Source organism: Schistocerca gregaria, chromosome 3, assembly GCF_023897955.1.
Source record: "Schistocerca gregaria isolate iqSchGreg1 chromosome 3, iqSchGreg1.2, whole genome shotgun sequence".
Lineage (NCBI taxonomy): Eukaryota > Metazoa > Arthropoda > Insecta > Orthoptera > Acrididae > Schistocerca > Schistocerca gregaria.
The window spans coordinates 507,301,971-507,590,328 of NC_064922.1; the positions used below are offsets into that span (position 1 = coordinate 507,301,971).

At 40.5% G+C, this 288,358-nt stretch overlaps 3 protein-coding genes across 9 annotated transcripts in view; 2 read left to right on the plus strand and 1 right to left on the minus strand.

The window, feature by feature from the left end:
• Positions 1–43,583: 43,583 nt before the first annotated feature.
• LOC126354220 (acyl-protein thioesterase 1) lies at positions 43,584–160,800 on the plus strand. Of its 2 annotated transcripts, none has more exons than XM_050003701.1 (7): positions 43,584–44,423; positions 64,447–64,478; positions 101,863–101,928; positions 108,676–108,723; positions 109,361–109,607; positions 150,825–150,989; positions 158,377–160,800. In XM_050003701.1, exons 1-7 carry the CDS (start codon positions 44,373–44,375, stop codon positions 158,425–158,427), a joined length of 660 nt encoding a protein of 219 aa, XP_049859658.1. In that variant the 5' UTR covers positions 43,584–44,372; the 3' UTR covers positions 158,428–160,800. The 2 variants fall into 2 exon arrangements, with proteins under 2 accessions (XP_049859658.1, XP_049859659.1); XM_050003702.1 differs by lacking the exon at positions 43,584–44,423 and adding an exon at positions 46,523–46,780.
• Positions 160,801–177,222: 16,422 nt separating this feature from the next.
• LOC126356310 (ribonucleases P/MRP protein subunit POP1) lies at positions 177,223–255,890 on the minus strand. 4 transcript variants are annotated; one of them, XM_050007262.1, is made up of 8 exons: positions 255,309–255,890; positions 245,657–245,805; positions 245,451–245,569; positions 225,610–225,852; positions 224,252–225,284; positions 197,457–197,750; positions 193,871–194,093; positions 177,223–178,418 (listed from the first exon to the last, which is right to left on the minus strand). In XM_050007262.1, exons 2-8 carry the CDS (start codon positions 245,787–245,789, stop codon positions 177,563–177,565), a joined length of 2,901 nt encoding a protein of 966 aa, XP_049863219.1. In that variant the 5' UTR covers positions 245,790–245,805; positions 255,309–255,890; the 3' UTR covers positions 177,223–177,562. The 4 variants fall into 4 exon arrangements, with proteins under 4 accessions (XP_049863219.1, XP_049863218.1, XP_049863220.1 ...); XM_050007261.1 differs by having other exon boundaries at positions 255,371–255,615; XM_050007263.1 differs by lacking the exons at positions 245,657–245,805; positions 255,309–255,890 and adding an exon at positions 235,852–236,225 and having other exon boundaries at positions 245,451–245,540.
• Positions 255,891–256,583: 693 nt separating this feature from the next.
• LOC126356311 (cyclin-dependent kinase 14) overlaps positions 256,584–288,358 on the plus strand; it is a 1,047,636-nt gene continuing 1,015,861 nt past the window's right edge. Inside the window, exon 1 of one of the 3 annotated variants that reach the window (XM_050007266.1) lies at positions 256,584–256,856. In XM_050007266.1, coding sequence (XP_049863223.1) covers positions 256,802–256,856 — 55 coding nt within the window. In that variant the 5' untranslated portion in view covers positions 256,584–256,801. The remainder of the gene's footprint in view (positions 256,857–288,358) is intronic. The other 2 variants (XM_050007268.1, XM_050007267.1) reach the window with 2 other exon arrangements.

Below are 288,358 nucleotides of genomic sequence, written 5' to 3' on the forward strand. Positions count from 1 at the left end.
ACATTGGAAGCGTGTATTCGTCATCGCCACACTGGCGTATTACCCGGCGCGATGGTATGGGGTGCCATTGGTTACACGTCTCGGTCACCTCTTGTTCGCAATGACGGCACTTTGAACAGTGGACGTTACATTCCAGATGTGTTACGACCCGTGGCTCTACCCATCATTCGATCCCTGCAAAACCCTAATTTTCAGCAGGATAATGCACGACCGCATGTTGCAGGTCCTGTACTGGCCTTTCTGGACACAGAAAATGATCGACTGCTGCCCTGGCCAGCACATTCTCCAGATCTCTCACCAACTGAAAACGTCTGGTCAATGGTGGCCGAGCAACTGGCTCGTCACAATACGCCAGTCACTACTCTTGATGAACTGTGGTATCGTGTTGAAGGTGCATGGGCAGCTGTACCTGTACACGCCATCCAAGCTCTGTTTGACTCAACGCCCAAGCGTATCAAGGCCGTTATTATGGCCAGAGATGGTTGTTCTGGGTACTGATTTCTCAGGATCTATGCATCCAAATTGCGTGAAAATGTAATAATATGTCAGTTCTAGTATAATATATTTGTCCAATGAATATCCGATTATCATCTGCACACATGTCAGTTCTAGTATAATATATTTGTCCAATGAATACCCGTTTGTCATCTGCTTTTCTTCTTGGTGTAGCAATTTTAATGGCCAGTAGTTATTATTTATCATACTGTATCAAAATCTCATTAACACAAATTCCTTGAATTGTTGTCTAGAGATCTAAGAAAGCAGGCTTCCTAGGTGCTCTATATTAGACGAGTGGGAGGGACACAACATTGGCACCGAGGAGGTCAACGGATTCCATTGTCAACCCAGAGCCTAGTTGCCAGAAATTTTCTTTTTGTGTTTTGCTGGCGCCTTAATTCTCTCTTGTCTTTTCTTTGCAGGGGTGTTTACTTGCTTTAACAGTCTCCTATGGTATATTGCTAATCAGTGTTTTCAGGTGGGCATTGCAGAAATTTTTTTTCCTTGTCTGTTTATTGCCTTTGTATTTTCCAATATGAGCAACCCACCTCACCCACCCCGTGCACAGGGGCCTCAGCTGCAAGCAATAGATGTAATACAGATGTTTCAGTTTCAGATGCAACAGATTGCATCTCTACTCAGTACGATACAACAGTTCCTAGTGAATCAAACGAATGCAGTGCAGTAGCCACATACAGCAGCTCCAACTGCTATACCGCCTTTTCGCCAGTTTCATGAACAGGAAGAGGAATTGCTCGACTGGTTGCAACAGTCTGAAGCCCACATAATTGCTCACAATTTACCAGGTACTGCGAAAATTTATTTACTTTTGTCCACAGTAGGCAGTACATTGTTTAGAGTCATGAAAAGCATTGGTGTTCCAAGTGACCTTTCGTGTGAGCAGAATATAGATTCGCTAAGTAGCTATTATGACCAACAAGTGTGGTACCAGCTAGGTACCAATACTTTAATTGCAAGAAACGGTCAGAACACACTTATCGCGAGTGGGTAACAGATTTACAGGGTATGATGAGGAAATACAAACTCAAATGTGCTTGTGGTGATTTAAACTACTGGCCGTTACAATTGCTACACCAAGAAGAAACGCCGATGATAAACGGGTATTTATTAGACAAATATATTATTCTAGAACTGACATGTGATTACATTTTCACGTAATTTGGGTGCATAGATCCTGGGAAGTCAGTACCCAGAACAACTACCTCTGGCCGTAATAACGGCCTTGATACGCCTGGGCATTGAATCAAACAGAGCTTGGATTCCGTGTACAGGTACAGCTGCCCATGCAGCTTTAATACGATACCACAGTTCATCAAGAGTAGAGACTGGCATATTGTGATGAGCCAGTTGCTCGGCCACCATTGACCAGACGGTTTCAATTGGTGAGAGATCTGGAGAATGTGCTGGCCAGGGCAGCAGTCGAACATTTTCTGTATCCAGAAAGGTCCGTACAGGACGTGCAACATGCGGTCGTGCATTATCTTGCTGAAATGTAGGGTTTCGCAGGGCTCGAATGAAGGGTGGAGCCACGGGTCGTAACACATGTGAAATGTAACGTCCATTGTTCAAAGTGCCGTCAGTGCGAACAAGAGGCGACCGAGACTACACGCACCCCATACCATCAAAATTGGTTCAAATGGCTCTGAGCGCTATGGGACTTAACATCTATTGTCATCAGTTCCCTAGAACTTAGAACTATTTAAACCTAGCTAACCTAACACAACACCCAGTCATCACGAGGCAGAGAAAATTCCTCACCCCACCGGGAATCGAACCCGGGAACCCGGGCGTGGGAAGCGAGAACGCTACCGCACGACCACGAGCTGCGGACCCCCCATACCATCACGCCGGGTGATACGCCAGTAAGGCGATGACGAATACACGCTTCCAACGTGCGTTCACCGGGATGTCGCCAAACACGGATGCGACCATCATTATGCTGTAAACAGAACCTGGATTCATCCGAAAAAAATGACATTTTGCCAATCGTGCACCCAGGTTCGTCGTTGAGTACACCATCGCAGGCGCTCCTGTCTGTGATGCAGCGTCAAGGGTAACCGAATTTTTTAGCCATACGAGATTTGCCAGTTCCACGCAGTGCCACAGAGTTGCAGTCAGTTTTAGAGAAAATGAACCATTACATTCGGTTCATACCGAATGCTGCACAAATCGAAGCGCCATTGCATCGCTTGCGTTGCAAGAATGTCCCCTTTGTTTGGATAGCTGAGCGCCAAGAAGCTTTTCAAAACCTTGAAGATGCCTTACCCAGTGATCGTTGCTTAGTTCACTTTGATACTGATAAACCGGTTGTATTGCAAGTTGACGCTCCTTCTTACAGAATCGGTGCAGTGCTTTCGCACAGAAGTGGTGATAAAGACAGGCCTATTGCTTTCTCATCAAAAGTGTTGTCCAAAGCTATTCACAAATAGAGAAAGAGGCATTGGCTATAGTTTATGGTGTCACCAAATTCCACCACTATATGTGTGGCAGATAATTGTACTCAGTAACGGATCACAAGACTTTGCAGTCCTGTTTCATCCGATGAAAGCCGGTTCCTGTAAGAACTACCCAAAAATTGCAACGATGGGCTTTGTTGCTGTCTCAATATAAGTACGAGATTGTGTATCGTCGGACAGCTCAACATGGTAACGCGGACACACGTCTTCAGATTGGCCCTCATAGAGACTTCGACGCTTCTTCTACACCTTGTTGTCACATCGAAGCCCACGATTCTGAATTGCTTCAATCCTTTCCTCTGAACTATAGGAAAATTGCACAGGCCACGGAAGCTGAATCAGATTTCAGCATTTTTCTAGGCGCCCTATATTAGACGAGTGGACAGGGCTCAACACTGTCAAAATGGGAGCAGGATGTAGGATTGAAGCTTAACCCAGCCAAAACCGATGCAGCACTGGTTGGTCATTCTAGGCTCAGTATCCTGAAACATTGGAAATCTCTACTATCTTTAAATGGGAAAAATATCAACTTTTCGCACTCAGGAAGGAGTTTAGAAGAAATGTAGGTGAAAATCTAAACTGGACTGAACACATAACAGTAATGTGCAAGAAGACATCAGCATCTCGCCATGCCCTAAAAAAATATAAAAACCCCTTTCTTCTTCATCAGAAAAAGAAACTTGTACAGACACATATACTTCCAATTACTGATTATACTAATGTTACTCTACCAGGTCTTTCTCAGTAAAGCTGACAGCGCCTGGAACTGGTTATGAATTTCTGTGTTCGTTACCTTTGTGACGTTCGTATCTTTGATCATATTGATCATATGCACAGTTGTCCTGGCAAAGATTTCCATAACCTCTGTCTTCTTTCCTGTCTTATCAACATATTTTCTGTCCCACGCCATCATTTAGCCACTTTCTCGAAGTCCTTCTCAGCAGCAGGAAGCCAAATCCGGAATAACCTCCCATTTATGTTAGACAACTCCATAACATCTCAGTCTTCAAAAATCAGGAATGACATCGATACTAAGACAACAGTCATGATTACCGTTGTCCCTGTACGCACTGAGTACCCCTCTACATCCTCCTTTCCAACCAGATCTTCGTTATTTCCCAATACTCCTTCCCCAGAACTCGCTATTCTGCACACCTATAAATTCTTTTTATATCTGCCACTATCACTGTCGTCATTACTGTCACTGTTAGAGTCATTATCATCATCTTTATTAGTGGCAGGAGTTTTGCTAGTGGAAGTAGTGCCCCTGTTAACTTAATTAGTCCATAGTCATATTATTTACTCACATTGTCACTACAGACACTCAGATCACTTTAACACTGTGGACTTAATTAGTCCATAGTCATATTATTTACTCACATTGTCACTACAGACACTCAGATCACTTTAACACTATGGACTTAATTAGTCCATAGTCATATTATTTACTCACATTGTCACTACAGACACTCACTTTAACACTATTTGTCATATTAAAATTGTTATTTCTTAGGTAACTGTGAGGTTAGTATCTTTGTTCATATTTACCATCATAAGCACAGTTATCCTGGCAACAATTTCCATACCCTCTGTCTTCTTTGCTGTCTGGTCTGATGTAAGAGAGGGCCTGATGATCCCCATTAGATCAGTTTAAATAAATACTAATAAATAAACACAGCTGGATGGAGAATACCCGTTTGTTGAGAGGTCACACCTGCGTCCTGATGGGCCACTGTACCACACATGAGGGATGCATGGGCACTGTAAGAAAAATTCATCGTACTGACCTGAGTTGCCAGTGGCTCATCCACTGTGACGTGGTGTCATGGCTGTATGTGTTTGTGCGTGTGTGTGTCCACTGCCAGCACCATATTAGATGTACCAGGTCTGTGGTGAACCTCCTGCTGGAGGTGTAGCATATAAGAACGTGTGGCATCTAACTCATTTCCTACAGAAGATCGTATCTCCAGTTCTGACGTTATGACAATAATTGACTTGTAGGTACTTCCAGATTGGTGTCCTCTGAAGCCAGCTGTGCATGTAGTGGCGGCCTACCGATGATGTCATGTACTGTTTCTCTGCTATTTGTTTGCTGTAGTGTTCCTCATCTCAAATCCAGGTAGAGGTGAAAGTGGCGGAGGATTCATATCTAAACTGATTCACGAACGTCCACGAACAAAAACTGCCATGAAAATTTCTCACGGAGGCCGAGGTGTATGGTGCATGTGATAGTTCTGTAAAATTTGATAGGCGATTCGTTCACAGTCCGTAGTTGGATGGCCGGTGTAGGAAGCTCCCTTGGAAAGTTCTTCCTGGAAACGATACTGGCTTCTGAGCCAGTGTCGTTTACAACATATAAATTTATTAAGAGATCCAGCGTGTTGCGCCCTACTGTTGTAGGAGCTGGGCAAAACTGGTTTGCCACACGTTTTTTTAGGAGTGGCGATATAAGCTGTTACAGCGATCCGGGGCACATAATGTGGACCACATTTTGCGTTGGCATGATTACACAGTGTAGAGCAATTACTTGTTATGTCACCGAAATGGTGGAACCAACACAGTCGGGACCGCGGCTGCCGCCTGCCAGCAGAATGTTGTTCCGGCAAGAGACGTGTTTATTGAAGCCGGCCAAAGGTCACTACCCTGATAGTGGGGGCTGGCGACATTTCCTTCGTGAGTGTACAGAACAGCTCAGGTTGCGTCAGCTGCCACTCGGTGCTTCAGGAATATACTGGCAGCGACCATCGTTGTCCAGTACATGCCGGTATTGTCGCTGTTGGCAAATAGTAAAACGTCTGTCAGCAAGAATTAATTTGCCTTACCGACCCCGGTAGCTAAGTGGTCAGCGTGACGGAATGTCAATCCTAAGGTTCCGGGTTCGATTCCCGGCTGGGTCGCAGATTTTCTCCGCTCAGGGACTGGGTGTTGTGTTGTCCTAATCATCATCATTTCATACCTATCGACGCGCAGGTCGCCGAAGTGGCGTCAAATCGAAAGACCTGCACCAGGCGAACGGTCTACCCGACGGGAGGCCTTGGCCACACGACATTTCATTTCATTTCACTCGTGTGCAAAATCATTGCATTTGTAGCTGCAGCCGTAGTCTCATGAGCAATAATGTTAGGATTGCTATATCTAGGTGGTACTTCTTCGGGACACTCCGAAATGGGAGTCTAGAAATGAAGTAAAAAAATTTACTTAATATAATTTTTTTTTATTTAGAACAGAATGACATTGAACTTGTTACAAGCAGTAGTTGAATATAGTATTTTTCGGAAGATTTCACTTTTTTCAGCAAGTCTTTTTTCCCTTTTACTTATTTATAAAACTACATACAAGTTAGCTTGCAGTTAAACAGGCACTGTAAGCAGTGCTTTTTATCTAAAAAAAAAAAGTTTGAGGGTACTCCGACACTCCGACATTGAATATAATGCAGCGAAAATTACTTATAAGTGAAGCGTGGGATACCACCCGTCAGCTTTTAGCCATGACGTTATCAACATGCCGAACTACAAAAATATGGTATCGAACTCTTCAGTTGACTTTATCGACATCCCCCAGCGTTTCCCCAGAAAAACAGCACTGACTGTAAGATTGATTCCACAGTCTCTGGCAGCAGCTGATTTCTTTCATGAGTCCACTGGGCCGACATCAGCGACAATATTCTTTCCACAGTGGCGTTGTGTGCAGGAATAGAAAACAAATACTCAAATAATTTTAGCCGTTGGCATTTGCATTCAGGACTTTCGTTTTCCTTAAGAAAGTAACTGCATCTTTCTTCAGCGGAGTGTTTAGACTTCCATTCTTCCGAGTCATTCATAGTTTCTAAAAGGTCTTCAGATACATATATTCTTGAAAACGATTGTCGCCTGAAATCTACATACTAATTTTAGTCAGATATATAATAGTGTTTTCAAGCGTCACCCAATCTGGGGGTTTCAGACAGCGTCATCCAATCACGCTCTTGATATTTATCAAAAGAAATAGCCCATTTCTCTAAGTAATCAAATGCTATGGTATAGAAAGCCATTGCCTCTTCCTCAGATTTCGAAATAAGATTAATTATTTCTTAGTTAGGGTTATCATTCCTTAATTTCTTCAAACTCATCTTGGTTTGTATGCCAATAAAATTGGCAGTCTTCCTTTCATTCAGACATCTTTGAGTGTCGATTAATATACAAGGTGGAGAAAAATTTTGTTACGAAATTTTAACCACGGATAGTTGATGCCAGTAGGAACCAAAATTACTAATGTTGTGTTGGTCGACAACGCATCATTTTTAAACTACAGAAACTTGGCGCCACGCGCTCCGATTGGCCGTGGAATTGCCTTGTTGCTGTTCATCAGTTGACGGGCAGCGCCATGGTTGTCAGTTCACACAAACAAACGTCCCTCGTCCCGTCACTGCCCCAATGCAATACGCACACGTGTCGAACAAGTCCTGCTGTTTGTCTCCATCTCACCTAAGAGGCACTCAGAGGCATTCACACGTAAGCTTCGCTTCGGAGCACACACACATCACCTGCGATTTAGTTGTACAGTAAGCATAGCGGCACAGTATTCGTTTAAAGAGCAACGAGATATGGTTTTTGTTTATGGACTAGCTGACGGTAATGCACATGAAGCTCGACGGCTGTATGAGGAACGGTACACAGCAAGACGCCAACCACACTTGCAAACGTTTACAGCAATTCACCAGCTATTTGGCAAAATCGGTTCGTTATCGGGATTCATGGGGACGCTGGAAGACCTCGAATACGACGGGATGCTGCATTTGAAGAGACTGTTCTCGAGCGCTTCGAGGAAGCACTTACGACAAGTACTCGAACAGCTGGACGCGACATGGGGGTCACTTATCGGTTAATGTTGGTTTTGAGGGATGATGGCCAGCATCCATTTGGTTTTCACCTTGTCCAAGACCTAAATCCTGTGGCGGACTATGAGCACAAACTAGGATTTTACCAGTGGTTTCTGCGATGTGTTGCACGAGATATCGACTTCCGTGCCATTGTGTTGTGTACCGACGAGTGCACCTTCCATTGGGATGGCCTTTACAACACTCGAAACGTTTATTACTGGGCAACGGGAAGTCCTCACGTCATGTGCGTCCAGAAACACCAAAAACGATTTTCGCTCAACATTTGGGCAGGCATTGTGGGTGACCATCTGATTGGGCCGGTCCGCCTACCTCCTCAACTTACTGGGGCAAATTACCTTTACTTCTCGCAAGAAACTCCACCTGACCTGGACATATGGCTATGCATGTGCTTGCAGCATGATGGGGCGCCCACAAATAAGAGTCATGCTGTGTGCAGATATTTAAATGAACTCTTCGACAACCAGGTAATTGGCAAAGGTGATTGTAGGACATGCCCTCCACGGTCGCCAGACCTCACGCCACCGGGCTTTTTCCTGTGTTGATTCTTCAAGGTTCTAGTTCACCCTCCCGGATGCGAACAATCTAGAAATGAAGAGGAATTAATGGATCGCATTCAACATGCCGCCAATCACATCATGGCAATGCCAGGAATCTTTGAAAGAGTTCGAACAAACAGCGTTCGACGTTACCAAGCTTGTGTCGCGTCAGAGTGTCGCCAGTTCGAGCACCTGCTTTAAGTAAACAATGTCCTAGCTACAAAACTGGCCGACACAATTTGTAAAATACTTTCTGTACACGAACTAACAGCTGTTGACGGGTTAGTTGCCGGTACGTCTTATCATGAAACTACAAACTACAATGGAAGTGCCGGGACCCCTGCTGATTCGCTCCCAGGTCCTCAGAGTGGAAGGCTGGTGCGCTACCACCGAGCGTGCGGGCCGCCTTGGATACATCGCGATCTCCGGCAGGCAAAGCATTCGCGGTCTTGCGTTGTGCAGGGCATCCAGCAACAGGGCAGTCCCGCAGCCAATCGGAGTGCGTGGCGCCAAGTTTCGTAGTTTAAAAATTCTGCGTTGACGACCTACACAACATTAGTAATTTTGGTTGCTACTGGCATCAGCTATCCAGGGTTAAAATTTAGTGACACAGTTTTTCTCCACCCTGTATTTCTCATTTCAGCTATCGAGACTTCATTCTTTTCCACGCTTTTTATATTTTTTTCAAAGCCGAGGTCGACTGCAGAAACATGAAGTAAATTTCACTTATCGGGCTACTAAAAAAATCTTAAATTATTTTCAGAGGCCTGTCTTTGGCGTCAATAAATGTTTTAAGAGAATGCAAAGCTTAAGAATTCTCTCAATGGCGGCCATTACGACAGACATCTGGTTTTTGAGTGAGATGAAGAGTCTGACAATTCACATCAACGTATAGGCAGAACTCATTCTGTGTCCTTACCGTGTATATTGACAAATAATTAAATACTTTCTTGACAATTATTTCAATGTCGACAGCCAAGACTCTAACAGTGCTTGATACTGTATTGTGGAGAATATGGGCGATGCATCCAATTCCTTCTACACGTCTTCCTAGTTCTTTAATTCGGTGAAACACATTCCGCGGCCGCGTCGTTAAAGCCCTCCGAAGTTGATATTGATATCGTCTTCACAAAAAGCGACAAATTTATCTAATGGAATTTTGCAGTTGTCTTTAAGTGCCACGCAAAATTTTGCAATTGACTCCGATATTTCGTTATTCAACGAATCAAACTTCAACATTTCTGTTGGAATCCGTCACTTTTATTAATGTATTGACCAACTAAAGGAAACATCTTTTCAGCCTGTGGTTCATTGTGTCGGTGCCTATGCCGTAAAATGAAACTTCTTGTGATTGTTTAATGCATTCTGACACGGAGTGTGGTGTGAGAATGTTTTTAACAATCGCTATAGCTTCGGTCCTGGCTGGTTAAATGCATTCTGTGACTTTGGCGTCAGAATACTTTGCGACATTCAGTTTCACGGTACAGTCAAGAGAATTGAAGAATTGACGATGCTTGACAACTTCGTAAGCTGTTGTTATTTCTGCTGCAGCAATGAGCAATTCCCCCTGATTATCTTCTTTAATCATGAATGTAGAAATAGGCCTTGATGTCGATACTACCGCGAATCTGTTTATATGATTCTTAGTAGAAATGTGATGCCTTACATCTGCCTTACCTCAGAAAGTTACTAAGATGAAACAACTACAAATGTCACACAAAGCTCGCTGATCCGTACTTTGTTTCTTGACAAAAGACCATTCTTTCGTGTAATCATTCGAAAAGTGACACTTTCTCGTTCCATCCTTAGATATTTTCGTAAGCTATGGTAAGTTTATTAGACGGTAAACAGTCGACAACAACACATCAGTCATCGAAGTACACGTCATTATGCACTTCACGCTCTATATACCCGCAGTAAACACTTCAAATATTACTAACTTGCACTCGTTGTTCGAATTACGTTTAGAAAGAATCGTCTTATCAGATAGCTATTCAAATGCCAGCTGCCTGGTTCTTCTGCTTAGCTCTGCTTAAATAGTTCCAGCTCCGTGGTACTGGAAAAGGCTGGTATTTTCTCGAATGATTGAGCCAGATCTAAAAGGTACTCTGCATCGTCGATAGAGGACGCACAACATGCAATGCCACCTTTTCAACATAAACTTGTTGACATTGATGAAAATAACTCAGACCGCATTTACACGATGGGTCGAATTGATTGATGTACGGGGGCACCTCCAGAGATGGTATGGGTCCTGTTGTCTAACACTTGCTAATTACCTGCCATAGCTGTTGTTTCGGTGTCTTGGTGCGCCAGTGAAGCAACACTGTTTTGGCGGCGGGGAATTTGCAGTCGGTTAAGGTTTCTGGATAAACACCTCTGATCGTGTAGGCGTCCTCTCCAGTATCACATAACAGAGCGACGATCTTGGAAATGACGTAGTAGATACCATTGCTGTAAACGATGATCGTAAACAATGTTGCCGGCTGTTCCAGTCGGAAAGACTCGACTCTGCATTGGTTACGAGAAGCTTCGGTTGGACTGGGCCCAACAAGGATCCACCAGCAAAATCAAATGAATCATTGCTGCGTATTACAGAAACAGGGACTGGAACATTGTCCTGTCGTTAGAAAGAGAGGTAAAACTCATTACCAAAGTCACCGAGGAGATCAAAAGTCGTTACACGTCATTCATGCTCACGTAGGTCATTCTAGCAGTCAGTGGCACGACACCAAAAACATGTCTTTCATGTTTCACATTTGATGTAGGTTGATATATGCAGTAAAAAACATCATATGAAGCACTGTGAGAAACGCTTTCTCGTACCTGTTGTTCGCACACACAAATGGAAATGAGCGTTTGACGTCATTGGCCGGGAGGCCCCTTGCGGGGCAGGTCCGGCCGCCTTGGTGCAGCTCTTATTACATTCGACGCCACATTGGGCGGATGGGGATGAAATGATGATGAAGTCAGCAGAACACCCAGTCCCTGAGCGGAGAAAATCCCCGACCCAGCCGGGAATCGAACCCATGCCCGTAGGACGGCAATCCGTCACGCAGACCACTCAGCTATCGGGGCGGACTTTCGCACCCACAGAAATCGTGTGATGACTCTAATGTCGTACGAAGGCAATCAGACAAAATAGTTTTAGCGATTAAATTGTAGTAACTGCTATTGTTCATTGCCAGGCAACAACTGTGGAATTTCATGGGGGAAATGCTTTCAATGAAACACAAATTGCAGATTCGGGCTGTTATAACACAATTCATTACAACATAAAGATACTACTGGAATACATGTGAACTCTAAGTGCCAAAGACAATCTCCTTGTAGGAGCTCAGCTGTCGACCAAAGAGTCTTATTATCTCACTATTGATGTGGATGTCCCCAAGCTCTGAATGTGGCTGGCCGGCCATCACAGATCTGTTTTATTCAGAGACAAACTGTAACTGTTGTTGTGATCCCATTGTGCAGCAGGGAAAGAAAGTATCTTTAAGGGAATTGGGGGTGGATGACAGGCACGAATACTGCTATCAAGTCTATGATGTGCTGGAAATGTGCATCTCAGGTGTTACAGTGTGGAAGGCCTGCCCAGTTGCTATTTGATCTAGGAACACAGGATAAAAGGTTATTGGTTTAGCTGGGACCAGTGATCATTTGTAAAGCCATTCGAAAGTCTGTCTTACTGTGACTGTGTTGCAATGCATTAAGCAAAGTTTGAATGACAAGCTGGATCTGGTGCCCAGGAAGTTTTTGCGAACGGATTGCTTCTTTTGCAAAAGATTTTAATTTGATTGACATTAATGCTCAGCTAGTGGCACCATATGTATGTGCATCGTTCAGATTTTACATGAAAAAACAATCGTCCTCATCTAATTTTACGTGTAAACACAGTTACCTTTACATAACTCCGGACTGGCGTGAGGCTGATGCGTCATATTTGGTTCACAGGTGCATCAGACCTTGAAATGGAAATGAGCGTTTGGCGTCATTGGCCGGGTGACCCCTTACGGGGCAGGTCACCTTGATGTAGGTGTTATTGCATTCGACGCCACATTGGGCGACCTGTCCCTGTCCCTGAGCGGAGAATATCTCCGACACAGCCGGGAATCAAACCCGGGCCCCTTAGGGCGGCAGTCCGTCGCGCTGTCCTTTTTTTAATTTTATTTTTATACAAATGGATAAAAGGGAAGCCGTTCCTCTTCGGCTATATAAACAGAATAATAGGAAGTCGTCCCGTTACAACAAAGGATGCTCCATACTATAGTCCGCTGCGAATTTATCGATGACTGTCATCTCGTTGCTGTGTTTTTTCCGTTGTTTGTTCAATCTTATAAAAAAAAAAGGAGCTGGGAAGAGGTGCTATGGTTATCTTCTCATGTCATCGATAATTCAGCTGCGAGGTGGATTCTGGAATGCGCTCGAAAGAAAATTAGAAAAATATTGCCTATATTTAGGGTTCTTGCCGATCGCACAATGTCGTTCGTTAAGGTAATACCAAAAATCGTGTACTGTCTTTTCGCCATTACCGAATAGGTAGTGTACAGCGTGGCCACTAATCCACGTCACAGAGTTCGATTTTGCTCCTGGGAAATGCATCTCATCTGGAAAAAGAAGTGATCGGGTAGTTATCCTGTCGGGAGTATTGCGTGAGAGAAAAGCAAATATCTGACGCACCAAATACCAAATGCCCTTTGCCGACCCGCATTCGAAACTATGTTCATCCGTGTCAGTCACTTAGCATGTGGCACACAAGAGTGAATCGGCGAGGTGGATGTGATGTAGGCGGAACTGGCACAATTGTTTCTCACTAACAGTTACGTACCATTCAGATTGCACGTCAGTATCAAGGGTGGTGGCATTCACTGCCTGCCACACAGCACGCCACTTTTTAGTGTGATGTTTGCTTTCAATCACATTCGGCGTCCTGTTAATTTGCATGGCAACATATATCGCCCTCGTCATCATCAAGCGTGTGAGTAGTAGAGCGGTGGGCATGTAGCTTAATTCAAGGAAGAATTGGCTAATGTAGAAGAAAGGTGCTGGGATGTCCGATATCATCACAGGGAGTGCGAGTGAGATTGGTCGTAAGGCTTCCAGTAAGAGACTTGTGAGGCACGTCGGACTTCGTCGCCACAGTTGCAGGTGACAATTGACAAACAGGGTCTTCGCTCTGTTCTGAACATGACAAAGGCCTAAACCCCCTCTGCTCCGCGGGAGGGTTAGGGACTCGTAACGAATCTTAAATAACATACCCGTATTAACAAAGGATCCCAAAACCGCCAACATGCGGTGAGCCAGGGTAGGTGGTATCGGGAGTATCTGTGCAAACTGGGGGATACGTGACGCAAAATAGACGTTAGCATATCGTGTCCGTTGTAGGAGGTCTAGATGTCTAAGAGGGTGGTCACTTATTCCTGCTCTCATCTGGTTCAATAAACGCCTGTAGTTAAGGGCTGTTGAACGCTTCATGTCAGATGTAAACTCAATGCCAAGACAGCGGATTGTGTCACTGATTCGTAGCGGTGCGACGCTCTCGTCGGGTAGGCCCCTGCCTATAGACAGGGCGTGTGATTTGTGGAGATTGAGATGGCTCTGCGACGCCGCGCCGTAGGTCGCCACCCACGCCAGTGCTGCACGAACATCGTCATTATGCGAAGAAGGAGTACCAGATCATCCGCATAGACAGTGCAGTAAAACGTGTGTCCAACAAGGGACATCCCAGTCAGGCGTTGTCGGAGGCCGCAGAGGAGTGGTTCCAAGACGAGGGCGTACAATATCGCCGAAAGAGGGCAGCCTTGACGCACCGATCGCTGTATCTGTATCGGCGGCGTGAGACAGCCATTATATAACACATTGGTCGCACCGCGTAGGAGAAGCATCAGTACCTTAACTATGATGTCCGGATACCCCATGTGTCGCAGTACCTCCATCAAAATTGTGTGGTCGACTCTGTCAAAGGTCTGGCTAAAGTCGAGTGAGGCCAAAACTCCTGGCAGTTGGCGAGCTTTGGCTAGCGCGATCATATCTCGATATTGGCACAATGCAGTGCGAATATTATGGCCACCACCTAACGATGCCTGGTCCTGCGGCACAACACACTGTACCGATCGCTTTAGACGTGCCGCCAGAAGCCGGGTGAAAATCTTCAAGTCACTGTTGGTGAATATCAAGGGGCGATAATCACTGATCCTGGATCCGCCTCGTGGTTTGTGTATGGGCACAATCAGTCCTTCTAGGAAAGCCCCAGGGAACTGCGTCGTGGGAGACATACGATCGCGGCAAATATCGGCCCATGCTGGTGCCAGCAATTGTTGGTACGTCCGGTAAAATTCCAGAGGAAGGCCATCAAATCCCGGAGACTTATGAGCAGCCCCCGCCTGTATTGCTTCAATGATTTCCTCTTCCGTTACATCTGCAGTCAAATCCGCTGCCGCTATCGGAGAGATTGTGCCATAAGTGAGTTGAGAGACTTCGGCGATCACCTCTGGGGGATGTCGATGTTCCGAGTACAGCCCAGTGTAGTGAGCATGAGGGGCGTTTCCTATATCGCACTGGGTATCAAGGCGTCGTCCGTCTTTCGTCGTGATAGCTTGGATCAGTGTCCTGCGTCGGCGCCGTCGTTCTGCAATGACGTGGTACATAGACGGTTCCTCCTGGGCCACTCTGTCTTGAGTGCGCTATCTGACAATCGTAACCTCAATGTGGCAACGTGTTAACCTTATGATCTGTGCCTTGGTACGGTTCACCGTCACCTGCCATGCAGGTGAGTACGGCAATGTTGTACATTCCCATTAGATGCTTTAGTAAAAGTGCATGGTATGTCTATTCCATGCTGCAACATCGAGGCCGTAGCCATCAAGGACTTCCGGAGGGCTGGTTTGGCGCAGAGTAACCACCACGACAGTGTAGACCGGTAGGTGCCACGCCGGCGGCTACAAGAATCCCACGTGTTCTCTATAAGGCGGCGGCATTCCTGAGAGGCTAGGTGAGTGACGTTCAACTTCCAAGGGCCAGCGGCTGTGCCATACCTTCTTAGGTAACATATCGATATGCATTCTGACAAAAACTGGAACTGGAAAAACAATGGTACTAATCCAGGGAAATGTTCAAGTTTGCCTATTTTTGCAGCAGTAGGAACTGTCATCTTTAGGGCTCTATAAGTCAGTAATTTAACACATATTACATATTTTCATTCACTGTTTTATTATAAGCTATATTCTGAGGTAATTTCTTACTGTAGCAAAAGTCTTAATCACACAAAAGAAAGTATTTAGAATTATGAGTGAGGTTCAAGCAAAAGTCTTAATCACACAAAAGAAAGTATTTAGAATTATGTGTGAGGTTCTCATTCATGCCTTTTGTAGATATGTCTTTAAGCAGCAGAGCATATTAACCACAGCTTCACAGTACATTTACTCACTTATGAAATCTGTCATCGACAATTTCTCTGAATTTGAGAGTAACAGAGATATTCACAAGTACATCAACAGAAAGGAAAAAATATCTGCATTATCTTTTAATCTGTGGCACAGAAGGGGATGAAATATGCAGCTATAAAACATTTCAAGAATCTACCTATGGAAATAAGATGTCTGGCGGATAACAGAGCTTTTCGCAAATGTAGATTAAAGACGTTTCCTCTTAACAACTCCAATACAGACAAGTTGTTGAATAGAAGTAATTAATCAAGTTTACAGAAAAATCCTGTAAATGGCCAGTGTATAAGAATATATAAATATTTTTTCTCTTTATCTATAGAGTGATGAGCCAAAACATTATGACCACCTGTTTAACAGCACATGGTTCCACCTTTCAAACATAGTACTACTGAGATTCTGATTGGCATGGATCCCACAAGACCTTGACAGAATTCTAGAAGTATGCAGCATGAGACGTCTATACACAGGTGAAAAAATTCCCATAAAGTATGGCATGGTGGTTTACTGCCACGCAACTGGCGCCTTGTATGTGTTCCAACAGGTATTGTATTGTACTGTATGGAACTGGGGACCTAGAAACAATAGATAGGCTTCGTCCCTGCTATAGCTCACAGTGGTACACAACCCCACAACAGCCGACAGCAGTCCACTCACGCCACTGCTGCCCCATACCGAACCCACGGATACTGTGTGGTTTAGTCCGCAGTGCATCCCCCTGGGAACATCTCACACCAGATGAGTGTAATCCCAGTGCCTGCACGATAGAGTAATTACGGTGTATGCGTACATGGAGAAAGTGTTTGTGGAGAAATCGCCGACATAGTGTAACTGAGACAGAATAAGGGGAACCAGCCTGCAATTGCTGAGGCAGATGGAAAACTTCCTTAAAAACCATCCACAGACTGGCTGGCACACTGGACCTCGACACTAGTCCGCTGGGCACATTCATGCTGGGGACTGGCATGCCTTCCTGCCTGGAAAGCAATGTGTTAGACCACATGGCTAACCAGGCAGGCGGTCCAATGGGTACATACCAGGCTCTTTTGCTGGCCAAGACATGGTAGTTAACTATAATAGACCCCTGTAGCATGATCCTGACCTTGCAACATGGATAGTTATTCTGCTGGAAGATGTCATCTTCGTTTGGGGAGACTTCAAACATGAATTGATGCAGGTGGTGTGCAATAACGTTCACATAGTTCACTGCTGTCATGATGCCTTCGGTGACCACTACAGATCCCATGTAAGCGTAACTCAGTGTACCCCATTGTATAATTCTGTCCTCACTGACCTGTATCTGTGGTGCGATACATGTTTTGTGCAGCCATTCGCCTGGATCATGGTGTGTAAGGATCCAACCATGGACCTGGCGTAATAACAAATGCGATTCTTTCCACAAGTGACACGTTTCTACCGTTACACAGTGAAAACTCAGTTATTCTGTGCCTACTGCAATCATAACAGACAACATTGTTGTGTCAACACTGGAACACTTAGAGGTCCTGCGATGTGAAGCTCCATGTTCCCCAGTGGCCTTTGAATGGTGTGCTCTGAAACACTTGTGTCTGCACCAGCATGTACTCTGTCATTAGATCTGTCACAGATTGCTGCCCATCGGCGTCTACACAGTGGGGAACCCACTGAGCTCTACCTTTTATGATTAGATGCATTGTCCAGTACCATTTGGCCTCTTCATTATATGACCATCACTCAACAACTTTTCATACATGGTCATGACAGTAGTACACCAACAGGTGACCAGCTTCACCATTTCAGAGATTCTCGTTTCCAGCAGAAATGATACAACTACATGCCCTTTTTCAAAAACACTTACATCAGTGGATTTCCGCATTTGTGGGTCGCGTCTTTGCTATAATGGTGGATGTGTATATATATATTTTCCAGAATGAAAAATGCACATATCATAGTACAAAAAAGGTGTTCATGTCCTGGGCATAGTTAGGGATGTAAAAGAAGGGAACTAGCCTTCTAAATCATCTGTCAGCTTCATAGACATTTAAATGAAAATATCTTGACATATTTTCTCTTTTTTACATGTCAGCATCATTACCTTTGTCATGTAATAGAATGCGTCATGTCAAGTAAAGTAACTCAATACATGAAAGCATGTTGCATAACATGACACATGCCGTCATGTCATCCAACATGACATTTGTTATGTTGTGCAATATGTCACAGTGTGTCACTGAACTTTAGGATGCCTGCATCCCCATTCTTGGCGATTTCCTGTAATAGATGCACCCCCACTCTCGGATACTTCCCATTGTAGATGCATCCCATTTGCTAGATGCACATAAATTTTTCTTTTGTGCTCCCACCCGTCACCATACATGTAATGGGAAGGGTTTGGGACAGGAAAGGTCTCCTGGGTAAAGATCAGTTCCCCACATCTAGAAATGAAAAAAACTGTTTTAGTGTCCTTCCCCACCTTCCATAAGACAAATCGACCTCCAGAAATTGTATTCTGCAACAAAAACTTCCCATGTAGGGTCTTTTGCCATGTGATATTATATACTATTTTTAATGGCATGAGAATTTTCTGGATTCTGAGCACATGGTCGGGGACTTTAAACTACAAAGAGAAACATGCAGGTGTGCTAACACCTTACAGCTAAGGGAGCATACTGCTTTGGGGAAGTGGGGTTAACTCATAATAAAGTGCAAACATGACAAAATGTTTTGATTTAAATATCTCTGAAGTTGCCAGACAATTCGAAAAATTACATCCCTAACTCTGTGCAGGACATTGAAATCGCTAGGCTAGCAGGATAGAATGGATGTGGTTATACTTGTGGAAAGGGGCTAAAAGATGTTACTGTCTGTTGTACTCAAATATAAACATCATTTCTTAAAACACACAATCACACAAGCAAGGATAAAAACACTCAGGGTTGTAATGAAAGACCTCCTTCGATTTAAGTGAGATCGACTGAAGGCCACATCGAAAATCCAAGGCACAAGGTCTAAGCAAGGAACTGAGGTACAGGACCTCTTCTGGCGGTTTCATTTCTTTAGGAAAAATGTTTTACCCTCAATGTAAATAGGCTGAAGGCCTTAGCTTAAATTTTTCCCTTACAACCCGGATGAAGACCTCACATTAATCAAGATCAGTGCTATGGCTTAAGGCTGAGACAAAGGTTTTCAAAGTTTCATCTAAATAGGCTGAACACACGGCTGAAGGTCGCATATCAACAATACCATTTAACAGCTTAAGGCCTAGGAAGAAGAGCTTTCAATTTGTAAAGGCTGAAGGCCTTATTTTAAAATATTTCGTGTAAAATTCGGCTGAAGATTTCATACTAAAGAATAACAATCTTATGATTTAAAGGTAAGAAAAGGATTTGAATTTTTAATTTAAGAGAGATTAAAACTAGACTGTAGGCCACACACCATGCAGAAAACAATTTTACAGCTTAAGGCCTAAAGGGAAGAGCTTTTAAATTTCAACTAAAATAGGCTAAAGGTTTTATCCTAAAATGCTTCAAATAAGTCGCAGCTGAAGGTCACATACGAAATCCAATCAATCTCATAGCTTAAAGCCCAGACAAAGAAATTTCCAGTTTTTAATTTGAGCTGGAAAACTCGGCTGAAGGGCAAATAAAAAATAGAAAATATTCCCCATATGCTTCTGCACATGTCCAATGCACTCTTGTTTTTTAATGTGAATTGCATTTCCGTAAGGTCTGAGTTCCTCTACAGCATTATATTCCTTACAATCACCATCTCCTAGATAGTGTATCGTAAATTATACCACTCCTGTGATCTGGAAAACATTGCTTTCACTCCCTCTGCTTCCATCGCTCCTGTTGTGCCGTGACAATTTGTTTCACAACTTTCACTATGTTTGTCCTTGGTATTGCCCTTACATCTAAAATTTTTTGAGATAATAGCAACATCAATTACTTTGCAACTGTCTCCACTGGCAGCTGTCACAACTCCATTTCGATATTTATGATCTCTACATTGCCATGATTCATCTCAAGCAACAGATTCCCATTATCTGTCACAGCTTCTTCAACTGCTTGCTTCATTGTTGCTTGAGCAATATCTTCAGCAGAAGATCACACCAATTCATTATAAAATCCAAAGTTGGTTGGTGGTTTTGCAAGTTCATAATTCCACATAACATTGTCCCTGCAGCACTGCCCTTGCCAATGCAAAGCAAGCCATACACTAACTTAACATTACATCATACACCTTCTTTCCACTATTACCATTACGAGGAATACTGTAAGAATTAGAAAACGAAACTTCAGCAGCACATTTGTTACACTTCAATAAAATTTTACATGCCAAATCAATGTATGAAGTTATTTTCAATTCCAGTCCAATTTCTTTGCAAACTTGGCATAATGCGTTATGTTTCAAAATATTGGAGAGCAAGGAAATGGTAATTATTTCATTCACATTATTACTGTCACTTTCACAGTTTACAAACTTTTTGTTGTATCCACAGGACCAACCAAACAACCAACTCGCGACGCGCGCCCTGACCGCGGCATCGCTGGCCACAGTTCCTGTCGCGGCCGTCGGCGTCTCAGGGCGTCACCGCCGAGGGAAGAGGTCGCGCCATGGCTGAGCTCGGGTCCACAGGGCCCTCTGCCTTTTGCATATAAGGAGGAGCGCTGGCCCTAAGACGGACAGTCTATTGTCGATTGTCTATTGCTAGCCTTACGTGGAGTTCATAGCGGAGCCATTGCAGTGTGATATTTGCTACTGTATTCGAGTAGGCTCAGTACAAGGAATACTCTTGGATATTACTTGGACTTGTATTGCTGGTGCACGTTTCGTCAGATATAAAGATAAGTTATCTCTTCATTCTAGCTGGCGCAATTCTTGTCATTAATTATTTTTCGGCCAACAGACATAGCTACATCTTGGTCACTACCGATGCTTTATACAATTTGTGGTGGCTGCCCCAAAAGTACCGCCGAGGACCTTGGGTTAGGGAGCCGTCACAAAATTTTTCTTTGCTGTCACAAAGTTTCTTGCTGGAAGAAGTTCTATCACATTCATTTGAAGTAGTCGGTGAAGCAGTCTGAGCAGCATCTCCCTTCGAAACAACAAAAGATTTCTTCTTCCATTCATTGTGTCTTTTCTTAAACACTTGATTGCTGAAATGGGGCATATTAATATCCAAAAAACCAAATACATAAAACACATACGAGCAAAATTCGTTAAATACGCAAAATTAAACAGCAAAACTACACAAGGAAAACTCCACAAGTCAACATACACGGTATAACGTTTATGTTCGAAAACAAACTTTTCAGCAATAAAAAAAACACATAGAATTCATTTAGAAGGGTGAAACTTGATTAGTTTTATTCAGAAAACTCCAAATAATTTTATAATGAAAAAGCAAAATACGTTAATTTTGAAAGGATGAAGCTCGGCTGAAAGCCACATACCAAACAAGAAACAATTTTGTTTACGACTTAAGGCCTAAGAAGAAAAGCCTTGCAATTTTAATAAGCTAAAACTTGGCTCAAGGTCACACAGAGTACTTAAGACTAAAAAGGAAATCACTATGTAAAACACAAGAAGTGGCGCTCAGGAAATTCCAAGGAAAGGCCTGGGAAGGTAACACTAACACACCTTTAGGTGAGACAGGCAGCCAGACTGACAACGTCTTAATCGGAAGGCAACCCAACCGAAAGCCAGCTGACAAACCAACCAACAATATCAGTTCTGCTCCACCCAAACAGCAAAACGACAACAAGCTGTCAATAGCACAACGTTCTGGATACTGGTGCCTAATCCAGCCTAGTCAGAATAAACGCCCAAAACTATCAACAACACCTGAGCTGTGGAACTGCACACCGTGCTGGACAGCATCAACAAACGAGGAAAATACACTGCCAAAAACTCCGTCAACGACAGGGGCAGGTGACCAGAATGTCAATGGCCACAAGACAGAAGATAGCGCTGGTACACTTCATTAATGAAGGAAATAATTAAATTAAGTTAAACACCATACAGGAAGACGTCTGCAATTATAGCCGATTTCAGTGCACACACATTGTTGCTCATGGGAATCTCTTAGAAAGCAACAACCAGGATCAAACAAAGAGATGTGATAGCAGTTGAGGCTTGATAGTACGTTAAGTGAGCACTCAGCTTTAGTGTCCAGGATCAGTGGGTGGTGAACTTTGTAACCCTTGCAAGAAGCGCCTCCCAACCCCAACTGCGCGTGCACGCCGCCGGTGGCTCCAGCCTGACTATGCGCCACGGAGACTTCCTCGCTGCTCTGCCCAAACTCACCGACTGCCCAACAGCCGGAAACGGTCAATAGATCAAATATACGTTGGACAATGAGATGGCCGACCGAATGACCAACCAATGGTCATTCCCGCTCCAATTTCCTTCTGTCGGACAGTTCATATGTGTCGCCAGCGGTCGGCGACCACTGTCTGTCCGCGCCTCACCAGCGCTCCATCTGCGACTACACTGCTGCTGCATCCCGACTGAGCTCCCCACTCCCTTCCAGACACACAACGACGCATAAATACTATCAGTCGCTCCAGAGATGGTACGGCAGTGCACTTATCGATAAGCGCTGCTGCTGCTATTCACGGGCAGGTAAGGTAGAAAGTTAGTGACGCCAGTAAAAGGAATAAGGAAACGAGACGGTAGTACCGTAAGAGAAGAAGACAAACAATAAATGGCATGTACACGAGCCATGCACGGCTCAACCTCTCCCGCCTCACAGATCAACCCGGGGGTCACGTACCAAAATGAAATTGACCGGCAGGTCCTTAATGAAAGCAGAAGACAATGGCCATGAGAAAGCCACAAGTGAGACACTCGCTCAGACCCATCCATGCAGAGGGAACACGCACACTGACTACCCAACATCCCTGCACAGGAAGGGACCGAGCTATGTCCCGCAAGATGAGCCACTCAAGTACCATTGCTAGCTCAACGGCGCAAGAAGCGAGACACCCACTCGAAACCAACCACGCAGAGGAAACACATGTCGACAGGCAACCTGGCGTCCCTGCAATGAAGAAGATCCCGAGATAAGTCTCAGAAGATGATAAGCTAAAGAACTATTCACAATTGAGACCAAAGCTGCCAGAATTTAAGGCAAGGTGATGTCTTGGAACCAAGGCATTAACTGTGCTTACACCCTGTTTCCTGACTGCCGATCGGTTGAGTACTTCCAAAATACAAATAGTGTCCTCAAGGCCCCTAACAATCTGAAACAAAAATTCAATGGCTGCTCCTGTCTCACCCTCCACCACTGGCGTGACGTCAACCGGATGAAGAACGGCAGCATGCAAACGGGCCACTAAATCCGGAACACTGCCCTCAATAGGTAGGGCCTTATTTGCCAAGTTGTAAACAAGATGGTCCTTCCTGAACAGGCCGATCCCCGGACACTGTCTGACCTCCATTACAATACACCTGCAACAATCAACAAACAAAATAGTATGGTGCACACAAAACAGAAATAAAATTAAAACTGACAGTAACTGAAATGGCAACTACACAAACGTAACCATGCTCTCCTACCAATGAATTCCCTGGGCTAGCAGGACGGAGCAGATGCGGTTTTATTTGTGGAAAGCGGCCAAAAAAGGTTACTGACAGTTGCACTCAACATATAAACTTCATTTCTTAAAACACACAATCACACAAGCAAGAATCAAAACTGTCAAGGTTTTAACGAAAGACCTCCTTTGATTTAATTTAGGTCGGCTGAAGGCCACATCGAAAATACAAGGCAAAAGACCTAAGCAAGGAATTGAGGTACAGGAGTTCTTCTGGAGGTTTCACTTCCTTAGGAAACATGTTTTACCTTCAATATCAATAGGCTGAAGGCCTTAGCTTAAATTTTTCTCTTAGAACTCTGCTGGATGCCTCACATTAAATAAGAACAGGGTTATGGCTTAAGGTCGAGATAAAGATTTTCAAAGTTTCATCTAAATAGGCTGAAAACTCGGCTGAAGGTCGCATATCAACAAAACAATCTAATGGCTTAAAGCCTAGGAAGAAGAGCCTTCAATTTGAAATGGATGAAGGCCTTATCTTACAATATTTCGTGTAAAAATCGGCTGAAGGCCTCATACTAAAGAGTAAGAATCTTATGATTTAAGGGCAAGACAAGGATTTGAATTTTTAATTTAAGAGAGATTAAAATTCGACTGAAGGCCATACACCATGCAGAAAACAGCTTATGGCCTAAAGGGAAGAGCTTCTAACTTTAATCTAAAATAGGCTAAAGGCTTCATCATAAAATGCTTCACAAAACTCTCAGCTGAAGGCCACATAGGAAATCTCACAGATTGAAGCCGAGACAAGGTAATTTCCAATTTTTAATTTAAGCTAGAAAAGTCGGCTGAAGGCCACATAAAAACTAGAAAATATTTCTTACGGCTTAAGCCCTAGACAAAAATTTTCAACTTTGATTGAAAAGGCTGAAAACTCGGCTGAAGGCCACAAACCAACTTCAAACCAATTTACGGCTTAAGGCCTAGGAACAAGGAATTTACAGTTTTAATTATGAAGGCCTCCCCCCCCCCCCCCCCCCCCCCCCCCATGAATCATGGACCTTGCCGTTGGTGGAGAGGCTTGCGTGCCACAGCGATAGAGATAGCCGTACCGTAGGTGCAACCACAACGGAGGGGTATCTGTTGAGAGGTCAGACAAACGCGTGGTTCCTGAAGAGGGGCAGCAGCCTTTTCAGTAGTTACAAGGGCAACAGTCTGGATGATGGGCTGATCTGGCCTTTTAACAATAACAAAAACGGCCTGGCTGTGCTGGTACTGCGAATGGCTGAAAGCAAGGGGAAACTACGGCTGTAATTTTTCCCGAGGGCATGCAACTTTACTGTATGATTAAATGATGATGGCGTCCTGTTGGGTAAAATATTCCGGAGGTACAATAGTCCCCCATTCGCATCTCCGGGCGGGGACTACTCAAGAGGATGTCGTTATCAGGAGAAAGAAAACTGGTGTCCTACGGATCGGAGCGTGGAATGTCAGATCCCTTAATCGGGCAGGTAGGTTAGAAAATTTAAGAAGGGAAATGGATAGGTTGAAGTTAGATATAGTGGAAATTAGTGAAGTTCGGTGGCAGGAGGAACGAGACTTTTGGTCAGCTGACTACAGGGTTATAAACACAAAATCAAATAGGGGTAATGCAGGAGTAGGTTTAATAATGAATAGGAAAATAGGAATCCGGGTAAGCTACTACAAACAGCATAGTGAGCGCATTATTGTGGCCAAGGTAGATACGAAGCCCACACCTACAGGAGCAGTACAAGTTTATATGCCAACTAATTCTGCAGATGATAAAGAAATTGAAGAAATGTATGATGAGATAAAAGAAATTATTCAGGTAGTGAAGGGAGACGAAAATTTAATAGTCACGGGTGACTGGAATTCGGTAGTAGGAAAAGGGAGAGAAGGAAACGCAGTAGGTGAATATCGATTGGGGCTAAGAAATGAAAGAGGAACCCGCCTGGTAGAATTTTTCACAGAGCACAACTTAATCATAGCTAACACTTGGTTCAAAAATCATAAAAGAAGGCTGTATACATGGAAGAAGCCTGAAGATACTGACAGGTTTCAGATAGATTATATAATGGTAAGACAGAGATTTAGGAACCAGGTTTTAAATTGTAAAACATTTCCAAGGGCAGACGTGGACTCTGACCACAATCTATTGGTTATGACCTGTAGATTAAAACTGAAGAAACTGCAAAAAGGTGGGAATTTAAGGAGATGGGACCTGGATAAACTGAAACAACCAGAGGTTGTACAGAGTTTCAGGGAGAGCATAAGGGAACAATTGACAGGAATTAAAAAAAGAAATACAGTAGAAGAAGAATGGGTAGCTTTGAGGGATGAAGTAGTGAAGGCAGCAGAGGATCAAGTAGGTAAATAGACGAGGGCTAGTAGAAATCCTTGGGTAACAGAAGAAATATTGAAATTAATCGATGAAAGGAGAAAATATAAAAATGCAGTAAACGAAGGAGGCAAAAAGGAATACAAATGTCTCAAAAATGAGATCGACAGGAAGTGCAAAATAGCTAAGCATGGATGGCTAGAGGACAAATGTAAGGATGTAGAGGCTTATCCCGCTAGGGGTAAGATAGATACTGCCTACAGGAAAATTAAAGAGACCTTTGGAGATAAGAGAACCACTTGTATAAACATCAAGAGCTCAAATGGAAAACCAGTTCTAAGCAAAGAAGGGAAAGCAGAAAGGTGGAAGGAGTATATAGAGGGTCTATACAAGGGCAATGTACTTTAGGACAATATTATGGAAATGGAAGAGGCTGTAGATGAAGATGAAATGGGAGATACGATACTGCGTGAAGAATTTGACCGAGCACTGAAAGACCTGAGTTGAAACAAGGCCCCCAAAGTAGACAACATTCCATTGGAACTACTGACGGCCTTGGGAGAGGCAGTCCTGATGAAACTCTACCATCTGGTGAGCAAGATGTATGAAACAGGCGAAATACCCTCAGACTTCAAGAAGAATATAATAATTCCAATCCCAAAGAAAGCAGGTGTTGACAGATGTGAAAACTACCGAACTATCAGTCACAGCTGCAAAATACTAACGCGAATTCTTTACAGACGAATGGAAAAACTAGTAGAAGCCGACCTCGGGGAAGATCAGTTTGGATTCCGTAGAAATATTGGAACACGTGAGGCAATACTGACCCTACGACTTATCTTAGAAGCCACAGTAAGGAAGGGCAAACCTACGTTTCTAGCATTTGTAGACTTAGAGAAACCTTTTGACAATGTTGACTGGAATACTCTCTTTCAAATTCTGAAGGTGGCAGGGGTAAAATACAGGGAGCGAAAAGCTATTTACAATTTGTGCAGAAACCAGATGGCAGTTATAAGAGTCGAGGGGCATGAAAGGGAAGCAGTGGTTGGGAAGGGAGTGAGACAGGTTTGTAGCCTGTCCCCGATGTTATTCAATCTGTATATTGAGCAAGCAGCGAAGGAAGCAAAAGAAAAATTCAGAGTAGGTATTAAAGTCCATGGAGAAGAAATAAAAACTTTCAGGTTCGCCGATTACATTGTAATTCTTTCAGAGACAGCAAAGTTAAACGGAATGGATAGGGTCTTGAAAGGAGGGTATAGATGAACATCAACAAAAGCATAACGAGGATAATGGAATGTAGTCTAATTAAGTCGGGTGATGCTGAGGGAATTAGTTTAGGAAATGAGACACTTAAAGTAGTAAAGGAGTTTTGCTATTTGGGGAGCAAAATAACTGATGATGGTCGAAGTAGAGAGGATATAAAATGTAGACTGGCAATGGCAAGGAAAGCGTTTCTGAAGAAGAGAAATTTGTTAACATCGAATATAGATTTAAGTGTCAGGAAGTCATTTCTAAAAGTATTTGTATGGACTGTAGCCATGTATGGAAGTGAAACGTGGGCGATAAATAGTTTGGACAAGAAGAGAATACAGGCTTTCGAAATGTGGTGCTACAGAAGAATGCTGAAGATTAGATGGGTAGATCACATAACTAATGAGGAATTGTTGAACAGGATTGGGGAGAAGAGAAGTTTGTGGCACAACTTGACCAGAAGAAGGGATCGGTTGGTAGGACATATTCTGAGGCATCAAGGGATCACCAATTTAGTATTGAAGGGTAGCGTGGAGGGTAAAAATCGTAGAGGGAGACCAAGAGATGAATACACTAAGCAGATTCAGAAGGAAGTAGGTTGCAGTAGGTACTGGGAGATGAATAAGCTTGCACAGGATAGAGTAGCATGGAGAGCTGCATCAAACGAGTCTCAGGACTGAAGACCACAACAACAACAACAATTATGAAAGGCTGAAACTCGGCTGATGGCCACATACCAAATAGGAACTATTTTTTACGGCTTAAGGCCTAAGAAGAAAAGCCTTGCAATTTTAATAAGCTAAAACTTGGCTCAAGGCCATACAGAGTACTTAAGACTAAAAAGGAAATCACTATGTAAAACACAAAGAGCGGCGCTCAGAAGGTTCCAAGGGTCGGCCTGGAAAGGTAACACTAACACACCTTTAGGTGAGATAGGCAGCCAGACCGGCAACCTCTTAATCGGAAGGCAACCCAACCGAAAGCCAGCTGACAAACCAATCAACAATATCAGTTCTGCTCCACCCAAACAGCAAAACGACAACAAGCTGTCAATAGCACAACGTTCTGGATACTGGTGCCTAATCCAGCCTAGTCAGAATAAACGTCCAAAACTATCAACAACGCCTGAGCTGTGGAACTACACACCGTGCTGGACAGCCTCCTGCCAAAACCTCTGTCAACGAGCAGGGCAGGTAAGCAGAATGTCAATGGCCACAAGAGAGAGGATAGCGCTGGTACACTTCATTAATGAAGGAAATAATTAAATTAAGTTAAACACCACACAGGAAGACGTATGCAATTATAGCCGATTTCAGTGCACACACATTGTTGCTCATGGGAATCTCTTAGAAAGCAACAACCAGGATCAAACAAAGAGATGTGATAGCAGTTGAGGCTTGATAGTATGTTAAGTGAGCACTCAACTTTAATGTGCACGATCAGTGGGCGATGAACTTTGTACCCTTGCAAGAAGTGCCTCAGAACTCCAACCGCATGTGCACGCTGCCAGCGATGGAGACTTCCTCGCTGCTCTGCCCCAACTGACCGACTGCCACACACAGCACACTCAGAAAATATACCCGCCACACCAAAGATAGTACAGCAATACTATTATCAGTACACGCTACTGCTACCACTCACGGAGAGAAGGCAGCGACGTTATGGTGGTAACCACAGAAGAAATAAGACATCACTGGACTACAACCGATGATAAGAAAACAAGGCATGACGCGAGCTGCCACGGCTCAACCTTCACCCCTGAAACATGATGCCTGGGGGGAGGGGGTGACTCAATCATCAGACTAACTGAATTTAACCTGGCTAAGGTGAACCCGGTACTGCTTACCGGAGCAGTTATCCTTAACCACCAGATTTACTGGGCCTATAATGCGCACAATGGTGCAAGGCCCCAGAAAACGATGAGTAAAATTACTCAGTTTTCCGACATGCACCTGCCTTCTGGGGAATTTATGGACATAGATCTGATCTCCTGTCCTCCCTCTAATGGTCCGCCAATTAGGATTGTAATGCTCAGCTTGTTTATTATGGGCCCTGAGTGTATTACGTATGGCACAGTTCCAGTTTTCCTTGATGATTTGAAGTTTAATATCCACTGGAACTAGGTCTTGAGTTCTCCAGAAGTTTCAAAGATGGGAATTAACAGGACAGGAAAGGATCAAAGAGGCGGGAGTAGCTCTCAGGGCTTCATGATCGGCGGTATTAAAAGCAAAACTAAGCCATGGGAGACTAGAGTCCCACTTTTTGGCGTTTTCTGATGATAAATAACGAAGCGGATTTAAGATTTCGTTTAAGCCTCTTCACAAAGGATCCCTGCAGATAATGTGGCATAGTCGTGATATGCTTGATACTGTTCTGAAAACAGAATGCCTTGAAAGGAACCGAAAGGAAATCCGGGGCATTATCATTAACAATTTGCTTAGGTGGGTCAAAAACACTGAAAACACTAGCTACATGATGAATACTGGTAGTAGCAGTGACGTTACGGCTCGGAAGGCGCCAAGTGAATCTGGAGAACGCATCAATAATAACTAACACATATCAGTGTCCTTTCTTAGTACGAGGTAAGGGAACTAGATAATCGATACAGAGTTTGTGCATAGGACAGGACTCGCGCTCAGAGCTGAACAAACCCTGTTGAAGAGCATTCTTGGGTTTGGCTACATTACACAACCGACATTGGGATACCATATCTCTGACATCCCGGTTCATGGAGGGCCAAGTCAAATGCTCCTTGACTTTTTGCAGAGTCTTGTGAATTCCCTATTGGCCACCCACCAACGAATCATAAAAGCAACGAAAAACCGTGCGTAGTAGAGCTTCTGGCTAACAGATCTTGAACTGCTTCACATGCTCCACCCTTCTACACAGAATGCCACTTTTAATAATATACTCATCCAACAGTCCCCCAGCCTAAAGACGTTGCTTAATCGGCCCCCCAATAAGGGTCCTGATCTTGATGCTGAGCTACATCATCTAACAAAAGAGGAATTTCACCCATCACGATATAACTAAGACTGCCTCCATCTCTCTTCCAGGTTCCCTCACTAGGTGTAGATTCGCCGAACATCCGACTGAGGACATCCGCGAGGACATTTTCAGTGTCTCTCATGTGTTAAACTTCAAACTGAAATGCCGAAATGCATACCATCCACCTGGCAATACGGCCAGCTTTACGCGGCCTTTCCTTGGAAGTTCCTGAGCGCCACTTCTTGTGTTTTACATAGTGATTTCCTTTTTAGTCTTAAGTACTCTGTGTGACCTTGAGCCAAGTTTTAGCTTATTAAAATTGCAAGGCTTTTCTTCTTATGCCTTAAGTCGTAAACAGAATTGTTTCTTGTTTGGTATGTGGCCTTAAACCAAGTTTCAGCCTTTCATAATTAAAACTGAAAACTCCTTGTGCCTAGGCCTTAAGCCATAAATTGGTTTGAAGTTGGTACGTGCCCTTCAGCCGAGTTTTCAGCCTCTTCAAATCAAAGTTGAAAAATTTTGTCTAGGCTTTAAGCTGTAAAAAATATTTTCTAGCTTTTATGTGGCCTTCTGCCGAGTTTTTCAGTTTAAATTAAAAACTGGAAATTTCTTTGTTTGGGCTTTAAGCTGTGAAATTTCCTATGTGGCCTTCATCCAAGTGTTATGTGAAGCTTTTTAGGATAAAGCCTTTAGCCTCTCTTAATTGAAAATCGGAAACAGGTTGAGTGCTATTGCATTTGGGAAATACAGATGGCCAAAGAGCTGTTACATCAGAATGTGGATAGAGTTTTGATGGCCTCCTTGGCCTTGTTAATCGATTTGCCTCAACAAGAGTTGGTAGGGAAATGTGCGCAGCGGATAAGCGGACTTTGTCTTCCGTAATCAACCTTCAACTTGGGAAGAGCTCCGTGCCACGGTTGTAGCGATATCGGCGTTAGTATTTTGCAGCTGTGACTTATTAAACTGATAGATCGGTAGTTTTCACATCTGTCAACACCTGCTTTCTTTGAGATTGGAATCATTATATTCTTCTTGAAGTCTGAGGGTATTTCGCCTGTTTCATACATCTTGCTCACCAGATGGTAGAGTTTCATCAGGACTGCCTCTCCCAAGGCCGTCAGTAGTTCCAATGGAATGTTGTCTACTTTGGGGGCCTTGTTTCAACTCAGGTCTTTCAGTGCTCGGTCAAATTCTTCACGCAGTATCGTATCTCCCATTTCATCTTCATCTGCAGCCTCTTCCATTTCCATAATATTGTCCTAAAGTACATTGCCCTTGTATAGATCCTCTATATACTCCTTCCACCTTTCTGCTTTCCCTTCTTTGCTTAGAACTGGTTTTCCATTTGAGCTCTTGATGTTTATACAAGTGGTTCTCTTATCTCCAAAGGTCTCTTTAATTTTCCTGTAGGCAGTATCTATCTTACCCCTAGTGAGATAAGCCTCTACATCCTTACATGTGTCCTCTAGCCATCCCTGCTTAGCCATTTTGCACTTCCTGTCGATCTCATTTTTGAGACATTTGTATTCCTTTTTGCCTCCTTCGTTTACTGCATTTTTATATTTTCTCCTTTCATCGATTAATTTCAATATTTCTTCTGTTACCCAAGGATTTCTACTAGCCCTCGTCTATTTACCTACTTGATCCTCTGCTGCCTTCACTACTTCATCCCTCAAAGCTACCCATTCTTCTTCTACTGTATTTCTTTTTCTAATTCCTGTCAATTGTTCCCTTATGCTCTCCCTGAAACTCTGTACAACCTCTGGTTGTTTCAGTTTATCCAGGTCCCATCTCCTTAAATTCCCACCTTTTTGCAGTTTCTTCAGTTTTAATCTACAGGTCATAACCAATAGATTGTGGTCAGAGTCCACGTCTGCCCTTGGAAATGTTTTACAATTTAAAACCTGGTTCCTAAATCTCTGTCTTACCATTATATAATCTATCTGAAACCTGTCAGTATCTTCAGGCTTCTTCCATGTATACAGCCTTCTTTTATGATTTTTGAACCAAGTGTTAGCTATGATTAAGTTGTGCTCTGTGAAAAATTCTACCAGGCGGGTTCCTCTTTCATTTCTTAGCCCCAATCGATATTCACCTACTGCGTTTCCTTCTCTCCCTTTTCCTACTACCGAATTCCAGTCACCCGTGACTATTAAATTTTCGTCTCCCTTCACTACCTGAATAATTTCTTTTATCTCATCATACATTTCTTCAATTTCTTTATCATCTGCAGAATTAGTTGGCATATAAACTTGTACTGCTCCTGTAGGTGTGGGCTTCGTATCTACCTTGGCCACAATAATGCGCTCACTATGCTGTTTGTAGTAGCTTACCCGGATTCCTATTTTCCTATTCATTATTAAACCTACTCCTGCATTACCCCTATTTGATTTTGTGTTTATAACCCTGTAGTCAGCTGACCAAAAGTCTCGTTCCTCCTGCCACCGAACTTCACTAATTTCCACTATATCTAACTTCAACCTATCCATTTCCCTTCTTAAATTTTCTAACCTACCTGCCCGATTAAGGGATCTGACATTCCACGCTCCGATCCGTAGGACACCAGTTTTCTTTCTCCTGATAACGACATCCTCTTGAGTAGTCCCCGCCCGGAGATGCGAATGGGGGACTATTGTACCTCCGGAATATTTTACCCAACAGGACGCCATCATCATTTAATCATACAGTAAAGTTGCATGCCCTCGGGAAAAATTACAGCCGTAGTTTCCCCTTGCTTTCAGCCATTCGCAGTACCAGCACAGCCAGGCCGTTTTTGTTATTGTTAAAAGGCCAGATCAGCCCATCATCCAGACTGTTGCCCTTGTAACTACTGAAAAGGCTGCTGCCCCTCTTCAGGAACCACGCGTTTGTCTGACCTCTCAACAGATACCCCTCCGTTGTGGTTGCACCTACGGTACGGCTATCTCTATCGCTGAGGCACGCAAGCCTCTCCACCAACGGCAAGGTCCATGATTCATGGGGGCTGGGGGGGGAGGCCTTCATAATTAAAACTGTAAATTCCTTGTTCCTAGGCCTTAAGCCGTAAATTGGTTTGAAGTTGGTTTGTGGCCTTCAGCCGAGTTTTCAGCCTTTTCAATCAAAGTTGAAAATTTTTGTCTAGGGCTTAAGCCGTAAGAAATATTTTCTAGTTTTTATGTGGCCTTCAGCCGACTTTTCTAGCTTAAATTAAAAATTGGAAATTACCTTGTCTCGGCTTCAATCTGTGAGATTTCCTATGTGGCCTTCAGCTGAGAGTTTTGTGAAGCATTTTATGATGAAGCCTTTAGCCTATTTTAGATTAAAGTTAGAAGCTCTTCCCTTTAGGCCATAAGCTGTTTTCTGCATGGTGTATGGCCTTCAGTCGAATTTTAATCTCTCTTAAATTAAAAATTCAAATCCTTGTCTTGCCCTTAAATCATAAGATTCTTACTCTTTAGTATGAGGCCTTCAGCCGATTTTTACACGAAATATTGTAAGATAAGGCCTTCATCCATTTCAAATTGAAGGCTCTTCTTCCTAGGCTTTAAGCCATTAGATTGTTTTGTTGATATGCGACCTTCAGCCGAGTTTTCAGCCTATTTAGATGAAACTTTGAAAATCTTTATCTCGACCTTAAGCCATAACCCTGTTCTTATTTAATGTGAGGCATCCAGCAGAGTTCTAAGAGAAAAATTTAAGCTAAGGCCTTCAGCCTATTGATATTGAAGGTAAAACATGTTTCCTAAGGAAGTGAAACCTCCAGAAGAACTCCTGTACCTCAATTCCTTGCTTAGGTCTTGTGCCTTGGATTTTCGATGTGGCCTTCAGCCGATCTAAATTAAATCAAAGGAGGTCTTTCGTTAAAACCTTGACAGTTTTGATTCTTGCTTGTGTGATTGTGTGTTTTAAGAAATGAAGTTTATATGTTGAGTGCAACTGTCAGTAACCTTTTTTGGCCGCTTTCCACAAATAAAACCGCATCTGCTCCGTCCTGCTAGCCCAGGGAATTCATTGGTAGGAGAGCATGGTTACGTTTGTGTAGTTGCCATTTCAGTTACTGTCAGTTTTAATTTTATTTCTGTTTTGTGTGCACCATACTATTTTGTTTGTTGATTGTTGCAGGTGTATTGTAATGGAGGTCAGACAGTGTCCGGGGATCGGCCTGTTCAGGAAGGACCATCTTGTTTACAACTTGGCAAATAAGGCCCTACCTATTGAGGGCAGTGTTCCGGATTTAGTGGCCCGTTTGCATGCTGCCGTTCTTCATCCGGTTGACGTCACGCCAGTGGTGGAGGGTGAGACAGGAGCAGCCATTGAATTTTTGTTTCAGATTGTTAGGGGCCTTGAGGACACTATTTGTATTTTGGAAGTACTCAACCGATCGGCAGTCAGGAAACAGGGTGTAAGCACAGTTAATGCCTTGGTTCCAAGACATCACCTTGCCTTAAATTCTGGCAGCTTTGGTCTCAATTGTGAATAGTTCTTTAGCTTATCATCTTCTGAGACTTATCTCGGGATCTTCTTCATTGCAGGGACGCCAGGCTGCCTGTCGACATGTGTTTCCTCTGCGTGGTTGGTTTCGAGTGGGTGTCTCGCTTCTTGCGCCGTTGAGCTAGCAATGGTACTTGAGTGGCTCATCTTGCGGGACATAGCTCGGTCCCTTCCTGTGCAGGGATGTTGGGTAGTCAGTGTGCGTGTTCCCTCTGCATGGATGGGTCTGAGCGAGTGTCTCACTTGTGGCTTTCTCATGGCCATTGTCTTCTGCTTTCATTAAGGACCTGCCGGTCAATTTCATTTTGGTACGTGACCCCCGGGTTGATCTGTGAGGCGGGAGAGGTTGAGCCGTGCATGGCTCGTGTACATGCCATTTATTGTTTGTCTTCTTCTCTTACGGTACTACCGTCTCGTTTCCTTATTCCTTTTACTGGCGTCACTAACTTTCTGCCTTACCTGCCCGTGAATAGCAGCAGCAGCGCTTATCGATAAGTGCACTGCCGTACCATCTCTGGAGCGACTGATAGTATTTATGCGTCGTTGTGTGTCTGGAAGGGAGTGGGGAGCTCAGTCGGGATGCAGCAGCAGTGTAGTCGCAGATGGAGCGCTGGTGAGGCGCGGACAGACAGTGGTCGCCGACCGCTGGCGACACATATGAACTGTCCGACAGAAGGAAATTGGAGCGGGAATGACCATTGGTTGGTCATTCGGTCGGCCATCTCATTGTCCAACGTATATTTGATCTATTGACCGTTTCCGGCTGTTGGGCAGTCGGTGAGTTTGGGCAGAGCAGCGAGGAAGTCTCCGTGGCGCATAGTCAGGCTGGAGCCACCGGCGGCGTGCACGCGCAGTTGGGGTTGGGAGGCGCTTCTTGCAAGGGTTACAAAGTTCACCACCCACTGATCCTGGACACTAAAGCTGAGTGCTCACTTAACGTACTATCAAGCCTCAACTGCTATCACATCTCTTTGTTTGATCCTGGTTGTTGCTTTCTAAGAGATTCCCATGAGCAACAATGTGTGTGCACTGAAATCGGCTATAATTGCAGACGTCTTCCTGTATGGTGTTTAACTTAATTTAATTATTTCCTTCATTAATGAAGTGTACCAGCGCTATCTTCTGTCTTGTGGCCATTGACATTCTGGTCACCTGCCCCTGTCGTTGACGGAGTTTTTGGCAGTGTATTTTCCTCGTTTGTTGATGCTGTCCAGCACGGTGTGTAGTTCCACAGCTCAGATGTTGTTGATAGTTTTGGGCGTTTATTCTGACTAGGCTGGATTAGGCACCAGTATCCAGAATGTTGTGCTATTGACAGCTTGTTGTCGTTTTGCTGTTTGGGTGGAGCAGAACTGATATTGTTGGTTGGTTTGTCAGCTGGCTTTCGGTTGGGTTGCCTTCCGATTAAGACGTTGTCAGTCTGGCTGCCTGTCTCACCTAAAGGTGTGTTAGTGTTACCTTCCCAGGCCTTTCCTTGGAATTTCCTGAGCGCCACTTCTTGTGTTTTACATAGTGATTTCCTTTTTAGTCTTAAGTACTCTGTGTGGCCTTGAGCCAAGTTTTAGCTTATTAAAATTGCAAGGCTTTTCTTCTTAGGCCTTAAGTCGTAAACAAAATTGTTTCTTGTTTGGTATGTGGCTTTCAGCCGAGCTTCATCCTTTCAAAATTAAAACTGAAATTCCTTGTGCCTAGGCCTTAAGCCATAAATTGGTTTGAAGTTGGTATGTGGTCTTCAGCCGAGTTTTCAGCCCTTTCAAATCAAAGTTGAAACATTTTGTCTAGGCCTTAAGGGGAGCCAGAATGATAAAAATGACAAAATTAACGTATTTTGCTTTTTCATTATAAAATTATTTGGAGTTTTCTGAATAAAAGTAATCAAGTTTCACCCTTCTAAATGAATTCTATGTGTGTTTTTTTATTGCTGAAAAGTTGACGCTCTGCATAAACGGTTGTAACGACTTGGTGTGTCACCTCTGACGGTGCCGCTCACTGGCTGCAAGCAGGGTATATATGCGGAATGAGACAGTGTTTTGTTTTCGAACATTTTATGGCTTTATCTCTGTTACGAGTGACTGTTCATATCGGTAAACATAAACGTTATACCGTGTATGTTGACTTGTGGAGTTTTCCTTGTGTAGTTTTGCTGTTTAATTTTGCGTATTTCACGAATTTTGCTCGTATGTGTTTTATGTATTTGGTTTTTTGGATATTAATATGCCCCATTTAAGCAGTCAAGTGTTTAAGAAAAGACACAATGAATGGAAGAAGAAATCTTTTGTTGTTTCGAAGGAGATGCTGCTCAGACTGCTTCACCGACTACTTCAAATGAATGTGATAGAACTTCTTCCAGCAAGAAACTTTGTGACAGCAAAGAAAAATTTTGTGACGGCTCCCTAACCCAAGGTCCTCGGCGGTACTTTTGGGGCAGCCACCACAAATTGTATAAAGCATCGGTAGTGACCAAGATGTAGGGTCCTCGGCGGTACTTTTGGGGCAGCCACCACAAATTGTATAAAGCATCGGTAGTGACCAAGATGTAGCTATGTCTGTTGGCCGAAAAATAATTAATGACAAGAATTGCGCCAGCTAGAATGAAGAGATAACTTATCTTTATATCTGACGAAACGTGCACCAGCAATACAAGTCCAAGTAATATCCAAGAGTATTCCTTGTACTGAGCCTAGTCGAATACAATAGCAATTACCACACTGCAATGGCTCCGCTATGAACTCCACGTAAGGCTAGCAATGGACAATCGACAATAGACTGTCCGTCTTAGGGCCAGCGCTCCTCCTATATGAAAAGGCAGAGGGCCCTGTGGACCCGAGCTCAGCCATGGCGCGACCTCTTCCCTCGGCGGTGACGCCCTGAGACGACGACGGCCGCGACAGGAACTGTGGCCAGCGATGCCGCGGTCAGGGCGCGCGTCGCGAGTTGGTTGTTTGGTTGGTCCTGTGGATACAACAAAAAATTTGTAAACTATGAAAGTGACAGTAATGATGTGAATGAAATAATTACCATTTCCTTGCTCTCCAATATTTTGAAACATAACGCATTATGCCAAGTTTGCAAAGAAATTGGACTGGAATTGAAAATAACTTCATACATTGATTTGGCATGTAAAATTTTATTGAAGTGTAACAAATGTGCTGCTGAAGTTTCGTTTTCTAATTCTTACAGTATTCCTCGTAATGGTAATAGTGGAAAAAGGTGTATGATGTAATGTTAAGTTAGTGTATGGCTTGTGTTGCATTGGCAAGGGCAGTGCTGCAGGGACAATGTTATGTGGAATTATGAACTTGCAAAACCACCAACCAACTTTGGATTTTATAATGAATTGGTGTGATCTTCTGCTGAAGATATTGCTCAAGCAACAATGAAGCAAGCAGTTGAAGAAGCTGTGACAGATAATGGGAATCTGTTGCTTGAGATGAATCATGGCAATGTAGAGATCATAAATATCGAAATGGAGTTGTGACAGCTGCCAGTGGAGACAGTTGCAAAGTAATTGATGTTGCTATTATCTCAAAAAATTTTAGATGTAAGGGCAATACCAAGGACAAACATAGTGAAAGTTGTGAAACAAATTGTCACGGCACAACAGGAGCGATGGAAGCAGAGGGAGTGAAAGCAATGTTTTCCAGATCACAGGAGTGGTATAATTTACGATACACTATCTAGGAGATGGTGATTGTAAGGAATATAATGCTGTAGAGGAACTCAGACCTTACGGAAATGCAGTTCACATTAAAAAACAAGAGTGCATTGGACATGTGCAGAAGCATATGGGGAATATTTTCTATTTTTTATTTGCCCTTCAGCCGAGTTTTCCAGCTCAAATTAAAAACTGGAAATTTCGTTGTCTGGGCTTTAAGCTATGAGATTGATTGGATTTCGTATGTGACCTTCAGCTGCGACTTATGTGAAGCATTTTAGGATAAAACCTTTAGCCTATTTTAGTTGAAATTTAAAAGCTCTTCCCTTTAGGCCTTAAGCTACAAAATTGTTTTCTGCATGGTGTGTGGCCTACAGTCTAGTTTTAATCTCTCTTAAATTAAAAATTCAAATCCTTTTCTTGCCTTTAAATCATAAGATTGTTATTCTTTAGTATGAAATCTTCAGCCGAATTTTACACGAAATATTTTAAAATAAGGCCTTCAGCCTTTACAAATTGAAAGCTCTTCTTCCTAGGCCTTAAGCTGTTAAATGGTATTGTTGATATGCGACCTTCAGCCGTGTGTTCAGCCTATTTAGATGAAACTTTGAAAACCTTTGTCTCAGCCTTAAGCCATAACACTGATCTTGATTAATGTGAAGTCTTCATCCGGGTTCTAAGGGAAAAATTTAAGCTAAGGCCTTCAGCCTATTTACATTGAGGGTGAAACATTTTTCCTAAAGAAATGAAACCGCCAGAAGAGGTCCTGTACCTCAGTTCCTTGCTTAGACCTTGTGCCTTGGATTTTCGATGTGGCCTTCAGTCGATCTCACTTAAATCGAAGGAGGTCTTTCATTACAACCCTGAGTGTTTTTATCCTTGCTTGTGTGATTGTGTGTTTTAAGAAATGATGTTTATATTTGAGTACAACAGACAGTAACATCTTTTAGCCCCTTTCCACAAGTATAACCACATCCATTCTATCCTGCTAGCCTAGCGATTTCAATGTCCTGCACAGAGTTAGGGATGTAATTTTTCGAATTGTCTGGCAACTTCAGAGATATTTAAATCAAAACATTTTGTCATGTTTGCACTTTATTATGAGTTAACCCCACTTCCCCAAAGCAGTATGCTCCCTTAGCTGTAAGGTGTTAGCACACCTGCATGTTTCTCTTTGTAGTTTAAAGTCCCCGACCATGTGCTCAGAATCCAGAAAATTCTCATGCCATTAAAAATAGTATATAATATCACATGGCAAAAGACCCTACATGGGAAGTTTTTGTTGCAGAATACAATTTCTGGAGGTCGATTTGTCTTATGGAAGGTGGGGAAGGACACTAAAACAGTTTTTTTCATTTCTAGATGTGGGGAACTGATCTTTACCCAGGAGACCTTTCCTGTCCCAAACCCTTCCCATTACATGTATGGTGACGGGTGGGAGCACAAAAGAAAAATTTGTGTGCATCTAGCAAATGGGATGCATCTACAATGGGAAGTATCCGAGAGTGGGGGTGCATCTATTACAGGAAATCGCCAAGAATGGGGATGCAGGCATCCTAAAGTTCAGTGACACACTGTGACATATTGCACAACATAACAAATGTCATGTTGGATGACATGACGACATGTGTCATGTTATGCAACATGCTTTCATGTATTGAGTTACTTTACTTGACATGACGCATTCTATTACATGACAAAGGTACTGATGCTAACATGTAAAAAAGAGAAAATATGTCAAGATGTTTTCATTTAAATGTCTATGAAGCTGACAGATGATTTAGAAGGCTAGTTCCCTTCTTTTACATCCCTAACTATGCCCAGGACATGAACACCTTTTTTGTACTATGATATGAGCATTTTTCATTCTGTAAAATATATATATACACATCCACCATTATAGCAAAGACGCAACCCACAAATGCGGAAAGCAACTGATGTAAGTGTTTTTGAAAAAGGGCATGTAGTTGTATCATATCTGCTGGAAACGAGAATCTCTGAAATGGTGAAGCTGGTCACCTGTTGGTGTACTACTGTCATGACCATGTATGAAAAGTTGTTGAGTGGTGGTCATATAATGAAGAGGCCAAATGGTACTGGACAATGCATCTAATCATAAAAGGTAGAGCTCAGTGGGTTCCCCACTGTGTAGACGCCGATGGGCAGCAATCTGTGACAAATCTAATGACAGAGTACATGCTGGTGCAGACACAAGTGTTTCAGAGCGCACCATTCAAAGGCCACAGAGGAACATGGAGCTTCACATCGCAGGACCTCTAAGTGTTCCAGTGTTGACACAACAATGTTGTCAGTTATGATTGCAGTAGGCACAGAATAACTGAGTTTTCACTGTGTAGCGGTAGAAACGTGTCACTTGTGGAAAGAATCGCATTTGTTATTACGCCAGGTCCATGGTTGAATCCTTACACACCATGATCCAGGCGAATGGCTGCACAAAACATGTATCGCACCACAGATACAGGTCAGTGAGGACAGAATTATACTATGGGGTACACTGAGTTACGCTTACATGGGATCTGTAGTGGTCACCGAAGGCATCATGACAGCAGTGAACTATGTGAACGTTATTGCACACCACCTGCATCAATTCATGTTTGAAGTCTCCCCAAACGAAGATGACATCTTCCAGCAGAATAACTATCCATGTTGCAAGGTCAGGATCATGCTACAGGGGTCTATTATAGTTAACTACCATGTCTTGGCCAGCAAAAGAGCCTGGTATGTACCCATTGGACCGCCTGCCTGGTTAGCCATGTGGTCTAACACATTGCTTTCCAGGCAGGAAGGCATGCCAGTCCCCAGCATGAATGTGCCCAGCGGATTAGTGTCGAGGTCCAGTGTGCCAGCCAGTCTGTGGATGGTTTTTAAGGAAGTTTTCCATCTGCCTCAGCAATTGCAGGCTGGTTCCCCTTATTCTGTCTCAGTTACACTATGTCGGCGATTTCTCCACAAACACTTTCTCCATGTACGCATACACCGTAATTACTCTATCGTGCAGGCACTGGGATTACACTCATCTGGTGTGAGATGTTCCCAGGGGGATGCACTGCGGACCAAACCACACAGTATCCGTGGGTTCGGTATGGGGCAGCAGTGGCGTGAGTGGACTGCTGTCGGCTGTTGTGGGGTTGTGTACCACTGTGAGCTATAGCAGGGACGAAGCCTATCTATTGTTTCTAGGTCCCCAGTTCCATACAGTACAATACAATACCTGTTGGAACACATACAAGGCGCCAGTTGCGTGGCAGTAAACCACCATGCCATACTTTATGGGAATTTTTTCACCTGTGTATAGACGTCTCATGCTGCATACTTCTAGAATTCTGTTAAGGTCTTGTGGAATCCATGCCAATCAGAATCTCAGTAGTACTATGTTTGAAAGGTGGAACCATGTGCTGTTAAACAGGTGGTCATAATGTTTTGGCTCATCACTCTATATATAAAGAGAAAAAATATTTATATATTCTTATACACTGGCCATTTACAGGATTTTTCTGTAAACTTGATTAATTACTTCTATTCAACAACTTGTCTGTATTGGAGTTGTTAAGTGGAAACGTCTTTAATCTACATTTTCCAAAAGCTCTGTTATCTGCCAGACATCTTATTTCCATAGGTAGATTCTTGAAATGTTTTACTTGTGAATATCTCTGTTACTCTCAAATTCAGAGAAATTGTCGATGACAGATTTCATAAGTGAGTAAATGTACTGTGAAGCTGTGGTTAATATGCTCTGCTGCTTAAAGACATGTCTACAAAAGGCATGAATGAGAACCTCACACATAATTCTAAATACTTTCTTTTGTGTGATTAAGACTTTTGCTTGAACCTCACACATAATTCTAAATACTTTCTTTTGTGTGATTAAGACTTTTGCTTAAGTAAGAAATTACCTTAGAATATAGCGTATAATAAAACAGTGAATGAAAATACTGACTTATAGAGCCCTAAAGATGACAGTTCCTACTGCTGCAAAAATAGGCAAACTTGAACATTTCCCTGGATTAGTACCATTGTTTTTCCAGTTCCAGTTTTTGTCAGAATGCATATCGATATGTTACCTAAGAACTCAGAACTCGTCCGTTATTTTCCACTGTTTATTATTTCTCATTGGTAAAATAGGTTAATAGGACATGGGATATTTTTGACAGTACAAAACTGGATGAGCCTGGTTTTTCTAAGCAATCAGAACATTCATGAAAACATCATTTGCTATATCTTTTGTCAATACGTCTTTGCTCAGCCTTACAAAAATGCTTGCATCATTTGTAAACATGACTAATTCTGTCTCCTGATTCAAATGAAATGACAAATCATTAACATAAAGCAAGAATAGTAGGGGATCGATGGTTGATCCCTGTGGGACTCTCATTGCAGTTTCTACCCATATAGATAATGTGGCATTCCTCTTTATTTCTACTCAAACAATCTGGGACAACTTTCTTAATTCTGTTTCTTAAGTAAGAATAAAAGCAAGCATGTCATTCGCTACAGATACCATAAAAACTTCACTTTTGTAATAGATTATTATGACTGATACAGTCGAATGCCTTCAAAAAGTCGCAGAAGATCCCAGCTGCTGATGTTTTACCATTATAAATATTTTATTGTGTGCTCAGCAAATGTAAAAATAGCTGACTCGGTTGTGTGGCCCTTTAAAACCAAACTGCGTTTAGCATAATTTTCCATGATCAGCCTACAATCGAAAAATCGAAAAATGATTACAATTTGTTTAGTTTTTGTATAAATATCCTTCTGTGTGCGTTTTGTCTGAACAGGATGTCTAATAATTAAATCTTTGTTTTCTAATAAGCTTGTGTTAAGTCAGAGAGATATCTCTTTGGGCACAATCTACTAGTGGATGTAATTAGTCCAGGTTCTATCTACGTAATAATTTTCTAATGTAGATGCATCTTTTCCTAAGGTATTCTTCCGGTTTGTTTTTAGCGTAACTGATGCTAAACGCTTATCCAGCCCATCAGTGCCTAACTAAGTGCGGATAAGGGCCTTAAAATCACATAGAGAATGGCGAGCCGTTCATAATCGAAACGACTGATGTCGAATCGAAATAGCATTCATCTGCACGAACAGATGGTGTTCACGTGTTACTGTAACCCCCCCCCCCCCCCCTCCGCCCCCATCCAAAGGATTAATCATTTTCTCATTGGATAGAGAAACAAAATAAGCGTTAGCATTATTTATTTACTTGTTTGAACAGTGTTCCATCTTCGTTAACTGAACAGAGCTGATAAACGTCAATTGTAGCTGATGTTTTTTGTGTGAGGTTTGTACGCAAATCAAAGTGCATAGCCTCTATTGCAGCTTTAATTAAAAAATAAGATTTTATTAGACGTTATTTTAACTTATTATACGGCAGTGGAAGATACGTTAAAAATATGTGAACACCGCACAGAAGGTCCACATTTTGCTAACTAGAGGCCGCCACTATTCATGTGCATCTAGCCATCTACAAACTGCTGCGGGACCTTTACTCATATATCATCTTGCCGGTTTCCATCGATCCCTTCAGAGATGTTTAACTAATTACAAAATAAATCGGCAAAGGGAAGATAACTACAATCATCACACAACGACAATATGAGATCACTGGCTGTGTTACCAGAATAAACATTAACTGCTCATTCCCGTTGTTCAGTTCGCCTTAGACGGTAGAACTTGTTTATGGTGTAAAATTAACATAGAAACGTCTACAGCGGTTTAGAATTTTTAATATCGTCGTGAGATAACATAATCCACCTTGTCAGGTGAAACAAGATAGTTGTTATTTATCATTGGGTGAAATACAGAAAAGAATTGCGTAGGGCCTTTGTAATATTAATAATTGAAAAGACTTGTTAGTATTTCAAATTCTATTTCTGATGTAACATATATTCGAATTAATATATTTGCCTCTGCTTCTGCTATCTTGCGGCTGTTTTCCTTGCTTCGCCTGCGCAAATTGATTTCTTTTTGCTTGCTTGACAGTGTTGAAATCCGCAGTAGCGGTACCAACATTACATTTTACGTAGAAATTTGTCTCGCGGAAAGATAACAGTAGACGATCTACTATCAGTATAAAATGTGTATGAAGGTTAATACATGTGCATTACCGTGAAGTTGAATTAGACAATTCGTGAGCCAGGAGAAGTAAGAGATCTGCCTTCTGAAACTATACATACTGTTATCGGATATTTTGTACCGTCCGTCAGTGTTCACATATAATAGTAACTGAAACACCTAGCCGACTTAAGAGATCATAAATAAAACAGGAAAATTGATATGGCTGGAAGTCCGGTCATTATCGCTGCCACCGCAAAGCATACGGCCACGGTAAGTGTCATAACGCGGATTTAGAATGAATCTATCCTTGAAATTTATACATTGATAGAAGAACAAATCTCTTGTATTATATTTGCTCAAAAGTCATGTATAACTTAAAATAATACACGAAAGCCCTTTATTTTTACACCCAGCAAATAAGGTTACGGTAATTTGACAACTGTTCACAATCAATTTTAACAGTTTCACTATTTTGAAGATCACATTAGCGATAAGAAGCAAATGATTAACGAGTCTGTACAGAGGCTGCGTTGAAGACGCGTACGTAATTTACTTTTTTGTAGCACAAACATGTTCAGTTCTGCTTCCCCCTGTAAAGATTCTGCACGTCTTAAATACACTCAAAGGTTGCATAAATTTACGCGTTAAATTGTGCGTTTGGACGTAAATAATTTTATTGTGCAGTTGACTGCATTAGTAATATCAAAATTTCACAATAGCGTACTGTTAGCTGTGAAATTCAATCCTCAAGGAGTTGAACATTATAAAACTTTGTTGGTTGTATTGCACAATAGACGTTGGCCGATTCGTGTTTACACATAAGTTTGCTAGCCATCTGAATAGAGACATATTTATGCATCCCTTCATTGTGTTGCACAGAGGTGATATTTGCAGAGCACTTTCAGGGATACAAACACAATCAGATCGACCATTAACAGAGAGAAGTAGCTGTCGGAAGGTAACTCTGTTCGCTCCACTAATAATTAACCAGATCATTAAAAATGTGTTATTTATTTGTGCTGACAAAACTTTGTGGGTAAGAGTGAGACATTTAATGCACAACCTATGCTGCGCACAGGGCAGTAGTGTAATAGACTAACAAACCACATACCATAATGAAATTTGTCACTAACTATTCTTCCACAACAAGCACTACATTTTTTCCTGTTTTGCTCACAATATAAATCACTTGCAACATATGGTGAACTGACTATAATGTATATATACATATACTTTTTATGCTTACATAAACAAACTTAGATGTGCTTGTCACTAATTTGTACTCCATTTAATGAGAGCTTACATGATTAATTTGTATCCAGACCTTCCAGTTGGATTCATAAATATGCAACATTTGGCAAACTTATAAGATTAAATTTAAAAGGCAAATTCACTTATCCCTCTCTAGCTGTGTTATTTATTGTTTGTTCAGATCTGATAACTATTCTTTACAATACATTAACCATTCAGATTTCCTTACTTCACTTACTCCAGTGAGAAAACTATCTATGGTATTAGTATCAAACATCTTGGGAGTAATGGTCAAAACAATGTAAAGCACTGTACCCACATAGCTGATATCTATATTTGGTTTAGATAGTCCAAAAGAGCAAATAAAGCAGCCTAGCAAAGAGGTGTCACTTCTAACCGGTTGACTTAAATGTGCCCATTATTTGATACCAGTGGCCACACCAAAGCCTCATGTGTAATTTTGTGTGCCTGGCCTGGTGATGAATCATGATCACTAAGTGTGTAGCACTTGGCATGTTAATGCACTGTGTTTCAAAAGCCCATGAGAAAACCAGGTTTAGATGTATTTAGTTTCTGTATAAGGCTCCAAAGTTGTTTACAATGGATTCTGCAATGGTTCTAGCAAAAAGGTGATGGACAATTTGTGCCTCTTCCATATTGATTCCAAGATATATTGTGTATGCTGTGTTGACATTACCATCCTTTCCATCTCGAAAAAATGTTGGGTCGTCATTTAGAATTGAACAAGGGATCTCCACTTTATTAACCAGCAACAGTAACTACTAGCCAATGGAGGTGGCTTATAAAGCAGCTGAGCAGTAAGGTTTTATATGGCATAAAACTATAATATTTCCATTAAGGCACTTTAAAGTGTTGCAACAGTGGGAAACAGTTTGTTTCAGAATGAATGATGTAGGAAGATGCTCACTTAAACATTCACTGAATGTACCCAGATGAAATTACAAAATTCCTTGATGTTTTATGACCTGTCCAGCTTATCTTGTGCTATGAAGTCGTGACGTTCTGTACAGAAACTATGTTTTATGAAATAAATTAAGCACATCACTCGTTTCCTTCTCATATAGGAAAAAGGACACACAAATTCACAGAGAGAGAGAGAGACTGCATTGTCTGTATGAAGAGAAATTACAGTTCACATTCCACAATGGTTAATCGTGAATCCTGTACTCTTTATGGTGTTCGGAAATGACTTGCCATTTTTGTGTAAATGAGAACAGAAACTAGTGCATCATCTATGATGACAGTAGTGTCATGAAACAAAAAGAGGTAGCTGGCAAGATTGTGCTATAGTTACTTTGTGGAAGTGATTGATGGGCTGTGCACTAAAATGTTTACTTTAAATTTTGGAGATAAAGGTAAGCATCCTTTAATGTGCTACAAAAAAATATAATAATAATAATAATAATAATAAATACAGCATACCAGTAGTGTGTGTGTGTGTGTGTGTGTGTGTGTGTGTGTGTGTGTGTGTGTGTGTGTGTGTGTGAGTGAGAGAGAGAGAGAGAGAGAGAGAGAGAGAGAGAGACGAAAATTTCTTATTTTCACTAACTGCTGTCGGATTAGACACTTATTTTAATTTTTTGTACTTCTTCATTTATAGAAACAATATACTTTATACAAAGAAAAGTAATTAGAATTATGTGCGAGTCATACACTCGCATAACCAGATAGTTATGCTATTGGGTCTGTAATAAACAGTTGCGCTGCACATGCATTCTTTGACAAAATTTGTCATATATCTATTTCAGTTGGGAAATATTATATTCGTAAGTGCAATAATAGAAGGAAAAATATGAACTGTCATGAAGAAGAGAATCTAAGCAAGTTTAGTTGGAAAAAGAATTACACAGCCATTAAAGTGACTTAGTCTTCTTCTGTGGCACATCAAGCTCTTCACTTTCCTCTGTCCTGTGCATCTTCCCTAACTTGCTTGTAACTTTGTTTATTGTTAGTGTCATTCATAATTTCAAGTCGTCTGCTTCATTTCCCCCTCTTCCCCACAAACTTGCGTTGGCAACTGTGCATTGCAGGCAGTTTTGCATAATGTGTTTCAGTAGAGGTGTTTTTCTCGTATTCATCATTTTCACTAATTTTCCGTTCTTCCTATTCTTAAAACTATTTCCTCATTTGTCATTATGTCAGTCCATTTAACTTTAAGCATCTTTCACCTTAACCAAATTTCAAAACTAACCTAGTATCCCCTCCCCTCCTTTCTTTAACTGTCCTTGTTTTATTCACATGTAATACTACATTCAAGGAAAAAAACTTTTGGAGAATAACTTTCTAAGTTCTATCATAATTATTTTTGGTGTCACAAACCTCTCTTCTTTTCAAAAGCTGTTTCTCTCATAAATATTCTACTTCTTATTCATCCCACACAGCTTGCATTTTTCGTCACAAAACTTTGTAAGTAGGCTACCTGAAAGAGCTTAAATGTCCTTTCACTTGATATTCTAACAGAATCTTCGTGTTTGCTGATTCTGGTTGCTTCTTCATATTCTTTTTGTCAGTTTTTAGTGCCCTCTTCATCTCTATCTATATCCATACTCTATAAACCGCTGTGAAAGGCATGGATATACTAGTTGCTACGGCTCCTTCCCGTTCCATTCACATGTGAGGCGTGTGAGGAAAGTTTGTTGAAACGCCTCTGTGCTCTCTGGAGTTAATCTGATCTTGTTGTCTCCATGCCTTTGGGACAATATATGTGGGGTGGTTGTACATTCCTAGATTCAGTTTAAAGCTGGTCCTTAAAACTTTGTAAGTAGACTTTCTCGGGATAGTTTGTCTTATTTTCAGGTGTTTGTTACTTCAGTTCTTTCAACACCTGTGCTACTCCTAGCATCAAACAAACCTTTGATGATTCATGCTGCACTTCTTTGTAAATAAGTCACTATCCCTTGTTAATCCTGTTTGGTAAGGGTCCACAACAATTCTTTTTTTTTTTTTTACTTGCAGCATTGCTGACAAGGTGCTAGAAAAATTTTATCACTTTGTGTTTAGTAACTCACATTTATTGATGCATTTAGAAATTAACTCATCAGAACATCTGAAAAGAAAGGTGGAGCTTTTTGTACACAGTACAGTGTTGTGAGAGCCAACTGTTCCATAGCACCAAGTGATAAAATTTTTCTAGTGACCTAATCGGCAGTGATCTCCCTAATTTTCCCATAGGCAGTATCTAGCTTTCCCCTGGTGATATATGCTTCTAAACCCTTCCATTTGTCCTCTAGCCATTGCTGCTTAGCCATTTTGCACTTCCTGTCAGTCTCATTTTTTACACATTTGTATTCCCTTTCACCTGCTACCTTTTTTGTTAATTTCAATGGATTTAATCTACAGTTAATAACCAATAAATTGTGATCAGAGTCCCCATGTGCCCCCAGAAATGTCTTACAACTTAAAATCTCTATTTTAGCATTATATAATCAAAGTGAAACCCTACAGTGTATCCAGGTCTCTTCCACACACACACACACACACACACACACACACACACACTTTTTTCATGAGTCTTAAAGTAAGTATTAGTGATGATTAAATTATGCTCTGTGTGCAAAATTCCACCAGGTGGCTTCCTCTTTCATTCTTTTCCTCTAGTTCCTATTCACATACTATTTTTCCTTTTCCTTCTATTGAATTCCAGTACCCCATGACTATTAAATATTTATCTCCCTTAATTAGGGAAAGAAGGATATATTCTGCCTACAGGAAAATTAGAGACCTTTGGAGAAAAGAGAACTACTTGTATGAATATCAAGAGCTCAAATGGAAAACCAATCCTAAGCGAAGAAGGGAAAGCTGAAGGGTGGATGGAATATCTAGAGGGTCTACACAATTGCAATATTATAGAAATGGAAGAGGACGTAGATGAAGGTGAGATGGGAGATATTATACTGCATCAAATATAAACGGGATTTTTGTTCCTGAACATCATCAGTTGGTAGGACTGGCCCCACGCTTCTACCATGCTTAGGCGGGACAGTTAGAAATGAGGAGAGCATGCTGTTAGATATTTCCCGCCGTTTCGTCAGAAATGCTCTTGACGTCTGAGCAACTGGGGCAGCCTTTCATTACGCAACACATAATTATCAAATTTCTTGCTGGTGAAGGAGTTACAGCGGTGGAAATTTGCCAAAGATTGACTTCGCAGTTCGATGATAAAACATTATCAAGGACACATGTTTGCCTGGTATAAAAAGTTCAAGGAAGGACAAAAACATGTGGAAAATCAGCAACACAATCTCTGTCCTTGGATCAGCATTACAGACAAAAACGTTTGTGCGGTTAAAGGCATTATTGATTATGATCGATGGGCGATAGTATCAGAAATTGCATAAAAAGTTGGAATCAGTTATGGGAGCTGTCAAGCAATCATCACAACCTTCAGTTCCGTAAAGTGAGTTGCAGATGGATCCCTAAACTTTTGACTGAAAATCTGAAGTTGAGACGTTTGGAGGTCTGTCGGAGGCTTACAGCAAGGTTTGCGGTAGAAGGTGATGCATTTTTGAGTTGTATCGTCACCTGTGATGAAACATGGGTTCACTACTACACTCCAGAATCCAAACAAGCCAGTAAGGAGTGACAGAGGAAAGGGGAGGGAGCATCAGTGAAAGCCGAGGCTCGACTGTCAGCTGACAAGGTTAAAAAGTCAATACATTGCACCATTTCAAAGTTATTTAGCACTGAAGTTAGCCAATCAGGTCATTTCACACACAATTTCAAGCAACCTGCCAGAGGCAGTGTAGCAAAATGTGTTCTTTGTTCAATTTCCTCAAGCCAGACAAACATAGCTTTTGCTTACCTAGATTTAAAGAAGAAGAAGACATTTTAGCTGGTAATGAGCTTTTCAACAAGTGGTAACTCACTGACTCACAGAAGCCTGTGCATTACCACCTTTTAGTGCATGCAAGTGCTTCAGTTTGCACACACAACTACCTAATTGGCTAAGTACAATGCTATATAACTTGTAAATGACAAACCTTTTTTTGGACAATTATTTCCCAGCACAATCTCTCCTGCAACATTCTTAAAAGATTCGAAGACTGTTTCTTAACGCCCTGTATACAGGCTGTTACAAAAAGGTATGGCCAAACTTTCAGAAAACATTCCTCACACACAAAGAAAGAAAATACGTTATGTGGACATGTGTCCTGAAATGCTTACTTTCCATGTTAGAGCTCATTTTATTGCTTCTCTTCAAATCACATTAATCATGGAATGGAAAACACACAGCAACAGAACGTATCAGCATGACTTCAAACACTTTGTAGCAGGAATTGTTCAAATTATCCTCCGTTAGTGAGGATACATGCATCCACCCTCCGTCGCATGGAATCCCTGATGCACTGATCAGCCCTGGAGAATGGCATATTGTATCACAGCCATCCACAATATGAGCACGAAGAGTATCTACATTTGGTACCGAGGTTGCGTAGACAAGGGCTTTCAAATGCCCCCATAAATGAAAGTCAAGAGGGTTGATGTCAGGAGAGCGTGGAGGCCATGAAATTGGTCTGCCTCTACCTATCCATCGGTCACCGAATCTGTTGTTGAGAAGCGTGCGAACACTTCAACTGAAATGCGCAGGAGCTCCATTGTGCATGAACCACATGTTGTGTCGTACTTGTAAAGGCACATGTTCTAGCAGCACAGGTAGAGTATCCCATATGTAATCATGGCAGTGAATCGAGGAAGTAAGTACATACTGTCGAAACTAAAATGAGCTCTATCATGGAAATTAAGCGTTTCCGGACATATGTCCACACATCTTCTCTTAATTTGTGTGTGAGGAATGTTTCCTGAAAGTTTGGCCGTACCTTTTTGTAACACCGTGTATAAAGTGTCTCAGTTAGAGTCCATGTGAATCCTTCCTCCCTTGCCGCCATAAGACACACATTTCTCCAGGACAACAATCCATTGTGTAATATCGCACATTTCAGTGATGTGCAGCTAATTTTCCCACAGAAGGTGTGATGGACTTTTGGCTATAAATCAGTGAATCTCTTCTGGTGGAGAATGATTGTCCTCAGAGTTTAATTTACTACCTCTGTTGAATGTAATATGTGAGAATTACTTGCACAGTTTCATTGATACTGTATAGTAACAGGCTGACAGTCTGTTGCAGTGAGTTAGGTCTGTAAGCTCACCATTTGTTCTATAATAGCCAATGACAATACGTAAGCCAAGTCAAATACCTGTACCACGTCACTTTATTGAATCATATTAATTATGTACCATGCCTCAACAGGCAAATAGCGACTGCATCATTGCTCTTGTGGAGGAAGAAATTTGATGGCATCAGGTTCCAAGGCATGGTATGGAACTCCTAAGTGCACTACATGATGATGAATGAAACATTGAGATGCTGCAAAATCCAATAAGTGTGTGGCAACTGGTCCTTGCCATGTAATAACACTAGTCCAGCATAATGACCTTGTGAACATGTCACGACAAAATCCATTTTTAAATACAGTGCAGGACATACTACTCCGTTTGCCATGTCAGCAGGATGCAGTTTGGTGTAAGCTCCTGGAGGCCAACTACAAAGCAAATCCAGAATGAGATTTTCACTCTGCAGCGAAGTGTGCGCTGATATGAAACTTCCTGGCAGATTAAAACTGTGTGCCCAACAGAGACTCGAACTCAGGAGAGCTTCTGTAAAGTTTGGAAGGTAGGAGATGATATTCTGGCAGAAGTAAAGTTGTGAGTACCGGGCATGAGTCGTGCTTCAGTAGCTCGGATGGTAGAGCACTTGTCCGCAAAAGGGAAAGGTCCCGAGTTCGAGTCCCGGTTGGGCACACAGTTTTAATCTGCCATGAAGTTTCATGCTTAGCAAATGCTTGTCTGTCAAGGAGAGGCCCATGATGATGATCATCATCAACTCAACTGATTAGGATTTTCAGAGGACTGTGTCAATCTTGACTGGTGGAACATGATATTTCCAGGCAAATCGAACATGATACTTCCAAGCAAATCTGTATTGCTCATGTTCAGGTGCACGAGACTCTGCCTTGGGGTCACATTTATTTTCCCCAGTAGCTTTTGCAATTCCAGTGGAGCAACTTCAACCTGGAACTACTTGTGACAAAACAGGTGTGCGGACAGCTAGTACATACAGCCACCCAGCTTGGTTGGTCAGTCTGCGCGAGTAGTAGTCTCAGAATTATAGTAACAGGGCACTAGACTGCCATAACATTTTTGTCATAATTAAGAAAACAGAGGGAACCTTTGGATAGGTCTCCTCTTTCTGAACTCACAAGGGATTGGAGGGTATTCCTGGATCCTTAAAAAGTGTTAAATGATTTCATAATGGAACACTTCTAGTCGAAACTACACTATCACACAAAGTACCTAAACTTCTGGGATGCAAGACCTTTGGTGACTACCCTATTGTGACTGAATTGCATAACACCCATAGCTTGTATGACAGTTACGTACTCAGAGATAATAGAGATAGACCCTAATGAACTACATGGAGAGTGGAAAAACATGGCTATCACAGAAGTGCAGAACTATGAGGAGAGTCAGTGGCACTCTGGAAAAAACTGCAACATTTATTTTAACTTTCAACACTATGAAATAACCTGTCATATTCTTGCAGGTTATGTTGTTGTTATGGTCTTCAGTCCTTAGACTGGTTTGATGCATCTCTCAATGCTACTCTATCCTGTGTAAACTTCGTCATCTCCCAATACATACTGCAGCCTACATCCTTCTGAATCTGTTTAGTGTATTCATCTCTTGGTCTCCCTCTACGATTTTTACCCTCCACGCTGCCCTCCAATACTAAATTGGTGATCCCTTTATACCTTAGAACATGTCCTACCAACCAATTCCTTCTTCTTGTCAAGTTGTGCCACAAAATCCTCTTCTCTCCAATCCTATTCAATAGTTCCTCATTAGTTACATGATCTACCCAACTAATCTTCAGCATTCTTCTGTAGCACCACATTTCAAAGGCTTCTATTCTCTTCTTGTCCAAACTATTTATCGTCCACGTTTCACTTCCTTACATGGCTGCACTCCATACAAATACTTTCAGAAATGACTTCCTAACACTTAAATCTATACTCGATGTTAACAAACTTCTCTTCTTCAGAAACGGTTTCCTTGCCATTGCCAGTCTACATTTTATATCCTCTCTACTTCGACCATCATCAGTTACTTTGCTCCCCAAATAGCAAAACTCCTTTACTACTTTAAGTGTCTCACTTCCTAATCTAATTCCCTCAGCATCACCCGACTTAATTCGACTACATTCCATTATCCTCATTTTGCTTTTGTTGGTGTCCATCTTATATCTTCCCTTCAAGACACTGTCCATTCCGTTCAACTGCTCTTCCAAGTCCTTTGCTGTCTCTGACAGAATTACAATGTCATCGGCGAACCTCAAAGTTTTTATTTCTTCTCCATGGATTTTAATTCCTACTCCGAATTTTTCTTTTGTTTCCTTTACTGCTTGCTCAATATACAAATTGAATAATATCGGGGAGAGGCTACAACCCTGTCTCACTCCCTTCCCAACCACTGCTTCCCTTTCATGCCCCTCGACTTTTATGACGGCCATCTGGTTTCTGTACAAATTGTAAATAGCCTTTCGCTCCCTGTATTTTACCCCCGCCACCTTTAGAATTTGAAAGAGAGTATTCCAGTCAACATTGACAAAAGCTTTCTCTTAAGTCTACAAATACTAGAAACGTAGGTTTGCCTTTTCTTAATCTAGCTTCTAAAATAAGTCGTAGGGTCAGTATTGCCACAAGTGTTCCCATATTTCTACGGAATCCAAACTGATCTTCCCCGAGGTCAGCTTCTACCAGTTTTTCCATTCGTCTGTACAGAATTCGCGTTAGTGTTTTGTAGCTGTGGCTTATTAAACTGACAGTTCGGTAATTTTCACATCTGTCTGTGCCTGCTTCCTTTGGGATTGGAATTGTTATATTCTTCTTGAAGTCTGAGGGTATTTTGACTGTCTCATACATCTTGCTCACCAGATGGTAGAGTTTCATCAGGACTGCCTCTCCCAAGGCCGTCAGTAGTTCCAATGGAATGTTGTCTACTCCCGGGGCCTTGTTTCAACTCAGGTCTTTCAGTGCTCGGTCAAATTCTTCACGCAGTATCGTATCTCCCATTTCATCTTCATCTACAGCCTCTTCCATTTCCATAATATTGTCCTCAAGTACATCGCCCTTGTATAGACCCTCTATATACTCCTTCCACCTTTCTGCTTTCCCTTCTTTGCTTAGAACTGGGTTTCCATCTGAGCTCTTGATGTTCATCCAAGTGGTTCTCTTATCTCCAAAGGTCTCTCTAATTTTCCTGTAGGCAGTATGTATCTTACCCCTAGTGAGGTAAGCCGCTACATCCTTACACTTGTCCTCTAGCCATGCCTGCTTAGCCATTTTGCACTTCCTGTTGATCTCATTTTTGAGACGTCTGTATTCCTTTTTGCCTGCTTCATTTACTGCATTTTTATATTTTCTCCTTTCATCGATTAAATTCAGTATTTCTTCTGTCACCCAAGGATTTCTACTAGCCCTCGTCTATTTACCTACTTGATCCTCTGCTGCCTTCATTACTTCATCCCTCAAAGCTACCCATTCGTCTTCTACTGTATTTTTTCCCCCCATTTTTGTCAATTGTTCCTTTATGCTCTTCCTGAAACTCTACAACCTCTGGTTCCTTCAGTTTATCCAGGTCCCATCTCCTCAAATTAGCACCTTTTTGCCGTTTCTTCAGTTTTAATCTACAGTTCATAACCAATAGATTGTGGTCAGATTCCCCATCTGCCCCTGGAAATGCCTTACAAAATTCTTGAACCAAGTGTTAGCTATGATTAAGTTATGCTCTGTGCAAAATTCTACCAGGCGGCTTCATCTTTCATTTCTTAGCCCCAATCCATATTCACCTACCATGTTTCCTTCTCTCCCGTTTCCTACTCTTGAATTCTAATCACCCATGGCTGTTAAATTTTCGTCTCCCTTCACTACCTGAATAATTTCTTTTATCTCATCATACATTTCATCAATTTATTCATCATCTGCAGAGCTAGTTGGCATATAAACTTGTACTACTGTTGTACGCGTGGGCCTCGTGTCTATCTTGGCCACAATAATGCGTTCACAGTGCTGTTTGTAGTAGCTTACCCGCACTCCGGTTTTTTTATTCATTATTAAACCTACTCCTGCATTACCCTTATTTGATTTTGTATTTATAACCCTGTATTCACCTGACCAAAAGTCTTGTTCCTCCTGCCACCTAACTTTGCTAATTCCCATTATATCTGACTTTAACCTATCCATTTCTCTTTTTAAAGTTTCTAATCTAATCTATCTATCTGACATTCCACACTCCAATCCGTAGAACTCCAGTTTTCTTTCTCCTGATAACGACGTCCTCTTGAGTAGTCCCCGCCCGGAGATCCGAATAGGGGACTATTGTACCTCCGGAATATTTTACCCAAGAGGACACCATCATCATTTATCCATACAGTATACCTGCATGCCCTCGGGGAAAAATTACGGCCGTAGTTTCCCCTTGCTTTCAGCCGTTCGCAGTACCAGCACAGCAAGGCCATTTTGGTTAATGTTACAAGGCCAGATCGGTCAGTTATCCAGACTGTTGCTCCTGCAACGACTGAAAAGGCTGCTGCCCCTCTTCAGGAACCACATGTTTGTCTGGCCTCTCAACAGATACCCCTCCGTTGTGGTTGCACCTACAGTATGGCTATCTGTGTCGCTGAGGCACGCAAGCCTCCCCACCAACGGCAAGGTCTGTCTCATAGGGGGGGGGGTTACATCTTAAAGTTCAGCCATTAGTTTTCGGCTAAATACAACATAGTGGGATGCATTAAATGGCGAAGATTGGATCATACCAACTTGGCGTGTAGTAGAATGGGTGGATGTGGAAATTGTGGAGGAGCAGCTCATTAATAACACGACTCTTGTAAATTTCCCATTTAATGTATGAGCTGCTTCAGGGAACACCCATTATTAAACAGGAAGTGAGCAGTTTATAATGAGAAAAGGGAAATTCAGGAGTTGGAAGTTACCAGGTGCAAGCCCTATAATGAAGCTCAAAAAATTTTTAATGCTATGCAACTTCCATCGTTGGTTACTTCTTTTGTGTTGGTACTTAAGAAACATGGAGGAACCATCTTACCTCTCAGGTAAGTCACTGGTCCCAAGGCAGAAGGACAAGGAAAACCATCATGAATCAAAGGTTTCCACAGGGGCTTTTGTATTGTAGCGGAACTGAAATGGATACTGATCACATTTGTAAGAACTGCAGTTTCTGACCCAGGAGAGACCTTTCTGCATCTGCTTGCAAAAATTCATTTTAGTCACAAACACACCTGCGTTAAGGAGCTACCACCCATTCAGGAAGGATGATGTTACTGAAGACAGGACTAAGAGTGGCGTGGCTGTTTTGTCAGTGACAGATGCTCCTCTGCTCCTGTCCCTCTATCCATGGCTGTGCAAGCAGTTTCAGTAGAAGTTCTCGTACATGCTAAGATCAGATGCAGATATACTGACAGAGCTTTCCCAGGCACTCCTGCACCCATTCTTCCTCATGGGTGTCTTCAGGGTTCTGTGGAGTTCTGCTGCCACATGCCGCAGGGATCGGATTATCAAGCAACCCCTCCATTTATAGTGTGTCTGCCTTTTAAACTCTGGTCAGATGGGACACTTCTCTACAGCTACAGGACCGTCTTCAGCCATTGGACTTTGTTTTTGCTGCTTAGCTCTTGCAGACTTCATTTAGTGGGAAGTGGGCACATATCTGCATTCCTGTGACCGCTTTCCAATGTAGATGCTCAGCCTACTGTGATAGGGATTGCCAGGAGACTGCAAAGATTGTTGCTTCAGAAGTCAGTTTGGTTTTGATACAGACAGCAGGCCATCCTAAAGAAAAAGCAGTGTACCCAGGAGATGGCGCACAGTATCACTAGTGTGGTCCCCTTAGGTTCCACAGATTCCATTTCCCAGTCTGGTAACCACCTCAGTTGACAACCTGTTCCTTCATGGAACAAAGAATGTCACTGAGCAGTCGGAGCCGGGTGACGGAAGTTCTAACAGCATCCAGCTGCAGAAAATTGTCCTGTCTTTAGAATTGTGAGAGTACCAGGAAGATGAGTGATAAAAGAAGAAAAGAGGAATTCCTAGAAGGAGATTGTGACTTCCATTAATCGGTCCACTTCCCCTATAGGAGTTCAGGAGTTGGTAAGGATTATTTCAAGTAAGGGCGTTACACCACCTCTTATTATGGCCTTGTTGAGAAAGGAGGTCTTGATAGACATGCTTAAAGACATGGGGTCAGGTTTTAGCTGAACACTTTTTTACAGTCGTTGCATTATCTTGACAAACTCCTGAGTTCCAGACATTCTGTCGAATTGTGGAGATGAAGAGACTTCCCTTTGTCTCGTGTAATGAGGAAATCCAGTCACCCATTCCTCATGTGTGAATTGGAATCGGCTCTCTCCATAGCCAGAAACACTACTCCAAGATGGGATCAGATTCCTTTTGACAAGCTCGGTCATTTGTGCTGTGGAGCCAAAGGCGAGCTCCTGTTTTGTTTCAATCAGATCTGGTTTGATGGACTAACTTGCCACTTGGAATGAGGCAACATTAATTCCTTTATGGTAACCAACCATAACAGTTTCTGGGGTTTAGCCATCACAAACTGTAGGGTAAGAATCTGTACACCAGGAAGCAGGAAAAGAGCAGGCGTATGAAATACATACAGCATAACCCCAGACACCTGAGCCAGCGGTAAAGGAAGTAAGAGATGCAATCAACAAGTTGAAAAACCATAAAGCACCAGGATCAAATTGCATAACTGCAGAATTAGTTAAAGATGGGGGACATAAATTGGTGGAAATAGTTCACAAAGTGATAACTAAAGTATGGAACTCAGAGATGATACCTCAAGAGTGGCAGGAGTCGATTCTGATCCCAATTTTTAAGAAAGGTGACAAAATAGATTGTAGTAATTGTAGAGGGATATTGCTATTACCAGTATGTTCCAAAATTTTCTCAAATATTCTGCTAAGCAGGCATAAACCATATGCAGATGAAATTGTGGGGGATTACCAAGCTGGCTTTAGGAGGAACAGATCAACTATAGACCAAATATTCACCCTGCGTCAAATTTTGGAAAAGAAATGGGAATACAATAAACCCATTCATAATCTTTTCAGAGATTTTACAAAAGCATATGATTCACTATTGCAATCAAAATTGTATAGAATTCTTTTGGTACTTGGAATACCAAAGAAGTATGTTAGACTTATAGAAGTGAGTTTGAAAAACACAAAAGGTAGAGTACGCGTGGAGAAATTGGAGTCAGAAGAATATGTAATAAAGAACGGACTTGAGCAGGGAGATGCCCTGTCTCTCCTACTTTTTAATTTAGTCCTAGAATATATTGTACGAATGGCAGCAGATAATTCAGAGGGTGTGGAGTTAAATGGAAATATTAAGATATTAGGGTATGCAGATGATCTAAACATCATTAGCGATAGGAAAGAATCTGTAACAGCGAATGCGAATGCGTTAATCAAGGCTAGTGAAGATGTAGGTCTAAGGATAACTGAAGACAAAACTAAATACCTGGTTACTACTAGAATGCCAACAGCAGTAGATCAGGAAATGTTAAGAGTTGGAGACATGCAGTTTGAAAAAGTGAACACATTTAAGTATCTAGGCATGGACATCACTTCGAGAAATGAGATTGAATCAACTGAAGAAGAGATTACGAGCGGGAAATGTGTGCTACTTCTCACTGAATAGATTACTTTCATCACAGATATTGTCTAGGAATTTAAAGAATAGAATGTACAAAACTATTATTCTACCAGTTATGCTGTAGGGGTGTGAGACTTGTTATCTCACTGCGCATAATGAAAAGCCTTTTCGAGTATTTGAAAACAAAATTTTGAGGAAAATTTTTGGAGCAAAAAGGGATGACATTAGCAGAGAGTGGCAAAAACTGCATAACGAAGAGGTTCACGAACTCTATTCAAGCCCTGACATAATCATTATTATTAAATCACGTAGGCTGCGATGGGCGGGTCACATAGTTAGAATGGATGAGGGCAGGGCAGCGCGCAGAGTACGTGTAGGGCACCTAGAAGGAAAACGTCCTGTCGGGAGACCGAGGCATAGACGGGAGGACAATGTGAAGGCTGATTTGAGGGGTCTAGGTGCTGAAGGTTAAAGGAAGGAAGTAGCCCAAGACAGGGACAGATGGTGAAAATACGTCACTGTGGTAATGGACTCTTGAGTCCGGTATGACCATTGAGTGAGTAAGTAAGTAAGGAAGGGTAAGACTCTAGAGTGCATGGTCGACCATCGTTTTGTCTGCCTCCGCGAATGCCAACATAATCTGTGCCACTGCCAGTAAGTTTCAGGCACGACCACTCCACCCTTGAAAACTTAATTCTACTTGAGGCAGAAATGCAGGAGTCTTTCTTTAGCAAAAACCATATCACCTGTGGTTTTTTACTGTGAAAAGGTGTAAGGTACCGCTTAGAAGTGCATCATCCTTCATCAACTCCATGAAACATGGCTACATGGATATCTGACTATTCTTACTCAAACCTTCCTCAAGGACGGGTGCTTCCCATATATGGCACTGATGGTACCTCGTCTGCCCAATTTGTTCAGGAGACTGGAGTCACCCAGGACAGTGTACTAAGGTATGACATTGTTTGCAGTCCTGGGAATCTTCTTTGCATTCAGGAGCCCTAATAAATGTTCTCTGTGGATGACCTCACGATCTTCTACACTTTCTCTGATCCTTCAGTGACAACAAGGCAGCTACAGTTTACCATAAAGAGATAGAAACTGTGGCCTATAAAGCTGGATTTAGGCTATCAATGTAGAAGACTGCTTTTTTTTTCAGTTTTAACCATGATTGTTGAAGTCTTAACCAACCAGAGATCACACTGTGAGATAATATATTTTATGGAGAATGTGCACTTTTTTGACCTATTACACTGACAGAAAAAAAATCGCAACATCAAAAAACAATTAATGTACATTAATGAAATTTCAGGAATACATTTGTCCTGATAACATAGTTAAGTGATTAACATTGCAAGATCACAAGCTAATGTAAGCATGAGATAAGCCATTGCAAAAGTGAAATGCTGGTATGTTAATAAACGGTGTAACAACCAGAACATTGAAATCAAGCATGCATTGTGTTGTGCAGGTGCCGGATATCAGTTTCTGGGATGGAATTACGTTCCTGTTGTGCTTCATCAATCAATACGTAGCTGGTTAATGCTGTTTGTGGATGACGCTGGAATTGTCATCTGATGATGTCCCATATGTGCTCGATTGGAGACAGATCTGCCGATCAAGCAGGCCAAGGCAACATGTCGACACTCTGCTGCTCAAATTGCTGCTGCCGATGCAGTAGGATGCCATAGAGCCATATGCTGGACACAGTGGTCTTCCCTCTTGGTAGTGCCACGTGGCTGTTAATAACCCAGTCTTCTTGCGATTGCTTGTAGCCACGGTCATGAGAATGTATAATCGTGTACAGTGGCTGCATTCTTGCCAAGTCTTCCTGCAGTATTGCAGAAGGCACATCCATTGTGTCTAGCTCTATTACATGACCTCATTCAAACTCAGTGAGGTGTTGATAGTGACGTCTTTCTCACCTTACAGACATTCTTGACTAACATCAGCTCACCATGTCCAACCTCAGCGGTAACTAACACTCATGACCATATATCTAAAGCAAATCTGATTTGCATCGTGATAGTGGCACTATTCGTGACACTCTTACGCAAGTGGTGCAAAATTTGAATAGATATCATCTTTCAGGTATAGTAACACACCTACCAGCTTTCGTCTGTCACACAACTCCTTCTTGGTGTTGCGAGTTTTTCCCTTCAATGTATTTGACACAAAATTAACTTGGCTCACACACCTACAAGACTTGCTAACCAAAAGCATCAGCTCATTGAATATTTTAGCACATGCTTCCTACCTCAAGATGTTATATGTTGTCTGCCTTGAGAGCATTGGGATATCAATTGGAGTCACTGGACCATTCTATTTGAGTTGGTGTGCAGAGGCTGGTGACCCAACATTCCGGATTCATCAATGCTGCCTCCTGGCACAACAGGCTCTGAATAACTTAGCATTGCCAACTTTAAGTTGGAGCCACTGTTCAGGAATCGGAGGAAGAATTGCAGGACATGATGGGTAACAAGTCAAGAGCAATACAATGGGTTATAATGTCATGGTGTACATCCTTCCAGATAGCTAGATGTGTTGAAGCCTGTTTAACATCTCTTTGAATAGGGCACAGCCCCTTGATTCTTCATGCCCTCCTTATAAGACTTATAGATCCATCAGTTTGTGATGCTGGTGGTATTTTGATTGAAGTTTGTCACATGTTAACTGGGTGTATTTTACCTCATGAGAAAGACATATGATAGCTTGTTAGCAGACCCCCCTCCGTTTTAAATGACTAGATGATTTTGGTGCATGTTTTGAGATTGTGCTGTGTCTGATGTTTTGGCTGGCTTATCCATGTGTTATGCAAGTGATCAGCCAACCATCATTTCCAGACTTGTTGTTCCATGGCTTTTGTGGTCTGGTAATCATTTGTAGTAGTACATTTTAAGACACGGACTGTGGTAAGTGTTCAGTTTTATGCTGTAGATTGTGTGTGCTAATATGAGAAAGAGTGGATGAGAGCAAAATTATCTTCTCTAGCTTTTGGCATGTCTGTGTTTCATATACTTAAACCATGGCCATTTCTTGTTGTATTTGTAATGGTGCTGACAACAACAATGTTGAATGCATTAAACAAAACGAAAACATCATTCAGGTGAAATCTACCTCCTGGGAGGTGGAGTCTATGAGGGGTGTGTGCTGTTGTGCATTGTCTTGAAAAGCAAACACATTGACAAAACAGGAAATATTGCACAACCCTCAAATTATTGTTGATGATGATAAGAGGCATCAGAGATCTATATATGATGCCAGGCAAAAACATAATTGACTGACCCTACCTGCAGAATCTGTCATCTACCCACTAGAGATGTGTTAGAACCTGACTACCTCCATACCCTTCAACAATGATCATCAGGCACATCCTACGACTGTCGGTGAAGAGGGAGGCAAGCAGTGGAAAGGCACCGGAACTAGATGACATAACTGTGAGATTCTACGAAGATTTTGTGAAATAATGTGCTCCTCTTCTAGCAGCAGTTTATCATAGTTCGCTGGAGCACTGAAAAGTACCTAAGGACTGGAGATAAGCACAGGTCATTATAGTTTTCAAGGAGGGCCTTAGGACTGATGTTCATAATTAAAGGCCTATATCATTGACGTCAATCTGTTGTAGAATTATGGAACATATTTTTGTTAATGTATTACGACATTTTTGGAGAATGGAAATCTCCCCCATAAAAATCAACATGGATTCTGCAAATGGAGATGTGTGAGACTCAGCTCACTCTGTTCCTCTAAGAGATCCATAGTTCTGTAGATGCCAGTGCTCAGGATGATGCTGTGTTCCTTGACTTCAGGAAGGCATTTGATATCATCCCACACTGCCATTAAGAAAAGAGAGAGAGAGAGAGAGAGAGAGAGAGAGAGAGAAGAAAAAATAAAAGTGTACCAAGAGCTGGATCAGATTTGTGACTGGATTCAAGACTTCCTCTCAGATAGAACTCAACACCTCACTCTTAACAGAACAAAAACGACAGATGTAAAAGTAATTTCTGGAGCACCCCAAAGAAGTGTGATAGGACCACTACTTTGTAAAATGTAGATGGTCTAGTAAAAAGCATTGGAAGCTCTATAAAACTGTTTGCAGATTATGTGGTTGTAAAAAGTAGTGATGCTAGAAGACAGTACCAGTTTGCAGAATGGTCTACAGAGCTCTGACAGTTGACCCTGAACATTAATAAACGTAACATTTTGGGCACATATAGGAAGAGTGGTTCACTGCTGTACAACTACACCATTGACGACAAATATCGGGAAACTGTAAAATACCCAGGTGTAACTACACAGAGCAGCCTTAAGTGGAATGACTACATAAAACAAATACTAGGAAGACAGGATGTGATTCATAGGAAGAATCTTTTAGGAAATGTAATTCATCCTTGAAAGAAGTGTCTTATTTGATTTATTCTAGTGCATTTTTCATCAGTCTGTTATGCTTGTCAAGTAGGACTAATAGAAGAGAGAGAGAGAGAGAGAGAGAGAGAGAGAGAGAGAGAGAGAGAGAGAGAGAAGATCCAGTGACGAGCAGTGTTTCATATGGGCTCATCTAGTCAATGTGCAGAGATGCTCAACAAAGTCCAGAGGCAGATGCTACAAGAGAGACATCATGCAGTACAGAGAGGTTTACTATTGAAATTTCTAGAGAGTCAGACAACATATTCTTCCTCCCACGTAGATGCTGCAAAATGATGATGACAAGAAAATTAGAGGATTTAGAGCTAATAGAGAGGCTTATGAACAATCTTTCTTCCCATGTGTCATTCACGAGTGGAAGAGAGGGAATGAGGGGTCAGTTAGTGGTGCCAGAAGTACCCTCCACCACACACTGTCAGGTGGTTTCCGGAGCATTGGTCGAGAATGTCCGGGTGCAGATATGCTCCTCCTTCAGGTCCCTTTGTAAATTAAAATGCTGCATGTACCAAATCTCAGAACACTGTATGATAAAGTTAATATTTGTGTTAATGCTTATCAGTTATTTCTCTTCCTTGAGTACTTCACTGTGCTCCTGTTCCCACTGCTGCGGTATTCCGTCTCTCACATGACGATGGTTAATAGGAAAACTTAACTTCAGTTGTAACAACCCTATATTTAAATTATGTTGGTGTAATCTGTTGTTTACAACTAATTACCTTTTTATTTTTATTCCTCCAATATTGAAATATTTTCATTTGGAAAATCAGGCATGCCTTTCAGACCTTCAGGCCATAATTTGCAGACTTATTTTCCTGTAAGAGTAAATATATTATATTCTCTTTACTCTGTTTTAGGTTATTTTCCTACATGGCCTTGGTGATACAGGGTGAGTACTAAACTGAAATTGTTTTTGTCAACTTTACAGCTAAGATTAAAACATCTTTGTCAGATTTTAATATGAATTTTAGATATTTACCTGTTTTCAACCCATCATGAAGCAGTATATTTCTGTAATGCTCATGTCTTGTGTAGCCTTGGCTCCTGTCTGAATAGCATTAAATTTTGTTTCACAGTGTGAATCACGTCTATAAATAATACACATTGAAGTCTCGTAATTAAGAGAAGACAGTTTTGTATATTCACATTTGTTTCCCAGTGGTAGATGTTAACTTATTGTTTCTTTGAAACCTTGTCGTCCACAGTTGCCATATTAATATCGTTCTGTCAAAATTTTATCTGTAACTCAAAAGAGGCACCGTTAAATAACATCACCAAAGAAATGCGTTCACAATTATTCTTATTAATACACTCCTGGAAATGGAAAAAAGAACACATTGACACCGGTGTGTCAGACCCACCATACTTGCTCCGGACACTGCGAGAGGGCTGTACAAGCAATGATCACAGCGGACACACCAGGAACTGCGGTGTTGGTCGTCGAATGGCGCTAGCTGCGCAGCATTTGTGCACCGCCGCTGTCAGTGTCAGCCAGTTTGCCGTGGCATACGGAGCTCCATCGCAGTCTTTAACACTGGTAGCATGCCGTGACAGCGTGGACGTGAACCGTATGTGCAGTTGACGGACTTTGAGCGAGGGCGTATAGTGGGCATGCGGGAGGCCGGGTGGACGTACCGCCGAATTGCTCAACACGTGGGGCGTGAGGTCTCCACAGTACATCGATGTTGTCACCAGTGGTCGGCGGAAGGTGCACGTGCCCGTCGACCTGGGACCGGACCGCAGCGACGCACGGATGCACGCCAAGACCGTAGGATCCTACGCAGTGCCGTAGGGGACCGCACCGCCACTTCCCAGCAAATTAGGGACACTGTTGCTCCTGGGGTATCGGCGAGGACCATTCGCAACCGTCTCTATGAAGCTGGGCTACGGTCCCGCACACCGTTAGGCCGTCTTCAGCGATGAGAGTCGCTTCTGCCTTGGTGCTAATGATGGTCGTATGCATGTTTGGCGCCGTGCAGGTGAGTGCCACAATCAGGACTGCATACGACCGAGGCACACAGGGCCAACACCAGGCATCATGGTGTGGGGAGCGGTCTCCTACACTGGCCGTTCACCTCTGGTGATCGTCGAGGGGACACTGAATAGTGCACGGTACATCCAAACCGTCATCGAACCCATCGTTCTACCATTCCTAGACCGGCAAGGGAACTTGCTGTTCCAACAGGACAATGCACGTCCGCATGTATCCCGTGCCACCCAACGTGCTCTAGAAGGTGTAAGTCAACTACCCTGGCCAGCAAGATCTCCGGATCTGTCCCCCATTGAGCATGTTTGGGACTGGATGAAGCGTTGTCCCACGCGGTCTGCACGTCCAGCACGAACGCTGGTCCAACTGAGGCGCCAGGTGGAAATGGCATGGCAAGCCGTTCCAGCATCTCTACGATCGTCTCCATGGGAGAATAGCAGCCTGCATTGCTGCGAAAGGTCGATATACACTGTACTAGTGCCGACATTGTGCATGCTCTGTTGCCTGTGTCTATGTGCCTATGGTTCTGTCAGTGTGATCATGTGATGTATCTGACCCCAGGAATGTGTCAATAAAGTTTCCCCTTCCTGGGACAATGAATTCACGGTGTTCTTATTTCAATTTCCAGGAGTGTACATGTCATTTTTCACCAACTGCTAAAGTTAGTTGAGAATTACTTTAATGCAAATTGTAGCTAGACCCTACAAATATTGATATCAACATCACCATATTTAAGTGAAAAGAGAAAACAGAATAAGCTAGACAGACAAAATATTAGTCACCAGCTTGAAAGAGCACATTGGTTTATTTACATGGATATGTGTGTGTGTGCGAGTGTACATTTGTCCTTTTTCCCCCTAAGGGAAGTCTTTCCGCTCCCGGGATTGGAATGACTCCTTACCCTCTCCCTTAAAACCCACATCCTTTCGTCTTTCCCTCTCCTTCCCTCTTTCCTGAAGAAGCAACCATTGGTTGCGAAAGCTAGTAATTCTGTGTGTGTGTGTGTGTGTGTGTTTGTGTGTGTGTGTGTGTGTGTGTGTTTTGTTCATTGTGCCTGTCTGCCGGTGCTTTCCCGCTTGGTGAGTCTTGGAATCTTTGTTTTTAATATACAATTAAACAATTACTTAAATAAACTGTTTATGATAGGGATCACCTGTTGTCAATTCGGTTAATGCTTGTGCAACAAGTAGTATGTTTACAGATTCCTCCTCTGAGGTGAATGATTGTGTCATTATTGTGAAATTCAAATAAATACTGAACCTCCATAGTTCAAAACTGGTTTCGACCTTGTTAACTAAAAGTATCAACAGATTGTGTGTACTCAGTGCATGATTACATTGGATGCACTTTTCATCCCCACCGATCCACACTTGAGGAGACAAGTCAGAAAACAAGATTACACAATAAATATTTACAGAATGAGAACAGATATGTTAATATGCATTCCACAGATCCCAAATGAAATTGCCCTTGTGGATGAGGAATTGGGGAAGGGGTAGGGGGGGGGGGGGCTTAAGCATATTTGCATTTAAAAGATAATAACTTGTCACCAAGCATTAAATGTTCACTACACTTAGGTACATATGATAATTCTTACCCTTCTGTAGCCACAAATCACAAAAAACTAAGTAAATAGATTTAAAAAAATAATAATAATTGCTGCACAAAATTTTTACACAAGTCAGATTTTACTCAAATTCACAATATGTGATATTAATAACATACACACATCACTGATTTCTGCCAAGAAATCACAGCTGTAATTGCATCTCTTTTGTAGTGAACATACTTATTCATGTTTATGGCATACGGAATGCCCCACAATGAATTACAAGAGGGGTTTAAAATGTTCTCAGAATGGAATAGAAAAAAGTACTTACTTCAGTGAAACTTTTTTTTTAATTTTTCAGTGTAGCCTCCTTGTAGATTAATGCACTTGGTCCAACGGTGTTCCAGTTCCTTGATCCCATCTCGAAATTAGTTTCCTCCAGGCCAGCAAAATAGTTGTCAACTCTGGCTATCAATTCTTCATTTGAAGTGAATCTTCGTCCACAAAGAAAAATTTCCAGTTTTGAGAAGAGATGGAAGTCTGACGGAGCCATATCAGGTGAATAAGACAGGTGTGGCAACAATGTAATTTTGCCATAGTGGCGGCACATGTTTTTGATCCAGCTTCAAGAGTCATGGCACCCATCTTGCAGATAATTTTTTTCCTTTCTAATTCTTCAGTTAAAATGTGATATACCCTTTCAGATGACATCTGCAAAGTGTGAGCAGTTTTACACACTTTCAACCAGCATTCCTCCATGACCATTTTGTGCACTTTCCCAATGATTTCTGGAGTAGTGACACATCTTGGCCGACCACTGCATGGATCATCAACTAAGCTCTCCAGACCAAATTTAAATTCATTTGTCCATTTGGCACCAGCTGAATATGAAGGAGCAGAGAGAGTCCCCCAGTGTATTCTGGAAATCAGCATGAATGTCCTTTGCTTTCATACCTTTCTTGACGAAATACTTAATCACTGCTCGAACCTCGATTCCCCCCCTCCCCCTAGCATCTTTGCATATCACTACACGGGAACAACAGCAGAGCCACGTCACTTCCACAGCTCTCTTCCAAGAGCACTGATATGGCACATGTTTACAGGCAACAGTCCAGTGAATATCATGTGAACAACTCGTTGCACTTGCGCTGGCCTCTCATGGTGATTCCGAGAACTTTTCAAACCACCCTCGTATAAACAATTAATCATAGGTATGTATTTGTCCTAGCATTCCTTTCTCTTCACGCCAGTATCGGGCGATTATTTTTTTTAATATGAATACAGAAGTAGATGTAGACAGGGCTCAACAAGCTTTCAGCAGCAAATTGATTAAGAATGTAGGGAAGTCTGCAAAGAGAAAGAAAGTCTTGTTGCTAGGTAGTTCGCATGCTAGGGGTGTGGGCCAACTTCTGCAGGATGAATTAGGGTTGGATTACCAGGTCACAAGTTTTTTCAAACCTAGTGCTGAACTTGGGCAGGTTACAGAGGATTTAGGTTTACTATGTAAAGGTTTTACTAAGGAAGACACCGTGGTTATTGTGGGTGGGCCGGGCAACAGTATTGACAGAGATCCGGGGTATAGCATAAAGTGTGACCTGGCAAAGATTGCATCGGCATCAAATCATACCAGTGTTGGGTTTGTGTCAGTTCTGGAGCGCCACGACCGACCTCATTTCACCTCTTCTGTCAGGAGAGTTAATTTGGAGTTGGAACGGCTACTTGGATCTGGTGCAGGGTCACACATTGGTGTGGTTCCTGTTGATTCACTCTGTAGGTGGGACTATACTAGACATGGCCTACACCTCAACAGGAAAGGGAAGGGTAAACTGGCTGGGCTGATAGCAGGAAATTTAAAGGGGGGAGGAACTACATCTCATGGTGGAAACTCTTTTTTAGTGTAAGATCAGTGTCCAGTGGGAAACTCAGCCAGGCAAGTACTAAAGATGTTAAAAAAGTTCAAGATACTCACAAAAGTAAAGTGAAAAATACTGTTAGTATATTTCATCAAAATATTGGGGGATTGAAGAATAAAATTGATGAGCTTCTGCTTTGTTTAGAACATATAGAAACCAAGAATGTAATAGATATTCTATGCCTGTCTGAGCATCACATTGTCACTGATATGCAAAAGGTTAGCATCAATGGGTACAAATTAGCTGCACATGTAAGTAGAGATAATATGATGAGAGGAGGAGTTGCCATATATGTCAAAAGCTTCCACAGTGCAAAAAATTTAGAAACTAAAAAATTTTGTGTAGAGCAACATATTGAAGCATGTGCCACTGAACTTAAACTAAATGATGGCACTTTCATAATTGTAACAGTGTATAGGTCCCCCTCAGGGAATTTCCAGCTATTTCTAGAAAACTTGGATGTTTTTTTGTGCTATCTGTCAGACAGGGGGAAGCAAATTATCATTTGTGGGGATTTCAATGTTGATTCCCTGAAAGAGTGTAATAGGAAGAATGACCTTTTAGTATTACTCAGTTCTTTCAATTTGAGCTCTGTCATTGATTTTCCTACTCGGATAACAAAGAACAGCAGTACATTGATAGATAACTTTTTTATAGACCAAGATAAGTTTAAGGACATAAATGCTTATCCTGTTGAGAATGGTCTTTCAGATCATAGTGCACAGCTTGTTACAGTACATGACATAGCTCCATGCAGTATAATAAATCAGACTTTCAAAGCAGTGCGTTCAATTAACAATATAAATATTGCAAACTTTAGGGAAAGCCTACAGCAGCTAGACTGGGATGAAGTGTATAAGGAACCCGATGCAAACTTGAAATATAACTTATTTCACAATACATTTTTAAGGGTATTTGAAAATTGTTTTCCCAAGAAAATAGTTAAACATAATTCCAAGAAAACATATAAAAAACCTTGGCTAACTAAAGGAATAAGAATATCTTGCAACCGTAAAAGAGAACTGTATCTAACAGCAAGAGGGAGTACTGACCCCGAAATTGTTCAATATTATAAAAACTATTGTGCGGTACTAAGAAAAGTTATTAAAAAGTCCAGAAGCATGTGTATCATGTCGGAGATCAGTAACTCTGATAATAAAATTAAAGCAATTTGGAATATTATTGAAAGGGAAACAGGGCAACCAAGAGCACAGGAAGACTTTAGTGCAATAAAACTGAATGACAAGTGCACTAACAAACAATCAGAAATTGAAAATATTTTGAATAATCATTTTTTAAATGTTGTGGAGAAAATAGGATCTAGATCTTCACTAGAAGAGGCAAGGCTATTATTAGAAGAGGCCATACCTGCGCAGTTTGAAACAACTGTAATTCCACCAACCTCTCCCTCTGAAATCAGTAAAATAATAAACTCACTGAAAAGTAAAAGCTCTTACGGAATTGATGGCATTTCCAGCAAAGTACTTAAAGCTTGTTCCCCACAGATAAGTAGGATTCTCAGCCACGTATGTAATAGCTCTTTGGAGCAGGGTGTTTTCCCTGATAGACTGAAATATGCCATTGTAAAACCATTGCATAAAAAGGGGGATACGTCGGATGTCAACAACTATCGCCCAATCTCTCTTCTGACAGCTCTATCAAAAATTTTTGAGAAAGTAATGTATTCAAGAGTAGCCTCCCATATTTGTAAAAATAAAGTACTAACAAAATGTCAGTTTGGTTTTCAGAAAGGCTTTTCAACAGAAAATGCTATATATGCTTTCACTGATCAAATATTAAATGCTCTGAATAACCGGACATCACCCATTGGTATTTTTTGTGATCTCTCAAAGGCCTTTGATTGTGTAAATCATGGAATTCTTTTAGATAAGCTAAATCATTATGGTTTGAGTGGGGCAGTGCACAAATGGTTTAATTCATACTTAACTGGAAGAATGCAGAAAGTTGAAATAAGTGGTTCGCGTAATGTTAAAACAACAGCTGATTCCTCAAACTGGGGTGCTATCAAGCACGGGGTCCCACAGGGTTCGGTCTTAGGTCCTTTACTGTTCTTGATATACATCAATGACTTACCATTCCAAATTGATGAAGATGCAAAGTTAGTTCTTTTTGCTGATGATACAAGTATAGTAATAACATCCAAAAACCAAGAACTAAGTGATGTAATTGTAAATGATGTTTTTCACAAAATTATTAAGTGGTTCTCAGCAAACGGACTCTCTTTAAATTTTGATAAAACACAGTATATACAGTTCCGTACAGTAAATGGCACAATTCCAGTAATAAATATAGAATTTGAACAGAAGTCTGTAGCTAAGGTAGAATTTTCAAAATTTTTAGGTGTGTCCATTGATGAGAGGTTAAACTGGAAGCAACACATTGATGGTCTGCTGAAACGTCTGAGTTTGGCTACGTATGCTATTAGGGTTATTGCAAATTTTGGTGATAAGAATCTCAGTAAATTAGCTTACTATGCCTACTTTCATTCACTGCTTTCGTATGGCATCATATTCTGGGGTAATTCATCGTTGAGTAGAAAAGTATTCATTGCACAAAAACGTGTAATCAGAATAATTGGTGGAGCCCACCCACGGTCATCTTGCAGACATCTATTTAAGGATCTAGGGATCCTCACAGTATATATATTCCCTTATGAAATTTGTTGATAATAATCCAACCTAATTCAAAAGTAATAGCAGTGTGCATACCTATAACACCAGGAGAAAGATGATCTTCACTATGCAGGGTTAAATCTGACTTTGGCACAGAAAGGGGTAAATTATGCTGCCACAAAAGTCTTTGGGCACCTACCAAACAGCATCAAAAGCCTGACAGATAGCCAACTAACATTTAAAAATAAATTAAAAGAATTTCTAGATGACAACTCCTTCTACTCATTGGCTGAATTTTTAGATATAAACTAAGTTAAAAAAAAAAAACTTAATCATTAGTGTCATGCAATATTTTGTGTAATGTAATTTCTTGTACAGACATCTTTTATTAACCTGACACGTTCCACATCATTACGAAGTGTCGTATTCATGATCTATGGAACAAGTATTAATCTAATCTAATCTACTCAGATAACAATTTTTTTTTTATCAGAATGGATCATTAAACAATTTTACAATCTCTCTTTATACTAGTGGACTATCTGTTACTATGACATGTAGTCCAGTCGCCCACATTTCATTTAACTAATTATTTTTTCAAGAACTCCAGATTTAGTAGCCAAACTCATTACGCTTTTGGAAATCTGAATAAAATCTTCTCAGTTTCCAAGCTACTTCATTTTTAATAAAACTCTCAAGCTTTCGATGACTGCTGGTACTGGCATGGTATTCCAATTATTTAGTTATGATTGCAGCATCTGGCATCAGTTGGAGAGTGCCAAAATGACGCATGTGTGGAAGGCGAGTTGCACAGCTCACAGCAGCTCCAGTCTGCCAATGGACCTCTGACATCAAGTAACATGAGGCACCAATGCCAAGTTTGAAACTGCCACTCCCACCTCCCTACAGGTTCTAAGCATCTGACTTCTATTTCTTTTTATATCTAGATGTGGCACAGGCCTCTTGTGCCTGGTCCTGGAATTGCAGTGTGCTGTGTGCCTAATGCGCACACGTCGTTTCGGCCCCCTCTAATTGATGCCTGATGCTGTAATCATACCTATATAAACTGAACACTGAGACAGCCCTAGTAGTCAGCAGTGTCTTATTACTCTTGACGACAATGGTGGAGATAGCCATCAAAAGTTCAAGGATTAGCATTTTATTCAAAAGGACACCGTTTGAAAATGGAAGACTTTTATTCAAAAATGTTTTGACAAGTCTCTGAGGAAACTTGGAAATCGCTGGATGTGTGCTGTACCTGTAAACCTAACCATGTCACTTACTATCTGCAACTAAAAAAAAAGAAATACTTCTAATACAAAAGTGTAGCAAACTAGATTCACACTTCCCCTAGGAAGAGTATATGAAACTCTACAAAACTATAATGGGATATTGACACGTGTCAGTTCCAGGAAGAACATCATCCATTGTTATGAGGCTGATTCCCCGATCACGTACTTTCATAATTTATGATACAGCTACTGAATCAGAGAAGTCATGTTTCAAGCAATTAACAACTCTTTGTTGTTAATCATTCTACATTCAGTTATCTATTTCCAATCCTGAAGAATATTATACAAAACTCACACTTGCCTCACTATTATTCCATCTTTACGGTACCATATGGAACAAAGCAATAAATTTAGGTAAATTCATCTACTTTGCCATTTTGGAGGAACCTCGACAATAACAGTACTGACTTATGTAGTAACCGTCAACATACATCTCTTTCTGCAGAAATATTCTCTCTACATCATTATTTAACTCTCCACAATGATAGTGTCCCTATTTAAGTTTTTCTTTTTTTCCCATTTATAGGTCATCCTTTCCCTCTAAGTGCACCTATACTTTCCAGTGCACCATACATACATACATACATACATACATAATACATATATACATATGAAAGTACAATATCCCATCAATGTCTTGCATAGCTCTACCTTGGTCTTCTATACATATATCGAGTTAACATACTCCTACTATATTCATACCTGGTTTATAATCTTTCTTCTTCGCTGTTTTCATTGTACTACTCTGTAAACAATCGTGACTTACCTATATAATACTGAAAATCTGAAGGCCCTCCTATTCTATGTTTCATCAATCGTATCTGGATGTTAGCCCGTCAGATTTACTCTTTTTAGCTAAGGGTATATCCTCTTAGTTCCCATGTCAAAAGTGACGTAGCTAACAACCTGTACTATGTAGAAGAACAACTCGCCTAAGTTTTGCAGCCCTTCTGCAGACCTATGTTTGATAAGTTCTGTTGTTTGCCAAGTACAGATATCTGTCTTTTGTTACATTTAATTCACACTGTGTACGCATTAGTTATCCTATTATATTGCTTATAAAATATAGGCTACTTGGAAGTAAATAATTTTTAAAATGTTAGGGAAAAGGTTAAGAAACTGCTATACAGAAATCTAAAACTGAAGGAATGTAGTAGACAACTCAATACCTAGTGAGTGTCCGTCTGCTAAATTCACACGGAATGTGAATTTATTTCAGGCACGTTTCTTGGGACACAAATCTTTGATCATGTCTGTATTATACAGCAAGCACTGTTTGGCAGGGCGTGCAAGGACTAGAGACACTTAGGCACAGTCAGGATGGTGGAGAAGGGGGGGGGCGGGGGGAGAGCAGGGAAGGGTAAAGGATGGATAGGTGCATTGGTAGAGGGTGGCACGTAAAGAGGATGAGGGAATATGAGATGGGAGAAGTTTGATGGGATGAGGGGCAGAAACTGTTGTGTGGAGGGTGTGGTGCAGTAGGTTATCATAGGTTGAATCTGGGATAATTTCAGGAGTGGAGAATGTAATGTAAGAATAACAGACTTTTCTTTACCATTCGAAGGGTCTATTAGGAAAACGTCCTTTGGATGTGGAGTTCCTAAAATTTTTAATAGAACTTCATAATGGTGGAAAAACTTCCCTGTTTCTTCCTTTGATGGTAAACTGGGATGAAAAGCTTTCACTATCACCACGCCATCCAGCTTAAAATTTGGTGCACTTGCTTTAAAATTATGTTCTTGCACCCAACATTGCATTTTCTCTCTCTCTCTCTCTCTCTCTCTCTCTCTCTCTCTCTCTCTCTCTCTCTCTCTCTCTCTCTCTCTCTCTCTCTCTCTCTACCTTTCGTTGTAAGTCACTATTTGTTACCTCCTTTATTTCTGCCCAGGAAAAGCTCTCACAACTTTTCTCGTATTAAATTTTTGTTACACACTTCTACTGGGGAAAGTCCAGTTGACTAATTAGGTAACTCATTAAAGATAGCTGGAATCTCTGAGATCATCTGCACCCAAATCATGTATTTCATAGAAAAATACATATGACATAATCTTCCTACGTTTCATTATTCTTGCAGATGGGCTATATTGTGGGTGATAGTTTGGAATAAGTATATTTTCCCACCTTCCCATGCTAAAAACTCTTAGAAAGTATTACTTATAAACTGTGTCACATTGTCAGTGAGTAAGCGATTTGGTTTGCAAAACAGTTTCTTGGGATATTGATTGCAGTATTTTTATTTGATAATTTAATTGGGATATAGGTTTACATATTTTGACAGACATTCTGTCAAGACTAAAATATAAGAAACACCACCTATGTCATGTAATGTGTTAATGATTACTGGATACAAAGAATAATTTATTTGGCTATTATTTTCTTTAACCTTCTGACAAAGAACACTTCTTAACACACATTTTATTTCTCTCCTCGGATTTTAAAAACAATAAAACTTTTTCATGTGTTGAATAGTGGTATAAAATGACTGGGCATTTATAAATTGGGGCAGATGCCCAGAATAAATGCCTGGGCAAATGCCCACAATTCATAAATGCCTAGGCATTGATATTTATATGCCCAGGAATTTACACATTTTAAATATTAACTGAGAAGTGGTTCTTATAAAAATCTAAAGCTGATATTTTGTATTAGAAAAGGTGTTTAGCAGCACTACTTCTTTAGTGGTTGCATAACCAAATACCTGCTTGAGAGTTAGGGGAGAGTTATTAGGGGAAATAAATTCGACTTTAAACACAACTTTTTGTGTGTTTTATGAGGTCACTCCCTGGGATAGTGCACACTAAAAAAAAGATTTATATGATTATTTTTATCTTCCTGAGAGTGGGGATCCACTCCTTCCCACACAAATTGTCTGGACCAAATTCCTTGTTTGTCCCTAGAATAAGCAAAGTTCCCTCTCACTTGAATAACATTTAGTCCAGTATTCTTTGTTGTACCACAAACAAAACTTACTGCATCATACATCTCCTTACATTCAGGGTACTGTATTGTACTGCTGGATCTAGAAGATTAGCTGCAAGGTGGGTGTCGTTTTTTTATTTTTTTTTTATTTTTTAAATTTTAATTTTTTTTTATTAAATCCTTTTTATGTTAATGTTCTCATTTTATCTTAACAGCAGTGAAGTCATACGAAAGTCGATAAAGAAAGGAGCAGAATAGAAAACTAGTCTGTCTCAAATGTTGTTACATCTGACACTAAAGCATTGCCTCTCCGCACACTGAAAACAGTTTAGCATTTAAGAAAACATTTATCATCAACAAACACATGCCATCTGTTTAACACATTCAGTAATGATTTTGCTATCAATAATCATTCTTCAGTAATATTCAGAGATTTGACACAAATTATAAAATGTGTTATATTACAAAGCAGTGAACTAAGGACAATACTTCTTTTATACTGGCTTATCACTACATAGCTGTTCAATGTTTGTTTGTTTTGTGTGTGTGTGTGTGTGTGTGTGTGTGTGTGTGAGTGTGAGAGAGAGAGAGAGAGAGTGCGCAGCAGCAGAGAGATATCGAGATTGAAGAGTTAATAACTTTTTAATATCAGGAGTACTGCACACATCACTTATTTTAATTGATAAATAATATATTCTAGCAGCAAGAACTTTAAAAAGTACTTTTTATGTAAATGACCAGATTTTAGGAATTTAAAACTGTGTTGGGCAAATTCCCAGGCATATACTAATTTGTAAATGTCCTACCCACTGGGCATTTGCCCACCCCAAATTACTAGCATTGATTGCACTTCCACATACCAAACTGTCCATATCCCCTGTGAATAAGCCAAATTAGATCCTCTACTACTATTGTAAGTATACAGAACTTCCAGTGATGACTTTTCATGCTGCCTCCAAAATAGTGTAACCCCTTTAGAGAACCATTTCTTCTTATTTTCTCGTGCCGAGGTAGCTTCTGTAAGTTCTTCTGTTACTTTCTCAGAATATTCACCAGTTTACAATTCATTTTGTATTTTTCTAGCCAACATTCTTACCTCATTCACCTAAATTATGGATGAAAAAAGATATTCTAAATATAACAGAAGGATCTTCTGTTTCACCTCCTGTATTCATTACCACTGGTTGTGAAAGTGCATAAAGTGCATCTGGCACTAGGTTTTGTGAACATTTCACTAATATACTCTGTAATTGCCCCCCCCCCCCCCTTTTTTTTTTTTTTTTTTTTTTTTTTTTTTTTTTTTTTTTTAGCTATATAATTTAATTCATGTTTGTTAAGATGTCTACCGGCAAAAGCGACTGCATTACATTCTCCCTCCTTGGGATCCCATTCTCCTTGAAACAGTTCCTGCCCAAGCCAATGTTCTGATGCATCCCTAGCCAGCTTAAAGGATTGAGGCATTGTAGGAGGAATCAAAATTTTAGCTTGCAGTAAAGCTGGCTTAATATTATTAAATTCTTCCATTGTGCCTTCATCCCACATCATATGCACAGTTGCTTCAAAAAGATTGAAGATTCATTAACTGTTTGTAGATTGACCTTTTACAAAATGCCTATAGAAGCCGGCTAATCCTGGAAATGTATGTAATTGTCTTACAACGTTTGCAGCTGGGCAGACTTTTATTGCCTGAATTTATTCCAAATCAGGATGTATCCCTTTCACTTCTGCAATATGCCCTAAAAACTTTAATTCTTCTGTCCTAAAATGCAATTTACGTAGTTTTATTGTTGTGCCACTCTTCCCATCTTTTTAATGTTGTAATAAGCAGGGTGCAATGTTCTTACCAGGTTTTAGAAACCAATAGATCATCCACACACATTATTAGTTCCTGTATTAAGTCGTTACCCAAAGTTTCGTCTATGGCCCATCTGGAAACTGCTACAGATATATTTAAACCTTAAGGAAGCACCCTAAACTGGTAAGTCTTAACCATCGAACAAGAATGCCATACATGGCCTAGTACCCAGCTGTCAGGTCTATCAAACTAATAGCTTTGCCTGTTCCAACTTTATAGTAATTATTCTATACTAACAGAGCTACACAGCTTTATATCTCTTACTCTTTAACTAAATAAAATAGAAAGAAACTTCCACATGGGAAAAATATATTAAAAACAAAGATTCCAAGACTTACCAAGCGGGAAAACGCCGGCAGACAGGCACAAGAACAAAACACACAAACACACACACACACACACACACACACACACATATCCATCCCCACATACACAGACACAAGTCTGCTTGGTAAGTCTTGGAATCTTTGTTTTTAATATATTACTCTTTAACTATGTTTATTTGAAGTTTGAGTGTCTTAATAGTAAATGAACACCCTGTTCAGTTTTCTGTATGCACTCAGGCTATGTTTTATTATACCGTTGTCAATAATTTTGTATTTCTTCTTGCACCACTATTCAAATACTCTTAGGAATAGCATACAGTTTGCACAAAAAAATTGTTTTTTCTCTTAAACATACAAGTATAATCACCAATTGCTCCCAGTTTATTCAAAAATACCCCTTAATATTTCAGTGATACAGTAGAAGCCCAATATAACGTGGTTGCCAGGGAACATGCTTTACCCTTGGGTTACAGCGTTCCTGCAGCATATTGAGAGTTAGCATGGAAAGTTAGGAAGAACATTTAATGCAATGTTATACGTACTGTACTAACTGTAGTTAATTTTAAGAACATTAGAAGTAAAACATTTCAGAAACTCACCAAATGGGGTACAGCAGTCACACAAACTTCACTCAAACGTCAACCAAACAATAACGAGAGTTTCAATATTGTATAAAAAGTACACTATGAAATATGGTATGTTAATTTGCAACAGTGGCTGAAAGCTACAGTACATCATTATTCTTCTGCTTTAAAGAAGTCAGTTAGCTTTGTGTGTCGAGTCATTTCATGCAGTTTCTTCAGTGTGTATTGCTTTAAACTCATTGGATGTGACTACTGAATTTGGTTTGGTTCACTTTGTCACTCCATCCACGTAATAACTTTATTTATACTATCCAATATAACATGTGTACTGGGCACATCAACTAGATTTTCTTCTTCAGCTTTGTCATCCTTATTCTCAACTGCTTCACTACTCGTATTTCAAAAGGCATCAATATTGTCCGTGTCATCTATGATTCTGAAATCTGTTCAGATTTACAGATTTCAAGAACATTTCCATTTCCTCATTTGAATTTACTTCACAGCAATAATGAGTCTTAAATGCTGCCATGTCCAGCAGCTGAATTAATGTCATCATGCTGTGCGATAGAAACAGTTTTTATTTTTCTGTCTTTTGATTGCAAAAAATTAGCAGGTGGATGAGCTGGATAGTGGTCAAGTAATTGTTGAGTTTCTTTTCTCAGTTTGTGTGACTGTAGTGCTTTCTAACTGATGGAACACACTTTTCTTGAAACCAATGGGTGAAAATGTCACACGTCGTCCAAGCATTCTTTGAATTCCTATATGTGACTTTTAATGATGATAGGTTTACGTGATTGAAGCATCTTGGTCTTTTACTTATATAAAGAGGTTTCAGCTTATGGTTGCCCGATTTATTTGTAGCAAAAAAAGAGGGTTATTCTGTCTTTCTTCATTTTTAAACCCGTCTTGTTTCTTGATTTGTGTCTCGTGAGACCTGTTTAGAAGCAATCAATAATAAAGTACCATTTCATCACAATTGCACACTTCATGACCAATTAAATTTTCATCTTCCATTACTTCGTGTAGAACTTCAGGAACCTGTAAAGCAGATTCACTGCCACATGACCTTGCTTGTTCTTTAACAATCATTTGGCGAATTCAATTATAACATTCCCATCTTGAAAACCATCTGTTGAAGGCTATAAAATATTTTTTTTCATGTAAATCAAAGTGAAATTTTTCAGCTTGGGCTTTAATAATTGCCACAGAAATTGGCACAAATTCACTTATCTTTTTTAAAGATAAGGCATTCATCATGTTGACTGTCTTTTTTTCTATTTTTGATCCTTTTTCTGCCATTTTCACATCACTTTCAACTGCATTTACAAAACTTCTAAGTTTATTTACTTCTTTCACCCATCCCATGATTGTTCCTTCAGGTACACCACACTCGCATAATAAATGCTTTAGTTTCACCAGTCTTCACACAGTCCATAATTTTTAGTTTATCACTCACAGAATACACTTTCTATTCTGTGCAACACAGAAATCTAGAGAATGAATGAATAATTTATGATCCACATGATGGTTGCGCTCATTTCGATTATTGCCAGGCACTGTTGCCCAACCACTTTATTGACTGTATCAGAATGTCAACCACAAGATGTGTATTCATAGCTTCAGTCAAGCAACAATACTCGTTTGTTGATAAGCCAAACCAAAGGTTGAGTTTGCGTCAATCTGTTTTGGTTATTGTTTAGAAAGCGTGGACATTGCAGCAGTAAACTGCACTGCAGAAAGGCTACATGCAGACACTAATAAGATTTTTTCAAGTTTTCTGAAATATACCGAGAGTGCAAAATTCGTTCATAAATGATGCTGTATTTTTTTGGGTATATCATCACGGTAATTGAGACTTGATGAATTTTTGTGAGGGGTGAACCGTGCAGCAGTATGTCATTTACAAAGTTTTACCCAGCTGGAACAGTGTTTCCCAGAGTCGCCCAGTGTGCTGTCTAAGGTCAACTTTAGAATGATGCTTCAGCCTACCCAGTAAATGTTACATTTATGAATATGTGAATCCTATTGTATTCATCCCTTAAAGAGTTCCCTTGTCAGGCTGGTCACTAATATTGAAAGCACTTTTCCTCTTTCTTCTCTTACCTTCTCCCCCTTCAGAGGAAGTGTTGCCATCACCAGTGGCAATGAATATGCTTCCTTCAGAAACAAGTGCATCTGTAATGCTTCTTTAGCCCTAACATCTGCAATATAATTAAAGTTATCAATAGCTGTCGTGCCTCCTTCGCGGTATTTACAACAAAATTACAGTAGCAGTTATGTTGCATTACACACAAATCATTGACACATCTAGTTTCCTGTACATGCACATACAGGAATACACCTAAGTCAGGTGCTATTGCCTGCATATAACGCCCATCAACCACTAGTGGGGTAGATACCACTGCACCTACATCAATATCAGCTAAATTGTTATTGCCACACTCATTTGTCTCACTACAGCACGCATCTTCTTTGTATGGCAGTACAGCCGGCTTGGACTCTGAATTCTCAAGAGATATTAGAGCTACTAATCCTACATTATTTCCTTAATTTTCACAATCTTACTATCTTCTGCAGTGGCTAAACTCCCAAAATTAACATCTTTTTTCCTGACTGTTTCTTTTGTTTGATATATTCCTATGCCTGCAGCAGCTTACACATGGATCGGGTGTCTTCTCTGCACGTCTAACCATCCTCTCTTCATTTTCCGTGTTTCATCTATATAAAATTATTGACAGGATTAACTGTGCCAGTGGTAATTGAACATATTGTCATAGCCAGTAAAATGGACAAAGCCCTGTCCCCTCTTACAACCTCCAGCTGCTTTTGCATATTAGTATTATCTGCTCTCAGCTGAGCTAACTAAACTGCCAAAGCTTGTAAAATTTCACTTGTGTTTCTGACTCTGACGTTGTGGAACCTTTACCATCACAGCACAATAGGAGAGTGCCCTACTAATAGAGTACAAACTAAAATATGTTTTACAAACGCTCAGATCATTTTTTCAGCCTGTTTTCCACTAACTACACATGAAGACAGAGCCGCAAATCAGACCAACCACTCACCGTTACATTTGTAGGAAAAAGGGGAAGGCAGTTACTGTGCTCTTAATGCTGCCGATGTTGTCCACAGTCCAATTGCAGTCAGGAGTCCTGTTCAATGCTCTTTGTTTGTGGATGGCTTCACAATCTTCTACACCTTTTCTGATGTTACAAGAACAATGAGGCAACGTTGGCTGGCCATCAGGAGGGTAGAAGCTTGGGTCAATAAAACTGGTTTTAGGTTCTCACCAGAGAAGATTGTGTGTCAGTTTTATCCTTGCTCATCGAAGTTTTAAGGAACCAGAGCTCACTATGAGGGATAATACTTTACACTTTAATGTCACTGTGTGGTTTGTTGTCTACTATTTAATTCAAAAAGACTTGTCAAGAAAGGGCTTCAGATCATTGAATATTTTGAAATGCCCCAGCAGAAAGGCCTGAGGAACTGAAAGGTCACATCTCCTGCAGTTTTATGGGGCACTTGTCAGATCGCAGGTTACAGCAACTGTGTTTATAGATCACTACTGTTTCCAACCTCAAGATGTTAAATGTTGTCCATCATTGGGGCATTTGGATGTCAACTGAAGCCTTTCGGATCAGCCCAGCTCATAGTCTGTTTACTGGGGCTGGTGAACCACCACTCTGGATTCAGTGGCACCTCCTCCTGGCTCGACACACCCTGAAAATCTCAGGTGCTGCGTTAGTCATTGGCATTTTGTGGGGTAATCCATCCTAACTCTTAAGCAACTGTTAAGGAATTGGTTCCATGTGACATTGTCATTCGGGATACATGCTACTGACAGTCTCAAGGATCTAGATGTGTCGGACCTCTCTTTATACAGCCAAGGATGGAATAAATTACCTCCTTGGTATTTTCAGAGACTCAAAGTGATTTTAATTTTGACATGGTGCTAGAAAACTTGTGCCAAATTCTAATGAGTATGTAATATGGTTCGAGAGTGAATCAAAGAAAGAAAAAGTTAATGAGAAGTAGCAGAAATGAGAACAGCGAGAAACCTAACATCAGAATTGGGAATCTTGAAGTTGACCAAGTTGAGGAATTCTGCTACCTAGGCGGCAAAACAACCGATGATGGGTGGAGCATGGAGGACATAAAAAGCAGACAAGCATAGGGAAAGATAACATTCCTGCCCAAGTGAAGTCTACTGGTATCAAACATAGGCCTTAATTAAAGGAAGAAATTTCAGAGAATGTATGTTTGAAGTACAGCATTGTATGTTTGTAAATCATGGACAGTGGGAAAATTGGAACAGAAAATAATTGAAGCATTCAATATTTGGTACTACAGAGGAATGTTGAAAATTAGGTGGACTGATAAGGTAAGAAATGAAGAGGTTCTCCATGGAATTGGTGAGGATAGGAAAGAAATGTATGGAAAACACAGACAAGAAGGTACAGGATTGTGGAACATGTGTTCAGACATCCGGGAATTTCCATGGTACTAGAGAGAGCCGTAGAGGATTACAGAGATTCGAAAACATCCAGCAGATAATTGAGGACGTATGTTGCAAGAACTACTCAGAGATGAAAAAGTTGACACAGGAGAGGAATTCCTGGCAGGCCACGTCAAACCAGTCACAAGACTGGTCACTTAAAAAAAATTATCATTGTTTATGTGGGTGGCTTCCTAGCAACAGAATGGACTCAGTTGTTTAGCTGTTTCCCCCGACATATTTTTCAAAGTATGCCTTCAGGAACAATTTACAAATTGTCATACAGAATTACATGGTGTTATGGTGGCACTGGACTGGATTCACAGGCATCAGAGTACAAGATTTCTCATCTGTTTTGACTCGCCAGTGCACGAAAAGTGTCCACCAAATGAACCGGGTGATCAAAAAGTCAGTATAAATTTGAAAACTGAATAAATCATGGAAATATGTAGATAGAGAGGTACAAATTGACACACATGCTTGGAATGACATGGGGTTTTATTAGAACCAAAAAAATACAAAAGTTCAAAAAATGTCCGACAGATGGTGCTTCATCTGATCAGAGTAGCAATAATTAGCATAACAAAGTAAGACAAAGCAAAGATGATTTCTTTACAGGAAATGCTCAATATATCCACAATCATTCTTCAGCAATAGGTGTAATCGAGGAATACTGTTGTGAACAGCACTGTAAATCATGTCCGGAGTTACGGTGATGCATTGGCGTCGGATGTCCCTAGAGATTTCAGTTGATCATGATACACTTGCGACTTCAGGTAACCCCAAAGCCAATAATCGCACGGACTGAGATCTGGGGACATGGGAGGCCAAGCATGACGAAAATGGCAGCAGAGCACACGATCGTCACCAAACAATGTGCGCAAAAGATCTTTCACGTGGCTAGCAATATGGGGTGGAGCACCATCTTGCATAAAAATCGTACATTCCAGCAGGTGTTTATCAGCCAGGCTGGGGATGATGCGATTCTGTAACATATCGGCGTACCTCTCACTCGTCACAGAAGTGGTTACAAAACCAGAATCACGCATTTCCTCGAAGAAAAAAGGCCTGATAACAGTAGATGTGGGAAATCGAATGCATACTCTGACTTTCTCATCATGCAATGGAGTTTCCACGTCAGTTCTAGGATTTTCGGTAGCCCAAATTCTGCAGTTGTGGGCGTTTACAGACCCCCGGAGCGTGAAATGAGCTTCGTCGGTCCACAACACGATACTCAACCAATCGTCATCTTCCACCATCTTTTGAAACGCCCACACCGCAAATGCCCTGTGCTTCACTAAATCGCCAGGTAACAGTTCATGATGGCGATGGATTTTGTACCGATAGCATCGGAGGGTACACCTAAGTGCCAACCAAACAGTAGTGTATGGAATGCCGGTGCGACTGCATGAGCGCTGATTTCCTTGTACATAGACGAACCTGGTACAGTGTCCATTTCTTCCTGAACTGTCTCAACAGCATTACGCCTTGTGCTCGATCGGCCACTACGGGGTCTATCGTCTAAACAACCCGTGGCTTCGAACTTTGAAATCATTCTTGCCACAGCTGCATTTGCCAACGGACCTTTACCCATTAAAATCCCCTTCCTATGGCGATAGAATGGTAATGCTGAACTAGCACATTCCCCATTCTGATTATAAAGCTTCACTAACAGCACCTTTTCAGGTAACGTCAACATGCTGCGACTGCTGGCGCATCTGATTGTCTCTCTCATTACAGCTCCTTTTATACACGATTGTCATGCGCAGTCACTGACGTTTTGCTGTCCAGTACCATCTGTCGGACATTTTCTGAACTTTTTTTTTTCCTAGTAAAGCTCCAAGTCATTCCAAGCATGTGTGTCAATTTTTACCCCTCTATCTACATTATTCCGTGGTTTATTAAGTTTTCAAATTTATACTGACTTTTTGATCACCTGGTATCTGGTATACGAGTTGATTCAGACTGATGACCTCGCCGTTAAGTTCCGAACCCCTCCTCAATCAGTCAGACAGTTGATTCATGTCATCCGTGACACCTTGGAGCAACTGCATCACTGTGTCAAGGAGGTGATACTTTGCTTGGTACCTGGGCATGTCAGGATACAGGGAAACAACATGGCTAACAAAGCAGTCAGAAAAGTGTGTCAGGGTGGTGTTGTACAACAATATGCTGTTGCATTCCATGCTGTCATCTCATTATCTGACAGATGAGTTGTTTGTCAGTTGTATATTGTGTGGTTGGAGGTGAAATTCATTGTACATATTTCCTATTAAACAGAACAATATGTTGTTGTTGTTGTTGTCTTCAGTCCTGAGACTGGTTTGATGCAGCTCTCCATGCTACTCTATCCTGTGCAAGCTGCTTCATCTCCCAGTACCTACTGCAACCTACATCCTTCTGAATCTGCTTAGTGTACTCATCTCTCGGTCTCCCTCTACGATTTTTACCCTCCACGCTGCCCTCCAATGCTAAATTTGTGATCCCTTGATGCCTCAAAACATGTCCTACCAACCGATCCCTTCTTCTAGTCAAGTTGTGCCACAAACTTCTCTTCTCCCCAATCCTATTCAATACCTCCTCATTAGTTACGTGCTCTATCCACCTTATCTTCAGTATTCTTCTGTAGCACCACATTTCGAAAGCTTCTATTCTCTTCTTTTCCAAACTAGTTATCGTCCATGTTTCACTTCCATACATGGCTACACTCCAAACAAATACTTTCAGAAACAACTTCCTGATACATTAATCTATATTTGATGTTAACAAATTTCTCTTCTTCAGAAACGCTTTCCTTGCCATTGCCAGTCTACATTTTATATCCTCCCTACTTCGACCATCATCAGTTATTTTACTTCCTAAATAGCAAAACTCCTTTACTACTTTAAGTGTCTCATTTCCTAATCTAATTCCCTCACCATCACCCGATTTAATTTGACTACATTCCATTATCCTCGTTTTGCTTTTGTTGATGTTCATCTTATATCCTCCTTTCAAGACACTGTCCATTCCGTTCAACTGCTCTTCCAAGTCCTTTGCCGTCTCTGACAGAATTACAATGTCATCGGCGAACCTCAAAGTTTTTACTTCGTCTCCATGAATTTTAATACCTACTCCAAATTTTTCTTTTGTTTCCTTTACTGCTTGCTCAATATACAGATTGAATAACATCGGGGAGAGGCTACAACCCTGTCTCACTCCTTTCCCAACCACTGCTTCCCTTTCATGCCCCTCGACTCTTATGACTGCCATCTGGTTTCTGTACAAATTATAAATAGCCTTTCGCTCCCTGTATTTTACCCCTGCCACCTTTAGAATTTGAAAAAGAGTATTCCAGTCAACATTGTTAAAAGCTTTCTCTAAGTCTACAAATGCTAGAAACGTAGGTTTGCCTTTCCTTAATCTTTCTTCTAAGATAAGTTGTAAGGTCAGTATTGCCTCACGTGTTCCAACGTTTCGACGGAATCCAAACTGATCCTCCCCGAGGTCTGCATCTACCAGTTTTTCCATTCGTCTGTAAAGAATTCGCGTTAGTATTTTGCAGCCGTGGCTTATTAAACTGATAGTTCGGTAATTTTCACATCTGTCAGCACCTGCTTTCTTTGGGATTGGAATTATTATATTCTTCTTGAAGTCTGAGGGTATTTCGCCTGTCTCATACATCTTGCTCACCAGCTGGTATAGTTTTGTCAGGACTGGTTGTCCCAAGGCCGTCAGTAGTTCTAATGGAATGTTGTCTACTCCGGGGGCCTTGTTTCGACTCAGGTCTTTCAATGCTCTGTCAAACTCTTCACGCAGTATCGTATCTCCCATTTCGTCTTCATCTACAGCCTCTTCCATTTCCATAATATTGTCCTAAAGTACATTGCCCTTGTATAGATCCTCTATATACTCCTTCCACCTTTCTGCTTTCCCTTCTTTGCTTAGAACTGGTTTTCCATTTGAGCTCTTGATGTTTATACAAGTGGTTCTCTTATCTCCAAAGGTCTCTTTAATTTTCCTGTAGGCAGTATCTATCTTACCCCTAGTGAGATAAGCTTCTACATCCTTACATTTGTCCTCGAGCCATCCCTGTTTAGCCATTTTGCACTTCCTGTCGATCTCATTTTTGAGACGTTTGTATTCCTTTTTGCCTGCTTCATTTACTGCATTTTTATATTTTCTCCTTTCATCAATTAAATTCAATATTTCTTCTGTTACCCAAGGATTTCTAGCAGCCCTCGTCTTTGTACCTACTTTATCCTCTGCTGCCTTCACTACTACATCCCTCAGAGCTACCCATTCTTCTTCTACTGTATTTCTTTCCCCTATTCCTGTCAATTGTTCCCTTATGCTCTCCCTGAAACTCTGTACAACCTCTGGTTCTTTCAGTTTATCCAGGTCCCATCTCCTTAATTTCCCACATTTTTGCAGTTTCTTCAGTTTTAATCTACAGGTCATAACCAATAGATTGTGGTCAGAGTCCACATCTGCCCCTGGAAATGTCTTACAACTTAAAACCTGGTTCTTAAATCTCTGTCTTACCATTATATAATCTATCTGATACATTTTAGTATCTCCAGGGTTCTTCCACGTATACAACCTTCTTTCATGATTCTTAAACCAAGTGTTAGCTATGATTAAGTTGTGCTCTGTGCAAAATTCTACTAGGCGGCTTCCTCTTTCATTTCTTAGCCCCAATCCATATTCACCTACTATGTTTCCTTCTCTCCCTTTTCCTACACTCGAATTCCAGTCACCCATTACTATTAAATTTTCGTCTCCCTTCACTATCTGAATAATTTCTTTTATTTCATCGTACATTTCTTCAATTTCTTCATCATCTGCAGAGCTAGTTGGCATATAAACTTCTACTACTGTAGTAGGTGTGGGCTTCGTATCTATCTTGGCCACAATAATGCGTTCACTATGCTGTTTGTAGTAGCTTACCCGCATTCCTATTTTCCTATTCATTATTAAACCTACTCCTGCATTACCCCTATTTGATTTTGTGTTTATAACCCTGTAGTCACCTGACCAGAAGTCTTGTTCCTCCTGCCACCGAACTTCACAAATGCCCACTATATCTAACTTTAACCTATCCATTTCCCTTTTTAAATTTTCTAACCTACCTGCCCGATTAAGGGATCTGACATTCCACGCTCCGATCCGTAGAACGCCAGTTTTCTTTCTCCTGATAACGATATCCTCCTGAGTAGTCCCCGCCCGGAGATCCGAATGTGGGACTATTTTACCCAAGAGGATGCCATCATCATTTAATCATACAGTAAAGCTGCATGTCCTCGGGAAAAATTACGGCTGTAGTTTCCCCTTGCTTTCAGCCGTTCGCAGTACCAGCACAGCAAGGCCGTTTTGGTTAATGTTGCAAGGCCCCTGCAACTACTGAAAAGGCTGCTGCCCCTCTTCAGGAACCACACATTTGTCTGGCCTCTTAACAGATACCCCTCCGTTGTGGTTGCACCTACGGTACGGCCATCTGTATCGCTGAGGCACGCAAGCCTCCCCACCAACGGCAAGGTCCATGGTTCATGGGGGGAGGCAGAACAATATATCAAAAGCAAATCTCAGACCAGATGAGAATGACCTTTCTCTTCGCCTTCTTTCTACTGATTGCAAGGAAGAAGTTACACCACAATTCTCAAAGTGCTAGGTGGGAGTCGTAGTACAAAACATTCTAAACTACTCCACATGTATAGGTAGTCCCTCGTGCACCATCCCACACTCTGTCCTTTCCCTCCTCCCCATGAGAAAGGCATGTTGACTAATCATCATGGTGCTGATAGGCCATGATATTGAGCACTCGACATCCAAAATCATAATTTTCATCATTGTCTTTTTTATTCATGTACTTTAGATCACCTATCAGCTGAAGTAATTTTTGGTCCCTTCTGGGTTTGACCTTTATTCTCAAAATGTTTCCTGTAGCATGGGCCAACTGGGGAAAAATGCCTTAAATAATGCTTGCTGCATACAGTGTTAAAGATTGTCTGAAAAACAACATCTGCATTGTCTCATATATGCCTGAAAAGCCAGTCCATCATGGTGGGTCGATGTGTGCGATTTCAGTAGGGCCCACGACACCACAAAGATCACACTGCCAATGCCTAGCTGTTAGCTGCCCACTCATGTCAAGGAATAGGTGCCTAGCATCTTGGGCCATCAGAATTCCTGGCAACAGTCTTCATGCCAGATGACTTTAGCTGCTGCTGTGTGGTGCCCATACAGAGAGTCCGTAATTGGGGTAGATGGCATCAGCATGAAACTTCCTGGCAGATTAAAACTGTGTGCTGGACTGAGACTCGAAATTGTGACTTTGCCATGTCTCCGCAATAACCTTTCTTTCAGGAGTGGTAGTTCTGCAAGGTTTGCAGGAGAGCTCCCGTAAAGTTTGGAAGGTAGGAGACAAGGCTCTGGTAGAAGTAAGGCTATGAGGATGGGGCGCGAGTCATACTTGGGTAGCTCAGATGGTGGAGCACTTGCCCGCGAAAGGAAAAGGTCCCGAGTTCAAGTCTCAGTCTGGCACACAATTTTAATCTGCCAAGAAGTTTCATATCAGTGCACACTCTGCTGCAGAGTGAAAATCTCATTCTGGCATCAGCATGAACTGTAGCAAATTAAATTAACACAGTGGCCTTCATGATCTGGTCATCTCAACAGACTGGTATAGATATTCCAATGTGTATAGCTACACTCCTGCCCCCATTGAAAGAGGGACAGAAGCGAAAGAATTCATCCAATACCTAGTATGTACTCGAACAGATGGAGATATTTCTATTGTGACAAAACCATTATTTTGTGTGGAACACATTGAAGATAAATTTGAAGAAGTTGTCATTGAGAAACTTAAGCAATGGATCATTACTGATTAAAGCCTACTCTCCTGCACAGTCCGCAGTTCTACAGGTGTGTGAACAACTGGGTGACATGCAAGTGTCCATTGCCCCACATAAAAATTTGAGTACAATTATTAACACCTCTAAAAAAATTCAAATAGCTTGAAGTAAACATAAGCTTAGGATCCTAAAAGAGACCTCTTCTAACTTTGACCTCTGACACTTCGAAATGTAATCAGGCTTGGGATCCAATATAAAGAATCCCATATGGTAAAGAAACTGACGCGACTGCTGTTGCATAGCTGTTGGGTGTGGCCCCTGTGGCTGATGCTGTTTTTTTAAAAAGAAGAAGAAGAAGAAGAAGAAGAAGAAGAAGAAGAAGAAGAAAAAGAAACCAGCAGTGGTTAAGCCACCATAGGCCATAACAGCACATTTGTAAAATTTTTCATGTGTAGACTTAAATGTTCTATAGGAACTGCTAACTATTTAATGCAAAATATGCTAGACTTAAAAGCAGAATTGAACCTGTTGCTTCAGTAGCATTTTGCACAATATAAAATACATATTATAAATTCTCTATAACATGAATCCTATCCTAAAAAAAGGTCGGACAAACTATGAACTTCACCAAAATTTGCAAAATGTGACAATGCTATAAAACTTGCATGTCATTATACGATGTTTTTTGCAGCCATTATGCAACAATTTTACTAAAATGATCTCCAGTGCTTTGGTGGTGCACAGCAAAATTTTGAAGTTTAAAACCTGTTTGATTGCGTAACAATTGTAGCAGAGAAGCAGGCTGTAATGTGTCATGAGGAATTGTGACAAAAAACACACTCAAAAAAAAAAGATTTTTCAAATTCTTCTGACTCTATCCCATTTCCAAGTCATCGGCATTTTTCATATTACCTTCCCCCAAAAGTACTAAGCAACTGTAGAATGTAATAAAAGAAGTAAGATTTGATTTGAATAGCAGTGGAGTAGACACAGTAGAGGTGCATCACCATCTTGCCGGCTATTTCTCTTGGCTGCCACCCCCCCCCCCCCCCCCCCCCATATGTTCACATTGCGAAACTAAATCTAGTTTCAGGTCGTTTAGAACATAATCTTCCTAATGAAAATGGTTTTTAAAAATTTGCACACAACTTTTTTTGGTAAAAATAGACTGCAAGTCGATGGCAAAGTTGCTGATTTTAATAAAAATGCTAAAGTTGGGTTTTTAAGTCAAAGACCTTGTGTTGGTAAAGTTGTTGCTAGCAAAGTTTCAGGTCTATCCCGCAATTATTTCCGGAGATATAAAAAGGTAAAATTCATTTTTTTTTCTTTAATAGGGTCTATGTCTTCTACCAATTTAGCTTCAAATTATCCATATGAAAATTGTTAGAAATCTTGTTTATAGTTTTGCATAACAGAGTGAAAAAAGGTGTACAAGATGGCCAAGTTTTGTTTCTTTCTAGAAAATATAACCAGAGATTATAAGTCTAAAATTTGCCGTAAGCTTGGGGTCACTGTTGAAAGCTGCACTAGGGCACCAAACAAATTACTATATCTCTGCAAGTATTACATTGGCAAAAGTAAAACATTATCAATGTTTATTGGGGACACTCGTGAATCTTCACACAAAATTTTATCAAAAACCGTGATGGTCACGCAGGAACGTCTAGCCCACTGTGCATGGAATGACTCTGCACTAATATTATGCAATAATACAAAGGAGTTTAGTGCCAAATGTAAAATTTGCCAGGTGTGTGCTGCTTAAAACAAATTGCAAAATTATAAGTCACACACAACTATTTGGATATAGAAACTTGAAACAGAAAAACAGGTTATAACTAAAACATGAGCATTCAGAAGAGAACTGACAAGACACAAGATGTGCAAAGTATGACAGAATTATTTTTCAAATGGAAATGATACATACTCATAATGTAGAATGCATATATGTGTTGTCTGCAAATAGAGTTTATCAAAATCTTCTTTTTACCAGAGTTCGAGTGACCCACCTGGAAAGAAACAAATAGCAAGTAAATAAGTGTACATATTTATCTCTAAGCAAATAATGCAAACAAATCGGAGGAAGTTCAAGCATGTTTCCATACACATATGGCAGAATAATACATATTCGGAATAACATAGTACATAATTTGTTTAGATTTCCTACAACTGTGTGCTGTGTGATGGTATACAATAGAAACATTGAAAAACATTCTAACTTTTGCGAATACATTGAAGAAACTGTCAAAATACTCATTGTAAATGAGTTTGTAAGGAAATAGCTGGAAAACATATTTTTTTTTAAAAAAAGATAATTCTGCGTAACTTGCAGTGTTGCATCAATTATTTCAGAAAAAACATTAATGAAATAGATAGATGGATATTCAATGATCACAGGCCCTGCAGACCACACACTGCTTCTACAAACTGCTTCCATTCCTTCCTCTTTTGTGCCCTGTTTCTCCAGTTGTCTTCATTTCCCAGGGCTGCTAGGTCCTTTGCGAGGTCGTCCATCCAGCACTGCCTTGGTCATCCAATGGGGCGTTTGGTGTTTGGTTTCCCCGCTAGTGCCATCTTTGCCTGTCGTCCATCTGGCATATGAGCTACATGGCCACACCCATTGTATTCTTTTGCTCTTTATCTTCTGTAAGATAGTCGATTGTCGCATCAGAAGGTAGATTTCCTTGTTTTTTGCAACTTCTCCATTATCTAAAACTGGCCCCCATATCTTCCTCCTTACTCTCCTTTCAAATATTAATAGTTTTTCTCTTTCTTGCTTAGTCATGCTCCATGTTTCTGAACCGTACATTACTGCTGGGCATATCACTGTGTTACAGATTTTCATCTTAATATTCACTGCGATTGATTTAGAGCCAAGCGTCTCTCTGAGGGATTGCATGCATTTCATTCCCACTACTATTCTTTCCTTGATGTCCATCTTTATGTTGTTGCCCATGGTAAACCAAGATCCTAAGTATTTGAAATTTACCTTATATTCACTTCAAGCTATTTGAATTTTTTTAGGGGTGTTAATAATTATACTCAAATTTTTATTTGGAACAATGGACTCTTGCATGTCGCCCAGTTGTTCACACACCTGTAGAACTGCGGACTGTGCAGGAGAGTAGGCTTTAATCAGTAATGATCCATTGCGTAATTTTCTCAATGACAACTTCTCCAAATTTATCTTCAAGTCATGCAAGTCTTGAACCTCTTGCCATCCATCTCAAGAAATTCTTCCTGCTCTTGTCTTCTTCCTGATTTCATGAACTCTTTTTTATCTCAATTCACTTTGAGCCCTACCTTCTGTGCATAATTGTCCATTTTCTGGTATATTTCTTTCAAGTCATGCCTTGATTCACTTAATAGTACTATGTCATCTGCATATGTGAGACAGTTGAAGTTACCATCAATCTCTACTCTAGCCCACTCCTGTTACCTACACTCTTTCATTACTTTCTCTGATATGACATTGAGAAGAACACATGAGAGAGCGTCCCCTTGTCTGAGGCCTGTCTCAATCTCGAATGTTTCTGATGTGGCTTCTTGGAATTGTACTGCTGCCTTTGGCCCTTCCATACAAGCTTGCACCATTCTCACGAGCTTCTCAGGGATTCTCAAGTCACACATTGAATTGTATAGGCTATTCCTGTGGATGCTGTCATATGCGCGTTGAAAATCGACGAACGGGCTGTAGATATCTTTATCATATTCCCAGTGTTTTTCAAGCAATTGTCTTAGTGTGAAAGTGTGATCTGTTGTTGATTGGTTTGATTGAAGGGAGCTTGGTACTCCTGTATGTTGTTCTCTGTGAATGGTTGCAATTTTTCGAGGATAATGATGGACAGCACCAATGTTACATTCAACAAACTGATTCTTCTGTAGTTACCACATTCCATTTTGCTTCCCTTCTTGTATATTGGGCATATTATAGCCAATTTCCATTCTTCTAGCAGTGTCTCCTTCCATATCAACTGGATCAGTTTATATATCACGAAGTGTAAGCTCTCGCCTCCCTCGTTGATTAATTCTGATATTCTGTCCTACCCTGGTGCTTTGTTGTTTCTGAGTCCTTTGATTCTGATCTTCACGTCTTCTTCACTAACTTCCCATTATTCTTCATCAGTCCTTTCCTCTGTAGTGTATGCAGGAAATATCTCATCTTGGTCTGGGCGATTCAACAGTTCTGAGAATTAGGTAAACACTAACGCGCGCGCCCACACACACACACACACACACACACACACACACACACACACACACACACACACACACACACACACACACACACATAAACAGACACAAGCAGACATATGTAAAGGCAAAGAGTTTGGGCAGAGATGTCAGTCGAGGCAGAAGTACAGAGGCAAAGATGTTGTTGAATGACAGGTGAGGTATGAGTGGCGGCAACTTGAAATTAGCGGAGGTTGAGGCCTGGTGGATGATGGGAGGAGAGGATATACTAAAGGGCAAGTTCCCATCTCCAGAGTTCTGATAGGTTGGTGTTAGTGGGAAGTATCCAGATAACCCGGACGGTGTAACACTGTGCCAAGATGTGCTGGCCATGCACCGAGGCATGTTTAGCCACAGTGTGATCCTCATTACCAAAAAACACTGTCTGCTTGTGTCCATTCATGTGAATGGACAGTTTGTTGCTGGTCATTCCCACATAGAAAGCTTCACAGTGTAGGCAGGTCAGTTGGTAAATCACGTGGCTCTGCCTTTGATCGTGTACACCTTTTGGGTTACAGGACTGGAGTAGGTGGTGGTGGGACGGTGCATGGGACAGGTTTTACACCGGGTGTGGTTACAAGTGTAGGAGTCAGAGGGTAAGGAAGGTGGTTTTGGGATTTCATAGTGATGAACAAAGAGGTTACAAAGGTTAGGTGGATGGCGGGAAGACACTCTTGGTGGAGTGGGGAGGATTTCATGAAGGATGGATCTCATTTCAGGGCAGGATTTGAGGAAGTTGTATGCCTGCTGCAGGGCCACATTCAGAGTCTGATCCAGTCCCAGAAAGTATCCTATCACAAGTGGGGCACTTTTGAGGTTCTTTAGTGCGAGGTTCTGGGTTTGAGGGGATGAGGAAGTGGCTCTGGTTATTTGCTTCTGCACCTGGTCGGGAGGGTAGTTGTGGGAAGCGAAAGCTGTTTTCAGGTTGTTGGTGTAATGATTCAGGGATTCAGGACTGGAGCAGATTCGTTTGCCACAAAGACCTAGGCTGTAGGCAAGGGACTGTTTGATATGGAATGGGTGGCAGCTGTCATAATGGAGGTACTGTTGCTTGTTGGTGGGTTTGATGTGGACAGAGGTGTGAAGCTGGCCATTGGACATATGGAGGTCAACGTCAAGGAAAGTGGCATGGGATTTGGAGTAGGACCAGGTGAATCTGATGGAACCAAAGGAGTTGAGGTTGGAGAGGAAATTCTGAAGTTCTTCTTCACTGTGAGTCCAGATCATGAAGATATCAATAAATCTGTACCAAACTTTGGGTTGGTAGGTCTGGGTAAACAAGAAAGCTTCCTCTAAGCGATCCATAAATAGGTAGGCGAACGAGGGGGCCATCCTGGTACCCATGGCTGTTCCCTTGAATTGTTGGTATGTCTGGCCTTCGAAAGTGAAGAAGTTGTGAGTCAGGATGAAGCCGGCTAAGGTAATGAGGAAATAGGTTTTAGGTGAGGTTGCAGGTGATCAGCGTGAAAGGAAGTGCTCCATCGCAGCGAGGCCCTGGACGTGTCAAATTTTTGTGTATAAGGAAGTGGCATCAATGGTTACAAGGATAGTTTCCGGGGGTAACAAATTGGGTAAGGATTCCAGGCGTTCAAGAAAGTGGGTGGTGTCTTTGATGAAGGATGGGAGACTGCATGTAATGGTTTGAAGGTGTTGATCTACGTAGGCAGAGATAAGTTCTGTGGGGGCTTGGTAACCAGCTACAATGGGGCGGCCAGGATGATTGGGTTTGTGAATTTTAGGAAGTAGGTAGAAGCTAGGGGTGCAGGGTGTCAGTGGGGTCAGGAGGCTGATGGAGTCAGGTGAAAGGATTTGTAGGGGGCCTAAGGTTCTGAGGATTCCTTGAAGCTGAATTTGGATAGTGTCTTGGTGAGTTGGATCATTAGGAGTAGGATTAGGATTATTTTTCTTCGTGGAAAAATGATATTTCCAGCGGAGAGTAAGAGTGTAGGACAGGAAATCTTTGACGAGGGCTGTTTGGTTGAATCTGGGAGTAGGGCTGAAGGTAAGGCCTTTGGATAGGACAGAGGTTTCGAATTGGGAGAGAGGTTTGGAGGAAAGGTTAACTACTGAATTGGGGTGTTGTGGTTCCAGAATGTGTTGATTAGAATTTTGAGGTTTTGGGGGGAGTGGAGCTGGAAGTGGGAGATAGAGTAGATGGGAGAGACTGGGTCTGTGTGCAATGAGAGGAGGTTGAGGTTTGCTGGAAAGGTTGTGGAGAGTGAGTGAGTTGCCTTTCCGGAGGTGGGAAACCAGGAGATTGGATAGTTTTATTTTTTTTATTATATATATATATATATATATATATATATATATATATATATATATATATATATATATATATATTAAAAACAAAGATTCCAAGACTTACCAAGCGGGAAAGCGCCGGCAGACAGGCACATGAACAAAACACACGAACACACACACAGAATTGCTAGCTTTCGCAACCGATGGTTGCTTCTTCAGGAAGGAGAGGGAAAGACGAAAGGATGTAGGTTTTAAGGGAGAGGGTAAGGAGTCATTCCAATCCCGGGAGCGGAAAGACTTCCCTTAGGGGAAAGAAAGGACAGATGTACACTCGCGCGCGCGCGCGCGCGCGCACACACACACACACACACACACACACACACACACACACACACACACACACACACATCCATCCGCACATACACAGACACGTGCGGATGGATATGTGTGTGTGTGTGTGTGTGTGTGTGCGCGCGCGCGCGAGTGTACATCTGTCCTTTTTTTCCCCTAAGGGAAGTCTTTCCGCTCCCGGGATTGGAATGACTCCTTACCCTCTCCCTTAAAACCTACATCCTTTCGTCTTTCCCTCTCCTTCCTGAAGAAGCAACCATCGGTTGCGAAAGCTAGCAATTCTGTGTGTGTGTTCGTGTGTTTTGTTCATGTGCCTGTCTGCCGGCGCTTTCCCGCTTGGTAAGTCTTGGAATCTTTGTTTTTAATATATTTTTCCCATGTGGAAGTTTCTTTCTATTATATATATATATATATATATGTGTGTGTGTGTGGGGGGGGGGGGGCACGCGTTAGTGTTTACCTGGCCTTCCCCCCCCCCTCCCATGCCACTTTCCTTGACATTGACCTCCATCTATCCAATCCCCAGCTTCACACATCTGTCCACATCAAACCCACCAACAAGCAACAGTACCTCCATTATGACAGCTGCCACCCATTCTATATCAAATGGTCCCTTGCCTACAGCCTAGGTCTTTGTGGCAAATGAATCTGCTCCAGTCCTGAATCCCTGAATCATTACACAAACAACCTAAAAACAGCTTTTGCATCCTGCAACTACCCTCCTGACCAGGTACAGAAGCAAATAAGCAGACCCACTTCCTCATCCCGTCAAACCCGGAACCTTCCATAAAAGAACCCCAAAAGTGCCCCACTTGTGACAGGATACTTTCCGGGACTGGTTCGGACTCTGAATGTGGCTCTCCAGCAGGGATACAACTTCCTCAAATCCTGCCCCGAAATGAGATCCATTCTTCATGAAATCCTCCCCACTTTGCCAAGAGTGTTTTTCCGCCATCCACCTAACCTTCGTAACCTCTTGATTCATCCCTATGAAATCCCAATACCACCTTCCCTACCCTCTGGCTCCTACCCTTGTAACTGCCCCCGGTGTAAAACCTGTCCCATGCACCGTCCCACCACCACCTACTCCAGTCCTGTAACCCGAAAGGTGTACACGATCAAAGGCAGAGCCACGTGTGACAGCACCCAGGTGATTTACCAACTGACCTGCCTACACTGTGAAGCTTTCTATGTGGGAATGACCAGCAACAAATTGTCCATTCGTATGAACGGACACGGGCAGACAGTGTTTGTTGGTAATGAGGATCACCCTGTGACTAAACATGCCTTGGTGCATGGCCAGCACATCTTGGCACAGTGTTACACCGTTCGGGTTACCTGGATACTTCCCACTAACACCAACCTATCAGAACTATGGAGATGGGAACTTGCCCTTCAATATATCCTCTCTTCTCGTTACCCACCAGGCCTCGACCTCCGCTAATTTCAAGTTGCCACCACTCATACCTCATCAGTCATTCAACAACATCTTTGCCTCTGTACTTCCGCATCGACTGACATCTCTGCCCAAACTCTTTGCTCTCTCCCTTAAAACCCACATCCTTTCGTCTTTCCCTCTCCTTCCCTCTTTCCTGATAAAGCAACTGTGTGTTGCGAAAGCTTGAATTTTGTGTGTGTGTTTGTGTTTGTTTGTGTGTCTATCAACATACCAACGCTTTCATTTGGTAAGTTGCATCATCTTTGTTTTTTATGTATACAGGGTGAGTCACCTAACGTTACCGCTGGATATATTTCGTAAACCACATTGAATACTGACAAACCAATTCCACAGACCAAACGTGAGGAGAGGGGCTAGTGTAACTGTTTAATACAAACCATACAAAAATGCACGGAAGTATGTTTTTTAACACAAACCTATGTTTTTTTAAATGGAACCACATTAGTTTTGTTAGTACATCTGAAGATATAAACAAATACGTAATCAATGCCGTTTGTTGCGTTGTAAAATGTTAATTACATCCGGAGGTATTGTAACCCAAAATAGACACTTGAAACCTCTGACGTTCAGTTGAGTGTTGTATCAAACATGGGCCACGGTCGGCGAGCAGCATCTGCAGGGACATGTTTACGATGACGACCGTGTTTAAGAGTGTGACTGTAGTGCACTGTTGTGGTTTAGTCTAGATGTTGCAGTGTCCGCATGTAGCGCTTGCTGCTGTTGTTATTCTGCCTTCGTCTCCACACGCAGACCAACTGTAGGACAGCGTGTTACCAGACGTCTGTGATAGTGTAGTGTTGTAGGAACTGTGACCATGGTGTATTCGAACTCTGAAAAGGCGGAGATGATACTCATCTATGGCGAGTGTCGACGAAATGCAGCTGAAGCCTGCAGGGTGTATGCTGAATGGTACCCGGACAGAGAGCACCCAACGTGCCGCACATTGCAAAATATCTACCGCCAACTGTATGCAACAGGTATGGTCATAGCACACAAACGGGTCCGTAAAGGCCCGTCACAGGAGAAGCGGGTGCAGTTGGTGTGTTAGCTGCTGTTGCCATGAACCCAGACATGAGTACACGGGATATTGCGAGAGCCGGTGGACTGAGTGAAAGTAGTGTCATGCGCATACTGCATCGTCACCTCTTTCACCTGTGATGACTTTAATCATCGAGTGCAATTCTGTCAATTGGCATTAACAGACAATGCATTGCAGTTCTACCTGTTTACCGATGAAGCAGGTTTCACAAACCACGGGGTAGTGAATCTACGGAACATGCATTACTGGTCCGTGGACAATCCTCGCTGGCTCAGACAGGTAGTGCGACAGCGACCGTGGACTGTAAATGTATGGTGTGGAATCATTGGCGACCACCTCATTGGTCCTCACTTCATTGCAGGAGCCCAAACAGCTGCAACATACATCATGTTTGTACAGAATGATCTGCCAACATTGCTCAAAAATGTCCCACTGGAAACGCATTGACGTATGTGGTATCAGCATGATGCTGCACCTCCACATTCCGCAATTAACACTAGGCTCACCCTTGACAGGATGTTCGACGGGCGTTTCATAGGACGTGGAGGACGCATAAATTGGCCAGCCCGTTCTCCTGATCTTACACCTCTGGACTTCTTTCTGTGGGGTACATTAAAGGAGAATGTGTACCAAGATGTGCCTACAACCCCAGAGGATATGAAACAACGTATTGTGGCAGCCTGCGGCGACATTACACCAGATGTACTGTGGCATGTATGACATTCATTATGCCAGAGATTGCAATTGTGTGCAGCAAATGATGGCCACCACATTGAACATCTATTGGCCTGACATGTCGGGACACACTCTATTCCACTCCGTAATTGAAAACGGAAACCACGTGTGTACGTGTACCTCACCCCTCATGGTAATGTACATGTGCGTCAGTGAAAAAGACCAATAAAAAGGTCTTAGCATGTGGATGTAATGTGCTGCTCCAGTCTCCTAAGGTCCATCACCATTCCCTTTGGATCCCTACGTAATTCGGTGCTCTGCGATACACACGATCGAACAGCGGAGGAGTGGTGCTCAAGCATCAACTTTAGGTTACAATACCTCCGGATGTAATTAACATTTTACAGTGCAACAAACGGCACTGATTACGTATTTGTTTATTTGTTCAGATGTGCTAACAAAACCAACGTGGTTCAATTAAAAAAAAAAACGTAATTTTGTGTTAAAAAACATACTTCCGTGCATTTTTTAATGGTTTGTATTAACCAATTACACTAGCCCCTCTCCTCACGTACGGTCTGTGGAATCGATTCGTCAGTATTTGATGTGGTTTACGAAATATATCCAGCGGTAATGTTAGGTGACTCACCCTGTATATGACAGGTGAGGTATGGGCGGCTGCAACTTGAAATTAACTGAGGTTGAGGCCTGGTGGGTAATGGGAAGAGAGGATATATTGAAGGGCAAGTTCCCATCTCCCAGAGTTCTGATAGGTAGGTGTTACTGGGAAGTATCCAGATAACCTGAACGGTGTAACACTGTGCCAAGATGTGCTGGCCATGCATCAAGGCATGTCTAGCCATAGGGTGATCCTCATTACCAACAAACACTGTTTTCCTGTGTCCATTCATACGAATGGACAATTTGTTGCTGGTCATTCCCACATAGAAGGCTTCACATAGTTAATTAATTAAACCATTAATTTTTATTAGTCTGTGATGTTATGTTTCAGAATTGTTACAAATAAGACTTTTGCCATTTTGTTGCTGAAAATATTAATATTTCAAAAGATTGTTGATGCAGCTTGCTAAGAAAATCAAACAATTAACCTTAAATTGTTCATTTCTTCATTCGCTTTTCATTTCAGTTTTTGTATATTTCCAGACATTTTCTCTGTATGTTGTTGCAGTCCTCAAAGCTTCACGTACACTTTTTTCTTCATAGCTCTTGTAGAATGAATTATTCTAAATTTTTTTAATGCCCTTGTTTAGTCCTGCTGTCAGTTCTACCATGACTGTATAGTAATTTTAATAAACACTGGTTTTGCATTTAATTTATGCATGGAAAGTCTGGAGAGTTTCCGTGATAACTCATTGAAATGTTACAGTTTCTTTCCATCAAATGAAAAAGAAGCAGTATTTCATCAAAGTTGCTGTTCTTCAAAGAGGAAATACGGTAAAATCTCTGCGCAAACTCTTTTCCCCTTTAACATTAAGTTCAATGGTGTCAGTTAGTGTTACTGATGTTCTGTATGTAATTAATATCTTAAAAATCAGGCCAATAAATCCTGATTGTATTACACATTTTAACCAAATTCACAGTGGAAAGAAGATACAATATTAGAATCTTGAAAAAATTATTTGTACGAAGTATAAAACTTAGTTTTAGATGACAAATCATCAAAATACAGACCCTAATACATTATTTTAAAAATCTACAGTGCTATCTTTCTTTTATATCTGAAGCAAAATTGATTTTTCAGTGAATTTTCATCACTTACTGTATTTATTAAGAGATTTGATACAAAAAGGTCTTGTTAACATAGCTTACCTTTTGAGGGAATTTAAAGTGCTAATCTTATCTTCTTATCTGTCTTTTATCTGTTTCAGGCATGGATGGGCAAGTGGAATGGGAGCGATACGGTCACCTCATGTCAAAGTAATTTGCCCAACGGCGTAAGTTTGAAGAATTGAGGCACATTAAATTTGTTGTCTACTCCAAACGGAATAATATTTTATAGCCATATTTGGAAAAGAAGTAGTAATACACCACTGGAATATATACATTGATAAGCCAGAACATTATGATCACCCACCCAACAGCCAGTATGTCTACCTTTGGCACAGACAACAAGTGGTGACGTGACATGGCAAGGAAGAGTGAGGTCTTGGGAGGTCACTGGAGGGAGTTGGCACCACACCTGCACGCGCACACACACACACACACACACACACACACACACACACACACAGGGGCATCCACCCCCACCGGGCACCCCGCAGGGGAGGTGGGTGCAACACACACACACACACACACACACACACACACACACACACGCACACACACACACACACAGGGGCATCCACCCCCACCGGGCACCCCGCAGGGGAGGTGGGTGCGGGAGCAGGCACCATCTTCTTGAGAACTCGCAGCTCCTCACGCAGATGTAATGTGCCAGTATGTTCCTCGAACCACTCCATCACACTTGTGGCCTTATTACGTGGCACATTATCTTGTTGAAAAATGCCATTGCCGTCGGGAAGCATGATCGTCATAAGGGGTATACGTGGTCTGCAACCAGTGTACACTACTCCTTGGATGTCAAGGTGCCTTGCATAAGCTCCACTGTACCTGTGGATGCCAATGTGAATGTTCCCACAGCAAACTGGAGCTGCTGTCAGTTTGTCTTCGCCCCACTGTACAGGCATCAAGGAGCTGTTCCCCTGGAAGACGATGGATTCACACTCTCCCATCGGTATTGAAGAAGGTATCAGTATTCATTAGACCATGCAACACTCTGCCACTGTGCCACCATCCAGTGCCAATGATCACATGCCTATTTCAGTTGTAGATGTCAATGTCATGGTATTAAAAAGTTTCATATCAGCGCACACTCCGCTGCAGAGTGAAAATCTCATTCTGGAAACATCCCCCAGGCTGTGACTAAGCCATGTCTCCGCAATATCCTTTCTTTCAGGAGTGCTAGTTCTGCAAGGTTTGCAGGAGAGCTTCTGTAAAGTTTGGAAGGTAGGAGACGGATACTGGTAGAAATAAAGCTGTGAGTACCGGGCATGAGTCGTGCTTCGGTAGCTCAGACGGTAGAGCACTTTCCCGCGAAAGGCAAAGGTCCCGAGTTCGCGTCTCGGTCGGGCACACAGTTTTAATCTGCCAGGAAGTTTCATATCAGCGCACACTCCGCTGCAGAGTGAAAATCTCATTCTGGAATCATGATATTAACATTGGCATGCATGGGTCGTTGACCGTGGAGGCCCATTGTTAGAAGAGTTCGGTGCACTGTGTGTTCAGACACTTTTTCGCTGCCCAGCATTACAGTCTGATGTTAGTTTCTCCACAGTTTACAGCCTGTTCTGTTTTACCAGTCTGCCGAGCCAAAAACATGTGACAACTGTAATGAGGCATGGCTACCCAACTCCGCGACATAGGGATGTTGTTTCTCCTTGGCTTCGCCACATATTGAAAACTCTCACTGTAGCACTCCTCAAACACCTGACAAGTTGTGCAGTTTCTGAAACGCTTATTCAGAGCCTCCAGGCCATTACAGTTTGCCTTCAGCCGTACTTAGATTGCACGCCTTCCCCTTTCTACACACGGATAGCACACTGAACTGATAAAACATGCACTTTGCTTGCGTCTAACAGTCATTCTTCGCCAGGTAACACTAGCACCTGGACAGGTTTATATTGATAGTAGGACAGTAGTCATAATGTTCTGGTTCAGCAGTGTATAATTTTATTTTGTATTTTTCCTAACATTTCCTTCTTGAATAAGAGTATATCAGCATTCTTTTAACTAATGATGAATCAGAAATCATTAATTTTCAGTGATTAAAATACAAATTAAATTAGAAGAAACACATTTTACTGTGGAATTCCCACATAAACAGCTTACTAAAAAAATATGTAAAGTAAGTAATCTGAAAACTGCAAACATGTTGCGTTATATCATGGGCCAACTAGCTGGTACACTTATATCATTGTTCAGTAACACATTGGCAAGAATTAAGAAATATTTTTTCCCTTATGTTACAGCCAAAAACATTTATTTTAATAGTCTAAATATAATACCTATATTAGTACAATAGCAAATATAAAATTACCATCAAAGAATGAAGAATCCAGGATGGAATGTAACATTATTATGAAAACGAAAGTTGCTACCCACGATATAACGGATTTGCTGAGTCACAGATAGGTACAACAAAAAGACTGTTACAAATATAGCTTTCGGCCATTAAGGTCTTCATCAACAATAGATGTACGTGCGCGCGCATGCGCTCACACACACACACACACACACACAACTGCAGTGTCAGGCAACTGAAACCACACTGCAGGCAGCAGCATCACTGCATGGAGGGAGTGGTGACTGGGTAGGGGTAGGGAGGAGGCTGGGGCAGGAAGGGCCAGGAATAGTATGGTGGGGGTGGCGGACAATGGAGTGTGCTGCAGGTTAGATGGAGGGCAGAGGGGGGGGGGGGGGGAAGTAGCAGAAAAGGAGAGAAGTAAAAAGACCACATGTTATTGTGGAATGACAGCTGTGTAGTGCAGGAATGGGAACAAGGAAGGGGCCGGATGGTTGAAGACAGTGACTAACGAACATTGAGGCCAGGAGGGTTACGAGAATGTAGGGTGTCCTACATACTGTTCCTGTGTTGTTGCTTCGCTCGTGGAATCCCCCCAAATGGCCTTACCATCAAATTACCCATCTCTAGCTGTGACCCCTTCTTCCACAATGACCTCCACCTATTCATATTCTGTCAGACCTTGGCCCCTCACCAACATAGTCCTGCAAAAACCATACCAACCAAGCCCAAACCTCCTTGCCGTACCTTCTCTCCATCCGCAAAATTGCTGTGCAGTCTCAAATTCCTGGAACCAATAACACACACTGAAACTCTTGCCCTGCAGGAACTTCAGCAACATGCACAATGCCACCTCAAAAGGATCTCCATCCTGCTCACACCCTACTCCCACCTTGGAGTACTACAGTCCACCACCGGTACACCAATCTATAAACCTCCCCTGCATCCCCTCATACCTGACAAACAGTGTCTCGCAGTCCTCCTACACTTACACCATCCTCCAAATCTCACTCCCACCACCACACAGAATCCAGAATCTAAACATACCCATAACACAGCCATCAACCTTTCATCCAGAAGTCTTAGGCCCACAGAAATATCAGTCCTTTCCAAAGGCCTCACCTGTTGTCCCACTCCCAAATTCAGTCATGCAGGACTTGTTAAAGACCTTCTGCCCTACTGCCCATTGCTACAGTGGAAACACTTTCACCACCGATCCTACCACACTAAACCAAAGACCAATACTGAACCCTACCTAATTCAGTTCACTCTTCCATCCAAGCGAAATCCACTTCCACTGCTCCCAAATTGCCCCCCCGTTACTTTCCAGAATTTCTTAACCTTGAACCTTGCCTCACTGTCATTCCCCAAATCCCTCAACATGCAAACTAACCTAACATTCACAGAAAGAACCGCAGTCCACCATCTAAAAACAGATCCTGATTGTATAATCCTACCTGCAGACAAAGGCACCACCATTGTTGTTTTGAACCGAAAGGATTACGTGGCAGAAGGACTCCCGTCAGCTGTCAGATACTTCCACCTACAAACCATGCCACATTGACCCCATTCCAGAAATCGAGCAGCATCTCCAGTCACTACTCAAATCCATGGGCCCATCCCAGAACCTATTGCCAGAGCCCATATCTCTACTCACCCCTACCACTCCCTCCACTTCCACCTTCTACATGCTTTCTAAGTCCATAAACCTCACCACTCAGGACACCCCATTGTGGCTGGTTACTGTGCCCCCACTGAGAGAATCTCTTCTCACAGACCAACACCTTCAACTCATTAACCGGAACCTAGCCTTCTATTTAAAAGATACCAACAATTTCCTCCACCGACTCTCCACAGTCCACAGTTCCTGTCCCCTTACCACATGGTGTCCTGCTCGTCACTATTGATGCCGCCCCCCCCCCCCCCCCTTTACACAAATAATCCTGAAGCCCATGACCTTACAGCTAGTCCCATTGCGCGAAAGTTTCCAAATCAAAACTTCCTTCCTAGTCACCATGACCAACTATATCCTCACCCAGAATTACTTCTCCTTAGAAGACATTACCTACATAAAAATCCAGGTTACGGCTATGGGCACCTGTGTGGCACCATCCTATGGCAACCAAATCATAGGCGGTCTAGAGGAATCCTTCCTAAAAACCCAGAATCCGAAACCCCTCATCTGGATCAGATTCATTGCTGACATCTTTGTGATCTGGATCAAGGTTGACAACACCCTATCCGCATTCCTCCGGAACCTCAACAACTTCTCCCCCATCAAGAAGCCACCTTGCATCTGCAGTGATGAGCGGTCCCTCCCGAAATATACTGATGGTCTCACTGAAGCCTCCACAGACTGTTATCGTCCCAACCTCGTATAAAAGCAAATTCCTGTGCCATATCTTTCCAGTCTCCCACTACCTCCCAAAGTCCCACCATCGGGCTACAGAGGAGCATTCCCCCCGTAACTCAGTACCTCCGAAGCCTGAAGTGACAGAACTACATTCTCCGCCAGGTGTTCGACTACCTCTTACCATACCCTGAAATGAGAAATGTCCTGCCCACTATCCTTCCCACCCCTCCCATAATGGTATTCCGCCATACATTGAAGCCCTGTTTCCAAACCCTTACCTCATGGCTCATATCCCTGTAAGAGACCTACATGCAAGACCTGTCCCCCACATCCTCCCACCACCACCACCACCACCACCACCACCACCACCACCACCTACTTCAGTCTGGTCACAAACATCACCTACCCCATGAAAGGCAGGGCTACCTGTGAAGTGAAACCAGTCATGTGATTTACAAGCTAAGCTGCAACCACTGTGCTGAATTTTATGTGAGCATGACAATAAACAAGCTGTCTGTCCGCATGAATAGCCACCAACAATCTGTAACAAAAAAAAATGATTGTGTGGTATTATTGGCCAGGAGGCCCCATCTGGGGAAGTTAGGCTGCAAAGTGCAAGTCTTATTTCAGTTGACACCACATTGGGTGACTTGTGTGCCAATGGTGAGGATGAAAAGACGATGACAACAAAACACCCAATCCACGAGCGAAGAAAATCTGCAACCCGGCCAGGAATCGAACGTTTGTCCCACTTCATGGGAGGCAAGCACATTACCACTTGGCTAAGCAGGTGGACACTGTGGCCAAGAAACAAGTGGACTACCCTGTTGCTGAACACACTAACAAAAAATAGATCTTTCATTTCCGTGACTGCTTCACAGCCTGGGCCATATGGATCCTCTTAACAACACCAGCTTTTCTGAATTGCGCAGATGGGAACTTTCTCTGCAATACATTCTATGTTCCCATAACCGTCCTGGCCTCAATCTTCGTTAGTCACTCTCCTCACCCATCCAGCCTCTTCCCTGTTCCCATTCCAGCACTACACAGTCATCATCCCACCATACATTCAGTCTTTCTACTTCTCTCCTTTTCCACTACTTCCCCCACCCCCCACCCCGCCTCCCGACCGCCCTCAGTATCTCCGCTATATGGTGAGTAGCAACTTTCTTTTTCATAATATTGTTACATTCCATCCTGAATTTTCCATTGTGAGTGGAAATATGCATTTTCAGTATTAAGCAGAGTGTAGCAGCCCAGTAGTCAGACACTGGACTCACATTTGGAAGGAACAAGTCTCAAATCCCTGCTCAAGAATTCTGATTTATGTTTCTGACATTTCCATTAATTTGATTGTAGTGGATTCCAGTATGATTCCTTTGAAAATTATGTGGCTGATATATTTCCCCAAGCTTTTTCTTCCCTTCCAGCCATACAAAAAAGTAAGGAAATTAAACCAGAACTGTAACATATCACATTGTGAATGTGAGAGAGAGGGAGAAAAAGTCAATTTGTTCAAAATTGGTTGTCTCATTGCTTTATTCATTTATTTTCTGGCATGTTATTAAATAATCACTTTCGTAGCTACTTTCAACATTATCCCATGCACTTTAGCAGAGGTATATGATGAAAAGGGGGATATAGTAGGGAACCAGCTGTAAGTTGTATATCTGTATGTTTGAAAGATTTTGATATTTGTTAATGTATATAAAGATTAAGAGATTTCAAATGAGTGAGAGAGAGAGAGATTTCCTGATAGTGGAGGTTCTTTCTTGTAACAAGAAAAAATGTTAGACATTTATTGTTATGTATTGTTATGTTGAGTACAATAATGTTAAGATGAGTCATGAATTATGGTAAGAGATCTTAGCATGCATATCATTATTATGAGTGTAATACATTAATCTTCATTCCATACATGTGCACTAGAAAATAATGCACACTTGATACATCAATGCTAGTGATATTGTCTTCACTAAAGAAGCTACTGCAGTTAATATAGCAATGCGGGATTAGCCAAGTGGTCCAATGCGCTACAGTCATGGACTGTGCGGCTGGTCCTGGCGGAGGTTAGAGTCCTCCCTCGGACATGGGTGTGTGTGTTTGTCCTTAGGATAATTTAGATTAAGTAGTGTGTAAGCTTAGGGAGTGATGACATTAGCAGTTAAGTCCCATAAGATTTCAAACACATTTGAACATTTTTTGAGTTAATATAATTTAGACACTTTTTTGTTTTTGTTTTTGCAGCCCCACAATGCCAGTTACACTAAATGGTGGATTTAGAATGCCGTCATGGTAAGTTTCAAATTTGTGGCATAAAATAAATGATTAACTGAACTACAAGTATAGGAATGTTTACTTGTCACATCAGTAACCATTGCATCTTAAGTTTACAATTTTAATGGCGTGCAAGGACAATTTTCCTTGGACTTAGTCTGTGAAGACCACATTGTTCCACAGAGGATACACTGTATCTATGAGAGAGCAAAATGCCACTGTTATAAGAATAGCTATATATTGAAAACAAAAAGAAAGGGTGTTGTCTAGTATTATTTGTTTGTTATTGCTAAATGTTCGAGATGTATAAAGAAAAGATATGTATTATGGAAGTCAACTTGCAAAGGTGATTATGTAGCTCAGTGAGGGAGTTCCAGCATAAATCAAAGTTCGCACTGTGTGTCCTATGCTCCACTCCCTAGCAGTCCACTGTCACCGTCATTAATTCCTTACTGCCCTTTCCCAAAATTCCACTCTGTGGCGCTACACACCTCCCTTTCATACCTTGCTGCTTAGGTGATTTCTCAATTCTGCAGCAATCACATTCAAAAATTTGAAACTTTTACCTACTTAACTTCAAATTTGGAAAATATATTTTTTGCTACAAATATTCTTCAATCTGTTTTGCATAAAAACTAATTAGTTCATTCCACAGGTTTGATCTACGAACTTTGGATGCTAATGGGCCTGAGGATGAAGAAGGTATAAAACGTGCAACAGAATTAGTGCACGGTATGATTGAACAGGAAGTAAAAGCTGGTATACCTTCAAATCGCATTGTCCTGGGAGGCTTCTCACAAGGAGGTGCCTTGGCACTATATTCAGCTCTCAAGTTTCCAAAACCACTGGCAGGAGTTATAGCTCTCTCTTGTTGGCTACCTCTTCACAAGCAGTTTCCAGCTGTAAGTTGATTACTTTGTAGTTATCCTGGCATGTATCGTCTGAAGCAGCTAATGGGACAAAATCTCGTCAGCAACTGAAGGATTTTGAGACCTTCTGTTTACTAACCAAATGGAACTATATGGCTCCAGAGACCTTTTGAAATCACATCTCAAACATCTTTGATGCAGCCAGAAGTGACAAATGAAAATTTGTTCCAAGGGTGGGGTTCAAATTCAGATCTCCTGCTCACTGGGCAGATCTGCTAACCCCTACACCACACTGGCACAGTGGCTTTGCACAACTGCACAGACTACCCTCCTCACTCCAAAGTCCTACCCGTGCCTCAGCTCACTAGGTATGTCCTCAAACTCGAAAAGCATTGCAGAGGCTTTCCAAATGTGTTACAATAGCACCTCAGCATCAAACGAAACGGAAGATCCTGTCTGAAATCCAGGCATACCAAGTGAGCTGCGCCTTCCTAGGAATTTTCATTGAGGAGGGAGGCCTGCTAGGGTATTCCATGCAGTTTTACAAAGCCACTGTGCCAGGATGACATAGTGATCAGCACATCGACCTAGTGGGCAGAAGGCCAGGGTTGGAATCTCAGCCTTGGTACAAATTTTCATGTGTCACTTCAGTTTGCACACACAAATCATTTCAGTGTGTTGTTTTGAAATGTAAACTTTTTATCAGTAAAAGAACTGTGCGCAGTGTGAGGTAATATGTTTTGTTCAGACTGCCAAATGAATAACAGACTTAGAAGTTGAGTTTTGTACGGGGGCTATTCAGAAAGTAGGGAACATTTCCATCTGACACCACTAGGCGTGCACCAATCGCATGTATTTTGGTATGTGCGTGTTCGAATTTGAAATGTGTGCTGCAATCGAAAATCCTGCCAGTTGCGAGTTGCCATCTGTGATATGGTTTTTGTTGGCAAAAAACCTAAAAACTATATAAATTAATCGTGAACTGTGCAAAGTGTACGGAAACAATGTAATGAGTGAATTTTCCGTCTAGAAATGGTGCATTCGGTTTAAAAATGGCCGAACCAATGTTCATGATAAAGACAAGAGTGGACACCCGAGCATTGTGGCTGCCAATCTTGTTGCTAAAGTTGATGAAACAATTCATGAAAACTGTCGCTTCACAATAATGGAGCTTTCACTTTCTTTTCTAAAAGTTTCATGGACTTTGTTTTTTGAAATTGTCACTCAAAAGCTAGGCTACCACAAATTTTGTGCACAATAGGTGCCCAAAATGCTTACAGAGCACCATAAAGAACAGCAAATGGGGGCAGCGTTGACATTTCTGGAGGCCTACCACAAACGTGGTGATTCATTACTGGATCGAATCGTAACCAGTGACAAGACTTGGGTGAAACATGTCAATTGACAAAATTACAGTCCATGGACTGGGGCACACAAGGTCCGTCTCCGACCCGCTCCCACCCTCACCCCCCCCCCCAGCCCCACCCCCCCAAAAAAAAAAAAAAATGTTTGCAAACCTTGTCAGCAAGGAAGTTGAGGGTGACAGTGTTTTGGAATAGGCAAGATGTGCTGCTTATTGATTCTCTCGAACGTGAAGCAACCATAAATTCTGCCCGTTACTGTCAAACTTTGCACAGCCTTAGAAGTTTCCCTCATCCACCCTACAGCCCCAATCTTGCACCAAGTGACTTCCACTTGTTTCCCAAGATGAAGAACTGGCTTGCAAGACAGTGCTTTGATGATGACGCAGAACTCCAGGTGGGCATGACTCGCTGTCTGAAGTCTCAGGCGGCAGAATTTTACAGCGGTCTTTCAAAGCTTGTCCACCGCTATGATAAGTGCCTCAATGTGTTTGGTGACTATATTGAAAAGTAGTGTATCAGTCGCTCTTTCAGATGTATATTATAAAATATATTTCTTGAACTTAGTCCCCCCCCCCTTTTTTTTAATGCCAAAACATTCCCTATTTTCTGAATAACCCTTGTGTTTGGCATTACAGAACTTCTTTAAAATATTATTGCTCATAGGGGTAAGAGAGGAGCAGCAGTGCATGCTTAGTAACATCTTGGTGTGTTTACATGTAAAGTTATCCAATAATATGTGGATCCTGCCGAATAGCTGGTTTGACATAAGGATCATTTATGTTTTACACAGAGTAATATGCATAAAATTTTTCACGTGTTCTGGTGATCAAAGGACCAGTGAATTTATGTATGCAATCTAATGCTTTGAACATTGACACCAAATTCACCATTTTGGGAAGCTGTTGACCAGAAACCAGTGTATATTCAAACTTCTGTGCACTGGACTACAAGCATACATGAACGACACAATTGGTGAACTGCTAGGGACACTTTTTGATGCAGTACAGGCAGCATATCTCTCAAGAAACTAAAATGGGCCGATACATTCAGCTGTTGAAGTAATATACGTAGGGCGTCAAAAGATTGTGGATAAATCACAAATTCACTCCAGAGTAATGTTACTGACTTAACAGCTGCTCTACAATAGTGGTTATCACCAGCTTACTGATACATTATTTGTGATTGTATTCTCTGCAACCATTTCTGAGCTGGTGACAATGACTAGGTGAAATTTTAAATATACTCTGTGTGCATAATGATTCACCATTGCTGCACTGTTATTGCAGATTGCATGTTAGACTGATGGTGAAATCCGCCAGCAGCAACATACAATTAAAAACACATTCCAAACACATTGTGCTGTATATGTCAGGGAAGGGGGGAGGCGGTTGTTACATATGCCTCGTGATGGCAGTGTGAGGAGGTCAAGCGGTCAGGACTTGAGAATGGGCATCCAGGGCTGCCGTTAAATGACAAAACAGGAAATTAGGTACAATAAAGAGGATATATTTCAATGTACAGTGTACAAGGGGCATGCCTAGGGTCAGAAGTTACCAAATTTGGGCAAGTCTAGGAGGTCGAACAATTAATTGAAATGGGCAACACAAGGGGAAGCGGTTCATGTTAACTTATGTTGGTAGCCGGTTGTGAAAAGCAGAGGCAGAGGCTCTGCCTCCCGAAAAGACGTCTGTTCTGGTCAAGGTCTGGATTACAAGAGAGAGGGAGAGGCAACTGTGTTCAGCACTGCAGAACACTACAGCGTCCTCACACATGGCCTGTATTCCACGCACGATGTGGATAAAACCATTGGCGTGAATTCGCTTGCAGTTTCAGCAGAGGTCTCAGGCCATCTCTTGTCAACAGCTTTAACTGGACAGACCTGCCTCTGTTTTGAAAGACAGGTAACTTGTCGCTTAGGCACAACATAAGTTGCTCTGGGAGAAAACTTGTAAAGGTTTCAATGGGCCTTTGAAATAAATTTTTTAATCAATACCTCAAAAATATTCCTGACTGGCTGACACCCTGTACAACATGGTATTATTCCTCCACTTATTCAACAGTCAGACTACTCATTTATAATTAGGAGACAAGGGTCTGAGTCATCACAGATACTTACTGTTTGTGAAACATAAGTGTGCTTATTGAAGCCCATTGCCGTTTGCATGAAACTGCGTTCTTTGTTGAAATAATGCATGATGTGGCAAGTACAGCCAGCTACGAGGGTGAGTCAAATGAAAACCTTTTTTTTTTTTTTTAATATTATTTATTATGTAGAAGTGGTACAAAGCAGTATCACTTATCAACATAATCTCCCCCACGCTCAATGCTAGTCCTCCAGCACTTACAAAGTGCATAAATTCCTTTAGAAAAAATTCTTTTGGTAGTCTGCGCAACCACTCATGCACTGAGATTGGAACTTCTTTCCTCCCATTGCATCTTTGAGTGGTCCAACCATATGGGAATCACTTGGGATGGTGGATGAGGAAGACACTCAAAATGCAGGTCTGTGATTGTTGCAATTGTTATACAGGCAGTGTGGGGCCTTGCATTGCCATGTTGCAAAGGGACACCTGCTGACAGCAATCCAAGTCGCTTTGATTTGATTGCAGGCCCCCGATAATTTTTTAGGAGATCTGTGTATGATGCACTGATGACAGTGGTCCCTCTAGGCATGTAATGCTCCAAAATGAAGCCTTTTTTGTCCCAAAAGAGAGTCAGCATAACCTTCCCTGCTGATGGTTCTGTTCGAAACTTCTTTGGTTTTGGTGATGAGGAATGGCGCCATTCCTTGCTCGCTCTCTTCATTTCCGGTTGGTGGAAGTGAACCAAGGTTTCCTCCCCAGTAACGATTCTTACAAGGAAGCCATCACTTTCTCGTTGAAAGTGCCGAAGAAGTTCTTCACAAGCATCAATACGTCATTTTCTTTTTTTCAGGAGTCAGCTGCCGTGGCACCCATCTCGCAGACACTTCGTAAAACTGGAGCTCATCATGCACAATGTAGTTGCTGACCCATGACTAATCTGTAAACATGCTGCAATGTCATTCAGTTTCACTTGGCAGTTTTCCGTCACTATAGCTTCAACTGCTGCAATGTTCTGTGGGGTCACAATTCTTTGTGCCTGACCTGGAGAAGGAGCATCTTCCATTGAAGTCACACCATTTGCAAACTTCATACTCTGTTTGTAGACTTGCTGCTGTGACAAACATGCATCACCATACTGAACCTTCATTTGTCGATGAATTTCAATAGGTTTCACACCTTCACTACACAAAAACCAAATAACAGAACACTGTTCTTCCCTGATGCAAGTCGCAAGTGGGGCGGCCATCTTTATATTGATACTGCGACGGTATGTGTGCATTTGCATATGCTACCACCGACAGGCCATTTTGGACGTTGTTGGTAGCACGCTTACCAACTTACAGGAAAGTGGCGCGAAATTTCGATTTGTTATTGCAAATTTAAGGTTTTCATTTGACTCAACCTCATACTTGTCCTGCTTCACTATCCACTACTCGCAACCCTGACAGGATGTGTCGTCCATCGTATACATATCTTGGTTTTTACTTGAGTTAGCACAGGAGCTGTTTGTGTATTACCTGGTGAGATATCTTTGATTCATTTTTATGTGAGGTTACATCACTGACACAACAACTGTATCAGCATAATATGTTCGAATGAGAATACATGGTACCACATTTTGTGCATAACATGTATTGCACTGTCAGTGTATTTCGTAATATACCGTGTGGTTATAATTAAATTTTCTCTATTTAACAAGCTGGCAACGGCCTTGCTGCAGTGGATACACCGGTTCCCATGAGATCACCGAAGTTAAGCGCTGTCGGGCATGGCCGGCACTTGGATGGGTGACCATGCGCTGTTTCCATTTTTCGGGGTGCACTCAGCCTCATGATGCCAATTAAGGAGCTACTTGATTGAATAATAGTGCTTCGGTCAAGAATACCATCATAATCCGGAAAGAGGCAATGACCACTTGCCCAACAGGAGGGTGATGAACTCACTGTTGCTGTGGCAGACTGTGCTGCATGCAATTCCCAGTCATCAGGCAGTGCACATGCTGTATCATGACAGTTGAACATCCTGTGGTCCACTGTATGGCAGGTGCTTTGAACCATTCAAAAATGGTATCCGTACGAGATCCGTATCGTACAACAGCTTGAACCACAGGACGCACACTTCACTCTCCACTGTCTCGCAAGAATTGAAGTTGATGGGGGCTGGCCCTGGACCCCCCTATGGACAGACAAAACTCATTTTTCTCTGACAGGTGAAGTGGACACACACAATTGCCGAGTGTGGGGATCTCCATCTCCAGTCACTGTGTATGAAGTTCCTACGTATGGCGAATGTGTCACCATATGGTGTGGCTTCATGGCTACGTTCATCATTGGCCCATTCTCCCTCCCCATCACCCCCTTCCCCACCCTCCAGTGGGCTCGCTGCTCTTCGGGGGGCTCCCTACTCTTTGGCGGGTTCATGCTTGGCTACCATGGGCCCCAACCTTTGCAGCATTTTTTCCCCTTCCATGCTGCATGTCTGTCCCCTTGCTATTCTTTTTCCCTTCACTTGGGAAACATGTCTGGGATGTTATAGTCTCACCTTTGTTTTTTGCTCCATTTTCCTTTCTTTGTTTCCCTTCTCCTCTCATTCCTCTGCTTCATTGTTTGAGTTTCCTCTTTTTCTTCTTCCTCCCTTTGCACTCCTGAAGGCTGGCACATGCATCTTACACGTAACAGGTGACTGGGTAATGAGTAATTCCCAGCCCCAGGTCGACAGGTAGGGTTCGCACATACCCCATGGTACAGGCCAGCCCCAGGGAGGGGTGATTGCCTGAGCTGCAACCTTCCCAAATTGCCGATTGGTCCCTCTGTCAGGCGTTCAGGAGGTGTGAACAATCACCGCAGTCAATGTCTACAAAACATAAACATAATGATTCAAAGACCCTTCCCCCCTGCATCACGGTCCCTTGTGGTGTCACTCACTGAAGACGGTCAGTCCTTCGCCACAGTAAATCCGTTTATTATTCTAAAAGGTGTTGCAATTGCCAGCCCTGTGAAATCCTGCTCTAATTTACAGAATGATACTTTGCTTTTGGAGGCTACTTCTGATTCTCACATACAACTACTGCTTGCTGCCTCACTTCTTCGTGGCTATACTGTTCATGTCGAGGGCCATAAAACGATGAATTCTTTCCATGGTGTAATTTACACCAGGCTGCTTGACGGTCTAACCGAGGCTGAAATCCAATCATACCTCTCTGATCAGGGTGTCATTGCCGTCCATTGTCTAATGAAAAGGGGAGATTCTTCCTTAGTGCCCACTCGCACTCTTTTTTCTCACCTTTGATAGAGTGGTGCTTCAGAAGGAAGTCCAAGACCAAAGCAGGCTGTGAAATTATCACAGTCCGGCCACCCCTTGCGGGTTCGGGGATAAGAATAGGTCCGCGGTATTCCTGCCTGTCGTAAGAGGCAATTAAAAGGAGTTTCACAAGTTTCGGTCTTTGTGTGATGGTCCCCTGTAGAGTTTGACCTCCATTCTTCAAAATTTTCCCAAAGATCGAGCCAGTTGGGGAAGGGCACCTTAAATGGTGCATCATGTCTATCATGCATTGAGATCGCGCTCGTTCACCATGTCTTTGGTGAGGACACCTTCCTGGGTGTGTTTTCCACCATGCACTGTGTAGTGTCACTTTCTGTATCAACAATGACTATGGACTTCTTAGCACCTGATCTCCAGCACGGTAGCCAGTCCGTTGTGGTGGGGTCGCCATGTACCCTGTTGGTTGTAGTCCTCTGACCACACAGGGATTGCTCTGCTGATGCCTGCGCCATTAACTCCCCACATGTGCCAAGGGGTAGATGACCATCCCCCTGGAGGCATCAGGACTCCCGGCAATGGCCGTCCTGCCAGGTGGCCTTTGCTTCGGCTGGGTGGCACCCGTTGGGAGGGTCCCTGGTCAGAGTGGGTGGCATCAGGGCAGATGACACGCTAAGAAGCATAGTCCATCATCTCTTGCTGGTGGTGAAACACCAGCAGTCTCTAAGGGTTCACGTGCTCAATTTAACGCACAGAAGTACGACCCCAAATCTTTCCCCTCCATGGCCACACCGTGGGAGGAATATCAGGCTGAGGATGGCAGTGGATCTTATTCTCCCCGCTACTTTGTATGTTAGAGAGCTGATGTGGAATCTTTCATGACGATGAAGACTCGGTTTTAAGTTGAGCATTTAGAGGACCAGTTAGAGGAGGTGGAGGGATTGTCCAAAATGAGATTTTGGTCATTCGTGATCAAAACAGCATCCTCTGCTCAGTCACAGGTGTTACTCACTTGTGACAATCTGGGGGATGTTTCTGCACCCGTCATGCCGCACAAGAGCTTAAATATGATCCAGAGTATCATTTCACAGTGACCTTCTTTTGCAATCTGACAATGAGCGGCACGCCACTTTAGAGTGATAAGGTATACATTTCATCTAGCATGTCCAATGGGGTCCAAGGGATACTCAGGTTTCCGCCGGTGCCTTCATCTTGGCCTACGGGGGTTATACATTGCCTGAGAAGGTCAAGGTGATCGTCTACCGCTGTGATGTAAAGCTCTATATCCTTCCCCTGATGCGGTGCTATAAGTGTTGGGGCCATATGTTTTCTCGCAGTACTTCCAACGTCACATGTTGAGATTGTGGACACCCATCACATCCCAATACTCCATGTGCCCCGCCTCCTATCTATGTCAACTGGGGAAAACACCATTCGCCTTGCTCGCCAGACTGCAGGATTCTCCAAAAAGAAAGGAAACCCATGGAGTACAAGACCCTGGACCGACTAACCTAAACTGAGGCTAAGAGAAAATTTGAACACCTGCATCCTGTACATATGACATCGTCTTACGCTGCCGCTACAACAGTTTTGGCACCATCAGCTCCGCCAACCCAGTCACCTCTCAAAGCCATAAGACTACACTGCCCCCTTGATGGTGGAGGGCATTTCCCTCCCTGTTGCTCCCGCACCACCTACTTCGGGAGCAATCCTCCCCCTCCCCCCCTTCCCCCCTCCCCAAACCATCGGAGACGTCCGTCCCCACTTCTAAGCCGGAAAAGCATGTCATCTTCGGCTTCTCTCACTAGGAAGGGGTCCTGTGGGTCACTCGCTTCCCAGGTTTCTGCTAGTGGGAAATATGACACCTGCCAGTGGCTGAAGAGCTCAAAAGCAGCCAGTTGCAGGGCTTCACGCTCGTCCTCAGTCTTGGTGACTGAGCCAGTGAAGTCCTCCCAGCTGGGGAAACCCAATGAGCAGCGAATGAAATCCAGAGAGAAGACCCCTAAGACCAAGGAAATTGCAGTGGCACCCACACAACTGCTACATACAATATCTGCGTCTGAGGATGGGGTGGAGATTCTAGCGTCTGATTTTTAATGCTGAGGACCTAGATCTCGCCAGACCCACAGACAAAGGATATAGACTGCTCAGGCTCTAAGTCGGTGGCAGCAGGTGACTCTGAGGTGTAAACTGCATCATTGAATGTTCCATGCCAGAAAGTCCTCCCCTTCACTACATGCCACAGTGAATCCTGTAATGCTCCATGTACAGAGTGGGGGCTCCTCAGTGCCCTTGCACATTGCCCCAACACATCTCCTGGGCCTCATGGTATTCACAGCCAGGTGATTAAACGTTTCTCCTCTGACTGCAAGTGACATATCCTCGTCCTCTTCAAACAGATCTGATGCGATGGCATCTTTCCATCACAATGGCGTAATCTGCTGGAACGTATGGCGTGTCGGCAATTGGTTTGGGTCCTGGAGTCACGTGGCCTTCTGGCTCCATGTCTACCACTGATAATCTTGTGTCCCTAGAATCTGCCATCCGAACAGCCTTTTCCAGATGCAAACACCTGGTTGCCATCTTTTTTGACCTACATAAAGCATTCGTCACGACCTGGTGACGACATATCCTTGCCACATTTAATGAGTGGGGTCTCCAGGGCCCACTCCCAATTTTTATCCAAAACTTGCTGTCGCTCCGTACTTTCCATGTCCAAGTTGGTGCATCCCATAGTTCCATCCATATCCAGGAGAATGGAGTCTCGCAGGGCTCCATATTTAGTGTGTGTCTATTTTTAGTGGCCATTAACAGTCTAGCAGAAGCTGTCAGGCCCTCCGTCTCACCCTCTCTGTATGCAGATGACTTCTGCATTTTCAGTACTGGCATTGCTGAGCATTGCCTACAGGGAGCCATCCACAAGGTGCAGTCATGGGCTCTAGCCCATGGCTTCCAGTGTTCAGCCATGAAGATGTGTTTCGTACATTTGTCGGCATCATGCCGTTCATCCGGAATCAGAACTTTACATTAACGACAGTCCACTCATTGTAGTAGAGACATATCGATTCTTAGGTCTGGTTTTTCAATGCTCATTTGACATGGCTTCCTCATCTTCGTCAGCTTAAATGGAAGTGTTGGTAGCACCTCAATGCCCTCCACTTCCTGAACAACATCAACTGGGGTGCAGATCACTCTACGCTGCTGCAGCTCTACAGAGACCTTGTTCAATCCTGCCTTGACTATGGGAGTGTGATTTATGGTTCGGCAGCACCTCAGCATTGCTTTTGCTCAACCCATTGCACCATTGCGAAGTTCGACTAGCAACAGTAGCTTTTAGGATGAGTCCAGTGACAAGCGTACTGGTGGAGGCTGGAGTTCCTCCATTGAAGATCCGATGTGCAGAGCTGCTCACCAGTTACGTTGCACATACTCATAGCTCTCTCGAACATGCTAATTACCGTCTTATTTTTCCAACCAGGGCAGTTCGTCCACTGCATAGGCAGCCCAGGTCAGGGCTAACAATTGTGGTTCTCATGCGATTGCTTCTGTCTGAACTGGAGTCCTTCCCTGCACCACCTCTGCTCGAGGTACATTCACATACACCTCCATGGTGTAGCTCTAGGCCAAAGCTTCGCCTGGACATTTCATGTGGCCCTAAGGATTCCGTTAACCCTGCGGCTCTCCGCTGTCAATTCCTTTTAATGCTTGAAGTGTTCAGGGGCTCTGAAGTGGTTTACAGCAACGGCTCGATGGCTGATGGTGGTGATGGCTTTGCCTTTGTCCACAGTGGCCATATTGAACAGCATTCCTTGCCTGATGACTGCAGTGCATTCACTGCAGAGCTGGTGGTCATATTTCGTGAACTTCATTATATGTGTTCATGCCCCAAGGAATTGTTTCTTCTGTGTACTGACTCCTTGAGCAGCCTACATGCTATCAACCAGTGCCACCCTCGCCATCTTTTGGTGGCATCCATCCAGGAGTCCATCTATGCCCTGGACCAGTCCCTTCGTTCAGTGGTGTTTGTGTGGACCCCAGAACACTTCGGCATCCCAGGCAACAAACTTGCCAACAGGATGGCCTAACAGGTTACGTGGAAACCGCTTCTGGGGATGGGCATCTATGAACCTGACCTGCGTTCTGACTTACGCAGTAGGGTTTTTTTGGCTTTGGGAGACGGAATGACATAACAGTACTCACAACAAACTGCGTATCATTAAGGAGACTAGGAATGTGTGGAAGTCTTCCATGCAGGCCTCTCGCAGGGAATCAGTTGTCCTCTGCTGGCTCCACATTGGCCATGCTTGGGTGACCCACATTTACCTCTTGCACCATTAACACCCGCCCCAATGTCGGTGTGGTGCCTGGTTGACAGTGGCCCATATTCTCATGCACTGTCCCACTTTGACTCCCCAGCGATGAAATCTTGTGTTACCAGACTTGTTGCCGCTCATTTTATCTGACAACGCATCATTGGCTGATATAATTTTAAGTTTTATTCATGAGGGTGGGTTTTATCATTTGATCTAAGTTTTAGCACGTGTCTTTTGTCCCTCTGTGTCCTCCTCTCTAGTGCTTTTAGGGCAGAGGTTTTAATGTGATGCAGAGAGGCTGGCTTTTCCTTGGCCAGCCACTGTAATCTGCTTTCTTGTTTTACTCACTTCTGTTTGTAGCATCTCTCTGTTGTTTTCTTGTCCTCTTTTGTTCCTTTTAGTGTTCATTGCCTTTCCTTCTTTCTTGTGGTTTTTCCTTTCTTTCTGTTTTGAATTATATGTCACATCTGCTTTATTCTCACATTTGTGGCATTATTTTATTAGGAACAAGGGACCGATGACCTCGTAGTTTAGTCACTTCTCCCCTCTTTTAAACCAAACAAACAACAGTCCAGCTCTATATTCTGAACCCAATGTGCTGCTACCAGTGTCATTTCAACCACACTAGAACATTTTTGTCGACACCCAGCCAAATGTGTCACCTGTGGCAGGGATGGGCATGAGGGCACTGTCTACCTCCTCCTCCCTGCTGTATCAACTGCAATGGCGGCCATGCCGCCGCCTCTCGGGATTGCTCCATGTATCTTGATGAGCGGGCTGTCCAAGAGATCCGAGTAAAGGAAAAAGTGCCTTACCCAGTAGCTCACAAGATACTAGCACCACGTGATACCTTAGCCCTGCCGGCCTCCGTGTCGCCCGTGCTCACCACCAACCATTTTTCAGTGTTGGACTCCACGGACCGACCCACAAGCAAGCCGATGCTTCTGTGGACACCATGGAGCAGGATCCACCGGCTTCTGTGCCCTGTAGTAGCGACTCCTTACTGGCTGTCACTCAGCAGCCACCGAGGTGACACCCATACATTTCTTCCTCATTATGACTCTCTTCCAAAGGAATATTCACGGCCTTCGGTCCCACAAAGAGGATTTATGGCTGTTCTTATCATCATAGCGTCCTCTTGTACTCTGCCTTCAGGAAATGAAATTGGACCCCCAAACCTCTTTGAGCTTTCACATTTCCTACCGAATCCGTTTGACTTCCCCCCTGAGGTTAGCATTCCATCTCGTGGGGGTGTCATGCTGATCGTACGGGATGACATTCATAGTCAACCCATCTTGCACACTACCCATCTTCAAGCCGTTGCAGTTCGCCTTTTCCTTCCCCACCTGACTTTTTTCCTCTGTACCATTTATGTCCCTCTGTCATTCGATGTCACCAGGGCAGACTTCCTTCAGCTTATTGGGCAGCTGTTGTTGCGGTCTTCAGTCCTGAGACTGGTTTGATGCAGCTCTCCACGCTACTCTATCCTGTGCAAGCTTCATCTCCCAGTACCTACTGCAACCTACATCCTTCTGAATCTGCTTAGTGTATTCATCTCTTGGTCTCCCTCTACGATTATTACCCACCACGCTGCCCTCCAATACCAAATTGGTGATCCCTTGATGCCTCGGAACATGTCCTACCAACCAATCCCTTTTTCTAGTCAAGTTGTGCCACAAACTTTTCTTCTCCCCACTCCTATTCAATACTTCATTAGTTATGTGATCTACCCATCTAATCTTCAGCATTCTTCTGTAGCACCACATTTCGAAAGCTTCTATTCTCTTCTTGTCCAAACTATTTATCGTCCATGTTTCACTTCCATACATGGCTACACTCCATACAAATACTTTCAGAAAAGACTTCCTGACACTTAAATCTATACTCGATGTTAACAAATTTCTCTTCTTCAAAAACACTTTCCTTGCCATTGCCAGTCTACATTTTATATCCTCTCTACTTCGACCATCATCAGTTATTTTGCTCCCCAAATAGCAAAATTCCTTTACTACTTTGAATGTCTCATTTCCTAATCTAATTCCCTCAGCATCACCCGACTTAATTAGACTACATTCCATTATCCTCGTTTTGCTTTTGTTGATGTTCATCTTATATCCTCCTTTCAAGACACTGTCCGTTCCATTCAACTGCTCTTCCAAGTCCTTTGCTGTCTCTGACAGAATTACAATGTCATCGGCGAACCTCAAAGTTTTTATTTCTTCTCCGTGGATTTTAATACCTACTCCGAATTTCTCTTTTGTTTCCTTTACTGTTTGCTCAATATACAGATTGAATAACATCGGGGAGAGGATACAACCCTGTCTCAATCCTTTCCCAACCACTGCTTCCCTTTCATGTCCCTCTACTCTTATAACTGCCATCTGGTTTCTGTACAAATTGTAAATAGCATTTCGCTCCCTGTATTTTACCCCTGCCACCTTTAGAATTTGAAAGAGAATATTCCAGTCAACATTGTCAAAAGCTTTCTCTAAGTCTACAAATGCTAGAAACGTAGGTTTGCCTTTCCTTAATCTTTCTTCTAAGATAAGTCATAGGGTCAGTATTGCCTCACATGTTCCAGTGTTTCTACGGAATCCAAACTGATCTTCCCTGAGGTCGGCTTCTACTAGTTTTTCCGTTCGTCTGTAACGAATTCGTGTTAGTATTTTGCAGCTGTGGCTTATTAAACTGATTGTTCGGTAATTTTCACATCTGTCAACACCTGCTTTCTTTGGGATTGGAATTATTATATTCTTCTTGAAGTCTGAGGGTATGTCGCCTGTTTCAAACATCTTGCTCACCAGATGGTAGAGTTTTGTCAGGACTGGCTCTCCCAAGGCCGTCAGTAGTTCCAATGGAATGTTGTCTACTCCGGGGGCTTGTTTCGACTCAGGTCTTTGGGTGCTCTGTCAAACTCTTCATGCATCGCCCTTGTATAGACCCTCTATATACTCCTTCCACCTTTCTGCTTTCCCTTCTTTGCTTAGAACTGGGTTTCCATCTGAGCTCTTGATGTTCATACAAGTGGTTCTCTTATCTCCAAATGTCTCTTTAATTTTTCTGTAGGCAGCATGTATCTTACCCCTAGAGAGATAAGCTTCTACATCCTTACATTTGTCCTCTAGCTACTTCCCACATATTTACTACTTGGTGACTTCAATGCACATCATCCCCTTTGGGGTTCTTCTAGGATCTATCAGAGAGGTGCCATATTGGCTGACCTCCTTAACCAACTTAACCACTTCGCTTTCCGACCCCTTCACACCTGTTCCCATTTGGACCTATCCTTCTGCACTGCCTAGCTTGCCCATCATCTTGAGTAGTCTGTTCTTTCTAACGCCTACTCTAGCGACTGTTTCCTGTGTGCTACCCATTTGCTGACTCCTACTCCAATACCTTGGTCCGCCATTTTGCAGATGTTTCAAGCTCTTCCAACTATCACCCTGCTTTTCTCCACTGGAATTGAGCAGTGGAGGCTCAGGCGATATCCTTCTCTTCTCAGAATCGTGAGTGCTACAATGCCGCATTTACTATGAGGGAGCTAGATCATGCTCTGAGTTCATCCCGATCCTCCGCCCCAGGGCCAAACGCAATCCACATTCAGATGTTGCAGCACCTTTCTCTTGCGTGCAAGCACTTTCTGCTCAACGCGTACAACTGCATCAGGGCAGAGGGCACATCTCCCGGATGTTGGTGTGAAGCCTCAGTCATACCAATACCTAAGCCCAGTAAGGACAAAAACCTTCCTTCTAGCTACCACCTCATCTCTCTTACCAGCCAAGTTTGCAGGGTGGCGGAACGTATGATTCATGCCGGCTGGTGTGGTGGCTCGAGTCTTGAAATTTGCTGATGAATGCACAGTGTGGATTTCAAGTGCGGCGTTCTGTAGTTGACTATCTCCTTACTTTGTCCAGCCATGTCATGAATGGCCATTGTCATTTGATAAGTGGTGCTACCCCACCACTTTGTACACATTGTGCCCAAATTTAAACTGTCTGCAACTTCCTGACAGACTGCCCATTTTTTAATTTTTACATTCCTGCTTGGGTTTGCCGTTTGAGTTATCTGCTGTTTTAGCAAATGACTTGCGTGCTGTCGACCGCCTTTTACTTTTTATCCACCAAAGCAATATGGTGAAGGCCATTTAATTTTTAGTTTTGGACCTCCATTTCTGTTTGATGTCTTTTTTCACCCTTTTTCATGTGCCTGTTTTTAGCTATTTTCTATTATGTCAATTGGGACTGACGTATAGTCGTTTTTTAACTTGTCTCTGTCTTCATTTTCTGCAGTTTTTACTTGGGTGCATAGGACCCCAGTTGCTTTTTTGCGCCCTAAAGCAAAACAAAACAATTAGCCCACTCTTTTTAGAAAAGGTTGGCACTCAAGGGCCAAAGACGTGCAATGTGACTGGCCAGCATTACTGCAGTATGCTTCGCCAGAATGTCGTACCTGCCCTACACAAGATAGATGTATTGAACTCAACAGTTTACATACAAGATGGGGCCCCACTGCACATCACTTATGAAGTTCACCTGCTTCTCCAAAACACATTTGGAAACTATCAGATTATCAACTGATCATTTCAAATGCTTGGCTGGCACAATCACCTTATCGATCATACCCTTTTGTTTCTGGTTGTGGGGCTACCTGAAGGACCGGGTTTACCAGGGGATCATTCACTCTTGTGCTGATCTGAAGAGCAGTGTATCAAGAGAGGTAGCCAGCATACCTGTAGACATGCTTTGTTCTGCTGTACAGAATGCAATCCTGCACTTTCAGACTCTTCTGGACACTGATGGCCACTTTATGGAGCCCCTTTCGTAGCAATAATGGTACTGGTATTTAGTAGTATTATGTACTATAGCAGCACATTAAAAGTGTTTCAGTTGAATTAATTATGGTTTATTTCTCCTCCTCATGTCCTTGACATTAATGTTACCAAGTTTGGTCCTCGCACGGTAATTGGTTTCCATGTTGTAACATGTTAAAATAGGGAAAAGTTTAATTATAACATAAAAGTATGTCCATAGGGAACTTTTGGCTTCTTTGTTGATAAAAATTTGCCCTATTTCAGAGGAAGCTTCTTGGTCTGTAAGGTTCAGGCATTTACATAGAAGAGGATTATTGGTGGTTGGGAACTACATTGTTAGGCATGTGATGGAGCTTCAGAAGGAAAAAATAGATGTATCCGTATACCTATTGTAAGGTATCAGTTGAAGGTTTAACTTTTTTTTGCATATTTTCCGGAGAAAGAGAATATTTTATTGGCGTGAATTTTGGACTAGGATTTGTTTACATTATCCTATACTGTAATTTATGTGATTATTTCAGGAAAGGAGAGTTTATGTTGTTAGTGTATTCTTACACACTATCCAATTGATCCTCTTGTAAGTAGCCAAAATGAAAAGTTCATACAGTATAGGATCAGTTCTTTGTTTACTTTTTGTTTTGTCACGTAAACAATACAGATTTAATCATTTCTGTTTATCTGAAAGTTTTTAATTAGTATTCGAACTTTAGGTCTAAATTTCCTAAGAAATTTCATATGTTAATTGAGTAGTCTAGGAAGTTATTGTTGTTTAACTTAGACCAAAGCTAAAATTTGTTTGTCGTGAGTGGGAAGTGTACGACTTGGTGTAGGATTGCTAGTTCCAGGGTGTGGTGTGAGGTTTGTGCAGTTTCTTCCATGTGAGTGACTGTAGAAGTGCGGGAATTGGGGAGATAAGCAAGGCTCATTGATTGTGTAGCTTTTGCCGGAGAGATAGGAAGATAGTGGAACAATAGGAGAAGTTTGTTGCCATTCAGGCAGAACTAGATAAAGCAAAACAAGATCTGGAAAGGTTAAGGGGGAAGAAGGGAAAAGAGAGGTGGAAATTGACAACAGGTTATAGAAGAAATAGGAATAGGACTTTCTCAGACTCTGTTGTTGTGAATGTGGAAAACAAGTTTGATGTGCTGTCACAGTTGGAAACTGATGAGCCACAAGTAGTAGTAGAAGTAGACAGGACACAACAAACTTTCAAAGAGTTTGAAAAGTAAGAAGTCAGAAAAAGTTATGAAGAAGAAGGTTTTGTTGTTAGGTAGTTAACATGCTTAGAGGTGTTGGCCAACTGTTGCAGGATGAATTAGGGTAACATCACAAGTTTTTTTTAATTCTTTTTTTTTTTTTTTTTAAAGCCTAGTGCAAGTCTGGGTCAGGTGATACACAATGTAGGTTCACTTTGCAAAGACTTCACAAAGGAAGGCACCATGGGTGGGGTGGGCTACGGCATAGACACGAACCCTAATTATTCTGTTGAGAGTGACCTGGTAAAGGTAGCTTCAGCAGCGTGAGACACTAGTGTTGGGCTTGTATCTGCTCTGAAGTGCCATTACCAGTCTCATTTAAACCCTTCTGTTAGAATTAATTTAGAGGTCAAACGGCCGCTTGGATCAGGTATAGAGTCACATATCGGTGTGGTTCCTGTTGACTCCATTGGCAGGTGAGACTATTCTAGGCATGGCCTTGGTAAAACTGGCAGCCAGAAAGCAAATTTTAATGAATACAATTCATGCAGACAGCCTCTGATTGAAACTAGAGGTACTCAAAAATTGACAAACAAATTAGATTCATCCAGTTGAAAATCAGCGACTGCACAAAATCAGTTACCCTCATTGCATCAGAATATCCAAGGACTAATGGGCAGGCTTAATGAGTTGCTTATTTGTGTTGAGCAAACTAGTAGATGTAATCTGTCTCTCTGAACATCATGTGACCACTGGTATAGATATGTTAAATGTTACAGGAATCAGGTTAGCTTCTTACTTCTCTAGAGAAAATATGGAGAAAGGAGGAGTTGACCCATTTGTCAGAAACTGTCTTGATTTCAAGAATATTGATGTTAAAAAAAATTTTGCTCAGAGCAGCACTTACAAGCTGGTGCAACAGTAGTAGTATTTCATCACAAGTCATTTATGATAGTAAGTACATACAGAGCACCTATAGGAAACTTTAACCTCTTCAGAAAAAATCTGGAAGCTCTGTTGTCCCATCACACAGTAAAAAACAAGGAAGTAGTGGTTGCTCGTGTTTAATATGGGTTTATTGAAAAGCTCTGTCAGTGAACAGTTATTGCAATGAGTAACGCTGTCATTCAATTTAGTTCCTACTGTGAACTTTGCAACGAAGATATGTAAATGCTCTGACACTGTTATTGATAATATCTTTGTAGACAAATCTAGGGAAAAAATTCATATCATAAAACCAATTGTAAATGGGCTGTCTGATCATTACATGCAGCATCTTGTGTTAAATGTTGAAACTTGTCAGGATAAAAAAAAAATCTATTAAATCTGAGTGCAGGAGGTTAATAAAATCGGTCAAAAATTGAGAATTTCAGGAGATTGCTCAAGGACATGAACTGAATAGTCGTTTACAATACTTCTGACTCAAATAGAATATACAAAGCATTCATTAATGAAGTTACTTCCACTTTTGAAAAATGTTTTCCTCTAAAGGTAAATCAAATCAAACAGAAGCCAAAAAAATAAACCATGGATTACACAAGGAATAAAGATATCGTGTGGGACAAAAAGGAGACTGTAATTACTATCTAGGAACAGCTCTGATGTTAACATTAAAATGCATTACAAAGAATACTGCAAAATATTGAAGCAAGTAATCCAGAAATCAAAGCAGCTTTATTATGAGAAAAATATAATTACATCAGGCAACAAAATAAAAACTGCATGGGGATATAGTGAAGACAGAAAAAGGTGGGGCCAAAAAGGAAGAGCTACAAATAACTTGAAAAATAAATGAGACATTGGTAACAAGTGCTTGTAGTGTTGCAAACCTCTTAAACTAGTACTTTATTTCTGTTCCTGACAGTTTGGGGTTTTCAGATTCAGTGTGCAGTGCAATGGAGAATCTGAGACCAGTCTTTAAAAATAACTTCAGTAAAATGGAAATGACACTCACGTCTCCCAAAGAAGTAGCATCCATCATAAAATACTTAAAATCTAAGTATTCTAGTGGATATGATAAAATATCAACCAAGTTAATCAAAGAGTGCTCATGAGAGTGAAGTTCTGTCTCATGTTATTTGTGTAATCAGTCTCTTATCAGTCGAACATTTCCAGACTGGCTAAAATATGCTGAAGTTAAGACTCTTTATAAGGGGGGGGGGATAAAGAGATACCATCAGACCATTGACCAATTTCACTTTTGCCGGCTTTTTCAAAAATATTTAAGCATCTAACTGCAAATAATATATTGTCCAAGTCACAGTTTGGGTTTCTTAAGGATTCTGATGTAGAGGAAAAAAATCAAATAATGGAAAATCCAGGATGGAATGTAATAATATTATGAAAAAGGAAGTTGCTACTCACCATATAGCGGACATGTTGAGTCGCAGGTAGGCACAACAAAAAGACAGTCACAAATGAAAGTTTCTGCCAGTAAGGCCTTCGTCAACAACAGACCACACACACACACACACACACACACACACACACACACACACACACACACACACACACACACAACGCAACTCTCACACGAGTGCAGTCTCGGGCAATTGCCATGTGGTTGCAGTTCTGTGTGTGTGTGTGTGTGTGTGTGTGTGTGTGTGTGTGTGTGTGTGTGTGTGTGTGTGTGTGTGTCATCTGTTGTTGACGAAGGCCTTACTGGCCGAAAGCTTTATTTGTGACTGTCTTTTTGTTGTGCCTATCTGCGACTCAGCATGTCCACTATATGGTAAGTAGCAACTTTCCTTTCCGTAATATTGACATAGAGAAAGCTATTTACCCTTTCAGTGAGAATGAACTTGATAGATAATAAATTAGAGGCTAGTGGCATTTTCTGTGATTGTGTGAATCACATCATTCTTTTAAGTAAATTAGAATATTATGATGTCACCGGCAATGCTGCGTAATGGTTTGAGTCTTATCTAACTAACAGGAAACAAAGGGTGTTATTGCTTTACAAATGATACAAACTTTGCTAGAAGTAGCAAGTCAAGTACAGGTTTAGAAATAGCTGCTAATCAAGTTTTCACTGACATTAATAAATGGCTTAAAGCTAATTCACTGCCATTAAACTTTGGAAATACCCACCATATGCAGTTCAGAACCTGTAAGAGATTTCCTTCCAGCATGTGTATAACATATGAAGACAGTCAGTTGGAAAAGGCTGACAGTGTTCAATTTCTGAGATTACAACTCGATAATAAATTCAGTTGTGAGAGGTATATCATAGAATTGCTGAAGTACCTGAACAAGTCTGTATTTGCAGTGAGAATGTCAGAGGTAGGAGATATAAATATAAAAAACTTGCATACCTTGCTTACTCTCTTTCTGTTATGTCATGTGGGGTCATATTCTGGGGTAACTAGTCAAACAGAGCAAAAGTTTTTAGCATGTAATAAGAATAACTGCTGATGTAAATTCAAGAACATCATGTAGAAACCTGTTCAAGGAACTTGGTATTCTAACCACTGCTTCTCAGTATATTTATTGCCTGATGACATTTGTTGCAAGTAATACATCTCTGTTGCCAACCAATAGCTCAATACATAGTATCAGTACAAGGAAAAAGAACAATCTACATAAAGACCTAAAATCACTTGCCTTGGTACAAAAAGGGGTCCAATATTCAGGAACACACATTTTCAGGTACTTTGTGAGCAAGCATTAAAAACTTGGATTCAGATAAAGAACAGTTTAAATTTTACTCTGTAGATGAATGTCTTAAAAGGGCAAATATCTTAAAAGAGACTGTTTGTCCAGCTTAAGTAGAAAATCTCTGTTGGATTTCAGTTTTTGTCATATCTTGGTCACAACAGTCAAGATTAGGTATTTTTTGTGTGATAAATTTATTAAAAGTGCATAACTGTGTTCCATTCTGACAGCGTATTGATTCTGTGAATATTAGTAGTTCCAACTTAATGTAATGTATTCGCCTATTTTTGCAATCTCTTGACAAATGATCAGGGTAGTAAGTATTATATTCAGATGTCTTCTTTCTTGTGTTATACTTTCTGACATGTTAACATCCACGAGAATCGTCTCATTTTTGGGTCTATGGAACAAAAACTGAATCAGTGCTAATCTACAAATATGGGTACAATCTCAAACAGAGCTGATCAAACACAGAATGAGGGTAGATATAGGAAACCTGACAGTTAGTCATAAATTGTCATGGCTGTGTTGGGAAACAACCAGGGCTCCAAGCACTCTCATAAAAAGCACTGAAGCAAAAATCTTTGCAGGTATTTACCAAGGACATAATAATGTTCAGGAAGGATAGACTAAATTCAGTTGCTGGGGGTGTATTTGTTGCTGTTACTGTGTAGTGAAATTGAAGTAGATAGTTGTGGAGAGTTGTTACGAATAGAAGTTGCACTCGACAACTGAAATAAATTAGTAACTGGTTAATTTTATTGACCCCCTGACTCAAGACCCAGTTACTGAAAAGGTCAAGGAAACCTGGTGTCTTTTCAAATAACTACCAGACTCCGGTAATTATATATAGTTGGCCGCGACTTCAGTCTACCCTCGATATGTTGGCAAAAATACACATTTGGTTGGTGATAGGTGCAAAACATTGTCTGAAATTGTGCTAAATGCTTGCTCCAAAAATTATTTTGAGCAATTAGTTCAAGAGCCCACTCCAAATATAAATGTTGCTATGAGGTCTAGTATGTTATCAAAACCAAACATTTACATCTACATCTTAATCTACATGGATACTCGGCAAATCACATTTAAGAGCCTGGAAGAGGGTTCATCGAACCACCTTCACAATTCTCTCTTACTCCAATCTCGTTTAGAGTGCGGAAAGAATGAACACCTATATCTTTACGTACGAGCTCTGATTTCCCATATTTTATCATGGTGGTCATTTCTCCCTATGTAGGTCAGTGTTAACAAAATATTTTCGCATTTGGAGGAGAAAGTTGGTGATTGGAATTTCGTGAGAAGATTCCGTCGCAACAAAAAACGCCTTTCTTTTAACGATGTCCAGCCCGAAACCTGTATCATTTCTGTGACACTCTCTCCCATATTACACGATAATACAAAATGTGCTGCCCTTCTTTGAACTTTTTTGATGTACTCCATCAGTCCTATGTGGTAAGGATCCCACACCGCGTAGCAGTATTCTAAAAGAGGACAGACAAGTGTAGTGTAGGCAGTCTCCTTAGTAGATCTGTTACATTTTCTAAGTGTACTGCCAATAATATGCAGTATTTGGTCAGCCTTCCGCACAACATTTTTCAAGTGTTCCTTTCAGTTTAAGTTGCTCATAATTGTATTTTCTGGGTATGTAGTTGAACTTATAGCTTTTAGATTAGACTGATTTATTGTGTAAACGAAGTTTAACGAAAAACTTTTAGCACTCATGTGGATGACCTCACACTTTTCGTTATTTAGGGTGAACTGCCAATTTTCACACCATTCAGATATCGTTTCTAAATCGTTTTGCAATTTGTTTTGATCTTCTGATGATTTTATTAGTCGATAAATGACAGCGTCATCTGCAAACAACCTAAGATGTCTGCTCAGATTGTCTCCCAAATCATTTATATAGATAAGGAATAGCAAAGGGCCTATAACACTACCGTGGGGAACACCAGAAATCTCTTCTGTTTTATTAACTTTCCATCAGTTACTACGAACTGTCACCTCTCGGACAGGAAATCACAAACCCAGTCACATAACTGAGATGATATTACATAGGCACGCAATTTCACTACAAGCCACTTGTATGGTACAGTGTCAAAAGCCTTCCAGAAAACCATAAATATGGAATAGATCTGAACTTCCTTGTCAATAGCACACAACCCTCCGTGTGAATAAAGAGCTAGTTGTGTTTCACAGGAACAATATTTCCTTATCCCATGTTGACTGTGTGTCAATAGACCGTTTTCTTCGAGGTAATTCATAATGTTCGAACACAGTATATGTTCTGGAGTCATGCTGCACATTGATGTTAACAATATGGGCCTGTAATTTAGTGGATTACTCCTACTACCTTTTCTTGAATATTGGTGTGACCTGTGCAACTTTCCAGTCTTTGGATACAGATCTTTCGTAGAGCAAACAGTTGTATATGATTGTTAAGTATGGAGCTATTGCATCAGCATACTCCGAAAGGAACCTAATTGGTATACAGTCTGGACAAGAAGACTTGCTTTTATTAAGTGATTTAAGTTGCTTCACTATTCCGAGGATATTTACTTCCTTGTTACTCATGTTGGCAACTGTTCTTGATTTGAATTCTGGAATATTTACTTCACCTTCTTTTGTGAAGGCATTTCGGAAGGCTGTGTTTAGTAACTCTGCTTTGGCAGTACTGTCTTTGATAGTATCTGCATTGCTACCGTGCAGAGAAGGCGTTGGTTGTTTTTTGCTGCTAACATACTTCACATACGACCAGAATCTCTTTGGATTTTCTGTCAGGTTTTGAGACAAAGTTTCGTTGTGGAAACTGTTATAAGCATCTCGCATTGAAGTTCGCGCTAAATTTCGAGCTTCTGTAAAAGATCACCAATCTTGGGGATTTTGTCTGTTTAAATGTGGCATGTTTGTTTCGTTGTTTCTAACCCATTTTGTGTACCAAGGAGGATCACTTCCATTGTTAAACTCCTGCACAAATATAGTGTGTCATGACAGATATAAGAACTAGAATCACAAGGTTGTTGCAATAGGATTAAATACCGTAACATCCAAATCCACCCAAAAAAAGTGCAAAAAAAAGCTATTTAAAAAATGTATAAAAGTTCGCTAGACATGTTCCTAAGAGACAGTCTCCATGCCTTCCATTCTAACTGTGTAAGCACTGACCAAATGTGTCCTACATTCAAAGATATAGTGTTGACAGCAATTGATAGGTCAGGACACTGTTGGAGAAGCAACAAAAATGATGCCAGATTTAAAGAATGTAGAATATCTAAGAATGGCAACTGTTTACAGACGGCCTAAATTTTGCATGGACTTGGTCTCAAGATCTGGGAGAAAATAGAGAGATTCTGGTCATATGTGAAGTACACTAGTGGCAAGACAGTCAATATCTTCAATGAATGGTACCAGTGGTAATATTACTGACAACAGAGCCTCTAAAGTGGAGTTGTTAAACATGGTTTTTTGAAATTGCTTCACAAAAGATGATGTAAATGTTCCAGAATTGAAATCGACAACAGTTGCCAATGTAACTGCTATGAAAGTAGGTGCCATTGGTGTAGTGAAGCAACAAAATCAATAAAAGCAAGTCTTCCAACCCAGTCTGTATACCAGTTATGTTCCTTTTAGAGTGTGCTGATGGAACATCTCCATTTTTAGGAATCGTATACAACCACCACTCTGCTGTGAAAATTGTCACTGTCTAAAGCATGGTTGTGAAATTCATACGGATTCTTCCAGTAACATGACCTTTGTTCACTGCCAGCCTACTTGGAGCACTGCAAATTTATCAGTCAAAAAGCTTGGTTTCTTATTGGGTGATTTGAAGTCATCCATATTTGTTTTGGTTTCATTCTAAATAGAAGCTGGTTTTATAGCATTGTGTACCTGATCACGATGCCGTGAGTGTATTGTGCTCTTTGAATTAAACTGTGAATAAGTCGTTCACATATCCTTGATTTTTGCCCACATCCATAACATTGGTGGAGTAAATGATTTCACATTGTTTTTGTTTCGCTTAAAAGAAACAGGCTTCATCACTTAGTGTTCTGCGGACATTTGGTCCTATTTATGCTTTAAATGGTGATGCTTCTACCCATCAGGTATACTTCATAGTATTAGTGACATAGTACATAGTTATTGTGCTATGTATTGTTGTGCACCAAAAATACTCTGCATCAAAGTGCATATTTCATATGGCATTGTATGGTATAGTGTGAACGTACTTCTTCTGTACTAAATGCTACTGTGTTTATGAAATTCTGGTTATACAGAATTCACTAACAGATCCAATTACAAAAGCATTAGACAGAGGATTATTTGCTATCAATTTTCTTTGGGTTTGTGACAGTGATGGTATTACATTGATTTCTCCTAAAATGTTTTGTTTGTAGTACCTAGAAATAATGTGTGAACACGTGTGCATGACTGCTATCGCACTTTCAGCCTTTGCAAGGATGAATGTATAAACCGCTAAAATTACAAAGCATACTCAGAAGCATGAAGCAACACCTTCAAAGCAAAAATACATACTCATTCCGGGACAAGATGTAATGAAGTGAGTACCAATTCAGTCAAAAGCCGCTAATGTGAAGTTCTCCTTTAAATGTGAGACAGTACAAAAAACTGATGCAAACTAAAATAAAGTATAATACAAGAAATATATTTAAAACATATTTAAATCTAGCAGTTCACACATGTATTCTTAAGCTGGAACAAATATGAGCACACAGAATACAATGTGACGAAACCAGCTTCTATTTTACACAAAAGAAAAACAAATATGGCATCATTTACTTTACACAATGTTACTGATGCATGCAAAAATAGAGCAGAGAACAAGCAACATATTCACAATGCAATTCAAAGAATGAAATACACGAGTCGTCGTCATCAGGAAAGCAGTGTGATGAAACAGCTCCTGTGTCATTCCATATTGGATGATTTTTAGATTTTAACATGTGCGAAAGCACACTTACCACTAGATAACGACCACTTTTGTACAAATAAGTAAGTTTACAGTCAAAAGGTGACCACAATATCATTTACAAAATTTTTAATTGCTGTTAGTCCCAGCTAACAGAAGTTAATCATTCTTTTTGATTGAGATTTCTCAAATATATCACTTTACAAGGTCACACAGCTTTTCGGTTTCCAGAGTTGCACTTTACTGCCACACTATAAGACCCACCCATAAAGTATACATGAAAAATACTGTAATCTACATTGCTTATTTAGAGTTAAAACTATGGATATGCACACCATATTTTCTTGTAATCCAGGTTCACTGCTAGGCCACTCGAATTGCTGTTATCGTTCTGTTTCAGTATCCTAACACAGGCCTTGTACTTATTATAATTTGGTGTTCTATGATCTGGCAGTTGGAAAGACACTAATGCGCCTAGTGATGAGGAATCTCGTGGTCAGATTGTCTAATTCAACTATTTTTCTGCTTACTTGATGAAATAGTTCTTACATTTCTGAGTGTTATCAGAAGTCATGAATTAAATGTTAGATGGTTTCCAATCTGGATGGCTATGTGATTCACGTAGATGGCAACCATTGTGTTTTGTGTAGTTGGAATATTGTTAATTTACAGGTTAAACAAGATTGTCCCCAGGATGTTGCCTTGAGGTATTCTGGCTTGAATACTGAGTTGTTGAGTGTTTGCTCTTAATGTCAGGGTTAAAACATCTGTTGATGAGATGTAATGGTATGAGACACAAGAGTCTGTCAGAAAAACCAGCATCACTAAATTTTTGGATGAGGCCATTGTGCCACAGGTGAGTGAAAGCCTTCTCAATGTCCAGGAACAGAGCCCCTGCAGCTTTGTTGGTGTTGTAACCATTTGTTGTGTGTTTTACTAGGCTGAGGAGTTGCTGTTGTGGGATGGTGATCGCTCAGTCCAAATTGCTCCAGTCTCAGGAGTGTTGATGCAGTGCGTAACAAGTTGTTTCATTATTACTTTTGCAACAGTCTTGCTAAGTGAGCTCTAACTCTGTCTGAGGGAATGGTCTTTTCCTGCCTTTGTGAACATCAGGACTGTGGCTGCTTTCCAAGATCCAGGGAAGTGTGTGTGTCATAAGATGACATTAATGATGTTTATTAAGTATTCTATAGCTTTATCCCTGAACTGTTTGAGGGCATAGTTTTGAATGCCATTGGGACCAAAAGCTTTTCTTAAGGTGAGACAGCTGGTGACCTCTTCAGTGTGGATGCACACCAGGCTGAAACTCTTATGGGAATCAGCGAAATGCTGCAAGTAATGAGGATAATGGACAAGAGGCACATAGTAGTGTGTGGATCAGTTGAGAATTTGGGTCTGACAGGAGACATGCTACGATAGTCCGTGCACTTGTGATGACAACTATGTCCGGGTGGCGTAGTGGTCAGAGCATCAGCCTAATGAGGAGAAGAACCTAATTGGATTGTTTGAATCTCAGTGTGGCACAAATTATCAACTTTCCCCATGGATTTCAGTCAATGCCCACTTGCAGCCAATGTCTGTAATTCCTTTGTGTCTTAATTCATAATGGCTGCTGACCATGACCAAAAGCTGCGCACGCACGCACGCACGCACACACACACACACACACACACACACACACACACACACACACACACACAGATTCATATGAAACAGCCAGTTTTGACACATGGTGGTCTGTGGACTTCGTTACTGTTTGCACAACTGTGTGTGAACAGCTATATGCATAGTAACTCTATTAAATTCATTCTATTGTATTTTTACTTGCACCCATTTTCTGTACTTTCTTGCTTTAATGGACAACTTCACGTTATCAGCTTGTGAAAGAACTGGTATTTAACTCATTGCATCTTCTCGCAAAATAAATGTGTAATTCTGCATTGTTATGATGCTAGTTTGCAAAGCGTGGATGTATATGTAGACAAGTATGATTTGCAGTCTTAGTGACTAGAGCATTCTGTTGTGGTTGGCAGGAGAGCCAACAGTGTTCCTTAAAGGAGGCCGAAATGCATGCGTCTCAGCTCATGCAGGCTGGCGTGAGGTCTGGAACATGACAAGGGAATTAGAATTGAGAAAAACGGACGTAGCTGGTGGAATACTTAACTTTAATCTACTAATGGAGAACGTCGTTCTTTATGGTACATGATTAACAATATCAATAGTACGAATACTGGCGCCTTGCTAGGTCATAGCTGAAGGCTATGCTAACTATCATCTCGGGCAAATGAGAGCGTAGAAGTCAGTGAACCATCACTAGCAAAGTCGGCTGTACAACTGGGGCGAGTGCTAGGAAGTCTCTCTAGACCTGCCGTGTGGCGGCGCTCGGTCTGCAATCACTGATAGTAGCGACACGCGGGTCCGACGTATACTACCGGACCACAGCCGATTTAAAGGCTACCACCTAGCAAGTGTGGTGTCTGGCGGTGACACCACACATTCCTCCTTACAGGTGCTAAAAATGCAAGAGTAGTTACGCAAATGTGTTCACACATTATTAATAGGTAGTATTAGCAGCACATTTTAGGTGAAATTGATGAACTTGGAACCATCCTCCCCAATGAAAAGCTTGGAGGCCACCATTATATGCAAGAAAGTATAAAAAATGAATGCAAAAAAAGCACAGAATACAAACCATTTGCTTTTGTTGCATTTAAATTGAGTAGTTCATACATGGATTCATAAACGGTGACAAATAGACACGGGTCCACAGAATATCAAGCGATGAAACAGAATTCTGCTTCATATGAAACAAAAAATGAATATGCAATCTTTTATCCCACCCATTATTACAGGTGTCAGCAGAATACAAGCAGCATATTTACAGTATGATTCAAAGAGTGCAATACACACAAGAAACACAATGTGATGAGTCCAGCTCCTGTGTCAAGTCATGGCAGATGATTTTTATATTTTTATACACACAAAAGCAAAATTATTTCCACTTCATAATGTCCACATGGTTGAAATTGCAATACTGCGTATTACAGATAAATAATTTTGCAGCCAAAAATTAACTATGATGTCATTTACAAAATTTTTCACGACTGTGAACCACAACTATGAGAAGGGAATCTCAGTTTTTGATTGAGATTTCTTGAATTGATTACTTTTCATGGTAACAAAATGTTTATACACACACACACACACACACACACACACACACACACACACACACACACACGCGCGCGCGTGCACGCGAGCGCGCGCGTGCACGCGAGCGCGCGCGCACGCGAACTTCACCAGCAGATTACCAAGTCCACCCATAAAGTATTAATCAAGACTCTTATCGTCTCACCATGTAGTGGAGATGTTGAGTCGCAGACAGGCACAACAAAACCACTGCTAAACAAGGAATCTATTGGCCAGAAGGCCTCCACCTGACTTCGACAATGTACACAGATTTCTGCAAACATAGCCAACACCCACGGCCACTGTCTCTGGCTGCCGAGGCCAGACTGCAAAAGTGCATGATGGGAGAAGCAGTGCAGATGGTGGAGAGGCAGAGGGATAGAGCAAGATAAAGTGCTGCTTGTAGGAACATACAGCGACGAGATAGGGAGAGTGAGAGTGTAGGGCAGGTAGGTGCAATTGGGAGTTTAGATGGGGGGGGGGGGGGGGGGAGGTAGCAGAGCAGAGAATGAAAGAGGTAAAAGACTGTGGGTGCAGAAGGGTGCCAGGAGGGTTATGGAAATGTAGGATATATTACAGGGAGAGTTCCCAACTGCACAGTTCAGAAAGGCTGGTGTTGGTAGGAAGGCAAGATGTGGCACAGGCTGTGAAGCAATGATTGAAGTGAAGAATGTTTTGTTGGGCAGCATGCCCAGCAACTGAGTGGTCCGCATGAATGGCCCTGAACAAACTGTGGCCAAGAAGCAGGTGGACCATGTAGTTGCTGCGTACGCTGCCCAACACAGCGAACTACCTCACAACCCGTGCCATCTGGATCTTTCCTGCCAACACCAGCTTTTCTGAATTGCACAGTTTGGAATCCCCCATGCAAAATATCCTACAGTTCTGTAACACCCCCCCCCCCCCCCCCCCCAGCCTCAACCTTAATTAGTCACTGCCCACTGTCCTTCACCCACCTATTCTCTTCCCTGTTTCCACTTCAGCACTAAACATCCTCCTGTTCTACCAAGTCACCCACAGTCCCTCTATTTCTCTCCTTTCCCACTCCTCCCCCCCCCCCCCTCCACCTGCCCACAATCTAGTCACCCATATGCACCTAGCTGCCTCTACCCACCATGTTCCTGTATGCTCACATAAAGATTATGTGCCACCACCTACCCTACAATTGAGGGAACATCTGCCCGCAACCTTTGCCGGCTGCTGGATCGATCGTGGTGTGCCAGTCACATGGCCACCACGACCACCCAATTCTCCACAGTCGATTTTTTCCTATGCAGGTATCTGAAGGGCCTTGTGTATGAAACACCTGTAACACCACCATAAGACCAAGATTGTTGCAGCAGCAGGATGTGTTAGAGATACACAGGACATCTTTAAAAGCGCACACTGCTCAATGCAGCATCATGTCAGGCGTGTCTCGATGCATCTGGACACATCTTTGAGCATCTCCTGTAGCGGGCGTCTATTTGTGGCATGTGAGTAAATAACTGCAACACTGTTCAGTAGCCCCAGATGGCTTTGGCGACCCGCGGTTCCTAAGTGATTACTAGGTACCGGAAAATGTAGCCTCTATTTTAGGTAAAATTCGCTTCTATTTTTGTCAAAATTCGGATTTATTTTCTTTTTTTGTAAATGATTAGATGCTCAAATTTAAAAGTTGTCACGCTACATGAGTGAAGACAGAGAGATTTAGTTCTTTAAAATTGACTGCTGAAAAAGGTGCTGATTGGGAACTTTTTGATTGGAATATTTGCTTTTGCAAAAACTTTAACGCCATTTTCTTCTGATATGGCCTTTGCTTTCTTCGTTTGGGTATATTTGTTCTGTTGAAAAGCAGCAGCATTTTTCCGCCAATTACATGAGTGCATCTCCAATATAAGGTATTTCTGGACATTATTTGTATTTTCCCGCCAAATTTGAAGATCAAAAACTCTATATACTACTAATTTCGACCTTTCGTGGGCTTTCATAGCCCTACGACCCATGCTTGACACGCTACAGATGGAACCGACAAGGCAGTTTGCGTAGAAGCAGAACCGAATGTACAGCAACTCGATTTTAGCGTTAAGGGAAGAATTTCGGTGCCATCGAAATATGTTACATATTTTGTTTCCCAACTGCTATAGTGCAGAGGCGGGCACTATGGGCTATAGTCGCAGATGGCCGTGAGCTTAAACAGAATAGAATTTTGACCGCCACATGAGAAGGAACGGTGCAGGTAAACAAACCCCGCCTCCATTTCGTTGGCCAGCAACAGCGGAACTAACACATTGTCACAGGATGTAAGGGTCGTAATCAACAACCAAGATGGACCAGGATTAGTCGCTTCACTTATTTCAAAAGAAAAATAGAAAATAACAAGCAACACGGAACATAAAGCATTCAGGGTCGGCTACAGTGTATGTGCTTGTGAAGTGAAGTGAGCAGAGTATTGTTAACAATGTAGTTCAGGCCTGACCTCGAGCGGTATTTGATGCAACAATTCAAAACATGTCATCTAATTTGCCACGTTAAAACTGTCCGCATTATGGCTTTGGGTAACAAACAAAGGTACGCATTACTTTCTTGTTAAATGCCAGGTCACATGGCTGAGTACTAAATTGCATTAAGCGATGTTTACCTTCGGTCCCTATTACACGATGCACGTAAACCGTACACCAGCGCCCCAGCGCCCCAATCATGCATATCTCTAAGTACAGGCTGGTTCATGTAGACCTATTACACCATCCACATAGGATATACCTGGCACACATACATAGTAGGCACTGATAACACGTAAAATGCAAACAGAACTGTCTGATTGCTTGCAAAGCCGTTTGTTCTACCGCAAGAAACACAAGGGGGACCATGTGACATATTGGAACGTCATTCGTTTAAATCATTTATATGACTCAAGGTTCCTATTTAATAAGAAATTGTTTATCATTATTTATTAAACAATTGTTATTCTCTCATGTAGGTTACTACTGTTTTGAATTACAGACTCTAACAATTAGTTTTATGTTATGACACTTCGCTACAAAGGTACATGTATTTATACAACATTTTGCACCTGGAGGACCCAATTGTTTTTGGAGCTATTGCCCTGGCAGTGACAGTAAATTTTCGGATTAGGGGAGAACGACAACGAAAACAAAAAGCCAGACGTTGTTGAGTTCGACCCTGGCTGAAAACAAGGGACAAAGGCAGGGGTTATATTCACTGCTTATGAAGGAACTTAGGCTCGAAGATCCGCATGAATTTCGTAGTGTCTTGAAGATGGACATGGCCTGTTTCAAGATGATGCTGTCTGTGATAGAAGGTGGAATTAGCAAGTGTGAAACAGTCATGAGGGAGGTTGTCTCACATTCTTGAAAGTAAGAATTAAATCGTATGTTTATATGTTTTGTGATCATACTAGCCTGTATCATGAATAAAATACCGGTAAATGCCCTGTTACGTTGCAGGCTTGTTGTAGCATTACGTTTCCTGGCTACTGGGGAATCTTTTAAAGAGTCTGACTTTTAGCCATAGAATAGCACAGCCCACCATTTCAAAAGCTGTTGAGGATATATGCACTGCAATTGCAACACTTTAAAGGACCAATACTTAAAGTGTACTTGTGTTATTTTTCACAGTTTGGAATATATATGCGTGTGGTTACTCAGTTTTGCAGTCCTCATCTGTCGCACAGGGCCAAACTGCACGGACTTTCTGCCCTATCACTGCCAGTTTCTCTTTTCTGGCATGCTGAAATAAAGCAAGAGATGCAATCGAATCAAACACGAACTTTCGTATACTAAGGTATTTCGATACAAATTGAAAATCACCGTATAACATTGTATGCTTATAACTCAGAAAGAAACAATTGCTGATTGGTACAAGGGTAATACATACACATACGCTTAACGCCTCTTACTCCATTTCATTTCCAGAATACGAAGCATCAATAGAAAAAAAGTACTTTCACTAACAGCTAGTATAAAAGAGTCTGCTGGAAAATTTTTTTTCTGCATTTATGAAACCTATGTGGAAAATCTCCAACACGAAAATCTGAAATTAGGCACTAGCCTCCTAACAAGAAGCGGACACCCAGTAAAAAGTACTTTGGTACACCCTTCTGCACATGTGCTAGTTATCGCTGCCTACTGCGCATGCACGGATTGACGGCAGTATAGGACTGATGTCTATTCTGGTACGCAGAAAACGTGTCTGCTAATTTTCATATTTTTCTACCGTTAGATCTATGTTGCTCTAGATCAGTACCGTTTGCGGCAGATCGTCGTATAATACAACCCCTTTACCTTAAACAGAGCATTGAGCACATAGACACAATCTAACATGTTAAACTGTGGCATTGATACATCGTTGAGTTCGTACCCTTTATTGTACAAGTAGGTTCTTGCACACATTATCTTTCCAAATTGGGTTTCACCAGTTGCCATACAATGTCAGTAACTGCTCAAATTTTCGATATTATATACAGAAAATAAACTTTCAGAATTCGCACCTAGTTCTCATTTATCGCAAAATGTGAATTTTTCCAGTCCCTAGTTATTACTTACCAATCCTTGTCTACCCAGATCACCATATCTGTATGTAAACATTTTTTTAATCATCCTGTATAGCTTAATGTGTTTGTATACATTTTTGAAAGTAGTTTTCCTAAAAAGATGATTAAATGTAGTAAAGGCAAGCCACTGAAGAAACCTTGGCCCAAAGTGTCAATCCCTTCTTAACTAAGCGGAGCAAGTAATGGACCAGATATACTTTCTTATTAAAATAGTACTATAACAGTTTAAGAAAAGCTGTAAAAAAATCCAAGAGTATACACATCTTGTATGGAATTGATGACACTATTTCTGTTAAAGAGAAAAGGAGCCTTATAAAAGCAGTCTATGTGAAGCAGGTATTTGTGACAATTACTGTGTTAAAGGTAGCTGAGAAAATTGATGCAAATAGATCAGATGAGAGAGCAAAACAGAATACTGAACAAGCAATACAGAGAACATTTAGTGAAATAAAAATTAACCCCACAACCTCATTTGAAATAAGGAACATTGCGATAACTCTAAAAACTAAAAGTTCATTTAAAATAGATAACACATCCAATAAGACACTAAAAAGTTGTGGGCTTGTAATATGTAATGTTCTTTTGCACGGAAGTAATGCTTCATTAAGTAAAGGTATTTCACAGATACCTAGAAATATGCCATTATTAGGCCCCTTCATAGAAAGGGAAACTCGACTGTTGTCAGTAACTATTCCCCAGTGTCACTCCTTAAGTAATTATCTAAAATATTTGAAAAGATAATGTACTGTAGGACTCTCGCCCACCTATGTAGTAATGGGGTCTTTAGACAATCACAATCTGGATTTCAAAAAGGCCGTTGTAGTGAGTCAGCTATTTATGCTTTCACCGAGCACATAATAAAATTTTTCAAGGATAAAATATCTTCTGTGGTTTATCAAAGACATTTGATTGTGTCAGTCATAATATTGTGTTACAGAGGCTTTATGCAATATGTAGTTTAGCAATTGCCTGGTCTAATTCGTACTTAGAAAACAGAATGCAAGAAGGTACCCTAAGCTGTTTGAGTAATACAAAGAGGGATGCCCCATCATATGCATGGAGTGAAATTACCATGGAAGTCCCAAAGGGTTTGATCATTGACCTACTACTGTTCATGCTTTTGTATTAACGATCTGCCATTTTATTGGAACCAGGAGCAGTGTACGTCCTGTCGGTAGATGATACAAGCATTGCTGTGAAGCCTAGCAAAGAAGCATCAACAGAGAAAATATAAATAATGTTTTTTGAAAGTTTGTGAATGGTTTTGCACAAATGGGCTACCTTTAAAATTTGAAAAAAATCCAGTTCATCCATTTTTGTAATGCCAAAATTGTTGCAGTTGCTTTTAATGTAATATACCGGCCAGAAATAATAAACAGGGTTGAAAATTGCAAGTTCTTTGTGTTTGTAGTAATGAAAACTTAAACAGGGGGGGGGGGGGGGGGGAACTATATAGTTGTTCTGTTAAAACATTCAGGTTTGGTTACTTTTGCCCTAAGAATAATTGCCAACTTTGGGCCATGTATTATCTTATAATATTCTGAGGTAACTCTTCACTTGAGCAAAGATTAGTCTTTGCATGCAAGAAAATAATTTGAATTATGTTCAGAATTTACACACATACATTTTACAGGTATCTGAGCAGTGGGAATATTAAGCACAGTCTCATAGCATGTTTATTCAATTGTGAAATTTCAAACAATGGAAGATCCAGGATGAAATGTAACAATACCAGAGAAGGAAAGTTGCTACTTACCATATAGCATAGATGCCGAGTCGCAATAGGCACAATAAAAAGATTCACACAATTTAAGCTTTCGGCCAGTAAGACACACACACACACACACACACACACACACACACACACACACACACACACACCTGCAGTCTCAGAGAGCTGAGACCAGACTGCGAACAGCAGCACCAGTGCAGTGCATGATGGGAGTGGCAACTAGGTGGGCGTGAGGAGGAAGCTGGGGCAGGGAGGGGGAGGGATAGTATGGTGGGAGTGGCGGACTGTCAAGTGTTGCAGTTTAGACAGAGGGCAGAAGAGAAGGTGTGGAGGGGGTAAGTAGAGGAAAGGAGAGAAATTAAAAGACTGGGTGTGCCGCTGAATTAACGGCTGTGTAGTGCTGGAATGGGAACAGGGAGGGGGCTGGATGGGTGACGACAGTGGCTAATGAAGGGGTTGAGGCCAGGAGGATTACAGGAACATAGGATATATTGCAGGGCAAGTTCCCACCTGCGCAATTCAGAAAACCTGGTGTTGGTGGGAAGGTTCCATATGGCACAGGCTGTGAAGCAGTCATTAAGATGAGGGATATCATGTTTGGCAGAGTGTTCAGCAACAGGGTGGTCCACTTGTTTCTTGGCCACAGTTTGTCAGTGGCCGTTATGCAGACTGACAGCTTGTTGGCTATCATGCTGGAACAGGTTTTGGTAGGAGGATGTATGGGACAGGTCTTGCATCTAGGTCTATTACAGGGGTATGAGCCATGAGGTAAGGGATTGGGAGCAGTGGTTGTGTAAGGATGGACGAGTATATTGTGTAGATTCGTTGGATGGCGGAATACCATGGTAGGAGGGGTGGGAAGGACAGTGGGCAGGACATTTCTCATTTCAGGGCATGACGAGAGGTAATCGAAACCATGGCGGAGAATGTAATTCAGGGAGAATGGAAAGATAAGGCACAGGAGATTTGTTTTCGTACAAGGATGGGAGAATAATTACGGTCAGTGAAGGCTTCAGTGAGACCCTAAGTATATTTTTAGAGGGACTGCTCGTCACTGCAGATGCGATGACCATGGGTGGCTAGGCTGTACGGAAGGGACTTCTTGGTATGGAATGGGCAGCAGCTGTTGAAGTGGAGATATTGATGGTGGTTAGTAGGTTTGATATGGATGGAGGTACTGATGTAGCCATCTCTGAGGTGAAGGTCAACATCTAGGAAGGTGGCTTGTTGTTGTTGGGTTGAGTAAGATCAGGTGAAGCAAATGGGGGAGAAGTTGTTGAGGCTCTGGAGGAATGTGAATAAGGTGTCCTCACCTTCAATCCAGATAGCAAAGATGTCATCATTGAATATGAACCAGGTGAGGGGTTTGGGATTCTGGGTTTTTAGGGAAGATTCCTCTAGATGGCCCATGAATAGGTTAGTACAGGGTTGGTGCCATGTGGGTGCCCATAGCCGTACCACGGATTTGTTTGTAGATAACGCCTTCAAAGGAGATGTAATTGTGGGTGAGGATACAGTTGGTCATGGAGACTAGGAAGGAGGTTGTTGGTTTGGAATCCATAGGGCATCTGGAAAGGTAGTGTTTGACAGCAGTAAGGCCATGGGCATTAGGAATGTTAGTGTACAGGGAGGTGGCATCAATAGTGATGAGCATGGCACTGTGTGGTAAAGGGACAGGAACTGTGGAGAATCGGTCAAGGAAATGGTTGGTATCTTTTATATAGGAGGATAGGTTCCGGGTAATAGGTTGAAGGTGTTGATCTATGAGAGCAGAGATTCTGTCAGTGGGGGCACAGTAACTGGCCACAATGGGGTGTCCTGGGGGTTAGGTTTATGGGCTTTAGGAAGCATGTAAAAGGTGGGAGTGCGGGGAGTGGTAGGGGTAAGTGGGGAGATGGACTCTGGGGAGAGGTTCTGGGATGGGTCTATGGATTTTAGTAGTGACTGGAGATCCTGCTGGATTACTGGAATGAGATCACCATGGCATGGTTTGTTTGCATGTTGAGGGATTTGGGGAATGATGTTGAGGCAAGGTTCGATGGAGGCGTGAATTGAGTTAGGCAAGGTTTAATACTGGTCTTTGGTTGAGTCTGATTGGTAGTGAAAAAGTGTTTCCACTGTAAGGACCAGGAGAAGGAGAGAAGGTCTTTAACTAGTCCAGCATGGTTGAATTTGGGAGTGGGGCAAAAGGTGAGGCCTTTGGAAAGGACTGATATTTCTGTGGGACTAAGGCTTCTGGAAGAAAGGTTCATGCATGACTGTGTTGCAGATCTGTTTAGGTTCTGGGTTGTGTGTGGTGATGGAAGGGAGTGGGAGTGGAGGGTGGGGTAAATGTAGTAGGTCTGCGAGACAGGTTTTGTCAGCTATGAGGGACCGGGGGGGGGGGGGGGGGGGGGTGGTTGTAGAAGTGGTGGACAGAGGTACTCCGAGACGGGAGTAGGAAGTGAGTAGGATGGAGAGCTTTTTGAGGTGGCGTTGTGCATGTTGCTCAAGTTCCTGCAGGGCAAGGGTTTCAATGTGTGTAATGGGATCCAGGAATTTGGGATTGCATAGCAGGAGAGAAGGTACTGCAAGGAGGATTGGGCTTGGTTGATATGGTTTTGCAGAACTATGTTGGTGAGGGCTAAGGATTGGCGGATTCTGAACAGGTGGAGGTCATTGTGGAAGGAGGGGTGGCGACCAGAGATGGGTAATTTGATGGTACGGCCATTAGGGGGGGATTTCATGAGCCAAGCAACAATGCAGGAACAGTATGTGGGACTGAGATCTGACTAGGAATAAGGAAATTTTCTGTATTGACTCAGATGGAAGGAGCATGGATCCATGGTGGTGCAAATAATGCGAGAATTAAGTCTGAAAAAGTATTCAAAAATATACCCAAATACGTGTGAAAATTACGAAAGGGATGAAATGGATGCACAAGGGGGGAAAAAACGAGATGAAATCTGAGGAAGAGGGTGATAGTGGAAGGCGAAAATTCACTAAAATTTGCGAGAAGTCACAGGGATCAAATTAGACAATAACTAATCAATAATAAGTTATGTATATTGCTTTGGGTAGCAGGTTTAAGGGTGGATAAACTTAATGGAGGTGGCAGATGTGACTGGAAGAGTTGGATTTAGTGGGTGCGAACGAGCGTAGGTTGGGAAAAGTGTGTGTGTGGGGGGGGTGGGGGGGGGGGGGGAGAGGTTCGTGGTTAGAGATGTAAGATCCCACATTACTCCTGCTGATATAATGAAGCCTATACCTTCAGATTGATCATGCTCCCTGTGTCAATTCCCGAATTTTCGCATGTTATCTCCCGCACTTTTCCAGTGCTACACAATCTAGCATTCCATGATACTTGCATGTTGATTTGACCTTTGGGCCGACTTACAAATAAAACAACACTTTTTCTTCTTCAGTGTAATCTTCGATTAAAGTAATGTCTTTAGGATACACCCCATATACACTTTTATGACATGCTTCATTAATAATAACACCGACAGAACACTGAGACGCCACTTTTCAACTGCACGTTTCAAGAACTTCCAGCTAAATAAGTGTGAGTAGACAATTGTTGGTGTAAGGGGAGAGACAACAATCAGACTTGTATATGCTTGCAGATGCAATTGTTAGCCTGCTGAAACAATTACCACAGCATTGTTTCGACAAATAATCATTAGCTAGTGTAATGTGGTGTGTTGCATTATGCAATTGGTATACTTTATTTGATTAGCCTACCAGATAACGCAGGTGTTAAAAAACGTACTTTTGACTCGTGTTTGTAATATTTTTTCCATAACTTCCAGTTGAATCTCAAAGTTGAAATTTATACCAAAGTATCATGAAGATCTATTAACTGTGAAATTTTCAGTTTTTTATCTGGTTCCTGAACAAAGATTCTGCAGGCCACAAAATGGAAAAATTTTTAAAAATATTTAATAGTGTATTTTTTTTTAAAGTGTAAGCTGCTCACCATTGATACTCAATAAACAGTAACTATACTATACAGTGTAATAGCAGAAAAAAGCTGAGAAATTAATCTTTCTTTGGAAAACTACTGCTCAAAAATTGAGTTGTTTTAATTTGTGGCTGATAACATTGAACTATTAAAAATATATTAAAGAATACATTCACCTAAGTGATAATGATGTTAATTTGTAGCCCAGTGTGTGTTGAACAAAATGCATTTTATCTAAAAGGCTTAGAACAATCCACTACTGAATAATTGTAAAAAAATGTAGATGATTGCAAATATGATAAAACGCATGTGGCTTGGAACAGATAAGGCCACCATTTCAAAATAATAAACAATAAATTTTTAATAAATATTTTTGTGACTACTAAACATTGGGAAATTCACCCAGCAATTATAAAAATTTTCTGAGATGGTCAAGCAACCAATTATTTTTTTCCTTGGACCAGTTGGTATGGATTGACCAGAGTAAGTTGTGCTGGTATCAGTTGTCAAATGAACATTCTCACATCTGTAGATCAAGTTTTGGATGTCCATGCAGCATAGACACCCACCAGGATCATCATATTTCAAGGGCAACAGTGGCTACCGCAGCACAGATCAGAGGGCTTGTGAACCCAGACGTTTCCATACTAACCATTGCGAACCAGTTATTAGCAGTAGGACTACGGGCACACACACATCTAGTCCGCCTTCCACTCATGCCACAGCATCACCATCTACGGCTCATCTGGTGCCACCAGAGGATCTCTTGGATGATGAAATGGTGTGACATGGTCTTGAGCAATGAAAGGATATACTGCCTGCATGCAGGTGATGGTCGTATGTTTGTACGATGTAGACGTGGTGAGAACCATCTTGGAGAATGCATTCGTCCAAGACTAACTGGCTCCATCTCAGGCCTTATTGTCTGGGATGCTATAAGCTACAACTCTTTCACCTTTAGTATTTCTGGAGGGGGCTTTAACCAGTGTTCGGTACATACAAAAACAGCAAACGAATGGGTCTAACAACATTCTGCAACAGGAAGGTTATGTGTTCTTCCAATAGGATAATCCTTGCCCACACACTGCCCACGAACCTGGATGTGCTCTGCAAAATATGCAGTAACTTCCCAGCCAGCACAATCTCTGGACTTGTCTCCAATCAAGCATGTGTGGAATATGACAGACTGAGAAGTGACTCATGCGACTCGTCAGCCAACAATGCTTACAGAACTGCATGAACAGGTCGAGCAGGTGCAGAATAATATATCCCAGGACAGTATTCACCATTGTACAACTGACTGGGTGCCAGAGTTGGCACCTTCATAGCTGCCAGTGGAGGCTATAACATGTACTAATATGGGTGTTTCGGCATGGGTCGATATCTGATACCTCAGAACTGCTTACGCTGTTGATATGTAAATTTAATTGTTACATGTACTCTATATGCACTGTTGCAACAATAAATCTTGAGTGAATTAGAGACCTCTAAAAGGGTGCACTTTTTCCAGTGTATTTTCAAATGTAGGTTAGAAATGTCACTCTGTAACAACTCTGCCTATACAATAGAGGAATTCTTAAGGAGAGATAATCAGTCATTTTCAAAGAAAAAATTGTAAATGGCCAGCTTGTAACCATGTAAATATTATTTTTATTTGTTTAGTTGTACGTAAGTATCCTGTGTTTGTTCTGTTGACACATTCCACCTCGTAACATTTGTCTTGAATTTGATCTATGGAACAAGAAACTAACTAACTACTGTGAATATCTTGTTTATTAGGTGCTCTGCAACTTGTATTTAATAAAGGAACTCTTATTCTGCACCACGAGTTACACTACGGAAGTATTTGCCACTGGTGATAAACTATATTTGTGAATACTAGTGTGTTATGTAGATACTTTTGAAATGCACCCCTTTGAGTACTAGAAGACATCTTCTATCATATTGTACTTTCTTGACAAAATTATTAATGTGTTATTCTGAACAGTATTTTTGTATTACTCTTTCTCAGTATTCTTTCATCTTGTACAATTTTTCTGTCAAGCACTGTATAGCACATTGGTATCATTTAATAGAAATAAGCAATTTGTCAAAGATTGTTTATTCTTTTATAGTATATTTTAAGTAATTCGTGGGAAAGATTAGGCGTCCAATATACATTTAAATTTTCCATAAAACCACAGGAATAACTAATGAAAATATTTCTGTTTTTTAATGCTTTTACACAGGCAGCTGTTGCAAACAAAGATATTCCTTATATACAATGCCATGGAGACTGTGATCCCATTGTACCTTATAAATGGGGGCAGATGACTGCCTCTCTCTTGAAACAATTCCTTAGACAAATTGAATTCAAGACATATCGAGGAATGATGCACTCATCGTCTGATGAGGTAACTGTCATTATTTATTATATGTATGAATGTATTTAATAGATATGTGAAAAATATATTACTGCCAATAATTAAACTAGAGAACTTAGTCAGTGATATCCAAAGGGTTAATGCCTGGGACAGTAATAGCTTTAATTTTTCAATAATTATGAGTAAATGAACAGTGTTTGAACATGGAAATAACCTATGTTGTGAATTTAGTTTCTTGGTTTTTTGTTTGCCCACAAGAGATGTATATTATGAAATGGTAATAAATAGATAAATGGTAGTCAGAATCCAATAATTTGCATTTTAAAACCTAATTTGGATATATTTGAGATAATTTCATTATGTGTGCACGTGCGCTGTCATGTATATGAGTGTGTGAAATTTTTTGACAAGTGATCACCATTGACCATTGCATGTTGTGACTCATTCCGTACCATCGTTGATAATTTTCTCTCTCTCTCTCTCTCTCTCTCTCTCTCTCTCTCTCTCTCTCGTGCACTCACAAACAAGTGATATCTTATATAAATAAGGAAAAGGAAGGAAGCTTAGGATTTCACATTGTGTAATTGCTAAGGTCATTAAAGACCACCCACAAATTCGGATAGGGCGAATAGGGGGAAGGCAGTCAGCTGTTTTCTTTCCAAAGAAAGTAACTGGCACTCACATTTCAGTGAAACCACAGGATACCTGAGTCTGGATCCCCAGTAAGGGGTTTGAAGCATACTGCTCATGAACCAGGGTCTAGTGCATTAACCACTGGGCATGCTCTGTTTGATACCTTATGTGAAATACTTGTGATGGCATAGTGGTGCTGGTTTAATAAATATTTTTAATTGAGTTGGCGTTACTCAACAAAGCCAAATGGTGCATCTGGTTTTGCACGACATAAGCTTGGTTATGTGTCAAAGTACAACAGAATTAAGGTGCAAAGGTTGCTCACTGCTCTTTTATAATTTATTGCTCAAGGTGTTTCATCGAAGCTCACAATTTACAGAATTTTCCTCAGAGCTGGTCGTGCATACTGGTTCAGAGTCAAGTGAAAGAATTGAACCAGAGACTTTTAAGGTTCTGTGACAAGCTAGACTGCTAATCTCTGGAAATGTGCCATTGTGTTACAAAGTGGAAGGTCCCCTTAAATGGGTCAGGTGTGCAGTACACATCAGAGGCTGCTAGTGAGGTAGCTGACTCTTTGTGGAGTGCACATGAGGTTTTTTTTTAGATCGTTAATCCTCCATCCAGCCCAGATAATAATAGCTGCAGGGAAACCATAAGTGTCAGTAAAGGATCTAAAGGAATACCATCTACAGGTAAGAGTATTAAAATGCTAGTGACAAAACACCAAAGCATTGACAACAAAGTGCCAGAGTTTGAACCTCGTGTAACAAGCAGTGGAGCTCACATATCACAAGGCACAGAAAGCTAAATTTACAGAATCAGAGTTTCCGGGAAAATTTAAGAATATATTGAAATGATAGGCTAATGATAAATGGAAGTGTGTATTTATCACAGTAGATAAACTTAGATCCAGTGGGATATAAATTCAAACTGAATGTGAAATTGTCATGACAAAACCAGTATTTTGGATCGGCATAAACTATTCTTCTGTTGACCATCAAACTCACCTCCAGATGTAAGCAAACACTTAAGAGAAAACTTAAGTTCGTTAGTACGAATTTCTCCTATCGTACTGTCATCGCTGGAGGGGACTTCAATCATCCAGCAATCAAATGGGAACATTACAGTTTTGTAGGGGGGGGAGGGGGGGGGGGTGCGCTTGATGAGATATTCTGTGAAACAGTAATAAACACATTTTTTGATAACCACATAGAATAGATTGTTTGGAAGCCCACTCATGATGGAAATACTTTAGACATAATAGCAACATATAGACGGACGTCTTTGAAGATGTCCACATAGAAACTGTTATTAGTGACTGTAAGCAGTTGTAGAAACAATGCTTACCAAAGTACAAAGGGCAACTGAAACAGGCAGGATGATTTGTGTGTTCAGTGGACAAGATAGAGATATAGTAACAGCATATCCCGTAATAAACTTGTGAAAGTATTTAGCTCTGGAGAAGAGCATTTAGAAGAACTGTGGACCATGTTCAGAAAAATAATTGACCAGACACTTCATAGATTTGTACCTGGGAGAATAGTTCATGATGGGAAGAATTTTCCATGGTACACAATCACTGTAAGGGAACAGACTACTGCATAGTATGTGTAAAACAGAGTGTAAGATTATAGACAGGGAGATGCTGAGTAAAACACATTGGGCAGTGCATGAAGCCTTAAATCTCTACCACCACAGAATATTATCGAAAGATCTCTCTCAAAACTCAAAGAAATTCTGATTGTGTATAAATGTACCAAAGTTGGTATCCAGATACTCATGGAGGAGATGGGGCAGGACTTAGGGTTAGCAAAACAAAAGCAGAACCAGTGAACTGTTTTCAAATATTCCATTATGAATGAAAATTCAAGAGTAGTCCCAATTTACTACCTGCACCTGTGCAGAGATGAGTGACACAGATAACAACGTCAGTGGTGTTGAGAAACAGCTGATACCGCAAAAATTAAATAGTCCCCGGGCCCATTGGATTCCTTGTTAGATTTTGTGCCAAGATTGTGGCTTTGTCAGCCACTCTTTTAACCATAATCTATCATAGATCTCTTGAACAAAAGACTATGCTTCATAGGTGGAAAGAAGCACAGGCCACAGTCATATACAAAAAGGGTAGAAGAAATGGTAAATAAAACTGTTGTGTAATCTCCATGACATGAATTTGTTTTAGAATCCTGGAATATATTCTGAGCCCAAATAATAATGAGTTGCATCAAATGAAATTGACCCCCTCCATGTCAACCACCAAGTATTTTGGAAACATTGTTAGTGTGAAACCCAACTTGCACTATTCTCACGTGATCTCCTGAAAGCTATGGATGAAGGCAGTTGGGTAGGTGCAGTATTTCTTGATTTCCAAACAGTATTAAACTCAGTGCAACACCTATGCTTCCATCCTCGAATATTAATCCCAGCAGAATGAAAGAGGATATTGAACACATACAGAGGAGGATAGCACAGGTTTGTTTGACCTGTGGGAGAGTGTCACAAAGATGCTGAAAAAACTAAACTGGCAGACACTTGAAGGTAGAAAGAAACTGCCCTGCAAAACGTACTCCCAGAGGTTGAAAAACCACCTTTAAATGATAAATCTAGGAGTACACTACAACCTTCTATGTATTATTCCTGTAGGGATCATGAGGACAAGGTTAGTTTAATTACAGTGTGCATGGAGGCATTTGAACAGTAATTCTTCCACACTCCATGTGTTTATGGAATGGGAAGAAGCTGTAATAGCGGGTACAGTGGGAAGTACCCTCTGCCATGCACTTCAGAGTAATTTGTAGAGTGTGAATATAGATATGGATATATACTGTGGTTGAACCTCAACTAATGCAACTTTGAAACATGTACCTCTTCTGTGCAAGTTTTAAACAAAGTTGTACTGTCCTCCAGAGTAGTCGCTAGCATTGTGTATAACCTGCTGCTAGCAATATGGAAGTCGTAGGATACCTTTAACAGCACTACTTGTGTTAATTGTGTGAGTCGAGCAGTCTGTTGCGTGATGAATCTCTGTAACATTTCTGGAAAAAATGCCATAAAGTGCTTTCTTAAGTTAAAGGATCAATTTGAAGTCTAGCACTAAAGTCCAGGGAGTGTGTTATGGGTGGAACAGCATTTTTCCGTTTCATTGATCAAACAAATCAACCACAATTTGCACCAGGTGCACCCCAAATACTGCAAAGTGTTGGGTGGGTGCTGCAGAAAGTGTTGCTGTTTCTTTCTCTTGGCTGTTCAATTTTAGAACACACCCTACAGCCAGCTTAGAGAAAAATGTGGAAACACTCTCTGCAGGATCTGCCTGTCATTTTGCAGGTTCCGTGTAACCTCAGCTTGATTCTGAAATTGAAGGAAGTACTTCATGGCATTCATTTCAGAACTGGTACAGAGTTTCGCCAGACAACAGTCTGCTCACTCACACTATCAACACAACTGGCACTGCAAAGGGTATCTTACAACTTCCCCAAATTGCTGGCAACAGGTTATACCTTGTATAAGTTATAAATGAATAGTTGCTATTTTTACAGTTCCAACCCCCATAGAAAGCTAGAACAGAAAATGCATTCAGACATACTTGAATGCTTACTGGTAATCTTTTATGTTAATTGATAAATAAAATAGAAGTAGCTGATGGAAAATATGACTTTATAAAATATAGATTGAGTACATTACATACAGTGAGAAGAATTAGAGTATTTTGAGAGAGGTAGGAAAAAATGATTAAAAGTGCTTAATGTAAGTATTCTGTGTTGATCAGCATAAATGTGTGCTAAGGCATCAGTTTCTCTGTTGTAAACCAAACAACAAAATAACTCTGCGTAACCTAAACTAGGTAGGCTAATACTTATAAAGTTTGAAGTTGAAAAAAAAAATGCTAGAGCCATTCCATTTTAACAGGTGCAGAATAGAGAAGTAACCAGAATTGTTAGCGATAAATACGATGATTTGACAAGTCTGGTAAATTTCCATGAAAGAATGCAACATTTTTGTTGTGCCCTTATGGTTGGTAAACGTCGTCATTCCAAGGATCGTATAAAGAATTTTAATAATTTACAGCACACAGCTCATTGTTGACAGCCATCTACATTGGACAGTGTATTGACTGCCATTGAAAATGGAGAAAACAGTGTTTCGTGCTGCCATTAAACATTTTCATTTGAAGGGTTGAACTGCTGCACAAATCAAAACAAAATTGGATGAATTTCACATGGACTCTGCGCCATCATTGAAGGCTATTTACTTTTAGAATAATGAATTGAAACATGGTTGGACAAGCACTGAAGATGAAGTCATCCAATTAAGGTCACCACAAAGGAAACCATAGACAAAAATCGATAATACAGCATACAAGATTGCCAAATAAAAGTTCTTGAGATGATTGATACTGTTGACTGAATACTATTCTACCCAACGATGAATTACCCCAGAATATGATGCCATACGAAAGCAGTGAATGAAAGTAGGCATCGTAAGCTAATTTACTGAGACTCTTATCACCAAAATTTGCAATAACCCTAACAGCATACGTAGCTGAACTCAGACCTTTCAGCAGACCATCAATGTGTTGCTTCCAGTTCAGCCTCTCATCAATGGGCACATCTAAAAATTTTGAAAATTCTTCCTTAGCTACAGACTTCTGTTCAAAGTCTATATTTATTACTGGAGTTGTGCCATTTACTGTACGGAACTGTATATACTGTGTTTTATCAAAATTTAAAGAGAGTCCATTTGCTGAGAACCACTTAATAATTTTGTGAAAAACATCATTTACAATTATATCACTTAGTTCTTGGTTTTTGGATGTTATTACTATACACGTATCATCAGCAAAAAGAACTAACTTTGCATCTTCATCAATGTGGAATGGTAAGTCATTAATGTATATCAAGAACAGTAAAGGACCTAAGACCGATCCCTGTGGGATCCCGTACTTGATAGCCCCCCAGTTTGAGGAATCGGCTGTAGTTTTAACATTACATGTTATCAATGCAGCAGAGACAACTCTACAATCAAGTTTCGACATTCACCTGCTTTACTTCTTTGTTGATAGTCCTCAGTGTTGACGTACTGCATTGTTATACTGGCTGAAAAATGTGGGGTAGAAGTTCAATGCTGACTACTGTAAATAATGTAGCCGAAAGTTACTATGGGACTTAACATCTGTTGTCATCAGTCCCCTAGAACTTAGAACTACTTAAACCTAACTAACCTAAGGACATCACACACATCCATGCCAGAGGCAGGATTCGAACCTGCGACCGCAGCAGTTGCGCAGTTCCGGACTGCGCGCTTAGAACCGCGAGACCACCGCGGCCGGCTGCATTTAACAGTTCTTTATTTTCACTGTTTACAACCTCCCAATATTACACAGTTAATATGGCCAGTTCACTATTGGTTAACTTTTGCTAAGCCTCATTAATAGTTTGCAGCCAAACGTCAGCATACTGCTACAATAGTTTACCATTTAACATCTATGAGCAGTAAAAGCCTAACCACACAGTTCTTGCAGAATAACACAGTAAGTGTGGCACTATTGAACAGACACTGTCATTTTAACATACGATCTCTTTGTGTTACACTTATTTCACAGTTCAGTTGATGCAGTGTTGTTGACATAACCATTACAGGTTTCTCGTCTGAAAATCGGCCATGGACTTACTGACTCGGGACCAAAAATTGGCCCTTTATATATCCTCACAATAATATGTACTGAAACTACACTTTGTTCAATGTTAAATTTACAGAAATTACAATTAAAACATAACTCATTCAGTTAACTGAATATATAGAAAAATTCCTTTTTTTTAACAATTTCTTCTACTACAAGGGTTAACCTGAATAATTTGTTTAAATAATGAAATTAACAGATATAGCCATGCAAACAATACTTTTGACAAACCTGGTAATTATTTTGGAATTAATTAAGGGCTGGCTTTGCTAACCTGTTTTCAAATAGAACCAAATAAATGCTTTAAGACTGATAGTAGTTCTTCTTCCAAATATTTATAATTAGTACAGAATTTAAATTTGTTTATAAGTCAACAACAGAATTTAAGTCACAAAACACTTGCTGATTTCACCCTATAACAAAAGATATTAACTAGGAATGGTCAAAATAAATTAGGAAATTGAATGGATACACAAAACTAAGCACACAATTAGATCTGGTGCTATATTATTTATGAGTGAGAGCCAGCCTTTTTCTTTTATGAAAATGTAGATTATACTCATGTATGTTAATAGTAATAAGTTAAAATCAATTTAAGGAGGCAGGTGGCAAAACAAGAGAGGATGTAAAGAGATCCCAGCTTGCTTCATCACAAAGCGATGAGAATCGCGATCTCACAACATACAATAATTGTGCAGATACTGCCATTGATACATCACAAGCTACATAGAAATAAACCTTAAATTTTATTGTCATGGCAAATCGACAATTCCTTTACTTAGACTGTGATTTATAGCTCAGTATTTACAACTGTACTTGATCAACACCAGATTCCTATCATATCCTTTTCTCTCTTCTCAACTGTAAACACAGTGGTGAGGCCATGCAGACAAAGTACAGTTTATCACGCCAAGTAATAGTGTATTGTTGTCATCGCTATAGCTTCATAGGTAATTTTATTTCCAGACATAGTGCTAAGCTAGTATAATTTGCACTCATACATGAGCATGATGTAAATGAGAGTGGTGTTCATGTAGTTTATATTTGTAGTTTCTAAAAATTGTTGCTTCAGAAAAACAATCTAATGTCGTTTCTTCCTTACAGGAAATATTGGACTTGAAAGCTTTCCTGGAGAAAGTAATTCCACCACAGTGAAGATTCATTAAAAACAAATTACTCTAGATGAATTTTTTCAGAAGCTGAAGCTAGAGGCAACTATGTAGTATTAAATTTCACATTTCACACAGCAGGCGAGGGAAATACTATGGAATGGATTTTAACGTAACTCTGAAGAACTGAGTACACTCAAGCCTTATAACTTCTCCTGCAACATAGTTTTTGCAAAAATGACACTGAACATAAGACATCCGTACCAGTTTTAAGACAAATGAATCTTTAGGCTACATATTCTACAGTCAGTTATATTGCTGAAAATATATGTAAGTAGAACTATCTTGCAATGCAAATTCTTTTACAGTGATGATTTTGTATAATTTCACAGTTTTTATATCTGAGTATTTTTGGAAATGCCTGTGACTAAAAAGAAAAACAAAATATATTTGTTGTAGAGTTATTAAAAGAAAAAAGAATTTCTATGAAGAATTTAAGACAGCAGTGTACATACAGCAGGTAAATAGCATTGCATTACTTCATTGAGGCATGAATCATTTTTAATACATTCTTTGGGGATGAGTAGTTTAGAAACATTAAAATTTTCTGATATTTTGGATAAAAATGGACATTAGTATGAACTAGCAGAAACCTAAAAATAAAAATGTATGACACTATACATTGATAGATGTTTAACAAGCATTTCAAATTGCGTGAACTTCTTAAATATGTGCCTCTGAAATTTAAAGTAATGCCTGTTTTTACCACAATATAACTTATTTTTGTTTAGTACAAATACACCATGCATTGCAACATTGTAATCATGGAACTTAATTGCATTGGAACTTTGTATCAAATCAGTAAATTAATTGTTGAATTAATTAGTTATTAACAACAAATGTAGATAATATACAGTTCATGCACCACTTCCTACCTCCCCCTCTCGGTTTGCCCCATTTGTCATATTATGGACATGTGCTGTAGTAAAAAGGTTCTAGAAAGCAACTTAATTGTCTTCCTATTACTGTTACATTAATTTTAGTTGTTCTTTGATGTAATTATAAAGGTAGCCCATAAAACATTAAAACAATTAAGTGAAGACATGTTAGGCAGTAATTTCATAGGGGTTTTGAGAGTTTGCTTTCACACTGCTAAGAGCACCTGTACTTGCTCACATTAACATTCTGCCATTACAGCACACTATTTAATGATGCACAGTTGTTATTTTATCCATTTACTGTTTCGAATTTAAGAAAATCAGAAATAAAGTGTGTTCTGATCATTGAAACAATGCTGCCTTACTTATTAGTGTCACTTCCGGATGCCAATATGTTGAACTGTGCACCCGCCTATCACTGACTTGGTATGTCATATGCTCAGAGATAGGAGAGTGTTTATTCCAATAGGAATAAAGCTGCACAATCTAGTCACAGTTATTTTTCCTTTTAATAAAGCATTCCTTGGTATTTTTACATTTGTGCACAGACCACTATCACAAAACCAAATATAAACAAGAAAGCTAGAGTAAACATATTGGCTGTGTACTTTATGCTAGTATGCCTGGGTAAGCAACTTCTGCTTATTTACAATATATATTTGAAAACCAAATATTTGTCAAAGTAATATTGTAATATTAGTTCAGGAACACTACAAAATTAAGCACTAAAACAATATTTATTTATTTACTTTCCTGACACTTCAGGGTGATTACATATTGCTTTTTGTAAAGAATCAGTAGACCCATTTGATTGAACCTTTGAGTCTTTTTTTACATATACCTGTATTACGGTCAAATGTACCTGCCTTTACAGCCTATAATCGACCTGCAGTATTAAGGACTTACATTGTAATTATTTACATAAATCTAATTAGCTGAGTAAGTTAGTAGTCAACAAGCACATTTAATAAATTTATTCATTGTTTGTCAGTAGGTGTATGTTTCTGTGGACATAATTACCACAGCAGGATTGTAAGTGCTGGCATAATTGTCATTAATTGCATTTTTTGTATAGCATGAATTTATTAATGCCACTTGTTTCATGATAAATTTCATTCAACAAACTACTTCATGTAAATTTATCCATATTTTGTAAGATTTTGTGGCTTTCATATGTTACAAAATTATTTGTTAATAAAATTCATGTTTGTGTATCAACATTTGTGTTCAGCAGAATTTAAACATCTGCCTTGTAATTAAAACAAAAAAATATTGCTGTGATCTGTACTATATGTTTACATTATTGTTCTTAAAATTTTGTTCCAAAGTTGTTCTAGTATTACAAATTAAAAGATTTTGTCAGTAGTATTAGTACATTGTTATATGGAACTGACTTGTTAACTGAGAGGTGTGCCAGAGCAGGAGAGAAAATGTAAAGGAGCAATAAATAAATATGTAATTTTTATAGACTTGTAAGAACACTACTGTAAATATGTTATGTATTTTTTGGAGTACATTCATTATCCCTAACACCCATTATGCTCTTTTCAGAACTGACCAAGGAAAAGCACAACTGTGGTTGAGTAGCAGATTGATAGTTTCAACAAGAGGTCAATATTGACTGAAAGAAAGAATATTTTTCAGGCACTTGAAAGCATTTGATAAGGCTGGTGTTTGGCAAAGACGGAACAGGAAATTGGTTTGAAACGTTGTAGTAAAGGCACTTGATGATAGTAAAGATGAATAGTTAAGATGTATACACTGTATGACTTCCTTCCTTCTACAAAAGCATAGATCTCTTACACAGAAACGGCAACTTGGTCATCTAACCTGGTTGCAGAGGGGAATGGAGGATGGATGAAAGAATAATAGCAGATTCAGACCTAAAAGGGGGGGGGGGGAGAGGAGACGGATAAAATTCTAGTATAGTCATGAAGGAAAGGTCATTGTGGCATAAAAGTATTAGAGAAAACTAAACTCAGAATAGGTGGATGGAAAGAGAATGGGATGGGAAAAACAAGAGGAACGATAGGAGCATTGACCATGCATGTATTGAAATGTGCTTCCAGGTATGTACTTGTAGAGGAGGGTGAGGTCGAAATTGGACACACAAATAAGATGATTATGGTTTAATATGTTGTGGATGACATCCTTTTCAGCAGAAATGTCCCAACATTTGCCTTCAGTGATTTGGAGGTACAAATGAAAAACTGCATCTGTATGGCCAAATGGGCATTTAAACTCCCCATTATTTCTGAATGCAAGTCCATTGCATTAGCCAAAGTCCCACTTGCTCATTAGAACAGTTGATGGCAAATATACTTGTTTGTATTTATCGTGGTTAGGATGTTACTGCTAGGAAGCTGATGAGACCTGCTTGCTTGGATTGATAAATGAGTGAGTGCTTTTCTGTTATTGCCTTGCACTGCTTCCAAGAACAATCATATGATGAAAAACCAGAAACTTGCCATTAGCATTATTTTTCTTTCTAATTTCTTCAAAGTTCTTGTCCAATTTTTCTGTCCTTTTGTATTCATATTCTTCCATAATTGTTATTGCTGTTGGAGTATTAGATAAGAAGACTGTACAAGGTATATGGTTTTTTAGAGTGGAACATGAAGACATGTTAAGTATTACACCAACAGTTGCTGGAAGCAAGGTGAGAGAAGAGAGTAGTATTTCATGTTTTCGTAACAATAAATTATTATTGGTTGAGTAATTCAATATTTGCTAACAAAAGTGTTTAATATTAAGTGTACTTGTAAAATGATTCATCTTTTTTCAGTACAAATAAGCACCTATATTTTGCTGTCTGCATGGTACTCATGTACAGAGTGTGGCTCCTAATTTGAACTTGTACATGTACAAATAAAATCAAACCCTGTGGGAAAATAAATTATCCAATTCTTGTTTATTTTCATTTGTTAAATTTGTGTGTAGGACCTTTTGTGGTTTCCTTTATTTAATTTTAAAAAATAGACAAAAAATTACACGTAGTGTGCAATGTAGTGGATAATCAACTAATCACACATTAATAGATGAAGTGTCGGGGGAGGGGGATAGACAAGCAAGTCACATCTTTTTTCCTCAAAATTGAGTTATTGGTACAGCTTGATTCAGACCGACTGGATGCATCTGTTGAGAGGTGAAAACTGGGAAAACCTAGGCAAGACCAGAGGTACAAGCATTCAGAGTTTCAATTTTTCAGGGGAAATAAGCAGGCAAGTCAGTGGTGATCCACCTGGCCACAAAAGGGCAAACTGAATTCTGATGTATTCTCGCCCTCCAGTAACTTGGAGGAGGTGGCTATTTGCAAAATATGTATCCTTGCCAAATATAGCAATCAATGATGTTTATTCTATGAGGCAATTTTGATGTATTGAGTCAGTATACATGTTCTTGCAACGTGATTCCCTTTTTGTTTATGCCAAACGCATTATGAAAAATGGTGAAAATGAAGTGATGTCGTTCCTTTGTCACTTCATCACGTCTTGGATGAAGACATTGAGAAGAGATCTGTACATAGTGTCCATGAGGAGTGGTCAATAATAGGGGATATGGCAAGAACAATCATCCTAAGCAAAAAAATTGTAAACATAGGGCTCTAAAATGCATACTGGTACCTTAACAGATGTGAGTACATCATCTTCAGTGCTACGGAACAAAACTTTTCCACTTAAGCTGTTTGCTTTCCATATTTTGGAATGAAATAGTATAGACCAAAGCAAGGAAAAAATTTCCTAATAAACATGGGTTCTAAAATGCATACCTTAAGAGCTATGAGAACTCATTCAGAAGAAGAGATGTTTAGTAGTGAAGATGGAAAAGTGCTCATAGATCCTAAGGTGTACCTTTTAGAGCCCGTGTTCATTAGACTTTTTTCCTTCTAGTGATAAATCCTGTCATATCTATGTATACTGACCATTCCTCCTGGGACACCCTGTACATTTGTAATGCTACTGGTGGTCTAGTAAAAATGTGTACTGTCTTCCCCTTCATTGATTATGTAACTGAAGATCAAAACTCACTGTGCATGGTCATTCATAATTAATGTGGTAAAAATGTTGGATTATTGAGCACAAAGAAAATGGTGAAACACATGAAGATTTCGAGGAACTTGTCAAAGCACCCAGATGTGTCATCTCTTAACCGTGGTCATTGGTAATCAAGAAATGGAAACACTATTGGACTCAAAGGCCACTGCAAAATCTCCTTTCAAAACTCAGCATATTCAGATACAATCATCTGAGTTCAACCACTGTTGTATGCTTACGTATCAAACAACTTATGACAGAGGAATGAAGATTGGAATCACAACAATGTCAGCCAAAGAATGAGCTGTTTGAACTGCCCATACCTGCTTGTAATGGTATATTTAACTTCAAAATTCCTTACTTCTCTAGTCTTGTTATCTTCCAATTGCTGTAATCTAACTTGAATGATTCCATTCTTTATTCTCGATTCTCTTCAAATTTCCAGGCTAAAATATAAAGATTTGCAAAGCTTGATTAAGTTTCTTCATCCAGGTGATACGAAGTTTTTCAGTCAGCTGCCCCACAGCTAAATATACGTGATAAGAGTATATTGCTATTGTTGCAACCAGGAATTCATTTAGTTGTGACTTATGGAATCATTGCATGTGTTTAACTTGACTTACCTGTTTCTTTTCTCTTGCAGAGTGACATTTGACTGCATTTTGGGAGTCACTCAATTCTGGGAATACACTATACCTCAGTAACACTTATTTCCACATTTGAGGCACTCAAGATGTTTAATTTATGAAATAAAAAGTATTTTATGCCATTATATATTGATGTTGTTGTTGTGGTCTTCAGTCCTGAGACTGGTTTGATGCAGCTCTCCATGCTACTCTATCCTGTGCAAGCTGCTTCATCTCCCAGTACCTACTGCAACCTACATCCTTCTGAATCTGCTTAGTGTATTCATCTCTTGGTCTCTCTCTACGATTTTTATCCTCCAGGCAGCCCTCCAATACTAAATTGGTGATCCCTTAATGCATCAGAACATGTCCTACCAACCGATCCCTTCTTCTAGTCAACTTGTGCCACAAACTTCTCCTCTCCCCGATCCTATTCAATACTTCCTCATTAGTTATGTGATCTACCCATCTAATCGTCAGCATTCTTCTGTAGCACCACATTTCAAAAGCATGTTTCTCTTCCATACATGGCTACACTCCATGAGGTCATTAGAGAATAAGCTGAAACTCGGGTTAGGGAAGAATTGAGAAGGAAATCGGAAGTGCCTTTTCAAAGGAACTATCTCAGAATTTGCCTTTAGCGTTTTAGGGAAATCTCGGAAACCTAAATCAGGATGCCAGCACGCAGATTTGAACCATCATCCTCACGAATTTGAATCTAGTGTGCTAACCATTGCACCACCTCACTCAGTAATGTAAAGATGGTGCAAGATGGTCGAAATTATGAGAAAATATGGATAAGCTGTAGGGAAAGTCCATACAAATACTTTCAGAAACTATTTCCTGACACTTAAATCTATACTCAATGTTAACAAATTTCTCTTCTTCAGAAACACTTTCCTTGTCATTGCCAGTCTACATTTTATATCCTCTCTACTTCGACCATCATCAGTTATTTTGCTCCCCAAATAGCAAAACTCCTTTACTACTTTAAGTGTCTCATTTCCTAATCTAATTCCCTCAGCATCATCCGACTTAGTTAGACTACATTCCATTATCCTCATATTGCTTTTGTTGATATTCATATTATATCCTCCTTTCAAGACACTATCCATTCCGTTCAACTGCTCTTCCAAGACTGATATACTGATGTCATTACATTCAAACATTAAAATCACTTTTTCTTGAGTTTACCTGGTTCTTTTCCCTAGTCCCTAAAATATTATTTTATACCCATTTTCATTATTATACCAAGTTAAGAGGTCCATTGGAGTTGAAATCCATGTCAATCGTCTCATTGCAGTTTTTCTACCGTCTCCACAAATCAATTTTAGATGAGTGTTGGAACGGAGCTTTAGCTGGTGGGTTAATCCCATACACAGTGGTCTAGCACTGGTTGCTTGACCAGCTCAGAAAAAAACTGATATTCTCTGGGTGTGTCCCTTCATGTTTGGTTGACTCAAAAACACTTTTAAAAAAATTTTATTAGTTAATAACACTCTGGAGAGTAAATTAAAAACCATGACCATCTAGCTGAATATATTCCATATTGTATTTTTAATGGCATAAAGTTATTTTTGCAAATTAAAAAACCTCAATTTTTGAATAGTATTTCTTTCAGAGGAGGAGTAATTTCTCAGCCTTAATTTTTTTTTTTTTTTTCAATTACACTACACAGTGTAGTTAATTTTTGGAGAGTATCAATGGTGAAAAGTGTGCACTTAAAAAAAATACACTGTTTTAAAAATGGATTTTTTGAATTTTTTCATTCTTTTGCATCCAATGTCTTTGTTAGTGGACCAGATAAGAATCTGAAAATTGCACACTCAGTAGACCGTATAAAATCAAACTTCAGTATAAATTTCTTGGATTAAATGGGAAGTTCTGAAAGAAAGTTACGAACATGAGTCAAAAATACGTTTCTTAACGTCTACATTATCTGGACAAATGGATAAAGTGTTACGTAATTTAAACATATCTAAGATCACTTTTTTAAATGAGCCACCTAATTACATTATCTTGTGCTCACCTCATTTGTTTTTATTAAATTGTTCAGGGAACAACAGAGAAAAATCTTCACTCAGTTTGGGCATTAGTTTGAAAGTTTGCCCAGTCACAGTTGTAAATTCCAAGGGAGACAGCTTCTTCAGTACATTTTTAACAGGCATCCAGACTTAACCTTTTCTACTTTTTTAAAAGGGGTCCTTGGTCCTGGTGGTTGGTAAAATGTAACATAGATGTCTTGCTTCTGACAATCAATAGTATCAACTTCAGCAATCTACCACTTTTCACCACTAGCACAAGCCGCTATGTCCTTATTTTAAGTGTCAGTACTTCAAGTTTTCCACATTGATGAAGTTCATTATCGGGATGTTGATGTTGATGTGAACTTACACTTCAGCAAATTGTGTGACTCAGGTGTAAAACAATGAAAATATCAGGTGGGTTTAATCTCCTGACAAGTGTGGAATCTTTCCTCCAAGACATTGGTGTAGAGCTCTGTATTTCCTCACATTTTACAAAAACATAGTAATCCTTTTACCTGTTCTTTACAGAATTTAAACATTTCTTGAAGTGTGAAGATCTGGTTCTCATAGGACTAGCTTTTGTGACAGCTCACTTTGTTCTAACCCCGATGCCATCACATGCATTCTTACCATGGCATCCTGCAAAAAAGTGGCATTCTGCTATAGTCCACGATCTTCTTTGTGAAAAAAGTTGTTAATAAAATTTTCTCTGTTTCTATACAGACTTGCAGCACCACCAGAGAAGTAGACGAGTTTGTTTGTGAAAGGGTTGTGCTGTTTTATTAGTTTGTTACTTGCAGTTGAAAAGCATGCACTGCTGTAGCGTTGTGTTAAAGTAGTAAAGGAGTTTTGCTATTTGGGGAGCGAAATAACTGATGATGGTCGAAGTAGAGAGGATATAAAATGTAGACTGGCAAAAATGTCAATTATGACAACAAAAACTGTGACTCTATAGCTTATTTTGGTCTTTATAACAGAACACAAATGGATAAATTGTGACATGTTTTGTTTACCGAGTGGTACACCTGTACTTTGTCGTGAACAACAATACCTCCTCATTAGTTATGTGATCTACCCATCTAATTTTCAGCATTCTTCTGTAGCACCACATTTCGAAAGCTTCTATTCTCTTCTTGTCCAAACTATTTATCATCTATGTTTCACTTCCATACACGGCTACACTCCATACAAATACTTTCAGAAGCGACATCCTGACACTTAAATCAATACTCAATGTTAACAAATTTCTCTTCTTCAGAAATGCTTGCCTTGTCATTGCCAGTCTACATTTTATATCCTCTCTACTTCGACCATCATCAGTTATTTCGCTCCCCAAATAGCAAAACTCCTTTACTACTTTAAGTATTTTTGGAATAATGATCAAACATTATTTCTCTCCGACCTCTTGTTACAGACTTAATATGTTTCTTAAAACTGTCCAAGCAAGATTGGCCAAAATGGTGATGAAATTTCCGTCAGTTTTTAGTTTCATGGTACTTTAGTTGAATTAACCTCTGAGCCAACACTCTTGGCTGTGCGACTGAAATCTGTCGATTGGAACGTCACTCTGAATAGTCAGCACGGACTAAGTATTCATCAACTGCCAAGGTTTGCTTTTTGACTTTCAGAAATTTACCCTGAGCTTTGGCAATAAAATGATGCATTTTCATGTTAGCTACCAACATTTTTAAAAAATCTCGTGGTTTCGTAATTTTCACCATTTCCATCCTATCTTGTTTCACCCATTGTTTGTATTCTGTATTGTCAAGCTTCAGATCATCTTCTTCCAATTCTTCAAACATGTCAAGTAAAGCTTGTTTGCCTGGGCAGTCCTGACATTTTCCCCATGATCATCCAAATGCAACTATCAGTACTGCAAACCAAAACATCCAAAAGGTCTTCATAGTCAATTCTAAGATTAACCCAATCCATCACCAACTTTACATTCTGGTGATACCAAAAAACACAAGCATTATGGGTGCCAGATGCCCCTACAACAATTCACCGTTTTTGTCTCAACATACAAAATTTTGACCTTCCAATTTTAATGTCAGGATTTTGTTTCTTGAATTCAGAGTATAGTTCATTTAAATTACAGAATATCAACCTTTCTTGCCAAGCTCAAACAGCTGTTACTGCCACCTTCATAAAATGTAATAATCTTTCTGATCGTGTTTTCATCTAAGAAATTAGGTTGCATTTGGGTCAAGCCACACCAAGTGGTCCAGCACTGTTTGCTGGATAATTTCATTCCATAATGTTTAGTAGTCACGAAAATATTTTTTTTTAAGTTTATTGTTCTGAAATGGCGGCCATACTTGTTCCAGGCCGCAAGCGTTTTTTCGTATTTGTGAGCATCTACATTTTTTGCAATTATTCAGTAGTGGATTGTCCGAAGCCTTTCACATAAAATGCATTTAGTTCAACACATTCTGGACTACAAATGACAGTAACTGCCATTTGATGTCTGGCAAAAAAAGACTGTTTCTGTGAAAGAAAATAGTTCTAAGATTCAATGACAAAAAAGGCTAATATTGTGTAATTTAAATGAACTATTTACTGAATTTAAAAAAGAAAATCCTGACATTAAAATAGATGGGGCCAATCTTAAGAGTTGACTGTAAAGACCTTTTTGGAAGTTATGGGAAGCAATATTGACAGTTACAATTGTATGATCAAGGGAAAACGTGAAGATTGTCCAGACAAACAAGCCTTACTTGACATATTTGAAGAATCCGAAGACGATGATTTGATGCCTGACAATATAAAATACAAACAATGGGGGACACAAGACTGTCATCATTTCACTTCTATCTTAAAATCACGAGAAGAGTTTTTTTGAAGTGTTTTGGTGGCTAACCTTGAAAATCTGAAATGCATCATTTTATTGCACAAGCTCCAAGCAAATTTTTTAAAGACAAAAAGCAAACCTTGGCAGCTGATGAATTCTCAGTTTTTGCTGACTTTTCGAAAAATTATTTCTTTGTTGTTCAAGATGAAGTACAACGGCACCACTGGGTAAACACACAGGCCACAGTTCATCCATTTGTATTCTATTACAAAGATGAAGATAAACTAATGAGCAACAGCTTTTGTGTCATAAGTGACTACCATGAACACAACACTACAGCAGTGTACATTTTTCAACTAAAATTAACAAACTACATTAAACAGCACCACCCTTCCACAAAAAAACTGATTTACTTTTGGGATGGGACAGCAAGTTAATATAAAACAAAAAAATCTTTATTAACATCTCCTTTCATAAATAAGATTTTGGGTTTGATGTAGAATGGCACCTTTCTGCTTCATGCCATGGGAAGAATGCTTGTGATGGTGTCGGGGGTACAACAAAGCGAGCTGTCACAAAAGCAAGTCTGCAGCAGACCGATGACAATCGTATCATAACACCTCAAGAAATGTTTGAATTCTCTAAAAAACGTATCAAAGGAATTACCTATGTTTTTGTACAATGTGAGGAAATACAAGAAGTCTATGACAGTATCTTGAAGAAAAGGTACATCACTTGTCAGAAGATTAAAGGCACTTGATCTTTTCATTGTTTTGCACCCCATTCACACAACTTACTGAAATGTAAGATCACATCAACTTCGCCTGATGGTGAACATCAGTGTGGAAAACTTGTACAACTGGTTCTTCAAAATAAAAGACATAGTGGCTTGTGTTTATGACGAACAGTGGTGGATTGGCGAAGTTGATAATATTGACTGTCAAAACCAAGATGCACATGTTGTATTTTTATCACCCTCCAGGACCAAGGGCATCTTTTAAAAAAAATGAGAAGGATCAAGTCTGGATGCCACTTAAAAATGTACTAAGGAACTGTCTCCCAAGGAATTTACAACTGTGACTGGGTGAACTTATAATCTAACATCCAAACTGAGTGAACAAATTTTTCAAATGTTCAAAGAGCGATGTGCTAAAAACAAATAACAAGAGAACAATATAATGTAATTAGTAGGCCTATTTTCAATAAAAAATAAGTAATCATAGATATGATGAAATTATATACTGTAACTGATTTATTTTATTCCTTAAGCCTAAATATCACAGGTTTTAAAAAACGTATTTTTGACTCGTGCTTCTAATTCCATCCCCCCCCCCCACGTAACTTCCAACTGAATCTCAAAGTTGAAATTTATACTAAAGTTTGATATCATAAAGGACTTCAACTGTGAAAGTTTCAGATTTTTACCTGGCCCCTCAAAAAAAAAATTTGCATGCTACAAAATGGGAAAACTAAAAAAATAGTGTATTTTTTTTTTTTAAGTGTAAGCTCCTCGCCGGATACTCTATAAAAAGTAACTATACTATACAGTGTGATAGCAGAAAAAATATTAAAGCAGAGCAAGTAATCTTTCTTTGGAAAAGTACTGTTCAAAAACTGAGTTTTTTTAAATTTATGGCTGATAACTTTAGCTATTAAAATTATTAAAGAATACATTCAGCTAAGTGATAATTATGTTAATTTGTAGCCCAGAGTGTGTTGAAGTAAATCCATTTTATTTGAAAGGTTTAGGACATTCTACTACTGAATAATTGTAAAAAAAGTAGATGTTTGCAAATACGAAAAAACGCATACAGCCTGGAACGAATATGGCCACCATTTCAAAATAATAAACAATAAATTTTTTAAAAAAATATTTTTGTGATTATTAAACACTGGGAAATTCACCCAGCATATATACAATTTTTTTGAGATGGTCAAGCAACCAATTATTTTTTTTCTTTGATCACTTAGTATGGATTGACCCATTTCTCTTTTGTTATGCACGTAAAATTCCCTGCTCATTTACTAGCTGTCTTGTTAATTTAACCAAACATTATGACACATTAAATTCATCACCAATTTTTACTTGACTCCAGTATTAAACTGATAATAGTAACTTAATCCTCTTTCTTTGAAATACAACATTCAGATTTAAGCTTTTCTATCAAATTATCATGTTTGGTTGGAGAATTTTTAGAACTTCCATCTGGATTAGTGCAACATTTCTTTTGAAATGAAACTTCTAAATTGTTTTTGACATTAGTTGCCACTTTCTTAATTCCTGCATTCAAAGCAAAAGGTACTTTTCTTCACTTAGTTTTCAAATTTTGCTAGCAGGCAATACACCTGTGATTTCAAGGGCTAAAGCCATTTTTTAAAAGTTTTTGATGAGTCACAAAATTCTTTATCTGAACTATTACCATCTCTCTCATTTTTAATGAAAAATGTCTTAAGAATAACATGTTGGACACGATGATTTTCCTGGTATTATATTGCTAAAGTGGCTATTATTTTTGGAATAATGATCAAACATTATTTCTCTCCGACCTCTTATTACAGACTTAATATGTTTCTTAAAACTGTCCAAGCAAGATTGGCCAAAATGGTGATGAAATTTCTGTCAGTTTTTAGTTTCATGGTACTTTAGTTGAATTAACCTCTGAGCCAACACTCTTGGCTGTGCGACTGAAATCTGTCGATTGGAACGTCACTCTGAAGTCAATCTTCACTCCTATAAATCAATTACAATAAGAATAAGTACAGAGAAAAACATTTGTCAAAGGACCTTATTTATTAATTGGGAAGCCAGATTTTAAACAGCCTTTATACAATTGCCTGATTACATGTTTGCTATTGAAAGTTTGATTACCAACTCTCACTTTTTCTGTGTCCCACATCATTCTAGACAAGCTCTTCATTCTTGGGAAGCCCAATGCCACTTCCCGAGGGACTCCATGGTGCTACAGACTCTGGAATACACACTTGTGATGATTTAAGCATGTTCAGTTGCGGTCTCACAACACCACCTGATATCAGTGGAGCACCTCTAACATACTTAATACGTAATTTTTCCTGAGGGCATGCAGCTTTACTGTATGATTAAATGATGATGGCGTCCTCGTGGGTAAAATAGTCCCCCATTTTGATCTCCGGGCGGGGACTACTCAGGAGGACGTCGTTATCAGGAGGAAAAGTACTGGCGTTCTAAGGAGCGTGGAATGTCAGATCCCTTAATCGGGCAGGTAGGTTAGAAAATTTAGAAAGGGAAATGGATAGGTTGAAGTTAGATATAGTGGGATTTAGTGAAGTTCGGTGGCAGGAAGAACAACACTTCTGGTCAGGTGACTACAGGGTTATAAACACAAAATCAAATAGGGGTAATGCAGGAGTAGGTTTAATAATGAATAAAAAAATAGGAGTGCGTGTAAGCTACTACAAACAGCATAGTGAACACATTATTGTGGCCAAGATAGACACAAAGCCCACGCCTACCACAATAGTACAAGTTTATATGCCAACTAGCTCTGCAGATGACGAAGAAATTGATGACATGTATGATGAGATAAAAGAAATTATTCAGATAGTGAAGGAAGATGAAAATCTAATACTCGTGGGTGACTGGAATTCAATAGTAGGAAAAGGGAAAGAAGGAAACATAGTAGGTTAATATGGATGGGGGGAAGAAATGAAAGAGGAAGCCGCCTGGTAGAATTTTGCACAGAGCACAACTTAATCATAGCTAACACTTGGCTCAAGAATCATAAAAGAAGGTTGTATACATGGAAGAAGCCTGGAGATACTGACAGGTTTCAGATAGATTATACAATGGTAAGACAGAGATTTAGGAATCAGGTTTTAACCCGTAAGACATTTCCAGGGGCTGATGTGGACTCTGACCACAATCTATTGGTTATGACCTGTAGATTAAAACTGAAGAAACTGCAAAAAGGTGGGAATTTAAGGAGATGGGACCTGGGTAAACTGAAAGAACCAGAGGTTGTACAGAGTATCAGGGAGAGCATAAGGGAACAATTGACAGGAATGGGGGAAAGAAATACAGTAGAAGAAGAATGGGTAGCTTTGAGGGATGAAGTAGTGAAGGCAGCAGAGGATCAAGTAAGTAAAAAGACGAGGACTAGTAGAAATCCTTGGGGAACAGAAGAAATATTGAAGTTAATTGATGAAAGGAGAAAATATAAAAATGCAGTAAATGAAGCAGGCAAAGAGGAATACAAACGTCTGTAAAATGAGATCGACAGGAACTGCAAAATGGCTAAGCAGGGATGGCTAGAGGACAAATGTAAGGATGTAGAGGCTTATCTCACTAGGGGTAATATAGATACTGCCTACAGGAAAATTAAGGAGACCTTTGGAGATAAGAGAACCACTTGTAAGAACATCAAGAGCTCAGATGGAAACCCAGTTCTAAGCAATGAAGGGAAAGCAGAAAGGTGGAAGGAGTATATAGAGGGTCTATACAAGGGCGCCTCCCCCCATGAACCATGGACCTTGCCGTTGGTGGGGAGGCTTGCGTGCCTCAGCGATACAGATAGCCGTACCGTAGGTGCAACCAAAACGGAGGGGTACCTGTTGAGAGGCCAGACAAACATGTGGTTCCTGAAGAGGGGCAGCAGCCTTTTCAGTAGTTGCAGAGGCAACAGTCTGGATGATTCACTGATCTGGCCTTGTAACAATAACCAAAACGGCCTTGCTGTGCTGGTACTGAAAGCAAGGGGAAACTACGGACGTAATCTTTCCCGAGGGCATGCAGCTTTACTGTATGATTAAATTATGATGGCGTCCTCTTGGGTAAAATATTCCGGAGGTAAAATAGTCCCCCATTCGGATCTCCGGGCGGGGACTACTCAAGAGGATGTCGTTATCAGTACAGCCATGTATGCAAGTGAAACATGGACGATAACTAGTTTGGACAAGAGGAGAATAGAAGCTTTCGAAACGTGGTGCTACAGAAGAATGCTGAAGATTAGATGGGTAGATCACACAACTAATGAGGAAGTATTGCATAGGATTGGGGAGAAGAGAAGTTTGTGGCACAACTTGACCAGAAGAATGGACCGGTTGGTAGGACATGTTCTGAGGCATCAAGGGATCACCAATTTAGTATTGGAGGGTAAAAATCGTAGAGGGAGACCGAGAGATGAGTACACTAAGCTGATTCAGAAGGATGTAGGTTGCACTAGGTACTGGGAGATGATGAAGCTTGCACAGGATAGAGTAGCATGGAGAGCTGCATCAAACCAGTCTCAGGACCGAAGACCACAACAACAACAAACAATACGTAACTAATTCATTCTAATAAATCCTCCGTGTCACTGACCACAATTACTCAGTTATTTAAAACGTGAAGGGTACAGGCCTTCTACTTACCCATTCCCAAATTATACAATAATTTTCTACCCTTACATTGGACAGTAACTTCCTACATCCATTCTGTGTGGGAATTTAAAATAATTCATGACTACGTGCAGCAGTCACACAGGTCTCTTCAACCATGCTGTATAACACACTCAGCAAATGGTTACCAAGTGTGCCTAAACTGAGCAATTCTTCTCCATCCATGTAGGTGTGCAGTCAGTTACGTAGCAGTCATCCTTACACAGAAAGTCACACAGTGAACAGAAGGAAGTTCATACACTGTCCAGTGTGTGTGTGTGTGTGTGTGTGTGTGTGTGTGTGTGTGTGTGTGTGTGTGTGTGTTCTCAACTGTAGGACTGGCTGTAGGGTAGGAACCTTAGGCTATGGATGCTGGTATAGGAATGTCATACATTTGGATAAGAAAGTTGTGGAGGTTACGAGGATAATGGAATGCCACTGTGACTTGTGTTGCGAAGATATCAAAAGCATTGCCTCATTTCAGAGCTCAACTTGAGAAATATTAACACTGACAAAACAATCTAACCAGACTTTCCAAACATTCAAGGCCTGGTTGATGCAGGGTGGTGGAGTGCTTCTCATCTCAACATATTTCTTTGTAAACAAGGTCAGTGGGGTAACTGTGTGAGAAGGAAGTCTGGCAAAGATTACTTTCCTCTATCTGCTTAACTTTCTGTCCCCCTCCCCCCTTTATCTTGCAACACATCTTTTCTTCTCACTACCTCCCCCCCTTCCTATCTCTGAAATTAGGGTAATGTTTACTAATGCATTATCTTTGTGCTCCTACTCTCTCTTATGACTTTTCCTGATCTTTGTTTCCCTTTCTCCTTGTAACAGGTGGGCCCTTCTCAACAAAAGGCCAAGAAGCCTCTACATATTCTACTAAACCCTTATTTCTCCCTTTAGAGGAGAACATTGTTCAGTTAAGAAATTTGCAAGTTCAATGACAATGTCCATGAGGAAACTGCAGTGTGCATCCATATTTGCAGTTACAGGTTATTTGAATAACAGCATGCCAAAGTAAGCAGTCAACTTGTCCTTAGTTGGTGCAGTTCACAAGCGTTTTACCTGTGTTTAAAATTAATATTTTACAGTCTGAAAGATATGATGGTATTTTCAGGAATCCTTTCCTTGACACTGGTATGAATTTCACTGGTACCTGAACATGTTTTCCTAACTTGTTTTCTCTTTGCTCTGATGTTAGTATTATAACCATAGCTACTGTAACCTGATACCTTACATTAATATTACACAGAGTTCCACTAAAGTCTTAATATGTCCATCAAATCTTACAATGGCAGGCTTCATAATACACTCCTGGAAATGGAAAAAAGAACACATTGACACCAGTGTGTCAGACCCACCATACTTGCTCCGGACACTGCGAGAGGGCTGTACAAGCAATGATCACACGCACGGCACAGCGGACACACCAGGAACCGCGGTGTTGGCCGTCGAATGGCGCTGGTCCAACAGCGCAGCATTTGTGCACCGCCGCCGTCAGTGTCAGCCAGTTTGCCGTGGCATACGGAGCTCCATCGCAGTCTTTAACACTGGTAGCATGCCGCGACAGCGTAGACGTGAACCGTATGTGCAGTTGACGGACTTTGAGCGAGGGCGTATAGTGGGCATGCGGGAGGCTGGGTGGACGTACCACCGAATTGCTCAACACGTGGGGCGTGAGGTCTCCACAGTACATCGATGTTGTCGCCAGTGGTCGGCGGAAGGTGCACGTGCCCGTCGACCTGGGACCGGACCGCAGCGACGCACGGATGCACGCCAAGACCGTAGAATCCTACGCAGTGCCGTAGGGGACCGCACCGCCACTTCCCAGCAAATTAGGGACACTGTTGCTCCTGGGGTATCGGCGAGGACCATTCGCAACGGTCTCCATAAAGCTGGGCTACGGTCCCGCACACCGTTAGGCCATCTTCGCTCACGCCCCAACATCGTGTAGCCCGCCTCCAGCTGTGTCGCGACAGGCGTGAATGGAGGGACGAATGGAGACATGTCATCTTCAGCGATGAGAGTCGCTTCTGCCTTGGTGCCAATGATGGTCGTATGCGTATTTGGCACCGTGCAGGTGAGCGCCACAATCAGGACTGCATACGACCGAGTCACACAGGGCCAACACCAGGCATCATGGTGTGGGGAGCGATCTCCTACACTGGCCGTACACCTCTGGTGATCGTCGAGGGGACACTGAATAGTGCACGGTACATCCAAACCATCATCGAACCCATCATTCTACCATTCCTAGACCGGCAAGGGAACTTGCTGTTCCAACAGGACAATGCACGTCCGCATGTATCTCGTGCCACCCAACGTGCTCTAGAAGGTGTAAGTCAACTCCCCTGGCCAGCAAGATCTCCGGATCTGTCCCTCATTGAGCATGTTTGGGACTGGATGAAGCGTTGTCTCACGCGGTCTGCACATCCAGCACGAACGCTGGTCCAACTGAGGCACCAGGTGGAAATGTCATGGCAAGCCGTTCCACAGGACTACATCCAGCATCTCTACGATCGTCTCCATGGGAGAATAGCAGCCTGCATTGCTGCGAAAGGTGGATATACACTGTACTAGTGCCGACATTGTGCATACTCTGTTGCCTGTGTCTATGTGCCTGTGGTTCTGTCAGTGTGATCATGTGATGTATCTGACCCCAGGAATGTGTCAATAAAGTTTCCCCTTCCTGGGACAATGAATTCACGGTGTTCTTTTTTCAATTTCCAGGAGTGTAAATGAATAAATGCTGAAGTCACTTTATCCCCCCACCACCTCCCCACATAAATTGCACTCAATAACCTAATTTTGTATGTTGTTATGATTAGCTAGCAAGTTTCATCACAGTTTCACAGAGCTTGATCTGTATTTTCAACTGCAGTTATTCAGGAGACACATCAAAACAACATAATCATGTAAAACATAGATTATTCATATGCATAATTGCTACAGCATCTGCAAGAATGAATATCTCAGATAAAGATACAAAGCTTAGTTATTGGTAAGGGGGTGATACAAAGTAGAGATATCTGCTTCACTTTTTGCGTATATAATTTATACTAAATTGCAGTATTTCTATTAGGAAAAACAGCAATAAATCAAAACCAAAACCCTTAACATAGAATATAAGCATATTTCAATTCAATTATTTCATATTTTCTTTCTTAGTTTCATACATGTAATCAATACAAACAGCATCACATCATAATTTGAAAAAGCTGACAAAGTTTTTGTACATATTCACAGAATGATTGATTGAAAAGGAAATGTTAAAAGGATGCTAAAATATACTGTTTCTTACTCTCAGCAATGGAAAGAGTTAAATTCACCATACCTGTACTGTCGGGTGTTTTATTTGGTAAAAGATTTCATGTCACACGGTGAATGTGAAGCATCGCATACCTGTACTGTTGACTGTTTTTATTCCTAACTAAAATCCAAGGTTTCAGTAGGTATGTAGATTTAATGAAGCTCAGCAAAGCTGGAAGTGGAATATATCCCAACCCCATTCCAATTCCATCACTAAATGAAAAACCACCTTTATAAATGAAACCTATTATTTCTCTACTGCAAGATTTCCTGACAGTCTTTGCATGGGGCATCCAGAGTTCACGCATTTTCATGGCATGTTCTTCCACTATGGACTTTGTGGCTGTAGTTTTTTCATCTTTCATTGTATCACTCACATTTTCACAATGATCCACATCAGCACTATTGCTATCTATCAGTTTCCTTTTCTCAGCATGTCTTTGCTTCCTAAGATATTTTAGTTTCTTCTTATGGTCATGTTGCAGTTTTTTTCTTTCCTGCTTTTTTTCGTCTTCATGGAGGGGTTCTATGGGTCCTGGAAATGATTCACAAGATGATAATCTTTTCAAGTCCTCATCAGTTGGAACACAAATTATAGAAAAATCTGTTGGAACTCCTTTATCTTTCAACACAACACATACTGGTACTAGGCATTTCTTGTCATCATCTGAATCAAAAAGGGTTCCTGTGTCAAAAGAAGGCTTTTTCTTTCTGCTGTTTATATGAAGTTCACATTCCATTTCATCTAGTTTCTTTCTGTCCCTTAATACATAAAATGACATCTGGTTTAAGTAATTTTTATCATGTTCATCAAAATTCTCATCACTCCACTCTTTTATAAGTAAATTCCATGGACATTTAAAGGGACTTACAATACCAAGTGTAGCAAAATTTGGTCGTTTGTCAGGTGGCAACCTGGAGAAGAAAAATAAATTATCACCCTTTCACAAGTATTCAACTAGAAAAGATATTTATAAGGCAGCAACTAAAATTAAAACTGTAAATGTATCTCATCAGTGGACAACATTCAACTTACTATTACACTTAGCTATGAAGGGAAGTTTGCTATAGTGGAAATGGAAATGTTGTGTGGCTAGGGCCACTCGTCGGGTAGACCGTTCGCCTGGTGCAGGTCTATCGATTTGACACCACTTCGGCGACCTGCGCGTTGATGTGGATGAAATGATGATGATTAGGACAAGACCCAGTCCCTGAGCGGAGAAAATCTCCGACCCAGCCGGGAATCGAACCCGGGCCCTTAGGATTGACAGTCTGTCACGCTGACCACTCAGCTACCGGGACGGACAGTTTGCTATAGTGTTAACTATCTTGTCGTACAGACATCACTAAACTTAACAATATTAAACTTCAAAGGAGATAAATAACCAATGTTCAGGTAACACCTCAATTTGATAATGATGTAATGAGGGATAAACAGTGTGAAGTGGACCGTATAATGTCCAAAGTTGAGACGGTCGGGGGTGCTTGGCAGTGGAGAGGGTGCAAACAAGGTAAGTTAGTAACTTGTTAGTTGCTGCTGGAAACTGTTAAGTGGCTAGGGAAAGAAGACCGAAAGAGAAATAGGATTAATGAAATATGTTACAGAAATTATGAATGAACATTGTAAACACAAACAGTTTAATGTACTGAAGAAATTGTAAATCAATGATGTTATTAGGAACCAAGCAAATGTTTGGATAGGATAATGAGGTTGAAGGAATTGGCTGTGCCCCTTTTAAAGAACCATGTTGGCTTTCACCTTAACAGACATGAGGAAAACACATTAAAAGAAATAAATAAATTAAGCAAAATGAAATGTGGGGCTCTAACAAGAAGTGCACACACGAGTTTCTAGAAAACTGGACCAAAATAGGTTTACAGAGCTTTTTTCATTCCAAAGTATCTCAAATTCAACGCAAAGTTCCAAATTGTTTTCACATTTTAAGAGACTAGGGGAGAAAATAGCTGTAACAGCTGAAAAACCATATCAGAACTTCTTTATTAATGTAGAAAGGCATTGCAGAGCCTCAGATATCAACTGCACACACTTTTGTTTTTAAATACTTTTTCTTAAATAGTGTTCAAAAACAATTATATTTGAACAAAGATTGCATGAAAACAAATCACTACAAGAAGATAAAGATTTTCAAACATACAAAATATTTGGAAATTCAATATTGGATTTTCCACAGTTTGATAAAATATTTCAGTCTGCTTATATTTGTTTCTATAGATGTGTTTAATTTCCTTAGACTACAATTCCATCCATCATTTAGCCACTGTGGATTACAGCCTGTGTATATCCAAGGGTCATTCCATAAGGCATGGTTTTTCATGTGAATGATTGGCATCACCATATTCACAGTAAATATCCAAAAACCTGCGGCAAACACTACCGAAATCAACTGACAGATTATGCAAGGATGGATCATTCAATGTGAATTTGATGTGCTGCAAGATGGATCGTGTCCCCCACCCACCTCACTCACCAGAACTCAGTCTCTGCGACTTTGACTTCATTCCACAACTGAGAAAACCATTGCAGGAGAGGCACTTTGCAAACAGGGCAAAAGTCCTTACGGCATTTTAGCAACAGGAGGCACACATTGATGGCAATGCCAATGGCATTCAACAGCTTCTCCATCATTAGCAATGCTGTGAGTATGCAATGGGGGACTATTCTGAAGAAAATAGTTGATTTTGATTCTTTTTCTTCCATTTGTACTCACGCACAATAAATTTACACACAGTTCCAATCTCTGTTCTTCATTTCAACCTTTACCACGACCTCTTGTACTGGAACTCTATTTTATATTGGCATTCAGATACACATCGCCATACCAGTTCCACGCATATAATGGAATTCTCATGTTGTCACATTATCACAAGATACACCATAGTTACAGTGACTTATGGAATGACCCTCATAAGAGCAACTTCAAATTGGAGTTTTACTGTAAAGTAGGTCATGGATGGTGGAAACAATCAAATAAACAAATGAAATTTTGATTTTACAAAAATACAAACCACAATATTTCTTACGCTACAGCAAAATATTGTTTATTAAGAGGTGTTGCCTATCGTGACTCAGCATCTCCGCTATATGGTGAGTAGCAACTTTCCTTCACAATACTGTTGCATTCCATCCTGGATTTTCCATTGTTTGATCTTGTGAGTTTGGTGTTCATAGAACTTAAGGGTTCATTTCTTTAATGGAAAAAAGGCCTGGGGTGAGGTAATGGTGTTGAGAACATCAAAGTTAACAACAAGCTAAACAATAAAGTGTGATATAAAATTTTGTTAGTTTAATACTGAAATAACATCTTGCTTATTTGTTCAAAAGCTGTTCTTTACATGAAAAGTAAGAGTAGCACTAGGTCTCCAGTTCCATGATTTTAACAACTTTGCTATTTGCTATTCTGTGCTGTGTAAAAGACAGGGATCTGTCAGTGCATTATGTCCAAGTTATTTCTAAATAACAGTAAGATATGAGACGTGAAGAATGTCTCAATCCTTTAGGGCAAAACAATAAAGAATTTACAGGTCCTGAATTGAATATTTTGAGATAAGCAAATAATGGTCAGAAATGGCCAGATAGTCTTTTTAAAGCCAAGAACTAACTTAAGCTCAAAGCAACTGTTCAAACTTACGACTACCAGTCTTGATGCAGGCGCTACAGTATACTCTACTGACATAACTGAATCTGGGTTCAAAATCACTTGACTCTACTGCTTGAATATGTTGTTTATGTAACTATTGCCCTATCAGAACTACTAACTCTGTGTTCTTTGAAGAGTGTATTCCATAGGTGCTTATTGATAAATCACCTCATACAATCCTACATTTAAAATTCTACTAAACGAACAATTATGTGTCGAGAGTCTTGGCCTCCTGTTTCTATAAGCACTTATAAATTTCTTCCATTTTGGCTTATGCGTAATCCAAAAACACTCCATCTTCGACAACCAACCACACACTGATAAACTTTAGTGTGGACAAATTACAGATATTTGTGTGTGGTTTTTAAAGGTAGCCTCATGAAAACTGATACGACAAGTGATTGTTCATTACAAAACAGTATATGAATAACTGCCTCACACACACAGCTCATTCAGGACCTTGTTACCACCCATCATGTTCATTTCCCTATCTCAAAATACTCAGTTTAAGATCCTGTCCAGTTTGTAAAATGTTTACCCATAAGGATTTCATCAATATGTGGTAGTACTAGCAAATGACTATACAAGTCTATTCTACTGTTTTTCTGGTTTCATGTCATACAACTGCATGTACAACAGACACAAAGTGTAGTACTGGCAGCCCAGTAACTAAAGCGTACCAATCAGTGGTGTTCCAGGAGAAAGAACATAATACTACCCAACTGAATTATAAAAATCTGTAAAGAATGGGGAAATGAGGCCATACAAAGGTTAACTAGAGAAGGCACATATTATCTGAAAAACAGAAGAGACCACAGCAGAACTAGAGAGATACTAAATTCCAATAACAAACGAGAAGTTAGAAGTGGCTTCAAATAAGGAAACAGGAAGTGTAATGACTACTTAGGTCCTGCTGCACACCTTGTTTCCTGTACACCATTACAGGCCCCATCTCCAAATATTTTTATGAACTCCTCTCATCGTCTCAATCCCACACTTACTTTCTTTCTTGTCTTTTGTGCCATTAATTTTTCTGTCACTTGCAGCTAAACAAGTTGCCGAGGGTACTTTGTATTATTATCGATCATTATCTTCCCTACTCAATACACAAGAGAAAAGTGACTGGCCATATGCTTGCACTTGTATCATAATCTCTCATCGCCACATGGCTCCCTTCCGTCCTACACTTCATGTCATTTGTCATTCCTTCCTTCTCTTATGTTTCACATTTGTTTTATCTCTGTTATTGTTTGTCCACATCTTTCCCTACATTTTCCTTCTTGCCTTTCTTAAGCAGACACGCAACCTTGACCAACATGGTCGCATGGAACTTTTGCAGCACCCTGTAGCATAGGCCATGACCACTTCGACTGTTCACCCATTACCTTCTGTTGAGTCCACGCAGCATTCCAACCCTGTGCTCCTGCTGCCTCACCCTCTTGCATTCTTATAATGAGCTTACTCTCTCTCCCAAACATCAGCCACCCTTCCCCACACTCCCACACCCCTTTCTCCCATCACTCACTCTGCCAAGATACAACCCCTCACCTCATTCAAGCTGCAATCTTGCCAGCACAATACAGTCATACAGGTGTGTGTGGGAGGGGAGGGGGTGTGGGGGGCTGGCTCCTAGCTCTAAAAATGTGTCTCTGAAAGCTAGTAAAGTTCTGTCTTCTTTACGTGCATTTCAGTCACTCAACATCCATACTATTCAGTGAATTGTTACCTTTACTACTTAAATTATTCTACTGCCTTGTCTTAATCAAAGTGTACAAAAGATATATTTTAATTTTTTTCATATTTTCTCCACAATACTGTCTACATTTATCAATAGTATTTCTTGTGATATGATCAGTCCCCTCCTACAAGTTCTCAATTGTGTTTTTAGAGCGCCTCATATTTATTCCCAGTGCATTTTGGATATAGTGAACCAAGCAGTAACAATGTTAATAGAACATCTCTCAATTCACTCAAATTGAAGCCAACTTTCAGATAATCTCAAACCTTGCAGCAGTAATAAGGAGTAAGTTGCATGGGAGAGATTCATATTATCTCCATCACTGATGTGTATAAATAAATAAAATAGAAAGAAACTTCCACATGGGAAAAATATATTAAAAACAAAGATTCCAAGACTTACGAAGCGGGAAAGCGCCTGTAGATAGGCACAATAAATAAAACACACAAACACGCACATACAATTTCTAGCTTTCGCAACCAACGGTTGCTTCTTCAGGAAAGAGGGAAGGAGAGGGAAAGACGAAAGGATGTGGGTTTTAAGGGAGAGGGTAAGGAGTCATTCCAATCCCGGGAGCGGAAAGACTTCCCTTAGGGGAAAAAAAGGACAGGTGTACACTCGCACGCACGCATGCACGCACGCACACGCACACACACACACACACACACACACACACACACACACACACACACACACACACACATCCATCCGCACATACTAAGGGAAGTCTTTCCACTCCCGGGATTGGAATGACTCCTTACCCTCTCCCTTAAAACCCACATCCTTTCGTCTTTCCCTCTCCTTCCTGAAGAAGCAACCATCGGTTGCGAAAGCTAGTAATTCTGTGTGTGTGTTTGTGTGTTCTGTTCATTGTGCCTGTCTGCCGGCACTTTCCCGCTTGGTATATATATAGTACATGTATCTTCTTTATATACAAATTACTTTGCATTTATCTATACTTAATGTGAGTTTTAATTCACCACACAAATTTATTTAAAGTCAGTTATAAAGCAGATTGACATTTTTCTTTAACTTTTTCAGTAACCAGTCCAAGATGATTGTTATGTTCTTACACAACTTCCACACAGTGAGAGTATTATTGGTTCTGTCACATTTCCTCAGTATTTGCTTGACATAATGAGCATCTACCAGGTGCTAATTGACAAAAACATTTTTTAGAGGTTGCTCATTGTCTACGGGACACAGCAGGTCATTACATCCCTTAACTGTCTGGTATTACTGAAAATGGTCTGCACTTCAGCATTTTTTTTCTTCTACCATCACTGCAATAGACTGAAGCTCAGAAAAATATTAATATTGCTGCGAGCTGTGCCACATGCGTGCTGACAGTTGCCAATTCAAACCCTACTACCAGTAATTATTTGTTATTTAGTATTTATAATTCCTGGAACGCTTTCAGAATTTCTTATTTTTGTAATGTTTGCTTTTCTGGAATAGTCAAGTTTTTTATAAATATCCGTCCAGGAAGCAGTTCCGTTCTCACGTTGGTAATAAAGGTGCTAATAGCTGCACTTCTCTGATGGCACTGCTTTCAGGTTCAGACTTGGGTGTGGTTTTTACATGACATTGTTCAGTGGAGAAGCCAGGTACTTTAAAAGACCTAAATAACTGTGGCTGCACATACAGCAACAGGTCCACTGCACACCAGGCATTCATCAGTGTTTTCGGGAGACTCTGATGGAACCTGAAAAATTGGCTTAAAGGGCTTAACTGATTAACCAAACACAACAGATGGGATGACACATTGTGTGTGGCAAATGTGTACTTTCACTCAGACAGCATAGCAAAGCAGTGGTTCAAGGACAGCAAACAGAAGCTTAATTGTAGGAACAAATTCCAAGCTGAACTGAAGATAACATTTAGTGAGAATCAGCAGTAAGTTTGCTTGGTGCATGAACATTTAAGAACAGGGCCTACTGCTATGAAGAAGTTACACAGTCCTACATAAACAATGTTTCGGCCCTATGCCACACTGTGAATTCCACTGGAATATGACAGAAGCCAACAAAATCTCAACATCTAATGAAAGGGGCCACAAATGACATATCAAGCTCTTCTGGTAAAGACATCATAACAACAGAAGAATTCAAGTGATGCCAGTGAATTGAGGAAATGCAACAGAAAATAATTGGATGAAAGAAGTACAACCGACTCTGAAATATTGTCACTATGGCAGGAAGACTATGACCTCATCTCTCTCACACTCCATGTAGTGATAAAAGTGATATAGCAGTTTACGGAGATCAGAACTGTTGGACTAAGTACACACAAGACATAACAGCCGTGAATGTCAAACCCATGTGTCAGGAGATAATAAAGAATGTTGAAGAAGAGGTGTATCGATCTTTAGCATTAATTTCAGATACCAGACGAATGAGCCAGCATGCCTCCATCCTTGCTACCTTCCCTGTTTTCCTTTCCCTGTTGCTTCATAACCTGGGTTGTGAGTAACTAAATCCACTTTCCCTTCTTCCCTTTCTTTCCCCTCTCTCCTCCCTGATGAAGGAACATTTATTCCGAAAGCTAGGAGCTTAAATTTTCGGTTGTTTTTTGTGTTTCTATCGGCTGTACTGAGCTGAGGTAAGTACTGGCCAGCCCCTCTATCTCTTTGTTAGTAATTGTTTAATAATATTTTGGCAGACGTGTCCTCAGTGTATGCTGACACGTAACAGAGAGATTGTAATACAGTACTGCCTTTGTGCTATTTGTATACCACATAGTGAACCAAGTTACTACAGGCTTCAAACAGTTGTTTCTGCTCCATGGTTGCAATGGATACACTGTTCCCATACTCAGGGTGACTATGAGGAATGTCTCATCACCAGGACTGAAGAAGTAAGACAGCTGGCTAACATACAGACCCTGGACACTAGGAGAAAGACAAAGAATGTTGCTGTGTGGAAAGATGGACTACCAGAAAAGTTATTAAAGCGTTATTTTGGTACTGTATCCTTTCTCACTAGCTGGGCACCACATACGAAGTCGCTGATTATGACTCTTATCAAGAAGACAAAAGTACAGAGACGCAATCTGTCCTCCATATGAAGCCCTACTACAGTTCTCAGGCACAGATTGATGTGGGGCTTCTAGTTCAAGAAAACAGAAGGCATGCTTGATGACCGCAATGCTTCAGGGGGGGAGGGGGGTTCCTTTGATTCTCATTCTGCAGTGATGGGAATGTGGCGATACAACCAAAATTTCTAATGTTTGTATGTTCTAGAATAGTCAACATCTGTATAAACAACAACACTCTCCTTCTGGGAGTTTGTCCTGTTCTGACCCTACGTTGCTTTTTGTAATAAAGAGCTTTCAGTGCCAAGTATTGTACTTTACTGATGACCCTGCTTTCGAATTTGGACATGAATGTGGTTACAAGACGAAAAAATTCGTTATAAATGCAATAAATTTGAAGCCTAATAGGAAGTCGGTCAAGGTCTAGTTCACTGTTGCTTTTCATCAGTTCCAATTACTTTTTACGACTGGGGACATTCATTTAATTTACTTCCCTACGAGTTTGTAGACTGGTCAAATAGTATTGGCAGGTTATGATCTTTCTACACGAATATTTTTTTTAAATGTTAATTTTGTTCCAGTTTTGTTTTTTTATGTTGGCAGGCACCAATGTGCGAGTAAGTTTTTGAAATTCTCGGTGATTTTACAGCAGATTTGAATGCCCTGAAAGATCTTTTCTAGTGGAACCTCCTTTATTTCTTATCAGCTGCACAAGAAATCAATATTTTTCAGTAAAGTTCTCTATAGTCTATTTAGCATTGAATGCCATAATGCCAATTTTTCCGAATTTTTTGAAATGTCGTTCAATGTAATTGTTCCTTGTAGAGTTCATCACCTTAATGCTTGTATGATAAGCAACATATGATGGATAACATGTTTCTTCTTACATTTATTATGCTCAAGTTAAATGTTCCAATTCAATCTTGTCGAAAGGACAGTAGTGGCTGTCTATGAAATGTAAATACTCCCCAATGTTTTTCAACAAAGTCTTCTTCTACACTGAATCTGTCTCCTACAATGAAAGTTCCCATGTTCCTTTGATTTTATTTATCTACTGAGACTATCTGTCAGTATTTTGTTTGCATTTTGTTTTCAGCTGGCTCATTATTTGCTTTCCTTTTGGTCATCCAAATTCAAGTTTCCACATTCAAAATGTCTTGCTAAAGATGATGTCAGTACAGACACTCAATTTGTACAGAAACAGTACTTCAAGAATGGCAAAGTAACAAACTTTCCTGTAGGAACTACAAATGTTCCTTTACGAAATATATAAACAGAAACGTACTGTTATACTGAATAGACGCCATTTAATGAGATTTCTCAAGTTTACAAGAACCATACTGTTATGATGAAATTTAGGAAAGCTAGGAGATAAGCTGACTGCAGATGCAAATGCCAAATTGGTGATGTGGCACAGTGCTATAAAGGACATATGAGGATGGAGCTACAAGAAACTATGCAAGAACAGGATATACTCATGCTAAATCACAGGTTTCCATTTATGTACACAACAGAGCAGGCCCCCAAACTAATGCGGATGATAGAATGGTACACAAAGTAACAACCAATAACAATAATATGATATTGCTCTATGTGAGTACATAACCCTAGAAACTGCAAATCCTAATATCTGACCAGGTGAAGAAACTTGATAGTCGATCAAGCTCAGCTCAGAAATATGTTTGAAATACAACAATGTTAATCCTTAAAAGCAGACGTGATGACAGTACAAACTTCCCGTGTGTACTTGACAATGAGGATCGAAGCTTGCACGGAAAAGCAGTGAAAATTGTGGAAATACACGATTTAGACAGTGTATCAAGTTTGGAATAAGTTCCTTCCTTCAGAAGAGTTTATCACTGTACCTGGACAACCACCAAGCAGCCAAGTCGTATCCAAACTGAACAGATTAAAGAATTTTTAGGATTTTGAGGAATGTGATCTGACATGTCACATTAATAACCCAGGTTATTGTTTATTAACAGGTGATGAAATAATTGTTGCTCTTATCAATTAACAAGACAACAAGGAGGTACCTAGCAACTAGGTCCATGCAAAGAAAGGACCATCCAGTGAGTAAGCTTTTCATTGCTCTGAAAATTGCTGTTAAGTGATTGGAACAGCAAGAAGAAAATGGCACTGTCCAAACTGTAGGCCTACTTTATAGGCAAACAAACTTTTCAAACTACAGTATAGAGTCAGTTCTCTGAGTTATTTGCAAGGAATGTGATCTAAAATATATGTGTGCAGTTTGTCTTTAATCCCATGTTTCTTTGCTTCATATTACTGTGAACACTGTTACAATATGTTTTCATAAACATTTGAAAACCCAATTAACCGAATACTCCCATCCCGAACTGCTTCAGATAATAGTTCCTCTATATAGTAGTATCAAGAGTGAGTGCAGAGCATTGGCACACTGAGCATGCATGATGACAGTGGAATGAGAAAAAGATCATGACACGACAATGTGGCGGAGCTAGAGGACCAAGAATCAACCCAAACGTCAACAACAGACACACCTACAGCAGAAGATATCTGTGGATGTCCCTGATGGGATGGTAACAGATGCCACATTTTCCCTTCCAGGACTTTACTAGAGAGCAGTCCCCTGACGTGTTAGGTGGGGAATCAGCAGACAAATCGAATGTTGCTTATTGGGAATACGATTTGCTGTAACTTCCATGCTGGTGGGCTTCATTAGCTTTCTCATGAACTAGGGATACCCATGTATATGAGACAGTACAATTAAATATTTCCTGTTCCAACATTCAAGTGACGTTACATTAAGCTGTGTGCGCATTTAGCTATCGTTATTACAGTGAAAGTGTTACTGATATACACATTCTAAGTATTGCAATGGCTGTCTAAACATGTTGGATTCCATATAAACTATCAGACTGACAGACATAAGAAAGTATTTCATAAGTGGTTTTTGGTGACAGAGTTAAGTTGAAGTCGGTGTAGCACATTTTATCCATGTCTTTCCTTATAAAAATCCAAATGTTTGTTCCACAAATTTACATGTATCTCAGCAACAAAATGAATTTTTTTGAAGGCAGTAGACGTATGACGTCAACAGATAAAAAAAGTGAACTGTCTGTAAGGAGCATGCAAAAAGAATTAAGCTGGAGGCTGTAAAATGAAAACAGATAAAGGGATCATAATGCTAATGCAGAAAGAAGAAGGCGAGTTCCATACAAGAGTGCTGAGGCACCAAATCCACCACTAAAGGGACATAGGCACACACCCACATGATGACAAAATGAGCATGTGCATGTATTGACAGTCCAGCCTATTCAGTAGTATGAAAACAGAGAAACTGAGGCTTCAAAATAAGAGCAACTGAGTGGAGTGCATTCCCTTACAGCAGGAGTGAGGGGAATGTGAATGTATCAAATAATGGCATAAGTGTACTGAGAGCACTACATGTCTGCTGCAATGGTCAAAATGTGGCAAAAGTTAGTCAAGGAAGCATGATTGGAGGTCACTGGCTGATGATGCATCATCTGGAATGCCACAACACATCACTAATGTCCAGCAAGGTGGATGCCCTCGTTACTGAAGACTGACAAGATACAGTGGCAGTCACAGCTGCAGAGGTCAGACTGAGTCTCAGAACTGCAACGGACATGAGTGCTACTCTCACGCTTGTGGCATACTTTGATGAATTTCCATTCCCTGCACTCCTTCTGCTGCAAAGAAATGCACTCCACCCTCTGCTCTTCTTTTGAAGCTTCCGCTTCTATGTTTTCAGAGTGCAGTGCAAAGTCAACATGTGCACGTGCTTGCTCTGTCCTCATGTCTTCCGTAAGCAATAGCACTTCAATACTGCCAGGTGTTTTCATTTCACAGCCTCTGGCTCTGGCTCATTTCATTTTGAGGGCCCCTTATATATTTTTTATACTACAGACGCTGTAGAAAGTGCTATATCACACAAGAGCTAGTTGATGACATCACCATTTGCTTACGCAAAAACATCTGATTACCATATATCAAATCAAACCAATTAACGTTCAAAGAGAACACCATGCATTCAAAAAGGAACACCTTTAACTAACAAATCTCCAAGATATCACTTCTCAGCAAGACAAAGATGGTGATTCTGAATCATCCAATAACACAAGCTCCTGTTGTTGACAACACAGAGAAAGTTATTCAATGTAATGCTGTATGACCGATGTGTGCACAAATGTGAATGCTTTTTATTCAGGGAAGGATTAGCTGAACTCCTACGTCTCACCAAACCTGTTCTGGACTTTTCTCCAAACAGAAAGCAATGATTGTCTCCAAGAATCTAACTCGAGACCTTTCGGTATCCAATGAACAACACTAACCACTGAAACTCAGAGATGAGATTTTTTTTTTAATGTACTTAACTATAGAGCAAGTGTCACTATTACTTATATGCTCCCACTTTATTGTTGTTGTTGTTGTTGTGGTCTTCAGTCCTGAGACTGGTTTGATGCAGCTCTCCATGCTACTCTAAACTGTGCAGGGTTCTTCATCTCCCAGTACCTACTGCAACCTACATCCTCCTGAATCTGTTTAATGTATTCAACTCTTGGTCTCCCTCTACGATTTTTACCCTCCACGCTGCCCTCCAATACTAAATTGGTGATCCCTTGATGCCTCAGAACATATCCTACCAACCGATCCCTTCTTCTGCTCAAGTTGTGCCACAAAACTTCTCTTCTCCCCAATCCTATTCAATACTTCCTCATTAGTTGTGTGATCTACCCATCTAATCTTCAGCATTCTTCTGTAGCACCACATTTCAAAAGCTTCTATTCTCTTCTTGTCCAAACTATTTATCGTCCATGTTTCACTTCCATACACGGCTACACTCCATACAAATACTTTCAGAAGCGACTTCCTGACACTTAAATCTATACTTGATGTTAACAAATTTCTCTTCTTCAGAAACGCTTTCCTTGTCATTGCTAGTCTACATTTTATATCCTCTCTACTTCAACCATCATCAGTTATTTTACTTCACAAATAGCAAAACTCCTTTACTACTTTAAGTGTCTCATTTCCTAATCTAATTCCCTCAGCATCACCCGATTTAATTTGACTACAATCCATTATCCTCGTTTTGCCTTTGTTGATGTTCATCTTATATACTCCTGTCAAGACAGTGTCCATTCCATTCAACTGCTCTTCCAAGTCCTTTGCTGTCTCTGACAGAATTACAATCTTATCTGCGAATCTCAAAGTTTTTATTTCTTCTCCGTGGATTTTAATACCTACTCCGAATTTTTCTTTTGTTTCCTTCACTACTTGCTCAATATACAGATTGAATAACATCGGGGAGAGGCTACAACCCTGTCTTACTCCCTTCCCAACCACTGCTTCCCTTTCATGGCCCTCGACTCTAATAACTGCCATCTGGTTTCTGTAGAAATTGTAAATAGCCTTTCGCTCCCTGTATTTTACCCCTGCCACCTTTAGAATTTGAAAGAGAGTATTCCAGTCAACATTGTCAAAAGCCTTCTCTAAGTCTACAAATGCTAGAAACGTACGTTTGCCTTTCCTTAATCTTTCTTCTAAGATAAGTCGTAAGGTCAGTATTGCCTCACGTGTTCCAACATTTCTATGGAATCCAAAGTGATCTTCCCCGAGGTCGGCTTCTACTAGTTTTTCCATTCGTCTGTAAAGAATTCGGTTTCTATTTTGCAGCTGTGGCTTATTAAACTGATTGTTCGGTAATTTTCACATCTGTCAACACCCGCTTTCATTGGGATTGGAATTATTATATTCTTCTTGAAGTCTGAGGGTATTTTGCCTGTCTCATACATCTTGCTCACCAGATGGTAGAGTTTTGTCAGGACTGGCTCTCCCAAGGCCGTCAGTAGTTCCAATGGAATGTTGTCTACTCTGGGGGCTTGTTTCGACTCAGGTCTTTCAGTGCTCTGTCAAACTATTCACACAGTATCGTATCTCCCATTTCGTCTTCATCTACATCCTTTTCCATTTCCATAATATTGTCCTCAAGTACATTGCCCTTGTATAGACACTCTATATACTCCTTCCACCTTTCTGCTTTCCCTTCTTTGCTTAGACTGGGTTCCCATCTGAGCTCTTGATGTTCGTACAAATGGTTCTCTTATCTCCAAAGGTCTGTTTAATTTTCCTGTAGGTAGTATCTATTTTACCCCTAGTGAGATAATCCTCTACACCCTTACATTTGTCCTCTAGCCATCCCTGCTTAGCCATTTTGCACTTCCTGTCGATCTCATTTTTGAGACGTTTGTATTCCTTTTTGCCTGCTTCATTTATTGCATTTTTATATTTTCTCCTTTCATCAATTAAGTTCAATATTTCTTCTGTCACCCAAGGATTTCTACCAGCCCTTGTCTTTTTACCTACTTGATCCTCTGCTGCCTTCACTACTTCATCCCTCAAAGCTACCCATTCTTCTTCCACTGTATTTCTTTCCCCCATTCCTGTCAATTGTTCCCTTATGCTCTCCCTGAAACCCTGTACAACCTCTGGTTCTTTCAGTTTATCCAGGGCCCATCGCCTTAAATACCCACCTTTTTGCAGTTTCTTCAGTTTTAACCTACAGGTCATAACCAATAGATTGTGGTCAGAGTCCACATCTGCCCCTGGAAATGTCCTACAATTTAAAACCTGATTCCTAAATCTCTGTCTTACCATTACATAATCTATCTGATACCTTTTAGTATCTCCAGGATTCTTCCATGTATACAACCTTCTTTTATGATTCTTGAACCAAGAGTTAGCTATGATTAAGTTATGCCCTGTGCAAAATTCTACCAGACGGCTTCCTGTTTCATTTCTTAGCCCCAATCCATAATCACCTACTATGTTTCCTTCTCTCCCTTGTCCTACTGACGAATTCCAGTCACCCATGACTATTAAATTTTCGTCTCCCTTCACTACCTGAATAATTTCTTTTATCTCATCAGACATTTCATCAATTTCTTCATCATCTGCAGAGCTAGTTGGCATATAAACTTGTACTACTGTAGTAGGTGTGGGCTTCGTATCTATCTTGGCCACAATAATGTGTTCACTATGCTGTTTGTAGTAGCTTACCTGCATTCCTATTTTCCTATACATTATTAAACCTACTCCTGCATTACCCCTATTTGATTGTGTGTTTATAACCCTGTAGTCACCTGACCAGAAGTCTTGTTCCTCCTGCCACCGAACTTCACTAATTCCCACTATATCTAACTTTAACCTATCCATTTCACTTTTTAAATTTTCTAACCTACCTGCCCAATTAAGGAATCTGACATTCCACGCTCCAATCCGTAGAACGCCTGTATTTTTCCTCCTGATAACAACAGCCTCTTGAGTAGTCCCCACCCAGAGATCCGAATGGGGGACTATTTTACATCTGGAATATTTTACCCAAGAGGACGCCATCATAATTTAATCATACAGTAAAGCTGCATGCCCCTCGGGAAAAATTACGGCCATAGTTTCCCCTTGCTTTCAGCCGTTCGCAGTACCAGCACAGCAGGGCCGTTTTGGTTATTGTTACAAGGCCATATCAGTCAATCATCCAGACTGTTGCCCTTGCAACTACTGAAGAGGCTACTGCCCCTCTTCAGGAACCACACGTTTGTCTGGCCTCTCAACAGATACCCCTCCGTAGTGGTTGTACCTACGGTACAGCTATCTGTATTGCTGAGGCACACAAGCCTCCCCACCAACGGCAAGGTCCATGGTTCATAAGGGGGGTGGGGGGCACACTTTATTGTAGCTTTTCAATTACAATAATGCATCACACAATGACCTATATGCTGACTGAATAATGGGACATTCTCTCTTATTGTTGCTGCTACATCATGGTCAAGGAATGACAGAGTTGTTTTGGGATTGTGTGTAATCACAAAATATGTACATGAAAGCATTCATACAGCATGTTAACATCTTGCAAACGTCTTGATGATACTAACCGAAAATGAATGTCTTGCAAATTTTTTTCTACAATGGTATCTTCTAATGCCCCGGACTTTGTATCAGGAGGCAGAATAGCAGTCCCAAAATCTTTCAGCCCTTCAAAGCTGAGAGCAGTGGCCTCTCTCAGTCCACCTACACGTGCCCCTCTAAATACCAGTGCCTGCCAGAAAGGCATAGCCCAACCAGCAGGAAGAATTATATCCCAACCACATCCAAAACCTGCAAACATGATAATAATACATCTTAGTCAAAAGGCTTACTTAAAGTCTGACAGCATTTAACACACAAGTAATGTGAAATTTGTAAACAAATTAGCTTTTGTAAGGGAAGTTCACTTAATGAACTAAAAATTTACTATTTGTCCCAATGAAAACAGCAGCAACATGTTACTCTATTCTGAACATACCTCTCTCTCTCTCTCTCTCTCTCTCTCTCTCTCTCTCTCTCTCTCTCTCTCTCTAGATATTCTGTTTATAAAGATACATTACTGCACTAAAGGTTTCTCAGGAGGTAAGTAACATGTCAATCGCATTGCCCAATTTCATAGCCCTTTGGATCTCATGAACAAATAGGTCAAGGTGCATCCTGAAGAATATCAACAAGTGGGAGCAATGTAAGCTTCTACATAAATCTTTAATCTCAAAAATAAATTAATACAAATAAACACAAATTGTATTTCAAGTTCTACAACAAATCAACATCAGTAACATGGATCTGTAATTTTGAATGTTTGTATAACCTTCCTCAAACACAGGTATTAGCTGCACGATCTATCATTTCCACTTACTAAGATTGTTCAGGACTCATCTTATCCTATTGACGTCAAACAGAGCAACTGAGATACAACACTGCCCATCACGACATTACCTTATAACACAGCTAAGCAGGATAATCGAGATTTCACACCAATCTCTCTCTTTCCTGGTCGTGAGGCCAAAATGACAGTGGATACAATCATATGAAACTCAGGGTGACTATGTGAAACTCCTCATTGCTAGGACCAGACAAGCAAGACAGCTGGCTCACATAAAAATCTTGGACTCCCAAGACAGGACTGAGAGCACTATAATGCCAATTACTGGCCAGTGAGATACAACCCAAGATACTTGGTATGGATTTTTACACCTGTGCAGAAAGTGAGACTTTCGTAAAAGTTGCTAGAATGCTATTTTAGGCTTTACTGTATCTTTTGTTGCTTGCGAGACATCACATACAAAGTCGAGGATTACGAGCACTCATCAAGAAGACAGAAGTGCAGAGAAATTCTCCATGCCCTCCATACGAAACCCTACTATAGTCCTAAGATGCATATCGATGACAGGGTTTTTTCAGTCGTTCGAGGAAACGTAAGGTCTGCTCGCAAACGCTGCTCACACACACACATAACCACAATGTCTGGCTGCCGAGACCAGACACTGAACCTGGTCTCGGCAGCCAGAAACTGTGGACGTGTGTGTGTGTGTGTGTGTGTGTGTGTGTGTGTGTGTGTGTTCTTTATGTTGTACCTATCTGTGACTCAACATCTCTGATATATGGCAAGCATCAATCAATTTTTTTCCTTATTGATGTAAATCCTAGAAACATTTTCACAAGTAATTTGAGCATAGCTTGAGGCAACTAATAGTATTTATTTCAACAAAACCGAACCAGGGAAAAAAGATATCAAAATTTAAAGTTTTAATGCAACATATTTGATCTTTAGAAAAGCTGTTTACTCTTTGAAGTCTGGACTGTATCATATTTGAGAAAATTCTTTTACTGATGGATATGTTCTAAAAAATACAATTCAATGTAATGTATACAATTCTTACACAAAACTCAACATGTTTAATCCACACTTCCATACTACTAGTATGAAATATGAAAATACGGTAACTGTGCGTTACATTAGAAGCGCTGAAACATTAAAAAATAAACAAATGAATTAAAAAAACTGCAAAGTTCTTCTACATAGTTATTGTTTTGTATTATATACAGACATTCAAAATTTTGTTAGTGTAAAGTCATTGTTACAACATGAAAAATGAAAGAAGTAATGGTAACAGCTAACCAAATACTTGAGGTATGAAACAAGACACGTAAAGAAGGCTGAGAATGTTTCTTGCTTTCATATGAATCCTGCTCCACAGCAGACAGAACACCCATTTTGCATATACACCTGCAAGGCTACATTATCCCAGTTGAATATTTTGTACCAGCAACTTGACTAGGGCAAGGGGAGGACTGTAAAAGGGTGGCTGACAGCTGGGAGAGAGAAGCAGCAAGCACATAGGATAGGAGTGTGGCATCAGTGAACTTGCTCAGCTACAGACAGGGGAGTAAGGTGCAGTGCACAGTGACTTAGAGGAGTTGATTAGGAAGTGATAGAACAGAGGAAGAGGGAGACAGTGGAGAGGAAAGGTGTGAGTGCAGGGTAAGTAAAGTTAAGGACATGAGGCAAGGGTGGAGGAGGGTGTGTGTGGGGGGTGGGGGGGGGGGGTGCTGGTTTTGGGGCTAGGAATGTAGATTGAGTATAGGAGGATTACAGAATTGAAGGATGTCATCTGAAGGATAATCATACATATAATTCAGAGAAGCTGGTGCTTACGGGAAGAATCCAATTAATGGTACAAGTTGTGAAGCAGGTGTTTTGTGCTCCAGCAACATGTTTTGTCAGTGCAATGGACAGGTTTTCCCCATGGATCTTCCACAAGAGAATGACCCACATGGCAAGGGTTCGTGGGTACTATGCATCCACCCAGCACACTCTAGTCCAGTCTAGTCACAAGCATATTGTGTCCTACCAAGGGTGGGGACATCAGTGAAAGCTTGTCATATTAAACACCAACTCTGCTGCAACTTCTACACATCTTTTTATGTAGGCATGATCACCAACCAAATCTCCAGCCAAATGAATGGCTACCACTAAATTGTCACCAAGAGCAGAGCTGACCACCCAGTGTGAAACACACTGCCCAAAACAACATGCTTAGTATCAATGGCTATAGTACGACTCTTGGTATCTGGATCCTTCCTCTTAACAGTAGCTTCTCTGTGTTATGTGTACTATTGTTCTTTCAACACACCCTTCAATCCCTCTTTCCTCCTGGCGGCAATCTCATCCCAACCTCAATCTCCACTGGCCCCTGTTCCATGATTCTAATTTCATCCATTATGCACTCATACCCTGCTCTCTGCAATATCCTTAGTCCTCTGCCTTATCTCCCTACCCCAACCACTTCTCTGTCATTGTACCTTGTGCACAAATCCCCGTTTGCAGCCAAAATGAGCTGTTCCCTCTTCTCCTAGTTGTCAGCCCCCTTTCCTTAGGTTCACCTCTCACTCCCTACCTCCCTTCTCCTTCACCCACTCCATCCGACAGACCCCCCCCCCCCCCCTCATACCAGTTGACTGCCACCATTCTCAGTCTTTTTTTTATATGCTTACCTGTGACTCAAAGCCTCAATTATCTGGTTATTTGTTACTTTTACTACTTCCATTATTTGTGTTACACTGAAGACTATCTATTACCACATATTATTATTATTATTATTATTATTATTATTATTATTATTATTATTACGCTTTAAATCTATGAGTTACCCAATCGTTTTTTAGCTCCATTCTGACTGCCAGGTCTCTGCAGAAGGAGAATGGGTACTTTCTGCCACGTAGGACCTTCCATTGATGACAAACTAGCACTGGTGTCTCCAGTATCATGCTCGTCAGCTGCCTGGAGTGGGATGACGTTATATGACCTGTTGTGAGCTATGTCAGTTGCTGATGGTTTTGATGTTGTGACAGCATCTCTCACTGCTGCTGTCCACAATGGGCTGACAACAGACTGTGGAGGCAGGGATTGTAACCCTGATCCGGGAAACTCCTGTGACCACAAGACTGTAAACATTTTTTTTTTTAATTTATACGAACATAGTATACTACTTTATTCATTGTTTTCTATTTGTGTTCACAGAAGTTAACTACATCACAAACAAAACTCATTTCTATGGGAATACGCAGGCAGTGGTGAAGATGTTTGGTTTGTCGGCATTCAACTGCGCAGTCATCAGTGCCTGTACAAAGCCCCTTTTTTTTCACAGTCCAATCTAGACATTGTCACAGATGATGATGATGATGAAATGATGAGGACAACACAAACACCCAGACACAGTTCCCAGGCAGAGAAAATCCCCAGCTCGGCCAGGAATTGAATCTGAGACACAGATGGTGGTCCATATTTTTAATCCAAAACTAGTTTTATTTTCCTTCAATACCCATCACTAGTCATTTCTTTGTAATGACTAGTTTCAGACAATCACGTCAATTTTCAAACCATGGCCTTAGACACATGTGTGTTCATACAGTTTCCAGCAATGTACATGTAACCAAAGAAACCAAGTAATGGTTATTATTGCAACTGTAATGGATACTGAAGGACAACAAAGATTTTAATAACCCAAGCTGCTCGTCCTACCCTCCATCAGTATGTTAGAATCTCAAAAACAGCTTGTATAAAATGCTTAATAACAACTGATGTGATATGACAAAGGTCGTTTGTAATGTAATTTGAATCATCAGAACATAGAGGGGTGCATACATATATATAAAATATATCAGACAATGACTAATTTCAGCTAATAGAGTTTTCAAAATTAAGAATCTCACAATTGTACTAAATTTTCAGTACATATGTAGCATCTGGTTACAATGATTTTTCCACCTTTTTTGATGCAATCAAATGATCTGTGGAATCTGCAACCAGTATTATTCACATCCAAGAAGTTTTTGTTCCGTAGTGTTTACATAACATCAATATTTGTTTACTGGCATTAGGTGTTTCTCTATCGACGCATGACACTTACAATGGAATATTTGACACTATCACTTGCATTTACATCTCACATGTGTCATACACACACACACACACACACACACACACACACACACACACACACACACACTGTTTAACTCACAAAATGTCAGAACAGAATCATCCAAGGACAATTTAATAATGGCAGTAGCTTGTATGTAGGCAGCTCTGTGCGAACTTCAATGAAGATGAGCTAGACTTTATAAAAGCACTTGTTTTTATAGTGGATGGCTTTTGATAAAAAGGGGAACCAGTCTACAACCATGGCTGACTGCCATAACAATTTCTTTCAAAACCAGTTTGAAGGTGTGTCACAGCCAGCTTCCTGACACACTATTCTTTGTTTTAAATTTTATGTCGTTCACTTCTGAAGATACTTACAAATCCTGACACAGTTTACATCAGTTTCCAATAGGAACAGGCGCTCACTACTTACATCATGCATCTGATTTTGTAGCTCTCTAACTTACTTCAAACCTCTATGTACAATCTGTACCAACGTATAGTGTCCACAATGAACATGAAGGATTCCAACAAACATGTTTCTTCATGGAATTATACTCCAAATTTTTCATGGAACCAGAAGTTGCACAGAGCATACATGAAATCATTTGTGATATTTTGTCAACACTTCTTACACCTTTAAATTAATAATACTTCTTTTATAACACATTTTTACACTCTAAAGTTTACTTACTGCCTTATTACAGAAGTAAAAAAACTTAAGAAATGAAAGCCAAAAAACTACCTACCTAAATATGACCAGCTGACAATTTCATATAAGAAAAAGAATGAATCAGTAATCTGCAGCAAATTAAATCCTTCCCCCCTCCCCATGGCCCTTTAAGCTCAAAAGAAGGTCCAACTCCATAAATTATTTGAACTGTCATAACATTTGCGTTACCAGATAAAAATGACGGCAGGTCATCAGGTATCAGGAAAACTGAGGCAGTGTCTTCTTGTCAACAAATAAAACACAGTGTAGATACGTTATACTAAAAAGGTTACATTGCACCACATACTGGTGGTTGTTTTAGTCAGATGTGTCCCTGATGTTAGATGCACCTTTCTTCAACTGTTTTAACATACTGTTTCACATATGACATGCCACATCCGCATGAAATGTGGTCCATACCCAGCTTTTGAAGACCTAGATCATCTTTAACATTACCTTTGTCGATTTGAACAAAAAACTCTGGATGCCTAGTTTCCATAAGAGTCAACTAATCTTTTCAGAGACTGGGCCAGCCTTAGGCAGGTAAATAATTTTTTACTTATTTTTTCTTCTCCGTCTTGATTGCAACACTGCTTAATTTGTGACCCTGAAATCCCATTCCTACAGAATACAATTCACAGATGTTATATTGGATAGATAAAAATACCTACTCACCAAACAGTGCCATGAGAACACACACATAAAAGAAGATTACACTTACGCAAGCTTCCAGAGGCAGTGGCTCTCTTCTTCTTCCAGCAAAATTGTTGAAGGGGAAGAAAGACAGGTGAAGGAAAAGGACAGGAGAGGCTTAGAAAAAGGGGTAGCTTTCAGAAAAGTCAACCAGAATTGTGGGTCGGGAGAGACTTACTGGGCAGGAGAAGAAGGAAAGAAAGTCTTTCCTTCTCATCCGATTCAGTGTTTCCCGATCCGCGATTCTGGACGATTTTTCCGAAATGTACCCCTTTTCCTAAACAGGGTTGCCACATGTTTCCCCAAGTGAAATTCTCTGATATTTTGCTGGTTTCCAGACATGTAGCAAGGCTAAGTAAAGACTTAAGTTGACAAAAAAATGTAAGGACTTCTATATGTCTTCCCTGTGTGAGCAAAAATCTTAAGTACATAAATTGACATCTTTTGTAATGAAGGGTGTTTTTAAATGGAGAAATCAAGCCAAATGGTATGTGGGTTTCATTAAGACCATTGTTGTTATTTTATTTCAATAAAACAGACCACATTTGATGATGACAATATGAATTTCCTTGGAGTCAGAAGACAGATTTGAAATACCTTCACTGATTTGAAAAATAACCTCGGAAAATTAATAATATATTTTTGTCCTCCGTAATTATAAGAATGTATTTTAATTCACTTGATGGCTCAGGGCCACAGAAATCCGTTTTGTTTTCATTTGAATTGGGAGCTATAAACGAAGAAAAGCAGCGAAATCACTTAACGTAAACACGGGTCACGTGCAGGTTACCCCCTCCCCACAACTCAACTCAGACAACTCTGTGCAAGCGCGAATCTGGCAGCTAGGGCGTGCGAGAAAAATTTTTCTCGTTTGCATCTGGCTGCTTGCAGCTACTACCGATACAGCTAACAGCCAAACTACAAGTAGCGCCGTAGCGGGAGAAGGTCCTGCTTATACGCGAGTCAAATGCGCATGCGCAACAGACCGCTGGCAATTGGTCAAACAAACCTAATGTGAACAGTTGTGACGGCATGCTCATAGCAAGCAGTTCATTGTTACGAAGAATTACAGTCTGCGCCCTACGGCCTTTGACATATTTTTGCTATTTGCAGATGCTTGTGCATGCACGGGGTTTCGTTGTAAATTGCACATTTCCTTTGCCACTAAAGTTTTATTTTTTTCCCTCTCGTTTATATTTTATTGCTGCTGCATCATTCTCCAGTAGCAGGATACAATAACGTTTTTCGCTAGAAAATCAATTCTGCAGCCAAAATTACAAAAATTTAACCGAAAGCTAAAACAATGAAAAATTCCCAGAATTCCGAAATATTCCAGGGTTTTTCCCGGTTTTCTACCGGATGATAAAATTCCTGGGGTTTTCCCAGATTTCCCGGTTGTCCCGGGTCGTATACACCATGAGTGTCCTTTTTTTTTTTTTTCAAATTTCCCTTATTTTCATGTTTGAAATTCCCTGATTTTCAGAACTTGTTGCAACCCTGCTAAACCTCTCCAGTCCTTTTTCTTCACCCCTCTTCCTTCCCCTTCCAATCCTTCTGCCAGGAGGAGGAGCCACTGGCTCCGAAAGCTTGAATAAGTATAACTTCCTTTTATGTGTGTGTTCTCCTGCCACCACATGGAGAGTAGATTTTGTAATCTGTCCAATTACATTATATTGTCAAAAACTGATTAATTCATAGGTGTGGTAATTCCTTCGTCAGGCTCTCCCTGAATGACAGTAATCAAGGCCTATAGACCTGAGTCTGTAGCACATGATTTCTTTGTGATCCATAATGATGGTTCAAGGTGTGGTTGTGTTTTCTGCATGCATTGTAACAAAGGGACCTTCCCATTACTTTCATAACAAGCATATCAAGGAAGTCTGATTATGAATTTAATGTTAAGATGCATACTGCTTAAATTATCCATGAACTGCCCCAAATTTTTTCAACCTATCTGGCCACATCACAAGTGTATCAACCATGTATTAGTAGAAACAAATTAGCTTGAATTTGACAGATTCTAGTATGATTCTTTCAAAGTATTCCATACATAGGTTTGCCACAAGGGGCAGTAACATACTACCCACTGCCACATCACCAGTTTGTTCACAGTATTTTCCGCAAAACAGGAAATAAACTGACTTGAGAATGTGCCTGAAGACTTTAGTGAAACAACTGTCAAACTTTTCTGCAATTATCTTCAAGATTTCAGAAAGTGAGACTCTCCTGAAGAGGGAGATCAAACTGAAACTGACCATGAAATCTGTATTCCCAGAGCTGTAATTAGCCGAGTTGGTTTTCAAATTAACAAGTTGTGCATGCAATGTTCTACATTAACAGCAATACTCCGCAAGCCACCATATGATGCGTGGCAGAGGGTACCCTGTAACACTACTTGTCATTTCCTTTCCTGTTTCACTCGCAAATAGAATGAGGGAAAAACCACTGTCTATATACCTCTGCACAAACCCTAATTTTTCTTCACTCGCAAATAGAATGAGGGAAAAACCACTGTCTATATACCTCTGCACAAACCCTAATTTTTCTTATCTTAAATTCATGGTTCTTACGCATAATGTATGTTGGCGGCAGTAGAATCTTTTGGCAGTCAGCTTCGAATGCTTCACATTTTCTCAACAGTGTTTCTCAGAAAGAACATCACCTTCCCTCCAGGGATTCCCATTTGTGTTCCCAAAGCATCTCTGTAATGCTTACATGTTGTTCAAACCTATCAGTAACAAATCTAGCAGCCCTTCTCTGAATTATCTCAATGTCTTCCTCCAATCCGACGTGGTGCAGGGAGATTTCATCTCAAATCATACAGGTCAAGAGTGAATGTGACACATCGCTATTTCAAAGTTTGCTGGAAAAAATATATTTCAGAGTTCAACAAGATACCTCTCCAAACTTATAATATTTTGATTTTCTGATGATTTGTCAAAATGCTACAGACCTCTCTAAATGAGAGTACATAAGAAAATGTCATAACGTAAGGGAAAATTGAAAAATTGTTATAAAGAAATGAAAAGTTTCTTCTTCTTCTTCTTCTTCTTCTTCTTATTTTTTAAATACACTATGAAAATTTGTAACATTTGCGAATTTCAAAATTATGCTTTGAAAATATGAATGGTCACAGGATGTTAACTATCTTCAGAAATGATAAAGTGGAAGGACTGCTAACTGTCAGCTAAGACATTAATGGATAAAATTCTTAATCTATCAAAATATTTGTCCATAAAGATGAAAGAATCTGAAATTTTTGGTTATTTAGGAATTATTTTCTCCAAAACCCCATCCTAAATGTTCCTAAAATTTCATGGTATATTAGTTGGTCATTGTGCTTAGGGAATGTACAATCAGAGTGGGCAATACTTGTCTGTACAAAATGTGAGAAATTTTTTTGAAAGACCTAGCTATAATCTCAAGGTCAAAAATCTCGGACTCTTAAATATATGAACTGATCGCTGATTTTAAGTAAATGTTATGCAAAACTGTTATTTCTTAATCAAAATAATTACTAGTGCTAGTCTCTCATTGAACGCCTCCCCAGGCAAAGCTCACCAGATATGGTGGGTGTCAGAGAAATAAAATACCCGAGGTGGACCAAACCTAGAGGCAGCTGCCATGTACTGAGATACTGGCTTATCAAAGACTAACAGAAGAAAATCTTGAGAATAAATTGCCTGGTCCTCCAGGTTGGGGTTTGTGCAGTGGGCCAGCTCCTCACTCATGTGAAAAAATTAAAATGCTAAAAAATCTAACAACATGCCTTGGAAAAACTTGAATCTTGGATGACAAATTGGCAAAGAAAAAAAAAGAATATGCCATTTGGATGCTGGAATGTGCAAGGTATCTCCACAAAACTGAGTATGTTACCCACAGAACTCAGCAGTTTCAAAATGGATGTTGTCATGCTCTCTGAGATCAAGAGGAAACACAGAGGAGAACAACAACTTGGTAACCATGCATATATTTGGAGTGGGGTGTCCAAAGTGGTAAGAGCCAAAGCAGGAGTCTCCATTACAATAAAGAAGGCATGTAAAAAGAGAATCACACACTGAAAATTAATTAATGAATTTATTATTGTGGTAGAAATGACTATTTGCCTGAGAAGTTGTAATTATTGGTGTATATGCACCCACGAGCGATACAAGAGATCAGGAGAAAGATACTTTCTGGGGAGTCCTTAGAGTGTCTACAGAAAAAACCCCAAGGAGGAAGGAACTGGTTATAATGTGGGATATGAATGGAAGAGTAGGAATTAGAGAATCATGTAAGATAGTGGGGAAACATGGAGAGACAGAATACAATGACAATGGAGAACGATTGGTTGAAATTTGTGAACAGTTTAATCTGAAAATTACCAGCACATTTTTTAAACACAAGGATTATCCATAAATATACTTGGCAACCAAATACTAGAGAACTTCATTCTATAATAGATTATATTATCATTACAAAGTTTCAAGGCAGCAGTTGTTAGATCTTATAGAGGAGAACTATGTGGATCAGACCATTTTTTAGTAAAAATGAAGAGTTTTTGGTCATGGAAGAATGCAAAGAATGATTCTAACAACATTAAAACGAATTGTGCTGAGAAAGCTCAAACTCTATACTTCAATATTTACAGCCTACAAGATGAAAGCATACGAACATTCTTTGGTGCCAGAATGGAAAAAACATTGGAAGAATCATCTAAAGAAAATGCTGAGGAAATGTATGATTACTTAAAATCCAATGTTATAAGTACAGCAACAGAGGTGCTGGGCATAAGGGGAAACAACCACAGCAGTACAGCACAATGGTGGTCAGAGGAAATAGAAGTGGCAGTTAAAGAAAAGAGGATTGCTTTCAACCGGTGGCTGAATGATAAATTGGAAGCAACAAGAACAATCTACTAGGAAAAGAAAAATGAAGCAATTAAAAAAATAAGGATTGCAAATAATGAAGCATGGGAACGGACTTGTGTCAATGTCAATAGCGAACTATGATTTGTGAGAGTCAAACAAATGTGATCAGTATTAAAAGGATTTAGACACGAGACAAAAGCCAAAACCAATCCTCAACTGATAACACCAAAAGAATGGGAAGAATATTTCAATAAATTATTAAATCAGGATAGCGAAGAGTATCTCGAGGAAGGAACAGTGGAAGAAAAGGAGCAAGAAGGGGAGGAGATCCAAATTTTACAAAGAGAAGTGAGTAAGGTATTAAGAACAGGAAAGAATGGTAAATCACCTGGACCAGGCAATATCAGTCTGGAGTTCTTAAAACATGGTGGTGACAAAACTGTGAAATTAATAACACAGTTATTCACTAAAATGTTACATGGAGATTCAGTACCAAAGGTAATGAAGCTGGGCTATATCAATACTACATTTAAGAAAGGGGATTGAACTATCAAGGAATTTGTGTTATAAACACATTAATGAGAATTTTTGGTAAAATAATTAAAAATAAGTTGGAATAAATTTTAAAATCCAAGCAGAACAATGTGACTTCACAGCTGGTAGATCACACTTAGATCATATTTTCACATCGCTACAGATCTTAGCGAAACATAGAGAAAAATCAAAAAACATAGGATTAATTTCCATAGATTTAGAAAAAGCATTTGATACTGTCCCAAGAAAACTACTTTGGAGAGCACTACATTTGGCAAACATACAAGTGTCATTTAATTAAAATAATACAAGAAATGTATAAAGATAACATATATCAAGTGAAAATTGGTAGTACACTTTCACAGATATTTAGAACAAGCAAGGGTCTGTTACAAGGCTGACCCATGTCATCAACATTCTATACAGATGTCAGTCTGACGACTTGGTCTCATAATTGCCATGTCGTGGGGCTAGAAATTAAAGATGGATTTTATTTACATCACCTACTATTTGCCGATGATCAAGTAGTTATAGCACAAGACGGGGAGGAAGCAAATTACATGTGTAACCAAACTGGGAATTGAAGATTAATTTCCAGAAAACAAAATACCTCACTAATGATCCTGATGAGGGAAAGAAAATTAAAAAGGTCAATACTTTCTGTTATTTAGGATCCATTTTAGAGTGGCAGGGAAACTTGGGGTAAGAAATTAATAAACGAATCAACAGTGGCAGGAAGGTCATTGGAATGCTCCACCCAATCTTATGGAGCAGAAATGTAATTAACCGAACCACAAAAAATCGTATATAAATCGATACTAGAGAATGCAGTTATGTATGGAGTGGAGACTTGGACTACGAATCAGAAACACCTAAAAAAACTGCAAGCAGTAGAAATGGACTTCTGGAGAGGATCAGCAAGAATTTCCAGAAAAAAGAAACTAAGAAACAATGAAATAATAAAGAGAATGGAAGTAAGAGAAAGAGTACATGATGTGATGCATAGAAGGAAGTTACAATGATATGGGCATGTAAGAAGAATGGAGGAAGCCAGAATCCAAAGACGATCCTGGAATGGGAACCAGAGGGAAAGACAAGAAGAGGACACCCTATGACCAACTGGCTCCAAAATGTATGATTAACAATGAGAAAACTTGGTACAGAGGAAGAAGAGACACAAAACTGAAACACCTGGAGGGATATCCTGAGAGGATAAATTATGATCTTATGTAAAAGATGTAATAATTTCTGGGTATTTGTTACGTTGGAGAAAAACTCAAAAATAATAAATAATTACTTTACAACATTATATGTGAGTGGGAAAACAATTCATAATTTTGTTCAAAAGCATTTTACAACAAAAATGAGATATATAGAATATTTATACCATATCTCTTTTTATATTATTCACAAATTATCACGGTCTTCTGTCATAATTTTACTTCTTCATGACTTTTCGCGAATTAAAATTGCCTACAATGTAACAATCAACACTGCACTGTTGAAAAGAGTTCACCTTTTTTTATCTATCTCTCACTGAACTGTGATAGGCGAGCTGAATTTGCATACAGACAAGGATGGTGCAACAGCAGCAGTACTTGGGAAATGAGAACTGCTCACTGGTCTTTTGATGATGGTCATTTGAAAGCATTAGCAGGACCATGAGATGTCACAAAGGAGACAGTTATATCTTGCAGCTCATGAGAGATTCTTATTAGCTGTCCCACCCACCACTGATCGTCATACACACAATAAATGGAGTGACTCACGCATCATCAGTTATCTGCTATATTAGCAGGTCCTTTGCCTCTCCATTTTCTGTGATCCATTGCCTCCTTTTTAAGGCTGCTGTATGTTGTACTGTCCGTCATGTCATCCAGTATCTGGAATCTCTTCCTTTCTCGCTTCCTTTTCCCTTCTACATAAACTTCTAAAACTGTTTTTATCAGTCTGTCATTCTTTCTTAATATATGCCCAATCCAATTCCTTTTTCTTCTCTTTATTACATCTAATAACTGTCTTTTCTCTCCCACTCTTCTCAGTACCTCTTCATTTTTTACTCTGTCCATCCAACTTATTCTTTCCATCTTCCGCCATGTCCAGATCTCAAAAGCATCCAGCCTTTCCCTGTCTTTTTTCCTCATAGTCCATGTTTCAGCACCATATAAAACAACACTCCATAAAAGACATTTTATGAGTCTCTTTCTGATTTCTCTGTCCAAACCGCTGCAGAAAATTCTCCTTTTCTTATAAAACACCTCTTTTGCCATTGCTATCCTTGTTTTAATTTCTGTGGTGCACTTCCAGTCAGTGTCTATCCTGCTTCCAAAATACTTAAAATTTTGCACCTGTTCTAGTATTTCTCCATTCAGTATAATTTTTATTTCCTTATTTCCTCCTAGTGCCAATACTTTTCTTTTATTTGTATTAATTTTCACTCCATATTTTTTTCCGTTAGTTGCAATGGTGTCCACCAAATCCTGTAATTCTTTTTCCCCTGTGGCTAGAAGGACCATGTCATCGGAAAAACCTCAAACACCCTACCCTTCTTCCTCCAATTTCTACTCCTTTGTCATCTAATAAGCATTGGTCAAACATATTTTCCAAGTAGAGGTTGAAAAGAGTACGTGATAAACAGCATCCTTGTCTTACTCCTTTTCCTAATCTGATCCAGTTTGTACTTTCTCCTCTCACTACAAAGTCTTATAATGTATACAGTAGTGTTTTTGTTACTAATGTTGATATGGTGTGTACAAATCCAGTAGCATCTCTTAAAACGTCAACAACCCAATGTTGGGTATTGAATCTCGTTGCAAGATATTTACAGAGACCTCCTAACCCCATCATATTAACTTTTTCCATGGCCTGTTGCTGAAAAGATCCATTTTTTTGTCTTAATTCCTGTACTACAATGTTGACCAAGCTCATAAAGCTGAAAGCAGTTTTTAAAATGAGATACTGCACCATCAGTTACATACATGTTTTGGAAATGCATAGCCTCTAGGTACTATGTCATCAATTATCTTGCTGACAGCATAGCATGCATGTGCACTGTCATGAATGAAATCTTCATTAGCAATAGCAAAACAGTATGATGTTCCAAAGAAGTGAGCAACACATATCAATATTGATAACTGTAATGTGTGCCAGTGGTAACTTTGAATTTCATTCTGCAAAGTTATCAGCAAAGTCAAAATGAAGAACTAATGTGTCAGTATTCTGAGATATGGCTGATTTTACTTCTGCTATGGCCTGTCTCTGAATCTTCCGGACGTGACTGTGAGCTGTTCCTTTCATGGCCCAATGCCTAATCTCTGTAACAAACTTCTCTTCCCTCCCATAATGCATAGGTTATGTCACTGTCAGTATCCTGAAGGTGTAATGCTTCAACAGTCTTCACTTCAGCACCAGGGCGCATTGCACACACCTGCAACCAACATTTATCTTGTGGCTCTTGACGAAGACATAAAAGCATCAGGTACATGTTTCCTCTGACACTGCTTTTCATTAGGAGATAAGCTTCTTTTATTGATCTTGTCATGTATCTTTTTACCTTTTTAACTTTTTCACCATTTTCACTAACAGAAATAATACCAACCTGGTTAGGACTTCACATGTTGTAATCTTTGCCATCACTTAGATAATATTCCACAGCAACATTAAATATATCATCTAGCATTGGATGCCCACAGTAAGAATCTGGGCATGCCCAGAGGAAGTGGGGACATACTCCTGCTGCTTAGAGTAGCTACCTCATATCAGCGTCAGTACTTATACCTTCTCAGTATAGGTGGCTGTTGAGACAGCAGTTGGTAGAGCACTTGCCCGCGAAAGGCAAAGGTCCCGAGTTCGAGTCTCATTCCGGCACACGGTTTTAATCTGCCAGGAAGTTTCTTATCAGCGCACACTCCGCTGCAGAGTGAAAATCTCAATCTGGAAACATCCCCCAGGCTGTGGCTAAGCCATGTCTCCGCAATATCCTTTCATTCAGGAGTGCTAGTTCTGCAGGGTTTGCAGGAGAGCTTCTGTATAGTTTGGAAGGTAGGAGACGAGGTACTGGAAGAAGTAAAGTTGTGGGGATGGGGCGTGAGTCGTGCTTGGGTAGCTCAGTTGGTAGAGCACTTGCCCGCGAAAGGCAAAGATCCCGAGTTCGAGTCTCGGTCCGGCACACAGTTTTAATCTGCCAGGAAGTTTCAGTAGTATATAGGTTTTGAAACCATATTTTATGCACATATCACTATCTTCAGGTTTTGCATCAAGTGCATCCACATTACACACTTCACAAAGTTTTGAAGATGTTTCTTGTGTAAAACTTGTTTCAATTTCTTCCACTTTTCTTTTTACATACTGTTTTCTTCTTGTGCTTCTTCTTTCCTGGACCTTTAAGGTGGGATATAGTAGGGGTTACAGCAGAACAACTTCACACCCAGGAATATAAACATCTGCACTGCCTTCTTCTGTTTCACATTTGAGTGATGGTGATCGTTCAGGTAGATTGTCACTAAATTTCTTCTTGTAGTGAGTGCAGCAATTCCCACACAATGGATGTGATTCTATTACCGTTACTTGAGGGTCAAGATATTTCTGCAATACCCCTGACAGATTTCCAACAACTGTTAAGTGTTTTTCACTTTTCTTAAACACCACCTTTTGTGCCTTTTTTCAAATTCTACACACCTCATTCTTTCACTACTACACTTCCTCACTGCCGTACAAAAAGTTCAAACCAAACACAAAACTCAATGCAGAATGGTCACTCCTTTGTTATAAACAGAAGAGCACTGGATAAGTGTTGCCAACACGCATAGTTTACAACTAGAAATTCAGTGATGCAAAATATGCCGAATGTTGAAAAATTTTTTTTAACACTTTACACAAAAAATATATCCACTGTGTTGACACTGACTACTAACATATTAGCCAAACACTATTTCATGTAATTCTAAAAAGTTTTCGGAGGGGCTTTGTGGGTACATAATTCGTTAAACCTTGTAAAAATGCAATTTTTTACAATTTTTGTAATAAACAGTTACGAAATACAGGTAGCTGGAGCAGAGAAGATACTGTTTATAGTTACAACAGTAGTATTTGGTAATATGACAGAAAAGGTAGCATTCTGTGACCTTCTAAATTAGAAAAAAAAGTGGAAAAATAACTTAAATTTCGTATTCTTGTCTTAAATTTACAAGTTACAGGAAGCCAATAAGTGTGGGGGTGTCAATTAAATTTCAGCACACTAAGAGGCAGCTTTAAAGCAAAACATCTGCCAGGTCTCCAGTACTTTTGGTTTATTAGTTATATTTTTGTTTTTTTCTCTATAGTTTTAAGAGTTATTTACAAAATAGACATATTTCAAAGGGCCTTACTAATTACAAATATTAAGATAAAACGAAAATATTTTATTTCTTAATACTTCTGATACAGAGGTCTAACATATATTTTTTCCCAGAAAATTCACAACTGTATGATTTGAGACAAGATGCCTCTATGGATCCCAAACACTCATGCAGTAGTCAAGAATGGGTCACATGAGCATGGATCCCAAACACTCATGCAGCAGTCAAGAATGGGTCACATGAGCATGGATCCCAAACACTCATGCAGCAGTCAAGAATGGGTCACATGAGCATCCTATATGCCGTCTCCTTTACAGGTGAACCACTCTTTCCTAAGATTCTCCCAATAAACCAAATTTGATCATTCACCTTCGCTACCACAGTTCTCACATTGCTTTGCAACATTACGCCCAGATATTTAAATGACTTGACTGTGTCAAGCAGGACACTGGTAACACTGTATCTGAACACTGCAGGTTTGATCTTCCTATTCATCTGCATCAATTTACATTTTTCCACATTTAGGGCTACCTGCTATTCACCACACCAACAGGAAATTTTGTCTAAGTCGTCTTGTATCTTCCTACAGTCACTCAACTTCGACAACTTACATACATGATGGCAGCATCAGCAAACAACCGCAGATGGCTGCCCACCTTGTCCGCCAGATCATTTATGTGTATAGAGAACACAGCAGTCCTACCATGCTTCCCGGGGCACTCCTAACGATATCCTTGTCTCTGATGAACACTTGCTGTTGAGAACAACATACTGGGTTCTATTACGTAAGAAGTCTTAGCACCACTGACAAATCAGTGAACTTATGCCATATGCTCATACCTTTGTTAACAGATGGACAAAAGCTTATCAGTCTCAAGAAAGTTTATTATAGTCAAACTCAGAATAAGCTCAATATTCTGCAGCAAACAGAAGTTAGGAATATTGGTCTGCAATTTTGAGGATCATTCTCTTACCTTTCTTATACAATGGAGTCACCTGCACTTTTTTCCAGTCACTGGGACTTTGTGCTTGGCGAGCGATTCACAATAAATGTAAGCTAGGTAAGCGGCCAATGCACTAGAGTACTCTTTGTAAAATCAAACTGGGATTCCATCAGGGCCTGGTGATTTATTTGCATTCAAATCTTTCAGTTGTTTCTCTACGCCAGGTACTACTGTCACTATGTTGTCCACAACGGAGTCTGCCCAATGGTCAAATGATTGTACGTTTGTACAATTCTCCTGTGTGAACAATTTCTTGAATGTGAAATTTTAAACTTCGGCTTTTGTTTTGTAATCTTTAACAGCCACATCAGACTGGTCAACAAGGGTCTGAATGGAAGCTTTACACCCGTTTAGTGATTTTATGTAAGACCAGAATTTCTCGGGTTCTCTACCAGATCTTTTGCTAAGGTGTGATGTTGGTAGTTGTATGCTTCTCCCATAATCTTGTCACAGACACGAATGTCTACTAACCTTCACTTATCATTTGCACGTTCCCTTTTGAACCAAGAGTGCAACAGCCTCTGCTTCCTCAGCATCGACCAAGTTTCGTTATTAAACCATGGTGGGTCTTTCCCACCTTTTATCCAGTTACTACACACTTAACTCTCCAGACCATGATTTACAATCTGCTCAAACTTTGCCCATGATTCCTCTACATCCATCGTACTGGCACTAACTAATGTCAATTAACTATCTAAGTGAGATGCTAGTAACTGCTTATCTACTCTATCTAGCATAAACACTCTCCAAGCCTTCTTGACTGATGTTCACACATTCCCCTGTATTCTCACATGCAGCTTTATTTTGTACATCAATAATATGTAATTTTACAATGGTTTGTAGACAAATAATGAGGACAGGAGGAGGGGGGGGGCAGTTATCTACCTGCTTTTGTGCATCAGTATACATAAAACATGAAGTCAATTCAAAATACACTAAGAAACATTGTTAAAATGTTATTAAAAGCACACTAACTTCTTTAACTTCTTGAGCTTCGTCATTCCAGAATTCATTTAGATAAGGTGGTAGCCTGCTTTATATCACATTCAAAAGATTATCTTAAGCGACTCTCAGCACCATAATGCATTATTATACTTGGATACCATATGAAGGAAGGAAAATTAGGATCTAATGTCTCATCTACATTATAAGCATTAGAGATGAAGCTTCCTACAATTCTATGGCAATGTCAAATGAGGTGAACTTCACCAAAAAGTTCAAAAAAACATTTTATGTTAAACAACTACACACTGGTGATAAAAATTCTTCTATTTTAGTTATAGTATTTACTGTTCAAAGGCTCTTAATTTGTGGGAATGGATAAATGTAAACTATATCGAACCTCTTTCTGAATGATAATTGTTTTCAGGTGAGCTTTTCTTTAACTTTTTTAATGAGCTAAAACTTTTATTCATGTGGCAGACATAAAACAACTTCTGTGTCTAGGTCATATACACCAATCTCTCAGAATGACAACTAGTGTAACAACAAAAGTTAATTATTATATTTACGTATTTGTAGACACATAAATAAAACTTTGGACATTTTCAGCGGAATATGTATGAAACTGATCATCTTAGAAATCTGGAGTGAAGTTGACTGCTTTTTCTAGCGGGGTTCTTTTACGAACATACATTCGTAAATGCAGCAATGTCAGCTAATGAACACAACAGTATGACACAATGGATGCAGCAACAATTTTCTATAAGAGTCTAGGCCTGGCCTCAGAAGGTCATTGTTGCAAATGCCCATGGGCTAACTTATGAATTTGTCACGTAGGCCACAGTTCTGTTCATTGCTTCATACACTTGACATCAAAAGAGTTGTCAGTGTGAAAGTGCCCGCATCTCGTGGTCGTGCGGTAGCTTTCTCGCTTCCCACGCCCGGGTTCCCGGGTTCGATTCCCGGCGGGGTCAGGGATTTTCTCTGCCTCGTGATGGCTGGATGTTGTGTGATGTCCTTAGGTTAGTTAGGTTTAAGTAGTTCTAAGTTCTACGGGACTGATGACCATAGATGTTAAGTCCCATAGTGCTCAGAGCCAGTGTGAAAGTGTCATGTGTGTACAAAGGTAAAACAGGTGAACTGAAGGAGGGTGGATGTTGTAGAACTGTCTCTCACAGAAATTTTAATTGGAGAAATCAGCATTAATAAGGCTGAGTGTGTAAAATTCCAAAAGGAACCCTGATAAACATGATTCATGATAAAACACAATGTGGGCAGCCAGTTTTTAGTGCTAAAAAAGAAAAGGGTGTACTGATGGAACTTCTCGGTAGTACAAACTGGGGAGATCTGCTTTCTACCATGAATCTTCAATATATAGCTACGACAGTCCGTGACAGAAGATGTGTTAAATCAAAATTTACAAATAAATTTCCGGGTCCTGACTAGGCAATAAGCTTCATGTCCCAACACACCAATCAAATTTGTGTTGACTTACTAACAAAATAAAAAGGACTAGAGTTGGTGTGCATCATTCTACATGTCAGATTTCCATGACAAACTTGCACAACCACTGGATAGAGCAAGCCCTACTTTTAACTATGATAAGAGCAACTTAACTGATCAATCTGGGAAAATGAAACTTATTTTCAGAAAAAGGGTCAAATACTCTGACAGAGAACCTTATTTTCAGAAAAAGTGTCAAACACTCGGACAATGTACTTATGTCAACGGAAATAACCAATTTTTGAAATTATAGTGTGATTGAATAGACATAAAACTTCTCACAAGCAGCAGCAGCAGCAGAAGAAGAAGAAGAGAACACATATAAATGTATTTAAATTAACAAGATTTCAGACCCAGTGGCTCCTCCTCCTCCTCCTGGCAGAGGGTTGAAGGGAAAGAATGGGGATGAAAGAAAAGGACTGGTGAGGTTTAGAAAATGGGGAGAGTTCGTAAAAGTCAAACAGTTTAAAAAGGAAAGGCTGGTTGTTGGAGACTGCAACAGTCAAGATATGAAAACCTGAGAGCTTAAAGCAGGAAGACAAGGTAATATACAAAACAGAGATTACTGATAAAACATTGTGCATGAGTTAATAAGAGTGGAAAGCTAAGTGCATAAAGTGTGGTAGAGGTGGGGAAAAATTGACAGTTCTGAAAATAAAATATACTGAAAATAACTGGTTATAGGTTCCACCCTTTACGCAAAACACAGTGTTTTCTTGTCACCCAAGCATGTTCTCGCTCATCTATGTCATCATTAGTGGGTCTTGTTCATTGAAGAACTGTAAAAAGTGAACATATTTTAGGTTATAACTGATCTAGCAAAATGAGGTGTAAGCACTGTCTTTAGGCTTCATTTTGTTAGATCAGTAATAACCTAAAATATGTTCACTTTTTACTGATTTTCAATAAACAGAACCCACCAGTGGTAGCACAGAGGTGCCGATCTACGGTTTGGGTAACAAGAAAAAAATAGCTTTTTTACCTAACCAATGGAACCTACAACCAATAATTTTAACTGCACACAAGGAAAAAAATACATGAGCTGCAAATCCGAAAGATGAAGGTACAGAAAACTAAAAGGGAGTGAACAAAGGAATAGTTACAGAGAAGAAATGCCAATAACAAAGACATTAATGTAAATTGAGGCCAGTTGGGTGGCGAGAATCAAGAACATGTTGTAACACTAGTTCCCACCTGAGGAGTTCTGAGAAACTGGTGTCCGGAGGAAGAATCCAGATGGCACTTATGGTGAAACAGGCACCAAGGTCCTGTCTTGTCATGTTGGAGAGCATGCTCTGAAACAAGATATTGTGTGTTGCCGGTATACAGCCTCTGCCTATGTCCATTCACCCTACCTGATAATTTAGTGGTAGTCGTGCCAATGTAAAAGGTCAAACAGTATTTGCATAATGGCTGGTACACAACTTTTATCATTTCACAGGTAACTCTCCCTTTGATAGTATATACATGGTGTACATGAAGTCCGGGAACACTTTAATGCACAAGAACCAAACATTGTACAGATATCATACATATATCACTTTGAAGAGAAACCCTGAAACCTTTTTTTTTCATGTATACTGCCACAGCGTGGTTTGGTAATTTGCCGACAGTCAGCGCTAGTCACGAACATGATGGTCATGCTACAGAAGAGGATAGCTGTTTCATGAAATGGCTCCCGTGATCACGAGGTCTCACTCCATGTGACTTTTTCCTGTGGGGACACATTAAAGATCTGGTGTATGTACCGCCTCTACCACATGATGTAGCAAAGATCCTGGAGAGAATACTAGAAGCGACTGCCACAGTCAACGGTGCCATGCTGGAATGGGTATGGCAAGAATTTAATTACCGTATTGATGTCCTCCGGGTCACTCATGGTTCGCACATTGAATGTTTGGGATGGGGGGGGGGGGGGGGAAGGGGGGGGGGGGGGGAACTTTCAGAGCTTCTCTTGAAAATGCAATATGTATGACATGTGTACCATGTTTAGTTCTTGTCCAATAAATAATTGAAAGCATTCCCAGACTTTATGTACAACCTGTATTTTGCCTGGCGTGTGGACGGTCACAGGGGTTGGAGCCATGGGGTAGGGAAATGGGTGGAGAAGGAGCATAGGATCTGACAAGCATAATGCAGAGATTTGGGGGGGGGGGGGGGGGCAGCAAAAAAGCTGCTCTAGGTGCGGTGCACAAAATGTTGTACAGAATGGACCTCATTTCAGGGCATTATTTTAGAAGTTAGAGCCTTGTCGAAGAAGCTGCTTTTTTCCCATAAATAACTTTTTTGTGTCATACATGCCACTTTTATGGTGTGAAACTCTTGTGTACTCATTACCTCTTCTTAATTCTGTCTGTTCTCACAATTTTTGTAGGAATTTTTATGATTTTTCCTTGTTTTCTTTTTCATCGCTCCAACTATCTCTGACGCTCCAATCCTCCTTTCTTTTCATGATAAATCCCATCAATATTACATTCGTTCCTACTGAAAACATGCTTTTACACTATCTAAACTGAGGTCCCACACACTGTTTCTTGAAACCTGATTATCTATGGGAGTTACTAACCAAGGCCTAACACTGAAAGACCCAGTTTCTGGATGCAAACCTACTTTACATCAGCCCCTTTTACAGTTTCAAATACAGCTGTCTCTTGCACCTACCCAGCTAATCAGTGACCTGTATGTCTCATGTGAAAATCTCCACTCCAGCAGACTTACATCCTTCTATAAAATCCTGCAGTTATCTTCCCCTCGTGTTTCCTTGGATGGTGTTGTCCACCAAACCAGCTTCAAACTGTACCAACAGGGCAGACTTCATCTCAAAAAGTTCACACACCTTCTCCTAATCTACCTCAACAGTAGTGCTTCCCTTCCCTTCCTCGCTAAACAGCCACACCATCAACAACCACTCCTCATCTACAAACCGAGCTTGGCCTACCTTCTTAACATCCCCCCGTCTTCACCGCTGTCTCCCAGAGCAATGACAACTCTGGATCACAAGAACCCGTCACAATGGTACTGTGATCTCAACCTCTCATCTAATGCACTCTCCCCTCCTGAATTACCTGTGTTATCCAAGGGTCTCACTTTCAGCCCTACATCTGTATTTAATCATGCTGCTTTGGTGAAACACCCACTTTCCTTCACACATAATGTCAGCTCACTTAGCAACATAATCCCATAACCTTTCCAACAGCAAACCTGAATTAACCCTGCCTTGAACAGTTCAAACCACTATTCCTACATGATCCACACCAATATCTGAAAATCACCCCTTACAAGTCTTCCAAGAATTCCTTACATCCAGCATTGCTTCAAATCCCTTCCTCAGGTCCCTACAACATGACTCTAAACTGTTGTCTGCAGAACTACAAGCCCTTTGACCCATAAAGGCTGATGACTCCATCACTACGCTCCAGCGGACAAGGGTCTACCTACCACTGTGAAACATGACAGACGAGAGTATGTAAGCACAGGTCTACACCAACTGCCTGACACCTCTACATACAGCATATGTCATCAAGATCCCATCCCTGTGACATGAAGTAACTTCCAGTGACATGAAGTAATTTCCAGTCCGTCCTTAAAACCTCAGGCCCCTCACAACTAACACCTCAATCAGGGTGTATACGTGGACGAGGAAAAAAAATTTCCGGATTTTTCCTGGAGGTCCCGGTTAAAAGTACACTTCCTCCCAGATGAAAAGAAACTTTTTCTGTGTTAAGTGAGAGTATACTTTTCCTCAGAACTGTAAAAGTTATCAGTCTTTTGAATGGTTATGGTTTTATACACCAGTGTAGAATTTCCCAGCAATTTAGCAAAAGAAACTCAGGTAAAAAAACACATTTTGGGAAGTTCTCTGATTTGCAGCAATATATACACTGTATTTTCATATTACGAAAGTATAAATTCGAATTCCGCCAAACACCGCATGTTACTTTCCGAAGCATTGAAATCGAGATTGCGATGCCCTTTTGTAAGCCAGTCATAGCTCACGCCACGTGATCTCGCCAACCGATAACAGTGGATATTCAGAACATAGGACACGTGATGTAGTCAGCCAATAGCAACATCACTGTTAAGTAGTGTGAACACACAAATAGGTAAAGTTAATGGTTTAGATTAATATACGTAGTGTTGCCACAAGAAAAGAAAAGCTTTCACATATAACTTGCCCCTTTTTTTGCACGTATTACACTTTAATATCCATCACACAAATGTGCCAGTAAAATTTTTAAGAACAACATAAATGTCAGATCTACAGGGCTCAAAATTATTCTAAATCATCGTAATCAACGAGCTGATTTTTAAATGAGAGTCAAACGCTCAGTTCTCACACACAGTTCATCTTGTGTAAAAGGAAATTTACTTTGAAAGAAACGGTTTTCAAACTATCATTCGCAATATTTTTCTGTGATCTGTTAGAAATAGGTTCATTTCAGTAGTTGCCAGAGAGCGCCAGATAACCAGCATCACCACACTTGCGCAGCTATGCAGGAAGCCGTTATGTTCATATGTGTAAAACATTAAAAGATCTTACATAATGCCATAAAAGAAACAAGACATTAGAGGATACTCCAAGAGCACGGGAATTTCATGCCCCATACAAAAATGCATAATTCGGCTGAAAGTGCACATTCGTATGTCCAGATTCGTACCAGTACTGTATTATCTCATGTCTGGTTCTTTATTATGGCATAATGCCACGTGTGCTAGAAGATGAAAACGTGCACTTGAAATCCAGCGAACAGTTGAAACTAGCCAATAGTGTGGAATTATACATTCCGTTTCGAATAAATTGGTAATAAATTGGCTGGTTCAGCAGAAAAGATAAGTAAAAACCAAATTTCTTTAGCAAATCGACAGAAATAACTTCATTGTTCTGCAATGCGATTAATGCTTGACTGTCAGAAAGGGGAAATAAAATCAAACCTGAAACTAATAACATATTTTTGCCTTCCGTAAGTATGTAATTCACTTGATAGTTCCCGGTCACAGAAATCAGTTTTTACAGTCATGGACTTTGCGGCTGGTTTCGGTGGAGGTTCAAGTCCTCCCTCGGGCATGGGTTTGTGTGTGTCTGTCTTTAGGATAATTTAGGTTAAGTAGTGTGTAAGCTTAGGGGCTGATGACCTTAGCAGTTAAGTCCCATAAGATTTCACACACATTTGAACATTTTTGAACAAATCAGTTTGGTTTTCATTTGATGTGAGAGCAATAAACGAAAAGGAAATAGCAAACGTAAACATGGGTCACGTGAGACACCCACTTCAGACTGCTCAGTAGATCTGCACCGGATGTAAAATATTTCCGAACCGGGGCAATACTGATCTGCACCGGATCTACGATATTCCAGAACCGGGGCAATGGGACAATTCTAGATAGTGCCGCCCCCCCCCCCCCCCCCCCCCAAGCATTTGAGGTAGGACACCAAATAACTCAAACGTGTAACATTTTGTAATGGGTGCCATCAAACTATATTCAATTTCCTGTGGTGCCTCTCCTGCTCCCAATCGGCCAGTTTGACAACCTGCAGCTGTTTAAAAAAAAAAAAAAAAAAAAAAAAAAAAAAAAAAAAAAAAAAAAAAAACTCACAACAAATACTGGATGGAATTATTTTTAAGTGGGAGAACAGGAACTCTTCACAAAATTTGCACTCTTCATTGCCTATTAGCTAATAACTTGATGTTTTGTGTGACATAAAATTAAATATAGGATACATAAAACTAGTAAAGACAACAGACCAGCAAGACAGTACACATTTCTACAATCTTTAAGTCCTAGCATTGCTTTTCTCACTAACCTTAGTGCAGTTTTACATAGCGTGCTTTTCTTCTGGGAAAGAATCCACTAGCTCATCAAAGTTCGTTAAAGCTTTTGCTACATGAAAAAACCGAATGCTGTTGTCTAATACTGAAAAAGCTATTAATACTTATGAATAGTACCCAAGACTGATGTGCTTTCTCGATCTGATTACGTGTATTTTGTCACTGTCTGATAGATTACACGAAATAGGTCTGCATTATATTGCAGCAATTGTAACACACACTGCCACTGTTTTGGCACAAATGGTCATTTTTATAACACAACAGAATATAATCACGAAGTACCAATATCAAATACTTAAGTTTCACGTTAGGAAATAGTTTCACATTTCATTCATACAGTCTAGCTTCTGAAGCATAAGATTGAAATGTCGTATTACAAATTTTTATATAAATTTGGAATCATCATATTCTTCCACAATTTGTGTGATGGGCATAGCCAGGGACTGTATACTAGCAACATACAATATCTTGTTGCAGAACATGATGCTCTACAACATGACAGTCGTGACTTCAGTGCCTGTTTGACCAGGTACCATCTAGATTCTTCCCCCAGATATCAATTTCTGAGAACTCCACAGGGGAACTGTCCTTGGTTCTCGCCACCCACCTGGCCTTAATTTACATTTATTTCTTTGGTCTTGGCATTTCTACTCTGTCACTATTCTTTTCTTCACTGCCTTTTAGTTTTCTGTATCTTTTACTTTCTGACATGTCTATTTCTCCCCACCCCTCACCCCAACGCCCACCTCCACCACAAATTTTGCACTTATCTTTCCGCTCTTATTAACTCATGCATGATGTTTTGTCAGTAATCTCTGTATTTCATATTACCCTATCTTCCAGCTTTAAGCTCTCAGGTTAATCTCAAATCTCAACTGTTGAAGTCCCCAACAACCAGTCTTTCCTTCTCCCTCCCGTCTATAGTGTTTCCCCTGACTCGTGGTTCTGGGCAACTTTTCTAAAGTCTCCTCATTTCCCAAACCTCACCAGTCCTTTCCCTTCACCCCTATTCCTTACCCTTGAACCCTCTGCCAGAAGATGGAGCCACTGGTTCTGAATGCTTGCTCATTTAAGTGCTTTTATATGTGTGTTCTCCTGCTGTGCTTGGCGAGTAAATATTTTTATCAATCCAATGACATGGACTAGTAGTAATCCAGTTCAAAGAGTTATGTAACCACTAAGATGTGCAATTCAGAAACATGTTGTGTATAATGCAGCCCAACATGTGATTGTTGGTGTGATGGAGGGCCAAAAGATGCCCCATTTTGCACAAAACAATGCTATTCAAAATGGTTGCATTACAATTGTACCACACATGGATGGTTTAACTCTTCCACTTTTAGTGATTGGTTCCAGAAAGTATTTTGCCTGACATTTCTTGTCCTTAAACTTTCTTTGTATGTTAGTCTGAAATTAGTAACAAAATTTTGTTTTTGCCAGATTTATTTTTCAGTTTCTGATACAGTTTAAGAACAATTAAAGTCCAAGAGCAGGGTTTTCCAAACTGTGTTCCACACAACACTGATGTTTCCAGAATGAGATTTTCACTCTGCAGCGGAGTGTGCGCTGATATGAAAGTTCCTGGCAGATTAAAACTGTGTGCCGGACCGAGAATTGAACTCTGGACCTTTGCCTTTCGTGGGCAAGTGCTCTACCATCTGACCTACCCAAGCACGACTCATGTCCCGTCCTCACACCTTTCTTCCAGGAGGGCTAGTTCTGCAAGGTTCGCTGGAGAGTTTCTGTGAAGTTTCGAAGGTAGGAGACAAGGTACTGGCAGAACGAAAGCTGTGAGGACGGGACATGAGTCATGATTGGGTAGCTCAGATGGTACAGCACTTGCCCGCAAAAGGCAAAGGTCCCGAGTTCGAGACTCAGTCCAGCACACAGTTTTAATCTGCCAGGAAGTTTCAACACTGACGTTCTGTGGGAAGTGAGTAAGTGCTCCGCAAAAAACTATTAATAAGATGGCTTTTTTCGATATTCTGACATTAGTAATTTTTTTTTAATTGCGTTAGGATTATGATTTTTGTGTTGTTAGTTATGATTCGAAATTGAAGTAATCACTGAATACAACAAATTTTTCTCCTTTTTAAATATAATTAACCTTTAAAATAACAACAAGGTGTTCCATCAGAGTACCAGGATTGTGAAAGTGCACCATAAGAGCAAAAAAGTTTGGGAACTCCTACCCCAGAGTCATAAACAATCCACATGTATCACATAACAGATAATCAATAAAATTTACCCCCAGATAGGGTGATGTTGGCCAAAAACAGGTTGCATTTTTCCTGATCTGTAAGAGCAAAAGGTAATAAAGACAAAAAAAAATTTCAGTACAGCTGAATACCCATCCCCTGACAGAAAAACCAATATATTGATTTTATTGACTTCAGAAATATTTAAATTTAAAGTTCAAAATAAGTCAACTTCACCTCGTTCAATGGTACTCCAAATGCAGTTTGAATTTGCAGGAAGTGACTCCATAATTTTAAAATTAAATAACATGGAAACAAAGATTGAGAGAAGAAAGCAAAAAATATTACGTTTATTGCGAACACTCTACAACTTTTTACAACAGTTTTGAAATAGTTACAAAAGCTATCAACAGATGCCATTATATGCTACTATGCAAGTCGTCTCCGCAAATAATTCGCAGGCAAGTGGTCCCAAAAATACTGCACTGCTCTGACTAGATAATAGCTGGTGAAAATGAATAATAAAATTTAGCATCACATCTTGCAGTGCCTCAAGAGAAATGGATTCAGATGCCCCAAAAATTCAGTCTCATCCAGCGTGGTGTGATAGCTCCGAAAGGCAGTGCCTTTCAATATGACTCACAAAGAGTGATCACAAGAAGTCAGACAGTGTGAATACAGAGCTCAATGCTGCCTGCACCAATAAATTTGGTATCATCCCATTTAATGACTATGCCCCAAGTACTTCATCAATAAAGCGGAATAGATGTTCAGTGCAATATTGTCGACTTCCACCTCACATGAACCTCCCTCTCTCTCTTTGATCTTCCAATGCTATGTGGTACAAATTGTTCCAAAATTGCAATTCAGTGTTCTTTACTTACCAATTATCACATAAAAATGGGCTGAAAATGCCTTTGCTGCATACCACTGCCCAAACAGTAATAATATGAGAATGTTGTGATTCACACAAACGGGGATTTTCCGAACCCCAAAATTGCCACTTTTGTTTATTCATGAATCCATTCAGGTGGAAGTGTGCTTCATCCATGAATCATGAAATCCTTCATTATCAATCACTGTGAGAATCTGGTTCACAAAATCAGTCTTTTGTCAAATAGCGAATGAGGGTATGACCAAAGGCTTTGCATTTTGAATGGAAACAGGTGTATACCGTTCCTCTGTACTGTATGTGTGATGGAATGACTTCAAACAAGTCTCTGCTGCCATTCTTTGGACATATTTCCTTGGAGGCTGCTGAGTAAGTCCAGAAATGGTGGCAACATTTTCAGGAGCAGCTACAGTTGGCCTGGGGTCAACATAACTGACTGGATTTAGCAATGGGCATCCAAATGGTCTTTTGCACTGGCTCCATCCGGAACATGAAACCATGTTTGAAAACTGCATCTTATTGCCATAATACTGTCTTCTACCCTTTGATGTTCCGGTACCAGAAATACATGTCATTGAAATGAAGTATACGATTTCAACCTCTTCCTTCAGAACTTTAACGTCTTTTCAAGTTTCAACAGTGGATCTGATCACTCTGGATTTCACAGTACTATTTACAGACACGACATACTGTGATTAAAGTGCCCCTACAGTAATCATGAAAGCATATCTTTCGTTGAATTCTTTGTTTTCCAGTTATTTAATTTCAAAATCACGGAGTCCTTTGTTGGGCACTGTGTCTAAGATTTATAGTTAAATATACAAAAAACACATTCTTATGATCTGATAAAACTTAAGCTTGTTAAGTGTCACTAGAGCAACGCATCACAGTTGCAAACAATGACACTCCTGCCTTTGAGCTGCTCTACTGGGACTAAATACTCTGGTTTCATAGAAAGTGCTTTCCATCTCTCTCAATATAGCTAATACATGTTTAAAATTGTTTGTAATTGAGCTAAATCTTGCTTACTCACCATCACTATCTGGATTACATTTCATCCGTTTAGCAGGCAAATATCGCCGTGGGTCTGTCACGATCAATGCCAGCACTGAATGAGGAGGAAGCTGTGCAGGTGATGCTGCTCCTTTCAAAGTTTCCCAGAGCTGCTTTTGTATCTTCACACATTCTAAACTGTACGTATCACTGCAAATATCATGCCACCATTCACAGTCGTAAATTGCACTTTGTTCACACTCCCTACTGTCCTTTGCACGTTCATCCACCTCCATATTGTCATCGTAACTGATAACGCACTTGGTCATATCAGACTGATCTTCAAAAGACTCAACTGACATTGGCCCCGTGTTCACATTACTAGTACTAATTCCAGCCACTAGATTTTCCGTAACAAAAGGGACTCTGGTATAACTGGTTGTGGTCATGCTAACAACGTGTAATGCATCTTGAAGAATGGAATGAGACAATGGCCCTGTCAAACTAAATCTGTTCAATGTATCCTTAAGAAAAGTCATTTTAACATGTCCACTACTGCTTTCAAATTTACGTGCTCTATTATAAAGTGCAACCTTTGAACCTATCTTTTCTATTTCCACCTTTTTTTCTGATCCCTTACGTTTGTGCTTGATGCTGCCAGCAGATGTTTCACTATGCACAGCATTTCCACCAAAAGCAGATGGAATTGTTTCAGTTATGTCCATATTACTTTCAACAAAATTAAATGTATCTATCAGTTCATCACAAAATTCTTCATAAAATGCTGGATGGATCCACAACCAGAGTGTTCTTTCATCAAGTTCTTCACTTGTCGCATCCTTGCCTTCAGAACTTACTATCTTTGAAGGTCTCCAAAGAAAACTAATGTTACCTATAGCACCATATGGATAAGACTTTTTTCTGAATACTGTGATATTGCCTTCTCTGCTCCCACTAATATAAACTTTAGCCGAAAATGTCAGACCACATGCTTTGTCTGTGTGTTGCTTCAGACCATCAATTATTTCATCCAAAGGGCCACATAATTCGATGCAACAATAATATGAAACGTCCTAAACAAACACACAAAAAAAGATTAATTCACACAATAGTTCACTCTGATCCCTAAATCTTAATCTAACAAAGTCAATTCAAGGACAAGGATAAGTAAACCTCATAGTGCAGATTCAAAGTAACAAATTAAAAGTTATTCAGTTTCTCAATTATACAAAAAATTAATTTACCACTGCAAAAATAAATTTGTTTTTTTATCTTAAACTATCTTTGCTGATGGAATAGGAAACTGGTATTCGTATGTCTCACTTGCTCTCATATGTTACACATGTGGAAGGAAAATCTTCAAAAACTGATTAACAAACCACTCAAAAGTTGAAGTACCTGCAGTAGGCAGTGATTAGCTGAAGCACGGTAGCATGCTCGAAAACTTTTATCGTTTGGAAAATTGGGCAATTTATAGCCCCATTTCTGAATCATGTGGAATCTCTTTGCATGCCAAATATGAGTTTCCAGCCATATAAATTTTCGTTGACGTCTATTGTATTCTTGCAACAGATTACTAGGTCTCCGTCTATATTTTCGACTTGGTCTCTTAGATTTCAATGGCAAGCCACTCTTTTCCATCTGCAAAGAAAAATATTGTTTTAATACCAACACACGTTGTTGTTGTTGTTGTTGTTGTCGTCTTCAGTCCTGAGGCTGGTTTGATGCACCTCTCCATGCTACTCTATCCTGTGCAAGCCTCTTCATCTCCCAGTACCTACTGCAGCCTACATCCTTCTGAATCTGCTTAGTGTAGTCATCTCTTGGTCTCCCTCTACGATTTTTACCCTCCACGCTGCCCTCCAATACTAAATTGGTGATCCCTTGATGCCTCAGAACATGTCCTACCAACCGATCCCTTCTTCTAGTCAAGTTGTGCCACAAACTCCTCTTCTACCCATTCTATTCAATATCTCCTCATTAGTTATGTGATCTACCCATCTAATCTTCAGCATTCTTCTGTAGCACCACATTTCGAAAGCTTCTATTCTCTTCTTGTCTAAACTATTTATTGCCCATGTTTCACTTCCATACATGGCTACACTCCATACAAATACTTTCAGAAACAACTTCATGAGACTTAAATCAATACTCAATGTTAACAAATTTCTCTTCGTCAGAAACGCTTTCCTTGCCATTGCCAGTCTACATTTTATATCCTCTATACTTTGACCATCATCAGTTATTTTGCTCCCCAAATAGCAAAACTCCTTTACTGCTTTAAGTGTCTCACTTCCTAATCTAATTCCCTCAGCATCACCCGACTTAATTTGACAACATTCCATTGGCCTCGTTTTGCTTTTGTTGATGTTCATCTAACACATAGCTGATACTAAATTCTTAAAACATTCCCTGCGACCCCTCCCACCATGTGTCCCAGTGCAACTCTCTCCATCCAACTGGCATGAGTTTCGGTGATTTCCCAAGATTGCGGAAGCGATTATTATGTCAAATTCTAAGCTGCAGAAGGCTCAAAGGAATATATTTATTTACCATGAGATAAATAATTCAATGTGTTATTGCTTCTTTTTGACCCCCTGGTGACCTCATGATACTTTTTCGTGCTGGTTTTCAATTGCTTGGCTCACCCTATGTCCTGATTGTTGTACTGCGCTCTTTTAGCGCAACAGATCACTTATAGTTGTTCATTACAATACACACACACCATCATTTGTTAGTGTTTGCTGACAAGAAAAACACACACACTGCCACTTGTTATTGTGAGCAACCACGAATATTTGCTTTAAGGTATGTCATGAAATACTGATTAAGGTTATGAGATGTAAATGGAAATGAGCCTTTGGCATCATTGGCCGGGAGGCCCCTTACGGGGTATGTCTGGCCGCCTTGGTGCAGGTCTTATTACATTTGATGCCACATTGGGCGGCCTGGCGCACGGGATGGGGATGACATGATGATGAAGACAACACAATACACAGTCCCTGAGTGGAGAAAACCCCTGACCCAGCCAGGAAAGGTTATGAGATGACTGACTATCTTCTACAATAATTATGGTTGGCCACCAGTTGTAAAGATGTTTCATAGAATGTTTAGCTAAAAATGGATCCATCTACTTCTTGGCAGCAACGAAACAAAGACACTGAAAACCATTAGATGAGGGGGGACTACCCAACTATATAAACTACTACCTAAATAAAAGTGATTCTAGTGACTCTCCTGCATATGACAATGATCCAGCTTACAATCCCCAAGATTCAAGATCCTCTCGTGTTCTGATGAGGTTCTTGATACTGTATGTAATTCCAATAATGGTAATGAAAAAGGTATCCCAATTTAGAAACTAACTGGGCACAGAAAAGCAAGAGCAATTTTAAATTAAGATTCAGAAGTTAACATTTCCACGCACTTTGACAACCCTTCTGACCTTTACTAAATGTTGGTAACACAAGACATATTTAACAATATGATGTTGGAAACAAACAGATGTGCAGCACAAAAAATGTCCAGAATGTCAGGTAAAAGAAGATCTCAACTAGCCAATTGGGTTGACACTTCTGAGGAAGAAATGCACAAATTTATTGGCATAATGGTAATTATGGGGTTAAAAGAGGTCCCAGAAATTTCACTTTACTGGCCAAAGAATCCACTGTACAAAATAAAGTTATAAAAGCCACTATGCCCCATGATCGATTTCTGGCATTATTATCTTGCCGGCATTTTGTTGATAATGATGCCCTAGAAATGTAAATGACAGGACTTACATAATACAGCTGTTAGTTGAACATCTGCAGAGTAACTTTATAAACACTCTAAACCCTGGAAGAGATGTGGTAATTGATGAAGCTAAGATTCCTTGGAGAGGAAGATTGATTTTTGGCCAGAATACTTCCAACAAGTCTAACAAGTATGCTGTAAAATTTTACAAAATTTGTACAGAGGAAGGGTACGCTTCTACCTTGCATATTTATTGAGTGAAAGATGACAAACTGCAAGGTGAAGGTCACTTTGAGGCTATCACTATGAGAATGTGCGACACCTTTTTGGGAAAGGTCACGTTCTTTATCAAGAGAATTTCTATAAATGCATTTCTCTAGCGCATTAGTTGTTAGATAGAATTACGCTTCTCTGTGGAATAATTCATTCAAATGGAACAGAACTTCCCAAGGATAATGTGGAGAAGCAGCTTAAAAAGAGGGAAGTATGTGGAGCAGAGAACAATAATGGAGTCAAAATTTTTAACTGGGTGGATATACGGAGAGTTCTAATGATTTCAATGGTTCCTGGATGTTTCAGAGAACACTGGGAGAAAAAACAGAAAACGAGAGGTTATAATGAAAGCAAAGATAAAAAGAGGCATTGCTCTCAGTGATCAGATGTCTTTGTATTATTCACCATGGACCTCTACAGTAAGCACTTGGATTCTGCACAGTAAAAAGAGCACTTCGAGGAGAAAAATGTCATTTCAAAGAGACAATTGCCTTGTATTTATGTTGATATGCTACCTGTGCCACACCTCCGTCAAGAAAGCAAGTCCATACTTTGGGAAAAATTGGGGGCACTGCACATTGTGCTACAAAAGGATTTTCACTCAGGAAGGCAAAACGGCAGCAGACAACAAAACCAAGAAAGTTACAACCTTCTGCGATGATGGCGCTGGACAACCTAAATTGTGCATCAGTTGCCTCAATGAAAACCACATCCAGTAACAACTTTTTAAGGTTGCAAATGGTGCAAAGGTTATGTTAACCAGTATTTTCTGTATTGTTTGTATACTTTGTTTGTGTGTTTTGCAAATAAATTTGTAGGGCAAAATGAATTTCAAAAATAAAATACCAAGAGACAATAAAATCAAGTATGGCGTTTAAAGATTGCAATTCTTAAAGAATGCCAAGTTTATGTGAAAACGATTTTTTTGTATTGTTTTCTGTAGGATATGTATGTATTTATCGAATAAAGCAGTATGGTAAAAATGTCCAACAAAAAAAAAAAACATTGTTTCGGTATCATTTCGGGGTCTAGCTGGCCACTAAAGCAGCCGTTTATGCAGTGATATGTCCCCTTTTTTATAGTTAGCTTGCTAAGCCACTACATGGTGAAGTGACATCATCTTACAATCGTACAATTACACTTGCACCATTTGGGATACCAATGACCTGAACTGCATTTCTGCGAAGTTTTTGGCTGGTCACCTGTTGGCCAATATGCAATATAGGTGAGACATCAAATTTTTCTCAGTAGGGAATGTGTTAACGCTTAGAAATGCAGTACCAAAATTGTAACCATTTTTAATCCTTAGGCAAAGAGTGTCTTACAATGCCATTTCTTCCATTATCCTATCTTGGTTCCCCTTTTGTTTCAGAGATACAGATTTTATTATTATGAGTATAAAATTCATATAGGGGAACAATAACTCCAAAGCAAATCCAGGAACTGTCATTTCCATTAGATGTGAATACAATGGTACTGGAAGTGAGCAGCAAATGCCTACAGCTAACCTGACTCCAGATGTCACATGTTTTTGCTCCTGTGGAACCATTCAGCAAGACGCTAATGACAGTATGAGCAGTGGACAAGCTTGCTGGCACCTAAAATGCATACCAGGGGCTGTATCACCCTCGAAGATGATACTGTGTTCACCTGTATCCGTATGAAATTAACACAGGTAGTGGCAGTTTACCTTTGTTAAGTCCACGCAAATGGTTGTGAGTGACGGTTCATTGTAGGTTCACTAGCCAGTCACCGCCCACTTCACACTGGGGATCCCCCACACAATTAGGTACTGGCCATTCCTGGCACCAATTGTTCTGTTTGAGTGTACAGAAAACTAGCATTGCTCAAAGTCATCACAATAAAGTCAACATTGCTGAAACAAAAAATATATAGGCTATAAAACCTGCCTCACTTTTTGGTAGATGGAATATCCGCACTATGGTGCAAGGCTTCCCGGACACTTGTGGAAGCCATCATTGTACTGGATTTAGCCAGACTTAACACTGCTTTAAAAGACTCGCAGAAAAACCAGGCTACTGTGAGGGTTGAATGAAAAGTAATGCCTCCACCTTAGTTCCTTGGGTTTAGATGGGAATATTTTAATAAATCAAATGCAGAAATAATTCTTAGAATGTGATCTTTAATTACCAATATTCACTTTTCCACATAATTACCAGCCAATTGGATACATTTCTGCCAACAATGAACAAATTTTCTGAAGAGGTCATGGAAGAAGTCGACACTGTTTCCGCAACCACAGTCTCACAGTTCTCTCAACGTCTTCATCAGAAGCATAATGATGTCCCCACAGATCGTCTTTCATGATCAGGAACAGATGGAAGTCAAAGGGTGCTAAATCTGACAAATTTTAAGTCTGTGCACTTTCATTTCATAAGCCAGCATCTGGTGTACCTATCGTGCACAGATCTTCCGAATAATGTGACCCACACGTTCTTGTGAAATGCCGATTGTGCTTGCAAGTTTTCTCTGAGTAATACAACGATTGTCCTGAATCAAACTGTCGACATTTTGCTTGTGAAACTCACTGTTTACTGTCACAGGATGTCCAACTCTTTGTTTGTTGCGCAAGTCAGATGTTCCCGTCTCAACATCTTTAAACACACTCGCCCAGTGACGCACAGTATTCACATCAACACGATCACCATAAACTGCTTTCATTCTCTGATGAATCTCCTTTGAGGTGACACCTTCTACTGTCAAGAATTCAATGACTGCACTTTGCTTAAATCGCATTGGCCGACCGTCTGCACAAGGTTCCATACTTTACACTGAAACAACACAACCGTTCAACACTAAGGATTCCTGCCAACTGGAACTGTAGAGAAGAGGCTTTAGAACAATCCAGTACCTGCTACATACCAATTCTGCCAACTGTTGAAGAGTTGTGAAGAATGAGGCACTACTTTTCAGTCAACCCTCGTAGATGACGGTTCAATTCAGGAGGAAAATTACACTTTTTTTTTTCTGGAGGGTAAAGGACATTATCAGACCCAAGCAACACCGCATTGGCTTTTGCCATTCGTAATGATCTGTTACCCATCACTGAAAGCCCGCTTGGGATCTCAGAATGCATTATAACTTCGCGTCTGTTAACTAGCTGCAGGCCAATGACACTGTATATATACCAATGCTGATCTTGACTGCAGATGTAAGAGTATAGTTTACCTTGCTATATCTAACAACTGCATCCTTCTGTCAATGTTCGGTGAAAAACTTACGCAAATATCATGTCCAATGTATCACACAGTCCTTGAAAATGGAGCTGTAGCTCCAAAATGCTTTGGATGGCAATCAGAAAATAAATTTGTGACTGATAACTGAATATTATTAATCAATAATCTCTAACCTAGAAGTTACAGCCACAGCCAGCCCACAGCATAATGTCTATTAATAACTTAAAGGATCAGTTTTACAAACACGTCAGCAAAATGGTGCATGGGGAGTGCACCTTCAAGATCAACTGTGTATTCGTGGTGGCTTCAGTGCCTCTACCAGGTGTAATTCTGCTGCTTGGTCAGAGTGCCAATGGGCAATATGAATGGAAATGGTTTATGGCTGCTTGAATTTGTGCAAAGCATCAATTATGCATCACTAAAACACACTTTAAAGGCAAGATGAGGCACAAGGTTTCCTGGATGCACACTCGCTCCAAACACTAACATCAACTAGATCTCATTTTTACCAATAGGAAAGATTTCCACCATTTTCTCCACACGTGCTCCTTCCACAGAGTTGACCAGGACACTGACCATGTATTAGATTAGATTAGATTAGATTAGATACTTGTTCCATAGATCATGAATACAACACTTCGTAATGATGTGGAACGTGTCAGGTTAATGAAAGATGTCTGTACAATATATTACATTACACAAAATATTGCATGACACTAATGCTTAAGTTAGTTTTTTTTCCCTCCCTTAATTTATATCTAAAAATTCAGCCAATGAGTAGAAGGAGTTGTCATCTAGAAATTCTTTTAATTTATTTTTAAATGTTGGTTGACTATCTGTCAGGCTTTTGATGCTGTTTGGTAGGTGACCAAAGACTTTTGTGGCAGCATAATTTACCCCCCTTCTGTGCCAAAGTCAGATTTAACCCTGCATAGTGAAGATCATGCTTTCTCCTGGTGTTATAGCTATGCACACTGCTATTACTTTTGAACTGGGTAGGATTATTAACATCAAATTTCATAAGTGAATATATATACTGTGAGGATCCCTAGATCCTTAAATAGATGTCTGCAAGATGACTGTGGGTGGGCTCCAGCAATTATTCTGATTACACGTTTTTGAGCAATGAATACTTTTCTACTCAACGATGAATTACCCCAGAACATGATACCATACAAAAGCAGTGAATGAAAGTAGGCATAGTAAGCTAATTTACTGAGATTCTTATCACCAAAATTTGCAATAACCCTAATAGCATACGTAGCCGAACTCAGACGTTTCAGCAGACCATCAATGTGTTGCTTTCAGTTTAACCTCTCATCAATGGACACACCTAAAAATTTTGAAAATTCTACCTTAGCTACAGACTTCTGTTCAAAGTCTATATTTATTACTGGAGTTGTGCCATTTACTGTACGGAACTGTATATACTGTGTTTTATCAAAATTTAAAGAGAGTCCGTTTGCTGAGAACCACATAATAATTTTGCGAAAAACATCATTTACAATTCCATCACTTAGTTCTTGGTTTTTGGATGTTATTACTATACTTGTATCATCAGCAAAAAGAACTAACTTCGCATCTTCTTCATCTATATGGAATGGTAAGTCATTAATGTATATCAAGAACAGTAAAGGACCTAAGACCGAACCCTGTGGGACCCCGTGCTTGATACACCCCCCCCCCCCCCCCACTTTGAGGAATCAGCTGTTGTATTAACATTACATGAACCACTTATTTCAACTTTCTGCATTCTTCCAGTTAAGTACGAATTAAACCATTTGTGCACTGCCCCCCTCAAACCATAATGATTTAGCTTATCTAAAAGAATTCCATGATTTACACAGTCAAAGGCCTTTGAGAGATCACAAAAAATACCAATGGGTGACGTCCGGTTATTCAGAGCACTTAATATTTGATCAGTGAAAGCGTATATAGCATTTTTTGTTGAAAAGCGTTTCTGAAAACCAAACTGACATTTTGTTAGTACTTTATTTTTACATATATGGGAGGCTACTCTTGAATACATTACTTTCTCAAAATTTTTTGATAGAGCTGTCAGAAGAGAGATTGGGCGATAGTTGTTGACATCCGACGTATCCCCCTTTTTATGCAATGGTTTTACAATGGCATATTTCAGTTTATCGGGGAAAACACCCTGCTCCAAAGAGGTATTACATATGTGGCTGAGAATCCTACTTATCTGTGGGGAACAAGCTTTAAGTATCTTGCTGGAAGAGACAAAAGTTCGCTTAACACCTAAAAAGATTCACACTGCTAATAAACTACGCAGACCAAGACAATCTTTGCAAAAACTAAGGACTACATAGCAATAGAAATATCTGGTGACAGCGATTAGAAAGAAGTTGACACCGGGGACCTAAACGTACCCACTGTTGAAGACTGGCAGAAGATCAAGTCACATCTTACTGTAACGACCAACACTACATCTGGTGCTTTGAAAGCAAAATCCCAGGATTCATTCCTCAGGAATATTGATGACCTGAAACCCTTCCTTGCTTGTGTCAGTCAACTCTGAACTGGCACTCAAACCTTTACAATCCTACCCACCTGGTCTACACAAAATATGTTAACTCGATGGAGTTATAAAAGGGAAGCTCTCATGACACAAAATTTAAGTCGACATTTGCCATTTTAGTAGGTTCTGATGAGAGTATTTTGATAAAAAATGCCAGCTTGCATTATTTAAAGGTGTACAAGTAATTCTGATTAAGTGAAAGTGAAAAGAAATCACATTTAATTCATAAGTGGATCGGTGATATTTTCTCTTATATACACAAACTTTTGTTGTGCTGGTTACTTTTACTTTAGTAGTGTTATTTCTGTAATTTGACCTAGATTTCCTATCAATACAACACAAAGAGCACTTTGCTTAAATGATGCGAGTAGGAAACACTGCCAACTGTACAGATATGGCAAAATATGTTCCCAGCACTTTCAGGAAGAGGACACAGACAGAACATCAGTTTCATCATCCCATATTAAGGAAAACGCTGGATTATGAAAGTAGCCTTTTCATACCACATACTTCTCTTCTTGGCTATTTGAAATGTATAACAAAATGAAAGTTATATTAATGAGGCAAAATGTGTCAGATTACTGGATCAAGTATGCCTTTTAGACCAGAAAAATGTCTGAAAATATCTTCCAGACACACTGTTGTTGACAAAAGCATTGTAATATTTACTACTTAGGAAAACTGTTGAGTATACACAACAGTAATTAAGAACAAGAAGCAACTGGAAACAATAGTCTGCTAGCGTTTGGCCCTACTAACATGGCAGTGCTGGCTTCAAAACAATGTACAGCTTAAATATGCGGTGCCACCTCCCTATGTTATACCTTCAAGTAAGATGTAGCGTCTTGCATTGCACCTAAGTAAGTAAGTAAGAGACAGAAGCAGGCAGACAGCTTTATGTGTGAGTCGTGTCTCTCACGGCAGGTGCCCTCAGATCCAGCAGCTAACTGCAAGTAGTTTTGGCTGTGGCCAAAAGGTGTCAGCATCTTATGGACTATGAAATTATCAAGTTGTTAAAACTGTATATTTGAGAAACAAAACTGTGTTTATTGAGGTTTTCATTAATTACTGCTAATTTGTGTACTTATTAGTGGTATGAATGTGAAGTACTAAATGAATGAATATTGTTATGTCTATTAACTAAGTATACAACAATGCAAGAACTATGTACCAACAAGGTGAATCATACTCAGCAGAAATTGTAAGGAGCAACTAGCCACTTTATGGGACATAGGAAACAAGATATATTTTACAATAATTGTGTTATTTAAAGGGGAAGTTATTTTGATATATGTGGACTTTATAAACTTGTTCTCTTTATAAACTGTTCATAAAAGCCATTAAGCTGTGATTGATTAAAAACAAAAGACGCAGCTTTACACGGTTTAATACTAATAGTGGATTGGTTATCATGTATACCAGCCAATCAGAGGACAGTACATTCGCATGTATTTCATGGGTTAAGAAATTGCTCTGTGAAGTCTAAGAGTTCGGTTTGGATCTCAGCCATGATCACGTTTAGACATGGATGTAAAGAGCTCTGAATAGATGTGAAAATTATATGGAATAATGATTAAGTCTTAACTGAGAAGTCTCGCAAAGTGGGCGCGAATCTGTGAAAAAGATGAACACATGAAATTCTGATTTTAATACATAAACTCTGACTTTTGAATACCCAAACCCGCATGGCAAATTATACAAGGAGTGACTGCAAACTGAACATTTGTTGTGGTCAAATTGTGTAATATTTGAGTGTGCTTTCTGTTGCAGACAACCCGTGTTTTAATCCTTTTGGTAAAAGGTTTGGTTAATTATCGTAAGTTGACTACAGAGTCCGCCAGAAAAATTTATATACACTTTAAGGAACAAAAAGTATAACTTATGTGTTTATTTTACATTTAGTAATTGGTCACACATGTTGTACAACCTTCAGTTTAGCACATGGTTACTTTAAATGTTCAAAATGTTCACTCTGGTGGCTGCTATACACACAACAGAACAACGAGTGGTTGCTGCAACTAAATCAGTCAGTATTACAGTGGAGATCACTGCACACGTCACTGTAATCTGCTGGCAAATTTCCTCCTGCATGTGTGGCTTACGTCGACATACATTATCTTTACAGGTCTCCACAAGTAGAAGTCCATAGGTGTTAAATCTGGCAATTGTGGAGGGAACTCAATGGGCCCCCTTCGTCCAATCCAATGCTCTGGAAAACTGTCGTCCAGGAAAGCTGGTAGGGATAGGTTGTAGTGTGGCAGCACTCCGTCCTGTTGGTAGAAGACCTCTTCATCAGCTCTGTAAAGTGCATATATACCTGGCAAAATTGATGTGCATAACATTTCCAGGTACACATCTCCTGTGACAGCAGCAACAAAAAAAGGTCCTACTAAGCCCATACATGATAGTCCACACCACACATGAACCCTTGGTAGACTGGCCACTTTATCCACATAAACAAGCAGATTTTCTGGAGCCCAGTACACACTGAACTTATGCCAATTCATGGTTCCATTAAGTTCAAATTATGCCTCGTCACTGCACACTACAAACTGCCTATTGGCTTCTCTCTCGGTTTTCTTGGGCCAAAGTTCATCTGAACTAGAGCCAAGTTCACGGCCACAGACTCGGCTCCAGTTCACTACCAGCAATGGAGGGTGAAGCTTTGACAATGCCAGCCACTCGTGGTGGCAAAACGTCAGTAAAATCATCAGAAGTGCGTCGGTTGGTTGGTTGGTTGGTTGGTTGGTTGGTAGATTGGCGTTTAAGGTACCAAACAGCAAGGTCATCAGTCCCTTGTGTCAAAGGTGGTTCATTCGGATGGATTTACATCTGAGAAGAGTCATAATGATAAAAGGTTAAAAAACATAAAAGTGCAGTCGTGTTGTCAACAGTGAAAACAAAAGGAGGGAAGTCAACAAGTGGGCAACCCCAAGGCTATGTTAGAGGCAGGAAATATCCCACCTCTGATGCAGTACAGACAAGACCACCTGCTATTCAAAAGCATTCAACCACTAGAATGTGAAAGTGTGTATTGTAAAAGGAGACTAACCAAATCTAAAAAGCGATAAAAATAGAGTAAAAGGGAGAGAAAAAAGGATATTGCCCATGGAGGGGAGTCTGGAATCTAAAAACACAGTTTACAGTGGGAGACACCCCAACCCTCACCGCACTGCCCCTATTCCAAAGGGAGACTAAAAACCTTAGAACTGAAAATAAAAACCACTTTCACAGAGGAAACTCAGAACAAGTTCAACCATGCGGAAATCGTCTGCCAATATTAAAGGTAAAGTGCGGGAAAGTCTGTACTTAGTACACAGAGCCAAAACAAGGGGGCATTCCACCAAAATGTGGGCTACTGACTGGAAGGCTCCACAATCACAATGTGTGGGTGGCTCATTAAGCAAAAAAAACAATCGGTCAGCCTGGTACAGTCTATGCGGAGACGACACAGGGTGGTCAAGTCCTTTTGGGAGAGGCAGAAGGAAGAACACCACGGGACAGGTGTCAACTTAATCGCACGAAGTTTATTAGGCAGGGAGGTAGCCTCCCAAGAGTTGGTCCGTGATTGTGCAAAGTGGGATTTGATGTGAAGCTGTAAATCCGCTACAGGAGAAGTTACAGAGAAGGGGGTAAGTGACTGCTCCCCCAGCCAAACGATCAGCAAGCTCATTACCTGGGATACTCACATGGCCCGGAACTCGAAGGAAGTCAACGGAACAAGCAGCATAGTGAAGATCAATGAGACAGTCGTGGATGGCATGACCAAGGGACGGCAGCAAAAACACCAGTCAATAACCTGAACACCACTCATTGAGTCCGTACATAACAAAATGCGGTTGAGTTGTGACCATTTAATAACGGTACGGGCCTGGGAAACTGCCACAAATTTCGCAATAAATACCCCACATGCAGCTGGCAGGAGATGATTTTCCACACCAACAGAAGACGTGAAGGCATACCCCACACAATCAGCAGATTTAGAGCCTCGGTATAAAAAACAGCAGCATCCCGAAACTCCCATAAAATTCGGCAAATCGGAATCTTTCAGACCTCGGCAGAGATCCATCCAAATCCGGGGCCGAGAAACTAACCGAGGGGGGGTGACGGACAGGAAACGTAGGATACAGGACAAAGACGGAAGCTGAAAATCAAGGCGAAGAAACCCAAGGCAGAGCCCAACAGGTAAACCCACCCGACGGTGGGAATCAGGTGGGTGATGTCCTTGGTCTGGGAACAGAATAGAAGAGGAAGGATGAGTGGGAGAGGAACGGACAGTGATTGCATAAAAAAGCACAAGCTGGGATTGCCAAACAGAAAAGGGGGAGGGGAGGGGGGAAGGATCCCAGCTTCAACCAGGAGACTATCAACATGGCTAGTAGGGAAGGCACTGATGGCCAAATGAATACCACGGTGGCGGACAGGGTCCAGGAGGTGCAGTGTGGTAGGAGCAGCCGAATCGTAGACTTGACAACCATAGTCCAAGCAAGACAAGCACTAAAGCCCAATAAACGTGGAGAAGAGTGAAACGATCTCCATCCCAAGAGGTGTGGGCACGGAAGCGAAGGACACTGAGTTTCCGGAAACATCCTATCTCCAGTAGTCTGATATGAGGCAGCCAATTGAACTTGTTGTCGAAAAGAAGACCCAGGAAATGAAACTGTGGGACCACAGGTAATCGTTGTGCATCGAGGTAGAGCTCCAGATCGGGGTGGACCGTAGAACGGTGGCAGAAGTGGACCACCCACAATTTTAAAGGAGAGAACTAAAACCCATGTGAGAGGGTCCATGCAGAGGCACGTCATATAGCACCCTGGAGCTGCCACTCTGCAGAGGCCACCGAAGAGGAACTAACCCAAATGCAGAAATCATTCACGTACAGAGCAGGGGTGACCAAAGGACCGGAAGAGGTCACAAGTCCATCTATAGCAATGAGGAAAAGAAGTACACTCAATACAAAACCCTGTGGGATGGCATTCTCTTGGATCCATGGAGAACTAAAAACAGTACTAACTCGAACCCTGAACGACCAATGGAACAGGAACTGGAGGATAAAAATTGGGAGTGGGCCCCAAAGACCCCACTCATGAAGTGTAAGAAAGATGTGATGGCACCAAGCAGTATCATAGGCCTTGCGAAGGTCAAAAAAGACTGCAACCAAATGGCAGCGCTTGGAAAAAGCCTGCCTTGGAAAAAGCCTGCCGAACTGCAGATTCCAATCGAAATAAATGATCGATCAGAGTCCGTCCCTCTCAGAAGCCACACTGGTAAGGGGACAATAGATCCCGAGATTCAAGGAACCAATTGAGCCAACAGACTACCATCTGTTCAAGTAACTTGCAAACATCATTTGTCAGACTAATTGGCCAATAGCTTTCGACAAACAGGGGGTTCTTATCAGGCTTAAGGGTGGGAACCGCGATGCTATCCCTCCATTGAGAAGGGAAGTCACCCTGGAGACAGATACGGTTAAGCACCCAGAGAAGATGTCTTCGTTGTAGAGCACTTAGACATTGAAGCAATTCGTTATGAACAGAGTCTGGGCCAGGGGCCGTATAATGAGAAGAAGAAAGTGCGGAAAGAAGTTCCCATTCAGTAAAAGGTATGTTGTAAGATTCTGACTGACAAGGGGTAAAACATAAGGCGGAAGCTTCTGCCCGCTGTTTCTGGCGAAGGAAAGCAGCCGGATAGGAGGTTGATGCTGATGCTGTTGCAAAATGGGTTGCAAGATCTTACGCGAGAATCAACAGATCCGTGCAAAGGCCATGTGGGAGGGCAAGGCCCAGGATGGTAGACTGTCGATGGCAACCTTGGAGAGAGCAAAGTGTAGCCCATACCCGTGATATAGGGACATCAGACATGTCCTGTAGGACGTTATCAATACAACCTGACAAAGAGGGAGAAAAAAATGACCTGTTCAGTATATAGAGGCCAATTGGCACGTTGAAAAGACCAACAAGGTAACCTGTCCATCGGAGAGCGGGAAGGGAACGAGAGAATCAATGGGAAGTGGTCACAGTCGCAAAGGTTGTTGTGTGGCGACCAGTGTAATGAAGGGATGAGGGAGGGAGAAGAAAGAGAAACATCAATGGCAGAAAAGGTACCACGGCCTACACTGAAATGGGTAGGGGAGCCATCATTAAGAAGGCACAAGTTGTGGTCTGCAAGAAACTGTCTATGAGAAGACCTCAACTACATGGAAATGCACTGCCCCACAAGGGATGATGAGCATTAAAATCCCCAATGAGGAGGAAGGGGGGAGGAAGCTGCTGAAGGAGGACAGTTAAGGCAGCAGCTGTAAGAGTCCTGTCAGGAGGGAGATAAAGATTGCAAACTGTGACCCCAGAGTCCAGGTGGACCCTAACAGCAACCGCTTCCATTATAGTTTGAAGAGGAATCCACATACTAGCAATGTCCATATCATCAGCAACACGAGATTCCCACACAAGCTGCGAAGTAAAACGAATTAAGGGATTTCAACCCCAGAAGGTGGCAATAATATCCATTACAATTCCATTGAATAACCACAGAACGATGATTCAAATGAGGGGTGAACAGGCTAAAGCCAGTCATGCCGCCAGGTCACCATCCGTCACAAACAAGGAGGGGGCGACATCCATAAAAAGAAAGTCGGAGTCAGGTTGCGAAGGCGGGGACGGGTCCTCTGCGCGACACCAGAGGCTCCTTGTCCCAGGACTTATGTTTCTTCTTCTTTTCCGTTTGAGATTGAGGAGGGCTGTGCTGGAAAAAAAAGCCAGCTGCAGCAAGATCTGGAAAAGAAAGCAAGCGGGCAACCTGGGGGCCCATAGACCGTGGTTCTCTTGGTCGTCATGTGGCAGCAGACCTTTGGCCTGGAAGGTGGTGGAAGGGGGATCCTGGAAGGGGCGCCCTCAACCTGCAGATGCTGAAGAAGTGGGACACTTCTCTGGCTGGGGAGGGGGAGGGGCACCCGGAGGGGAGTGGGAACCGCAGGGGAGGGGGAGAGGACAGGAGTTCGGGGCTGGGGTAAGGAAGGAGGAGGAAGGCGTGAAGATGTAACTAAAGCATAGCTAGACAACATTGACACAGGATGAAAATGTGCATACTTCTTGTGAGCCTCAGTGTAGGTTAGACGATCGAGGGACTTATACTCCTGTATCTTCTTTCCCTTCTTATAAGCCAGGCAATACAGTGAACACGGAGAATGACTGCCATTATAATTAATACACAGGAGGGGGAACAAAGGAACTCCCCTCATGGAGCGGATGTCCACAGTCACCATAGAGAAAGGTCTGCAAACAGTGGAAAGACATGTGTCCAAAACGCAAGCACTTAAAACATCTCATAGGTGGTGGGATGTACGGCTTCAAATCACATCGATAAAACATAATCTTGACCTTCTCAGGGAGGGTATCCCCTTCAAAGGCCAGGATAAAGGCACCATTATCAATGTCATTGTCCTTCAAGACCTTCTGAACACGCTGAACAAAGTGAACATCCTGCCGCCTTAGACTGCCCCTAAGTTCCTCATCAGTTTGAAGGATAAGGTCCCTGTGAAATATTACACCTTGAACCACATTCAAAGACTGGTGGGGGGTAATGGACACAGGAATTGTGCCAAGATAGTCACAGGCACGAATGGCCACAGACTGGGCAGCTGAAGCAGTTTTGATCAACAACGAACCCGACCGCATCTTGCTCAGAGTCCACTTCGCCAAACTTGTCTTCAATGTGTTCCACAAAATATAAAGGTTTGGTATTGGTGAAAGTATCCCTACCAGTCCTGGGGCAAACCACATAGCAGGGTAAAAGGTTTCACCCCTAGCAGACAAGCCTGACCCTCCTCCCAGGGGGTAGCCATGGAAGGGAAGGCCGAAGGGGCAGAAGAAGCAGCACTAAAAGAATTATTTCCATTCAAAGAGATGGCCATAGAAGAACGGCCAGAGTTCTGGATCTGTAAGCGTTTCATTTGCAAGGTGTCCGCCCTGATACAACCCACTCCAATCAGGGGCTCTCCCCACAGGCACCACAGCAAGGGCCGTCTGGCATGACGGCCATTGCAAGGAGTTCCAATACTCCATGATGACAAGCAACCATTCCTAGGCTTACATGAGGTGGTCACAGCTCAGGTATCAGAGGTACATAGCGACCCCACCACACAGACTGCCTACAGAGCTGGCAATGTACCCTAGCATCAGACAATGACGTGAAGGAAAAGATGGAAGGAACTAGGGGGGCACACACCAGAGACACTAGGTAAGGTGCTCTTCCCCAAATGGGTTACACTACGAAATAGAAATTTAGTAATGGAGGGGGACCAGAAAATGCCAAAAGGATGAGGTAATTACTCAACAAAACCAAATCGCAAAGCCAACATAACCAGGAGGATAGCGGGGCCAACATAAACAAGGACACCAAGAGAGGGAGAGGAGAGGGCGGAGGGAAAGGAGCAAGAACAGGAAAGGAGGGGAAGGGAAAGGAAATGCAGCCTGGGAAATAAGGAAGGCTGCAACAGCTCGGGGCCCCGTGCTCCCCACGCACATGCTCACGAAAGGACTGAGAGCCCCTGGGGTGACAAACGTCAACCAAAGAACCAGAGACAGAAGCCGCCAATATGCAGTGGGCATGAAAGCCTAGACAATTTTGTACTCCACACTACCTTCCTCACAAATTGTTCATCCCAATTTACCATTTGCTGATACCATTCGCAAAATTGCATTCGGCGATCAGAATCGTCATCATCAATCGAATGCAGTAATCGTGGAATGTAAACTTTCCACTTTACAGCTTTTAGAATTCTATGTGTACTTGTACTGCTAACCCACACTGCACATGCACTTTGCTTAGCAGACTTATGTGGAGAATTAACAAACGTTTCCAACATGAGAGCCAATGAAGCAGGACTGGTAGATGCCCACTGTCTTCCTGAATACCACAAATCGTTCCTCGCTATTCAAACTTGTCAATGATGAATTTCATTGTTAGGCAGGTTGGCAGTTCCGTTTCAAACTCCCACCTCCACTGACGTTGACTTCAACAGCATTATCAAGCTTGAAAAACCACTTCACAATACATTTATGTTTCTTTAATGCCAAGCGTGCTCCAACCATCTTGTTTCTCAATACTGAGATGAAAGTACTAACATCTCTTGAGCCAAAGACCATACTACAACACACTCCTGACTCAAATCGAACGAAAATATTGATATCTCAATAGAGCATGACAAAGAATGTATACATTTTTCTGCCAGACTCTATATTATGAGTGAGTGTGATTGCAGGTGAATGACAAAACTGTCAATTAAGATTAGCAAGGACTTGGCAGTGTTTTGTATCAAACCAATCACAATAAATTGAAGTTTTTACTCGCAAACTATCTTTCAATTAATCACTCAGCTAACCTGATACTGAAAAACATTTTAACGCGACCTGCAAATATGAGTAGTGCAGCAAGTTTCTGCTACAGCTTTTTCTAGCCAACGAACAATATCCATTTTTCTAACAGCGAAGGCGAGTGGACTGGACTGCAGAAGAAGAAATCACCACAAGGTGAATGGAACTGTTTTCTGTTGGACAAAACACAAATAACCATGCTGTTGCCCATAGTCAACACATACTACGAGAAACCTTGCACTAATATACAGAAGTGTGTCAATGCTGGGAACATCGACAGAGTGTATTTGGGTATCAAAAGAGGCCCTCTTCCCCAAGAAGACCACCCCACTTAAGGAGGTCGATGAACACTCATCACAGATTGTAATCGACAATTTCAACATTGAGTAGAATACTACGTAAGCCGTTGAGCATATAAAATAGTCTTAGGATTTCTGAAGACAATAAGGATAAATATAGGAACCAGATTGTGATTATGAGAGCCAGAAGGCATAAAAGCTAAGTAATAGTTGAGTGAAGCAGGGTTGTGATGTAATTGTAGTGTTATTCAGTCTCTACGAATAGCAAGCAGTAAATGGAAATAAGGAGAAATTCGGAAATTTTAAAATTTCTTGATGAAACTATAGTACTGAGACAGCAAAGGACTTTGAAGATCAGCTGAATGGTATAGGTAAGGCTTTGAAAAGGGGTTATAAGATGACCATAAATAAAAAAAAACAAGGATAAAGTAGCATAGTTTAATTAAGTCATATGATGCTGAAGGAATCTGATCAAGAGTGAGACACTAAAAGAAGTGTACAAGTTTTGTTACTTGACGAACAAGGAAGGTACGGTGATATACAATGCAGACTGTCAATTAGGAAGACAAACATTTATGAAAAAGAGAAATCTTTTAGATATGTTTAAAGGTCAGAAAGGCTCTTTTGACAGCATTATGTCTGGAATCAGCATTATATGGAAGTGAAATGTGGATAATAAACACAACAGCTACAAAGATTATAGAAATTTTTGAAATGTAGTGCTACCGAAGAACACTGTAGACTAAAACAGTACAAGTAACTAATGAAAATGTACTGAATCAACTCAGGTAGAAAAGAACTTTATGGCACAATTTGACTAAAAGAAGGAGTAGGTTGATGGGACATATCCTGAGGCGTCAAAGAATAGTTAATTTAGTAACTGAAGATAGTGTGTGTGGGGGGTGGGGGAATGGGTGGAAGTAAAAAGTGTACAGGGCTTGAATATAGTAAGTAGGTTCAAGCGGATATAGTTCTGCAGAGATGGAGACACTTGCAAAGGACAGGAAGAGATGCATCCAACCACACTGAAGACAATGAAGGAGCATGTGAAATATCATCTATTAAATCAATATTAATCATATTTCCATGAGCATGGGAAAGCTCTGAATTCTAGAGGCAAATGGATTTGGCACATACTTCACAGATGACACCTGCTGATTGGGGATAAAATTCAGGAACCAGATTATGACTATGAGAGTTAGAAGACATAAAAGATAAGTAAGTCGGTACTCGAAATGTTCTGTACGTTCCAAAACTTACACGATATATATTTTTTAAAATATAAGTAAACCCCAAAAAAAAAGACAGAAATCCAGAGATTGAAGAGAACACTAAGGAAATGAAAGAATAAGTCAAATTTTCACGAGTAAGAAGTAACACTTACATTGCCTTCTAGACTATTCATACATTCACTCCGCCATCCCATAGTAGATTTCATAATGTGAGCAAAAATTTAAATTTATGTTCAACAGGCAGCAGAATGTTGGCTGAAGACTAGAAGTTTTGAGGTAACAGTAATTCAGGAAAAGAGAGAGAGAGAGAGAGAGAGAGAGAGAGAGAGAGGGGGGGGGGATATTTTCATGGTACTACTTACGATGAAATTATTTCCAAACACACAACAGCTCTGGTTTTATAGTATTAGCTCTGGTTTTACAGTATAACATCTAAATGAAAAGATAACAAATTCTTCTCTAAAGTAAGTACTCAAAATGTTCTGTAGATTCCAAAACATATACAATATTTTTTTAAATATAAATAAATCCCAAAAAATACAAAAATACAATTGTGTTTATGTTTGTACCTATCCAATAATTTCAAATTGTACCTGTCGCAAATGTGCTTCTCGAAGCCTCCTTGGCATGCGTTTAACATTGTGGCTCATTATCCTCCTCCTCATGTGCTTAGGGAGTCGCTGAATTACCAGGCCACTTCTCTGAGGATCATCTGCAGAGCAAATTTTCAAGATGTTAAGACCACAGTTACTTGTTAATATCTTGAGAATACTGTTACCATTCAATGTCCGACATATACCTATGGCTTCTGTTAATGCTTCTATTTCTTGAGCTCTTGCAGAAATTATGTGCAATATGTTTACTCCTGATGGAAGGTGAGATTGTCCACCAAGCAGACTGTCAAACTGTTGCCTTGAACTTGCCATGATCATTTATTTGTTTCGAATCCTGTAGAGAAAAGACAATAGGCAGTTTTTATTGTGTATGTTAATTGTTCATGACATCAAATCCAACATCACTTTTGTATTTCACTTCTAGCTTACAAATTATTTTTTGTTTATAACCACATAAACAATTATTAATCTATCATGTTGTTATGACAAGGCTGAACTCATTATTTATTTATCATTGTAACCTACTTAAAATATTTTCCTGCACAGTTTTGTGTTGTTGACTGTTAAGCACACTAAAAGCTTTGAACTCACAAGACCTGAATTTGGCTGAACAACACTGAAAGAACTAATACACACATAGAACACATACATACGATGAGCAAGTTAGTTTATTTTTTACAGACCACAGTTAGTAAGCTTTAGAACTATAAGCTGCTGCATCTTTTTATACTGGTTGCCCTATTTCCATTTGTTAAACCACAGATACTTTCTCACCATCAGCTAACAGTCCGTACATTACAACAATGGCCACAGCAGAATCTGTAATAGGATTTGACAAACATATCAATTTCTATACAAGTACATCAGGGAATTGTGTATTTAAAGACGGTATGGTACATTTGACTACGATTCAAACCCTAAAAATGAACCATAGATACTAAACTGAAGGAACTACATCAATAAAATATTAAAAAGGGAACAATGGTAATTCCTGACAAGTTTTTTGGTCACAATACTGATTGATAGTCTAATTACAACACAGATGTTCAAATGAGTGTGAATTCCTAAGGGACCAAACTGTTGAGGTCATTGGTCCCTAAAGTTACACACAAAAACTAAATTAAACTAACTTATGCTAAGAACAACACTCACACCCTTGCCCGAGGGAGAACTCAAACCTCCAGCGGAAGGTACAACACAGATTAAGAACACTTGGTAAGAAAACTTATGGAGAGTATTTCATAATCTAATTCTGTCTTGTAAAATCTATAGACATGGCTCTTCATTTTCAAGCCAGTAGAATTATGCTGGATATACACAATACTAAAGTGAAGAGATATTTAAAACCATTGTGAAAACTGAAAAATGCAGTTTCTTTAAGTATTGAAATAATGACTAAAATGAAGGAGAGAGCTTTGGGAACTAAAATACTGTAGAACTGGTATAAAATACAAATATGTGAAATTACTGGAAGAGAGAAGACCGAGTGCAATATTATAGAAACAATGGAAAGTTTGCGGAAATCAATGGATCTTCTACATGAATACAACACGAATGTCATTCTGTTATACTGCAGTAACTCCAGGCTTGAAACATGCACACTCATAATGCACGGGAATCTGACACCTGAAAACATAAAAGAATCGCATATGCTCTGCTGCAGTAAGCACTGGAGAAACAGCAAGATAAATCACAGGCATTTTACAGTGAAAACCTGACTAAGACTTCAAGTGCACAGGCAATCAGGCATAGACTTATAGTAAAGAAACTCATTTGCAATTGCTGTACGACTACCTTGACTGTTCCAAGCATCCATACCTAACCACATATCATTTAAATGCTTAAATGTTCAAGTCAATGGGTCAGCTACAGATTATTAGGGCTTTAGTATAGCTACAGCATTACATCAAATGCACAAATCTTTAAAATTGCATTTAAGACTTTCTTAAACAACACAGAACCAAACACTTAACATATATACCCTCTTTCTGAGTCTGACATGCCTCCAATAAAAGAATGGCAAAATAAACAGTAAGCCCAGTAAATGTTGCTTTATCAGCATTCAAATTTCCTATCCAAACTATCTATCTTCTTTCTATTTCCACAGCAATCACTACTATCTTACTCTCATATTTGCAGTTGCCTGGACCATAATGATAACAAAAGGAGATAACTCGTACTGGTCTGCAAGTAAACAAAAAGTCAACCATTGTGCTGATAACTTTATGTTTCCTCAGTTCACAACTGTGTTAGTAAAATCAACTTATCAGCTAGCAGAGCAGGTGCAAAAGTACCTATATGGGCAACAGTCCTTTACTAATTGCAGAACTGAACAAATACTGAATGTTAACATCAGTTAACATCCCAATTGTATCTATAAAGAAAACTGACCTAATCATTCCTGAAACTGTATACCATTTAAATAAACCCAGTCATCAGATAAACACAAATGAAAAGAAGCAGCAATGATGCTTCTGCAGCTGTACCATGACAACAAGTTCAGGATCACTGCTGATAGTGAATCAGAGGTTTCTCAATTTGTTAAAATAATCAGACACTAGTGGGTTTTTCAGTTTGTCGAGATGACCAAAAAGTAGTAAATGCAGATTCCCAAAAGCAGTGTGCTAATGCTCACACTATTGTTGTTGTTGTTGTTGTTGTTGTTGTTGTTGTTGTTGTGGTCTTCAGTCCTGAGACTGGTTTGATGCAGCTCTCCATGCCAAGCTTCTTCATCTCCCAGTACCTACTGCAACCTACATCCTTCTGAATCTGCTTAGTGTAGTCATCTCTTGGTCTCCCTCTATGATTTTTACCCTCCACGCTGCCCTCTAACGCTAAATTGGTGATCCTTTGATGCCTCAGAACATGTCCTACCAAACGATCCCTTCTTCTGGTCAAGTCGTGCCACAAACTTCACTTCTCCCCAATCCTTTTCAATACTTCCTCATTAGTTATGTGATCTACCCATCTAATCTTCAGCATTCTTCTGTAGCACCACATTTCAAAAGCTTCTATTCTATTCTTGTCCAAACTATTTATCGTCCATGTTTCACTTCCATACATGGCTACACTCCATACAAATACTTTCAGAAATGACTTCCTAACACTTAAATCTATACTCGATGTAAACAAATTTCTCTTCTTCAGAAACGCTTTCCTTGCCATTGCCAGTCTACATTTTATATCCTCTCTACTTCAACCATCATCAGTTGTTTTGCTCCCCAAATAGCAAAACTCCTTTACTACTTTAAGTGTCTCATATTCTAATCTAATTCCCTCAGCATCACCCGACTTAATTCGACTACATTCCATTATCCTCGTTTTGCTTTTGTTGATGTTCATCTTATATCCTCCTTTCAAGACACTGTCCGTTCCATTCAACTGCTCTTCCAAAGTCCTTTGCGGTCTCTGACAGAATTACGATGTCATCAGCGAACCTCAAAGTTTTTATTTCTTCTCCATGGATTTTAATACCTACTCCGAATTTTTCTTTTGTTTCCTTCACTGCTTGCTCAATATACAGACTGAATAACATCGGGGAGAGACTACAACCCTGTCTCACTCCCTTCCCAACCACTGCTTCCCTTTCATGTCCCTCGACTCTTATAACTGCCATCTGATTTCTGTACAAATTGTAAATAGCCTTTCGCTCCCTGTATTTTACCCCTGACACCTTCAGAATTTGAAAGAGAGTATTCCAGTCAACATTGTCAAAAGCTTTCTCTAAGTCCACAAATGCTAGAAACGTAGGTTTGCCCTTCCTTAATCTTCCAACATTTCTACTGAATCCAAACTCATCATCCCCGAGGTCGGCTTCTACCAGTTTTTCCATTCGTCTGTAAAGAATTCGCGTTACTATTTTGCAGCTGTGACTTATTAAACTGATAGTTCGGTAATTTTCACATCTGTCAACACCTGCTTTCTTTGGGATTGGAATTATTATATTCTTCTTAAAGTCTAAGGGTATTTCGCCTGTTTCATACATCTTGCTCATCAGATGGTAGAGTTTTGCCAGGACTGGCTCGCCCAAGGCTGTCAGTAGTTCCAATGGAATGTTGTCTACTCCGAGGGCCTTGTTTCGACTCAGGTCTTTCAGTGCTCTGTCAAACTCTTCACGCAGTATCATATCTCCCATTTCATCTTCATCTGCATCCTCTTCCATTTCCATAATATTGTCCTCAAGTACATTACCCTTGTATAGACCCTCTATATACTCCTTCCACCTTTCTGCTTTCCCTTCTTTGCTTAGAACTGGCTCACACTATTATCAACGGCATGCATAATCAGGATGCCAATTAAAAGTTCATTATCTGTGGGTGGTTTTGCCATTTTCCGTTCTTCCCATCTTACAACCAAAGCTGACCACCAGGAGGCTGAAGAAATGGCCTAATCCAACTGGCTTTAGATTTATGAGAGTAAACTATTGGATAAATCTTAGCATTTCAGGTCAGAGTTTTAACCAACCACAGAACAAGGAGGGTGACATTGTTTTAAGCTTTAATGAATGTGTACATTTTCTGCACTTAATATTGAATATAAAACTAACCTGGGTTCTTCACCTTAAAGGTCTAAAAACAGACGTCATAAAATCATTGAATATCCATAAGTGGCTCTGTGGGAACACACAGTGTGCAGGCAGGCCTTGTTGTCTGTAGTTTCACAGTTAAAATATGTGAAATCATTTACTAAAGTGTGCCATCATTGTTAAATGGATCGCCACAATCATAAGCCCAACCTCAACATGTTCACTGCTATCCACCATGGGGTATCAAATCATGAACCTGGACCGATCAGATTAGTTTGGGCTTCGTGTGCAGAGCCTAATGAGTCACACAGCCCTTAAAATATTGGTATTGTCTCAGTCATCGAAATTTGGTGTGGTGGACCATCCAAACTTTGAGCAGATGTTCAGGAATTGGTCCCATGGAACCTACACTTTCGGGATGTGGGCTAATGATGTCTGATTGAGCTGAATACATCATACATTAAAATGAGGGGAATGGGATGGAACAAACTGTCACTTTTTTGTCTTCAGAGATCCGAAGTAATTTTAAGCTTAACAGAATGCAAGAAATCTTGATCTCTACTTTTTTTAAGAATTATTTTTCTTCAATTTTATGAGGAAATCAAGATTTTATAATCAAACGTACAGACAGACATGAGCAGGAGAACGCACTAAGTTGTTCATCTGCTTTCTGATAAGGTTTTCATATTTCACCAATGCAGGTCAACCAACTCTTCTCCAATGACGTATTATAGGTCCTCTGTTGTTTGTGATTCATATAAACAGTATAGAAGACAATCGGAGGATTTCTCTTACATTGTTCGTCAATGATGCTGTCATTTACCATCATTTAAAGTCATCAGATAAACAAAATGAGTTGCAAAATGATTCAGTAAAAATATCTTTATAATGCAAAAGTGGCAATTGATTCTAAATCATGAAAAATATGAAGTCATACATATAAGCACTATAAAGACTCTGCTAAATTTCAGTTACACAATAAATCATTCAAATCTTCAGGCCGTCAACTCAACTAAATAAATAGGTATCACAATTACAAAAAACTTAAATTGGAACGGTTACATAGCTAATACTGTGGGGAAAGCAAACCGAAGACTGTGATTTACTGACAGAAAACTCTGAAAATGTAACAGGTCCACAAAAGAGACTGCTTACACTGTGCTTATCTGCCCCCTTCTGGAGCACTGCTGTGTGGTGAGGGATCCACTTCAGGTAGGGTTGACAGAGCACATCAAAAAAGTTCAAATTAATACAGCATTTCGGGAAATAGGGGAGAGTGCTATGGATATGATACAGAAAATGTAGTGGCAGTCATTAAAACAGAGGTGTTTTTCAGTACAACAGGACCTTCTCATGAAATTTCAATCAACAGCTCCCTCCTCAGAGTATGAAAGTATTATGTTGGCACCCACCAACATAGAGGGAAATGATCATCATCATAAAATAAGAGAAATCAGAGCCCCACAGAAAAATTTAAGTGTTTGTTTTTCACGTGCACTGTACGAGAGTGGATCAATATGGAAGTAGCTTAAAGGTGTTTTGATGAACCCTCTGCCAGGCACTTCACTGTGAATTATAGAGTAATTGTTCATGTAAAAGTAGGTGTATATTCTGAAATATATGAATTCCAGCAGACACTGCAGCATGTGAGATATGATGTGAGATGCGCGAAAACTCAGCAAAAACTAAGCATTCATCAGCTGCCAAGGTTTGCTTTTTGTCTTTCAAAAATTTACTTTCAGCTTTTGCAATAAAATGATGCATTTTCAGATTTTCAAGGTTAGCCACCAAAACACTTCAAAAAACTTTTCTCGTGATTTTAAGACTGTCACCATGTCACTTCTGTCTTGTGTCACCCATTGTTTGTAATTTATATTGTCAGCCATCAAATCATCATCTTTGGATTCTTCAAAATGGTCTGCACAATCTTCACATTTTCCCTTGATCATACAATTGTAACTGTCAATATTGCATACCATAAATTCCAAAAAGTCCTTATAGTAAACTATAAGATTGGACCCATCTATCATCAACTTTACATTCTGATGATAGAAACAAACACTATGGGTGCCAGATGACCCTGCAACAATACACCATCTTGGTCTCAACTCACAAAACTTTAATCTTCCAATTTTATTATCACGATTTTCTTTTTTCAATTTGGTGAATAGTTCATTTAAATTACACAATATTAACCTTTCTTGTGTCTGAATCTTAGATCTATTTTCTTTCACAGAAACACTCGTTTTTTGCCAGACATCAAATGGCTGTTATTGTCATCGTCATAATACTTAATAACTTTATTGATTGTGTTTTCATCTACTAAATTAGATGCACTTTTCTTTTGTAATGGTGGTAAAATTCCCTGTACTTTTACTAATTGCCTTGTTAACTTAACAAGACGTTCTGACACGTTAAATTCATCACTAACTTATGCTCGACTCCAAGAATTCGGCAGTAAACTGATAATCTTAATTTTATCCTCTTTGTTTGAGCCACTGCATTTAGTTTTTCTGCCAGATGCAATTGTTAGCCTGCTGAAACAATTAAAACAGCATTGTTTAGCCAAATTATCATAAGCTAGTGTAATGTGGCGTGTTACAATATGCAATTGGTATACTTTATTGGATTAGCCTACCAGATATTTAAAAACGTATTTTTTACTCGTGTTTGTAATCTTTTTTCCATAGTTTCCAAATGAATCTCAAAATTGAAATTTATACTGAAGTTTGATATCATAAAGGTCTATTAACTGTGAAATTTTCAGAGTTTTATGTGGTTCCCCAACAAACATATTCCTAGCCACAAGATGGAAATTTTTAAAAAAATCCAGTTTTTAAAACTAGTGTATTTGTTTAAGTGTAAGCTGCTCACCATTGATACTCTATAAAAAGTAACTATACTATACAGTGTAATAGCAGAAAAATATTAAAGCCGAGAAATTGATCTTTCTTTGGAAAACTACTGTTCAAAAACTGAGGGTTGCTTTTTTTTTTCTTTTTTAATTTGTGGCTGTTCACTTTGAACTATTAAAGAATACATTCAGCTAAGTGATAATAATGTGCATTTGTAGCCCAGAGTGTGTTAAACTAAAAGTATTTAATCTCAAAGGCTTAGGACAATCCACTACTGAATAACTGTAAAAAATGTAGATGCTCGCAAACACAAAAATGCATGCGGCCTGGAACAAGTATGGACGCCATTTCAAAATAAAAAACAACAAATTTTTTAAAAAAATATTTTTGTGACTACTAAACATTGGCAAATTCAAGCAGCAAATATAATTTTTTTCTGAAATGGTCAAGCAACCAGAGCTAGACCACTTGGTATAGATTGACAAAAAAAAAACTGTCTTAGACCATTTAGAAATATCAATGGCGAAAACTGTATAGTATTTATGAAAAACCTTAAGCCCTCTCGTCACTATTGTCAGATAAAAAGGCTAAAGACGAGCTTGGTGAAGCCTGCAAAACTATGGGCCTGTAACTGCAAACAGATCTCAGAATGTAAATTACATACTTTTTCCAGAGTGTAGGCAAAACAAACCTAGGACGATGTGTGTATGGAAAACATACAAAAGATATATAGGAGAGCACTGCTTACTAAAATCAGGAACACAATAGGCCTGCAGAAATTACAAATATTATTGGCTCACGTCAGCAGCATTAGAAGGTATATTCCACACCTATGGGCTACCCCATTATTATAAACAGCTCGACATTAAGTTGGCTAGGAAATCAAAGAAAATCAAAATAATATCCCAGTCATCAAATAATTATGAGCCAAGCATTCTACAAAAAAAATAAAACCCATCTGAAACTTCTAAAACAGAAATTTTCAGGTTGAATTTAAGTGTGTCTTGTTTTCCCATCAAATGTTAGGTGTATCCAAAGTTTATCCAGTCAGTGGATAATTCTCATATTTTTAATCAGATAACAATTACAAACAAACAACCACATGAGCAAATAAATTATGAGGTCTATATGATTTTTACAAATTATCTGAAAAATATCCCATAATTCTGATCTACATAGCATTAGGGCCAAAATACATTCAAAAATATGTTTGCTGCACATAATCTTTTTAAAGTTACAGAGATCTGTGTGGTTTCACATTAAACACAACTACTTGAAATTATTCATCCAAAGACTTTAAAGTATTAGTTTTTAACAGCAAATACTTCTATATTCCGATCAAGAAGTCACGTAAATGTATTTGTATTCCCATTTTAGGGTTATGGCAATTAATATATGCATGCCTAGTTTATTAAATTTGGGAAGTAGGGCCTAATATGTGCAGTTTCATCTTCCTTCATTTCAAGCCACTTTGAGGTACATTAAATCAATCAATTACTACAGTTGTGTGCTTTTTTTTTGGCCTAGTGTTTTTTCATTGCGTATGATCTTGCTTTTCCTTCTTTTTTTTTTTTTTTTGGATTGTTTGTTTGGTTTTCATTATGAGGTGGAACCTCATTTTCTTGCCTTTGGTTATTTTTTTTGAAATTTTATCCAAAAGCATATTTTCTGTGATTTAGGGTTCTCTTAAGTCCTGTTTCCTTAAACCAATTTGGCTGCATTTTTCATGTGAATTAGTTTCTTGTTGTGAAATCTGAAAGGATTTTTCTTAATATCTTCCCTTCTTTAATCTCCAACCTTTCATCTGGGCCATGAATGGTGATGGACACAATGTTTCAGCTGCATACAGGCCTTCTAGTTTGATTACTGTATTGTAATTTCTTATTTTTGCATACCATATGCTTCATTCAACACTATACCTTAAAAAACATTTTTCTTAGCTATACTTGCACCACTATGACTAAACAATGTGTTAATTAACACTCATTATGCATACAAATCCTGTAAAATGATTCCTTCAACATTATATTGATAAAAGCATCGTTCATTCAAATGATCTATGGAACATATAACTAACGTATGTTAACAATGCCTGAAATTCCAATAAACGTCAATGTTGTTTAACTGTCCTGTAACATACTAACACTGAAATTATGAGTTTCTCACATAAGGTAAATACAATAAATTTCATCACTACTGTATTCAAACTCGACGGGGATCACAAAACACTACGTTTCTTCTATACTACATAATAGTTTACGAAGTAGGCCTGTACACCAGTGGTATATGGAGCACACAGGGAAAAAATCTGTATGCTATTGTTAAACTGTGTAGTAATCGGTCATCGTTTGCATGCAAAATGTAAATTTATCTGTAGAAAAAATAATTAACCCATTACAGATTTATATTTCGATGGGAATCGTGAAATTAACTCAAAAAGTAATTACAAATTCTTACAGTTTCATAAGATTTCTTTTCTCTGCGAACTGGGCAGCAGCTTCGTGTGATACAAAACTTGCCTAAATGTTTCAGAGCCAAAAGAGAAACAATAAATTGTATCCCCACATCAAACAACTTCTTCGAATCTGAAATCTTGCAGGTTAACATTCACATGCTCAATAACGCCTTTCCAGCTGTTGTAGCCAAGTTACAAACGAAAACATAATCATTCGAGTTTTGCAACACATCCACAAAAAACACGCCAAACGCACAATCTGATTGCATATCCACAACTTCTCCCGCGACCGTCAAAATTCCAAATATCTTCTACTCCAAAGATAAAAACAGCGACAGATAGTAGTCTACAATACTGCAACGCAGATTTCGGTAGCACATTTAAGAATTTGATAGATTTCGGATAAAAACCTTCTTTGAATTGCACTACAAAGGTTCTCTGACAGACATTTACTTTGTTTTTTTTCTGCTATGCGAAATATTGGCCCGACGCAAATGCCATCAACAAAATTATGTAGATTTTCAACGTGACCCAAATAATAATTATATTTTGCAAACATTTGGCTTGCGCTGAATATCTTATATTCTGTGCGTTAAGATAAATACGTGTTTCTTTATGTATTTGTTTCATGAGTTTCTCTGTAGTTTATTTGCAGTAGTAAGTTCTTATGTGTAGCCCCCAGTGGATTTCTAATCGTGCAAGGTACAATGTTTATAATTTACGATACAGATATTCTTAGATTTTTTAATTTCGTGTCTGCAATTCATTCACGCACTTTAAAATATTAATGATTTTGCATGTTTACAATCCTAAATTGTTACTGAGTTATGCCAAAAGTATTTAGTTTTATTGGTAGGAAAAACCTTCCTTCAGTGTGTAAATCTTTCTTTTTTTTGTATTTCATGCAGTGTTTGCCTTTTGTTTCTTTCAGTTACTGTTGGAACTGAAAATTTTATCCAAAAGAAGCTTTCAGGGCAAATTTCATGCGAAAGATTTTCTCATTTCCTAATTAGTGTATACGCTTAAATTATAGCATATAATATTTTAGTTCAGTAATATTTGCTTAATTACTTAATTGAAAGAGAGGAACTGCCCGCATCCAAGAGCTGCCTATTGCGTTACTACATGAATTAGCAAACAACTTCAGTAAGCTTCTCGAAGAAACTATAATTTTATTCATTGGGCTCACGCGCACATCTATAATACCCACGACACTATTTAAGCAGTTTATATCTGCCGCCAGGACCCTATAATTCGCACAGAACATAACAGGGGGTAGTACAAGCGGTCCAGAGAGTATGCAGATTTTAACCATGGAAGTCGCTGTATACCGTCATCTGTGAAAGGTTATGCTTTGAGTCGGCAATGGCGGTTGTCGTGAGGAGTGTTGGATGTGCGTGTTGAAAAATTGTCCGTGTTTTGGTTCATTCGGAATGACTGAAATGATTCGGTGAGAGTGATTTGTTTATTGCATTGTAGATCTTATGTGTGAAGTATGAACTGTCAAGTGGACAAAAGTTCTACGAATTCTTCGTCGAAGGCAAAGGATGGTGAGTTGTTGCACTAAAATATCGCTTTTCTTTTGAATTTAATGTTTAGTACGACTGTCATGTTACCAAAAAGACAGCTCAGTAGACATTTGAAGTTGCTTCTTCATGACTGTCAGCACGTCAGTCATAAATTCTTTGATAAAGTCGGAATGAAGGCTGCGTTCTGTTGTCGTTGCAACCCAAATATTTACATCGAGGAGGACGCTGTCCTTAAGTGTTGTTGATTATTTGACGGTCGACCGTGAATAGTGGGACTAGGTTTTGTAAAGGAATAGACCATTGCCATATCATATATTTGGTATTCTATGACAAGTCGCGAATTGCGACGTCTGACACGTAGAAAAACCAATCGACGGCAACAAACAGCGCACTATTCTCCGCACGCATTTACTTTGTGCTGAAACTGCAGACGTGCCGAGATCCGTACGTTCACATTTTTTTTTTAATAGTATTTGATAAGATGTTCATTTCATGTTGCCAGACAAATTCTCGAAGACCGGAATTAGCCTCATGATTTCCAGTAACGTAGTTATCAAACCTTTTGAGGAGGTGAATTGTATCGTTCTTCTCCTGGACTTATGTCAGACTGACAGGAATGACAGACTATTAACTTAAGTTAAAACTGAAACACTTAATAGAGATTAAGACTTCTGAACACTGTGTTATGGTAAGATGGTCAGATCGTGTCTGTAAAGCTGTTGGCCTAATCGTTTTTAGAGAATTTAGTTTGCACGTCGTAATGAAATTGTGTTGTAGATCGCATGTTGTTTATCTAGCATCAAATATTGTAAATTGAACTGCGCTTGCTTGCTAAAGCTGTTTGCCACCTCAGTAACATTATTCAGCTTCTATTTTAAACCAGGGTAGTTCACGTACTTTGTTTAGCTTAAAAGACGTCTGTCAGACAGCGTTGACAAAACACGACAACATGTGAAGGAAAAATCCTGTGTTAATACTTGTATTTGATGCATGAGTAGTTTGAGCGTTAGTGCCTAAAGAAAAAAGTTGAACCGTTTATTCTTGACAGCTTTAAGAAACATGTTTTCAAACAACTGCTACTATGCAATCCAATCTGTACTTATTTGCTTTTGCAATGGGGTGTGATTATCTTAGTACGAATGCTGAAAACTAGTTAAGTTTTCTCTTACTGTAATTTACTAGGGGTTCACGTTAATTGTCATTGTGCTTTCTTCAGTGCGTCACGAAATTTGTTATACTCGTTGAATAAGCTCTAGATCAGACCCACTGAAAACGTTGGCGAATGATTTTTTTAGAATTGCGGTTTTTTACATGTAAACAAAAATAATACTATAAGCTCCACTTACTGATATTTGCTGCTTTCGTGATGATGATATGACGACGAAGTCAATTTCTTACAGCTTAGCTATTTAATAACACCGATGCGCTGTAATAATTTTCTCCACGGCCTGTTATACAATTCGCAAGGTGAATACACTAATGCAAGATAGATTTAAACTTTACTAAATCAAAAAGGAGAACTAAAAAAGATAACTCTGAAATCTGACATACGGCTTACCTTTTGATTCATTTTTGACATTATTTTGTCTGTAAGGTGAATTCTACGGGAGTACGCATTGTAATGTTAAAGTGCGGGTCTATAGTCTAACGCTCCTTTTGTTTCTGCACCATGTTTTTATTAAAGCTGGAAAAATCGTTGAGACCCACTGAAAATTTTCAGCTCCAGTCTTCATTCATTTAATTCCAATCCTTTCACAAACTGACATTATAGTACTTTTTTTTTAAAAAAAAAAAAAAAAAAGAAAAATCACACATTCCGGTTTCCCCCTTACCTTTCAGGCTTGATCAGTAGAATTTGATAACGTGGCATACTATACAGGATAAATATTAAGTAGAAACGCAAACGCAAGGAGAAGGAGCAAAAGAGTTAATATAATCTGGTATATTATATTACACGTAACATGGTATTTATTTCTTCCATGTTACAAAAGATGTTCAAAGTGGGTGTCAAGGGATATTGCAATACAAGCCGCGTCATGGATCGCCTCACACTTTCGAATGCTCCATACAATAGAATAGCGTCACAGCATACACGACACTTTCAGATGCTCCTACAAGTCAAAATCTCGAAGATGATGAGGTACTGACGAAAAGTGATGCTAAAGTTGGCTGATGCTACGTTATGCGCCAGCCACATAATCTGACGAATTGCAGAAGGTACGTACTCCAGTAAAAAATGTAGTTTTCTGAAAAAAATTCGCATACTTGCGTCCATTTCGGCACTGTTACAAAACAAATTGTTGAAGTAGGTGGTCGCCAATAAACCCTGCTGAACGTGGTCGACAACTTCCCGTACAACACACCTTCATCAGCAAACGAACACAGATTGCTACTCACCCTGTTCGTCAGATCATTTACATATATAGAGAGTAAGAGTGGTCCCGCCACAATTCTGTGGGGGCACTCCTGACGATAACCTTGTATCTGATGAACACTCGCCTTCGAGGATAAAGTTCTGCATTCTGTCACTTGAGAAGTCTTCGGCCACTCACATAATCGGGAAACTTAGTCCGTATGTTCGTACTTTCGTGCAGTGGGGCACCTTGCCAGACTCTTTCCAGAAATATAGAATCTGCCTATGGCCCTTCAATCTTGTGTGGAAATACTTTATTCGCACTGATCGTTTAACTCAGTAATTGCAAAGGCGCTAATAACCATGTAGTTGAGCGCATTGAAACTTATACAGGGTGTTACAAAAAGGTACGGCCAAACTTTCAGGAAACATTCCTCACACACAAAAAAAGAAAATATGTTATGTGGACATGTGTCCGGAAACGCTTACTTTCCATGTTAGAGCTCATTTTATTACTTCTCTTCAAATCACATTAATCATGAAATGGAAACACAGAGCGACAGAACGTACCAGAGTGACTTCAAACACTTTGTTACAGGAAATGTTCAAAATGTCCTCCGTTAGCGAGGATACATGCATCCACCCTCCGTCGCATGGAAACCCTTATGCGCTGATGCAGCTCTGGAGAATGGCGTATTGTATCACAGCCGTCCACAATACGAGCACGAAGAGTCTCTACATTTGGTACCGGGGTTGCGTAGACGAGAGCTTTCAAATGCCCACATAAATGAAAGTCAAGAGGGTTGAGGTCAGGAGAGCGTGGAGGCGATGGAATTGGTCCGCCTCTACCTATCCATCGGTCATCGAATCTGTTGTTGAGAAGCGTACGAACACTTCGACTGGCAAGTGCAGGAGTTCCATCGTGTATGAACCACATGTTGTGTCGTAAAGACACATGTTCTAGCAGCACAGGTAGAGTATCCCGCATGAAATCATGATAACGTGCTCCATTCAGCGTAGGTGGAAGAAACTAAAATGAGCTGTAACATGGAAATTAAGCGTTTCCGGACACATGCCCACATAACATCTTTTCTTTATTTGTGTGTGAGCAATTTTTCCTGAAAGTTTGGCCGTACCTTTTTGTAACACCCTGTATAATCATCCTCAAATTCGAGTGTCACTGTGACCACTTACAACCTTTTTGTGTGTGTGGTAGAGCCAGTCACCCTGGTAACATATTTAAATTACTTCCACAGTAATTTGGAAACAAATTTAATCTCTTCATCTACAGAAATTAGTAACCAGTGTGATCTTTCAGACAGCGTTCTGTTAAAATACATTACGCACTGATAAGGCCATTTTTCCTGAGAAGGAGTGAATGCATCAGGGGACAATATCCAATAGAGGCAGAACAAGTGAGGTGATGCAATGGTTAAGGCGCTGGACTCGTATTATAGGGCCGGGCAATGTTGCGCAGCTGTAAAAAGACTCTAACGCAATAGATACGGCAGCCAATAAAACGATGACATTTTACTGTAGCAGGCGCACTGGGTAGCTCTTATTTCCTGGCTACGACAGTCATTAGAACACTGCGGATTGCACGGCAGACAGCTGGTTCCCCGCAGCTAGTTACGAGCAGGCTCTCTCGTGAAGGTGGTGTGTCGGTGTCTTGAATTCGCGCACTTGTCGAAGCAGCCAGGCCTTGTTTGCATCCAGAAACAAAAGTCATGATTACATCGGTACTTCTCCCGCCAGGTCTTTTTTAAGTGTATATTTTCTCAATTGCACAATCATAATTCGTTTGTGTTTACATATTTTGAGTTATAAGTCACTACAATCGTTTTAGTCACCTCTCCAAACCCCCCCCCCCCCCCCCCCGACCCACCAAATACTTTAAAATATTTTTTAAAAAACATATTTTTTCTGAAAGCAGGTTGGTTTTATTCAGGATTCCAATATACCCTGTTACTCTCCGGACTTTTTTTCAACATAATCTCCTTCTAGTGCGACGGCCTTACGCCACCTTACTGGTAGGGCCTGTACGCTCGCATGGCACCACCGAACTGGTTAACGTAGAAGACAACGTCTTGCTGCATCAAAAACCTCCCTACCATACACGTTCTGCTGGTGCTTCCCGTGGAGTGCAGTCTTCATGGGGCCAAGCACATGAGAGTTGGGGAGTGCAAGATGTGGGCTGCAGGGTGGATGTTGAAGAACAGTCCAATGACGTTTCGCGAGCTCCTCAAGGGTGCGCAGACGTGTGTAATGCCTTGCGTTGTCATGGAGAAGCAGAAGTTCGTTTTTGTGGGGACGAACGCGCTGAAGTCGTTTTTCCAGTTTCCTGAGGGTGTGTGCACCCGGCCAGCGAGAGGGAGGATACGTTTGTGCGACCTTGATGTCATGATGCCAGACGCCTTGCCCAACGAGTCGCCCTGCTTTTGTTCCTTGCCATGTCTTCGTAGACATAATGTACGAGAAGGTGTCGTCGTTGAGCGACTGTCTGAGGATACAAGATGACTTGGACAGGATTTGTGATTGGTGTAAAGAATGGCAGCTAACTCTAAATATAGATAAATATAAATTAATGCAGATGAATGGGAAAAAGAATCCCGTAGTATTTGAATACTCCATTAGTAGTGTAGCGCTTGACACAGTCACGTCGATTAAATATTTGGACGTAACATTGCAGAGCGATATGAAGTGGGACAAGTATGTAAATAGCAGTTGCGGGGAAGGCGGATAGTCTTCTTCGGTTCATTGGTAGAATTTTGGGAAGATGTGGTTCATCTGTAGAGGAGACCCGCTTATAAAAGACTAATACGACCTATTCTTGCGTACTGCTCAAGCGTTTGGGATCCCTATCAGGTCGGATTGAGGGAGGATATAGAAGCAATTCAGAGGCGGGCTGCCAGATTTGTTACTGGTAGGTTTGATCATCACGCGAGTGTTACGGAAATGCTTCAGGAACTCGGGCGGGAGTCTCTAGAGGAAAGGAGGCATTCTTTTCGTGAATCGCTACTAAGGAAATTTAGAGAACCAGCATTTGAGGCTGACTGCAGCACAATTTTACTGCCGCCAACTTATATTTCGCGAAAAGACCACAAAGATAGGTTAAGAGAGATTGGGGCTCGTACACAGGCGTATAGGCAGTCATTTTTCCCTCGTTCTGTTTGAGAGTGGAATAGGAAGAGAAGATGCTAGTTGTGGTAAGAGGTACCCTCCGCCACGCACCGTATGGTGGATTGCGGAGTATGTATGTAGATGTACAAGCGCCTATGAATATCTCCGATGCTCTAGTTTTCCGCCAAGAGAAACTCAGTGATAGCTCTCAGCTTGGAACTCAAACCCGTCACAGACCCCTTTTTGAAGTTTAGGTATAGCGCCGCCACGTATCGGAACTTCATGAAACTATAGGGACTGAAGCAGGAATATTTCACGATGTGCCACAACAAATTCTGAATTTTGTCAACCGAAACTGGCCGAGGGAAGAAAGTGTTCCATTCTTTACTGAAATCCCTTCTTATAATTTTTTTTTTCGAAGATCCTTAAAGTAATTTTTAGTAGAGTATAAATCCCGTATCTCTTTTTTGCTTTGAGTGTATTATGTGATAAAACGTAAACAAATGTAACATCTTCCAAGTCCGTCACGTCCGGCTGATCGATCATGACTGATCGTTAGCTGGCTGAGTAAACTGACTGCTCTACATTTCGGCTGCCTCAGCCAGGTTACCTAGCGCGTTATAGCCGTTAAGACGCTGGCTTCGCATTTGAATCCCCGTTTGGCCATCCAGATTTAGGATTTCTGTGGTTTCCCTAAGTCACTTAAGGCAAATGCTGGGATCGTCCCTTAACAAAATCACTGCCTTTTTCCTTCCCCAATCTGTCTCGTAATGACGGTAAACCTTAAACTTATTACCTTTTCAGTGCTTGGGATGACTCCATTTTCTTTAAGTGGATGGAAGAAGCAATGCTGTGGCCATAAAGGTTTGCTATCGCGCTGATTTTAAATGATGTCTTTGTCTTACATCGTTTCGTGCATAACATTTCATCAGAACCGAGAGTCGGGCAAAAACATCCACGTCTGACACCATAAGTAGCCGGCAACTGGACTGTTATGGGGAATCAGCAGGCTCAGCACAGAAGCTGGATATGGACCTAGTTCTGTAAGCACCCGTCGCCCAATGAAGCCTCTCATAATAAAGTTTTACTTAAAAGTCTTACTGATTCATATACCTGGCACTCATATGTTCTGAACTGTATGACATTAATATAACACTGGAGTGAACAGTCAGGTTCCCAAGACCTATGGCAATCAAACTAAATGTGAAGAACGCATGTTGCAGTGACTAAGACTGAATTGTGAGAGGGCAGGCTTATTGTTTTTGCTTTCATCGTACCACACTACAATAAAATAGTTTAGGGTAGGGTTGGAAAGAGCGAGGGGAGACCTGAAATGGGTACTGATGGGAGAGTTAAAGCTCATAGACGTTGGAACGGATTTCATGGTCTAGGATTGTAGCTCTCTAAGTTTTCTACATCTCTACATCTACATCCATACTACGCAAGCCACCTGACGGTGTGTGGCGGAGGGTACCCTGAGTACCTCTATCGGTTCTCCCTTCTATTCCAGTCTCATATTCTACGTGGAAAGAAGGATTGTCGGTATGCCTCTGTGTGGGCTCTAATCTCCCTGATTTTATCCTCATGGTCTCTTCGCGAGATATACGTAGGAGGGAGCAATATACTGCTTGACTCCTCGGTGAAGGTATGTTCTCGAAACTTTAACAAAAGCCCGTACCGGGCTACTGAGCGTCTCTCCTGCAGAGTCTTCCACTGGAGTTTATCTATCATCTCCGTAACGCTTTCGCGATTACTAAATGATCCTGTAACGAAGCGCGCTGCTCTCCGTTGGATCTTCTCTCTCTCTTCTATCAACCCTATCTGGTGCGGATCCCACACTGCAGAGCAGTATTCAAGCAGTGGGCGAACAAGCGTACTGTAACCTACTTCCTTTATTGTCGGATTGCATTTCCTTAGGATTCTTCCAATGAATCTCAGTCTGGCATCTGCTTTACCGACGATCAACTTTATATGATCATTCCATTTAAGTCTTTTGTTTAAAGAGGATGTGGAGTATGCATAGCTGTAGAGTCAGGAGGACGTGTTGGTACAAAGCTCTTTGTAATAGGACGTTACAAGAGAAACAGTTAAGTCTAGTGTCCAGCATACTCGGGGTCTCCATAGGTGTTCAGTGCGAACAAGGTGTTGAGAAGGGCGAATGTAATGACCTGCTATAATACTTACATGGAGAAGAAAAAGTGTGGACTTGGATGGAGTGCTACAAAGTTGGTGAGATGGGTACGGAGTCGACGTTGGTGTGGGGGAACATTGGTTTGGTCAAGGTTTAGTAATTGTGGAAGATGATGGTGTGGTCTAATCCCCATATTCAGACAGTTCGTGGTTTGCCGTTGTGTAATGGATGATTAGCAGGTACAGTTCATTACTAACAAGGAGAGGTCCACAGACGTGCGATCGACATTTTGAAACTATCTGTAAGATTATGTAAGGTAAGATCCCAGGTATCACACACTGCAGCCATTCACCCTGGTGGACCCTCGTTTGCGAGCAGTTGACAAAAAAAGAAAATTCGGCATTTTGTTTGATATTCAATAGCGTAAACAAATTGTCATATTGTCTAGTTACGTGGTACAGTGCATAGGGCAACAGCTTCATGTCCAGGAGATACAGGGATCGGAGCTCGTCAGATGCAGATTTTTTTTAAACTCCTTATTGAAATTACTTCGATCATTACTTTTATTCAATTAATTGTTTTACAGTATTTTTTTGTTTATATTCCTTTGTTAAATTATGCCGCGCGGGATTAGCTGAGCGGTCTGGCGCTGCAGTCATGGACTGTGCGGCTGGTCCCGGCAGAGGTTCGAGTCCTCCCTCGGGCATGGGTGTGCGTGTTTGTCCTTCGGATAATTTAGGTTAAGTAGTGGGTAAGCTTAGGGACTGATGACCTTAGCAGTTAAGTCCCATAAGATTTCACACACATTTGAACATTTTTTGTTAAATTATTTTAATCACCTATGAACTTTTTCTAATCAGAATTTTTGTGAATATTAATTTAATTATACTTACGTATTATCATATTCAATTATTTGAAAATTCCAATCTCTCAGTTTAAAAACAAAAGGCGAAATAATCTATTTGTATTTGTGCAAAGGTGTGAAGAATGTATTTTTGTTACCAGGCAAGAATGTTTTTTGCATAGTAATCGTCATCCAAAATTTAAAACATAACGGGAGTACCTACTGCATTAGGGCGACAAAATAAAGCAGATGGAAAAATGAAATGAAAGGTTTATAAGTAAAACAAAATTCGAGCAAAATGGGAAATATATACAATGAACGCAATAATGTGGATGAAAAACAAGGGTAATAAAACAAAAATAAATCGAAATTAATACATAAAATTAATTAGAAACACATGAAGGAATTAAAAAATTGCATTTAAATCAATTAATTGAATAAAAATGATCAGTCATTTCGATAAACATTTAAAAATGAAAAAGAACTTACTGCATCTGGCCAGATACGAACTCATAACCTCCTGCTTTGCATGTAAAGCTGTTAATTAACCTATCCATTACACCACGCATCCACACTCCAAAACGAAGTTTTTAACGCTATTGAATATCACACAAAATAACAAATTTTCGTTTTTCGTCAATTACTCACAAACGAGGGCGCACCAGGGCGAATGGCTGCAGTATGTGGCACATGGGATCTTAACCTACATTACCGTATAGATAAAAGTCGATCGCACTGCTGGAGACCTCTCCTTGTAAGTAATGACCGACGGTTAGTGCAAGGTATTTTAGTGTGTCAGATAGAATAGCTGTAAATGGTAAGTTAGAAATCATTATAGCAGTAGGTGATTTACTTCATAATTATTGCCTGGGTTTTGGAAGGATGTATGTTACGAGCCACTTGGTTACACCAGGAGGTAAACTGATTGGAGGGGCTGGCAAAGTGGAGGGTTTGTTGGGATTTCTGAAAATACATGAAACACCTGTTGGATAAGAAGGACGATATGAAGATGTTAGCCACGAGGTGACTGAAACTTGGCTGATATAGTCCGTTCCGCACACTGTGACTATCTTAAATGCATGGAAGTTTCATAGCACCCCAGCCAAGCGATGATACAAAATACAAACCACATAACCATTCTGATGTAAATGGCAGTTGATTTCAGTGGCCAAAGAAATCTTCATCTCTTGCTGCTATCCACGCGAAGGTAAGCTATAAAGTGTTAAATTTATGTCTACATCTATTCTCCGCAAGCGACATTACAACGTATAGCCGAGGGTACGTCTTGTACTACTGTCACTCCCACCCTTTTAACTGTCACTCCGACACTTCTAACTCTTTCAGTCCCACCCTTTTCACTGTCCCAGTCAGGAATGTTGCCCGTGAATAACGATTGTTGGTAATCATTGGTGGAGACTTTAATTATCCAACAATTAATTGGGCCAATTACAGTTTTGGTTGCTGCAGGCGTGATAAGACATCATGCGAAACATTTTTAAATCTCTTCTTTGAAAACTACCTAGAACAAACCCTACTCGTGATGGAAAAATATTGGATCTAATGACAACAAATAGACATGACCTCTTTGAGGATGTCCACACCGAAACTGGTACCAGTGACCATGAAACGGTTGTAACAACAATCAAAGTATGAAGGACAACTAAAACAGGCAGAAAGATATACTGGATGTGATTCAGAATTTTCAAGACTTAACTCAGAACTAGATATTTATTGGACATTTAAGTACAGCGGACTAAAATTCTTCAAAATATGATCCTTCAGCAACAACACAGCGCTGCCAGCGCGTCTTCCACTGTTCGTAGCCCTTCTGGAAGGCCTCGGGCGTCATACTGTCAAGGGCTCTCGCCGAACCCTGCTCGATGGAGTCGAATCGCTTCCCTTTTAGGCGTGTGTTGCGTCGGGGGAAGAGGAAAAGGAGCCAAGTCGGGGCTGTAGGGTGGCTGCAGCAGTGTTGTCACGTTGAACTTCAGCAAAACTTCGGCGGCTGCGCGCGACGTGTGAGCGGGCGCATTTTGGTGGTGTAGAATCCAATCGCCCTTGATCGCCGGGCTTCTTCCTTAAACACCTCTTGAATCATACGGAGAGTCTGCGTGGCGATTTTGTTCAGTCGCACGCAAAACTTAATCACATAACGCTGCTCCATTTTCGCCTCTCCCACTTTTCAACTGAGGTCAATGACACGCACTCACGCTGCAAGCGATGCGCACTCTCCACGGTTCTGGAGGCAACTGCTGTAGTGTCCATTGGTTCCCTGAGACCCCCACTACTTCCCCCACCCGACCGGCGGAACTGGTCCCCTACTCAAAAATGAATGTCTTGAAACTTCTGAATCACACCTTGTATATGTTAGATAAACTAGATAAAAAAAATCAGTAATGTCGTATCTTAATGAGGAACTTGAAACTTTCAGCACAGGCCAGGATCATGTAGAGGAAATGTGGCACAAATTTTAAAAACGTAGTGGACCACGCTCTGGGTAGATAGGCACAGAGTAGAATAGTTCGTAATAGGAGGCAACCTCCACGGTATACAGTCACTGTAAAGAAACGTATGAAGAAACAGAGATTACTGCATAATAGGTGCAAGGAAAGCTGGAGGTACAAAAATGTTCAGGGAAATTCAGGAATGCAGAAATGCAAGCTGCTGAGGAATGAAATGAATAGGAAGCGCAGGGAAGCTAAGATGAAATGGCTGCATGAAAAATGTGAAGAAATCGAAAAAGAAATTATTCTCGGGAGGACTGACCCAGCATACAGGAAACTCAAAACAACCTTCAGTGACATTAAAAGCAAGGGTGGTAACATTAAGAGTGCAATGGAAATTCCCCTGTTAAATGTAGAGGAGAGGGCGGATGGATGGAAAGAGTACATTGAAGGTCTCTATTAGGGGGAATATTTGTCTGATGTGATAGAAGAAGAAACAGGAGTCGATTTAGAAGAGATAGGATATCCAGTATTAGAATCAGAATTTAAGAGAACTTTGAAGGACTTAAGATCAACTAAGGCAGAAAGGATAGATACAATCCCATCAGAATTTCCAAAACCATTGGGGGAAGTGGCAACAAAGCGACTATTCACCTTGGTGTGTAGAATATGAGTCTGGCGACATACCATTTTCGGAAATATTGTGCTAGGATTATCGCTCAATCTGCTTAATAACTCATTTATCCAAGTTGCTGACAAGATAATATACAGAAGAATGGAATGGAAAATTGAGGGTGTGCTAGATGACGATCAATTTGGCTTTAGAAAAGGCAAAGGCACCAGAGAGGCAATTCTGACATAGTGGCTGATTATGGAAGAAAGACTGAAGAAGAAATCAAGACACGTTCATTAGGATTAGTCTACCTGGAAAACGCTTTCGACAATGTAAAATGGTGCAAGTTTTTCAATAACAAGAGTGGGCGACGAAGAACGAAAGGGTGTAAGACAGGCATGTAGTCTTTCCCTCTACTGTTCAATCTGTGCGTCGAAGAAGCAATGATGGAAATTGAAGAAACGTTCAGTAGTGGAATTAATGTTAGAGATGAAAGTATATCAATGATACGATTCGCTGATGACATTTCTATCCTGAGTGGAAGTGAAGAAGAATTACATAATATGCGGAATGGAATGAACAATCTAATGAATACAGTATATGGATTGAGAGTCAATCGAAGGAAGACGAAAATAATGAGAAGTAGCAGAAATGAGAACAGCGAGTAACTAAACACCAGGATTGATGGTTACGAAGTAGATAAATTAAGGAATTCTACCTTCTAGGCAGCAAACTAACGCATGGCAGACGGATCAAGGAGGACATAAAAAGGAGGCTAGCACTTGCAAAAAGAACATTCCTGGCGAAGAGAGGTCTACTAGTATCAAACGTAGGCCTTAATTTGAAGAAGAAATTTCTGAGAATGTACTTCTAGAGCACAGCATTGTGTGTAGTGAAACATGGATTGTGGGAAGACCGGAGCAGAAGATAATAGAAGCATCTGAGATCTGTTGCTACAGATGAATGTTGAAAATTAGATGGACTGATAAGGTAAGGAATGAGGAGGTTCTGCACAGAATCAAAAAGGGATGTATGGAAAACAGTGATAGTCAGTAGGGACAGGATGATAGGACATTTGTTAAGACATCAAGGCATGACTTCTATTGTACTAGAGGGATCTGTAGAGGACAAAAACTGTAGAGGAAGACAGAGATTGGAATACACCCAGCAAATAAGTGAGGACGTAGGTTGCAAGTGCTACTCTGAGATGAAGATGTTGGCAAAAGAGGAATTCATGGCAGGCCACATCTAACCAGTCAGAAGACTGATGACCAAAAAAATGTGTAAAACAAAGCGTTCGCCTATAGATAGAGAGATGCTAAATGAAACATGAGTGGCTGTCAAGAGAGCAATGCGTGATGCCTTCAGTGTCTTTCGTAGCAGAATATTGTCAAATGACATTTCACAAAAGCCAAAGAAATTCTCGTCAAATGTACTGTTAGCGGCACCAAAGTCAGTGTACAGTCCCTGGCGAATGAGACAGGAACTGAAATTGAGGGTAGCAAAGCAAAAGCTGAAATGCTTTACTTCGTTTTCAAATGTTCCTTTACAAAGGAAACCCGAGTAGAATTGCCCCAGTTTAATCCTTGTGCCACTGTAAAGGTGTATGAAATAAGTGTCAGTGGTGTTGAGAAACAGCTGAAATCGTTAAAATTGAGGAAATCTCCAGGCCCCTATGCAATCTCTATGAGATTCTATACTGAACTTGCGGTCGAGTTAGCCCCCTCTTCTCACTGTAATCTATCGTAGATCTCTCTAACAAAAAAACGTGCCCAGTTTTTTTGAAAAAAAATTAAGACACAGGTCACAACCGTCTACAAGAAGGGTAATAGAAGTGGTCCACAAAACTATCGTGAGCGCAAACATAACGAGATGAACAGTATGATCTCCTCAATGCCAACCAGCATGGTCTTCGAAAACATTGATCATGTGAAGCCCAACTTGTGTATTTCTGACATGACATACAGAAATCTTTGAATCAAGGCAACCAATTAGATGGCAGTGTTTCTTGATTTCCAAAAAGTGTCTGGCTTAGTACGACCCCTACTCTTATTGTAAAAAATACGATCATATGGGGTAGCAAGTAAAATTTGGGACTGGACGGAGTACTTGTTGTTAGCGAGGACACAGCATGTTATCTTGGGAAGAGAGCCATCGTTAGATGTAGAAGTAACTTCGGGTGTGCCCAAGGGAACTGTGTTGGGACCCTTGCTGTTCATGTTGTATATTAATGATATTGCAGACAACATTAATAATAAACTCAGGCTTTTGCATATGATGTAGTTATCTATAATGAATTAATATCTCATAGAGGCCGCATAAATATTCAGTCAGATCTTGATACGATTTGAACGTGGTGCAGCGATTGGCAACTAACTCTAAATGTTCAGAAATTTAAAATTTTGCACTTCACAAAACGAAAAAATGTATTATCCTATAACTGCAATATCAATGACTCACTGTTGAATCTGTTCCGGCGTAAAGTCAAGCGCCGGCAAGCCAATCGGGAACGTTAGAGTATAAATGGCTGTGAAGAAGACTTCAGCCAATAGCACGCTGACCGCCGGCCGAAGTGGCCGCGCGGTTCTAGGCGCTGCAGTTTGGAACCGCGAAACCGCTGCGGTCGCAGGTTCGAATCCTGCCTCGGGTATGGATGTTTGTGATGTCCTTAGGTTAGTTAGGTTTAACTAGTTCTAAGTTCTAGGGGACTAATGGCCTCAGAAGTTGAGTCCCATAGTGCTCTGAGTCATTTGAACCATTTTTTAAGCACGCTGACCGACTCCTCTTTATGACGACGTGATAGCTGCAGCCTCTAGACAAAGAAGTCATAAGCCCCGCTCCCCACTGGCCGCGGCCCAGTTCTACAGAAGCGTCAAGACCAGCTATCTGGATAGAAGCATCCACTCTATCACTTCACTTATATTGGAATCGTTGTACTGAAGAACATTGATTATAATGCATGTCGCCCTTTGCTTGCGACACATCTCTATATTTGTCAAACTTAAGTATTGTCATTGGATTCTTTCGTAATACAACTCTCTTATAGGTTTTGCTTGAATTGTTGTCTAGTGTTCCAAGAAGCATGTTTCCTAGACACCCCATCTTTGACAACTAGGAAGGATAAAACAGAATCGGCCAACTCATACAAATACCTGGGTTTGTTGGGATATGAAATGCAATGATCACACAGGTTCAGTCGTGTGTAAGGCAGATGGTCGACTTCGGTTAATTAGTAAAACAGTGGGGAAGTGCAATCAGTCCACAAAGAAAATTTCTTACAAATCACTTGTGCAACCCATCCTAGAATATTGCTCAAGTGTGTGCGACGCGAACCAGCTAGGACTAACAGGGGATGTTGAACGTATACAGAAAGGGACTGCACGAACGGTCACAGGTTTGTTTAATCCGTGGAAGAGTGTCACGGAGATACTGAAGGAACTGTAATGGAAGACTCTTAAAGACAGTCGCAAACTATCCCGAGAAAGTCCATTAACAAAGTTTCAAGAACCGGCTTTAAATGATTACTTTATGGATATACTACAACCCCTACATATCGCCCATACCGGGATCGTGAGGACAAGATTAGGATAATTATTGCACACAAAGAGGCATTCAGACAATCATTCTTCCCACACTTCATACGTGAAAAGAACAGGAAGAAAGCCTAATAACTAGTACAATGGGACGTACCTTCTGCCATGCATCTCACTGTGGTTTTCAGAATATGGATGTAGACTGTGTGAACGAATCCCTGTGATTTATGGCCATTTCGCAATATACACATAGGAGGAAGCAATTTAATCGTTGACTCCTCTAGGAACGCACACTTTCGGAATTTTGTCAGTAAACCACATAGTGGAGCACGCTGCTCTTCTTCGCGTCTTCTCTGTTTCACTTGTCAATACTGTTTGGTAAGGGTCCCAAACTGACGAGCGATACCCATCGTGGTTGGACAACACTTTCTCAAGATTATCAAATAAATCTCAGTTTGGTATCTGCCTTTTTTATGTTTGGTTTTATGTTGTCGCTCCTCTTTAAATCTTTCGCTGGCATACTTGCAGATGGCTGTGACTGCTTTCAGTGATCGTCTGGTATTCGTTTAATAATATGATAACGGTTATTTCCGCCTGTGCACGCACAGTGCGCTACATTTGTTTGTATTGAAAATCAACTGCAAATCCCTGCATCAAGCGTGGACCCCATGCAGATCTTCATGCACTTTGCTAGTTTTTTCAAGCAAGACTTGAACATTCCAAGTGGAAAAATAATTACAGGAATAAAAATGGGAGGAAATGATTAATACGATGTGACAAGGGAACAGAAATAAAAGAATTGTATTTACACCAATCAACTGAATAAAAATAATATTCAAAGTAATTTTGAGAAAGATTTAAAACTACGAAGTTTCAAAGCAACAAATGAAATTCGAACCCAAAACTTTTTGTACCTTAACCATTACGTTGCGCAACCAAGCTATTTAAAATTTCCACTTTTACAGTTATGAGGCGAAATCCAGATTTTTTTCCTTTCCGTCGATTATGAATAAATAATGTAAATAAGGCCCACGAGGGTGAATGGTTGTCTGATGTGATACCTTGGACCTTAACCAACATCACCGTATAGATGGTTTCTGAAGGTCGATCTCACCACTTTGGTCCTTTTCTCGTGAGCTCTCCACACAATTCGCGACGTGTCCTCAAAACTTCTTATCATCCAGTTCCTTTTTCCTACCTTCCATAGGTCCTAGGTACGAGTCCCTGCTCAGGCATACAGTTTTAATCTACAGAAAGTTTCAGATCTGCATGCATTGTGCTGCTGAGTGATAATTCGTTTGGGGTTCGCCGCGGGGCATGATGGGAATTAGTACGGTTTGGTTTAGTGATTAAGCCCAAGAGAAGTGTTTTGTATGTAAGAATATGTAAAGTCTTTGCTGGTTACGAGCGTTCAGCATACTTTCATAGCAAATATAGAATAGCTGCACCTTGTCACCGGAGCATTTTGCATGGGTTTCTCCAGTTTCGTGGTACTAGTTTCTGTCGAAATGAAGAAGCAGGTGGTGACCACATGTCTCAGACAAAACCGTGGAATGCAAGAGACAGAGGTTTGTGTGCAGTCCTTAAACTGACTGCCGACTCCTTGACTTTCATCCTTCAACAGGAGTGAGCTCCACATCACTGAAGCACAATTGACCGCACCTTTCTCACTAAGGAACTGCTACATCACTGGATAGGGCGCACTGGTGTGGGTGATGTTCCTGTTGGCACGGCATCCTAGGTCGCTAGATTACAAACCATGTGATTTCTTCCTGTGAGGTTACTTTAAAGACAAAGTTTGTGTAAACCCACTGCCAACAATGCTGCAAGAAATGAGGGAACACATCACTGCTGTTGTGATGGACATCGACGGAAACATACATGTGGACATATGGACGAAACTTGGTCACTGTTTGGATGTGTGCCGAGTGACGAAGGACGCACACGTTGAACATTTGTAGAATGTATTGAGACTTGCGAGAATATTTATCTTTTCATGTATCAACTATCTTTGTATGATATAAGGTGGTAAATAAACAGCGCTTTGAAACCCAATCAATCATTTAGGCTAGTCCTGTATATTTTGCATTACGAATGGATGGAAGATCGATATTTAAGGTCCCATCGATGATGAGATCATTAGAGATGGAGCGAGAGCTTGCTTTGGAAAAGAATGCGAAAGAAAATAGACTCTGTCATTTTCAAATGAATCATCCTGCTGTTCATCTTAAGCAGTTTAGGAAACCACATAATACGGGAGTACTGACTTGGTGGTAACGCTGGTTACAAACCTCTGTGACTATGTGAGGCCTGCAAGTTAAAAGCTATCATGCCTTGAGACAAGTTACTATTCTGGATAGGGATCCCCATGCTCCGATGCCAGGTAGACTGGGCTCGAAAGAATGAAGTTCTACAAGGTCCTACTCCATGCACTTCGGTAGGGAATGAAATATTAGTACAAAAAAAGAAAAAAAATTAAAAGAACGAACAGTCCTGATTAGGTTTTCTTAGCTGGGAAGTAGAGGGCGCCACCAGTCCTTTGTAACCGTAAGCCCTTCGTATACCCCAACAACAACAACAATATGATGGGGCGGTGGAACGTTGCGTATCACAGGGAACGGGTAATTTGGCTTAGCCGCAAGAATCGCGACGATTCCTCCACAAAAAAACCTAATCTTAAGATATGCTGCAAGCCAATGAGATGCATGGCTGCTGAGGTGGAACAGTCGTTAGTGGGCAACCTCTCTGTGGAAATTGCCACACCTTAGCTGTCTATGACTTACCCAGGTAAGTGAGGCTGACGTTGCATCCCTAGCTGCGAAGCGACTGACTTTCTTCCACTTGTAGCCACAAGGCCCCTGCATTCTCTTCATATGAAAAAGATTGTTTCAATGCAGAGAGATATGATCCCACAATATTTCCTTCCCTAGATCCACCATGGTAAGAGGGAAAAGCCAGATGTACGGGAGCGAATCAATGCATCTGATTTCCGCCCCCGGTAGCTGAGTGGTCAGCGTTACAGAATGTCAATCCTAAGGGCCCGGGTTCGATTCCCGGCTGGGTGTTGTCCTAATCATCATCATTATTTCATCCCTATCGACGCGCAAGTCGCCGAAGTGGCGTCATATCGAAAGACTTGCACCCGGCGAACGGTCTACCCGACGGGAGCCCTAGTCACACGACATTTATTTATTGCATCTGATACTTGGTTTGCACTGGGACTGATAAAGATTCTTTTACTGCAATGAAACCGTTCTTTTAGATTGAAAAAATGAAGACAAATCCATGAAGCTGAGTGAGGCCCACGAGGAAGACAGGCCGTGGCGCCTACGTCACGACGGTAGGCCCGAACTCTCGCTCGCTCGCTCAGCTCAGAAGACAAAACGCGTTTCTTAATCTATTAACTCGTAGCTGGGCGCTACGTACAACGAGAATTGCATCTTCTACTGGAACTTGCTGTTATGAAGTCTTACTAATTCACAGTACTACAACAGAATTCAAGATCACTACCCGAAATAAATTGTATATAGGCTTGTTAATAGCATTTAGTCTCTTCTGCTTAACAGTCCTCACTTCATACAAGAAATGGTGCCTTATGCAACTGATAATCATTTTGGCATGATTTTAATTTTGTTGTGCCCCAGTACAGCCTAACAAATTTTAAGTAGGCCTGTGGACTCCGATCATTGTAGGAGTAATAACAGTAAGACTCCATAATAGCGGATTCCACTACAAGATACAATTGTCGTTTGTACGTACACCCCTAGGTACGGTTTCACAGGTGTAGAAACATAGTTTGTCTGCTGAGTTGAGCGATCGAGCGAGCTCAGGAAGGCTATCCTCATGTGATCGTCTAGGTGACATACGAACGCCTGTGACTGTTGCCCCACACTAAACGTTGACCGTGGTCTGAGGTATCATCTCCCACAGATGAGGAGCTCCGAGCTAATATCCAGTAATGAGCTATTCATTTTATCATTCGTGTACACGAAGAGTCCATTGACAATCGTAGGGATACAGGCACCTCTATCTTAGTCTTTGAAGGTAATGTTCATTTGGTATGTCTTCCAGTTGTTTCTCATTTGTATGTATATTTCAAGTTCTTCTGGAATATTTAATAATCTGCATTTTTGCTTTATGGAGGAAGGTGACGTTGTGGTTAATGTCATAAGCTGAATGCTTGTATTGCCTTAAATTAGCGGCGAATGCTGTGAGAGTGGCTTCACAAACATTAATATGCTCTGTAAATCACATTTCTCCCCGTTTGCCCAACATAAATTTTATCACATTCACTGCATGTTGTTTTATATACTGATCAGCCAGAACATTATGTCCACCAATCTACTATCGATGTAAACCTATCCAGGCGATAGCAACGTTAACTGGCGAGGAATGACTGCTAGCCAAACAGAAGCACGGTGCATGTAGTATCAGTGAGTGTGCTGTCCATGTATAGTAATTGGAAGACGCTCGATCTATCTGAATTTGACCAAGGGCAGACTGTGAGGGCCCGGGAAACTTGGCGCGAGCGTTTCGAAAACTGAGCGACTTGTCGGGTGTTCGATGAGTGCTGTAGTGAGTGTCTTAAACACGTGGCGAAACCAAGGTGAACCCACGTTCAGACATTGTGGGGTTCGGCAACCTCCCCTCATTACAGACGTCGGACGTCGTAAGCTGGGCACAACTGCTAAAACAGTTGGCGGCGAATTGTGTCTGAACTAACATCAGACTCTGATGTTAGGCAGAGTACAAGTGTGTCTGAATGCAAAGTGCACCGAACACTCCTAACAATGGGCCTCCGCAGCTTGCATGGTAATTACAACAAAAATAATTTGAAGGTATGTGAGGCTACTGGAAAATGAATTTATTAAAGATCCGTTTCTTTTTGTATGCAATTCTGATAATATTAATTTATCGTGGTGACTGATAAATAGCTTTCTTTGATTTAGTTCATAAACTCAAACACCTTCTAAACTTTCCAAGCTAATTAAGGCCATAAAAGCATGATCTTTTCCGTATATATTTCTGACCAAGAGGCGCTTCTGCTTTCACATTAAAATGTTTTCGTAAAACTTTTCATACCTTAGTTCACCCCATTAGGGGTTGAATTTCCAAAAATATTGCAACACGTATTTTTTATTCTAACCTGAAGATCAGTTAAGAATTTTAGTAAATGTAGCCTCAAAAATGCTTTAATGTTCGTTAATAATGATATATTTTTTAAAAAATCATCCACTATGTCACCCGCTCCCTAAGTGTGGGGTTCTAAACATGTTGAAATACGTAGTTTTTTTATTTCTGATCGAGAAACCAAAAAAAAATCATAATTTTAGCTTCAAAATTACCTTAATAACGACGAATTTTCAAAAAAGACCTCACCTGGTCTGTTTCGCCCTCTTAGTGATGAAATTTCGAAAAATTCCTCTTCAAACGATGCCTTCAGCATAAGATCAACACCCTTTCCAAATTTCAAGTTTCTGTCCATAGCAGTTTGGGTTGGGCGTTGATGAGCCAGTCAGCAATGACATATCCTTTTATATGTAGAGATACGACGTTGTCTTAAATTGTTCGCTGTCCTGAAGCCAATTTCAAGTCTAGCTTTTCGAAACGACGACTTATTTTGTTGTAAATGTGAGCCCAAAATGGTAAGGTTATAAACTTTTTTTATACTAGATCGCTCTTTTCTAATGTGATCTGATTTCTGTTACTGCTAATACTATTGCCAAAAACATCGCTATTCTCGTTGAAGTAGAAAAGGTAGATTATTAAATATTATAGAAGAAATCGAAATATATACCCATATGACAAAACAATCAGACAATATACTTAATGAACAGAGTTACTGAGTAAGATGTGTATACCAATTTTCAACAGTGTTTTAACCAAATAATTTTGCTTTGGTGTCTATGCCTTGCTTGTGAATTTGCCTTATTTGACTTCATAGTTTAATATCGGTAATGCTGGAATTCAATATGGTGTTGGGCCGCCTTTAGCCTTGATGACAGCTTCCACCCTCTTAGGGATACGCTCAATCAGGTGCTGAAAGATTTCTTAAGGAATGGCAGCCCTTTCTTCACGGAGTGCTGCACTGAGGAGAGGTATCGATGTCGGACGGTGAGACCTGGCACGAAGTCTGCGTTCCAAAACATCCCGATGGTGGTCTGTAGGATTCAGGTCAGGACTATGTGGAGACCAGTCCATTACGGGGATAGTATTGTCGTGTAACGACTCCGCCACATACCGCGCTTTAAGAACAGCTGCTCGATTGTGTTGAAAAATTCAATCGCCATCCCCGAATTGTTCTTCAACAGTGTGAAGCAAGAAGGTGCTCAAAACATCAATGTAGGCCTGTGCTGTGATAGTGCCGCGCAAAACAAGGGGTGCAAGCCCCCTACGTGATAAACGCGAGCACACAATAACACCACCGCCTCCGAATTTTACTGTTGGCACTCCACACGCTGGCAGATGATGTTCATCTGGCATTCGCCGTACCTACACTCTGCCATCGGATGCCACATTGTGTACCGTGATTCGTCACTCCACACAACGTTTTTCCACTGTTCAATCGTCCAATGTTTACGCTCCTTACACCAAGTGAGGCGTCGTTTGGCATTTACCGGCGTTATGTGTGGCTTATGATCAGCCGCTCGACCATGGAACCCAATTTTTCTCATCTCCCGCCTAACTGTCGTAGTACTTGCAGTGGATCCTGATGCAGTTTCGAATTCCTGTGTGATGGTCTGGATAGACGTCTGCCTATTACACATTACTACCCTCTTCACCTTTCGGCGGTGTCTTGTCAGTCAACAGACGAGGTCGCCCTGTACGCTTTTGTGCTGTACGTGTCCCTCCACGTTTCCACTTCACTATTACATCGGAAACAGTGGACCTAGGGATGTATAGGAGTGTGGAAATCGTGCATACATATGACACAAGTGACACCCAATTACCTGATCATGTTCGAAATCCGTTGAGTTCCGCTCTAGGAATGAACAAAATATGTAACTCTGACCTGTCAGTTCCATGTTTACACAATATGACAGTTATGTCAAAAGTGATCAAAGATTGTCATTGCCTAAGATTTCACATTAACAACATACAGGACAATCTATATAATATGTGATGTGACGGATTTCACATTCTGTCGCAGCAGCGTGTCATATATATGTTTCTGTGTTACTAGATAAGGACTACAAGCGCAGGAAGAATACTCTAGAACTCATCCCATTAGCGTATTGTATGCGATTTCCTTTACACAAGCATTGCATTTTCTCAGTATTTTTTCTACATATGTAAATCTTACATTCTTTTTCTTCTCTAATACTGATTATGTCTTTGTCTCACTTCACGTTGCTTCTTAGCAAATACGTACACCAGGCGACGTGCTCAAGTCGTTCACCACTATTCTTGTAATCATATACTGTCAGGTTCTTGAATTTTAACCGTATCTAGTGAGAGCTACCACTCAGTACGTCAATGGAAATTTGGTCCGTTGTTGGTGACATACCGCATGACCGTCCATCGACGGTACTTTTCTGTAAACAACAGCATCATCAGCGAGCAATCTTACAGTGCTACAACCCCTATATGAAAAATCGGTTATGTATATCGTGGCAGAACCTTCCGAAACACAACTGGTGCACCGGACACCATTAAACAATTTTCCGTAAGCACCATAGGCAGCTATTAACAAAGCCATCCCAGTCCTTTTATTGTCTATATGACCAAATACTTAGGCTATAACGATTTTGCTGTCGGCAACACCTTTAATTTTTCTTCCCACCCCCTTCATCTCAAAAAGAGTGGAAAATTACAGGCGTTTTCGATTCTTTCACATCCCTATTAGTCAGTTATTTCAATGTCAGTAGCGTTTCAAGAGCATTACATTCTCGCTTTACTAATTCAGTACAAGTTGTTCGTATTATACCAAGTCTGTTGGAAACAGTTTCGTCCCGAAGCGTGACAGAAACTGCCATACGTCTGCATAGCAAGCACTCCAAGCGGCACCCAAGCCGCCTCGTCAATCTGGTGCTTTATTAGCTGTGATTGCCCTCTGTGTCTCCTTGCCTAAACGAGGTCACGACATCACAGCGCTGTAGACTCTTCTCGAATCTGCTGGCCAACAACAGAATGTACAGCTATCTTTTAGAATACGCAGACAAAGTTAATGTCGAAAAGATCACCGAACCCAATTTCGTAAGGTCGCTGTCGTGTTTCATTTTTAGGCATTCCGATAGACGACCTGCTTGTGTTTAATATGTACTCATAGTAAGGAGCTTGAGCTTTAAATTGTAGATCAGAAGGGGGAAAAATTGTATTACCAGTTTTCGATTGTAGCTGTTTATTAGGATTTCTTAAGGTTTTTCCCATTTGTTGTGAGATACAGAACTCGTCCTGAGGAAATGGTGATAGTACAAAAAAGATTAATCTTGAGTGTAAAACTGTTTGCACAATGGTCCAGTCGCTGTTGGGCTGTGCAACGCATGGGAAGAAAGATGCCCAACGTCACCGAGCAAATGTGTCTTGCATTGGTGTGCTAAAAATACGACTATTTAAAACATCACTCTCTGCGCTAATTTTTCTCGAAACTCTTCTTTTGCTACACTGTCCGTCGGCAGCTGCTGATGTATCGGCGCGATCAGTTGGAATCAGGTTTTTTTTTTTTTTTTTTTTTTTTTTTTTTTTTTTTTTTTTTTTTTTTTTTTAACAGGTCATTCATAATTTGGGACTTGTGGATCCCCCTTAAATAAGTCCAAATACTTCGTTTGTTAGTGGCAATAAGCAAAGTGTTTTCATTAATATGGACCCACAAATCCCATATTGTTTTCCTGCATACAATTATCAGGAGAAGAGGTTAAGGCCAGGTTCTCATTCAGAATGGTCGAAAATTCGATATTTTTATTGCGTTTTTTGAAAGGTATATGTATCTAGAACATTGGAACTAAAAGCTCTTTTAATCGGTGCGTTACAGAATTTCCTACAGCCCATTGTTCGTCGCAGTGTCACGACCGCCATGGGACGCTCGAAGCCGGAGACTCTTGCCTCAGATAGAAAACTTGTCATGTCGTGCCGCACGTTCACATAATCATTAATATTGCAGTGTTCCATGCAAGCAATTTCGCCGAAAAAGCTGACGGGCGACATGTGTAGGCCGCCGAACGCAGCGTATAGAGCTCAGCCAGATCCGACTTTCTCGCCAAGAAAGACGGGACTGCTCTCCAGGAACAAGTTGATATGGAGGAAGGGTTGACATACGGTCCTGGAATTGCAGACTAAACGTAAGTAACTAAAAAAACAACTTTGGGTCAAATTTTGGCTAAAATTCCTCAAAAAGTTACTTTTTGGTCCGCTATATTGGATTGCCCATTTTGAATTTGAAAATTCTAACTTCAGATTTGTGTTCAGCGACATCAAAAAATATAACTACGTGTAGTTTTCACGCAAATTGAACTGTGAATACATATAAAAGCTTTCCCTGAACTTGAAACAGTTTTTTTCGAGAGACGATTTTTCAAAAATGCGTGCAACATAAAACAAAAACTGTTTAACCCATTAACTGTGACCCCGAAAAGTAAAAACTTTTCTCGGGTGCTTGTATCGATAACATACGATTTTTTTAAAATCACCTGTTTTTTTAAAGCCGTAAAGATCAAAGTTAGAGTTAGCACCATATCGTTAAAGTTAAGGTTATTTCATTGTGGTCGGGAACAAGCTCCCATAAATTTAATGTAGTAGCGACTTACGTTATCCATTTCTGATTTCAGATAATTCCTGAGGGGCTACACTGCACGCAGTCTGCGTACTTCTAACTCTCTGGCCCTTGATCAAACCATAATTACGGGCGCCATTTTGTTTTTATTGAAAATCTAAAATAAAGTTCAGAGCATGGTCAATAATAATCCCCAAACATGTCCTTTGCATGTCTTTTCATTGTCTGAAAAATTCCGAAACTGTACCTATTTTTTGCTTATTTGAATGAGAATCTGACCGTTAGTGTACAATAATTGTATACAGTGACACATACGGCTAACGGAAATAAAATTTTTTTCGGCGTTACTGTAGGAGTTTCTATTTTGACGGCTGTGATCACTATATAAATTTCTCAGCACAGATTGTCCATATACACTCTAAGACAGATAAAAAACAATACCTGTCGAAGAAATTATCCGAGTGGGACGGAAATCAGTAGATGTCATGTACATGTACAGGCAGACAAATGATTACAATATCAGAAACACTGGATGATTTGTTCAAGAGCAAGAGCTCACAAATTGAGGAAATCAATACGCGTTGGCCCACCTCTGGCCATTATGCAAGCAGTTACTTGGCTTGACATTGATTGATAAGAATTGTCGAATATCCTCCTGAGGGATATCGCACCAGATTCTGTCCAACTGGCACATTAGATTGTCAATATTCCGAGCTGGTTGGACGGCTCTGCCCATAATGCTTCAAACATTCTGAATTGGGAAACGATGCGACATCATTGCTGACCAAGATAGGGTTTTTGTCAAGCGCAAACACAGCAGTAGAAACTCTCGCCGTTTGCGGGCGGACATTATATTGCGGGATGGCTTGGCATGAAGGGCAACAATACGGAACGTAGAGTATCGTCATCGTACTGCTGTGCTGTAATGGTGCTGTGGATGACGACCAAAGGGGTCCTGCTCTGAAAAGAAATGGCACCCCAGACGATCGTTCCTGGTTGTTGGGGGTTGAATGGCGAGCAACAGTCAGGTTGGTATCCCACCTATTTCCGGGGCGTCTCCAGAAACGTCTTCATTGGTCACCGGGGCCCAGTTAGAAGCAGGACACATCACGGTAGACAATTCTACTCCAATCTTTCAGTTTCCAGGCGGAATGTGCCTACCACCAATGAAAACGGGGTCATTGGTGTACAAATATCAGTGGTAAGTGGCGCCATGAGCTCATCGCCCTTTCTGTGAGCCGCCTATTAATCCTTGAATTATTGGGGGGGGGGTTTTCTTTGCAACCACATTTTCGTTGTAATTTAGTGAGTTATATTTTAATTTTTAATGATGTCTCCTTCGAGACTCCGTTCAGGACCTTACATACACGTAAGTATCTCATTAAAAAAGTGTGCTGTACGTAAAAGGCAACAACAATCAAAATATGCATTTTTTAAAATTTTTGTGGTGGTAATATGTTACGGAAAATGTGTAGCTATTGCTAAGTGCTCTAAAAAATATTTTAAAATTCTAGGCCGTAGTTGCACCTCACTACCTCTAAAAGTATGTTGTTATTTTTTAACTTTTCTAGGGTGGATATTAAGTACCCTCCCCACCCACTCCCCTCCCACCGGTAATGCGCGTTATGGAAAATGGGTTAATGGTCCTTGTCACTGAAGCACCCGTTGCACGTCGAATCGATGATGATGAATCCGTGCCTCTGAGTGTCTCTGAAGATTGCTCTGTCCTCGGTCCTCACGTTGTTTCGTCTCTCTGTACCGACCGCTTCTTTCTTGACATTGTGTTCGGCCATGGTTTGCCCATTCGTGCCAACATCGTCGAATAGTGTGGCATCGCTCGTATTCAAGTGCCGAGCGATTCGCCGATTACTACAACCGGCTTTTGAGCCCAACTACACGTCCTCTCTCAAATGCTGACATCTGCGTATATTATTCACGTGTCTGTCAGTGAGGCATAGTTACTGTCCAACTGAGCACACGGAATGAAATCCGCAGAGACTTCATGCGCTCGTACTAAGAGTTATGCTCTTCTAAGGTTGAATAGTTTTGGTACTTTACATAAATGAAGTAAATGATAGGATAACTGATAGTATTGGTAGGACTGGTAGGGAAAGAAACATAAATGAATGCGTGAGAGGAAGCTGGAAACCGACGACTTATGTTTGTTTGTTTGTTGGGCACATAATTAGAACCGCACATTGTCATTGTTATTCCCTTGTGTATTTTATATCCTTAGAAAATATAAATTACATTTATAAGGAACAAAAATTAGGTGATCGTTCACCATACCTTTTGCGCTTTTATGTAACCAAGTCAGTTACTTTTGAGGCAAGTAAAAATCTATATAATTATTGTTCTTATTGAGCTCAATGGAAGTTCTTTATCCTGAACAAAGGCAAGAGTTTCCTGTTATTATTAATAATTTCGAAAGTTGCTCATGAATATCAGAAACATCTTCTAAATACGTTCGACAGAGTTTGTGGTTTTTTATTTTGCCTTTTTGTGAAGAAATTGCGTTTTCTAGCGCTAGCGAGAGGGCGAACCAAAGACGATGTTTCATTGGGAGAATACTTAGACGAGACAACAGGTCTACTAAAGAGACTGGCTACACTAAGCTTCTCTGCCCTCTTACGGAGTACTGCTGTGCGATGTAGCATTTTCCTTTAGGAGATAGTATTAACGGAGTACGTCAAGAAAGTTGAAAAAGGGGCAGCACGTTTTTGTATCATTGAGAAATAGGAGAGAGAGAGTCACTGACATGATACAGGATTTGGGGTGAAAATCAATAAAACAAAGGCGTTTTACGTTGCTGCGGGAGCTTTTTACGAAATTTCAGTCACCAACTTTCTCTTCCGAATGTGAAAATATATTGCTGATGCCGATCTACATAGGGAGAAAAGATTTATTAGAATAAAATAAGAGAAATCAGAGCTCACAGGGAAAGATATACGTGCTCTTTTTTTCCGCGCGCTGTTCGAGAGTGGAATAATAGAGAAGTAGTGTGAAGATAGTTCCATGATTTGCAGAGTAGCGATGTAGATGATAATTTTGCGCAATCAGTTTTTGAATAAAACCTGAACTGAGCATTAACAATTGCAATTTGCTATAAATACTGATTATTTTTAAGTACCAGAGGAGGATAACTATGTAGAACAGAAATGTCCCGTAGGTTACTCGGCGCTTTATATATCTTCACTCAGTTTCCGAGCGGTTCGCCGCTTCCGGTTTCTTGGGGAATCTAGTAAGACACACATTGTATACGCAAACTGATGGAAATGAGGTAACGCCCGATTGGTCTGTAACACACCTGATGTACAGGTAAGACGGTTAGGATCTTAACTGACCAATGCTTACTTTGACCAAGACGGTTAGACGATTAGGATCTTAACTGACCAATGCTTACTTTTATAGTCTACAATAGAGTTAAAAGTGTACCTGGTATCGACGTGATTCCTGTTTACTACCCCTGTCAGCTGCGCGTTGAAATTGCGCTGCAGCGTCACACATTCATTGATCGGCCACCAAAGTTGACAGTTCTGCATTCTCCGTCGATATACCTGTTTGTGACAAATTCGCGTAACTCCTTCGTGGTGCATCTATTTCTTCCGTAGAGTGTGTCTCTGGTGCCATACAGTGATCGCCGAAATACACTGACGGAAGTGAATGGTGTTATACAAGGAATACCTTGACCGAACGCTACCAAACTGTTACTCTGCTATTTCCATGTCTGTAGAATATGTTGATTAAAATTTCATCCTTATGCTAACTTATTTGCAGTGCAGAAAATAAAATAGTTCATATAGAAGATGAATGGTGTGAGTACACGAAGGCTTTTGGGTGTGTCTGATATTAGAAAAACTTTCCAGATGGAGGTCGCGACAAAGCATGCAGAAATGACATTCACAGACATGTTAACGCCATTTTTCGGATTTCGCAAAACGTCAAATCATTGAGGGGAAGGAGTTGGGAGGGTCATACGAACAGATTGCAAAGAATATTGACAGAATTGCAATGACTGCAGAACAAATGGTGATGAGATGGACTCAGGTCAACAGTGTGGCGAGATGAGTGTATAGGGGTTTTTCCAGGAGAACAGCTCCACTAAAGTAATAGGATTCTTCGACTGTCACTAGCGAAGGGAGGCGTGACAGCAGGCAGAGTGTCACCGTGAACCGTCTGGAACAGGTTAGTGGAAGGTGGTTGAGATTTCGGGTTGCTATGCGTCGTTTACTGCTGACACCACACCATAGCAAGAGAGACTTGCATGGTTTACAGTCGTGGTCGCCACACGTTTTTAGTCAAGAACCAATACTGAGATGGTAGGCGGCACTTGGAAACGCATGTGTATCGATGTGTCAAATGTTTGAGCAGAGCGAAAACAAGACTCCCTGTTAATGATGCAATGGGCTTTTGTCCGAATTTTCACAGCCAAACGAAGAGTAGGAATTGAACAAAAGGGGTATCAAGCTGACCAGCTCGAGGTGTAGTTTTGCAAAACACTATTTATCTGTTTGAAGGTAATCAGTTAATGATTGGAGAGAAAATTGAAATATTTCACGTTTAGCTGCTGCTTGCTCTGTAAAGAAAGTGTCAGAAAGTTCAGCCATTCAAGGCCTAGCTATTTTGCACTTTAAAAAAATAAACTGATCTGATATTTATCCTCCAAAAAGGCTTCGTTCCAATCGGGTATTAAATTTAGCACATTTCTAGGACAGAAGATGCTTGGGAGACAAATGAGGTGTCAAAGAGGTAATGTCTACAAGGCGTAGCTATTATATGTAAAAAAAAAAAATACATTGCTGTGATATGTGATTCTTAAAGCGGCTACCTTCGAATCAGCACTAAATGCAGGACGTTTCGAGAACAGAGGACGCTAGGAAAGCAAATGAGATGTCAATAATCATGCAATCTGAACAGGTCTTGAGAAAAAAAATTGAATAATTCGATCATCCGTTTTGTGAAACGATTTGTTTTATACAAATAAAGTAAGAGATAAAATAATTTCAGAAACGTTTAACGCACTTTTCAATGACGCTCGAAGTCATGTACAGCAAATGAGGTACGTCAAATGTTTCGCTAGTCTATTTTATTTCTTAGTTTTAGACAAATCATTACAGAAAACATTCCACCGACTTCTTTTCAGAATTTTTTTACTACTAATAATCGATATAAATTAGTATGTCATGATGTCCCAAAAGACGCTGTGATATAGGTGCGATCAGTTGGCCGTCGATCGCTAACATTCGGCACCATTCGGAACGCTTCGTGTCGAATGTTCTCTTTCTGATTGCTCCCACCTTCAGCGAACCCAAAGCTCTGTCACTGTAATTACCTGACGAAGTGTTGCGTTGTCAGTGTGAAAGGATGATTGATTGATGAATAACAGTAATTGTACTTGTGTTTAAATGCATTATACAACATGAAACACGATCACAGATGTTAACTAATGTTTTGAACGTCCTTTTTCTATAGCTTATTTCGCAGTATTACAACGGCCTTCATTTGATTTCATATTCCTACCTGCAGATACGTACCGTATATGGAGATGACCGTTTCAGTAATGCGCTTTCACGAATCCATATTACTCCAGTGACGAAATTCATACCACAGCAGAAGGAACATCCGTCTTCTCGTAGCCCTATCACACGGATCTCATTCAAACTGAGTGAAATGTTGATAATGGCGTTTTTGTCGTCGCCTTAAAGGCATTCTTGACTTACATCAAATTACCACGTCCAATCTCAAAGGTCTCAAGAACATTACAGCATGTATTTAAAGTAAACTTGATTCGCGTGCTCATAGTGACGCTACTTGCTCCGCTATTACGCGATTGGCGCGAAATTGGAATTGACATCTTTCAGATGTAGAAACACATCTACTAACTTTCGTTTATGTGGCACAGCACATTTTTGGTGTTGCAATTTCTTCCGTAATTGTATTATAAAATAAGGCTGGAACTCACGGGCCCACAAAGTGTTGATTCGGGCCATAGTTGACGACCACTGATTATAGAGCCAGAGTCAACTTGGATATTAAATAGGACGCTGTGGTGTTCAACGACGTGTCTTATTTCTGGTTGTGGCGGTCAGATCGACATAAAACGTGTCTGTAGACGACCTGTGAAAGGTCACAAGAAAGTGATTCTCGGGACCCAAATCTCTCCAACTCCTAGAAACATGGTGTGGAAACCATTGCATATGAGGTGAGTTATTTGGTAAGTGTTGAAGGGGGCCTGAATTCTCCCCAGTATGTGGCAAGAATGGTAAACCTTGTTGACATACCGTTCACGATCAGGGAATGAAATGATATATTCCAGCAGGATAATGCAAGATCCCTCATGCAGTGCACACCACAAACGCCTTGAGTAATGGACGGATCGATGACTGGCCTGCCCGACCTCTTATGTGTCATCTATAGAGCTGATCTCGAACGCCTGTACCAACCTATAAGCATCAATATTCACGAACTGGAACAGCATCTGTTTTGGGCATGGAAAGAAATTCGTTAAGATTTCAATTGATGGCTGTTTGCTTCCATGTCGCAACGAATAAAAGAGTGTATTCGTGTCCATAGAGATCACATCGGATACTGATGTTGATATTAATTTCAAATGGAATGAAAGTTTAACCATTTAATACTCATTGTGTGATAAACTTATCCACAAAGCTCGGTAAATATCGGATTGGCGTAGCACTTTCCATTTTCCTCAGCGCATAACCAGCTACAGTGATGGAAGCAGCTACATCACCGTCACTAATAAAAACAATTGTAACTTA

What these genes read in the sequence shown, in the direction of transcription:
- LOC126356310 (XM_050007262.1), bottom strand. Translation starts at nt 245,789, where the DNA reads ATGATCATGGCAAGTTCAAGGCAACAGTTTGACAGTCTGCTTGGTGGA. An exon ending in AGCATTAACAGAAGCCATAG is followed by an intron (nt 245,570 to 245,656) that starts GTATATGTCGGA and finishes TTTGCTCTGCAG; the next exon opens with ATGATCCTCAGAGAAGTGGC. An exon ending in ATGTAATCCAGATAGTGATG is followed by an intron (nt 197,751 to 224,251) that starts GTGAGTAAGCAA and finishes AAATGTTTACAG; the next exon opens with TCTTGTGGTCACAGGAGTTT.
- LOC126354220 (XM_050003701.1), top strand. Translation starts at nt 44,373, where the DNA reads ATGGCTGGAAGTCCGGTCATTATCGCTGCCACCGCAAAGCATACGGCC. An exon ending in CATGGCCTTGGTGATACAGG is followed by an intron (nt 64,479 to 101,862) that starts GTGAGTACTAAA and finishes TATCTGTTTCAG; the next exon opens with GCATGGATGGGCAAGTGGAA. An exon ending in GGATTTAGAATGCCGTCATG is followed by an intron (nt 108,724 to 109,360) that starts GTAAGTTTCAAA and finishes TTCATTCCACAG; the next exon opens with GTTTGATCTACGAACTTTGG.